The sequence below is a fragment of the Accipiter gentilis genome, chromosome 15 (assembly GCF_929443795.1).
Source record: "Accipiter gentilis chromosome 15, bAccGen1.1, whole genome shotgun sequence".
NCBI lineage: Eukaryota > Metazoa > Chordata > Aves > Accipitriformes > Accipitridae > Astur > Astur gentilis.
Window position 1 is genome coordinate 21924499 of NC_064894.1, and position 243108 is coordinate 22167606.

General features: G+C 39.9%; 4 protein-coding genes and 1 long non-coding RNA gene across 17 annotated transcripts in view; 4 read left to right on the forward strand and 1 right to left on the reverse strand.

Annotated features, from left to right (window-relative positions):
* The window catches only part of LOC126045967 (uncharacterized), a 5370-nt gene extending 5242 nt beyond the window's left edge, over positions 1-128 (forward strand). The window contains exon 4 of the mRNA XM_049817679.1: positions 37-128. Coding sequence (XP_049673636.1) covers positions 37-73 — 37 coding nt within the window. The 3' untranslated portion in view covers positions 74-128. The remainder of the gene's footprint in view (positions 1-36) is intronic.
* Positions 129-30198: 30070 nt separating this feature from the next.
* On the forward strand, positions 30199-96662 carry ARMC2 (armadillo repeat containing 2). Of its 3 annotated transcripts, XM_049818126.1 has the most exons (20): positions 30199-30242; positions 30827-30879; positions 34720-34941; positions 36228-36300; positions 38566-38734; positions 39962-40169; positions 43901-43951; positions 53579-53649; positions 57391-57483; positions 60400-60575; positions 61874-61976; positions 64544-64764; positions 70090-70235; positions 72479-72578; positions 83969-84290; positions 85828-85950; positions 87815-87928; positions 89321-89453; positions 91730-91887; positions 96300-96662. In XM_049818126.1, exons 3-20 carry the CDS (start codon positions 34724-34726, stop codon positions 96452-96454), a joined length of 2634 nt encoding a protein of 877 aa, XP_049674083.1. In that variant the 5' UTR covers positions 30199-30242; positions 30827-30879; positions 34720-34723; the 3' UTR covers positions 96455-96662. The 3 variants fall into 3 exon arrangements, with proteins under 3 accessions (XP_049674083.1, XP_049674084.1, XP_049674085.1); XM_049818127.1 differs by lacking the exon at positions 43901-43951; XM_049818128.1 differs by lacking the exons at positions 30199-30242; positions 30827-30879; positions 34720-34941; positions 36228-36300; positions 38566-38734 and adding an exon at positions 39621-39691.
* Positions 96663-100703: 4041 nt separating this feature from the next.
* Positions 100704-184960, reverse strand: SESN1 (sestrin 1). Of its 5 annotated transcripts, none has more exons than XM_049818135.1 (12): positions 118073-118159; positions 117368-117439; positions 110561-110626; positions 109437-109637; positions 108277-108459; positions 106725-106967; positions 105297-105444; positions 104347-104459; positions 103908-104098; positions 103507-103651; positions 102250-102303; positions 100704-101832 (listed from the first exon to the last, which is right to left on the reverse strand). In XM_049818135.1, the coding sequence occupies exons 2-12, from the start codon at positions 117374-117376 to the stop codon at positions 101746-101748; spliced, it is 1440 nt and encodes a 479-aa protein (XP_049674092.1). In that variant the 5' UTR covers positions 117377-117439; positions 118073-118159; the 3' UTR covers positions 100704-101745. The 5 variants fall into 5 exon arrangements, with proteins under 5 accessions (XP_049674092.1, XP_049674093.1, XP_049674088.1 ...); XM_049818136.1 differs by lacking the exon at positions 118073-118159 and adding an exon at positions 117553-117898; XM_049818131.1 differs by lacking the exons at positions 117368-117439; positions 118073-118159 and adding an exon at positions 184240-184960.
* A 217-nt stretch (positions 184961-185177) lies between these two features.
* Positions 185178-223500, forward strand: CEP57L1 (centrosomal protein 57 like 1). Of its 7 annotated transcripts, XM_049818138.1 has the most exons (17): positions 185178-185279; positions 192739-192868; positions 198151-198295; positions 199993-200172; positions 200765-200886; positions 201302-201418; positions 201710-201787; positions 203550-203648; positions 204366-204443; positions 204555-204784; positions 206453-206597; positions 208534-208799; positions 215451-215592; positions 217827-217880; positions 218222-218409; positions 218860-219019; positions 223459-223500. In XM_049818138.1, exons 3-12 carry the CDS (start codon positions 198211-198213, stop codon positions 208753-208755), a joined length of 1356 nt encoding a protein of 451 aa, XP_049674095.1. In that variant the 5' UTR covers positions 185178-185279; positions 192739-192868; positions 198151-198210; the 3' UTR covers positions 208756-208799; positions 215451-215592; positions 217827-217880; positions 218222-218409; positions 218860-219019; positions 223459-223500. The 7 variants fall into 7 exon arrangements, with proteins under 7 accessions (XP_049674095.1, XP_049674096.1, XP_049674097.1 ...); XM_049818139.1 differs by lacking the exon at positions 192739-192868 and having other exon boundaries at positions 185186-185279; XM_049818140.1 differs by lacking the exon at positions 192739-192868 and having other exon boundaries at positions 185194-185283.
* Positions 223501-228703: 5203 nt separating this feature from the next.
* Positions 228704-241101, forward strand: LOC126046137 (uncharacterized). Its single transcript, XR_007508233.1, has 3 exons — positions 228704-229135; positions 231249-231477; positions 239288-241101. It is a non-coding gene; the product is annotated as an uncharacterized LOC126046137 (long non-coding RNA).
* Positions 241102-243108: the final 2007 nt, after the last annotated feature.

A 243108-nucleotide genomic window follows, 5' to 3' on the forward strand; every position in this document is an offset into this window, starting at 1 on the left:
TCTGATCAATTTTTGATTGTGAGTAATTTTTTCTAGTTCTCTTCATTTGACCCTGGGAGACTGCAATCACTGACCCCTCCTTGCTTTCAGTCCTACATAGCTGTTTAAGAAAGGTCTGGAGAAAGAAGGCAAGTAGTGATGTCAACATTTCCTCATAGGGGTTTTTTTTCTCCTAAACAACCATGGTGAATGAACAAAATTCATGGCAGATGAAATTCGCAGGCCCTAGGAAAGGAGTACACACTGCAGGGGAAGATGGATGGATGGTGCTGAAGTGGTGACATCAGCTCAAAAGAGGGACATGGGGACAGCTGGCTGATAAACTGATGGGTGCATCTCCATTGAAAAAGAACCAAACCCCAACAACCCCCATATGCTTAAGGAAAGGGGATACTGAATGATGAACAATAAAATGTTACTGTAAATGACACTCACTGGAAATTACTGTCTGTTCCAGCACCTCAGCTATGGAGTTTCACAAGGTGTACAAAGATTGCTGTTAAGGCTGAGTAAACTGAGGCATGGAGAAACTACGAGGCACGTGAGTAACTGAAGTTCAGACAAGGCAGAACTGGAAATGCCCTCCCAGTCCTGACACTGCTTCTTCCTGGCCAGTCTTTGGAAATCATTCCTGCTTCAGACTAGTCATACGTGATACTGTACTTTTTTCTTGTTAAGAACACATTTTGCAGAAGGGTCTATAAGCCTGTGTAGGATTCAGCTGAATTCAGGCTGCAAGATGGGGTCAGTTGCAGTCCTCTGCTTTAAAATATTATTGATAAAAATCTATTTTAAATGTTTTGGTCAGGACTAGTGAACCTTTTCAATTTTTAAATGTTTTGTGTGGAAAAACCCTCTGTTAAATAATTAGCAAGTGCTCTAAGCATTACTGCGTATTTTATATTTCATCTGCCTGGAAGAAATGGACAGTTCTGTTGCTACTGATTAACCACAATTTACTTTGTGATATTCATGGCTGCTGGAAGACAGACTTCATAGTTTATTTCTTTTACATCCGATTATTCAGGGAATGGGGCTGGACAGAAGCAGGGTTTAACCACAACTTTTCTTCTATTCCCAGTCCCAGAAGACATTTGAGTTTACCCAGAAAAAATCTGCACAGGCTGACAATGTGAAAACCAGAGAGTGAGTGGTTCAACAGGCAAAAGGATTGCAGTGCTGGATCTTATTTTCTTGGCTGGCATTTGCTCTGATGGTTTGTTTATTTTACCTTTGACATAGCCTTATTCCACATTTCAGTGTAAATTTTTTTCAGGTGGCAAAAAAAATCATCGCTGCAGCTGCTGTTGCACGAATTAGTCTTGGGTACCAATGGACACTAATTGTGTTTAAAATGAAGAATTTGGCACAAAAACCTGTTCAGATTTAACCTTTTCCTCACAGAAATGGAGATATTAATGATTCTTTTTATGGAATGAAGGATAAGATCACATTTTAATTCATTTTGATGATCAGGTCTTTGTTCCTGAGGCTCTTTGAACAGGAGGTTGTGTCAGAAGTGTGTCCCTGGCTCTGCTGTGGGCAATTCTGTACACCTCGGTGCTGTTAGCAGGCTATACCAGCAGGCCTTGGAAAGCAACACAGAAAGGTAACTGTCACATCTGTTTTCCTCAAAAGTTGTTTTGTCCTGTCTTCAAGACGAACTTAGAATTCTGAGATGTTTTTTAAGTCATAGCACTGCAGTTGGCAGCACCACTCCTGAAGGAATAGAATGCTTCAATCTTCATGTGTGTTGGACCTGATAGCCATCCTGGCAGTCAGCAGGAGGCTGTAGTATGCCAAAAAAGGCAGACGTGGGCTCCTCAGCCTGAAGAAATTGCCCTAGATTAGTGAGTACAGACAAATGTTGATTAATCAAATGTGCCTACAACAAACAGAAATTCTATTAGAGTATAAGCTAACTTCCAAGTTTTCTCCTCTGGTGTAGCACCAGTAGCTCAGAGCTCTAAGCAGTCCTCTGCTTAATTTCACAGCTGTTGCTTAGGTAGCTGATCCAGTTTGTTTTCTAAGCCTTGTTAACACAGAAGGCCATTACCTGTGCACACTATCTCTGCATGTACTGGAGCTCAGTTGTATATTTTGCCCACATCAGCTTCTTCCGCAGTGTTGCCTGGTTAGCGCTTGTAACGAGCATCTTGTGAAGCCTCTAGAACTAAAGTCTCTTCCAGCTGGCAGACTGGCCAGAGACAAACATGTAGGATGCTGGTGACTGGGATTATAAAGAGGATGGTTGCAAGAGTACTCAGTGGTCTGTTAAGGGCCAGATCCCTAGTCAGGCCAATGAGGATTGCAGGGAAAAGATCAAGGACTTGAATAAAATTAATTCTCCATTCTGGCAATCAAACTGGGGAAATGCGTGTTTTCTTGCAGCTCTGCTGAGCCCTGCAAAAGCTCTTCTATCTTCAAAACATTGCTGAGAATGATGCCAATGAAAATAACCTGCAGAAACATTTTTAACATTTATGCCACTCGTTTGGAATTCAAGTATGGTGAATTCTAGTGTGTTGAAGTGCAGGGAACAGAATAGAACAGACCAATCTGTCTATGAAGACTGGAGAGGCTATTTACCATCACTGAGATTTAGAGGATTTTTTTAATGTTATTGATCAGTATGTCTAAAATGGTGTTGAACTGTAGCTTTCCTGTTGCGATAAAGCTGTATGACTAGTATTTTGATATTTTGTTTGTTAGAAGCTTGGGACCACATATCAAAAGGGGCAGGGGACACGAAAGGGGCCATAAGAATGTGTTCAGAATAGCACAAGGAGGGATTTTATGTAGTATTTCCTGGGTACAGTGTAAAATTTTACTCTGTTCTTTCATGAAACCTATCTATACATGTGTAACAAAGTCTGGTTTTTTAAGTATTGGCCTGTTTGGGCAACTACTCTTAGATTTGGGACAAAGTATAGTGTAATATGATATCATGTCAGTAGGTAATACTAATCTTTGCATAATTTTCCATAAAGGGCAGGGAACTTGAGAGGAATGTCCTTTTACCACCCCATATAATGACGGGGGAAGCTTGTCAGCTGAATTTTCCAGTATGTGGATTATTTTTAAAAGTTAGCTCTCATATTTCAGCCTTGTCTTCCTTCTCCCCACAATCCCAAAGAACAGCCTATTCAATAGCTAGCATAAAATTTAAGTCCAGGGATGAATGTTACAGCAAATACCAGCATGACATTTAATATAAATTCTTGCCTAAAATATCTGCTATAAAACCTAGATCCTATAGGTATGCATATGTATGTATTGGTACTAGAGTATGATCTAGGTGGGGTTTAAGCACCACATTCCAAAAAAGCAAATCCACATAAACCACTCATCACCTCTTCATCATCTGAGCATATGCAGACACCTACCATCTTTGCGACACTGTTTTAATCCTATGTGGAGTGGCTTTATGAAGACAGCTGCATCTTTAGCATACATGGAGCTTACTGAGTTCAGCACAGAGCTATCTCCAGTCAAGAATGCAAACCAGCAGAGATGGTTTTTGTCCACCTCTTGCCTAATGGCCAGCCATTATAGGACTTGCTGAGGAAATCAGGCTTCTAGTGCCCTCAGACAACAATTCCCACTTACTAGATGAGAGATCTCACCTTAGTGGCACGAGTGGAATCATGACACCGCCTCTTCCATGGTTTTCAGAGTTGATTTATATTCTCTGCCATGCTTGCATGGGACTGTTTTCCTTTCTATAACCACTTAAAATGCTATATTCCTCTGGTTTCTGTGGAATTCCTGGTTTGGAGTAAGAAAAGGGATAATTTTAACAACTGAAATTGTGTCTGACTCCTGAGTAGATAGAATGAGGAAAATGTCTCTAGTGCTATTTCCTTAGGTCCTTAATTTCTGAGATAAAATGTACATTGTGGCTCTGGTACACATACTTTCTGCCTCAACTTCTCTTGCATCCTTTGAATAATTATTCTGTTAGGAGTTGTAAGTCAGGCAGTGCTTTTCCATTTATACAATTCAGCATGCAGGAGAAGTGCATATCAAATTTATGGGCTGAAATAGAGTCATCAACCATTCATGAGGCAACACCTGCAAGAAGGAGCAGTCACAGCTTCTTGTCCTGAGCAATACAGAACACTGAGCAGCTACTGGGTTAACTTGTCCTAACACAGAGCAAAAGCCCCTGGAGTGAATCCAGCATTACTTATCTGTTTAAGAGCTGTGTCCATGTGTTTGATTGGTGTCTTGTTTTGGTTTTGTTTTTCCAAGGGAATCATAACTCATTTGCACAAACAATCCCTAGTCCATAATGAATACACATACCAGGATTTATAACAGATAAATTAAAGGAGATGGGCTCATGAGACAGCAAAGCATGCAGTAGTAGAAAGGATAAGAAGTACCCTTTTCATGCTGTCTGATAAGAATGATCACTTAGAGCAGAATATAATTTTAATTTCCAAGTTATCCAAATACCCGCATCAAAGAAGGAAAACAAAGAGAGAAAACAGGTATTTATGGGCGCACTGGTGTCACAAGTGCCTTGGTATCCTGCTCTGGTACATTGCATTCAACATCTAATAGGTAACACACAGCACCAAAGCACATAGCATTTATAAAGATGTCATTAAAGAATGTCACAGCATAGGCTGCAGGAGAAGATAAAAAAAAACATGGTCCCACTTAACCATTTGCCTGAATCTTACATGACTTTTTTCAAGGTAAGAAAACCAAGGACTGTTAAGCAGAAACTGTGTCTGGTGGCAAGTCAGCTGCTGCTCAGAAAAAGGGGTGAAACTCTGTCTGGTGTCCTCAAAAAAATGAGAGTCAGGAAGAAGTTGTGATCTGCTGCAGGGAGCTGAGGGCACATGTTAGTCTTTAAATTAATTTAGGTAAATTTAATTTACCAGTAAATCAGCTATGATAAGATGTTGGAGAGAGATAACCATGCTGTAGGTGTGGGTGGAAATAATATGCGCAGCAAAACAAACTGGTTGGGTATGTGGAGAAGCGTGTTGCTGGAAAATCTTGTGAGATACTTCGTACTAGCTGCTGTATTGTATGTAAACTTGTGTCACATGCTGTTGATCAGGCAGAATTCAAATGCTGAAGAGGGTCAGCCATGTCAGAGTCTCTGGTTTTGTGTGATTGCCAAACAGCCCAGTGTGAAACACTTAATATCATCTTAACTTCTACTTTTTGCTTCTTTTGACTATGTGGTGCTGTTTCATGGCAATTTTGAGGTTATTTGAAGGACTCTGGGGAAGGAAGTCTGAATGGAATACAGCATTGGAATGGACACAGCAACAGCTGGAGGATGCAAGAGGATTCATAGGGGAGGAAGAGAGCAGAGGGCAAGGGAGAGAAGCAGAAGTGAGCAAGCATGGAGTGCAGAGATGGAACAGAGGTGTACCATTATGGTATAGTTTAAGACCTTACCCAGGGATGCTAGGACATGTGGGAAGCTGAAGAGTGTATCAGTGCTGTTTGCTTAGCATGGCAGACCTGCTTATCTAACTATTTTATCTGTAGTATTTCTGGAATACAACTAATGTGCAAGCTGTACTGCAATGTGGAGACAAGCAATAAAGGCAGTTCAGCTGCTGGGATTTGCAGATGCTCATGCCTGTGGTCCCTCATAATCTAGTATGTGGCTGGCAGGAGGGGAGGAAGCTTAGTAAAGAAGAGGAGAGCCATAGTACATTTGGTTCTGTGGTTCAGACAGCTATAGCTGTCAAACTATAGTGTTTCTTGTTTGGGAGTTAGCTTGGGTTAAAGCTCTTCAGACCTACTTGCCTGGGGCAAGCCTCCAGGCTGGAATGCTGTTAGGAATTTGCAGCTTAAAGCTCCTTGGCAGCAGTTGCCATTTTTCAGCTTTTGTGGCAGTGGAGTAGGTTCCTGGGAGTGGGAGGGCAAATCTCAGACAGTATTTGTGAGACAGCTGGGAGATGTGTGTAGGGATGGGGAGGAATCTGGGAGAAGCCAGCAGGGTGTAGTTGGTCAGTGGCAGACCTGGCAAATAGGGGGGAGGCTGTACTCAGCCTCTTTCCCTTCTTTAGACCTGCCCCCATCTCTTCCTCCCCAGGGATGGCTTCTCATGTTCTTGGAGTTTCCAGCTTGTTTCCAAAGCCCACAGCTGTTTCCTTCTCACCTTATAGCTGTCTTCCTTTATCAACTCAATTCTGCCTAGAAAAAAACGTCATGACTTTGCTGTAGCCTCTAACTATTCTCTGCTGAAAAGAGGAGGATGCTGGTGTGACTCCTGTTACAAAGCAAAGAGGGGGCAGAAGGTGGGTTAGGATTATTTAGGCCAGAACATCAGGTTCTATCTCCCAAGGCATAGGCAAAATCGCTTGCAGTCTTCAGCTGCCCCCACCTTGTCTTGGCATACTGAGCTGACATCACTCAAGTAGTCACGCTGATGTCAAAGGCCCACAGTTTGACCTTCATTATGCTGCTATTTAGTTCTTAGGGATGTAATTTTTGTTAGGGAAAGCATGATCAGGCAAGTGTTGTAAAGAAAATATAATTGGTAGAAGTAGCAGAACTAACCTAGTACAAGAATATTTGCCCAGCGACTTACTACACCCATCATTGAGCAACACTTTATAGCGAACCACCAACCAATAAAGATCAGCCAACCTGGATGGTGCTCTCCACTTTATAAAACTTATCTGCCTCAGCCTGAAGGGCAGTAACACAGCCCTACCTTCAGGGACACCTGGTTGTGGAGGACCTTCAGGAACATCTGGGACCGAGCTTGCGTAGCTGGAACCAGCACACTTAGCACTCCTCCTCCTGACTACTGGCAACTGCTGGTCCTCTCAGCAAGGAAAGGGGAAGTAGAGATAACCACTATTCTGTAACTTTGTAGTGTTCTTTGCATTATTAATCACTCTTTCACAGAGGTAATGAATATCCACACTCCTTCACACATATCCGATTATTGCATAATAATGAATGCGTGCATTTAGCTCATCCTGACCTAAACCACAAGATGCTGAAGTCTCTGGAGTCAGGTCAAGCCTGCCTTGTAGGTTTCTAAGCAGGATCAGTTAATGGTGGGTATTTCCTGCACACTGTCTCCAAGCTCTTCTCCCAGTTTTTGCCCTTTCCCTTCAAAGTCTGGTTCCCAGTGCAGTGGTAGTCAGGAAGGGGTTGGATACGTCAGGATCATAGCTCAGTGGGAAGAGACCTGATGGGCACAGTAGCCTCTTTTGTCTCTACACGTTTGAGCGTATGCAGAGGTTACATGTATGCAGCTTTGTGTCTAGCTTAAATGAGCAACTGAATTAATGCTAACTGAATGTGCATGGAGGGAATAAAACATTTTCCTCTTCATTCCAGATCTGTTTTCTACCCAAATTAAAATCTTGGCCAGTTGACCTATACACCTCATTGATAACGTCCTCTTGTCTCCTAGCATAAATAAAACACAGCTCTATGTGTTTCTTGCAAGCTATCCTGACTTACATGACTAATCATCTCTTCATTCAGGTGTTGCTTTTGGTCTTCTCAGGGTCCTCATATTACGCGGTGTGTAAAACTGGCTGATTCTTCCCCTAAGTTATCCCTAAAATAGTTCAATATTCTTGAACAATTGAAACTTACCTGGACTTCCTTCATCTTACAGCTTTATTAATGAAAGATCAGTTTCAGTGGTCTGAGAAGCCCTTTGTTCTCCTGGTTTTCAAGGAAGGTGGTTCCTGTCTTTGCTCAGCCAATGCTTCCGTACTGCTTTGCCTGCCTGAGTTTCAACTCATGCTTCAAAATGCTTTCTTCTTCGCTAGTCTTGAAGTCTGAGTAGTCCTTTACAAACATGCATGGTAGACCATTTTAAATGTTATCCTTCTTCCAGTCATTCTCCAAAACTGTCTGTCATGATGAGGCACCAAAACATGGCCAGAATTTAGTTGCAGACATTCTGGGATTTACGCTCACCATCATAGCCACTCCTTCATAAATAACCATCTCTCTCTCTCTCTCTGCATCCACCTCTCTTTTTCCTAAAAATTAGATTGCAAAATCTTTGTAACCAAGAATGTTGTCATTTTGCTCTGTATTTAGAGAAGCATCTAATATGATTGGCTTATCGTTCATGACTGGAATTCCTAGGTATGACAGAAATACAGGTGGGTTTTTTTATTATTTTATTCATGTATTCATTTAAAAATAGCATGTCATTTTAGGGAGTATTTTAGGAGATCTTTGTGGAATATTTCCGAGAGAAGACACAAACTGTCAGTGATTCAGGATTCTATCCATCGCTCAAATTGCCATGGAGTCCTTCTTACCTTGTTTGTAAAACCAATATTCAGCACTTCGATTGTTGATCTGGACCTTCACCACAAGACCATAAACCAACCTTCACTGCAGGAATGCTGTGATATTAGGACAGAGCAGCTTCAAAACCTCAGCAAATGTGTATTCTTTTAGCTACTTAAAGGAATAGAGTTTCTAAACTGTATAATCTCACCAGATTCTTGAAGGACACCATCTGGCTGTACCATCACAAAAATCCAAGTATGCCATCCCCCTCCCCCAAAATATGAGATTTTTTTGAAGCATAACTGTTGAATGTATTTTTACAATTAAAGAAATTTAACAACATATTTGAAGATGAAGGAGCATTAACAAAAATACGAAAGCGGATTGTGGGACTCTCCTCCCTAGAAATACTTGAAAATCCCAGAGCTGATGGAAATGTAGAATTTAGGCAATGTTTGTCCTTTGTTCCCCCATCTCAGGAATACCATTCTTCCTGCACTAGGGACAAAAATCATAATGCCGATCTCTGAATGTACTGTAGGAATAACAGGGCAGGATACAGAAATTAAATATTTACTTCTGACCAAGTCCTACTCTGTTTAGTGCTTTCCTGAATTAGGACCATTACTAGCAGTAGATCTGATGATAAAGATGAGCTTTTTCATCAAACTTCTTTCTACTGAACTATGGCTTTCCAGTATCCTGCAAGTCCACAAGTCACAGCCCAAGTTCCAGCTGTGCTGCATCAGGGGCCTGGCTTATATTAACATCCCTAATAGATGAGAAAAGAGCTCAGTGTGTAGAGGAATCTGAGGCTTCATTAAAGCCTTATTGCATGTTACTGCATATTTAAGATGAGCTGCAAAACTCTGTCATCTGGATGAGGTACGCTACATCCCTCCTGTGTATGGGCTTGTTTTGCCAATGAAAACACCTTTAATTCTTGTGTACTCCCATTATTGTCCATCAAAGAAATTTTGTTAGTATACTCAAGAGCGGTCTCTCTCTGCAAGGATCACTCACACTTCTATGTACATAATTTGAAAGTATAAATGTTTGCATACATGTATTTAAAAGGATAGGTTTATACACACAGACCTATAAGAAGAGCAAATGAGAGATGAACTGATATTTACAGATAGTCCTAGGCCAGTGATCAAAATGCAGAGCCCCTGTGTAGGCAGGTGGAAACAGTAGTGTTTCTTTTCATAACTGAAATCACGGGAACACGAACCAAGTAGAATGAGACTTCTGCTTGAATGCCTTTTCTCTGTATCCATACAACCCCTGACAGTTCTGCTAAGGTGAATTTCAGTTCTTATTATGGATTTCAGGAAGATGCAAAGAAAAAATTCCCATTCAAAATGTCTCGTCTGATTGTGCTTGAACTGGTAGTTGAATCGGCAGAGTTCCCACTTTTCTCAGCTATTGGATAAGTGTATTTCTTTTGACCTGTGATAGCAAAGGGAGACAGTCTTTGTAAGTGGTGTTGCTGCTCAGAGGGGCTTCCCACACTCTTGGAGACCATCACTCCATCTCCTTTCTCAACAGTATCATTAAATCTTATGCTGGCATGGATTTCTGTGGAAATCCCTCATGCACATAAATGAGTAAAACTATAATGACAGCAAACTGCCTCAAGCTGAAGTATCAGGATGCAGTTTCACAGTTAGCCTAGGCTTCTCTCAGTCCGTTTTGCTGTATCCTTCCCCTGGGCCCCACACCTGCCAGCTGTACAAGTGGTTCTACAGTTACATACTCGGAGATCAGCCACCTGATTTGGCAAACCCAGCTGCTTTTGGAGAGGGGATAGTGTTTGTTTTCCGCTTAGGCAGGTCCCTTCTGTGACTGCGCAGCCCCATGAGAGCCAGTTCCAACACACAGCAAGGGGGCAGGGGCAGGACAGAAGGATGTGTTGTATGGGGCAGAACATAAGGTTGTCCGTATCTTTAGCAGCAACGCAGATGACTTAAATTGATAAAATCTCTCACTAAAAAAGATATTGGAACAGATTAATAAAATTAATTGTGCAAATTACCAGCACTTGATAGTATCTATTCTTGAATTCCAGTATAGCTAAAATACGAAATTGCTGTGTTACTTTTTGTGATGTGCCACTTGAATTGGCCTGAGTAACAGAAGACTCAAAAGTAGAGGGTTTGGGATTTTTTTAAGGCTCTGCCATGTGTTTGGTAAGCATAAGCCAGTATGTCTGATTTCTGTACCAAGAAAATGCAGTAAAACAGTAACCGAAATTAGAACTAGTGTGTACAATAAGTGGGTAGAATAAGAAGGGTCAACATGGCTTTGTCAGAGGGAAGTCGTACTTCAAAAATCTATTAGAGTTCTTTATGATGAGTGTATGAAACTGAGCAAGGAGCTGAGAGGGAACCAGTTAGATTTCCAAAATACTTTTGATCAGGTCCCTCAGTAAAGGCTCATAAAAAATTGAGTTTCTGATGAGGCAAGAGACAAAATCTTCTGTGGGTCAGTAACCGTTCAAAAGCTATGTGGCAAGTTTTTTCACAACAGAGATTTGTTACAGTTTCACTGGTGTTGGTCTTATTTTAATAAGTGATGTCGAAAAGGTGAAGAATATGGTGATGAGGTTTACTGATGACAGTAAGTTCTTTAGGATACTAAAATCAAAAGCCAGCTGTAAAGTGTTGCAGAAGGACCCTATGAATAGCTGAATGAGAAAAGAGCTAACAAAATTAGGTTAAGAAAATCCTAACTTTTCAATACAGGCTAACGGTTTCTAAACTAATATTACTACCATTGAAGAAAGGCCATGGAATCATTTTGACCAGTTTGATTACAATAGTCACAGTTGAAAGGCAAACCTCAAGAAAAGAAACTGAGAATAAATGGAAAACATTGGTGTAGCACTCTAATTTTTCTCATATTTCTCTAGGTTACAAGGAAGAGCAAGAGGAATGATCAAAAGTGTGGAACTTTTCCATATGAGGAGATAGTGAATGAGAAGTAACCATGCTAAGATGTTTCTGTTTGGAGAAAGGGTCACTGAGAGGATACTGTGAAAAAAATCTATGAAAATGGCAACTGGTATTAGGGCACATAGAGAGCAATCATGTACAGCTTCTCAAAATAAGAGAACTGAATGGGAATCTATAAAATTCTCATTTGGCAGGTTCAAAACTCAAGGAAGTAATTTTTCCCATAACGTAGAATTGAACGTAGAATGCACATACTGTTATGGTGACAGAAATGGGAATGGGTTAAAAAAGGAGTTGGAGCAATCTGAGAGATAGGCCTAATGAAGACTATTATACAGTGGCCTAGAAAGAAATCTCCAGCTTGGAATTATTGGGAGCTACAGGATATGTCCTGGAGAGAGTAAATTTATATGTCTAATGAGCTTTCCATAAGCACCCACAATTGGCCAGTGTGGGGAAGAGGGAACCAAGCTATGAAGACATTTCGGTCTGCCCAAGTACAGACATTTTAACTTCTACTTTCCAAACAGAATAAATGACTTTAATGAGCCTTCTAATATCAACCACATAATGTGAGGTTAGCACAGGTAAAGGATATTTCAGATATTCCATTTAGCTCCATATTGCATTGATAACAAAAATGAAATATCCAAAGGGCATTATTGGGCATCACTCAGTGGCATTGGTCATATGCCATGAATACAACAAGCCTATATATGAGACCAGAGCTCTTTCTACTGGTAAACACCATGCCATATGTTTTTATCAGGCACTAATTTGGGGGAGAATTAATCTTTATAAAGTTATTATGTTAGAGTGTCCTAGTTATGTCAAAGTATAGAGCTGGGGGCTTCTTCATTTATACAAATATTGCTGAACATTTAATTTCAGATTCTCAGTCTGGTGGATAATAAAAAATGACTACCCACCAAACTTGTAGCATTAAATGGAGACTGTATTTTTGGCAGCTCATTGGAGAGGGATTAATATTAGTGGAATTGCTTTGTTTCTCAGCAATGCCTCCTTAAAAACAGCTTCCTCTGAACATGTATTTCTATTTTATTGAGAAAAGGAAATACGGTATTAGAAATCAATGTTTTTAAAGGGTAATTTAAAGAAATCTAATCTTGGCAGATGCTGAAATATTTTCAATTTAGAACAAATAGTATTTCTGTCATCCAGTCGGCTTTTTAAAATTAGACCATTACTCCTTGATAAGTTAATTACAAAACAGAAAAAGACTCAACCAATCTAAAAAAGCGTATTAATGAAAGTATAGAGCACACGTCTAAAAGCTGCTTTTACTGATTTATTGGTGAAATTCTACTTTTTATATGAAAAACCTTGTCTCCAACGTCTTAAATCATAGGAAAAAATGCTCAATTTTTCACCCAATCACAACTAATTTTTTACATTTGTACACTGATGGACTATTGTTTTTCTGTGCTACCATCAGTTATAAAAAGTGACAGCATCATAATTGAAATTATTTAAAATATGGTGCATTCGGATAATTCTTTACTTCGGTATAAATATGACTACATAAGAAAGGCTGCTACTGGAAATTGCTAAGATGAGCTACCGAAATGGAATTATTGCTCAGCAGGCCGTATTCCTCTGGGGGCAGGAAATGAAAAATATCAGAAATTCCTCTGAAATGCAAAAAAAATAAGAGGAATAGAAGGAATATTTTTTGTTGTGTCTGAGGCCTGGTCATCTTTAGTCAAATCTTTATGCCGCAGGGCAGATACCCAGTATCAAATGCTGCAGAAGTTTCACACTGCACAGGCACTTAGGTTCCATGCAGATATGGGAAACATGGAATATGTTGCAAACATAAGTTGAAATGTCTCCAGGTCCATCAGCTGAATCCTGGTCTCACTGAAATCCCTGGCAAGTCTTTCAGACCAGTGAAGTCACAATTTTACCCAAAGGATTTTGGGTAAAAGCCAGGAAAACTCACCAAAAAATGCACTGGGTGATTAACTTTGTAATATCTGCCCACAGATGTCTCTATAACTGTGCTGCATGGCTGCATTTTTTGCTTCTTACAGTAAGAACCAGCCAAAGTGTCCAGTGAGAATCCTTCCTGTTTAGTGCTGGGGTCTGAACTGTGCCTGAGCCAAAGTCGTGGCAGGTATCAGTCTAACAATTTAATGGTATGAATAGTGGCAATCCAGAATTCAGACTAAATACCCTGCCCCTGATTAGTTTACCAGTATAGAAGTTGTCTCACAGAGCCAAATGGTTTGGTAGTCTCTTGGGGAGCATGTCACTTAGCAGTGTGTGCTGACTGGTAAACCCACTTCAACTAAAATACTATTTAGCCTCAAATAACCGGAATAAAATATAATGGAAGAGGAAAAGGTTTTAGACCTTAGCAAAAATATCAATACACATCTTTCTTACCCTAAAAAGTTGTTGTCCTAAAGTGAACAGGCAGGTTTAGCCTTTTCAGATACTGTGCAGTTTCACAGAAGCGACACCCCCCATAACTCAAATTTGTTCTCTCTGCCATTTTTCTGCAGTCCCACACCAGTTGGCACACACAACAGAGGCTAATATCTCCTTATGACTATTTAATTGCATATATAGTCCTGAAACAGCCTGCTGACAATTCATGGGGTATGATCTTAGCTCAAGTCAGTGTTTGATTTTCCTCCCCATATTTCAGCAAAATGTATTTCAGCCCAATGTATTAATCTCTGAGGGCTGCCATACTGCACATCTTTCCCCCTTGACCATAGCCAGAACTAGACCATCATCTACATCAGGTTGCTGATTTTTCTTTCAACACTTGCCGTGGCTCAGTTGGCCAAGAAGAGGTCAGAGTTTCATGTAGACAAGGTTGTGTGACCCCAACAAGGGCAAGCCAAGATTGTGATAATGGCAGCCGCTGCTCCTGCTCATTGTCTGTGATAGAGTTAGGACAGAGTAGACTAGACTAGACTAGAATAAAACAGAATAGACTATTTCAGTTGGAAGGGACTTAACAATGATCATCTAGTCTAACTGCCTGACCAATTCAGGGCTGACCAAAAGTTAAAGCATGTTGTCAAGGGCATTGTCCAAATGCCTTTTAAACACTGGCAGGCTTGGGGCATCAGCCACCTCTCCAGGAGCCTGTTCCAGTGTTTGACCACCCTCTCGGTAAAGAAATGCTTCCTAATGTCTAGTCTGAACCTCCCCTGGCGCAGCTTTGAACCATTCCCACACATCCTATCGGTGGATACCAAGCTGTAGAGAGGAATGAGGTCGCCTGTCAGCCTCCTTTTCTCCAAGCTAGACAAGCCCCAAGTCCTCAGCCGCTCCTCGTAGGACATTCCTTCCAGCCCTGTCACCAGCTTTGTTGCCCTCCTCTGGACGCATTCGAGGACCTTCACATCCTTCTTAAATTGTGGGGCCCAGAACTGCACACCGTATTCAAGGTGAGGCCGCCCCAACGCTGAATACAGCGGGATAATCCCCTCTTTTGACCGTCTGGTTAGGCTGTGTTTGATGCACCCCCGGATGGGGTTTGCCCTCTTGGCTGCCAGGGCACACGGCTGACTCGTATTGAGCCTGCTGTCAACCAGCACCTCCAGATCCCTTTCTGCAGGGCCGCTCTCCAGCCACTCCTCCCAATTTATACTTGTGCCCAGAATTACTCCGTCCTAGCTGCAGGGACTGGCATTTAGACTTGTTAAATTTCATCCCATTAATCATGGCCCAATGCTCCAATCTATCTAGATCCCTCTGCAAGGCCTCCTGTCCCTCAAGAAAGTCAACAGCGCCTCCTGTCCCTCAAGAAAGTCAACAGCACCTCCTGGTTTGGTATCCTCAGCAAGCTTGCTAATGGTGCACTCAACTCCTGCATCTGGATCATTGATAAATATATTGAAGAGAACTGGCCCTAGAATTGAACCCTGAGGAACACCCTGGTGACTGGTCAGCAGCCAGATGTAGCCCCATTAACTGCAGCCCTTTGACTGTACCTGGTGATGTCCAACACCAGGTAAAATCATAAGAAATTTTAAGGAAAAAAACGTTTGCAATTTCTGTACTTCAGGAAAAAGAAGGGACAAGATGCAGTAAAACCCCCCAACCTTCAGTATATACTGTCCAGTGGTAATTTTAAGAACCCAGAACTTTTGAAAAAACAGGTCATTTTTTAATTACATGTGAAGTCTCCTTTATACAAGGTTTTCCTTATTACTCATCACATCAGTACTATCTCAGAAATAACAACCACCTATAAATTGCAGTATTGCTTACCTTCCTAAATGTGGAGCAAAATTTAGGCAGACACTAGGCCTTTGGCTACATACCACCACCCCCACCACCCCACTTTTGATGAACAGCAATACAGGTACCACTGTAAAGTTTGTAACTTTATACTGTTAAATGAGAATAAGCAAGGGAAGCAATTATGTCCATTATCTGAAAGTTCACGAGCGCAGTGTCCAGCGTCATCTCTAGATGCTTAGCCACATCTCAGTGGACACTGTAATGGGAGATCTAAGCTTGACCAGCCTGACCATTTCTTTAAAAGTTTTATAGCAGGTATCTTACCATGTACTCATGCAATCATGCAGGTAATTAAGTAGCACATCCCTGGTGAGCCCAACGAGCCCCTAAAATTTAATCCCCGAGCCTCACAATGTTATTGTAATTAGCTGTCTTTCTTACTGGTTTTTTGTTGTTGTTTTTTTTATTGCATCTGTCCTGTGCACTAGGGATGACAAGCCATAATTTGACACAAAATATTTAGAATGGTTTATTACTAAGATGAGGGCTTATTTTCATTTTCCCAGGATACGTGCTCTTTCTTTCCTTTGCTTTTAATCATGAATATTCATGGCAGTGAGAGATAAAGTAATGATATTTGTCCCTTCTATTTAGAGGGAAAACCTGCCTGGTGATGTTTGTTTTATCTTCACCTTACAAAGTGACACAGTCTAAGTACTGGGAAGGACAGGCATGTTAGCTCTGCAGTTTTGATCTGGGCTTGTTCCAGGTTAGACCATTTTTCAAACCCACTGTGGAACAGTTTGTATTTTGATATAAATGAAATGCCTTTCTTTAAGTGCAAACTTCTAATTTTCACAGAGGAAAAACAGAAGTCAGAAGTTCTATATGAAAAATAAATATAATCTGCACTGAAAATTGGACTTTGGATCATTATTCATTAGTTCACATTAACATGCATTAGGGAAGTTACTGTTAGTATGGCAGCAGAGTTCTGAGCCCAGGTTCCAGTTCTGTCACTTGCTTGTGGCTTTTCAGCAGGAGTTTCTTGAGTTGCTCCATGGTGGAGCAATGTGTAAGGTCAAGTGGGGAGTGTCACCAAAGACCTGCATCCCACTTCTGGCTTTGAGTTATTGTACTGGCGTTGAAGAGATGGGACATGGAGTCTCTGTCTTCTACTATAAGTTCTAACAAATACTTTCTGCGTGATGATGTCCTGTAAGGGGTTAATTTATTTTCTCCAGTTGCATCATTGGACTGATTTATAAAACTAATTTAAAGTATGTAAAGCAGCTTTCATTCTTTTAATAGTGCTCTGTAAGAATAAGGTGGTGGGGGGGGTGGGTCATTGGGGCTTTTTTCATTCCTATGCATTTCTTCTTAGTTAGATTCCACATTTAATTTACAGTTCAAATTTGCAGTATGTCCTTTTTGTGGAAACACATGCTCCTAACAAAAGTCAATTTGCATATCATTCATGGATGAGAGTCCCCACAGAACTTCTTGGGACTAGAACAAGTATTTTCTTATTAGCATTTGACATTGCTGCCAGAGTACTAAGAGAGAACTTCTCTGTTGAACTTCATGGTTCCAAAATTTCCTTTTGCTTAGCTAGCCAGTAGTCAGATTTTCAAGGGAAGGGCACAGCTGCTTCGGAAGTGAAGTCTACCAGTTCTTCATAAATGTCTTTCCTTTCATATCCCCTGACATAAGGCAAAACCTTAATATCTGAGAAGTTTCCAACAATTGTCTTCTAAAAATCATAAAATTAGAAAATTTGCTTTAAGTGACCAATGTGGTCTTATTTTTCACTTTAAACCCATTCTCTGTGGTTCAACTTCATTTGTTTAGTTCATCTATCACTTGCAGACTGATAACACCATGGAGTCCAGTCATGGCCAGGTCTTCATAATGTGAGATGATGTATAAACACCCTAGAAAAATGATGCTCCACCCCAGAGACAACCTAGAATTGCTGTTGAACACAATCCTAAAGATGACCAAACACCCAAGGAAGTAGGTAGGAGAATTATTGGTCCACGTTACCATAAAACATGACAGGCTGGCTTTAGCTTGGCAGTAAGTTATTTTTTGTTACATATTTGTAGTCTTAGGGTTGCAACTGTACAATAAGAGATCCTTGTTTGCTTCTCACATTTATTAATATTATGCTGTTTTGCTTGTATCACAGCTGGAGACTGTTAGAAAGTATTTGAGAGTCTACCGAACAAAACTTATTGTGTTTTTCCCTCGTGCGGGCTTGTTCCAGGAGCAGTGAGTGGAGAGCTGAAAGGTAGAAAAGAACTGTCTTAAAATGTGGTGTGATAAAAGAAGACAGCTAAAAGAAATGCCAGGGTTTTTAAACCCCTTCCCAGCTACCAGTGCTGTTTCTTGTACCTTCAGTTTCATCTGCTTCTCACAGTCTATCCTACCAAATATGCCTACCTTTCAAAATTACTCCGGCTTTGGAATGAAGGTGTCAGCAGCTGCCAAGACCCCACAGGGTGTGATTATCTTATTTCATGTCTGTCGACTATGTTTAAACATATGCCAAACTGGAAAGGTCATTTTTCTAGTGTGACTCTGGAGTACACTTAATGATAGTCTTGTTACTGACTGACCTCTTGTACCTACAGAGATTAAGCATCTTGGACAAATTTTCATTGCTTGAATCTGCGCCAAATCCTTTTAATGCGTGAAGGGCTTGATCACTTTTAAACCAGTGGTGTACAGCAAACAAGGCTCAGTCATTTGATGCCAAAGGGCCTCTTGATTTTTGCAGTAAAGAAACAGAAATTCATAACCACCATGGGGATAGCAAAAGAAAATGTATCTGTGCAGATCTTTGTTGATAGTCTAATCTGATTGCTAGGTACGTCTTCCCTGGACCAGGCTGAGTGACGCTGCAGCAACCCGCAGTACTACAGCCATGCTACCTTGCGTGATGAAACATGTTACCTGTGTCCAGGGCCTACCATCAGAAACATAACCTCAGCTTTCAAAATAAGGGATATACTTTTTAAGTATTTATATTGTGGAAATTAAATTAGACCATGTTGTAGTGTTGGTTTTGGCAACTTTCACTTACTCTACATCCACCATATTTAGACTTAAATGTAGCTGAAAAATCTTACTAAATCTATAATGGGGCTATTTTTAGGGCTGTTTTTATGCAACATTGACTATTAACATTTCACAGCATCTGGCAACACTGGCGTTTCTGATTATATTGAACCTTGCAGAATGGGAATTTTTGTATCATTTAAGAGCAATTCTTTGCACTGCCTGTATTCTGTATCTTCTCCTCATAAGTTGGGATGATGACAGGTGATATCTCAAAAGATAAGTAATCTTCCATTACATACCCTCTGTTTACAGTAAGTTCCCTAGATGTTGTACATGAAGTTCACAAGGAAAATTCATCATGGCATGTTACCTACTTTATTTATCCATTCCTCTTGATACAGCTACTAAAAATAGCTGCTCTTAGATGGGTGAGTCTTTTCCTCTCGCATGTGTCAGTCTGTAGAATCTAATTCTGTAACTAATTTTACAAAACTGAAAACTCATAAGATGAATGGGCTGCATTCACCTACTAATAAAATGTGAAATTGTATCCTCTAGGAATATTTTGATGATTTAAAAAATCCTTAGGATAGGTGTCAATTAAAAGGAAAAAGAAAGGGGAGGGATTCCATCCACCCTTTCACACTTATTTCCTCTTCTTCTTTACAGTGTTTCCCTTTTATTGCTTCTATTCTCAGATAAGCTTTTTGTCACCAAAGTAATTTTGCCATTTTGTATGTCTTTTTTTTCCTCTTCTTTAGTTTTGCATATTCTAGGTTACACTACCACTACGTGAGAGAATATATTTACTTATTTCCAGGCATTATTAATGAGAATGAAATTGGAACCAAGTTCAGCATCAACCAGTGGCTGATTAGTGGTCTTAGTATTTGTGGTAAGGATGGGCAAATTCTGAAAGAGAGGGTAACTATTACCAAATTTTGTGCATACCCTGGGCTGTTGTTGGTACTTTAAGTGGAAAAAGCAGATGACTGAATGCCACCTAGCTTCTCACTACTAGAATGATTTTCCTTACATCATGACTGAAGACTGCACTGACAGGCAACCACAGAAAAGTTTCCAAAACCTGAGCTTGTGCATTAACATTGGCAATATATCTCCTGTGCACTAAGACACAAATGATGGGCCAGATTGTAGTTTGCTGGGCAAATATGCACAGGGACAAGGACAGAAGGGAAAATAATTATTTCACCCAAGCTTTCCTTTCTGTGTTCAGGGACAGGTTGTAGAATACAATAAGTGCTGAAAACCAGCAGCTGCAAAAATATAGAGCAGCCCAGCCTTTCTTCAGAGGTGGTGCTGAGCAGGCCAGTAGGATTGCAAAAGGAGGTGGGCTTAGCACAAGTACAAAGAGAGTACATCTATGATACTTGCAAGGTCATGCAAGTATCAGTCAAAGATCTATGAATATTTGAGCTGCAGCTGCTTCCAGGAATTAGAGTGGATTTTTTTTCCGATGTAATTCTACAGGTGGAATTATATTTTTGTACATAGGATAGTATCACTCCCTATATGAGGTTCTTGTTCCAAAATAACAAAACCTGCCTTTTTCTTTAGTTTATTTATCATGGAATAGAAGTGTCCACACAGGGAGCTTTACATTCATAAATACATTGCTAGATTTTTACTGGTTCATTTTTCAGTGTAGGCAAGTCCTAAAACTATTACTTGATTAAAAAAATTGAGGAAGAACAGGAATAGTACTGATGCTGGGATGTCCTGGGGATGTTACCCTTGTACGCAGAATCCATGGCTGACTCAGGATGAATCTGGACCATTCCACAAAATGTTGTCATCAATGAAGTACTGTGTTTAGCAATTTAGGAAAGATATGTAAGGCAATAGAAAGGAATCCAAAAAAGCAACAGAGATGGTAGACACATGGTTGTGTGTTTCACAAGCACTGATCTCTCTTACAATAACACGGAAGAAAGAAAGAAAAGCCAGAAAATTATATATCAGCAGTACTATTTCTAAAAATAATGGTTTTCAAACTTTTCCATGAAGCATTAACAGCTCTTTAAGGGATAATCTTTATTGCTTTGTAATGTACAAAGCAATAAACAGCTGCTGAGATTGATTAATAGCCAAAGCAAAGTTGAGGCATGTAATCAATCTAAAAAGCCATTTATTGTGAGTATACTACAAAGCAATAGAGATTATTGCTGTTGCACAACAAACCATAACAGAGAAAACACACAGACACACACACATACACACACACACAGAGTGAAAACAGTTGTTTTCTTTTCAAGGCTTACAGTGCTATGCTGCCTTTTTCCTGAGTTTTCAAATGGCAGTCTCTGACTAAGGCAGATGACTGGCCTTACAGCAAGTGATCTGCTGGAAAAAGTAATGCTCTAAGAACTTCAGTGTCACCTGAGGGAAAAATAGTATTTGGTTTTTTTAGTTCTGTAAATAGAAACACAAAATTCCACATCTATTCATCTTGGTACTGCTATTCATATTACCAAGAAAAACAAAGAATTGGCTCACCAATTGAAAAATTATCTAATTCATGCTAATGCAAAGCTCATTTAGAAATGAAGGCTGTTTATTTTTGCTTTTTTAATGAATGGCTACTAAATCAATGCGAAGTTTTTCACAGGAATGCTGAATCAGCAGGGATAACTGGGTCTCAGCTCCAGCTATTTCAGGCAACTACTTCACACCGTTTTTTTAATACAACTTTAATACAGCTCTTAATATAGTTTGTTTTTTGCCTCCTCCAGTCTTCCTGGGAGGCTGTTTCAGAATCTTACCTCTCCAGTGGTTTTAAACCTTTTAAAAAATTTGCATTCTGAATTTTCCAGGTCAGATAATGCCTATTTTTTCCTGAATCAATATTGTCTTCTAGGATAAATTTATCTTCTTTAAAGAGATGATATGGAGAGAGTCTCTCACCATTTACTATTGGCAGAATAAACAAGCAGTGCCGCTGTAGCCTTACGCCATGATAGGCTTGTCTCTTGATCAGTCTTGCTACCCTTGTCTGCACCCATCCCTGTCTCAGTTCCTCTCTCCTGAACACAGATGTTCTGGATGGCACCGAGCTCCAGAGGGGGTCTCAGCACTGCCTCCTCCAGCCATACTCACTCGCACTCTCTGCTAGAAATATCTCATCCAGTAAACCCAAGGATCAAATTTGCCTTTTTCACATCCCTTTAACATTTGAAGCCAGTGGTTAACTTGCACTTCCAGGCACAACTTGCATATTTCTGTTTCTGAACTGATGACCTTGCACCTTATGACAGAAATTTGTATTAGTTCACAAGGCCACAAGCTTGCAATTTGCCTTATTAAGTTTCACTCCCTTTCTATTACACTAGCTCTCAAGGTTATTCAGGTCTTCCTGTATCATACTGCCATCCCCTTCCATATTAATGATGTCTCTCACTTGCGTGTCATCAGCAAATTTCATTAACAAACTCCATCTTCCTATTTTAAGGTAATGAATAAAAATGTGACTGAAGATGTATACTTGAGGAACTCTGTTAGTGAAATACCATTCAAAGCCAGGTATCACAACAGTAGGAACTGAATTCTTCAATTTCACATTTGCAGGAAATACAGTTCAGCTTAGTGAAAAATAAATTTCAGATCCTACTAAACTTTCCAAACCCTTGTCTTAAAAAATCTGAACTATTTCATACCTGAAATTACCTAAAATGTAATATCACCTACTTAAAAGATAATTCCATGTACATACCTCTTTACAGCTATAAAAATTTGGAATGTAAGAACTGTACTCATGGTGTAGTGATCACTTTGTTTCTAAGCATTTAGCTCTGGTAGTTAAAATATTTGTTTTAAAGTAATTTTTACCCTAGCAGTCAATTTTACCCTTTAGCCAGTCTTACATTTAATTTTTTTCACTTTCATACTATTCCAGCAAATCACAGCTTCCCTAGAGAAGATGATCCTCATGCTTGAGATGACATTCTCCCTGAATTCCTGTTCTCTGTGGGTCTGAAAGTTCACATTTCCTCATTTTCCCACTTTGGGCAGCTGTACCATTCTTCTCGCAGGAAACACTGGGGCTAGATTCATGACCTTAGCCCTTCCATACTTTTTATCTTTTTTCCAGTTGGAGAGTTCAGTGTCAGCAAAATTAATGAAAATCTTTCAATAATTATAAGTGATATTTCTTTTTTTCCTGTTAGTATTTTATTTGCAAAATGGTTGTCACTGCAGTACATGATCTTTTGTCAAAAACTTTAAAGTAAGTTCCACTTAACAGCAGCCAAACCAAAGCTCATACCTGTCTCAGCTGTGTCTAATGCTACATTTGTTTTGCTAATCAATCCGAGAAGAGTGAAAGAGATCTTGTTTTTTCCAGCAGGGTGTAGACAGCCTCTTGTTATCATTTAGCAGAGAATGACCTACTGGAAGCTAGGTTTGGTGCATTGGCACAGTACTGCAGAGAGGGGACTGCGGGTGGTAAGGCAGGAGTAAGCAAAGTAAGCTGGACGGTTGCACTGCAGTCTAGTCAGAAGTGCTGTGTAACGCCAGTGTAACTGGACCCACGAAGACGAAGTCCTCTGCAGATCAACTGTTGAATATCAAGACTTCATGCTAGCAGAACTTCTCCCAGAAAAACTGCCTTGTTCAAACAAGGCTGGCAACAGGAGCGTACAGGAGAGGAGCTACAGGTTACAATGTACGTTGGCCTGGGTGTTGGTGAGAAGGGCAGCTGGGCTCTCCCCTCACGTCTTGCACTGCTACCACTGTGCAAGCAGCCACCAGGATGCCCGCTCATGCGCCCCAAGGCTGTGTACGCCGCTGTTGCTGCTGGCCTTGTTTGAACTATAAAGTTCCACTGGCAGAAGTTCTGCTGGCATGTGCTACTGACATAGCTGTTTTGGCAGGATGTGTTCATATTTGGCTGTTTTTTAAAGATGCAGTATGTCCTCAGAGCATCAGGCTTTTATCAGCGAAAGAAGTCTGGCATTATGGGAGGCTAATTCAGAATACCTTGTGCCACGTTTGGTAGATTGCCTTCTGGTAATTTTTTGCAGCATATTGTGGAGCTGCCATTGTATAGTGTGACGTACAATGTCACATCATAAAATATGTGTAAATATTGGGTCAGATTTTCCAAAACTCTTCTATCTTGTGTGATAACCTATTTTTATATGTGTTGTTTCTCCATATTGCAGATTTCTCACTGCCAGAAACCCAGACTGTATCAAACAGCAGAGCTCTCTTGTTCATTTAGGGCAGATGAAAGGATTCTTTCATATCTAAAGAGCAGCCTAAAATATTGGGTACTGTGGACAAGTGGAACATAGACACAATGAATGATAACAATTTGCAGTAAGTATTTGCTAAACTGCATGAACAAATTGTAGTTTTGAGTCATACTGTGAACACTGGATGTGAGAACACTTCGGAGTTGGATGTCAAGTTTGTGTTAACCTCACAGCACATTCACCCTGAGTTAAGAGCTGCTTAAAGAGGAGACAGTGGAGAAATAGGTGGTGCCAGCTTTCTGGAAATCTGTGCCAGTCTGGGCATTTTGGCATTACTTAGGGTGCTCAGTCTCCAGTGGGCTACACAAAATTAAGTACTTCCTGCTGCACGGTCTTTCATGCTGGGTAATGTCCTGGAAATAAGAGATGAACCTGATACAATGGCCTTTGCTAACTGTGGTGGAACAGTAAATAAGGTTTATGTCCAATTCGGCCCCACCTTATTTTGAATATAAAAAATGAAAGCAGTGCTTCTCCATGGTGATCTCTCTAGACAGTATTTTACATCAGTGTTGTTTAGGAGAAAGCCCATGCTTTTCTCCCCATCAATACTGTTGTCATTAATAGAGTTACAAACCCAACTCTGGCAACAGAGACAAGGTAGCTCTGGCTGGAAAGATGTTTGTAAAAACAACCCCCCTGTTACTGGAAAAAAATAACAGAAATATCCACCAAACCACAAAACTATAATTTAGCAGTCTCCTGCAAAAAACATGAACGGTCCCATAACGTCCCTTCATTTGCTGAGTGGAGTTTCATCCTGTTTCCTGAATTCAGCATAAAGTCAGTGGCAGTGCTTTTTTCCCCATGACATTTCCAGATATTGGAGACAAGTGCATTCCTTAGATAGCTATCATACGTGTAGAATACAGAGATGGATGGAAAATATATAGAACTTAGAGACCATATGCATGCATGGAACCCGCTGGACCTCTGCATAACCACATGTGTAATGTGAGTTCCCAAACAATGAGTCTGATGTGTCACGGACATGCAGCACCTGTGGTCTGCAGGCAGCCTATATACATGCAGTGAGTGCAATGTGTTCTGGACACATCCAGTTTATCACATATTCACAGATATTCTGCTTAGCACATGCACAGAAGGTCTGGCATGACTGTGTATGTGCTGTGCTGCACATGGACTGAGACTGCTGTCTTAGATTTCCTGCATAAAAATCAGGAAGTCCAATTTCTATAGAACTATTTACTGAAAATACATACTCACTCATTTCGTTCCACTGTCAATAAAAATCATCTAAAGTAACTTGGGTCTCTTCCAATGATACTGCATGTTACTGGTTTAAAGCAAGTGTGCTCTGTAAATGATGAACGTGCTCACTCACTGCTTTGCAATAGCTTTGTTCCTGCTCTGTTAAAGTTTTGGGTTTGACTTTTTGGACTTTTGCCAAATACTGACATTTCAGTACTCTTAATACACTCTTAATATTCCCTCCCACCAGCAGCTGGTAGATACAATTTGACAGGAGAATGAGTTAGGAGGAAAGGCAAGGAATGCTGATGTTGAAACCTTGAGAAAGTAAATAAGATCACCATGTTAATACACCAGCCCTATTACAGTGAATTCCCTTCCTCAGTTAGCTACATGTGTTCAGTGAGCTCCCCAAGGGGTTCTGTATCTTAATAATTTTGACTCTATCCAGGTCTCTGTTCCCCAAAATCTCTTCTGATTTAGCCAGTTCTTGGTATCCTTCACTGCAGGCTTATGTGAATGATAAGAGCAGTATCCCAGCTCAGTATGCTGTCTGTAATGAATGCACAGCCATTGTAAGGTGTGCACAACAAGCTGTTCGTAAAAGGAACACCTTGGACTGCTAAACTTAAGGTTGTGTATTGTAAGAAAACAAACTGCCTTTTCTTCTTCTTCACCTGGCACTGACTCTTATCTCGGCTTTCAGGCTTTACATTGGATTGTGGCCTCCATGATCTTCACATTTTCCTTCCATATCTATAATTATTGAAAAAAGGCTGCTTCCCCAAGTAAGCCTTCCTGCTCTGGTTGTAGAAATTTGAGTCTTAAACTGAGTAGCAGCACCAAAGTCATGTGGAGTTCTGTCCGTCTAGTCGGGTCAAAAGGCAGACTAGAAGAAAAGCAGGCATTTCACTGACACACCAGGGATTTCCAGTCACTGGCAGAGGCAGCAGAATTAACAGGAAATCAATGAAAGCAGTCATTGATGTAGGGACAATTGCATAGTGGGTGTGCGGCTGGTAGATCGCTTACAATGCTTAGTTGGTACAAGAAGTCCTTGCATGCTGTGTGTCAGCACAAACATACCAACTGAAGGGGATTTCACTTGGGAAGCTAGCGTAACTTCACCAGGAAATCTCGGGATTTTATTGTCAGGACTGAACAGTGAGCATAGAGGGAATCAAGTGCTGGCCAGAGTGAGGGTAAGGTGCAGAGTTTGCAGGACGCTGGCACAGTGACCAAATCACACTGAACTATGCAAGCTAGAGATTGATCATGGCAATTTCCAAAATCTTAAATTTCAGTCAAATCTGAATAAGATTTTAAGCAATTAAAAAAAAATAATCACAGAACATTTAAGTTTGGAAGGGACCTCTGGAGATCATGTAGTCCAATCCCCTTGCTCAAATCAGCCAACTAGAGCAGGTTGCTCATCAGGGGCTTTTTTAATTAGATTTTTAATACCTCCAACAATGGAGACCACACAACCTCTATGAGCAATCTGTTCTAGTGTTTGACCACTCTCGCCATAGAAATTTTTCGTATGTTTAAATGGTGTATTCTGCACTTCAGTTTGTGCCTACTACTTCTTGTCCTTTCACTGGGCACCACCAAGAAGTCTGGTTCCATCTTCTTTGCACTCTTCCTGCAGATATTTATACACACTGATTAGTTCCCACACTGATAAACTCTTCTTAAACAGTCCCAGCTCTTGCAGCCTTCCCTCATACAAAAGATGCTCCAGTCCCTTAGTCATGTTAATAGCCCTTTGCAGGGCTTACTCCAGGATGTCCATAATTCTGTTGTACTGGGGAGCCCATGACTGGACCCAGCACTCCAGCTGTGGCCTCACCAGTGCTGCACAGAAGAAAAGGATCACCTCCTTCCACCTACTGCCAATGTTCTTCCTAATGCAGCCCAGAAGGCTGTTGGCCGCCTTTGCAGCCAGGGCACATTGCTGGCTCATGTTCAACTTGGTGTCAGGTGGGACCCCCAGGTCTTTTTCTGCCAAGCACCATTCTAGCCAGTTGGCCCCCAGCATGTGCTGGTTTATGGGGTTATTCCTCCCCAGGTGCAGGCCTTTACATTTCCCTTTGCTGAACTTCTTGAGATCCCTCTTGGCCCAGTTCTCCAGCCTGTCAAGGTCCCTCTGAATGGCAGCACAACCACCTGGTGTACCAGCTACTCAACCCAGCTTTGCATAGTCAGAAAACTTTCTGAGGGGGCACACTGCTGATGACTGGCCTCCAGCTGCATTTTGTGCTGCTGATCTCAACCCTTTGAGCTCTGCAGTTCAGCCAAATTTCAGTCCAGCTCACTATCCAGTTAAATGGCCCATACTTCATCAGTTTGTCTGTGATGGTGTAACGGGAGGCAGTCAAAAGCCTTACTTAAACAGCATGCACTGCTCTCCCCTTATCCACCAACTAGTCATCTTATCATATACCCAGTGCTCTTTTCCTGTGACAGATTCCCCTGCTACATATAATGGAGATCTTCACAAACCTGTTTGATTAAAACTTACTAGGCCACCTAGTATAGGGGTTGTTTCTAACTGCTGTAAAATGAACTGTTTCACCCGCCTTTGTAATGAGCTACAAGTGGTATGAAACAGAGAGCTTATTTAACAGCATGTACCAGATGGTCTATGCAAAGTTGAATATGACAGGAAGATTTTGTCCAGATTGGGGGTGGGACTGTAGTTTTGTTTTGGAAAAGAGGAAAGAAAGAGGGGGAGATGGGCATTGCATTGCCACTTGGTTGCTGAAATTGCATTGGAGGCTGCACTCACAGGTCAGCAACAAAGCAGCAGCAAGAATGATCAATGAACACTTGGCAGGCAAAGTGTTTAACACTGTTAACTAATTCTGAATTGCACTGAAATATAGGCCTTGTGTATCCAGGTAAGTTTTCTTTCTAGACAAATTTAAGTTAGCCAAACTGAAAATAAAGACTGGATACCGGCAGAAAATCCCTTTCATGATTTTCAAATCTAAAAAATAAAGCAATTTGAATGACTATGACATAATTGAATACTTTGTATTTTTTCGTTAGGCAGAACTCCTCAGAACACATTGCTTTTACCTCAGCAATCTCTTGAATAAATACTGGCTTGCCTAGACCAAGTCAGTTTATGTATTTTAATGATACTTCCATCCTAGAGGAGTGTTATTGCAAACAAGAAGATTTAATTAAGTACCCACATTTAAAACAGGTGCTGAGAGGGTTCATTCAATAAAAAGAGCATGAGAAAAGGGATTTAAGTGAGGAAGTTGTAGCAGTTGAGACATAGCAGAGACATCACAAAAGAAATATTTGCTATATTGCCAAAGCTCAGAAAATGAATAAAAAATTAACTCTTCAATCTGATGACCTAAAAAACAGAGGGAGGAGAAATAATGTGCATATGAAAAGGATTAAAGAAGAAGCCAAGAAGGAAGGCTTAGTGGGTTTAACTGGGTGGATTTAAAAATTGTTTAAAGAATGATGAGCTGATAACAGTAAAAAGAGATTCAAACTGGCTTTACCAGGAAACGGATCTACACGTTTTTCTGTGAAACTTCGCTTGTATTATCTGAATGAAAGAAAGGTTCAGAAGAAAATAACAGAGAATTAGCTAACTGTGAATGATCTGAAAATAGCATGAATGCACACGCACACACATGTATTCTTTTGGCTTTTAAGGAAGAATATACAAAGAAAAACAAGTACAATACTAACAAGGTTTTCATTACTTCTGAGGTATTGAACTTGGCTGCCGAAGAAAGAGGACTAGATGTCTAATAATTAAAGTAGAGGCTAGCAGAGATAATGGTGTGTGTTATGTAAACCAGGTAGTGTTACACATGGGAGATCTTTTTACTGCTATCATAATGCCTGTCAGAATCAAAAGAGGAACTGGAAGAGGCCGTTTTTCTAGAAGAAAGGGCCGTAACAGGCTTATAACTATATTCAGAAAGACAAATTAAATTTAAAATGTCCACAGGGTTCTTGTCTAACAAACATGAAGAAGTAAAAGTTACAACGTCAGTAAGCAATTAGTAAAAGGCACTCCAAGGCAGTAAGTTAAATAAATATATATAGAAGATGAATTTATTCAGAGAGTGCTTTCAGATATATCTGAAGTATGTTATAAAGGAACCAAGGAAGAAGCTTGGTCAGATGGAGCTGTATTTGTTGCGTTTTTCTATTATTCACAGAGATAATAACCACCCTCCTACAGCAATTTTTAGATAAATTTCAGAACGCATTCAGAGATGGTGACCAAAGACTGTCCTTGTCAGTCACAAACAACCCACTTGCCCCAACAGGCCTGTCTTTGTTGTTGTTACATGTCTGGAGATTTTCTGATACGGGCTGTGATCACATTACCTGCCCCACTAGTGGGAGGCACGTGAGGGAGCCGTTTGGCAAGTGTCTGGTGCACCTGGCCAACAGGGTCCCGAAACCTGGAGATGGATGCACCTTTGGTAGGACCTTGCCCAAGAGGCAGCTTGGGGGAGACACTGCAAGTGACCCCCCTCGTGCCACTCCCAACAAAGCTCTCCAGCCCATGGGACCGATTTGTGCAAAGCTCTGTTACGGATGTGAAAATGGCCATCTTTCGGCCTCCCAGAGAACAGGAGGGGAACAGGAGATGCGATGGCGTTTCTGGCCTGTCAGGAAGGCACCGAGATGAGTGATCCCACGCTCAGTACCTGACCGGCGTGACCCAGGGAAGGGGTTTTGCTGCTCTGTCACACCACGCACCAGTCCCCCGGTTTTACTGTGGAACATTTTCAACACCTCCGTTTCCAATCCGTAAACCTGAGTGCAGAGAGAAGGTATTGTAACAGGTCACATCCAGCATTTCCAAACCGATTAACTTTTTGTCAACCCTAACCTGGCCTTTTGCCACCTGCCACCATGCCCTAAACGTGGGCTAGGACAGGCCGGGGGGAGTGCCCTCCACCAAAAAAACACCATCCTACGGGCCAACACTGCAGCAGGACCCCTCACGGTCAGTGGCCCGGGCGTGTGGGGACGTCGGCCCGGACAGGCAGCGGCTGCCCCCGCCGTGGCAATTCCACAGCGCTGCCGCTGTCGCTGCCGCCGCCCCGGCCTCCACCGCGCTGCGCAGGCGGCTGCAGACGCCCGCGCAGGCGCCTTGGCGTGCCCGGGCTCCCCGGACCTCCACCCCCACAGGTGCGGCTGAGGTGGAGCGGGCGGCGGGTAACGGTACCGGTACCGGCGCCGCGGTCTCCCTCGGCTGGAGGTGAGTGAGAGTCCTGCCCGGCCCCGGCGCGCTGCCGGGTGGGCCGCACTTCGCCCGCGGCCCGGCGGCCATGGTGCGTACTGTTGCCATGGGAACAGCGGGCGCCGGCGCCGCCGGTCCCTCCGCGGCGGGGAGGCTGAGGGGGAGCCGGGCCCCGCGGAGACGGCGGTGGGTCCCGACCCTCCGCCGCTGGGGAGGGGGAGTCGGCGGGGCCGTTAGGCAGGCAGAGCCCCGCGGCCAGCGCCCGGTGCCGGCCGTAACGCCGGTCCTCGGGGGCTGCGGAGGCCCGGGCTGGGGCGTGCGGTGACGGGGGCGGTAGGCTTTGCAAAAGGGGGCTGGAGACGGAGAACCTCTGTTCCGTTTCCCGGTAGCTTGCTGTCCGCCGTGTCTGGGGGAGAGTCTTTTTTTTGCTGGATTTGGGTCGGTTACTCCGCAAAGCCCGGGTCACCTTTTACTCCACAGGTGCTGCTTATTTGGGGTGTTCCTCTTGGACTTGTTATCTGCCGGCTGTGCTGAAAATCTTGCTCTGTTAGAGGGTTGCAGGCTCAATTTCTCGTAACTTTGTTCTCATTTCTTTTTGATAGCGATTTCTCTGCTTCAAAATTTTGCTAAGCTGAAAGCGTATCAGTTGTGATTGGTAAGTTCTGATGTTTAAAATTATATCTAATAATATCCATTATTAGTTCACTCCCACTAAACCTGTATTTGGGTGCTAACTATTCTAGAAATTTGCTTGTGCAGACAGAACCTGGATTCAGACGTCAGTGAGCAGAGAGTTCGTGGCTTGAATACAGGGTTTCTCCACGCTGTACTTAGTGATCGCAAGGATACCCACTCTGTACGCTGGCAATTAAACAACACTGGTTTTGAGATGGGAGATAGGATGGCAGAGTCATTGTGGTGCCACCTCTGATGTAGTCAGCCATGCTGCTTAAGTGTTGATTGACCCAGGATAAGTGCTGTAAGGGTGCAGCTATCTCACTTCTGAGGACAGCTAGGACTAATACGGGGTTTTCTGATCCTGTACTGCTATCGACTGCTTTCAAATCTACCTGCACAGTAAAGACCAAACCTCTGGAGTAAACAACTTGAGGAAAAAAGACAAGAGTCCAAGTGTGGCTTCTCAGGCACTGATGTAATACTTTCCTACCTTCCAGGAGGGAGTCAGAGAGGAGCTCTTCATCTGGGCAAGTTAAAGGCTACCTGGGAAATGGTGACAGCAGTGGGGGACAAGATCTGTGCGTGCCAGTTATGCTGTCCCCATTGACACTACAACATTCCCTTTACCTGTCCCCTGCTGGGACTGGGGAGCAAAATGGGAACGCTGCTGGGAAGCACTAAGAATTAGAATTATTTCTTATTTGCAACTAAGATACTTTATTTCAAAAAGGTTATAGAGTAGAGTTTGTGGAAAAAATAGAAATTCTTACAAATAAAAACAGAGCCAGGTAGGAGTAGTCTTGTATAAACAGTGTAAGCAAAGGGTAAAACCAGATTGTGTGCTGGGCAGCCAGTGCAGTCATCTCCCTTCCACTCTTTTGCTGCTCCTTCACTCTATACTTCCACTTTCTGCCTGTTGCACTTGTTTGTTGCACCTTATTTTAAATTAGTCATTGGCATTGTGATTGAATTATTCAGGTACCTTATGCTCATCAAAGTCAAGAAAGCTTCTGGTGACTGGAGGGTTTTGCCCGTATGCACCAGAACTAGGTAGTAGTTTTCTAGGAAGAGAACTGGTGTAATATAGCTGAAGGTGCTTCCTCAAAGCTTCTGGGGTGTGGGACGCTGGAGAGCAGTTGAAGCTTCTTTCTTGAGTGCTGCTGCAGCAGAGCAATTGCTTGATGCTTAGCTGTGTCAGCCTTAGGCATTATAAAATGGAGAGTATAAATTGCCTTTTGAGAAGGAGACAGTGGCTGTACTGCGATGGCACAGCAGCCAAACTCATTCAGATAGAATTACTTGTGGTTTTTAAGTGCTTGCAAGAAAGACTAAGCTTTCTTATCCTATCACATATATATATACACGCACACGCATCTCATGTTTTGTGACACTGCTTGCTTGTTTCTGTGTGTTCTGTTACATTTTCTGGGGTACCAATGAACAATATAACGGTATCGTATCACTACCACAGTTCTGAATGTGTATAATGCTGCCTTGCGCCAAAATGACGAAGTGTTAACGCTCTCCTGGGTCAGCGGCGAGTCTGACGTCGTGCTCACTGCCGCCCCCCCGCGACAGCGCCCGGCTCGCTCGGCCCTCCGCCTCCCCCCGACCCTCCAAGCGGAGACCGCCGCCCGCCCGCCCGCCTTGCGCAAGGCTCCAGCAACAGGGAAGGACCGTGCTCCCCCACCTCCACTACAGCAGCAGTTAGCTCAGCCAAGCAACCGAGTCACAGGTTCCCTTTGCAACGTTAAAACTTTGTTTTTAATGGATTGGACGGGGGACTAACAGTGCCCAAATAGCAGGACTTAACGAAGTAAGCTTGTAGTAGAGAAGCTCCTTTGCCAGTTAAAAAAAAAAAAAAAGGTAAGAGGTGAAATAACAAAAAAGTTATTATAATGGAAATTTTGTCTCAACTGTGGCAAATAAATGTACTTCTAGCATAGAAAATTTGCAGTCGACAGTAGAATTAACAAAACCTTAATGGTCCTGTTCCACAGAAACACATCATATCTCTCAGGTTGCTTCTTACTTTAACTATGAAGAACATGTATGTAAATCCCATAAAATACACGTTGATGTCAGACCACAGAGGTTTTAAGAATGAAAGAATACGGTGTCCTTCAGAGATCAAATATAAGAGATTACTTGAGCAGATTTATTTTAAAATTTAGTGAGGTGGATGGAAATATATAGACCAGAAAAGCAGAAATGTGAATTAATTCAAATTTCTGATTTGTGGAATCATGTTTATGTTTTAGTATCTATTCACAGCTATTGTTTCCGTGTACGCTGGATAATAACTGTATTAGACATATGGCTTACACAGAAGGCCTTCGACTTAAAGGTCAAAATCATGACTCCCGGTAGCTGGGAGAATAGGGAATGATAATCTAGCTTCCCTATTCAGTGAGGAATGGCTGTATAATTGCTACAAATAGAGTGCTGCAATGGAATTTCTTACTCAAGTCTTTTGACTCGTGTTATAATAGAGGGAAGAGTAGGGAGCACAGAGCGCCAGATTCAGTCACAGTGAAGAAAAGTAAGGTATTAATGGTAATCACAAAGATTGAAAACACCGACAGGCTCAGGCTCCTGATGTGTTCCTGCGTTTTGTAATTATGCATCTTTTAGTGAAAGAGGTTGGTGCACTGCTCCAGTTTTATCTTGTGTATTAATTAAAGAAACCTTGCCAGAATGTACAGGCTCTCAAAGAAAGAATGGAAAAGACAGTCTGAAATTTAAAAATGCAGAACAGGAAGAAGTGAACTAAGAAACTAGAGAAATAGGATTTTTTGCTTAGAAATTTTGTTTAGATTTAGGATTTTTTGTTTAGAAATAACCAAGATGGCGGTGTCTGATCTACTGTCGGTTCATTGTCATAAACTATGTGAGAGAACAGAAGTTACCAGATGGTCTGAGTCACAGACAGTGCAGAAACATATTTTTCTTTTTAGTTAAGTTTGAAAAGCAGAAGAGGAATTTTGGGTGATTTAAGGCTCATGATGGGTTTGCTGTGCAATGACAAGAATGGTATCTGCAGAGGACTGCACCAGGATAATGATTGATTTGGAGGGGCTCAAGAGATGGTGAAGCAAGTCTTTCACTGCCCACTGCATTTGCCAGAAGATGCAGCAGGACACAACACTGATTGAAAGTTTGGCTTGATAGTTTATCTTACATTGGTGTTATCTTTGTTTGCATGTGCTTGGGGGTGGGTTGAGGAGGCATTTCTTTCAGAGAAAAAAATGGTTTGCTTGTTCTTCCTTGTCTCTGCTTATCAGTTACTGATAACTGTGCTTCAGTTATTGATAATAATACCACTGACTTATTAGGAAGCTGCCCTTGGTAAGGTTGATAACTTATATTGAGTATTTCCTAAGTTCATTGGAAAGAAACTGTCTCTTTACAACATATTATTGAATTCCTGTTTCAGCTATGATGTCTTATGAGTAATTGGATGAAACCGATTTCCTGTAGTATTGGAGAGTACCATGTTTGGCTCAGAAAGCACTGTGGTACTGAGCATGGTGTATTTTAGCTCCCTCTAATAACTAAACGTCCTTCATGTCAGATGCTTTCTGCTCTTCTTCAGTATTTTCCTACAGAACTGAGAAATAGTGAGGGAAATGCACTATCAATGAGCCTTATTTTCCACTACTGCAGCACTGTCTAGGATTTTGTTATAATACCCTTTTTAACTACATTGTGGTAGCATAACCATTGATGAATTAATAGTTTGTAATTTAAAACTAGTATTATATTCTGTGCCTTCCATATATATTGTACAGTGTTGTTCCTGTGTACTACTTTACAGAGGAATGCAAGCTTCAAAGAATAAAAATACAGAAAAGGCAGAACCATTCTACAGGCTTTCAGTGCCAAAGCAGAAGACCAGTTCTGAGATTATAAATGAAGCCAGAAACGGTCTACGAACACTAAGAACTCGGAGACCGTTCACACCTACAGAGGATCAAAGGAAACTTTTTGGATCTGGATCCTCACGAGCTCCTCAGAATAGACCCCCTTCAGTTTTTAGGTACTGTGCCTTTAAGATTTTTTTCAAATATCCTTTAGCAGCAAGGGATTTGATTCTGTAATTATGTTTCTGGTGATTTTTTTTTCCCCCCCTGTGTTAATCTGTATTCCTAATCACATCCTTTGCCTTCTTCTAATGATCCTTACTGTTGGTGTTAATCTACATGTCCAGGAAGTTCCTGTGGATTAAAGCTACCAGAGGCAGTCATTACACTAGTATTGTATGTGGAGAACAGTATAAGAAAATGGTAACTCGCCTTTTTCTTAAGACAATGTATGTGTTTGAGATAGTCTTCAGCTTTTCCCTAGAAACTGTGAAAGCTTGCTTGTTTCCACATAAACTGTATGCTAGATCCTTTTTCGGAGCTTACCCAGATCTTTTTAAATATAAAATTGTAGGTGTTGGAGTTTGAAATGCTCATTTTTAAACAAAATTTATACTACTACAAAATTATTTCTGTGCGGAGTTTTGTTACATACTATAATTCACAGAGCTCAATAGATCTGTCTTTTGTGACAAAAGAGAAAAAAAATTGTGTATTGGGCTTTTTTCATCCATTTTCCCAGTCATTTTTTAGCTTTCCTTATATGCCAGTTCTGTAATGACTGTAGGGAGGAGATGTGAGCTCTATTTGTAATGTTAGGTGTCAGGCATGCCAGAAAGGATGCTGAAACACGTTTGAATAGCCATACAAGTAAGTCAGTATCTATGCTGTTTTCATGGCAGCATGACTTCAGGCACTTAAGGTATCTGATGTTCCTTACTGCATAGTGTTGTCCCCTTACAGAAGGCAAGAGCCTGAGAGTGACTTGGCTGTGTGTTGGTGACCAGGTAATGAGGTCCCTCTGGCCGACAGCCATGCTTGTTCTGTCTGTGCTTCTCCTGTGTATGGGAAGGAGCAAGCTCATGCCTGCACAAAACTGGGGTTTCTGCCCTGCACTGTTCTGCAGCTTGTGTCAGATACCTTGGGCACTAACCACAGTTGGGTTCGTGCATGAATTTGGGCTCATATTAGAGAACTGTTACAGATGTGTATGAAATAAACTGTGTCATGGTAGGTGTGCAGGCAAACTTGTAATTCTTCTCCCTTGATGCTGCTGGATTCCCAGAAACAGCATGCATGGAAGAAGAGTGATAGTGTAAAAGTCACTTTTCCTTTCTTCCTCCTTTTCCCCATATTCACTGGCAAAGGGAAGAAGCATGCAATTTAAAAAAAAAACAAACAAAAGCCACCAGAAAACACTGGGTCTGCTTTATTCATATTATGTTTAATTTCTTTATGCTAGTCTTCATGCATCCAGTTTTGATTTGTCTGAATCAAGACCAGTGTCTGGTGTTCGTCTTAGTCCGCTGGATCATGTGAGTACTCTGGAAATAACTCATGCAATACTGACATAAAAATATGTGTATTGGTAGTGTTAGAAAAATATATGGTTTAAAAAGATTGGGGAGAAATAGAAGCCTGTTGTAATGTTAGTCTGAGACTTAGAAAGTCAGTTTTGTAAATTTTTTTCACCAAAAGAAACCTGAAAATTATTTAAACTATTTAAATATTGCTGTATTGCATTAAAATTGTAAGTGACATTAACAAGAATCAGAAGGCGGATGCTTGAGTCAGCTTTCTTGTGTAAGATTACTAAAATAGAAAAAGGTCATGAGCATCAACATGAGCCAGCAACGTGCCCTTGCCACTAGGAAGGCAGCTAATGGTATCCTGGGCTGCATTAGGAAGAGTGGTGCCAGCAGGTTGAGAGAGGTGATCCTTCCCCTCTACTCAGCACTAGTGAGGCCACATCTGGAGCACTGTGTCCAGTTCTGGGCTCCCTAGTACAAGAGAGACATGGAGCTATGGGTGAGAGTCCATTGAAGGGACACAAAGATGATGGAGGGACTGGAGCAAGGCTGAGCGAGGTGGGCCCATTCAGCCTGTAGAAGAGAAAGCTCAGGGGGGTCTTATCCGTGTATAAACACCTGAGGGGAGGGTGCAAAGAGGATGGGGCAGGCTCTTTTCACTGACAGGACCAGAGGCAATGGGCACAAACTGAAACACAGGAGGTTCCCTCTGAACTTCAGAAAACACTTTTTCCACTGTGAGGGTGATGAAGCTCTGGCACAGGTTGCCCAGAGATCTTCGAAAGCTTCCTGGACATGGTCCTGGGCAACTGGCTCTGGGTGGTCCTACTTGAGCAGCAGGGGGTTGGGCAAGATGACCTCCAGAGGTCCCTTCCAACCTCAACTATTCTGTGGTTCTGTGGTCGATAACTTGAAAGTAACTGGGTTGATTGTGCTTTCTATTTGACTTGCACATCTATAAAATGTAATGATTGTAGTTAATTTAAAAACAGATAGAGGTACTTGTAAGAACCCCTCTTTGCCCTCTGTGAAAATTTTGAACTGTTTTCAATTTATAAGTGTATCTGCTCTCTCAGGTTTTTTATGTTTAATCTTTAAATATAAGATTAAGTCATGATCATTTGGTTAGTATCTGAGAGAACAGAACATACTAAACCAGTTAAGTATGCTTGCTGTATATATTGTTTCTTCAAGACAGTAATCTGAATGTAGCATTCTTTAGGAAATTAGGGGAAAAAATTTCCAAGAAATGTTACACTTCAGTAGTTTTGATAAGGTAATGCATTTAAATGAATCAAATTTAAAAATTCTGACCATACTTAGATAAAATATATCTTCAGTTGGATTTAAATACTGTTGTTAAATTTCATTTGTCTTGTGTGTGAGGGTGGAAAAAAACTAGAGAAAACTGCTGTTAAGACCAATGCAAAAACCTGCCTTTTCTGCTTTACCGGTGGAGATAGAGCTTGTATTAGTCATGGTGGTTGTGGGGAGTGGGTTTCACTTCTTGGGTATCTTCAACTAATACTGGGGAGAGCTCTGAAGGATTGGACTGGAGACTTCCTAATGGATTTCTTATTGTAAGGAAATTGGTAGAGAACCTTGATCTTAGAGGGTAATGTGTTTATGGAGGGCACAAGTGTTTTGTACCAGAGTTTTAGAGCGTTGCTCACATTCTCAAAGATGCAAGATACTGACATAAATAAAACTAGAACTTGCATGTTTCTGGATCTGCATGATTTGTCTCAATGTGATAGGAAGTGGTACATATGCTATGAACACATTTGAAGTGTTTTGGAAATACTACTTTTGTGCTCAAAAGCAAATCATAAAGAATAGATGTGCCTCTAGAACTGTTGGCGCAAGTCTTTGGCACGATATTTTAATTTTTTTTTTTCTCTTCACAAATAAGCATACTGTAGCTGATGTTAAATGAGTATTTATGAGGGAATTAAATAATTCTGAGTTTCAGTTGCTCTACTCTGGCTAGTTTTTGTTTGTTTTCTGTACCCCTGAATGTTTGCTTTTAAATGGCTTTCTGTGGTGATAATGGTTTAGATAACCTGGCTTGTTCAGTGGTATGGTATCATTAGAATCTGGATATGAAAATTTCTTAAAGAGCAAACCTATGTAACTTTCATCTATTCTATTCTGAACTTAACCCTTTCTTTATATAAATAATTTGGTTTTCTATTGTTTTTTAATTTTTGCTTGTATGAACATGAAAATATCTGTGCTTTTACTAAAATGTCATCTTCATCTTTGTCACAGAAACCAGTACTAGTCACTTTTGCAAAAGATGAAAATTCTTCCATTTCCCTTCCAAAACCTCCTACCAGTGCTGCAGAGGTTAGAAAAGTCAGCAGTGCTCGGGCAAGCTTATTTGGAAGAACTTCTCAGGGAAGTTTCCTTTCTGCTAAAATGGTTCCTCCTGATCAGAGTAAGAATGTTTTGATACATATTGTTTCCTAGAAAAATAACTGCATGATGGGTTTTAATATTGCTAATTACATGAGTTATTTTATTATATTAAAGTACCTGTATATCTTTTCAGAGTAAGTTTTAAAAATATTTAAATGGCTTTAAGGCAGTTTTGAAAATGTGTTTTCCAAAAATGATACTAGCTTTCTCTTCTGAAAGTGAGTTGAAAGCTACTCAAGTGCCTTTTTTACCATTGAAGTTTTCTTCAGTGGGTAAAATTAACATTAAATGCTGAAATGTTTAAAGAGATAATGAGATGGCATCATCTAAGGAGATTCCCTGATGGATTATTGAGCATAAAAGGAGTAGTAAAAAGGAATTATATGTCTTGACAGGCCTCTAACTACATCATATTTGTTGTTAAGAGTTTCATTAGTGGAGACTTACTAGAGGTTGCTAAATGTGGGATTTAAAAGTAATTTTCTTGCAGATGGGAAATGACTTGACATCTTGGTTTCCTCCACATTGGCCCATAATAAAATGTGCTGGACCTCTGTCTTTACTGGAGACTCATTTGTAATAATGACAATTCTTACATTGCCTGGGATTGTTACTTTAAGTGATAAACTGAATATCTCACTTTACCTTATCGCAAAATAAGTCTTATACAAAAAGTACTAAACTACTTCGTTATTATGTACATATTCTATAAATATTTATATATCTACCCCTGTATGTAGTTTAATCCATTAGCTTTAATAAATTGATGTTACTAACTGGAGAAGTTGAGAACCTAATGTAGTTATAGCCTGAGTTTGCCTCTTCTCCCTTTTGGGGATTGTGCAAATGTTTACGTAAGTTTTTTTGTGCAGGTTCTTATCATGTGTACATATCAAGGCACAAGATTAACAGCTACCTGTTGTTTGACTTCCTTCATAATATTCAGATCCTGAAATATAATCACTTCTTTCACAAGGTACAATCCACCTATCTGTAGAAGGGAAATTAAAAAAAAAGATGCAAGATTAAAATGTTAAAACGCAAAACTGAAAAACTTCAAGAAATTATGTTCTTAAGAAGACTTTGACTACTTTGCTCTAAATAGTCTTAAGCCTTCTCACCTTTTAAATTGATAGAAGCAAATTCTGATAATGTAACATGACAAACTAATTCATTTTGAGCTCTGTCATGTGTATTTGTTGTGTAAGGACACTTCTACAAAATGTATTCTCTTTGACTATTTCAGATGAAGAGAAGCTAGATTCTGAAGAACCAGCTATGATGAATAATCTTCGCAGAAGTAATAACAATTGCTTAGAAGAGCAAAGGTCATACACACCATTTAATGATGAAACTAGACAATTACTTCGTAATGAGTGTATCAGCAAATCGGAGAAGGAAGACTTCCTAAAAGGGACAGCAGGAAAATTTTTATTTCAACTGAGAGGAGAAAGGTTGGTATTGCTCAAGTATGGTAATGTGCACCTTCCACACAGCCCTCTTCCTAGTTATTCAATTGTGCAAGTATCAAAATGTCTAAAATTGATGTAATTTGAAGGTAGCACTTTCTATGCATTAAAACAAAACTATGTTGAGATTATTAGGAAAAAAAATCTACACTTCTGTTCTTAGGAAGTTTCTACATCAAAAAGACTAATCTGTCCAAAAATTGTTGGTAGGAAGTTGCTTGATATGAAATAACTTTAATTTTGTTTGATCATTAACATTTCAAAGCTAAGTCTTCTAATAATTGCATATAGAATATTCAAGTTTAAATTCAATGTGCTTGCTTTTACAGTTCAACCCTGTTGTTTTAAGGTGCTATACATTCTTCCCTTAGCTCCAAAGATTAATAGAGCTGTGTTTTCAGTTCTGGTATTGGGGAGATATGTGATCATACAAAAACCAGGCTTAAACTCATTGGCAATAGAGGCAGAATTTTTTTTGTGGCTTTGAATTTTTTTTAGGTTTGTTTTTTTTTTTGATGACCAAACAGGTGTAAGAGGTTAATGAGGCTTATGTGCATGCTGTCTATTTTTACTGAACCTAGATTATTATATCCATTCTGTGATTCAGAATTAAGTTGGTTTTTTTTTTCCTTTCGATTTGGATCTGAATTCTTGCACATGGAGGAGGAATAGTCTGCAGCACTATGTTCATTAGGTGTATCAGTTGCTGGATTAGTAGTTGGACGAACAACTGTTTTGTGCTAATAACACTGATAGGTCTGACAATCTCTACAACAAAGAATGAATAACAGTTTATTTTCAAAACACATCTTATAAACAGTTGGTCACTATTAAATGTAAATGTTTGCCAGTAGATATCTTTTTTACTAGCATGTTTTTATGCTTAGGAAAAAAATATTTCCCTGGATATTCTTAAGTACCTTCGATATTAAGGAGTACATTCTTAATTTTATAAAATGAAATGCCTTTCATTTACTAACTTGATGATAGTACTGAATAGTTTAGAGAATATTGTCCATTGAGGATGTTACAGCAAATGATACATAGCAGAGCTATTGTAGCACTCTTCTTTTTAATCCTGCTTTCAGTTTAATATTAAAAAAAAAAAAAAGATTCTGAACGACTGGTGACTTTTGGGAGCAAAGAAATTGTTTTATGAGTATGGAGGTAGGGAAAAGGAGAAAATAAGCCCAGCGACGAAGAATGTCAGTGAAGGAAAGTAAAGCACCAAGGAGAATGCTTCAGTGCAAAATCACTTTCTACCATTAAAATCGGTGACCCAAAAGACTTTTTAGGTAAAGACTGTATGGATTATCATATTACGTAAATTACTGTGATTTGACTTATTTAGTAAAGGTGTGGTGTGAAGTACTTTAGTGTTGCAGTTGAAATCGGTAGTTAATGGTATCCAAGCGTCTCTAATGAGAAAGTCAGTTGATACTTTTACTAATTGGAAAGAATGACCTTCCTTCCAAGTCATAATTTTAAAACTTGCCAGTATGATTGAACAGTTAACTCATTATACATCTGTACTATCTGTTCAAAATTAAATGCTTCTCCTTTATAAGCTTGAAAGCTCCACAAGTTTTTGATTTTGGTTTTTTGTTACTGGTGCTTTTTGCAATCACCCATTCATATGATGTTGTGTACCGTAGTCATTGAGTTTTCTGGTAGCCTGAACCACAGAATGTCATGATTTACCTTGATTACTGTGATAATTTTTGAGAATGACTGGCTTTTCTATTGAAATATTCTTAGGAACAGGCAAAAAAAGCCTATTACTGAAAAGATTGCTCGTTGCAACATGAAGTCTTATAGCACATTTTCAGTTCGGTTTCTCTGTGGAAGAGAAGTTTTAGAAAATACAAAAAATTGAAAGGGGAAAATTATATATTTCCAATTCTATATTCCTCAAATATCATATGCATATTTGCAGAATAGATTGTCAAGGTTCATTATGTGTAAGCTCTGCTGGCTTAATTTCTTTACAACCTGTTACTTATTTTCCTGACTCTTAACGTGATAGCTAAGATACTAATGATTCTAACCATAAAAGGTAGAATGTTAATGCACATATCTTGTCATATTCATGTTTGAACTAGGGAGAATAATACTAGAGGTAGCTGAATCTCACCCATCACTTAAATTAGATTAGAAATTACTGGCCTTGAGGTAACATAAAAAAATCTTTTCCAATCTTGTTCTGATTAGTTTTCTCCAGAATAGAAGAGTGACACCATATTCCTCCCTCTTTCTGTGTTGAATGCAAGATCTGTATTTTTGAATGGTGCATCTTTACCTTCTCCTGTGGGTAGCGCATGCTTTCTGTGTACTTGAGACAGAGATGACTATTGTCAATGCTGCTTAAGAGATGCTGCCTGTGCTGTTTTATACCCTTGCGCCAGGGATTGCTAACAACATTGAGGTGCTCACATGGCTTAGTGTACCAGACATACCTGCGGTGCTGCAATATGCACAAAAGTAATACAAAATGCTTTCCCTTTAGTAAAGGGCAAAGATCCCTCAACTATATCAGCCCAAGCAGTTCATGCCATCATATGAAGGAATCGCTCTAGGTAATCTCAGCTGCTCTCATACATTCTAACTCATTGCTAAGGCTTATGTCAATAAACACATTGGTTCAGTATTCACATATGATACTACATGAGTCAGGCAGACCTTGATCTATATCCTTTTCTGAGTTTAGAGATGTCATTCGTAATCTGACAAGGCAGTTGAAAGGTATCACAAACCTATCCTTCAATACAGTTAGTTGAGTTTGGTCTTGATAGGAGTTGTGTATAAAAGGTTCCAGTACCATAGGTGGGTCATTGCAGTAACAGGGTTTTGGCATTCTTTATCAATAGAACATGTTTACAGGTACTAGATGATTGCTATGATTAGATTGCATCTGCTTCTGTGTCATAAATACTTGAGGTATTTTCTATGAAGTTAAAAGATATTTTCTATTTAAAGTACATTGTATTCAGGAATAATAGGATGAAGGCTTAAAGGAATGTGAAAACTTTTATTACCTGGAGTCCTGTCATTCTCTATATGAAGCAGTTGTGTCAGCCTCAATTCTGTATCCCAGTGATTTAAAATCCTTGCAGGAATTAAGCAGGAGGATTCTAGAAATAGTACACTTTGTACAGGAGAAGGTGCATGAGGCTCCTTACTCCTCTTTCCCCACCGTTCGTATATAGGTACCAAAATAACTTTTCTAATAAAGCTGTTTTTCTGTTAATGATGAAACTGTAGAGCATGCCAAAATAGCATGGCAGATTTCTGCCATTAAAGCTATTATATTTATTTCAAAGAGACTAGAAGGGGAGTATTTTATTCTAGCAAGAGACTTGCTCACTTTCTGTCTCAGATTCTTTTGTTGTCCAGAGGACTGATGAAACGAATGAACAGCACTAATGAAATCACTACTGCTTTATAAAGATGCTGGGAGGGGGGAAGAGAAAAGGACCTTTTGAGGGGAAGAATTATTTGTCATTTTGTTTGCAGTTCTGTTTTTCAAAACACATATTAATTGAAGCAGATTGAATTTATTGACATGTTGCCTCAGGAAAGCAAGAAGCAATTTCTGACAATCATAAGGAACCTAAGTTTTGTTTACCTCTTCATCCAGCCATTGTGCCTTGCCATCTATTGTGATTGGTATAGAAATGAAACTTCTAAATGTTTTCTGCATTCATATATTTCAACAGAAGTGTCAACAGTGACGGCAGATTTGCTGATGAAGAGCAACAGTTTCCCTGGTGAGAAAAGATGAATTTTTTTTTTTTTTTCTCCTCTTCCAATTTCTCAATATTCTGAAAGCTTAGATGTCATTCCAGGACTCCTTAGAAACATAGGTGCCTTCAGTGAGGAAAAGCTTGGTGGCAAACAGTTGATTCCCAAGTGGCCTGCTCTGCACTTTTTTAAATAAGTGATTTCTACAAATAGCTACAAAAGGATTAGAAGGTGCTGTAAAGAAGATACACTATGCCCAGTTTTCTATCACCATTGCTGTCCTTTTTAAATGCTGGTTTGACAGAATCCTTGAGAGGCATTCATCAACTGCTTCCGTAAGACTAGTTTCTCTTTCTTGTGCTTTTTAGGGTTTTGGAATGCTTCAATAAAAAATGATAAAAGCAGGGGACAAGTGAGTACTGGAAATCACCTCAGTCTGATTGCTTAAACTAGCTTCACATCTATGCCCAAAATATTCATTCCTTTTCTCCTCAAAGAAGAGGATTTCTGCAGATGAGGTGGATTTCTTTTGTGAAGGGAACACCCATTCTGTTTTGCTCTGGATGAATTTTTGAAATTAATGACATGGTGTGGATATTTGTTGTATGGTTTAGCTGATATTGCTGCAGATCCTCTCCAGACTTCTTTCAGGATTTGTCTTTTCTTATTATGTATATTCACAACTTCTGGAGTTCTTATAAAGATATGGAAACAGGAAATTAATCTAGTCCTAACTAATCTTTCTCTGTTTCTGCCTCAGTTCCACTAGCTATTGAGACCACTAATTTAAGAAAGAAACAATCCAGTTGTGGGAAAGCTTTCACAGGTAGAGCTTTCTATAGCGTTTCCCAAAGAAAATGACACCTGCCCTTCCAAGAAGGTGCATGTTTTTGTGTAGGGTTAGGGGATACTGAGAGAAAATTGGGAATGAAGAATTCTTTTTTCAGAGTTTTTTATAGACTTCTGAAGAAAAGAGCAATAGGTAGGTGTTATCTCTGGTCTCTTCACTTGTGAGAGTTTAGACTCAGTTTTACTGCCTACTCCAAAGGGAGTCTTTCCACTCTAGTCATTAGTTTCAGGATAAGGTCACCCATCTCCAAATCTGGGACATCTAGATCTTGAGGGTCCTTATTACCAACTGAATGGTAATTCTAGAATGGGAAAGTGTGCCATGCAAGGGGTAAAGAAGGAATGCCAATTCAGTCTAGATAGGACTATACTAACAATGGATTTAGATTGAATTTTTGTTCAGAATGAGAATACTTATGCAAGTTTCAAGTTAGGAAAGTGAAGCTGCTGTGGTTTTCAGACTCAAGTATATTTAGGCTAGTATTTTAGGGTTTTTTTTGTTGTTAGAATTAGGCTGCCAGTTGTCTGCTTGTTTAAAGATACCTTGCCACAAATAGATACTGTTAATATTTTCTGTATTAGGCAGAAGATGCTAAGACTGTGAAGAATAAAAAGGACAATGATGTAGGTTTTTGATCAACCTCTATTATTCTTTTAAGCCTTACTATTTAACATGTGCATGAAGTTCTTCATCAACAGCCTGTATAAATAGAATACTATATATTTTTTTTATCGTTGGAGCTGTCGTAAGTAATGGACTATGCTCATGATTGTGTTTATAGAGGAATTGTTATTTGCTCATCTTTAGGATGAGTCAGAGTGTAGTTGGCCTATTTGTCAACATATTTTTGCAAATTATGTTGCCTTTCTACTATTCATCCTTTGTCATATCAGTAGTATCAGTTATAATCTCAGTTATAGTTTTCACTCCCTTTGTTTTTGTCTTTTCTGGTCGTGTTAACTTATGATATAATCCTCTACAATTCCTGCAATAATTCCAGGACATCTATATTATCAGTTTTTCAATTATTTGCATGCTTTTGAAAAGCTTTGTAGCTGAGAAATGGGACTGACTAGAGGTTTCTGTAATTGGTTTAATATATAATTTATGTTTCTTTTAGCTGTCTGCAAGTAATTTACTATGTCTCTGTTGTGTTTTCTAATAGGAAAATAGTCTTTAAAAATTGAGCTGTTCTACTAATTCTTTTTTCTTTGAGGGCACGCCTATTACTTGTTTCCACACTGTGTTTGTATCTATCTTGTTTGTCACTGAGATGACATCATAGAAAGGAAAGTTCAGTGGTAGTTGAGCAAAATAGGGACACATTGTCTTAAGTGGCTTAGTGAAGGTCAATTCTTTGTCTAAAAAGATGGAGTGCCTTTCAAGTGCGAAGTTATGGGTCAGGAAGAAATCACTCAGTTTGAAACAAAACAAAAACTACAAAAACATATTCCCTACTGTTGAACTAATGAAAGACAATACAGAAAACTAATTCTGATGCCATTTTGGCAACATAAAAGACCTGGACATTATAATTGAATAGGAATAAATGGATTAATGAAAAATGCCAATGTTAATTGGCATATGGAAAAATTAACTTCTGTGAGAGTGAATGGTAAAGCAAAATGCTCATTTTTCTCATTTTGCCAAAAGTTAAATCCAACTCCTACTAGTTGCTTTGGTGAAAATACTAGGAAGTTGTTCACACTTCTTTTCAAAGCCTACAGAGCAATGTCTTGCTATTAAAATCAGTAACTATCGTTTAGAGTTAGAACTCGTGTCCTGATCACTAAACACTTACGGTGGAAGAATCACGGTAGCAGAGGCCTTATGTTCTGAAGCGGTGGTTCCTAAGCATTGTGTAACTGAACGTTGTTTGAGAAAATCAGTCGCAGTCTCTCTCACTTGCTCCAGCTCCACATCTGACTCCCTTTCTCCTTTGCCTTGGCGTTCTTGCACCACCTTGTCCCTTGCTGCTCACTCAGGGTCTGCTGCATCATCCTTCTTGCCCTGACTCCCAGGATCACCATTAGTTCCTTTTAACTTTCCCTGGAGCTGCCATCCTTCTTTTTGAGATGAAGCTGCTGAGTCTGGATGTGCCCTGAGAAACTTGGTCTAGAGCCTTGGGTATCTTTGCACTGTGCTCCCCAGCAGTCCTGCCAAGAGCCTGATGGGCAGTTCATGAGACCACAGTTCTGAACAATTTAGAAAAAACTGTAACCTGCAGTCAGTATGCAAGCAACCTCTTGGCTGCTATGCCAGGGGGTTGTGCAGCCTTCCAGAGGGACCTTGGCAGGCTGGAGAAATGGATTGACAGGAACCTCATGCAGTTTAACAAAGGCTAAGTCCTGCACCTGGGGAGGAACAACCCCAGGCAGTAGTATATACTGGGAGCCATCTAGCTGGGAGGCAGCTTTGTGGAAAAAGACCTGGGGGTCCTGGTGGACACCAAGTTCATAGAACAGCTCAGGTTGGAAGACCTCAAAAGATCATCTGGTCCAGTCTTTTCTGGAAAAGGGAGCCTAGATGAGATGATCTAGTACCCTGTTCATTTGCGTGTTGAAAACCTCCACCACACCTGGACTGCTGGGTACAGTTCTTGGCTCCCCAGTGCAACAGAGATACAGACCAGCTGGAGAGAGTCCAGCTACTAAGATGATGGAGTTCTTCATATGAGGAAAGGCTGAGAGAGCTGGGACTCTTTAGCCTGGAGGAGAGAGGGCTTGGAAGGGGTCTTATGAATGTATATTAATAGCTGAAGGGAGGGTGCATTGTGACACCCTCATTGGTTGTGTGACAAGAGCTCTTCCTTCTCTGCCATGGAAGACACTCAAAAGAGGAGAAACTAGTTATTTACCTGTGACTTCTCTTTAGAGACTTGTTGGTTCTGTGTACTTTCACAACACATCCTTGCAGCTTTTCCCTTTGTAGTCCATGTAGCATTTGGGAATCTTTGGTTGAAAGGAAAATACACAACTGCTTAAATAGTCAAATGGTCCTTATCAATAGAAGGCATGCCATCCTGGATGCTGCTAGCATTAAAAATAAACCCAGATTACAGTGAAGGTGTAGTCGCACTTTGAATATACATGTCAGTAACATCTCAAAGAACAGTCTTTCTAAATGGCATATCTGTTTCAGGACTGAGCTCTGGTCTAGTTGGAAAGAACACCTTTGTGCCTAGTAATCGTTTTGATACATCTGGCTTGCCCGAGCAGGCCCCCAGGATCTACTTAGCATTGCTCTATATTTGTTCTTCTTACCACTTAGTGAAATGTCTTGATTTTTGGGCGTAGATATCTCATGTCTGGCTTTCCAATGCAGACAATGTATGCTTGTAAAATCAGATGTTCGGTGCTTGTATTTATGTATAAACAGTCTGCATCTTTTACTTATTGCAGTGCCTAGGCTGTTTTTAGAGCCTTGTGAGAAGTTAGAAATTGCTCTCTTAGACACTTGAAGACCTGAAAACACCGATTTATCAAAGTATCCAAAATAAAATTTGTGAAAATTTGAGTCACGTTTTTGAGTTTTAAATTAACTAGAAGAAAGGAAGTTTTGGGGGGCTGAAGGGGGTGGAGTTAAGGAAAATATTTTGGGGAGAAATTGAGTGACTATTGGGGGAAAATGGAAGGAAAAAAAAAAAAGCGGGAAGGAATGCATCAGGGTGAAAAACAGGAAGGCAGAAACTGAGGGAGAACTGCACGGAGGGCACCCCAACAGGACCCTCTATTTTGCTGGAGGCGTCAGAGAAGCTTTTTGGTCACTGTTAGAAGACACTGAGCAAGGTGGACTTTCAGTGTGACCGATTATGGCTTTTGTATGTTTTTGTTACATAAATGGCTACTGTACTTTTAGATTAAGTATGACTGGTTTTGTTTACCTTATCAAAATAAAGACAAAAAAGAAAGGGCTCTAAGGACAAGCAATGAAACTATCAGGCGCTTAGATTTGCTTACGAGGAAGGAACTTAGAAGATTAGAATTGTGGTTCTATAGATATAGAAAATGCTCTGCAGATATAGATGTGTAGAAATTGTATGCTCATAATTACAGTTTTCTGTCTTAAGAAAAAAAGGAAAAGAAATTGAGAGACAATAAACCCAAATGCCTTAGAAATTTATTTAAAAATAAACTAAATATTACTTTACTTTAGAAACTGCTACTAGAAGTTAGCAATGAGGCCAATGTTTTATTGAGAGCACATGGATGATAAGAGATCTTTCATGTGGTGGCAACACAGACTAAGGCTTCTTATCAGGAAGGAACTTCTGAAGAGGTTTTTCTGTGAGTGTCTGTACTTATCGGTTTTTAAAAGACGTAGTTGAAGACAATCTTTTGGACTAGCTAGACCATGTTCTGTTTCATATATTTATAAAATGTATGTAAATGTATGTTCTGTAAATTTTAGTAGTACTGTAGTTGATGCAGGTGATGCCTTCAGAAGTCAGTGTGCTGTGTTTTTCCAAGTATCTTCCAAGTTACCTTTTCTGGTTTAAATGTTGCTGATGTTTGAGATTTACTACTATTTGGAAAGTTTTGTGTGGAGCTGAGAGAAAATGGCATTTTATTAGTCGGTCTACATAAAGTCCTTGGATGTTAAGCCTAATATTCCTTCTATTTCTGTCAATGGAAGCGAGTTTGCTTCTTCTGATGTCTTCAACCCTCCCTCCCCCAAAGAAGTTGCCTTAAGCAGTCATGCAGAATTCACCAGCAAAAGATACCTATAAATACAAAGTTAAGGGTGCTTTGCAGAGTCTTGTTATCTTTCAGATCACAAAGTTGGTAATTCATTTTCATTTCCTTGTTTAAAAATGGAAAATATATCTATTTCCAGACACCAGCTAGTGTCTACTGTGAATGGCTTCCTCACAGCGTTTACTCAGGGCATGCAGCACACTGTCTGCACTCAAGTAGCTCTCTGCCTTCATAAGACTCTGTTCCGATTCCGGTTTACATGGGATAGTGCCAGTTCCTATCTCTACTTCAAGAGAGACTCCACAGATTCAGTTTACATGGGTGCAAGAGAAGAGGCTTGTAGTCTTTGGAGGAGCAAAGTCATGTGAGATCTTTGCACTTGCAGAAGCAGATAGTATGGGACTTATGGCCTTTTCCATACCCACTACCCTTATCTTTTGCTCTTTCTTTGTTATTCCTACTCTTCTCTTTGAAAACTAACTCTCATATTCTTCATCCTATATTGTCCTATCTCAGTTACTGTGCTACTCTGTTTTTCTCCCACTTCCGTATTTTCTAGTTTTGCCTCCCAAAGTTGTAAGACTATGTAGATGTTACAAGAACCTTCCATAAGGAGAGGACACGGTAGTGTGTAGAGGGAATGCCTTCAAGTTTGACAATTCAGAAAAGATGATCGTATTCTCTTTTTTTTCTAGTTAAGTTTTGCTACCTCACTGATCAAAGGTGCTTGTTAGGGACAATTCTTTAGAGAAGCATTAACTTGTTACTACTGGGCTATGTGTCCCTCTTAACTGGTAACTAAATAATCAGTGGGGCACCAGGGCTACATCTGTACTAGTAATTAATAAAAATTAAACAAAGGAGTTAGTCTCTGGCTAGGTGGTCAAATCCTTTGTCATGGGTTATGTTAATACAATGGAAGTATTTTTAACCCCCTCCCTACCACACACAAAGTATTGGCTGGGAATGTCCCTACCTCTGTACCCTGTGCCCAGGCTTTTTTCAAGGAAAGTACTACCCTTCTTGGGCCAAAACCATAGCAGGCACCATGCTAAGGGTCTAACTGTATGGAAAAGGTGTGGCCCAAAATTCAGGCCCATTGCCAGACTCTGTTTTACAAGTAAAGAGGTAGCCAGATTCTCAGATATTTAAGGCTCTGCAGCATAAGGGATGAGCCCATGCACTATTACTGTACTGGGATCTTATACTCATGTTTGTGAATCAGACCTGGCTGTTGTGTGTACCTTCTTTGGAGAGAACTAGCCCAATTCTTTGCCTCTGGGTTGCAGTTCTTAGAAATGTAGTTTTCCCTGAAATACCACTGAAGGTGAGAGTTTGCAGATTTACCATCAACAAGAGACTTATGGCAAGAACAAGCAAGTAAACTTCTAAACATACAGACTTTCCGAATAAGTGCTGCTTTCACTTAAATTACACATTCTTTCACCAGGGAAAAATACTGAATACACTACTGCAGTGCTGGCTCACCTTCCTTTTGGAAGTCCTCATTGTCTGTGTACGTTCAAGAAATCAGTGTTCCTCATAGGGGCTACTACGATCTCCCTTATATGAGAAGGACAGAGATGATCCAGTTGCCAAGTTCTCTTTCCTCTGTAAATCATCAGAGCCTCTGTCAGTTGATTTCTTGACGAGTCCCTTATCAGATGATCAGATTTCTGCCAGTTGGCTTTGTTTCCAAGGCAACCACTCTTTCGATAAGCCAGTTCCCTTCAATAGTAGGTAACTTATTTTTTAGAGTAGGTTGATCACATTTTAACTGCATAGTTCTTAACAAGATATTGCTACTTAAGTTTCAGCCCTATGTGAAAGTTAAAAGATAGCAAAGAAGCAAAAGTCTCTAAAATGGTGTTGGCAGCATGGTAAAGATATATAAAGGGATTTTGTAATCTCTCACAAGATTCATAAATTGCACGTACTCCCTAAATATAAGCCTGCCCACCAGTCATTCTCGTTTATGTATGTATTCAGTGTATTCTTTTTCTGAAAATAATGAGAGTTCCAGTTAAGATGTTTAACTTATGAAGATGTTTCCCAAAAGTACAGATAGTTCTGTGAATACTAGCAGTACAGCAATCTGCTTTCCTACTCATGTAGGTCTTTAAACTGGTTGATACTGGTGTTCAAAAAATCACAGGTTCCAACCAACTTTTTTTTTTTTTTAAACGCAATTCAGACTTCGACATGGTCTTACCCTTCATCTCGCATATGTGGTGTTTCTGTCTGATAAGTGTTCAGGTTATCACATCCTTTGCTTCAGTGTCTTTTCTATTCAGCTGCTTTTGTTTCCTACAAAACTTGTAGGATTGTCTTTGTTGAAGTTTCTTGGATTTGTCCTGTGGATTTACATTTTAGGGGAAGAGGCACAGACAGGATAACAGAACTCTTTCTGAGGAAAGCAAACTCAAACATCCATATTCATATAGGCAGATAGTATCATCATGCCTACATACAATTCTGTAGGTGCTGATTTATGAATATAGCTGGGTTAGTATTAAGTGTCTGAAGTTATTTTCTTGCTTATCCGGTGTCCTTTGAGGTTATAGTCTTGCTTTCAGGGATAGCTGAACCTTGTAGAATCATTTCTTAAACTTTTAAAGTTTGTGGGACAAGGTATTCACATAAATGGAACCAAATTTTGATTTCTATTGGTACACTAAACTGTACTTAATGTGTGCTGTAGAAACCTTCTTTCTTACAGATGTCAGTCTCTTTTAGAGTAGAGATGCAAGGACTTGACTATTTTTTTTTTTTTAAGCATTGCTTCCCCAGAGGAGTTGGAATTGCCGTATATGAGCTGAAATAATTTCAAGATAGTTTGTGTAAGCATTTGGATTTTGGAGCACTTAAATCCTCATTCTGTAAAAGGAAAGCATTATTCACTCTTAGCCATAATGAAGCAAGTGTTCTTCTGTAATGTGGTTGCTTGGGAAATTTTTGACTGATCACAGTGAGCTATCCAGTCCCTTTTGTAGGAAAGTGATCTTACAAGAGCTTTGTCTTTTATTCTGTCTCCATCTGTTGATAGGATGACTTACATCTTCTGTCTGGACTGGCAGACAGGATTTAGGCGCCAATCCAGCAACCCACTTAAACAACAGTTTAGCTTTAAGCCTTATAGCAACTAAATTAACAGGTTAAAAAAAAGTTGAAATAATATTGCTAACGCACTACTGTTATCTTTAGAAGGAAATTTAAGAGATTAGGTTGTACTGGTACATGAACTATAAATGGAATAAGAAGTGTTAAATAAAACATACGCTGAGAATATGAAACATAGATTTAAGACCTTTGTCTTTAGTACAGGATTTAAAGGAGGAAAGATTCCTGTTTACTCGCAAAGAGAGTCTATATCTTGTATATTTCTTTTAGATCAGTGCTGCTTGAGTGTGTAGCTAGGCAAACAGAATAGGTTTATCACAGATGTATGTAGTAGTTTCCTCTGGCCAAAGAAAGACTAATCATACCATCAGCAGGAATTATGGCATTACTCACTACTGCTTTACAAAGAAATGACAACATACATGTACTAACAGAACTAGTGACCACTGTGCAGTTAGCAATAATTCACAGGCAGACATGGAAACTCTAATATTTACGTTAAAGGTTACTAAAGGGTTTATTTCTTTGAAAATTCTTCTCATTAAATATTTTAAAAGTGTTTATCAGAACAAATCACTGTCCTTGTGAATGGATGAATGTACAGTTTTAAGCTAGTTGAGTTTATATTCAGTTAATGAAGCTGGTGATAAAATAAAAATTGGCTCTTTCTGAGTTTAGTTTGGTTCAGCTTTCAGTTTTATTGTACAAGTGGGAAAGCTTTAGGTTTTGAGTTCCATAATGGTGACCTCTTGTGGTGTAAATATGTCAGTATTTCTGAAGGAGCTTTCTGTAATACATACTGGAGGAAGTTGTACTTATATGTCACTTTTAATGAGCAGATAACCTACTAACTTACTAAAATAACTTATAATCTTTTCCAATTAGTTATTAATATGCAGATCTCATACTGAGTGCATGTGAACAAAGAGGCATTTTGAGCATTGTATTCTGATATACTTTATGTGTGTCTATACTGTATCTTTTAGTGACCAGATGAAAGAGCCTGGCATAAATTCATCACGGCCAAGGATTACAGGCTGGAAGAGAAGAGTAACAGGTACTTCATTAGGCATTTCAATTTCCAGTCAACAAATGTGAAATACAGTCAAATAGAAATAATCTAATTTTTGTGATTTGAAGATACTTTTCTTCTTTAGTCACTGAACAATATTTTTGGTTTTCTAGATGTATTGGGTTTTTTTACTATCTGTGGTTGGTAAAGAGAAACAATACTCAAGAGAGCTTTACTCTAAAAATCTGTTGATATTTTCTGTCTTGTTTTTTCCATATGTAGGCTTAAGAATTTGCCAGTCCAGTAACGCCTTGTTTGCTCATCACTTTTTGTAAACTGGTATAGCTGCACAGAAACTAATAAAGTTATGCCAAGCTATATTAGCTGAAGATACAGATTCTGGATGCATTTTGCTAATTTTACGTAACAGATTTTAATTACTATTGCCTCTTAACTGGCACATTTCATACAAGGCAAGTGCATATTTGAGAGTCTGGTATGGAAACCTGAAGTTTCTACTCTGCTATTATTATGCCTTATTGCTATTTTTCTAGAACTGAGAAGTTGCATTATTCTGAATCATTCTGGCGAAGGCTGTAATATGCTCTGCTTTCATTTCCTTCAGAGGAGCTGAGAGTATTTACCATGTCATGGGAGTTAGTACTCTGTGGGGCTGTATTTTCTCTGTTTATAAGCCTTTTAATTTATTTGTTGCTATTTTATTGATGCTACTGAAAAAATAATTTGTGTTATTAGGATTGTTTCTTTTTATATCTTTTTTTTTTAATATTATGTAGCTTCCTTAGTTTGTGCATACTTCATCTTTAATCCCAGAATAAACAGTGGGATGGCAGTAGGAATTCTCAGTCATTTCTTCTCTATAGTGAGGTCCTGAGGGGGAGTGTTCATTTACAGCTTATTTGTATTTTCTCATATGATTTGTGTTTACACTTTCACATTTTAGAGAGGAGGTAGACTTATTTTAATATTGATATATTCATAGCTAGTCAGTATTCTATGAAAAGGCTAAACATGATAAGTCAGGCAGTACACAGCTTTCAAAAGCTCAGTGTTGCTAAGGCTCTTGTATTTACATGCTAAAAACAGCAACCAATAAATGTAGACTGATTAGTGATTTTTTTTTTTTATGAGAATGCAAAGCTGTGGTTAAGACTTACGAAAAACTGAGACAACGAACTTCAACTTGCTGAATTCTTTTGCTTGAGTATTTTTGCTGTTGAATTGTGATTTACTCAGAAGGTTCAGCACAGCTTCTACAGTATTTTAAATACAGCTAGTGCCATAACTTTTCATCAGCAGCTTAAAAATCTCCCAGGACAGAGACATATGCAAGTTCACAATTTATTAATGTTGAGTTTCTTTATAATCATGTATTTGCTGTTCATTCTTATTGCTAGGATTAATATTGTCTAGTAAAAGCTGATTATTATTTTTTTCCTAGTTACAAGAGATATTTGTTTAAAAAAATTATTCCATTATAACTTTTAGGTTGCTGTATTTTTCTGATGAATGCAAGACAACTGCAGCAGAGCGACAGAAAAAATCAGTTCTTTTTGTTCTGAACTAAAAATTGAATGGCTTTGTTAATTTTTTTTTCTAGTGAGAAGTTTGGTCATATCTGCAAATGCATACATGAACTATTCTATTTCTTGCTTAATACAGTTAAGCATGTGCGTAGTTAGAAAGTCAGTCCCATCTTTCAGTTTAAGAAGAGAGGTAGCTACAAATTGTAAAGAAAAGAAATAATTGTGTCAATATGTGGGTTTTGTGGCAGGAAGGAACAGTGCAAACTATTCTAGTGTTCTCATTTCAGCTGTGTTCTTACATTATCTGGAGCAGAACTTTCACTTCATTGCAAATGCTGCATAGTGTTTTATTAATTAAGCTACTCATCAATTCAAGTAAGACTATTAACTCATTTGATCTAGAAAATAAAAAAAGTCTGCAAAAAAAGTAATAAAAATATTACCTAATAACATGTACTTATACTAATATGTACATATGCACACACCAACAATATACAGTTATTCTAATAACTTACTTACCAGTGTATTACTTATGAAACAGCAACATTTTTGTATAATCTGTTGAAATAGATACAACCGATAGATTCATTCTGTGTAAAATATAGGTAGACAGTTAATACAGATACACAAAAAGAGTCTGGATTTTTTTTTTTTAAAGAGCAAGCTTTTTAAATAGTCAGTTTCACTGTTCCAAGTAATGCTCAGTAGTCAATCATTTTTTTAAGATCTGAGATACTGTTCTCATGATGCAAACCTCTCAATATTAGCGTTCTCATATAGTACAGTATTTTTTTGTTTGATAATGATTATGTTAAGAATTTACATTGTCATTTAAGGGCAAGAGCCAGTAACGAACAGTAGGAGACGCAGTCTGGCAAATCTGTCACAAAAAAATTTATATATTCTAGGCTTAATGGCTTTCTTCATGTTATTTAGTGGACTTGTGCGACTTTTATTTTCCTATTTAAAAAAACCAAACCATACCCCATCTTTATAAAACAACTTTGGTTGCCTGCAAGATAAGGAGCTTAACCTAATTTTGAAGTAAAAAAATATGCCTACATGCACCTTGTAAGCAATTGTTAGATCCTTTAAAACTCAAGTTGCGCAGAAACTCTGGCTGTCCAGCTGTAGCGGGCCAATTCTGTCACTTTGCGTAGTGCCAGGTGAATGTAAAAAGGATGTTCAGCAAGTCGGAATACTTCCCAGTGATATTGCATCCATATGAAAGTCAATCCTGGGATCCATTTTTTAATAAACCATGATTCACCAACTCCTTTGTCCAATCTGAAAACAGATCCATGCTCCCAGTCTTGTTTCCAGAAGAATCCTAGACTGCTGATTTTTTGGTCTACCACTTTTGAACTTGATGTCTGCTGATGGACTTTTTTTGTGTTTTCTTTTTGAAGCATAGTATAAAAAAAGCTGAAATATTTTTTAAAACTTCTCTTTGTGAAGTGGACAAGTTTCTGATAATTAACACTAGCTCTTTCTCAGTCACTGTGGAGGAAATTGGTTGAGGGTGGCCAAGAAAACTGGGAGTTGGTTGCCTTCAAGGTTTCTGACATGTTTATTGGAGGCAAAACATCTTTCAGATAGCTGTAGTTTTTCCCAAGATGCTGTGTGAGAAATTGTTTGACCTAACAAAGAATAGGAGAGAAACATGCATTTTGCAAAAATTTAGTCGAGAACTTCTCAAAACTAATTGCATGAAGTGGTTAGAATTGCTAACAGGATGTAATAACAAGGCTATTTTTCCCTAACTGACCAAAGAGTCAGTTAACCAAGCTTAGTGTAATATTGTGCATGTGTACTAGATAAAATTGTACAATCCTAGAGGATTGTCTGTAGTATGGATATTTTTTAACACAGAATAAGTTGTCACATGGACACAGAGCTGAAAAATAGTAGGACATGTTGATGTAATGAAGTCATTACCTTCCAATTCAGTGATCAAATGAAACATTAATGTCAGCAAACAAAAACAAATCTGGCTTTACAGTACAGCTTTACATATCAAAACATTTATCTATCTAGTTTTGTTTGAAACTTTTGTTTTTGAGAAAATGTAACTAAAACCAAAAGCTTGAATAGGTAGCATAACCCAGAATATAGCAAAATGTGACATTTTTAGATTATTTTTTTTCTGACTGATGAATAAAGTACTTGTAGCTATTTATTTGTGTAGAAGTTGAAACCTTCACTGAATATGTACTTTTGTTTTGAATGTATTTTGAAGGCATAGAGGATGAAACAAGAATAAATGAATCAGAAGAGGAAGAAAGCTTTTGGCATATAAAAATTCTACCAATTCTGCATGAACTGGAAAAAGGTGGGTAACACTGTTCTTGAAAGGGTGTACTTTCTGAACTATTTCCTGCAGGAAACATGGGACTCATTTGTGTTTACTGCAGAAGAATAACAGTAGTTGGACTATGTAGCCTTTTATGCTTTCCTATGTTCAGTGATGTTGCAGTGTAAAACTGGCCTGGGCAACTCTCTAGGTGGCCCTGCTTGAGCAGGAGGGGTTGGACGAGATGACCTCCAGAGGTCCCTGCCAACCTCAACCATTCTGTGATTCTGTAAAAAACCCCAACTGGTTTAGAGAAGGTCTTGTCTGATTAAATTACCTTTAGACAACATAGCTCTGCCAGCTTAGCCGTCAGTGATGAGGTAATAATTTTAAGAAGAAAGTACTGCACAGATTCACTGTTTTAAGCATAGTCTGTATTGAAGGTTTCAATTAATTTTAGAAAACTAAGGAAATCGTAATGAAAATTTCCATTTGTGTTTAAAGTGTTAGGTGACTCAGAAAAGTACATTGACCCAGAATATTGAAGCAAAACTTAATAAATGTATGGCTTGAAAAGATTGAACTCTGAAATCCATTTTAATATTTCATTCAAAAGATTTTTTAGTTGCCTTCTATAGACATTGTATTCATTTGAATGGTGGGAATATAGCAAGTACATTTGTTTTTACAAGTGGTTAAAAGTGAGTGTAAAATTAGGGGATAGATTCTATTTTATGGGATCTTTTGCAGTGTTCATTATAGTATGGTACAGATTAGAATTTTTTTGCATAATTTTGCAGATGTTGATGAGTGTGAAACACCTGTACAGTACTAAGTGATTCCCAGAATATATGATTATTTTAAAAAGACAGGATTCTCATTCCCACATCTGTCACTGATGTGTAGAAAAACAGTGATCAGGAAATTTGAAAACAGCCATGCAACTTCGTATTTTCCTTGCTTAATGCTGAGATTGTTAAATATGAGCCACCGAGTTAAAGTTTTGCATTGTGAGATATTCTTTGTAGGTAAGCAAAATATTATTTAGAGGTAAAAATCTAATCATGTCTTTCCCTTGTCATGAATGTAACTAAGGAAAATCAATTTTCATGCCCCTTTTCCCCAGTCTTTACTTGATTTGGTTAGTGTGTTGGGGTTTTTTTTAGCTTTTTATTAAAACTTGATTATGGCTTAGTATTTCTAATAATAGATGAAATTATCTAACCCATTGATTGAATTTAGTACTACAAAAACCTTAAAGTTAAGAGTTTTGCTGCTACTTGAATATTCACACGGATTGTAACTGAATTGCATCATTGCCTCCTGCAGCTTTGTGCTACATTGTTTTATTTAGGCTGTTTACTGCACAATTGCAGTTTTTCTTATCAAAACGAATATCAGAATTTCATAATTTTAATGTTTTGAGTGGGTCTGTTGCTGATTCAATATTTTAAAATTTTGTGTGCGGTCACTTGCTTCATATGTTTCAGCTAATTCCCTGCACATGCATTTAGGTCACATCTGTTTTTTTTATGTAGTGATAGAAAAGCCTTTTTCTTCCCCTTTCTCCCTCAAAAATATTTGCGGAAAACTTTCCATTCACAAATAAATCTGAGGTTTAACCTGGAACTTAGTTATTGTCTAAAATCTTATGAATATTGTGCTCTTGAGAGGATTGTTATATGACAAAACTAAATAGAACGCCAAAGTCTCTTTTTCTAAAGGAGCAAATAATTAATTTTGTTACATTCCAGTACTCAAGGGAGAATAAGCTTCAAAAATTCCCCAAGGGATGAGTATTAAATAATTTTTGTTGTTGTTGTTAATTTTGATGAAATGGAGTGGAGACCTTTCAGTTTTGGTTCCTTGCCAGTCCTGTTTCACTGCTTACTGGAGCAGAGGGTTTAGAATCATGCTAAATTTTGTTAAATTTTCTGTCACGATGGGAGTAGAAATGGAATAGTCATTGCTGTTCCTTGAGTATGATGATGGCAAATTGAGAGCTTCCAGGCACTGCTCAGCATGAGAGGCGAGTCCTTGAATCTGCCTACAGGTTTGGGGCCTTAGATACATTGTTTTTGCTCATAATTTCCTGTCCATATATATTTCATCACAAGTGCTTTGTCTCCTTGAATATGACTCTATTTCAGCTGTGAAATACATCCTGAGTAAATGCAGAGTTTATACAGGCAGTTTAAGTGGGTTTATATGGTGCTTTATTAGTGTCACCTTATATACAAAAGCAAATGTAAGAAAAGAAAAAAAACCCACAACCCTCACTCTTGAATTTTAAAAATATGCAAGACTTTTCCCTTTAAAGTAAACATGTACATGATTCCATTGTGTTGAGAGGCAGATTTTGTAATAATTTACTGCAGGTTTTATTTTTGTATTTTTAAATAGTGTCTGAGGGACTCGGGTTAGGAGGTAGATGACTTTTTTGTCAATAGGCCAGCAGTCCACTCAAATATATCTTGTACCTCTACTATGCATTGGAGAGTTCCAACAAGTTTTTACATTCACTTGTTCTTAATCCCAGCAAGGTTTGATATATTAGGTTATGTCTATGGGCAGAAAAATACTTCTTAACTGTCTCTTTTCACATGTAATGTTTGGTGGAGCCCTTTAAAGAATATATTCAGATTCACAGTTTCCTGGTAGACATTTGGTCAATCTGATTATTAAGCATTAAAGGTGAGTTTCATTTTAGCTTCAGGTATTATTTTGGCTCTGTGATTTCTTGGCTTGAGTCTCTTCTTTTTGAAAGAGCAGAATAAAACTGTTTCTGAGGATCACATTACCATTTTAAGAGATTTATTGGGCACCTTATTTTTGTAGATTTGCAGCCCATTCTTTATTTGTTCTCCTGCGTCTTTGTCTATTGAGATGCTCTGGAAAAGGTTGCATTGATAATTATTTTTTATTTTTCTCTCCCTTCCCACCCCCTTCAAGTAGAAGACAATATAGAAAATCTTTGTCTGGCTTGCACCAAGCTCTATCAAGCCTTGAATGAAGAAAATATGCTTGGAAAAAGATTAAAAAGAAGAAGCGTACTTCTGAAGACATTATATAAACTTGTAGATGTTGATTCAGATCCACTTTGCCTGAAGCTAGCAAAGATTATTCTGGCTGTAAGTGTTTTAAAATGCTGTTTGGTAGAATGTGAAGCTCAAAATTGTGAATTACAACTTGCATTTAATTTTTCATTTCATACTCCTAAACTGTGTCTAAACTAACCCTTTCCTAAACACAGTTTCTTGCCATACAGATACTAGTCTCCCATACATCCAGATCAGCACTTATTGGAGCCTATTTTTTGCAGAGAAATTACGTCTGGGGGAGGAAGGAGGGACACAAAATAGGATAGCTGGTATATGGTTGCAGGAATTTTGCATAGGCATGAAAAAGAGACAGTGTCCTAAGCTGGGATACATATGCAGGGATTTAAACAAAACAATAATTTAAAAAATTACACATAGAAATAGAGCTTAGTTTTTGAATAATGTCTTGATCTTATTAAGCACCTCTATCTGAATATACCACAATAATTTTTTGGGAAAGTGAGTAAGTGTAATTGTCTGTTTCTCTACTATTTCCGGTTAAAATTCTCAGTGAAGTTGGTACTTTTGAACCTATTGGTTCAGCTTCTACTAACTGTCTATAGACAGTTACTGGTGAAAGGATACCAGCTAGTGTCATGTTGTAGACATTTTAGTAATTAGTGTGTGTTGGGCAGGAGTGTTTTCTCCTTTAAGGTAGCATGTGTTGTTTTAATCAGAAGATATGATTATATATTCAGATACTACATAGATGTTAAGTGCTGCTTATATATAAAAAAAAAAAAGTTCTATTACAGACATTTTTTCTGTGGAGTCTTTCAAAAATCATGAACAAAAGAAGAAATTTCCCTTGAAATGCAGAGGAAAGGAAGAGATTTGTCATTGTATTTTAACATTTTTACTTCCCTTTCATTATCTCTCAATGACCTTTAGTACATCATAAGATCTTGTTTTCTGATATTTGAGAATAACTTTCATTGTGACATGTACTGTTGTATTGGAGTTCTTTGTGGTATGGCCATAGATGCCAAACCAGTGAATCCTGTGCAGAATTTGTCTGTAAATTAGAGAAAAAAACCTTGCAAGTTAGTGATATGCTACCTGCAGAAAATAAATGAAAAGTTTATGTATCATCTGTTATTTTGAAGTCAGTCAGCACAGTTTGCTAAATAGAGTTAAACTAGCTAGGTTTCAGAGTCCCTGACTTCTGCAAACTTTTCACTTTGGCTCAGTGTAGTGTCAGGGTTTCAGGTGGAATTCAATAGTTCTGTGAGAATACAAGTTTGCCATGGTGTCTGAACTTGTAAAATGTTATGGTGCATATTTGTATGTAGATTTTAGCTGTGATTTTTATGTCTTTTACTTTGCAGATGAAAGTGGATGGAAAAAATCTTCTCAGTGTTTGCAAGCTTGCATTTAAAATTTGCAGGAATGAAAAAAATGATTACATCATTCAAAATGATAGATTATTGGGTATGTATCCTGTTCTTGTGTATAAGTTAGGTGTTGAAATTCAGTAGTTAGATTGATCATTTTTCAAGAAACGCTCTCAGAGTTAACTTAGTCATGCACTAAAAATTGGCTCCTAGGTCAAACAAACAGTCCACCTAGTCCAGTATTCTGTGTCTAATGATGGCGAAAGGGGATGCTGTTTAGGGAGACCATGGAAGCCTACCTGTTTTCTGTGATCCATTTCCCCTGTACTACCCCAGGATCCAGAATTGTTACGTTCTGTTACGGACATTAGATGGTGCATCCCTGCCTAATCCTTCTTAGTCTCTGTTTATAAATCATTTGTTCATTAATTTGCCTAATTCCTTTCTGAACTTTCTTATTCTGTCTGCCTCTATGATCTCATAGAGCAACAAGTTCCAGAAGTTCTCTGTCTGCTGTTTTAAACGTATCTCCTTTTCATTATGCCTCTGCTTGTAGTTTTGCAGGAGTTGTAAGAGTTTCTACAGTCAGCTTACCATCTGCCTTCATGATTTTTTAAACCGCAGTCATATCACATATGTCTGCCTTCTTTTCAGACTGAGGCACCTCAGGCTTTTTTAGCTCTTTCTTTGAAAGGATACTGTGTCATTCTCTCAGTTGTTTTTGTAGCCCTTCCCTGTACCTTCTCCAACTCCAGTAGATCCTTCTTGAGATGTACAGAACGAAACTTTGCATAGAAGTCAAGATGTGTCTGCACCAAACTTTATAGAAGCGAAATAATGGTGTCTGTGTTGTTGGCCATCATCAGGAAGCATACTGAGAACAATCATTGGCTTTTTTTTAGCTGCTGCCGCACATTGAGCCAATGGTTTTTTTGTAATTGTCAGCAATGGCTCCAAGATCTCTTTCATGATTGTAAATGTATTTGTGTGTCATCCACACACACCATGCAAATATGAGAAATATTAAGAAAAAGACAGTGTATGAATGATACTCTGTATTGATTGATGGTTGTTCCTTTCACTAAAACTTCATTATGTTTTATTAACATAGGCCTTGACCTTGCAAGCGTTTATTGCATGTGCATAAGGTAAAGCGTATGTGTAGATCTGCTTAAATGAATGAGAGTATTCATGGTCTTAAAGTTTAGTATGTGAGTGTTGTCAGAAATAAAGACCAGATAAGCCTTTCCAGTTGTAAGATCGACAGGAAAGGACTCGGAGAAAAGAGAACAGCTCTAATTGCGCAGCTGACTTTGAATACTGAAAACTAAAGTTTTGTAGAGATTAGCATCACACAAAAATCTGAACAGGTTGAGTGGCTATGGCTGTGTAAGCATTGGGTTTTTTTGCTCTGATTTCCATCTTCACTCACTTTTCTTTCGCTTGCTCTTTTTTTCCCTTTATTTTAAAAACTAGTGAAGGAAAGAACATTTTTTGGGGGGTTTGTTTTGTTTGTTTATTCACTCTTCATGTTTTGGACCCACTTTATCCAGGCCAAAGACATGAACCTAGGTTATCAGCGTAATCACCCAGATTACTGTTGCAGTCACTGGGTTATAGATTCAATTTCTTTTTCTTCTTCTGGCCCTGTGAACTATTGATGTGCAGTGGAGCAGCTCCAGTCGAAGAAATAAATTAACCGTTTATCCCAAAAGAGACAACTACTGTTGAAGACCCTGTTTGATACTGAGCAGGGCAGGGACCTGAAACTGATTTCTCACATTCCCACAACCCAAGTGATTTAGCTGACTGCTAGGCAGTCGGTGAGGGTAAGAGTTTGAGCAAGAGCCTGGGTTGTACGTACTTCATCTGTGTACACCCATAAACTTGGAGGGAGTTTCAACTTCAGAACAGAAAAAACTTCAGAAATCTCTTAAGTTTAATGAGATGGCAAAATGTTTTTATTCCACTGGATGGAACACAGGAAGCAGAAGTAAATATCAGTTTCGATCAATTACTAGGAATTCAAAAGCATAAAATTGGTTAGGATTACTTACTTAAGATACACCCACCAAATTCAGAGTGTCTCAATTTGTGAAAGATACATTGGGCTTGTGCTAACAACTGTTAATTTTAACATTTCAGATATCTGACAGTGGTAGCATAAAGCAAAACTTTTACAGTAACTTTACCTATATAAAAAGTAAATTTAAAAAGGCTATGAATAGAATTCAAATGTGATATTTGAATTGGGCACTTGTGCCTTTTAGTGCTCCATTTGAGATGCTTTAAGACATTTGATTTTTAAGGAATTAGTGGGAAGAAACCTCTTTAGAATGTCTCAAGTTCAGTACACAAAATTCCAGGCACACACATGATCAGTTTTGCAAATCTTGACTGAGGATTTCAATGATTACTGCTGTATGTTTACAACTGGTGCTGGTTCATGAAGCCTGGGAGAACAAGTCAGGCCCATTCTCTTACTCATCAATAACTGTTTCTTGGTTTCGATCCAAATACCCAATATTTCTAGCCCACTTATTAGAAATGCAAGAGTTCAATCTGAAGGGCTTTTTTTCCTCAATTGTTAACCTCTTCAATGACCGGGCTGTATCACATATAAATGTTAATATTAGGCTTTCTGAATAATGATTTTCCTTTTAGATTGTTTGTTGGAGGTCCTGAGAACTGAAGATCTACAAAAAAACAATGAAGCTCTCCTGTATTGCATGGGAGCTATAAAATTAATGTCTGGAAATGCAGTACTCCTTAACGAAATGGTCAACAAAGGAGCTGTTGAAATGTTGCTGCAATTAATGAAGCAGATTAATAATATAAAAGAAAATGACCCATATTTCTCCAACTTGGGCCACCTATTAGTCCAGGTTAGCATTTACTTTTATTTCTAAAAGTACACTCTTCAAGGGAAAATGAAAAACGTAATTAGAGGAGATAAGCTACCTCCGTGTGCCACCTACAGAGTGGTACCTATGTTTGAATAGACTTTGTTTTAAGAAGTTTACATGAAGTTGTTCAGGACCTAAATTTAATTATCATAGATATTTTTGTGTAGTCAATTTTAAAGGCTTTAGAAATTCTGAAGTTAATAGAAGTATTTTTAGGTACCTAATAAAACCAGTTTCTTATTATTACTTTATGGTGCTGACAATGTTCTGGATATTACCATAAACAGATAAAACTGTGTTTCTTGTCTGAATTCTTTAAACTGAAATAATAAATACAAACCGGCTCTGCAATCCTCTAGGAGATAACAAAAAGCTTTTTATTACAAGAATAATGCATTTTTAAAAATACATAGGAAAATACAGTTACGTTTCTTTGACAAACTGTATTTGAAGAACGGGAATTTAAGGAAAAGGTAGTTGTAAAAGCCAACATTTTTTAATCTTTTTGAAGGCAGCGGGTTCAAAACTATGTTTTCACTTATGAGGTACCTTGATGAGTGGCAGCTATGAAAACTAATCCTTTACCCTAAAACTGTTTCAACCTTAGTGTTTTAGGAAAAACGGTTACGTAGGTAAATCTTAACTTATGCATAGGTTGTGGGATTTTTTTGTATTTGTCAAGGATTTGCCGGGTAGATTCCTGGCATTTGTCTTGGAAGTTATTGATGTACAACTTAGAAAATGGTGTAATTGTAAGCTTTTTGGGACTTCACAGGAAAATATATTGGACGCTTTTCTGAGGTAGTTTTTATACTAAATTTCTCTACTAATTATGCCAGATTTCTTTAATTCTCTACTAACTTACAAACAAGGTTTTCATACTTCCTGAAATTATATGAGAATACAGATAGCTTACATCATCACGTTACTATTACTGATTTTTGTCTGTTTATTTTAGTGGAGCTATGAGGTATGTCTCTCCTGAATAGTGTGTATAATCTTAATACAAACATGAACAGATTGGGAGATACTATGAAGGACTGAATGAAATGATGTGGCTTAATACTTAGTTTGGCTAAGGAAGTCCCAAAATGACAAAATGCTAAAGACTGGGAGAATATATGATGAAACTGGAAATTTTGTGCTTGTTGTGTTCCTATTTTGTTTCCCATCTGGTCCTGTCATCATTAAGTTCCTATATGAATCACAAAATTCTCTTCTACATACTTCTGTCTTCAGAATTGGGAATGTTAACTTTCTTGTGGCACTGTGAATTCTCCAAACAATTCTAAAATAATCTGTGCCATTTTGTTGATATCATACCTTATATTCTATACAAAAATGGTGTATGGACTTTGCAAGCCTTCTTTTTCCAGAGAAGGTGTACAAACTTCAGGTCTGCCTGTACTTGAGGTTTTAATGACTATATTTTTCTTGAATGCTGCTAGTTAGACTTTGTAAGTCCCAATACTGCAGTGCTGCCTTAGGCTATCAGTTTAGTTTAGAAACACCCTTTTGAAAACTATTGAGGCGGGATTATGGGTCCAGAATAGATTCTGTTCTTGGTGTAATTTTCAAGGTGATAGACAATGACTTAAAACACCTAAACTATAAGAGAAGTAAACTTAGGTGAAGTAGTGTATAATGCCTCACATACAGAAGCTGTACAGTCATTTCAGTGAGTGGAAATTTAGGTTGTAGTTTTGGTAGGCATTTTAAAACCTAAATTAGAGATATGTATCCTGTATCTCTTTTCACATCTATATAGTTTAAAAATATTTATCCTTCTGAGAGCAGGAAGGGGATGATTAAAAGCAAAGCATATTACTTATTGAAGTTTGCTGGCTGCTTTTGGCATTAATCATATCATACATATAATGGGAATCCTGTTGAGTAAAGAGATGGAAATCTATGTTAAATAGGTATAAAAAGAAGTTTTTGCCAGTTGGGGCATTTAAAAATAATAAATGATGTCCAAGTAATAAAACTAATTAATCAGATTATTTTCAGCTGTTTGACTAGTTGTCTGAACTTCCCCACAACTCTGCAGAAATGTTTTTTCTTCCATTATTTGTATGTGGATAAACTTAATTTTTTTACTCAAAGGTTTAATTTGCGAATGTGTGAAAGGAAAATGTTGCATTTTATGCTTTTTTTGGGTCATTATTATCCTCTGTTTTCAGTATGATTGGAAGTGTAGCAAAACTATTTTGTACGGTTTTGAGTAGACTGGCTCTTTCTAAGAAGGCCTCGAGTATTTTGTGGAGAAGTCAACAGTGACAGCTGTCTCTTATTGAGGTTGCCGTTTCACTTGTTTGTATTCTCTTCTGTAGTAGTACAGATACTTCATTTTTCTTCTTCTTGTGAGAAAAGTAGTGATTTCTGCTGCTATGTAATTCCTGTGCGAATTTCTCATATCACTTTCTTAAATCTACATTAATGTGCACCATTTCTTCTATGTGAGTTAATTGTTCAGTCATCATAGGCAGATGTAGGAATAGTTGTTTTCAGGGATACAGCATCGAAGAAAGTTTCTTCTGTGATTCATGTCTTCAGAATAAAGGAGGTTTTTGTGGCATACTTACAGCAAAAGATCAAATATCCAGTGACATGCAGAAGTAATGAATAAATACAAGTCTTCAGGAATAGAGAGCAAATTATATTGGAGGAAAAAAACACTTTAAATACAGTGGTCTCTGAGGGAGGCTCTGCCATCTCTTAATCCTGATAACTGAAGTATCTGCGTTAACGGGGACCAGCTCTTCATTCTTTAACTGTATAATTGCACAATCACCAGATGGCAGTGTTATACATAATCTTGCCATGTCCTTTTTGTGGGAATAAAGTCCCTTTCTGATTTCTTCGTTGTTACACAATGGATTTTACGCAGAAGTCCCACAATACGAGAATAAAAATGTTTGTAATAATAATTATTTTTCCTTAATAGAGGGCATGAAACCAAGGTTGTCTTTGACTCATTTTATGTTGCTTCACCTAATAGTCTGATTGTATTTATATAAAATATGGTAATGCTTATTCAAAAGCCAAAGCTTTTGAAGTGTCACTAACAAGACTTAACAAGTACTTCATGTTCCTTAATTGAAAACCACTTAAATGTCTTCTCCTTTAAAAATAGCATTTGTCTGCTGTTAAATTTTCTGTCTGGGTGAATTTGATCTTTCACATGGTAACATAAGGATCAGGGCTGGTGGGGATTGCTAGAGCCAATTGTTATGCATTTCTCCCTGAAGCATGGTGTCTGCTTGAAGCAATCAGAATCTCTCTTGAATTCATGTGCTGTTTGGCTAGCATCTATTATTTTTTTAATTTATACTCTTCAAATTTCACTTGCATACTAACTGTTCTTTTGTGTATATATACTTCTATTAACTTATGTATTTCATTGTCTCGCACATTTAAGTGTATACGTTTTTTTTGCATTGCTTTTCCTTTCCAAACTGTCTTTGTGTGAGGTTGCCTCTTGATAGAATTTACCACTGTGGGATTTTGAACCATCTAACTGTCTCAAAATTTTACTCTTTTTTGGAGACCTCTGCACCACTATCTATTGATAAAGATTATTATTTTTTTAATCATCTAGTATGTAAGTCTCTTTACTGTAGTGAAAACCCTGGTCTGGGTTTGAACAACACTTTTAATATGTGGTTTATCCTTCATTTCCTTTATGTGAAGTTTAGTTAGAGCTCAACAAATATCATCCTAGGCTAACTGTGAACATCTTGTATGTAAGTGCTGAATAGTCTTCTGTGTCTATTCCATTTGGCAGGAATTTTTCCACCAAAACTTTTGAACAAGTGAAAGTATTTGATCAGAGTATTTTTATTTTAAAATATTTCTTCAGTATTGTGTTGATTTTTGAAGCATCATGACTTGTGAAAGAATGCATATCTGGAAGTGTATTTTTTGCAGTTGTTTACTTAAAATAACAAAAAACTCCAGGTGTTGTCTTAAATTATAAGCAATATGAAGCAAATGGTAACAAACACGCTCAGTTTCTGTTTATTCTGAATATAGTATACATTTCATATTTAGGGCTGAAGTTAAATCCATTCACATATCACATTCACATTATCACATAATTTTTTTCCCTCTGTAGCTTGCTTCTCCATTTTGACACATTGTTCCTTCTCCTGTTGTTCCATTACGGGCCATCTTGTGGTAACTGAAGACATGTACACTTTTGGCAAATTTGTTGAAGTAGGACAGTGAATTTGAAAGCTGCTGGAGAATGGACAGAGTAGTGCATAGAATCCTATGAGCAAAAGCTCCTCAAACTTAACCTGGTCTTTGTCAGATTTTTCCTTTAAAATTAGCAATTACATATCACTGGACAAGAAGTCCAATTCAGTGATAAAATACTTAATATCTAGAGGTTTTTGTGATTACAAACAATTTGAACAAATTTAAAACCAAATTGAAGTTAAATACTTTATTCATACAATAAGGAAAATTTGAAGAATTCCCATATTCACATTAGATTAAATGACTTCACATTAATTTTATAGTAAATTCTGGTTTAGATCAAAAGTTAACTTACATGTCATTGCCTGTCTGACCTTGACATTTGAATACCCTTACCTTGGAAGAGAACCAGAAAATTTCAAAATATGCAGTAGCTGATTCATTTTGTGTATCTGTAAGTGATAGATATTTTATGCTTAAAACTCCTTGAAATAGAACAGTAACTTCTGAAAATATTTTGGTTTCTCCAAAAGAAACTTGAGGACTTAAGCTTTTCATTTTTGTATTGTTTGAATAGTGGATTTCTCTTGATCTTGATTAACTTTTAAATTTTTTTAAATCAAATAATTTTATTGTCTTTTAAAATCAATTCATCTTAGTTTGCAACTATCAAAATCAAAATATATATCGGTATGAATTTGCAAGACTTAAATGTAACTTTGCAAAATCAGACATTATGCAAAAAATCACTTCAACTGTCCACAGCATTTCACCTAATTTCCAATTGGTCTATATTTGCATACACGCATGCAAGATTTTAAAACATATGAAAGGTCATGTTTCCCTCAAAGGAGGAGGTTACGTGCAGGCACAGACCAGCATCAATCTTTCATTTTCAAACAATTATTCCAATATACACCATTTTATTACACATTTCCTGTTATAATTTATTGGTAGATACATACCTGCAGAATGCTAACAGGGCGTTCAGACTACCTTAGACATTATAAATGAGATCTGAGCTTTATTAAATTTTCAGAACAGTGTGGATTCTGTTGTAAACGGCTGTGATTAATAAATCTTTAAATATTCTATATGCAGCTGACAGCTACTTTGCGAAACTTGGCTGACTTACCTCCGGCAAGACGCCAGCTCCTTTGCAGTGGTGCAGTCTCTGAGCTCTGTGCGGCGCTAGAGCAACGTGTGGATGATAAGGATGTATGCGTCTATATTGTCAGGATATTCAGGTATGTACAGGGGACAGTGCTATTTCTGCATGTAGTCAAGTCAGTGTTGCTGCTTCGAGTGACCTCAAAGGGGGCAGGATCAAGCACAAGAATGAGAAGATTTACACTGTTGGTTTTTTTCCTAAAAGCGCTGTGTAGTTTTTAATGATTTTTTATGATAATTGTGTCTTTATTAATACTGATAGAATTGTTTAATTGTAGCCATACAAGTTGGATTCATTGTCCCTGTGAAAAGTGTTTTGTTGTATTGTGTTACTCTTCGATCCCACAGATTCTGACTGAGATTTTTAAAGTACTATTTCTTATATTTTAAAGCTGTGTAAATTAAGTATTTATTAATCCTATTTTAGGACGTTTTAAAAAAATTGAGAGAAATTACACAAGCTTAAGTTCTATCTGGGACTGCGTATTGTGAAATAAAATACAAAAGAGAAAACATGATCAGTGTTCAGTGTTTTGAGCTGGCACAGAGTGTTTGAGGAGATTAATCTGTGGGATCAGGGCTTGAGTGTGCAGATGAAAATGCTGAAAGAATCTCAGTTTTATGAGCAGCTCAGTGGCTATTTCCCAAGATGTGCTTTTTAGAGGCAGATCAGTATGAATGAATCACCCCAAAAGATCCTTTTGTAGTCTGAATGGTTTCTTAGTCAAAAATCTTCCAGTTACCAAGCACCAGCTTGCAATATCCAATGCTAAACAGACTTGCAAACCATTTAAGGATTTTGAAGAAGTTGTGAAATTAACTGTTGGTAATTTCGGGAGGAGTTGGGTTATAGGCACAATTTATGAATGCCGTTCTGGAGGAAGTCTTTGCCATTGCTGCTTTGTTATTGCATTGAGTCATGTTGCCTGTGGCTTCATGTTCATTGAGATTCTGCTATGGACTTCTCTTCCTGTTCAGCCCCTCCAAATTATCCATCACATCCTCCCTGCTAGGTGAGATTGGGTTGTGCTTTGAAGAGCAGCCGCATAAGGGACTGTCATTCCTTCCTCTTGACAGCTAAAAACAGGCAAATCTGGTCCTTTGCTGTTTGTGCTACCTGTAAAGCATGTGAATTGCTTCCCCAATTCCATGCCACCTTGTCCACATCTGTGTCTCTAATTTTGTTCCTAAAAATAAGTTGAGTTCTAGCTATGATTACAGCACTTCAAGTATATTTACCTCTTCTAAGGAGAGAGCATTTCTTTTACTTGGAAAATGCCATGAAAAGTGGGGTAATGCAATGGGTTTGTAATTAAATGTAATCGATACTTACACTGTAATTCTGACAAGGACATTTACTTGATCTAGAATTCAATATGGAGCAAAAGTAATTTGTCTTATTTAAAGTTTCCTACTGCTTCAATTTTTTTTCTTAAGTTTAGTGAACTGCATGCTCCGATGATACAAATTAGCCATAAAATCAATTTAATTAGCTCCCTGGAAATTGCAGTCACAAAAAAAAGAAAACCCATTACAGTATGCAGTACAGAGCACAGATCTGAATTTTATTTTGTCTTCTAGTAATATAGAATGGTTATTCTTTTCTCTCAGTCTGTAACTTTAGGCAGCTTCTTTGTAAAGAATATTTTCAATCTAGATTATTAATTTCTCTAAGTCTAAGTCTTGCTGTAATTGGTTGTAATCGAACATCAACACAGATATTTGCTGGTTTTGACTACATGGGAAGTAAGAGGTTATCCTAGTTTGTTCTGTTATTGCAGTATTTCTGGTGTGACCAAAGCACATCCAGTTCTTTATTTTTGTAATGGTCAAGGTGAGGAACAGCTATTACAGAACATACAGAGGTAAAATCGTGACTGCAAGAAGGCAGTTTATCCATATTGGCTGGTGAGAAATGTGTTCTGTTAGTGCTGTCACAGGGATCTACTAGAGGTGCATTAGGAAGGGAGCCTTTATTTCCTCTCCTCTCTGACTGCCCATGTCATTGTGCAATTACAGTTCTTCCATTTAATGCTAAGAAGCGCTAGTGTTAGCATACTGTGGCCATATGGCAAGCAGGTTGGGAAGCTCCTTATGTTCGCTTCGTCCTGTAATTCACTGTGGCAAGGATAGCTAGATTTCTGTTGTGCTCCTGTGTAACTGCGTATGCCTCTACTAGAAGTCAGAGTATTGGCATTCATTTAATTTTTTGGAAAATACAGTCCTAAGAGTCAGAAGCAGAGTGATTTTTTTTAAAAAAATCTTTTGTGGGAAAAAAAGTGCTTTCATTCATTTCTATTTTATTTTTATACCTTTGTAGCAAACTTTCTTTCTACAATGACTTCTGTGCAGCTTTAGCAGACTGCTCCAGATGTTACATCTTATTTTTAGCCCTACTAAACAAATACCAGAAGAAGCAGGTCAGTTTTTTCATCTCTTGATTTTTATATATTAATCCTCTGATGTGTCTGTGTATTATTGTGTATAAGCACGTTTTCAGTGACCTACTTTTATGCATTTACCAAATAAAAATTTTAAATCATTGACAGCATTTCTAAGTAATAAAAAATTGAAATAATTTAGATGAAAAATTCAAAGCAATATAGGGGACAGATAGTTGATTAACTTGTCTGTCCTTTACATGTGTAGAAACAGTCCTTTGAGTACTTAATTATTTTTCTTACTTTTAAAAAATACTTTTTAAAGCAAATAGTTTATTTGAATATTTAATAGTGTGAAATTGTTGGGATTTCTCCTGCCCTTCTCCCTTGCAAAAGACATGTGATTTTTCCAGAGTTAAGCAGTTCGAAAGCAGAGGGAAATTTGTTCCTTGATAACTGCATAAGGTATCAGGATATATTTCTCCTCTACCAAGAAAACCATATGCCTACAATACCTCATGTGGAACATTCATCTAGAAAGAAATGTGTAGAGTTTGTCAAAATGCCTCATATTATGAAGTAAAATTATAAGAGTATACCTGCTACCAACTTCATTAGAAATTCAAGGGTCAGGTGTTGCTGTATTGTCCTGCTGTATCACAGTGATCTTTCCTGTGTTTACTGGAGCACCAGGCTCTGGGAGTTTGGTGCAGGATCATAGTTTTCAAGATTGCCAGGTTGGTAAAAGTGGAGTGCCCTATGTATGGCAAATTACTAAGCTCTGTTGCCAGGTAAGATTTAAGAAGTAAATAATTTTTATGTAAAGCATAGATGTTCAAAGGTGGAACAAGGTTTCAAAACATAGAACATTAAATCACATTAAGATCATTCTTAAAAGTAAGGAATTTTCTTGGCTGCTCCAGCATCTAAACTAGTTTGAGGACACTTAGGTGTCCTATACAATTTACCCCAGACTTAGTAATTCCTGGAGAATTGTTGGAAGGAGGTCTTTTGTGCTGCTACTGTTAAAGGCAGTTAATGAAGATAATCACATCAGCTACACTGAAGGATCTATTCTTTCTCTTGCCAAATACAAAAATAATTTCTCCCTGTCCTGTTTACCTGCATCCCTGTTTTCTGTGATAGTACACATGGAAGATGAACAAAGATTAAGTTGTTTCTCTTCTTCTAAATGTCTGTTGATTAACATTTCTGCAGCATATCTGAATATTTCTATGTTCAGGCTGCTCTTGCATTGTATAGTCTTCAAAGACACTGTAGTAAAATGCTACGTAAATGCTATGTAAATAATAGAAGAAATATCAAAGGCACAATATTTTACTAGATTTATAGTTATTTTTCCTTGTGAGCACTGTATTAAAAACTCAACAAATGATGGGACTGGGAATAAGGAGCTTAAATTGAGTAACATCTTCCTCTCAATCTTCATCTGTAATTTTAAGGGGAACTTTTCTAGGCTCCTGAGATAATAGCTTTGTGTCATAATGAATTGTAGGCTCATATATAAATTCAAATTGTTTGTTGTCAAGTAGTGTTCAGAATTTAGCTTCTCATTTGCCTATTTTATTAAGTGGTCCTAAAATACATCTTTCTTCACTAGATTAGCATTGCTTTTTGTGTTAAATTGTCAGTTGTTTTATGAAAATACAAATTAGTAAAGAAATAGCTTGTGTATTAAAAAAACTTAGTTATTATGTTGTGATGATTATATTGCAGTGTCTTCAGACTAATTATTTCTTACTGCATTTTTGAAACAAGCATGCAACTGTCAGTTGTCAGCTGAGTAAAGCCCTGCAGAAACAAGAAGAGGGACATAGATAATGTAATATACCACTTTTTCTGTAGTGTATAATAAACACTTGAGCTGTGAGGAGTGCAAATGTTTTTCCTGAGGTGTAGTTGGCACTGCTAATCTTTCTTTCAGAATGCTGACAGCTAGTGAGTTATAGTGTGAGTTGGTATGTGTTGAAAAGAAAACAAGTAACAGCAGTGTGAGTAAAATTGTCTGCTGTGGGAAGAAGCAGAGAGGAGGATAAATCAGTAATATTAACTCAAAGCATTAAAAATCCTCAGGACTGAGAACTGGTATGTTAAGAAAAGAAGTGTGTGTGTGTGTGTGTTTTCTGAATTTTCAGGTTGCAAAGTTCATGGGATCATGTCTTTTTTTACTGGCGATCATGGAAGCTAGAAACATACTGGAGAAAAAAATAAAACCAGCTTTCAGACTTTCTCAAGTGCTTTCATAACTGTTACTTTAAAAATAAGCATTAAATATTGTGAAAATAAAAACGTGAGCCCTGGAAATAGGATTAATGACTTGCTGCCACACCACACACTGAATTCATAGCTGCCACCCAAATAATCTCTGTTCTTCTCACCACACTGCAGTTTCAGCTCTTTTCTTTTTTTTTCTCAGCTTGTTTTCTCTCTTGCGTAAAAGAGTCAGAAGGAATGGGAGAGTAGTAATTTAACTCTGTGAGAAAGACTTTTGGGGAAATTGAGTTGGCAAGACTTGCTAAATTCCATGTGTCATAGTCTTAGGTAAGGAGAGGAGTACAGAAGATTGGAAAAGCTGGATCTGCAAGCTAGGACTGGGGAATTCAGCAGTGCTCTTCTACACATCATGTTCTGTTGGACTTCACTTGTGGTTGGTTTTGGAGCTTACTTATGCGGAGTAACAAAAAAAATCCTTGGTGCCTGCCACATGCCATGAAAGCTGTCAGAAGTGTTCTTGCAGAGCCTCTTATCTTGCAGGATGAGATTTGCATGCTTCTGTTTCTAGTCAGCATTGTAGACTTTTGCCCATCTCCAGAAATCTTTTAATGAGATGCTGTTCCCCTTTCCCAGATCATTATAATCTCTAAGCTTTTCAGATAAGGTATATGAAGGATGACTTTTTCAGGCTGTGGTTAATGTCACAAGTCATGAGGAGGCCATGCCTTTGGAACAGTGAGAATGCCTAAATAGGGCAGTGGCTTCTGTCAGTAAATCAGGCACTACCTGAGCTTAGATGGCCTTTTGGGGCCCTGCCAGCTTCTGTGAAATCTTTTATCGGTGTACAGTTAGGAGTCTATTTTCAATCCTAAGTGCACAAACACAGGTTGTGATGCTAAAATTGGCATAGAAGAAATCTTGTGACCATTGTGTAGGAAAGTCCCTTTATACTTAAGTGTAGCCTACTTTTTTGATCAGGAGATATTTATTAAGTATCTGACATCACTGGATGCAGCAATTAGCTATTCAGCAAAAGAATAATCATATTGGGTCACATGAAAGGTTCATCCAGCCTACTATCCATACTTGGCAGCAGTAAAAATCAGATGCCTAGAGAACAGTAAAAACAGAGCAAGCATATATGATACTTCCAGTATATACTTACCAAACCTCCAGCTCTTTTCAGCTTGGAGACTTCCTCAGCCAGCTGTGGTTCTCTGTGTATGAGATAAACCTTAGGTGACTTCTTTTCCCTGAAATTCTATAGTCTCCCCTCTATCCCATACAAATTTATAATATATTAAACATCCATTGGCAAGGAGTTGCCATAGCAACTACCCACTGCACAAATAATTCCGTTTGCTTGTTTTGAATTTGGCCTTTACTATCTTTATTTTATACCCCCTGGTTCTTGTATTGAAAAGTCAGTGAATATTTAATCTAATCATTCATTTCACACCCTGCCTGACTTACTAGATCTTTATTGTACCCTCTTCGAGTTACCTCTTCTCCAGGCTGAAGAGTCTTTGCTTCCTTAGTCCTTTCTGATACAGAGAGTCCTTTCTGATTCCGTACTATTGTGCATCCATGTTGCTTTTCTCAGAACTTTTTACAGTCCTGATTCCTGTATCTTTTTTTTTTGAGATGAGGAAACTAGAACATGGCAGTTAAGATGTGGCCATATCATAGATTTGCATGACTGTGTAAGTTTATTTCCCAGTAATTCCCAATATTTTATTTGCTTTCTTGACCTCCTGTGAGTGTTAAACCCCGATGAGGAATCTGTCACTAACCCCAAGATTGCTCTCCAGGTGGTTATGGTTGGTTCAAAGGCTGAAATTTTATACATGAAGGTATGTCTGCTCTGTGTTTTTCCACACACATAATTTAAATGCACATAAACATGAAATTTCATCTGCCATTTTATTACTGGTTGACTACAAATCCTTTTTCTGCTGTTCAGTCAGCCTTCATCTTTGCAACTTTGAATATCTTAGTGTCATCAGCAAACTTTCCCATATCACTGCTGTCACCTGCTTCTCCGTGTTGTTTATGGACAAATTGAACACAACAGTTCCTAGCGCAGAACCCTGTGGAATTCCACCGGTCATCTTCCACCATTGCAGTAACTGCTAATTTACTCTGTTTTCCATCCTCTAATCGTTTATCTGTACCAGGACATGCTGCCTTACAGCATGGCTGCTTAGTTTCTCTAGGATTTTGGTGAGTGACTTTGTCAAAAGTCTCCTGGAAAGCCACATGGGTGATATCAGATGGGTTGTCTTTATGAATGTTTGTTGGTCCCTTCAAAGAACTCAAGAACTGGGTAAGTCAGAACGTGGGAGTCTTAAAGCTGATTGTGTTTATTTGACTGTCCACTAATTTTAGTGTCTTTTTTACGGTCTCTTCTAATTTATCTGCTACAGACACCAGACTTGAATCTCACTTGGATCCTTTTCACATTTGTTACCCTTCCAGTCTTTAGGCATCAAGCCAGTTTTGAGAAGTTGCACATCACTGTTAGTAATTAAGCTATTTAATTCATTAGTACTTTTAGAACTGTTGGGTGATATCCAGTCCTGGTGATTTGTTACTGTTTGTTTTGTAAGTTTGTTCCTTAAAATTGTTTGCGATCACTTCAGTTTTGGACAGATCCTCTGATGGGTCTTTCCCAGAGAAGGCTGTAGCATTGAGATCTCCCCATTTGCTTTCACAGTGGACATGAATCAATGCAAAGAACTCATTTAGCTTCTCTGCAATGACATTTTCTTCTCTGAATGTTCGGTTTTATCCTGATCATCAATTAGTTCTGCAGACTCTGGCAAACTTCCTGGTCCTGATATGTTTGAAAATATTTGTTACTGGTTTTTGCATCTCTTGCATCAGCTAGTAGAACTGTACTAATTTACAATTATAAATTGCATGCTGCTTTACCTGTTTGATTTAACAATCCGATTGTCAGAAACAATTTATGAAATGAAGAATAGAGTGAAGTTGCCTTGTCATCCTCTCTAAGAAGATGTCTGCATTTATCAGGTTCACTGTGCCTGGATCAGCCCAGCTTTCTTCCCAAATGCATCTACCAGGTAGCAGGTCCTAAATCAGTTTATAGTCTTCTGTGAGCAAGTAGGCTTCTGCTTGTGAGACGTCTTGTCTTCCTTCAAGAAAAAGGCTCATTTCAGGGCTGTTGAATGTCTGTTTTGCTCTTAGGATTGCTGCAGTGGGGAAGGTTGTCACAGATGGGGCCTGTAAATGCAGAGAATTTCTCCACTTTGTTTCTGGCTTTATTTATTAGGCAAAGGCTTATCTGCATGCAGTGACTGGCCTTCCTGGCTGTTTTTTGGCTGGCTTATGGAGAATTCTGTGATGAGCTCCCAGGAACCCACTATCTGTCTGTTTCAGTCAGTCATATAACATAAGTCATGTAATACCCCAAAGCAATCACAGGCTCTTAACAATAGATGCAGCTATATTTGTTTCAGATATATGTGTTTGCCTCTTAAATGCTCTGAGAGTATTATTGGTACTCTGCTCAGTGGCATCATAGCTTTATGAGATACCAAAGATTTTTTTTATTTTTATTGGCGGGTGGTGGTGGTGTGTTTCTGTATCCATAGCTTGCCTCTTAAGAAACGGTCATCAGTGCTGACGTAAGTGTTCTTTGTGTTTCAGTTACTCACTTTTCCCCTCTGTGCTATCCCTTATTTGGGTTGAGGACAGCTGTTTGTGCGACAGTGTGATACATCATGTCACAGAACTGTCCCAGCTTCCAATAACCTTAAAACTGAAAAAAAGAACCCCAGTGTTTCCTGGGTTATCACCTGCATTGCTTTCCAGTCTAGTTTGTTGAACAGCCACTCAAATAGTTCCTTGTTCACAAATACTGAGGAAACAATATGGGAGAGGAACCAAAATGTGAATGGAAAGGAGAGTGGGTGCTGCTTATGCCACCACTTCTGCTGAAAAGCTTGTCAAGTTAACCCTATGAAGAACTTAACATTAGATAATGTGGGTCTTTTCTCCTACATTTACAAATACATATTTTCAGTTGTATTCCTCGTCCCTCTGGCCTGACATTATAATAGTGCCTTGGAAAATTTAAAAAAGCTGTGAGAGGAATATAGTAATTGACTACTAAAGAACAAAAATACAAGATTTTTCTCCTGTGTTTTGTGTGTGCACATGCACTTTCATAACTGATCATTCATTCTCTCTGAATTAACTTTTTTTTCAAGAAGGAAGTATCCATTTTAGGATAAATATTCTGACAACTCTGAAGGAATTTCCCTGCTGATAAATCTGAATAACCACAGTAGGTCACCCTTTCCATACAGTATGATTTCTGGCAGTATGCTGGGCTGATAGTGTATTTGCATCTTCCTAATACTTTGGTTGTGATTTTTGTTTTTGTCTGAAAGAAAAGGCAAAAGTGGCAAGGAGAGTGCAGAATATGTGATATGTACTCTGAATATAAAATCGTCAGGAACGTAGAGCTCAAAGTTTATAGTCAGCCAGTCTTCACTGGCATATATCATATAGAAACCTGCTGTTCTGGTGTATCAAAAGATACAAGAGAATGAATGTAATTACTAGATAGGTAAACATTAGAATATGAGATAAGAATAATGAGAAGGTATTACTGCTTGCTGTGACAGACACTGTCACTAAAATACTTTGCCTTAGTTTTTGGTATTAATTTCTACAAAAGATGCTGAAAGCTGGGGAACAGATCTGAAAAGAGCTAAAAGAATGCTTAGAGTTAAAAAACCCCTCAAGATTAAGCAAATTAATTTATCGGTGACAAAGGTCAAACCATCAGCAAGTTGCCTGTTAATAGAATCTGTACAAGGAAGAAATTTCTGTTAGTAGAACATCCTTTAATATAGGAAAAAAGAGATAATAAGAAATAGTGGCTGAAGCTGTACAAATTTAATAAGTAATAAGAATAAAGATTTTAACCAGGGATCAGTAATCATTGGAGCAATACTGTGGGGGATATGGTTTTCAACTCTTTCAGTTCGTGACTTCTGAAATGTTTTTTGTTAGAGGGCGTACACTGCTTTTTATCAAATGTTGTTCTGGTGACAATGGGCTTGCTTTTCTTTGTTACCTTTCCCAGATCTCCAGATGTCCACAAACAAACCTAAGGACACAAGTTCTTCATTGCTAAAAATCACCAAGTGCAAATGGACCCTTTTCTGAAAAGTTTACCTAAACAGATCAGATATTTGGGTGTAGAAATTATTGGGTAGGGTCCTGTGGCATGTGATACATAGAAATAGAACTACATTCTTCTAATGGCCTCTCCTCCTCAGCTGCATTCATATTTACAAGGGAAGGAGGTTCCCTCTTTACTGACAAAGTACTCCCTGCTATCACTGTGGCAAAGCTTCTCTTGGCTCCTTTTTTCAGGTCCCTCAGTCAAGAACTTCTTCATTTGCTTTTGATGCTTTCCGGGTATTCTACCCTCCTCCCCCTCCTCCTTTTTTCTTCTTTAAATCAAGTTTCATTTTGAGTCAGTTGCTCTTTCTGGGTTTGACCAGGAATTTTCACAGCCAGAATGTCACTTCAAGATGAATCCTTACTGTGTTTGGAAGAGATTAGCTCCAGGATGGCATAACTATTGTTCTTTTGTGTATAAGTAGACCATCATACCCTGAAAAGAAAACTCTCAAATTTTCTTTCCAAGGTACATAATAAAGCAGAAATACAAATTTGGAAATTAAGTGTAAATTAGATTTGAATGAGAAGCAGTTCATACTGCTGGACAGGTGGTAGAATTTTGGCTACCTCCATTGAAGTTTGGGGAACATAGAAAGCACATTTCATTTACAGCTAGAGAGTCAATAGGAACTCATGTGCTGGCATCTGAATTTTTGTTTCATACTACCCCTCTCCTTCTGAGGGTCCAGACACCAAATAGACTAACAGCAGGCACTTGGCCAATGAGTACAAACTCTCATGTGGACTCCCCTCCCTTATTTATCTCATTTTAGTTAGAAATTACTGACCTATTTGGCTTTCCTTTTCTACTGTACTATTTGTTCCTCTCTTCATCATGCTTTACACTGGAAGGCAGGTAGACTTTAATTGCTGTCAAGTTCTGTGACTCAGCAAGTACATTGGGTACCTTTGCTACTGGGGCAGTGCTAGGAATAAATTTTTAGAAGTAGATAAGCAAAGAAATCTTTCAGATCAGTGATCAAATGTGTATGTTCCAGTTGTCAGAAAAATAAGAGTTAAATGCAGATGGAATATGTGGTGCCATTACCACTTTAAAAACAAAAATGTCACAGTTTCATCACAGATTGGAAGCCAAGAAAAAAATTAGTTCTCCTTCTCAAGCTTTTCTTTATATGTTTCTTCAAATTTGTGTAAGTGAAGTTGGGTGGTCTTATATATAACCTTCAAATCAGGTTTGGGTACACTCTCTGGACAGCATGTCTCACATGAATGCCTCATTATAAAAAGATAAAATAACTAAGTGTCATTCCTACCTTTAATCTAATTTGTCTTTAGTGCCATACATGTTAAGAACTCCATATTATATAAATTAACCTGATAGATGTAATTTTCCTGTAAGTGTGCAAGAATGTCTGAAATTTCTTATGCATTTAATACTCCAAACATTTGGAGATGCATAATAATCTCATTTATTATACTGATTTTTTTCATTATGTACAGAAAGGCCCATGGGCCTTGTACAGGTTTAGTCTTGCAAGCAGTTTCAAAATGCCATTTGTCTTTACATGTATTTCTTTATACAGCATTTCTAAGCTAGTGTTTCTTACTCTTGCAGTGCTTACCCCATGAGCTTTTAAAAAAATATAGACAAAAATAATACAAACCCTTGAGTATTATACTACTCAGGAGAAGTTGTACATGCTTTTCTCTTTGACTCTGCCAGTTAAATTTTCACTGGAAGATAATGAAACTTTGGTAATATGCTATTAAAACCAGATGTGCTTAGCTAAAAAAGTATTTTGTAAGTTTGTTTTGCTAGCCTGTAGGTGGAAAGCACAGTTGAGATCACACTTCTCAAAATATCAGTTGATTGCTGTACGGTACCTGTTTGTCTGTTTTCTGATTGGGTAGAGCTGTTGCTGGGCTGATACTGTTTTGACCAAAATTAGAAAGTCAATATAAACGAGTCAAACTAGACTGCTTGCTTTTTTCAGTTCTCTTCTGATTCATCAGTTGTTTGCTTCAAATTCTTACAGCCTTTGTGAATTGGGGGTTGTGCCTGCAAAGGTGAAAGCTCTTAGTGGTTAGTCAGTAAGAATGTTCATAAAATTTTGTCTTGATGACATTTAGATGCTAGCAAAAATATGATGCCTAGTTAAAAAAATTGGAAGTGGGTCCTATGGAGTGATCGTATTAAATACATGGATGTAAGAATCTGTTCCTCACTTAGGAGACTGCCTGCTTCTCATATTCAGGGATAGCATTCATCTTCTTGACCCCAAGAGGATGTTATTGCCAATGTCTTGCAGCAGAGGCTTAAGACCTGAAACTTATTGATGAAGGCATGTATGAAAGAAGGATTCACTGCTTACACATCTTTTTTCATTTGGTATTAGTGTGTATACTTTAACAAGTTGGACTGTTATTAATACCAGGGAGGATTAGAATATCTGTGAATATAACTTATATTTGAAGAAAAACAGCATGTAAATTGTTTGGCAAAATTCTAGGTTAGTGCAAGTACAGCAGTTTAGCAGCTATGGGTAGATGGCTGTGCTGTACTTGAAGAAGTGCTGTTACTCTACCTGTACTGTTAAGATAAAGCTATGAGGTTTTGGTTCTGGAAATGAGTAGGTTTTGATCCAAGTGACAGAGGCAAATGTTTTAATTAGTTTACACTTGGATTAGTCCAGACTTTCAGAATTTCTTTTTTTTCTTCTTACATACAGGTGGTTAAGAAAAAGATGGAGATGCTGTTGAATGCCATTCGGTTTGGATCCACTAGCCTTGCCAAAAAAAAGGCTATTTCTTAGTATGTCCAAAATAAAGCAACAAGAGATGTAATTCTGTATCCCACTGAAGGGCAGGGATAGAAAGTGCTTTAACAGAGCAACTTCGTTAAATCATAGGACCTCAAGATACTGTACAAAAATAGAAAGTAGGTCTCATTTAGTAATGATAAAAATAAAAGGGTAGCAAGAACACGTAAAATCAAAATCAGAAAAAACCAGCACAAAATGAGATGTGACTAGAAAGGGACATAAAAAGAAGCAAGAAAACTTCCTATAGTACATTAATAGTGAGAAGACAATAAGGAAATAACTGCTGCAGTGTTCAGAAGATGAGAATTATTTACAGATGCCACTGTGATTAGTGAAGTGTGGAATGCCTTTTTTTGCTGCTTTTTCTGAAAGGGTTAGTTATGATCAAATGATTAATGTGTACTTCAGCCTGAGTTGTTCTATCACTAAAAAATGAGCTGGAGCATATCTAATTGTCTTCAAACCAACTAGGCCTAATGAAATTTACTCTTTGGTGCTTACAAAAGGACAGAAAAGGTAATGTCTCCTGGATTCTTGGAAAATTATGTAGGATTGCAAGGTTGTAGGGCACCTGTTTTTAAAAGGAGAAAGAGGAGGAACTGGGGAATAACAGACCAGTCAATTTAGATTACATTTCTGGTAAAAATCTGGAACAAATAATTCAGCTGTCTGTAAGCAATTGGACTTAACAAGGAAATGAATAAGAGCTAACATAGATTTAACAGTAACAAATCAAGGGGAAGTAGTTTAACCTCTGCGATGGGTAACAGGCCTAGAGAAGAAGAGAAGGTGGTGGTCTTTCGCCATCACAACTGACACTTGCTTACTTGAAAGATTAGTAAGCTCTGGCCCATATGATTATTCTAGTTATATAAAGTGCTGTTTTAAGATGTTTTAAGATTACTGTGGGCTTAGTAAAAATAGATGACCTATACTAAGTATATCCCATTAGTAATTATCCCAATGCTATACTAGTTCTGTCAGATGTTTTTGACTTCTTCTGTAAACCGGGTTATGAAAAATAGTAGCATAAAAAAATTATTTCTAGTTGCTGTATTTGGCATTCCTTCAGTTGTTCCGGACCTGCTATTAACTGAATTGTGAAGCAAATTAAGTATTAGCTTCTTTTTAAGCAGCTAATAGCTTCTGCTGTTTTCCGTGTAATATGGTTTATTTACTTTATTGCAGGATTTGGTTATCCGTATCATCTTCATTCTTGGTAATTTAACAGCAAAGAATAACCAAGCCCGTGAGCAATTTTTTAAAGAAAAAGGAAGTGTTAACACCTTGATATCATTATTCCAAACCTACCATGAACTTGATTTGAACGCACAGAAATGGTACCATGAAAAAGAAGGGGAAGGAAAAACCCACCCAAAGGATCCTTCAGAAGCAGAAGATGTTCTGATAAAATTGATAAGAGTGCTGGCCAATCTCTCTATTCATCCCAGCGTAGGAGCAGCTCTGGCAGCTGCCCATCGTGTTGTAGAATTACTGGTTACAGTACTAGGTAATAAAATCTGTGTTGTGTTTGTTATCTTTGTTCAGTCTGTAAGAAGAGTTTCAGGATTTTTCTACTTGACCTTCTTATCTAGGTTGAGCCATAACTAAATTAGTTCCATTGCTAAAATAACAAAGTCAATCTGCTGATATTCATGAACTGTTTTATGTAGAAAGCCTGTTTGAGAAAGTGGAAGCATTGCTTCTTTGGTACTGACTTTTCAATGTCTGGGGAAAGATGATGTAGAAGCATTTAATTCAGTGATCAGATTTGCAGATATGATCATTAAGGATAAGCAAATAAATTTTATTTTAAATACATCTCACTGAGAGTTCATATATAAGGGAAGTCTGTTCTTATCATGTACTACACAGATGTGTTTGGGGGGGATTTTTTTAAGGTTTGCAGGTTTTGTGACTGTTCTGGATTAAGTATTCTTTTTGTTCCCTGCACCCATAACTTTCAGTCTCCCTGAAAAATTTCCTCTTATTTTTTCTTCTTTTTCAGATTTCCAGTCTTTATCTCGAGAGGGTCCCTTTCCCTCCAAAGGCTTAGGACTGCAGTTTCTTTACCACTTAACTGATCCCTTTGTAAATCTAATTACAGGCTAGGATTGGGCAGTCTCTTCTCCCTGTAACAGAGTTTAGCAGTGACAAGATACATGTCAAAGAACTCAGAATATTTTAGTGTGTGACAAGAACATTAAATATTATGTAAAGACAATCAACTTAATTATATGCTAGTTTACCAGTCTTACCCACCAGCCATGGGAGATTAGAGAAGGCAGACTCACTGCTTTGTCCATTCTGTCTTAAGCCCTGTAGGAGCTTCTGTCTTAAGCCCTGTAGGAGCTTTCTAGGTTGGAACTGGCTTAATCATTGTGTAAGCACTTTTGAGTCTCAAAGCTCTCCACCACGCTCCCCTCTTCTTGGGCACTGTTTCAGTTAGTTTACTACTAAATGTTCTCTCTCCCTGTGAACTTATCCTTCTTTTATTTCCTTCACTCTTGGTTTCTGAGGCCAGAAACCTTAGATAAGTTGATATACACAACTTTCAGACTTGCTGGTGTAATTTTCACTGGTTAACATTCTGTCAGGAACTCTAACAGAGACAATCTTTCAAGAATTGTTAAAGAAGTCTTCCCCCCCCCCCCAACTTTTCATGGTGTCTGACATTTAAGTATAATAGTCCTTGGTATTTCTCTGTGCATATCACATAGGCCTATTTCTGCATGTGGATTCTCCTCAGTTCCATCTTAAAACAGCAAAATGTCTTAACTAACTGGAATTTAAACCATGTTGCCTTAGTCACAATGATTTCTGTAGAGGAAGAGTTGGAAAGAGTGACTTTGTATTGCCATTTTTGCATCAGCTGCTCCTGTTGGTTTCTGCTATGTTACTGAAAAACAGAACAGTATTGTTTGTAATAGTGGCCATGCAAACTATGATATGTTTATATATATATAATGTACTGCTAAGTTAGACTTGTTCATGTGTGTATCTACATATGCATATGTTTTCTGTTGGGTTTTTTTTTTTGCTATCAGAATACAAGTCAATTGATGACTGTGAGGAGTTGGTCATCAATGCTGCAATAACAATCAACAATTTATCCTACTACAAAGTGAAGAGTTCTGCTGTTCAAGACAAGAAGCTACACATTGCTGAAAGTAAGGACTTTTAAACTAGTACTTCTTGTATAGCTTTTTGAAAGTGTAGTTATTCATGCTGTATTTTGATACTACAGAAAATAAGGATACTGATAGTGTTTTGTGGTATCATATTGCAGCAATATAAAGTTGATGGGGCTAAGTTCTTCCTATAATGATTTCTTATTCTTTTGGAACATAATTCTATAACTTATGTGGAAATAAGTTGTTGACAAACCCCCTCACTTCTTTTCCTCCCCAAAGGAATTTGCCATGTTGTTTTCTGTTTAGGAATTTTTGCTAGACTTGTTCAAAATCTATATGCCTGAGCCAAAATAATCATGTTGCTTTTTACTTCTATTCAGAGTATGATAGAGAATTCTTTTTTTCTTCTTAGTACATTCTAGACCTGCAAAATCTGATTTATGTCTGTTTCCGCCTTATAAATCCATTGGCAGCACAGGAGTTGTGTGATTCTCTCCCCTCTGACAGTATGGACAATAGTTATATTTTAGTGATGTGTAGGAACTGCAATCTGAGTTCTGGGACTCATTGCTTTAATGTTATACAAAAGGTAGAGAGTCTACATCTTGCATACCTTTCTCTCTAAATAGACAAGACATGGGGGAAAGACAGAGCCAGAAGTTCACACAACAGGTATGAGGAGCAGGAAAAAATATTCTGGCTGTCAACTTAGTGCCCCAACTGGTAGACATCATATTCTCTCTAGGTAATAGTTCTGCTGTTCTGTCACAAGTAATTTTATCACCCATAAACCAGCTGTTTCTTATTCCTAGTTGGAGAAATGTGGAAACAAATTACTTCTCTGCCTGTCCCATTTGCTCTCCCTCTCCTGTTTTTATTGTTAGCATGTGGAACCAGTCTCATCACCTTTCCTCTGCCTGAACTGAGAGAGAAAACCTTTTGACAGCAGACCAGCAGGCTTCCTCCTCCAGGAGGCATTTTGAGAATATGTGCTGTTTGATACAAGTGGTAGATCCCAAAGACAAAAAATAATAATTTCAGACAAGTTCAGGGCATGTTCAGGATTGCAGCGTTCAAAGACGGAAGTAATGGGAAGGAAGCCAACCTCTTTTCTATATTTTTTTTTCTCACTTTTCTGTGGTAGAAGGGTTAGGGTTGACTGATTTGAGTCCTTTATATGATGGACTGATTTCAGTGGTTTACTTCATACTCACAGGAGACTGATAAATGTAACTTCTGTAACATTGGTCCTTTGTCGTGCACTGAAAACCTGCATGATGGTAGCCCTTCCTAAGAAATGCTGAAGGTCTCATTCTGTCTGCTGAAGTTAAACACTAATCATATGTGAAACTGCTACGCAGGAAAGCAGCAAGCAAGTAAATGCTTCAGATCGGGGCAATATTAAGTAGCTGTTCAGATAAAATGCATTTGCTTGTTATAGCAGCACTGAGAGAAAATAGAGCTAATGTCAGAAAATAATTTGAGTTTTAGAAGACATCCCACCATAAGACCATCTGTTCAGGATCTAAATCAATTCTCTTATACATTACATTTTTTTCTTCTTTGTTTTGCTGGATTTTCACATGGGCCCACTCAAAACTGTATAGCAAAACTGGCTCCCATTATTATAACTGTGCTTAGGCTGTCTTCATAACTCCTCATTTTTTCCTTTGCATTTAGGCCTATATTGGAGCTCTTTGTCTCATCTTCATAGCACTACACAATTTAGCTCTTGTTCTACCATCAGCTCACCCCCTTCACTGCAAGACAGATAACTGTTCCCATTTAATACATTTATTGCTGTTGCTGCTTGCATTCTAATATTTATTGATAAAAAGCCAAGCACATGTTTGTGATATACAAGTAATTGTTTTTATTTCATTTCTCTGCAAACCAACAGTGCTTTTAAAGCTGTTAATGAGCAACAATATGGATGGAGTTGTGGAGGCTGTCAGAGTCTTTGGCAATCTTTCCCAGTATCATGAGATCTGTGACTTCATCATACAGAAAAAGAGTGAGTTACTTTTGCATTTGTAGGAGTCCTGTTTTTAAATGTCCATAGTTCTAAAAAGGAAAGATTGTTAATAAGCTGTCTCAGTTAAAGGGTAGAAGCAATCTTCTCTGATGTTTTGCAAATTAGACAAATGTTAGAATCCAATAGTAGTCATTATAAACACCATTTTATTTCCGTTTCATTAAAATGGAAATGTTAGAGTAGGAAGAATATGCCATGGTGCCTTCACTAAGGTAAATGCTACAAAACCTCTGTTTCTCCTAAAGATTATATTTTTGAAATTTTGTTTCACTCAGTTTTTTCAAATCCTACAGGTTAATGATATGATATAAAATGAAAATCCACTAAATTCTCATTTAGGTTCATAATCACAGATTTTTGATTCCCATGTTCAACAGCTTGTTAGCACTTTGTAACATGCATTTAAGATGTTTGACTGCTTCAACAAAGAGACCTCCTGTTTGCCTCTGGGTGAAGTAGAATACAAGTCTTCTCAAGTCCTTTTGCTTTGGGTGTCTAAAGAGCTTTGGGAAAAAAAACAGGAACTCCTTGCTATATACAGAAGGTGTGTCATAAGTTTAATTAAACACCCGTTCACTGTAAATTTTTTTGTATCTACCTGTCAGTGCTGGAAGTGAGGGGATATGCCATAATATACAACCCCTTCTTTCAAAGGTGGACATCTCACCACTTTTGAAGAAGAAGGGAGAACTGACACTTAGTAGTTGGTTGCTGATGAGCTGTCTCAGTCAAAGGACTGAATTTTCTGCCTGGGGGAGACTGTGGTTTCGGTGTGCCAAGCTCAGGAAGCATTGAGAGGCTGCCTCTCCATTAGGCAAGACTGACTCCCTCGCTGGGGTTGTCTTCCGCTGCCTACTGAGTTCAGCATCAGCAAGTGCTGCGAGATGCTGCACGTCCAGCGTCTGCTTCTTGCCCGTCTCCTACAGGAGCCTCAGGCTGCAGCAGTCTAGGGTAACCCTGCCACTCACAGAGGTAAGAACTTTCCTCTCTGAGTGCCAAATGCCAAATCCTAGCAGTTTCTGCTGACTGTGCGATTGAAAGGAGAGTGATACTTTTAAGAAATAAGTGGTAATTTGGTTTGGTCAATGGAACTGGATCTTCACATTACTTTGGTGTATTTTTATAACTAGAGTTTTGTAGGTGTTGTTTTGAAGAAAACTGGCATTCAGCAAGATGTAATAATGGCTGTTACTCCGGGTCCTATGCCTACTCTACAAATGTCACAGTAATAGGCTACAAGGTTAAATTTTTGGGTGGGGTATCCTGCATTTGACTGCTTTCTAAGTATACATGTTTAATAAATGTGTTGTAATGCCACTGGTATGATAAGTCTATCTTCCCAGTAATACTGTTTACTTCTTTACAATCCAGTATACAAGTTCATGATTGCTTTGCTTGATGCCAAGAACCAAGATGTCTGTTTTTCTGCCTGTGGAGTTCTGCTCAATCTCACAGTAGATAAGAACAAACGAGCTCTTCTGATGGAAGAAGGAGGAATTGGAAAGTACGTTCCTGATTATGCTTAAGAAAAAGGCAATTTTGAGTAGTTTGGCCAAATAGTTTCAATCAGTTTCTTTTTTACTGGTGCCAATAACTTGTAATAAGGATACATACTTAATAGTTACTCAGCATCTAATGTTCTTCAAGGAAGAGCCTTTCATATTCTTTCATATGTTTTTTGAAAAAGCATTAGAGTGGTTTAGCCTACTGCAGAGCCAAAAACCACAGAATAATCTCCCAAAGATCCTCATATATACAGCAGAGGAGAGCACCATACAACAAGGCAACTAAGGCATAGCTTTGCAGTAGCTGTTTATGCTTGACTTAACTGGATCCTATGTGGACTACAGTTAACAGGCACCATTAATGTGTATGTGTCAGAATTGTGAAGATTACTTCAGGAACTATACCCCACACGGTCTCTTGCAATTTTTGTAACTACTTAGTACTGTAGGGAAAACTATCTGATGTAGCCATGCTTGGCAGAGAATAGTTCTCGAGTCTCCTCTCTCCGAGAATTCAAGCTTAAGGCACTTACATTGTAAGCGGTATTAGATCTTGGAAAACCACTGTGGATGCAACACTTGTGGCTTTGATGTTCAGATAATTGCGGATCCAGCTTAATTAGAGCAATGCGAAAGATCGTGTTCCTATGCTTGTAAAGCAGTTGATACAACCCACATTTATGAAACAATATGCCTAACTTTCAAAATGCTTTCCTGTTCATACTTCATATAATTACTTTTTTATACAATGTAAACAATGCATAGTCTGCTCATCCTTCCTTCACATGTTCTAGTTAACTTGGAAAATATAAAGCTGAAAAAGAAGAATAAAAGGAAGTTACAGGCAAATTGAATAATAAATGTGAGAAATTTCTATTATATGGAATATAGAATCATATAGAATATAGAATTTTCTATACTCTGAAAATTTGTGAAGGAGTGAAAAACAGTAACAGTGTGGCATAAATCTAGAGGATTTGGAAGTGATTGTTAAGGAGGTCATCCTGACTGTGCCAAACCAGCTCTGTGGATTTTTGGAAATTGGGTTATTGTACCAATATATAGTGGCCCTAATAAAACATGGAATTGTACTCATAAGAGAGTTAAACTTAAAAAAATTAGGGCAAGTGCTTTTGGCTTTTCACTGGATGCCTCCCAGTCTTCCACAATGATTGTGTCCACAGAGGAGAGAAAAAGCAAAACCTGTTTTTTGTTGCTTTTCAATTACTGCCATTTTCAGCCATACCTGAATGTGATAGTTATCCTGTGTCCCCTTTACTAATCACCAGATTATAAATCTCACAGTGAAGTAGAGAAGTGAGGGAATCTCACAGTGAAGTAGAGAAGTGAGGGAAAGAGGGGGTCCTAGGGCTGGGGAAGAGAACAGCAGTGAAGGATTACTATTAGAGGTCATTAGGGACAGCAAGTGAAAAGCGTTTACTTCTGCTGCCCCAGGACTTGTGAGCACTGCTGTTTGGTAATGGGAACTCTGGATAGCTACTGTACATTAGCTGGTGCAGGCAGAAAAGTTATAGCTTAATTTCAGAGTCCTGCTTATCATCTAGCCTGCATTTGGTATCTGCAAGGAAGTGAGATTGGGAGAAAGGTCAAGAACCTAATGGTCCTCAAGAAAACTGGCATTTCTGAGAAGAGTCCATTGGGAATGCAGGCTGAGGAAACAGAATAAGGGGCGAGATCTGAAAAATAGTCAGACTTCACTGAACTTAAAAGGTAATTCTGTGAGTCATGGAGTAGTGAATTCCTTTGGATTTGTCTTCTGATCAGATCCTTTGATGCGTAATAAGATGGATATTCTGACTGAAGCTTTTTCCTGCATTCACACCATCTTTTCCAGATGAATTCTTGGTCCCTGATAAGCTTTGGCTCACATTACAATCTCTGCTCCAGTGGTAGCCACAGATTTGGAACCGTTACAGATTGTCATGAAATTTCGTGGAATTTTAGTGACTTTGAGATGGTTACATTTGTGATGTGATTGAAATTGGTCAGTTGGGTTAAAAAGTTACAGAGGATGGACAGATCCAGGCAGGCATACACATATGTGTAGACAAAAGGCATGCTCACATCCTTAGGGAACTAGTCTAAATGCAAAGGGGGAGGTTACTGAGGAAGAAAGTAGCATCTTAAGTTTATTAACGTAGAATTTTCCTGCGAACTTTCATGGAGTCTGCATACATTTCTAGACTGCCAGATTTTGAAGGGCTCAGGAGAAAACTACATGGAGCAAAACACTGTTTTTGTTTGATACTGACAGGTTAGTTGACTGTTTACAAGACTTTGGGCCAGCAGACTGGCAGCTGGCTTGTTTGATATGCAAAACCCTGTGGAACTACAGTGAAAACATCACGAGTGCGGCCTCATGCTTTGGAGAAGATACTGACACGTTGCTGGTGCTGCTCACATCACTCTTAGGTGAGATTGATAATCTTGGTCTCTTTTCCTTAATAAAAGACATAGAAGGAGCAAAATCAAAGCAGTATTAGTTTGGTTGGGAAGTCTGTCGTGCAGCTTTAAGTGGTTGGCCGGTGTAGACTATCCAGCAACACACTGGTCTATTGCCATTCAGCACATTTCCTCAGACCTTACAGATTGCCAAGGTGGAATTGGCTGCTGTCACTCCCCACTCTAGTTTGTCTAGTTAGCATGCCGCTAATGCTTTTCACCAGCTGCCTTTTTGCCTGCTTGAGCCAACTATCCTGCAGACCTTCAGTGCAAAACATGCTTTTCGCTGGATGTGGGCCCTTTTGGCCTCAGAGGTCATTGCAGGTATTGACAGAAGCAGGGGCTCAGCTGTGATGCACCTGGTTACTGCACAGCACACACCGGGCAGTCTGGGGAATATGGCTTTTCCCCTCAGCCGGAGGGCTGTGTGGTGCAATGAGCTGAGCTTGCTGCTTGTGACAAGAGTCCCTTGGCTGCCCTTCCTTTCTAATCGTGATCTCCTTGTGGGCAAGGACATCCTGACAATTTCTCATCTGCTCCCTAAAGCTAGGGAGGGTGTGCTCCTCCATAAATACAGGCTGGAAGGTGCCTACAAGTGAATGTTAAGACCCTGATTTGCTTAGCCAGCTGGATCTTTTCATCTGCACATTTATGTTTGCTTCAAATTTTACAGACTTTAATTGCTATGTAATAATCCTATAGTCACTATATGTAATTTTCCTCCTTTATTTTATGAGCACTGCTTTGGTTATGGTTTTATTTTGGGTAGGTCATTTGCAATTATCTTTAAAAAAAAAAATCTTTAAAATGTAAATGAAATTGAAGCAAACCTTAACTAATTTTGATTTGGTTTTAATTGGAAATTTACTAAAGATACATGCTTGCTGTGGAGAAGGCTGCATGTTAGTCAGACCCAGACAGAAAGTGAGATCCCTATGGTCTCTTTTGTTTTTAGACAATCAGAAAAGTGGGTGGATTTGTGAGGGTTTTTTTCCCAGTTATAACAGAGTTACTTTTATTCCTTGTTGTAATCATTCCTTGCATTACATTCCTTACTATGACAGAGCATATCTTATTGAGAGCAGTAATTCCATCTATTTATCTGAAAATACTCAGTGTTTCAAGATCATTAGTGGACTTTTTAACATTCTGCAACAGAATTGCAAACTTTACAGCCACAGTCGTGCTTGAATTTTCTGGCATGCAGCAAGGAATATATATCATTGATTTGGAAAATCCTTACTTATTTTTTTACTCTGCATTTAACACTGCTTATTCCAGCAATTAATTTGACTGCAGAGTCCAGGCTGGGTAGTAATTGGAACTCTCATTAACTAGTACAGCTATTTCATGTACAATTGCAATTGCAGTTAGAATCACAATCGTAGTGCAACTGTAATGACAATTAATTAAAAATAGGTCAGAATTAAATCAGAAGGCTAGTCTTTCTTCACGCTTTAGTCAGAAGAGTAGCTGTAGAAAAAGTGCATCTTATTCATTGGATCTGTTTCCTCTGTGTGTTAAGAGCCAACAAATTTTAGTAATAGCAGCTGGTTAATATTGTCCTACATCTTCCTCCTCCCGTGGTATCCAGTAACAGCCTTGAACTGTCATTGCTCTGATTCTGTCATTCAGGAAGCAGGAGGCAACTGCTGACAGTCAGTGGACTGTACTTAAGCATCAGCATGCCCTCAGGAAGCGGAAAAAGTGGAGCATGGCACAGCAGACACCTCACTTCACCTGCTGTGCTTGGCCTCCTCCCCTTTATTTTTCTCTCCCCTACCTGGCACAAGATAACAAAAGATATGAGGGAGCCAAAAGGGAGTGGAAATAGCCTGAAAAGTTGTTGGGCCTGAGAAACGCTGCACAAAAGGCACCGTTTGTTCTTGCTTTTCCCTGCCTGATCCCAGCATCCTGAGAAGCAATGGCACCGCTTTCCAGTGCACCGTCATTTGCCTTCTTTCAGCAGCTCTTGAGTTTCATGTCACTTTATTGGCTCAGAGCTTCTGGAGGCTGGTGTTTCCAGGCCCCTGGCAGCAGCTTTGCCTTGCTCCGGTCCCTCAGGAGCAGCAGTGGAGATGAGCCTCTGTCTTGAGAATGTTCTTGTTTGGTCATTCAGTGAAATCTCCTTTCTCCCTCTCTTTTTCCAGACTTTTCTTCCACTCACCTTTACTTCCACTAGCAATTCGAGGACGTTATTTGGAATCTCAGTACATGTGAACTCTTACATGGCATGATAGTAGCTTCCAGGGCTCCTGGCCCCTGTCTTGCTGGAGTTATAGGGATGGGTAGCCCTTGCAGACTAGAGTCTGTACTCTAGTTTTCAGCTTCCCCCATAGCATGCAGACCCAGTGTGCTTGTCTTGTTGCTGGGCTTGCAGCCAGTTCATATGCTGTTTGGCCAGTACCCAGTTTTGCTAGTTTTGAGGAGAATCGTGGGAAAATTAAATGATCTGAGGATGCACAGCTTGCATGTGGGACACTGATCCTCGCTGATCCCCAGGGTTACTCACATTCTGCTTTGGGAAATTTACTGTTTTGGTTCAACACTTCAGCTTTTGAACTGCTTCTGACCCTTGTTCTTGTAGGCTGGAATTCCCCAAGCATTCAATCAACTTCTAGGGGGTACAGCTGTATAATAAAAATGTCTCTTGCTCTGTGTTAGAAGGTAGTTAATTTGGGTAAAAGAATCATTTCAGGAGTAGGAAAAGCAGTTCTCCCTGAAAACAAAAAACATAGTCCCTTATCTTCCTCTTTGGGGTCTCTCACTTCTCTGCTGCTGAGATTCATTTTAGGTATGTTGGGCTACCGTGCCATTGATAGGACAAGAGCTAATGGGCACAAGTTGCAATAAGAAAAATTCCAATTAAGTATTAGGAAAAGAAGTTTCCACCATGGAAGGGGTTGAGCACTGGAACACGCTGCCCAGAAAGGCTGTGGAATCTCCATCCTCGGAGATGTTCAGTACTCAACAGTAACGTGGACCAGAGCAACCTGATCTATGGTGGCTCTGCTCCAGAGGTCCTGTCCAACCTAAATTATCCTATGATACCGTCAAATATAGATCTGAGCCTGGATTTTTATCTCTGATTACAGGGTTTCTTCCTGCAGAGATATGACGTGTCTTCCTTCTTGAAAGAAGGGGGGTTTTTTCTCTTTATTTTATTACAGAAAGCCTTTTAATGGCATCTTTTCTTTATGCAGGACCCCTTTTGGAATCTACCTCACAATCAGCATCTCTTTAATTTTGGTAATTTAGAAACACTGTAGTGGAATAGAAGTCAAGTATTTTTTGCAGTTACTGGTAACTTTCTATGAAATGGAGCCCATCTCCATGTCATCTCTTCCTTTAGAGCTGTTGCAGCTCAGGCCATGTGCTCTGCATAGGCACCTTAGCATTCTTTTAAATGGGACTAGTTGCTGTTTGAGCATCTCTTTTCTACACAGTTTGACTCAAAAGGTGGGTAACTGAAGTTTCTCTTCAGCTCCAAGTTGTCTTTTACCTGCTGTGAATGTGCAGTAAGCTCCCTTACAAAGTTGTTTATTTAAGACTGTGAATCCGCTGCTCTTTCATAGTCTAGGACAAAGATAAGTCACACTGCCCATTGGGTGCAGGATTGTATCTTCATTTTAGGTCTGTTTATGGCCTAAAGGCTGTCAAATATCCTTATGTTAAACTGTGTGAAAACATTTGCTCAGTCTTATCAGTTGTGTTTGTAGATTCTGATTCAGGAGCATGCTTCTGGCTGCAGACTGATTTCTTCTTTCTGTAAGGGTTTGTTTCTTTGCCACATCCAATGCCAGGCAAAATGGAGGGGGAATAACGAGTGATGACTTCCTTTCATTCCTAACATTGCTTATCCCTATTAAGAGTGTCCTATTATTTTATTTATGAAGTTTGTGAGGAAGGGAGGGCAACAGTTATACAGTAACTAGTGTGGTTCAAGTTCTTTGTATGGTAGTAGATATGCTTGAAAGAGTCTTCATGAACCAGATTAGGAGAGCAATTTGTGGCAGGAAAAACATAGTTATAGTTAGATGAATTGATTACTTACATTAGCAAAATTGCTGTGGAAAATGTTAAACCCAAGTAGTTTCCAGGCTGACAGTCACAGCAAATGCTTGATCTTGGAGACACAGTTTAGCTACACCTGTGAGGTGTGAGAATAAAAGAACCTGCAGTACCCTTTATACTGTTTTACTTATCGTAACATCCTTTATTTTCAATTAAATCTCTCAGTGATGCTTAGTTTGTCTTAAACATAGGGTTGTTTTTAAGCTATCCACATACACAATTGATAAGTTGTATGTGCTGTGGTCATAAAGTACATAGTTGGGTATATTTGTATTCAGAACTGATGACAATATTTTCCTTGCTTACAGATGAAGAAGTAGCACTGGATTACAGCCTTGACAGAGATTTAAGGGACTACCAGAAACTATATTGGGAAAGGGAGTTCAAACCTGTGGCAGAAAAACTTCTTGATAGAATTCAAAGCCATCGCTTTCTTCCAACCATGACTATTACTCCTTTTTAATCAGTCGTTTGGGGTTCTTTTGTGGTGTAGATTGTACAGCTTTGTATTTCTAATATGCCTGTACATTGCCATTGGTAAGCATGTTGGAGAACATGGCAATTTCATTTTAAAACAGTTAGTAAAGCCTGGCATTTATACACTGGATACTATCTTTTGAGAAGCTTGCATGAAATTTTTGCATGTGTAACTACTTTTTAAAATATATTTGAGCTGATCAGCTGTTCAGTGTGACTTGTCTGTTAATTGCATAGTTTCTTGGCTGGGAAAATGAAACAAAACTATTTGCTGAACTTTTAATTTTTAAAAGGTAAATTACCACTGAGTACCTGCACCTCTGTGGCACCAAAAATGCGGTGCACTGTAAAAGAATGTTACTTGACAGGAGCCCTGTGTTACCTACAGACTTGGACAAGCTTTTACTTTGTATTAAATTCTGCAACAGAGTAACCCAAACGCTATTGGGGCATTCCACTGTATTAAGTTGTAAGCTTCACGCTTCAGATTGAATGATGCCAATGGTTGGGGGGGAAAGTTGCTCCCCTTTCCTTCGGAGATCCCCCTTTTTTTACCACACAGTATCAGGTAGTCCCAGCTCCTGTGTTAATGCTTGGGGGATATAGGTCCAACTGTGCTGGGAAGAGGCTTTTCTGAATTGAGACTTTACATCTTAAGGCAAAACACCCATATCTCTGATGTAAGAGAAGATTTTAGCTAGTCTGGTGTGTTGTTCTTTCAGTTGTTCCCACATTCCCAGGAGCCGCCTGTGTGCTTGTACTTCTCAGACCGTCTTGGCCAGCCATCTCCCCTGGGCTCGTGTCTCCATCCATGGGGCAAAAAAAGGCTCTACGTCGTTCACATTCCTTCTGACTGCTGCTGGCTTGTTTATTGCTCAGTTTTCATCCTTTCAGCGTGCAGAAGTCCCTGCTTGTAGCCCATGGATCAGCTCAGCAGGTGCATCGCTGGCCTCAAGCATTAACAGCCAAATGGGCTACGGAAAGCTTTACAGACTTGACCCGTTTGTCTCTTTTCTGACTTCAACTTACTAAGAATAAAAAGCCGTGCAGGGGCTGCTGGGCTCCTGGCTCTGATCCTAAGGGTCAGCAGCCTTGCGTGGTGCTGCATGCACCAGGAGAGCAAGTCTCCAGCCTGGCACTCCCTGCAGAGAGGCTGGAGGAATTCATTTTTCTGAGGCAGCAATTCAGAGCTCCCTCAGTGGCACTGCTGGACCTTTGGCAGGGCCTGGACCTCTGCTTCCAGGTGAGGAGATGAAGTGGGAAGGCCGGGAAGCAGAGCAGTAGTAGAAGGGCAGGAAAACATTTTTCCTGGTTTAGGTCTCTGCTTCTACATTCCTGGGGACTTCTTTACTGTTGATGGGGCTGGGGAGGGGGGAGATTTCATGGTCCAGGTTTTGGGAGTGGCGAGGAAGAAACTTCAGTGAAGGTAATGAAATGTGCAAAGTTCCTTTTGTCCCAGCGGCTTGGGTATTTCTTCTGATCAGCAAGGCTCAGCCCCGCAGTGAACCGCTTTGGGAGCATGTATGGCAGCCTCCATCACTGCAATTCACAGGAGAGAACTGTTCCACAGTTGGGTATGGTTTAGCTCCAACAACAGTCTGCTGAGCTCAAAAAGATCTCAATTATTGTTCCTTCTTTTGCCTTTTTAATTTCAGCTGAAGTTGAGGGGGAGGATAAATGTCTTCAATGCCCCATTTGTTTCTTGGAAAAAAGAATGGCTGTGCTTTCTGGAGCCATTAAAGAAAGGCTGACGGGTAAGCACTCCCCAGTGGGGAATGGAGCTAGAGGCATTTCTTCTTGGCATTTGCATCAAGGCAAAAGGCAGGTGAACACCAGGCTGTGTAATGCAGGGTGGGGATGCAGTGGAAAAGGTCTTGTGGCCAGGTCTTGTCAGGAGGTCTGACCAGAACTGACAACTGCCAAGTATCTGTCAGAAGGCAGCCTGGAAGTGATGCTTTGAACCACCTTGAGTTGAGGTGTAGGCAATGAAGATTTGTTCTAAGAAAACACTAGTTGTGTCAGTCATTACCAATCAAACTGTAAACAAGGGCCGGGAGTGCTGTGTAGCATGTTATGTAGCATGGGGCAAATTTGGGTATCCCACAGTGGAGAGCAAAGCTGGGGCAGCTGCTGTGTGTAAGCTCTGGCCTCGTCTTCAGAGTTTGGCCTGCGACTGCTTCAGGAAGAGAGACGTGCTGGGTAGGGCAGAGAAGGCAGTGGAGACCTCAGAGCACCTAACAGCAAAGCCCAGCAGCCGCTCCCACGGAGCGGCATATGGGCCCATGTCTTTCTCTGAAAAGAAACTTGTGGGTAACAAGAACGAGCCTCAAAATGCTGAATTTCTGATGTGTTCATATGGCATCTTCTACCTTGTTTGTTAATTTAATTGCTGCTCACAGGGCAGATGGTTCTGCCATGATCCTCTAAGCACAGACTCAAAAGAAAATCCTGTGTGGTTTTTTTTTGTTGTTTTTTTTTTTAATAGTGTCCTACCTGAGCCCATGCAGCAGCCAACCATTAGTTCCCTTCACCCATGCTGGTGCACACCATCTCCTTCCATGTGTTGCGTGGCCCTTTGGACCAGATCCCTTGCTGATGCGTCCTTTTGGGGTGAGCTGCCAGTACTACTTTGCAGCCACAGGCTGCGGCTCTGCAGGAGCTACTGGGGAGCTGTTAGGGCTTACAGCCCTGCAGCAGCAAAGGAGGGCAGCTCCCACCTGCCAATGCTCTGGCTTGTCCCTCAGGCTCTGGCATCACACAGAGCTCCTGCTCTGTGCAGCCATCACCGCTTTCATGGAGCATCTCCTGACTTAACTGTTTTCCTGTTTTTAAAGACTAACAAACAACCCCACTGTCTTTGGTTGCCACTGTGCTTAACAGCCTTGCTTGTTCTCTTCTACTTAGGACCACAACTGCCTCAGCATTTTTAATGGAAAATCCCCAAACATTTTCAGGCCCTTTCTCCAAAGTAAGTATGTACCTTGGTGCATAGTTAAGATTGTCTGTATGTTGTGGTTAGTGCTGTTTGAAAATGTGACTGTATGAAGTGTTTACTGCTTGAAAAGGGAGAGAGTGCCTGCAGGTACCTGCATGTGTCTGGAAAGCATAGGGTGGAAAGGGCCACTTTAGACTTCTTGGAAAATTTCATGTCTTCCTTTGACACCCCCCCCCCCCCCCCCCCCCCCCCCAAAAAAAGCAGCAGGAGAATTAGGTGCTGCAGAAACTCCATTTACAGACTGGAAGCACACTTGCTTCTGTGTCCCTAGGCATAACTTAGCTTTATGATATGCCCTTAGACAGGGAAGTTTTGCTGTTTTTGGAACATTAAAAATCCTGTATTTTTAGTTAAGAGGAAACAGCAGATGCTTCCTGTTAGTCACAATTTTTGTCAGTTTATTAATCTTTCTCCCCTAGATCTTTTTAGATATTTTAACTTCTTGCACTGTAAACTTAAAACTGTTCTCAGAATGTTCTGTAGTAAGACAAACCAGTCTGAGCTGGGAACCAGGCCAGGGGACAGAAATCTTAATTTAATTCCACCTGTAGGCTTGGGAAAATCCATTTCTTTCCTGCCTTACAAATAAGGCTCCTACCTTCCTGTAGACAGGTAGGAGTTTCTATGCTTGAGTCGACTATAACCCCTGTTACAGCCAGCTGTAGGAGTGTGTCCAAAAGAGTTTGTCACTCCCCTGTAGCAAATCCCCCTCCTGCTGCCTGTTATTTCTTGCCATAAACTCCTCAATCTGATGGCACAGACCTGACCATCCTTCTGAGACCAGATAGCCTTTTGGCACTAGCCCGTGAAAATCAGCAGCCTGATCTGGAGCATTTTAAATCAGTTTTAACTCTTAAAACAGTATTTAGAGCTAGTTATTGAAAATAAGTGATTATATAAACATCCAGTTGGAATCTCTGATCATATCACACCTGTCACCTGTGAGGAAAGAGAAACCCCTGTCTGTCAGAGTATACCTGAACATAAGGACTGTGGGAAGGATGAAAACATCAGGAGTATACAAGTGGTGGTCCTAGTATAGTTTTAGTGAAGATCTGAATCTACTTTTTAAACTTTGTTTTCTCCCATCATTTTAGACTCAGCTGAAAAATTCACAGTTTGTCATTTTAAGTATGTTTGCTCAGTTACTATTTCAAACATTTAAAAATGGTCTTTGAATCAGTAAGTAAACCAGTAAGGACAGAAGCATAAAGTTAAACCACACAAACACACCAAGAGAAAAAGTTGTTACCTTTATTTAAAAAATACCAATAATACTGACAAATTTAAAAAGCAATTCACACTCATACAAAAGTATTCATGTGTTCTCCAAAACCACTGTATATTAAACATCAGCATTTTAATCATGTTTTGATTTACTAAAAATAGATGGTTTTTAGCCTAGTTATTTAAGCAACTGCAAAAATCAGTAAGACCAGCGTTGGGCATGTAATACAGTAGGACTGTTTGGCAGTCTAGAACAACATTCCCACACCTTGTCCTAGCTCCTCCTTAGTTCATCCTTGAAAAACAGGACAAGAAGCTACTCAAGACTTCACATAGTTAGATCTCTAAAAAGCTCTGAGGACTTGAGTCAAGTCCCCTTCTTTCCATAGGAAGGCCACTGCACTTTTGGAGCTTACCGAATAATGCCGAACAAACGTCCTGTAGCATTTTAAGGCTAAACTATTTGAGAGAATTGACTGCTATTTTTCAAATTATCAGTGTGGGCAGAGGAGGTTTAGTTCTGATTAAAAAAGATATCTAAATAACAAGGCTTTTTTGAAACCACACACAATAAAGGCTCAGACAATAGCAGTGCTCACTTTCACTTTTAGCTTAACTGGAACAGCCTGTGTCTGTTCACTCCACCAGCACAAATAGCAGCATCAAGATTTTCTAAAATTATTCTTGTAGGGAAAGCAAATGTCATCAAGTCCCACTTCTTGGCACGCTCCAACTCCCGTAGTATTTGCCTTAACACAAGATCTATATATCTATCATTTGCTATATTGCCACAAGTTCATAGAGTGTCCCGTGCTGTCTAAAGCCAAAATACCATGAGCAGGCAGCACTTCTGCACAACCCTGTCTTTTCAACTGCCAAGCGTTCACTGCTGAGGGGCAGCAGTGATATTCCAAACACGGAAATAGCTGAAACTAAAGGAGTTATGGCACAATGGGCATCTTAACTTATAGCTACCGTTGGTCCTGAGGCTTCGTATCTTCCTCTGCCATACTGCAGCTGCAGAACATTCCAACGTCGACAGGCAGCCAGAGACATCAGGTCATATAGCGAGTAATAGCTCTCAGAGCATAAAGTAGTTCGGCTTGCATCCGAGCTTCTACCAGAAGCAAATTTACATGGACCTTCAGGAAAGAAAAGAAGTTACGCTTTTAACGGTGTGCTCACAATAACATACTCGAGTGAAAGGAAGTCTGTGGGGCTGTGGTTGCAATAGCAGTGGGAACACTTCGCGTTTCAGCTACCCAGATAATTAGTTCTATCTGTAAAGCTTGCTGAGGGAGGAAAGATTGAACAAACGCTGCATGTAGTATTGTGGCACAGTGCAGCAATGGGTTACGGGTACACTTAAGCAGGGCCAGGTTCAGAGGAAGAGGTAGTCATCCTTTAGTAGACCAGCTGGTTTAGCAGGAAAAAACAGCTAAGCTTTCAAGCACACAAGCCCTTCTTCAGCAGCAGACTATGTGCAGCTTCAAAATAATTGTTCACATTTAGCTTGATTAAGTTAAGCACTTAGTTAAAGGCAAAAGGGTGGTTGGTACCTGTGGAGCAGAGGGGGTTGTTAGCAAAGGAAGAGGTGATAAGGTCGTTTGCCCCTGTGGGACAGAGAGAGAAACACATGGGTAATTATCACCTGAACAACATGGAGTGGTTAGCTGAGGTGAAGCACAAGAAAAATTGTAACATGCCACAAAACTAGTATTGTTATGGAGACAGAGGTGTTCAGTAGCTACTGGAGATAAGAATTTTCATTCCCCAAGTCATTTCCTCAACACCTTCACTGTATTTCTTTGAGGGTAAGATCAGAAACCATGTGGGGGAGGGGGTGAAAAGTATTCTCCCACGGACAGCAGGTTGGCTGTGAGTTTGTTCTGGCATGTAATGGCTGCGTGTGGTTTCATTCACATGATTTCCGTGAAGATGGATAGTGATTGCATTCAGTGACACATACATGTACGATTGTTGGATTTTGATGGCTATAGAGATGCAAAGTTTTGGGCTTCAAAGAAGGATTTGTGTGCTTGAAAAGCTTGTCTCTATCAGTTAGTCTAACCAAAACAAACATATGTAGTATTTTACTTGAACCACCTTAAATCATTGTAGTTATAGTACCCCTATTATAACTGCGTATCTCTAAACTATTTCCACAAGGAGTTTAGCAAGAAATGGAGCCTCTGATGATACGAACACTGATTAAGGCACATTTATGTTTCACTACTCTATCAGCATTCATTTTAAGTGAGGCCTAGAAATGTTTTTCCAAAGAAAAACTGGAGGACATGAACTTGACGGAGTAGACATCTGAGAGTTAACAGCAAGAAATAATACCCAGCAGCAGGACTTTAGGCTTTAACACAAAATAACTGCTTTGGGGCCATTCACACCAAAAATGACCACAGGACTGCAAAGACCCTGGACCAGCAACCAAGCTGCTCTGGGGCTGAGGCCAAGGGATGGATCTCGCATCGCTTCCCTGCCTCTCTGGGACACAGGCAGTACCAACTGACAGCGGAGGAGAAGGCTGCAGTCGAGGTGAAGCTGTGCCGTTTACATGTCTAACCTCCCCATACGGTTCAGAGCTTGCACAGTCGGTGTCAGCTGTTAGCTAGCAAACATGCACTAGGAAACGAAAAATTATTTCAGCCTGGGGAGTACTACACCTCCTAATGAATTTACTGAATGCGAGCAGAATCCCAGTGACATCAGCTAAAGCTTAAATGCTAGCTGGGTAGCTGTGGCTGTTTAGTGTGGCAAACAGATCTAATGCCCATGTCCCTCAGCACACATGCAAACTGTACCTTCTCAGAGTGTTCAAACTGCCTCCAGAAGCTATCATACATTCTTTTTGTGGTCTTTTCAGGAGTGCAAACCACAGTCTTGATATAAACTTTAAAGCTGCGGTCCAACAACTGATTAATTTCACCATAGTCATAATCATCGTATCTGTTTGGAATTGAAAGAAAAACACTTTCATTTTCAAGAACCAGTTATTTCACTCGCATTGTTTCTTAAGCTCCTATGGCAAAATAAATTCTTGTGTAATTTGTACCACTACTGGCCCGCCCCCATAAACAAGAATATCTTTAAAAATACATGCACGTTTCCTTAATAAATAGCTTTGCTTCAATCTGGGAAAGGAAAAAAAAAAAGCCAACGCTAACAAGTCTGATGTATTTAGAACAAAAGTAGTAAAACCAACCTTATTCCAAACATACAATGAATATAGTTCCAAATAGCTCGTCTTAGCATTGAGGTATCCACATCTTTGTGCGTGGCCATTGTGTTGTAAGTCAGATTATAGGCAATATGAAACTTCTCATCAAGTAGTTGTCCCACATCTGGGTAAAGACGATTAACCAAGGAATAGCCATGGTCTTCCCAGGAATAATCCTTAGAATAAGTAAAAATGCAGAACGGAGCATTTCAGAAATGAACTTATGAAGAACTAGTGCTTTAATGTAATTTATCTCAGGGCAGATAATCCAGGGGGGTTGGGGAGGGTTGTTCACATCTGCTTGCTTTAAGCCTTCTCATCCATGGGGTACTAAGTTACAGCACAGCAATTTTCAGGTTTGGCATCTGGCACAACAAACAGATTGTGCACTAAACCTCCTGATAGCAGCCCCCATCCTTGTTACCTGAACACGAAAGGTGGGCACATGCATTCCATGTCTGGAGAAGTCTTTGTAACCATAGCTGGTATCCTCAAAGTGACGAGACACATCTCTTGATGGTGCTGATTCTTCATCTTCTGTTAATTTCAAACAGAATTTCACACAGTTTCAGTAAGAACAAATTGGAAGTGTCCTAGCAGAACTCTTGCAGACAAATGAGAGTCTCTGTGCTTTTTAAATAAACACAGAGTTTCACTGGACTACCTGTATTAAAGTTCTTTGGTACAGCTCAGTGTGACTGCAACTATGGGTTTTAGAGGCAACTCCATGAAAAACCCTCAGATTCTTATAGACAAACATCTTTTTCTCCCTTCTTTCATGTTCTAGTCTTCACCCTATCCCCTAAATCTAGGGGACATTTTGCTCCTAACTCAAGGGGTCTGTAAAAACATCAAGGGAGAATCTGTTTTGGAAGAGACTGCCTATTAAAAAAAGAGACCTCTAAGACTTCCATGCCAAGCTTATTTTAGAGGAAACGCTCTTGAAGAGCCCACAACAACCTGAAGCTTGTAACAGATTAAATATTATCTCACAGTCATCTGAAAAGTAATGTTTCATACACTTAAATAGCTAAATATGTGAAGAACTTTTTACAATGTCTTGCGATAAGCTTAAATCTCTTGTGAAACTTTTAAATCTCTCGAGATTCTATTTCTGTTGGAAATTTCTATTAAACATAATACTGGTCAGTAAGTATTATGGTGTGTTTGAGAGAAGCCACAAATCTTGGCACTACTTTGTTTTCTTCCAGGAACACTTAAAAGCAAGGCACCCCTAATCTTGATCCCTTCTAAGAAATTTTAATGTTTTTGAGACATCTAATAACACTTTCTTTCCTTTTGAGGTAATAAGTATTTCCTGAAGTGAGTTGGAAAAGTCTAAATAAGTATATGTACACACTACATCTGTCCTACCTGAAGAACACACGAACATGCTTTCTCTCTTCTCTCTTTCAAAACGTGTAGCCATCTCTTCTTGGCTGGCTTCCTCTTCATCTCTACACTCCTGCAGCTGCTTCATTTTCTCCATAAGAGCTTCAACTTCACAGACAGACTCTGTAGACTTGAAAAGGAGAGAGAAACATTTCATTTCCATGTAATGAAGTGACAACGATGGCAGAAATCGTCAAGCCAGAATATTTAAATACAAGCAATGTCCTTCATTTACATCTTTAAATACCAATTTTTCAAGGAAAACGGTTCTTGAAAAAAATCTGTACTGACCCAACAGTTCAAATTTAGTCATCATCTTTTCTCAGTTAGATCCCTGGTATTTTTAGCATATTTTAAGATTCATAGCTTTTTGGAACAAGTAGTTCTCACACTAAAAATTTCTCTTAATCTAAATGTTTAACAAGTGAAAAACAAGGAGCTGTAACAGAAATTCTAATAGAGGAAGTAACCACAATTTACTACCCAACTGTATTTTTCCCTTTCTCTGCTCACAGAGAAGAAACATACTGAAGGAAAAAGGAAGAGTGAGTGTAAATGCAGATTTTAATTAAGCCTCAGAGGAAAGCTAGTGCAAGATAATCTTATTTCACAAGAGCTGTTTTAACACCACAATACACTATTAATTTAATACCTGGTCTTGTAAAAATCCATCAGCACAAAGCAAAACAAGTTATCTTCAATTTATACAGTTCTGCCCCTTTCATCTCTGCCTTTTGCAGTCAGTTTGCTCCTTCAGAGAACCAACAAGCTCATCAGACAAAATTTAAATGCCACCCACACTACTACAGTAAAGTCTCACAGGCAAGGAACCTGCACTGAAAATACCATTATCACTGTTCTTAAACCAACACTTAGTTCACATCATGCTTTTCACTGAGTGGAAGCAAGTACAGATCAGTGAGCATAAGTGCTGCAGGCAGGAAGTACTGTTTTAGAGACAGAGTCAGAAAATTGCGAATGATCTGTTGTGTGATGTATCACAAACAATTCAAGGCAACAAAGTCAAAGACTGGAATCAAAGGAAGGACCAACTTTCCACTGCACCCATGGAAAAAAGCATTCCTGGCCACTGCTGCCCAGGACATGTATCATGAACTAGCTGAGACCAGGAGTTAGGTCTCAGTTTGCCTACATGAATGACAAGAGACCAAAAAAAATAGACAACCGAGAGACTGTATCTTTGTTTCTCCCTTCGCTACTTTCCCCCAGCTTACCAGCGTCATTTCAGCTTCTCCTAAATGTTATCTTTTCAACTGGTTACCCCTCATCTGGATTAGACTAATCAATCGTACTCTCACTGAACAAAAAGAGACGTACACCCTCCGTGTATTAAGTTTACAAAGAAACTACTACTATTGAAAGAGATTGTTTGTTCAGACAGATACTTACTGGAATACTTCCAGTTGGGCTGGCGTGAATTTCATCCACCCCGTGGTAACCATTTGTAATATCGCATATGCAATAGTTGCTGACAGAAGGGGGCCTGAAGGTGTGACCACCTTCACAGTCGATCTCCGGGCTGATTCCACAACCAAACGTGAAAGAAGCAAGGGAGTGGTAGTGTGTAAGGAGAACGACCGCGTGGATCAGCTCTGCCAGGGACCAGCTATTCTCTTCAGTCTTCAAAAGTTGCTTTAAAAATAATGCAAGACCGAAGTATTAATTTCAAAAAATCGTTCAAATGGTCCCACCTTAGTGCAGTTTACCAACGTTTCTTAGACCAGATAAAATTATTTTTCCGACATCCACAATTGCTTCCTAACTCTCTGCTGCCATTCGGTGTGCTCAGTGTCCTGTTACCAGGTGACCTGCCAGCCACAGACTCGTGTGGTTAAGCCACACAGGAGACGACTTCTCTCCCCTCTCTGGCCCTCAGCTATTGAATCAGCTGGGGTTTCTGGTTTGCGCCATATAGTTTGTACTGAGGCCAGACCGACTTGCATTGAAGTTTCACACCTCTTGGTGCAGATGCAACCACAACAGTTGCACGTCTCTTCAGCTGGTCTGTACAGTCTCAGAAAACCCTGGCAACTCCTTGCAGATCAGCTGTGTAAAAACCTGGCATTGGGGCCGGGCTCCCTCCATCTTGTCCCTGTGGGTGGAATGCTCTACATTCGACAAGAAGCTTCAAACCCCAACTTCCCCTTCAGGCAGGAAAGTGTGGGAGGTTCGGGGCCTTCTGGCAGAGCACGCACGCCTCCCCTACAGCCCAGCCTCCCAGCAGGACACCCACCACCGCCTCTCACACCCAGCAGACAGCACCGAGAAAGTCCCAGCACCCGCCTCCTCCTTGCTAAGGGCGAAGAGAAGAGCAGAGGAGTCGCTCCAGTAACCACGGCCAGGTCCTGGGGCAGGCACATGCCCTGGAAGCTAGCGGATGCGGGCAGCCCTCGGAGGAGGGGGCAGCAGGAGCGGCTGCTTGGTGGCTTGTTGGTGCTGCAGTCCTGGCTGGCTTGTACCACCACGGCTCCCCTGGGCTCTTCTGCCAGCCTGCTCCCTGCAACCCAGCCTGAAAACTAAGCATTTGAACCCACAGCAACTGAGACAAGAATGTGGTGATCGGTGTTCTGCCTAACCTCTAGCAGCATCTCAGAAATGCTCAGGGGGTTCTGGCTACTGAAGAAGGGGACATCTGAGCACACCACTTCAGGAAGGGCACATCTGAGCACATCGTCACCGCACCAACAGAAATCTGACGTGACAACTCTGAAATGTCAGTGTCTTGTACGTTAAATCTGTTGGTCATTTAGGACCAGTTATGATCATGTTAGTTTTCCAAGGTCACAAGGGATACTGTATCATGCAGTATCACAGTGATATAACACTGAAATGAAAGTAACATAGAACATCTTTCACCCTGTCGGGTTCTTAACTCTTAAGAATCTGTGATTGCATTACTGAAAAATAAGGGTACTTTCACATTACACCATGAAAGATTTACTTCGATATGTTCCTTGGTGATAAGCCAGGGTCGGTGAGCCAACATTTTGTTCAGTTCTCCTAAATTCTGCAGTTTTTGAGGTGCATTTTCCAGACCATTCAACCATTTAGGGTCTCCACCGACATGAAGGAAGTCATTCACATGGAGGTTAACAAGGTAAGAGCACTGATGTCGTGCTGCAGCCTAGAACGGAAAACACAATTGTGATACAGAAAACAATTACACTAAGTTAGTGCTTTATGACAAATACCGTAAGTTATCATTTCCTCAAAGTATTCAAGAATAAGACCTGCAGTGATCAAAGGCTGAAGTAAAAAAAAAAAAAAAAAAAAAAAAAATTAGATTAACACATCAGCCTGCTTTGATTGCTGTTCTCACAACATAAATAATCCTCATTAACATACATTGTAACTCTGCTGGCTACAGGTGAAACATGCCTATATCCAGGGAGAAGGACAGTCATAGATTTACTGTATGTCCTGAAGGAAGTTACCCATACTGCATAGTACTCTCCAGTGGAAAAGCAGCAAGGCTGCCTCTAGGTGAATCTTTACCAACAAAAACAAAAGCAGGTTTAGAACGCAAGAGAGACTAAGGGCAGCTTTTCAGCAAAGAACAGACCCAATATCATTTATTCAAACAGTAATACTTTCCCCATCAAACTAAGACACAGCCCCAAACTAATTCCAACTTCAGCAAGCAAAGATCATCAAATTGGCAGATTGGAAATTATGAAATCATTTATGGCAGAATATTTGTGGCAGAAAACTTGCTTAGAATTTAGAGATTCAGAAACAGATGATGGGACAGAGTGAGTTAGAGGGACGTGTATTCGACAGGACACACACAAAAACAAGCTTTCTTGAAAAACAGTTTCTGAGATACTACGGAAACCAAAAATAAACAATTGTCTTATTTTTATAACAGATTTTTTTCCCCTCTTTCTCACAGTCCTACTGAAACTATGAACATACAGTACTGGTCTTACAAAAGAATTTGTAAACCAGACACAAATAAACCTACTCTGCTTTTCCCCTTAGCTCCTGGTGAAATGCCTTTCCAACTAGAAACTGCAAAACACAGTAATAACTGCTATTAAACAAGACCAGAGATTGCTGCCAAATGGCTGTTTCTGCTTGCTGCTTTATGTTCCAGCATACCATTATCCCGATGTAGTGTCGATAATGAAGTGGGAGTGGACCGTCCATTTGCAGTAGATAGTGCTGAGTTTTTAGAAAGCTTTCAAGATATTGTGGGTGGAAAACCATCACCAAGGTAACATTGTCCAATCGGCCCAGGGTAGCAAAAGTATCTGCAAACAGTGTGTGCATCATGGTGTCTTCGTTTCCCACTTGAATCGTCTGATTGAACGGAAAGAGCAATTAGCAATATCATCTAAGAAGTACCAATAAAATAGTAAATACATATGTTACCACAGCACTCAGAGGCCCCAGTGAAAGGAATTATATTATAGATCTATTGGTGGCATTAAATCAGGGCACGTAAGGCAAGGCACATAAAATCCCTTTAATACCTCTCATTTAGGAGATCACAAGTGGTTATATCAGCAAAAGGACATTTTTGGCTTTACACTTTCTCTCGTACCACACTGACTTCTCATTTTTAACTGTCTCACCTTCACTTTCTCAAATGCTCCAAATTGATCTTAGTTTATTATAATAACAAAAAGCTAATTGAATCATCATTTTTACTAAGGGAAAAAGAGGGAAAGAAGTAAAAAGCTAGCTAAGATGACACAAGAGAGAAATAAAAGGAAATTGAGACTTCGGGCTCTAAAATTCCTAGAAAACCACAGGCACATCACTAACTTTTCCTCTGCTCCGAATTCTCTTACCAGACAATCAGGAGAGAAGCACCACAAATGCACAGCCACAGCACTCTGAAGCTTCTCAGATTATTCAGAATGGTAGAGGCAGCTCAAGAAAAAGCAACCCCAGAGCAGGGGGGCAGGTGCCTTGTGGACCAGTAGGAAATTACATCCGGATGTTCACAGGGAAACAGGCACTCTTACAGAAAACCGTATCGGGTTTCTCTTATGCTAGATAGCAGAACAGGAGGGGTCATAACTATTCCAAAGCTCCCCAGGGCTCTCACTCCTTCTGTACGCTAGAACTGTGGCCAAAGTCTCACCAGAACTGAATGTGATCATGACTGAAAATGTTTTGCAGCTCAGCTGCTGTCCTGAAACCAAATGTGGGTTACTAGTAAAAGAGTGTTCCTTAAAAGCATAAAGTTCACTGTGTACTTGAAAACACTACCACACCTCTTTCTCGGGGATGAATCTGCTTGGTCCGTGTCCCAGTGGTCTAGGAATTCTTATTCCAAGTTCCTAGAAAAGAGAATTACACCATCTTAGCATTTAGTTACAAACAGCTTTTTAGCTGTGGCTGCAATAAAGAAGAGTTCTCCATTCAGAGTTGGGCTTATTTGGGTACTCATGGTACTCATCTTACCCGGGTACTTTTACTAGTACCATTTGTACAAATGCAAATCATTTTTTATACAAGTGCTTTATAATTAGCCACACTTGTTTACAGTGTACTGCCCCAGTCAAGCAACAAAAAAAATCAACAACAAAGGCCCTGCCAACCAAAGAAAACACACACAAATTTATATGCGCACACACACACACACTACAACCTGGTTAACAGAAAATTCTGCATGAAGCATATTTTGGCAGGGTGTCCAGAACAAGAAGTTCAGTACAGAGCTGCTGTGTGCTTATGCCACTGATATAAAACAAGACTGGTGTGTGTGTGTACATCCGCAGTACGCCAGCACATAACACTCTGTGCATCTGTCAGGAAATGAAACAGCTGTAACCCTAATCAGATTTCTTTTTCCCAACCTCAAAGAGCTCTTAAACTGCTGAAAGTACCTGATCTACATTTGTATCTGCTTTCTTTTCAAGACAGGATAAAAAGCTATTCACGTTGGGAGGGAGGGAGAGAGAGGATTTTGCTCAATGAGAACAGAGGCAGCCACGTCCTTGCGCGCAGTTCTGTGGACATGATGGCTTGCAGGTAAGAGGGAGGCTGGATGCCCCTCCAGCAGTTCACTACTTGCCCTCTCCCTCAGCAAGGTGAAGCTTTCTGCCAGGCGTACGGCACCCCAGGCCCTTCGTGCAGCCAAGGAGCAAACTGCATAAAAGACCTGGGTGAATTTGTGTCCTTCCTGTTAAACCAGTCCCTTTGGAAGGGTGGGAGCCATGGGTTCAAGGGTAGCTTCTGCGTTTGGCACAGAGCGGCCCTCAGAGAAGGCACAGCAGGGTCCACGGCGCACGTACCAGAGCGGGACACAGCCTCACCTCGCACGTTCAAACGCGACCCCCTCCCTATCGCTACAGAGGCTCACTCCTTCACGTGCACAGCGCTCGCTGCAAAACAGCTCTCCCGAAGGGATTACTCCCCAGCCAGCGGCATGGCTTCCCCAGGAACGATGCCACTCGAAGCAGCTCCCAACTGGGCAGCTGATGGCACAGTGCTCTTACAGATGGAGGGAGACCTGGGATTAAAGCTGGGAATGGAGCCGAGTGCTAAACACTAGGCTACATATAAACCAATGTTTTGGGCTCCTTATCTGTTCCCTCTCCCCCAGTCATCTTTTAAAACACATCCATTGCCTCTGCTCCATAGCCCAAACCACTAATTTTCTGATGATACCAACCTCCATCCAGGTTGTCAACTGGGTTTTTAGATGAATAAATACCATGTATTGGGCCATTTCAGGCCACAGAGAGCAGAGGGGCACCTTCAGCTGTTTTAGGCCTCAACAGCAAATGAGGCCCCTAAAAGCTGTCTGCCAAATGCAGTTTTTAACTTTGCTACATTTTCCCCACATAGATAAAAGGCTGTTATAAACAAGCAATACTGGTCGCACTCACTATTGCACTTTTTCTGTCTTTAGCTGAGGTTTCTATTTGCACAAGTTCATTGTACGAGAAGCAATTTTATTAATCAGTTACCGTTCCCTGAACTTTCCCCTAAGATTAAAAACCAGCTTCAGAGAGCCGGAAACAATCAGCACAGGTCTAAGTTGGAACTACCAAAGCCCATCAGACTCTGACAGTCTCCTTAAATCCTAAGTCAGATGCCTTCATTTCTCAAGTCTTACTTGGATAAAGGGAGATCAAAGGGCAGCTCTTACTACTATCTTTTTCCCTAGGACAGTAAAGTTTGTGATACAGCTTCTTCCTGTTGAGGGTCCCCACATTCAGAAACAAATTTTGCCTGTCGGCCAAGTCTCTAGCAATGCCACTTGTAGGATGGAATTTACATCTTACAAACACCCTCTCCCCTCACAAAGCTCTAGCAAGAGCTTCTTATCTCTGCTACAACTACATTAGCAAATTAGAGAAACATCTTACATCCAAATGACAAGGATGCAAGGAAAGCAAGGAAAAAAAGTCTGTACACATCATTTAACTTAGCAGATGTCTGCAGTTCTCTGCCAACTCAGGCACTCCAAGAGAAATACCTGGAAGTTTAATTCTTCAACAACTTCAGTCTTCTCCTTTCCCAGAACAGTTACAGGAAGAAAAAACCCCAAGAATTAAGAACCTGAGATCCCAGGCTGCTAACATATTTTGCCTCAAAATCTAAAATACAGCAGTATCAATACACTTCACTTTTTTTTATAGCATACAGAGGTCAAACTACTATGATTACACTGCATATAACAGGTTACATTACTTAAGTAACCAAATCCTCTCTGCAAAGTGACTTAGGAGGTTTTTTTGAGGACTGAATAAGTTACTTTGTTTTCCCTCAGGAGAGAAAGCATTCCCCCTAAAATCATGGCACCAGCCTAGTACTTGGGAAGCCTGGGTTCAAGTCTCTGTTCTGACAGAGACGTTGCAAAGGATTTGTGAAGATGAGCCTCAGTTTCCCATCTGCAAAATGGAGGTAAATGTGTTTCTTCCAGAGGGTGCTGAGAACAGAAACAAGCTCGTTGTCATAAGGTGCATGAGAGTTGTATAAATTCTGACCCATTAGAAATCTTCTGAAAATTGTTACTGTTCAGTTACAAGCTATGGCAGATATTTAAAAACTGTTTTCCCCTCTTTTTCAGAAGCAGCATTTAATCAAGTTCTCCTAGTACTTGAGAAATAGCAGGCATCTCCAGGTGCTCCCAGTATCCCAACATTTCAAATACTATATAGACAACACAGTAATAATTCTCAAAACAGTCCTAGAGTAAACTTCCCTTCATTTTGAACATATTTCCATGTTCCATGATGCCCTTCACTAAGTTTCCATCTTCCAAATACACTCAAATCAAACCGCACTGCTCTCCAGCTTTCCCTCTCAAAAGCAGGACCTGCATCCTGACCAGCCGCACCACCATGTCTCTCTCCTGCACCTTCCTCTTCAAGAAGCACCTCACCTGGAGCACTGACAAGTACTCGGTGAAGCAATCAGGGCTAGGGTGATCAGCAGTTGCAAGCAACTGATTTTGGTTATTACAGAAGTACAAGCAATTTTCATGCGATTTCAGACCGAGTTGCGTGCCGAAGTGACCTACTTACTGCCATTTTCTGCATCAAACTTCTCCCGGCTTCTTTTCTTCTGTTTGTTAACCTTGCCACACCACTTCCATTCAGTCTAGAAATTCTGCAGCTGAATACAGCTCTAAGCTCAGCAGAAAGCCAACCCTGACTGAGGCTTTAGGGGCAAACAATACATTATAACAAGAATAATAATAATGCATCAGAGGCGCTCCATCTTCGAAGTCAGAACACAGAACTCGGATGGCTGCAAAGCTGAGCACCGAGGGTGGTACAGATTTCACCCTCAACACCTAGAAGCTCACAGCTAATGAGCCAGGTGGCAATCCACTCCACTGCTCACCTTGGAGACGTACCTTGACAGAGAAGCAAGACTTTAGCCATATAAATGCTGTACCGCTATGCTGGTGGAGACTACCTCAGAAACCACAGAAAAGCCTCCTCTTTCCCCTTATGCAATCTAACTTGTACTTCTGTACAGCCACTATTATTATTTCCATGGGAACTATGTTCACCAGATAACCACCATTTCTGAATCTACATGTCCCTCATCACTGCTGTATCTGACCATCTCATCTCATGTATTTAATTCATGCAACATTCCTGTGAGGTAGGGCAAGTGTATTATCTGCCACTTAGAAAAAAACCTGAGAAACAGAAAAGCTGCATGTCTAACAGAGGCTGCTACAGAAGACTGAAGGCTTGAGCTGAGATCTCTCAAGTCGCAGGCTAATGCCCTAACCATCAGACTGTGTTCCTTTTCAGAGACTTCTCAGCCAGGAAATATGTTTTATGCAAATTTACACCAAGAAACAGCTCTTCAGAGCTGAGACAGAAAAATTAATGAGACAAGTCTGCAAACCTCATTATATACTTCTCAGTTACCACTCTCTCTCACCAGTCTGTCCCACTTAGTACATCCAACCCCACAATGACAACTAGACCAAAAATCTGTAATGCATGCACATACATGCTCAGAGGAGACCACTCTAAAACTGCAACAATGTATAAACTCATTCTACTTATGGCTTTTCTGTATCTTAAGACTGTCAATCAAGCCCACTTTTAGGTAACTTTTTTAAGCAACAAGAAGCATTCCTATAAAATTTAAGTAAAAGCTTGAAATGGAAAATTGAACTGCAGATGCTTTTAGAAGAGGTTTTTAAATACTTAAAAGTACAACACATCGCCTCTGCTAGTAACAGACCACCTTCTGCTTTGGTTCCTTTAAAATGTAAGTGAAAAAACCAGAAAGTCACTTCTAAACAGACACCCAATATCAGAAATTCCACCTTGAAACACTGAAGCAGAGTTAAGTTACAAGCCCAGACACAGGGCCTCTAGAACTGGAACAGCCACCTAACCTTAGCTACAGCTCTTGCTCCATAGTGCGCCTAAAATGCTTTTTCAGATCCCTGTTCCTCCCCCACTACTGGCTCCTTGCAGCTAAAGCTCTGCCTCTTACCACAAAACCTTTCCCAAAACTCGATTACAGTTTTGTCAGACGAGTATGGGGACTGTTATCAAACTTAATTCTCAGTCATTCAGAATTCATGAGCTGAGCACTAGCTATGAACCACAATCTTCAGACTGCTTCCCTCATGTTAGCACAGTGAGTCATTTTGGTCCCCTCAAGTACAGTCAGTACCAATATTAAGTGTTATATCTCCCAGAGAGACTTATTTACATACTTAAGCCTCCTCTAAATGGCAAAAAGAACATTTTACCATAGACAGGCAAAGTGAAAATATAATTATCGATTTACTTCACTAAACCACGTTTGGATTAACATCTTCATCTGAATCATCTGTCTCCCGATTAAGCACTAAATACTGGTAGATTCAAACAAAATTATACAAAAATCACACACTGTAACGCAATATAAAAGAAGGAGCCAGGGAAGGGAAATGAGTTTGAGGTGACCTTTTTTGGAGGTAACGTTTTCCTAGACAACCAGTGACCATTTTACATAATCTAAGTGCATTCCTACCCAAGCTTAGGGTTGAGAAAGGCACAATGAGCTGCATATTAAAAACTCTTCAGCACAGTCTCCGAGTAGAATTAACCCTCTCAACGTGCCAGTGCTGAAAATTCAGCTTAGTAATATGCATTTGAAGCTGCCATTAAAAATACGCATTTAGAGCTTTACACGCTTGTAGGATAAAATGCCCCAAAGCATCTAAGTGTCCAAGCAGCTTGCGCTGCATTTCCAAGGGAGACTTTGGCACTTCCCAGTCTAAGGGGCCTGGTGCTGCTGCTGCTTCACTCACTGTCTCTGGTTCCTACTTCCCCTTTAAAGGTCACTGACAGCAAAACCTCACTGGTAGTGACACTGACAGGCTACAAATTTGGAGTTTCCTTGTTTAGGATCTTAACGACAATGACTGGCACAACTGGCCTCACAGGACAAGTTATTTACCACCAAGCTGATACATACTCAGCTTAAAAGCTGTATTTTCAGTTCTGCTAAATGCAGTAGCTACTGTAGTTTCCTTATCAGATGGGTATCTTTTGGAAATGAGGGGATTAAGAAACAAAGAGTAGTGATTAACTATGATTCTTTTCCTACAAACACTAAAAAAATAAAAAATAAAAAAATTCCTACAAATCCGACACCTTTCCTAAGTGTAGGGCTACACAGAACTGGCAGTTTTTCCTACTTTATTCATTTACCTAATCCAGAAGTAGCTGCAATTATTGTGGCTTTCTCAAACAAACCATGATTCAAGTTAAAATGACAGAAAAATGATCCCCAAAATGCTCATGTACTCTAAATTTTTGCACTAGTTCCATTTTTCTGTCTGTCTCAGACTGTCATTCAACTGAAGCACTAGACATGTCTGCACTTGCATGGATTTAAAGAACTGAGAACAAGTACTCCCCCTCTACTACAAAGCACTTTGTTCCACAGACCTGCTCTTTACTGGAACTGTTTCTATTTCACACAGAATACATTATTCTTATATGAATTTAAATACTTAAATTATTTTAATTTAAATATCAATAAGTGTGCTTTCTCTGAATGTCTCAAAGTCTTTTGACTACCAGATTTTAAAAACATCCAACTAGTTTATGTGACTCGATTCAAGACAGAAGTCAAGGCAGGCAAGTGTGTGCCCGAGGTCACACACCCTGTTCACAACAGCAAGAATAAAAGCAAAGCCCAGACTCCTCAAGTCTCAAGCTCTAACACCTCTTCTCTGGTCATCTTTTAGGACCGAGCAGTAGGAGTAGGTCCAGCTGGAGTAGTCTCAAGGCACCTAAGTGCTACCTATTCTTCCCCAGCAGTAAACAGCTCTTCCTGGAGCGGTTTTGTGACACAACTGCCTAGAGACCACAACCCAATTTACTTTTGATGTGACCTCACTGAAACCAAGAGGCTGAATTTCAATGATGAGTGCCTAGCTTTTCTATATGCCAGTTTTGTAATGTGTACAATGAAATAAAAAGTATTAAAGGGCAAAGGATTTGGAAGGAATGTCTGCAATTTCCATGCTGTAAACACTGTTTAAATACCAATAAATCAGTGACACAGAAGGAAACAAGTTTAAACGTGACAGTTACCGTTTGCATTATGTAGGCTGTACTGCTGGATTATGTCAAAGCAAAGCAATTTGTATCCAGGTGGTACTAGACCTGTACAAACCAGAAAAATACAAAATAGTTTCTGTGGCAACCTGCAGCAGTTCGAGGACTGAGAAATCTCCTTTAAAAGAAGACTCTTAACGCGGTGACTCTAAGAAACTTACAAGAGATCCAAAGCAGCATTTTAATTCCCGTCCAAAAAACCGCTATTGACTTGCATTTGTTTACGGTTACAGCAAGCTCTTCTCTATCAGAAACGCAAGACCGGCCTCACTGTTTCAAAAGGATAACCCAACTCTGTGCAAGAGCGAAATAAACACCGGGCCATTCAAGAAGCAAAACCTACTTGGACGGGCCTAACCCCCCAGCAGAGGCACCCCACCACCGCACACACAAGGGGTAACGCTGCCCTTCTGGGACCGGCTGGGTCCGGGGGGGGGGCTCGCCACAGCACCTGCCCGGCCGCCCCAGGCAGCGGCCGCGGCATCTCCCGCAGAACGGAGCTAGAACGGACCTGCGACTCCCCCCCCCACACACACCGCCCCGTTACCCTCCGGCAGCTCTGAACGACGCCTTTGCGGGTCGAGCGAGGACCCCGCAAGGAAGCGCCGCTCCCGCCTCCCCGGGGAGCCTCAGCCCTGCGGGGGGGGACGCGGCCGCGGCCTCTCGCCACCCGCGGGGTACCTGGTGCTGGGGGCCCGGCCTCGCCACCCTCATGCCGGGGCTGGGGCTGGGCTCGCTCGGCCGGCAGCCCCGCCGCGGCTCTGCCGCACCGCCCAGCGCCGCCGGGGCGGGGGCGGGGGCCGGGGCCGGCCCTCCCCGCCGGGGCGGAGCAGCGGGCGGGGGGGAGAGCCGGGGGTTTGCTCCCTTTTCCCGGTGCCTGCCTGCCTGCCCGCCCCCGGGAATGCACAACACGTCCCCCCCGGCCCGGGCAGAAGCGGGGCAAGCCGCGGCCCGGAGCCGCCCGGGCCGGGGGCAAGTGCCCCCGCAGAGCCCCAGGGCCCCCCCCCCCCCCAGTCCACCCCGCCTCTCCGTGCTGCCCCCGGGCCGGCCGCAGAGCACGGCGGAGGCGCAAGGGCCCCTCTCGCCCCGAGACCCGGCCTGCTCCGCTCCCCTCCCCTCCCCGGCCGGGGGGAGCTCTTTGGACACCGCTTTTCTTTTTCCTCCCCCACGTTCCTTAGCAAGAGTTTCTACCTTCTCTTTAAGCAACACAGCCATTATGGCTTTTGAACTGAGAACTGGCAGGAGGTTAACGTTTTGTAGATACTCGTGTGACTAAGCATGCTGCTGCAGAAATCTGGCCTCCTGCCTATTCCCAAGATCCTAACAGTCCTGAGCAAACATATGTTTTGCAATCACATCAGCAAAACACTCAGCCTTTGTTTGCAACGGGCTGTACTTCTCCCGTCGACCCCCCAGGGCTGCAAACTCTGCCAGATGCTTTTATCTCCCACCTCTTTTGGTTTGGGATTTTATGGCATCAATTATTTGAAAAGAAACGAGTCCCTGAGCTCGCCCACATTTTTTATTATTTTTTTCCCCCCCCCTTCCACTTATAAAGCTAAATTCTGTTAAATCATTTTCCTTCAAATACTTTGAATTAAGAGTAGAACTTCTATTGCAGTTTTGATGGGAGGAAACCAGGACAGCTCCCAACCCCTGAACATACTCATATAGGGGAAGAAGGCTTCTGCTCACAATTCAAGCTGCTCGGTTTTGAGTCCTAACCAAGCTATCTAACAACCAAGCAGGGAAATTCCATGACACTGAACTTTACACTTCTGTTAAATGTAAAACTCAACACTGAAAAATTGTTCACAGGCTGTTCCTGTTACGGGTGTACAAATCTTGCAGCGAAATGCAGAGAACACTGAGGACAGTGCTGTCAGGGGAACGTGGCAACATGCCTCAAGGCAGCATTGCTGCACGTTTCTAATGCTAAAGCTTTAAAGGCTTCCTTTCCTCTCCACTTCCCAACTAGCACCACCACCTCTCTAGGCTATGCAATTGACTCTGGAGATCTAAAGGACACTCTACTTCTGAAGGCTTAGCAGCAGTTACAAAGTTAAATTACCTAGAGATGCCCAGGTACCACAGCTCCTTACTTGAGGCCTTGGCTTTAAGCTGCCAAGTTTCTCCAAAAGAAATGAAGTATGCTTCGTACCTACTTGCACTTCATAAAACACTCAACAGAAGCATGGAAAAAGAAGAAGAATGCAATACTGGCAAGGAAGATTGCATTTTGTGAGCTAATAAAGTAAACTAATGAAGAACACTGTTTAATTCCCACTGGCTACTGCCTTACTTCAGGCCAAAACATAACAGAAAGAGAAGGAATGGGCTCCTCTTGCAACACAGGCAAAGAACTGGCTTGTGCTCAGAAAAACTGTTGAAAAAAAGAGTGATTACCTGAAAACTGAAATGCAAGAAGATGCCTCACCATAAGAAGTCTTCCTGGGTGTCAGATGAAAGGTCATCCTCATCAATGAATTTGTTAACACACTTGGGGAGGGAGGGGGGCGGGAAGGGCAGCGCTCCCTCAGTTCCCTGAAGTGTTTTTCACTCACTGTGGCCGATTGCCCTGCCTGGATATTTGTGAGGAAGCTTGTTTATGTTAACAGTTGCTCCTATACAAAGAACCTTGGCAGATACAGATTTTTCTCTTGACGTCATCCAAGGTAAATTCACCCTCATTAAACAACCAACTCAACAGCAGAAGGTAGGAAATTATACCACGTTCTTTGCTTTCTCTACCAGAATAGATGAAGGCAGTGACAGCATGTCAGAAAAAGCAGGTACAAAGGGGAAGAGGAAGTTGCACAGCCATAGCAAACAAATAATGGTCTTAAAAGCTCTCCCATATGGCCTGAGTACACACGCTCTGCTCAGGCCCCAGGTATGTCTCTGCCTTAGCAGAATCTTATCACCCCAGTCTGCTGCAAGTGCTTTCTCCACACCCCAGCCCTCATGCAAGTATTTCAAAATGCAACTCCTCCAAATGAAAGAACGCACAAAACCGAGCCACGTGCTCATCTATAAATCAGTATGCAATTGTAGACTGAAATTATTTCCATTTGGGGGCTAGTAAGACAAGCTACACGAGCAATTTCATGAGGGAATATGGTTTGACACTGGCACAAAGTTCGTTCAGGTACTAACACGTGCAGAACCCAGTGCAGCCGGGGGACACAGGGGCAGATCTATGGTACAGTTTGCATAACTTGAGCATTCCCCTGGGGAAACACAACAGTATGTTTGACCATGTACTGATGCAAGTAAACAGAGATCTAGAGAAATGCTTGTAAGGGAAAAAACAACAACAAATGTTTCACATGAAAATGTCAATAGATACCAAGTTTCCTTTCACCCAGAAAGAGTGTATTATAGATACACATGAAGTCACCTAAAGCAAACACCACCTAAAGCATGGAAACATACTCTTTCATAGCAAGCACTTCCATAAAAGCTGCTTGCATAAAAGGATGGCATTTAACATCTGTGTACTCCAAGTTAAGTCATCAGAAAAGCAATTTTTCTTTATCACTACAGTTAAAGAAATGTCCTGGTGAAGCTACAAAGAGACCAACCAGTTACAATGTGTGAAAAGCCTGATCCTGCAAAAACATACATGTGCACTCAGCCCCTGTAACTTGGAATAGCTCCGTTTCAGTCCAATAAGGGGACTTTTTGGAGTCAAGTTCAGCACAAACAGATGACTCCAAAGAACTGGCAAACTAAGATCTTAAATTCTTTCCGTAGAAAAGTTATCCAAGCAGGAGCACTCGAAATGCCTGTTACTGCAATGCCCTGGACATCAAATTAGTATCTTGGAGGACGATCAGATGATTCTTTCCCAGGAACATTTAGAAGTAAAAACCTAATTCTTCAGGGCTCTGAGCTACCTGATTTGTATTAGTTCTTAGGACTGGATTTCTCTCTCTTGTGGTTTCATAAGGTAGTGCCAGCTGTGGCAAGATGTAGCAAGCCTAGCAGAATGGACGTAAACACCAGCATTCGCGTCCAAGTGTCTTTGAACCCCCTGAGATGGCTAACGGCCACAGATGCATGGTGTCTCCCATCTGCAGCTACGCCAGCTGAAGAGGTTACTGCACTGATCTGGGTGTCGCCGCCTCCCGGGAAGGACGGGTCTCTCTCCTAAGACCTGCCCACCCAGCTCCTGCAAACAGCACTCAGTACTGCTTACAGTCCAAGGAAGCGATTGGAGGACTATTTTGGGTTGAAGGGGGTTGATTTAATTGGTTTAGGTCACTTCAACTGATAGAGGTTAGGCATTACTAATAGCGAACAGATCTCAGGGAATGTAACTCCTAGCAAAGCAGCAGCAATAAAAGCATGGGGGCAAGAATGTCTTCAACCAGAACAGCTCGAACAGCTCCACCTAATCTGGCACCTTAATAAAGTCACCAGGTGTTTCAGCAATGACTAAGCAGCCCCACACTGGCCACTCTGAACATTTCCCTGTGGATTCCTCTCGTTCCTCGCTGTCCACAGCCACTACCCTTTTCATAATAAATGTCAAATGTATCTCCTAATCTCTTCTATCCCTTTATTATATATTCGTTATTTCTAAAATAACAAAAATCTTTATCATGATAACAATATGGGAGGCACAGCAATTGAACCATTCATTACAGTGATGAAAGAATTTAAATTAAATAGAAGAATATATCATCCTAGCATATGAGTCAAGAAAAAATGGTCAGTGTTTCAAAGCATTCTTCTTGATTTAACCTTAACGATCTGACTTGTCAGTTGTCAAAAAGCTCACTCTATTATTAGAATTAGCACATAATTCTAGGGAGGAGGATAAACTGTATTCTTTGTACAATCTAAATTCTTGCTGTATGTGTCAAAAAGGATCAGCCCTTAGGAATGGCATTGTTCCTGATACCTTTATAATAACAACAAAACCAAGTTGTTCATGAGAATGGAGGGCTGACAATTGGCCACATCAGGAAACAAATTTAGACCAATATACAGAAGCTTTCCTTTTGTAGTCTTTAGGATTGCAAGGCCAGCTAAGACTTAACATTTTACTGTATTCAGAGATTATACTTATCGTCTGTTCTTTGAACCTTATCCATCCTTGAAAGGCTATTTTTCTATTTCTAGCTCTTCCTTACATTCTGCTTTCTTAATGGCCACATCTTCAGCTTTAATGGGCAAATTACGTGCAAGTAATCAAGGGGTTTTGTGAGTAACTACAAATCAGGTCATTCCTAGCCCACTGTATCCCCACCAAAAGACCCAGCATCTTTTCTCAGAGCTGCAAGTGGCTGTGAGACTCGGTTGTTACACCTGAGCTGTTTGCACAGTTGACTAACTGACCAAGCTCCAGGAACTCTAGTGGCTTTATCTGTTCCTGAACTATTTGTTCATCACTCAGGACTCTTATTCCCCCAAAACAGTCATTCGTCTGGTAATTTCTGCCTTTGAGATTCTACCACCCCCACCTCTAAACCACAAGTTGTTTTGTTTTTTCTCTCCCCAAAGATTGTCCAAGTTTAACATTCCCTTCTGCAGCTATTAGGTAGCAGAACCACAAAGTTTAATTTAGGGAGCTATAAGAAGTTGAGATCTTGAGATTATTCATGCTTTGGCAAGGAGACCAAAACAGACTTACGGTTTCTAAGACTATTACAAATAGATAGATTAAAGATGCATATCTGAAGCTTAGTAGATTGAAAGAATGTCTTACCAGATTATTCTTCCTCCTTTTTATGAGAGTACACAGCTCTTCCTAGGCTGATAAACAGCAGCTGAACTATAGAAGTTGTTTGTCTGGCTTGCTGTTAATATGCAGCGTTAGAGAAGTGGGTTCTTCTGATACTGTTCTGAGGTGGCTCCAGGCTCATGCACCGTGCAAGAATACTCTGGTTAACAACTCCCCCCAGACCCAGCTCTCCCAAAATGAAAGTCCTTGTTAACTAGTTTCAAAATTGACCCTGGTAACTCACAGGTAACTTCTGATCTTTTGGTGGCTACAGGGTGCATGGAGAGGGGATCAGTTGCCCAGCTGCAGATTGCTGCTCTCTGGGGAATAGAACATCTGCAGGCTGCCAGCCACTCTGCAGTCGCTCTCAGTACTAAATAAACATTAAGGTTAAAAAACCCCTAGTTTAACCTTAATGAAAGAATGTATTTGGAGTTCAATCAAGAAAAATAAAATTTAATATAGCTCATAGCTATCTAGAACTGGTTTGGCCTGAAGAGGTCTCCCCTCTTCTCTTCAGTTAGCAAACTGCCAGGTCACACCAATGCCCAAAGACATTTTGCACAGCTCCTTGGAGTTGGGATCAATTTTACTATCTTTTTCTCAGGCCCCTGCTTCCCAAGATGAATCCTGAAAACGGACAAATATCCTTTCTCAGCTGAGTGAAAACTGGGAACTTCCCGCAACTCCTCCTCCTCAATTGATTCAGTTAAGAGCAATGAGACAATGCAGTAACTTAACTTGCTGTGCTACCTGAATGCTGTCTGACCGTGCTTCACCACTATCATGTAAAGATGCTGTTGGAAGGCCTGTCCTACACAGATGCAAGTTGCCTTATAATTCTGGGCAACCCACTACAAACAAAACCTTTTACACAATGTTAATGTGTGGCTTCAAAGTAAGGGAAGGCCAGCTGAATCATCTCGTGTGAGTTTAAGGTTTCTGGGATTTTAAAACTGCATTTGACCTCAGAAATAGTCTTTATATAAAAGAAAAGAAAAAGCAATGAAATGCATCTCATTATTAGCTTCTGACAGAAATCAGACACAACGGCAAGCACATGGGGGAAAAAAATGCCTTTAGGAGTACTGGAGTGGTACACCTGGCTTACTGGAATTGGGTAAGACCATGGCAGCAGGTGACCCAGAGCTGCACTGCTGTGAGGTTACAGTGAGTATGCAGGAAATGCTGTGCAAATGTCCTGTGAAGAAGTTGCCACTAAGACCTACTTTCATACTCTGGTACACACAGACATGCAACCTAGAAGCTCTTCTCCTCACCAGAGGCTTTTTGTTATCTTTACCCTTAGGGGCCCAGGTGTATTTCTAGAAAATTGCTTGAAACTCTGACCTGAAGCTCATGCCTGACTTGATTTTGCAGATGCAACAAGCAAAAAGCTTATTTATGCAGAGCCTTCACCAAGGAAGAAGCTAGCAATTTATAAAATGCTCTGTTAGACATCTTCAAGTCAACCCTTCATCTCACATATATCCACACTACAGCCAAAACTTAAGTAATCTTTTCCCTTTTTTTTTAATAAATTCAACATTTTCCCCATGAAAAGACAAATAAGTAGAATAGAATGCAACAAAAGCATGTCATGTCATTTAATGCACTTCAAGAAGACTCTCAGCTATTTTTCTATAGCTTGATTGTTACAATGAGATAAAATCAATTGGAATAGTACTAAATGAATATGGGAAGCACCACTAGAGATTCAGGAACGCTTATATCAGTAACTGCAGTTTGAGGAACTGGTTTGTGGCTTTCTTCATATGCTTGCCACTTCGAAGGACATGCTCACTGTGCCTCAGAGCAGCAGACAGGAGAACAAAAAAACCCAACAAACAAACCACCAGCTATTTTGTTTTCAGTTTTCACAGTCTAGCTGTGACCCAAATAATATACATTATTTATCTGAGTTTGTGAGTTTTGGAAAACCATCAAAGGTTTTTTTATTAGGAAAAAAATCCAAATACCTGTAAAGCTGTAGTCCCCTGTAATGACCTATCTTGATAGTAAGGTTGCAAGTTCCTCAAGACTGAATCTCTCTCCATATTTTTTTAATACCTAGAGCCAAGTACAATAATATTACAGGATTTATCAACTCCTTTAGAATGTTATCGTGGCAAATAGTTAAGTACAAAAGTAAGTAACATCATCCTAGACAAGTAACTCACATCATTTATTTAATGATAGCAGGTAAGAAAACAGATCATCCTCTAAGTACTGTTCAACACCTGACGGTTAAAAGTTAAGGAGATAGTACAAGATCTGCCATGTTCATATCAAATCTTTTTCTTTTATACTCAAAGAGAAACCCATGAAGACCTCTGCTTGAGGAGAATCATGAAAATAAAACCTAGATGAATCATGTATTTCTTGCCATTTTGGGCAGCCACTGTTGTGTTTTGTTTAAATTCAGACAGCACTGTATTCTTCATTCTTCCTTATTTGAGAAGATAACACGGCTAAGACCTTTTGACCCAAATCAGTTTGTTGGCCTTTGCTTTCTAAAACAGAAGAACTGAAAAAAGCACTGCTTTCTTGCTGATACAAATCCTAAAAGATCTGGTCAGTCTCCTACTCAGCAATCAAGACCATTTCCTACAGTGGGTTTTACTAATTTGACACTTGCATTAATATGCCATTTCTTTCTCTTACTGTAAGTTAAAAGGACGCTGACACCTGCCCAGGGGGCACAGCAGGGAGCAGAAGCCCCCCAGCCCTTCAGGGGCCACCCCTGCCCTGTCACTTGCATCACTGACAGCCAGCACCCACTCTGACGAGCCCCAGAGTGGGCGCAGTGAGCTGCAATGCCACCACCAGCACGTGCTTCAAGGACATTGTACACGTGCCCCTGTTAAATGCAGCACAACTTCTGCATCCTCCTAAATTCTGGATTTCTCTGGCGCTTGGAGAGCGCTCTCAAGGCCCCTGGCACAAGCTGCCCTGCCACCAAGCTTACCTACAGGACCATCTCACTGCCCTCCTACCCCCACCATTGCCACCTCGGCGCTTTTCCACAGGCCACAGAGGCTTTGGGTCCCTGCAGGACAGCTGTAAAATCACAGGGAGATTTCTGCAACTGAGCTGCTTGGGATCTCAATAAAACCACAAACTTTTCTGGGCTTTGCAATGCTGCTGTCTGCAATGATGACGTCCAGACAGTGGAACTGTTAATACCTTGCCCCACTTACCTTCTCAAATGCATATTTTCTAGGGGAACTAAGTCAAAACAGACTTGAAACAAATTCTAGCACTTTCTGTTCAAATACTGTTAACTGTCTTTTTTTTGAAAAAGTTAACCACAATATTGGAACTCAGCCTTAAATCCACTGTTTGTTAACAATCATAATTTTAAGTCGACCACTTGCTATTGCGAGAGAGGAAAGGCCACCTACCATTGTTGGACCACCCTGACTACTTACTATACAGCATTTTAAACTTGCAATACTTCAAAAGTCCTGGGAAGGGCCAGCACTGTATGTGTAGCCTGTCAGAGTCAAATGAACTGAAACCACACACAAAATACACACAGCAGACGTGCTGCAGAAAACACAATGCTCTCAGATTTCCATAGCAGAATCAATATTTTGCAATCAAGCTAGCATTAAAGCCTGATTTATAGCAGTTTGCAAATGTAAATAAACAAAGTACAAGTAAATAAAGAAAAATGCACACATACCCTCCTAGACACACACAAATTTTACTAATACAGTATTAAAATAGGGATAATGTCCTTAAATAAGGGTTTTGGTGTTTACAGTTCATATTTGAGCTTATAAATCTGTTTCACAGTATATGAAGCTATAGCATTCAAACACCTTCTCATTTTGTCAGTAAAACTACAAATTTGTATCTGTCCTTCTGCTTCTCAAGAGCATGACAATTGCCCTCTAACTGCTCAGCAGGGATTCCAGGTCAGCAAAACAATGCAGCAAATGAAAACTTGTGCAGAACTGGACCATGTTTCCACTACCGATGAAGATGCAACAATGATCACTGAAGCCTGTAACTAAACTACTAGCAAAAAACTCTGGTTGATTTGCTGACATGCCTATGTTAGTAACAACAACAGAGAGGATGATTTCTCTTTGTCAGGGTGTGTTTGTCATCTTCCTGAGAAGTCCTCCTCTGGTGAGACACTACCACAAAAATAATTCATTCTATTATTTTTGTAAATGTAAAGATAAATTTCATAAGAGTAGCAAATTATTTATAACTTAATGTGAAATGTGACTTGAAAGAAATTTACATGTATCATCACACTGTTCTGAAACTGGTAGGACTGAGGCTAAGCCAAGTTTGGATGGTAGCCAACAAGGGTCAGAGACCAACTCCTAGACCTGTAGCAAATAAGGAATTACTTGGCAAAGTGTAGGTCTGGAGTTGTCAAGGATCACTGCACAATGGCTAAAACAAACAAGACTGGGATGAGTCCAGGAGAAATTATTTTGGTAAGCTTAGACCTGGAGCTTACAGAGAAACCAGAGCCACGATCTGCATTAGGATTTGAACCAGCAAAGACTGGCAGGGCCGAATTCAGGCATTGGGCTAGGAAAAGAGAGATGACTCCTGAGGATCTTCCATCTAGATTTAAACTTATGCCTGGTGGGAATTATTTTGCTAAGGCAAGGTGTTTGCATATCCACAGCCAGCAGGTAAAGTTTAGAGCTTGCACTAACCAGGATCCAGAAAGGGAGGCTCAGCTGTTGCAAATGAGAGGGGTCCCTCAGCCCCTCATTTTTGTTTGCAAGAGGCTGATTCTCTGCTCTGTAAGAACAAATAAATAAAACCCTGCATCCCTGGATTCATATTGTAATATCATCTATATTCTTTTTTCCACATGTAATGGCCACATTTTGTACAGTAAATTCATTCTCAGTGCTATAGAAGATTAATGCAGCATTACACACACAGGCAGGCACTTAATAGCTTGTCCTGCATTAATTCTTTTGTTGAAATACAATCAAGACATTGCTGGGAGGGAATGTTTTATACTGGGGTCACTTGAGCCTTCAGGTTGTTTCTGGCAGCACATTGACCTGGCTGAGGGAAATGTTCTTGTAACAAGCAATCAAAATTCATCATCTGACCACGCCTAAGCTGACCTAAACAGGAAAAAAAGATAACCCCCATATAAACCTGTACAGCAAATATGTTAGGAGTGGAGGACTTTGCCCTGTTTCACATGATACAGCAACTAGACAAATTCTCCTAACGGCTCTAAACCTTTCTTGAACAGAGCTGCTGCTCTGAGGGGCAGAGGGAAGAAGAAAGTAGCTAGAGGCAAGCTGAGGAGCTGGTTCGCAGGGAGAGACTCAAAAGAAATCACTGAATAGGGGCCCCACGTTTCTGGATGGCAATGTGGGCACAGCCCAAGTGGCCAGCATACATGATGTTGAATCAACAAATTTTGAAAAAAAACATGAAAAGTAACTGCAGCACATCCAGAACACATCTAGCTCGCTGGGCACTGCCTGTGAGCTCCCAAGTATTGCATGTGTAATAGGTCTTAACCTGCCCCAAACACACCAGACACCTACCTGGCTGTATGCACCCAGCAGTCATTTTACAGAGACTATGTAACCAGCTACCACAAGCTCCAAATGACCAAATTCCTTTTTTTCCCTTCTCTATACAGTCTTCCAGGAGGGGAGAGGAAGGCAGAGCGGGGGTGGAAGGGACAGGAATGTGTGTGGGTAATGACAGCACTGTTTATGGGGTCCTAAAAACAGACTAACTCTCTGCATGGGTACTCGCTGATGAAAAAAAAAAAACCGAACACAACTGCCTGCTCTGCCTCATAACAAGACAGATGTTCACATAAAACAAAACATACATTTAGATTTTCGGCTCAATATTCTTGTCTCTGAATTGTTGCTTTACATATGAAAAAATGATCCTTTGTTTTAAGAAAGCTTCACCGGCCACAAGTTTCCCAAAAGAGGGGCACTACATCCTCCAGCACTGGCAGGCCTGCCTGGTAATAAGCAACCAGCACTTATAGGACAGATGGCACAAAACCAGGGCTGAGTATAGAGGAATCATAATACTCTCCGAGAGAGGGTAAGTTAAGAAAGCATCTGGATACAAGAATGACAGAAAGGTACTGGCTACAGTTATCCTGCAACCCTGCTATGCTGCCTTGCGTGCCAGTTTGTTGACATTTATGTGGCTACTAAAAAAAGAGAGAACAACCACAAACAAGTCACTATGCAAAACTTTTAGAAAAAAGTACAACACTAAGGAACATTGGACACTGAGGTGTCCAAGCCAGTCTTAAAGCAATCAGCTTCACTTTGAGAGTTACTGGCTAACAATTCTTAGTCAGCAGTAGCTGAAAACATGCTCAATCCCAAGCACCTAGTGCATGGGAAGGACTGCAGCCTATTTAAGAGTCAGGAATATCATGAAGAGCTGCAGTAGAATGAGAAGTCTGAACTTGGCAAGTAAATGCCTTTTCTGCTCCCTTTTAGAACAAAATCTAGATGGAAGTTGTATGTTTTCAAGTAATTGAATTTTGCATTTGAGTATCCTACTAAATTCTTAACTGAGCTATGCATGGTTAGATCATATATTTTTTTTTATAAAATACAAGAATATAATGATAGCCGGGTTGTTTCTTTTTATGAAAAGTTTGTTGACAGAATAGAGCTTTACATTATAGTTTTCAAAGAGTTAAAAAAAACCTCTAAAAGCAAATTTATTTCATGTTTTTACTGTGAACTAGCAAAGTATTGACTAAATGTTAATGGCATTCATCCTGCTATTTTAGTCACTATCAGATTTGAAGGAATACAGCTGCATCCATTTTTCCTGTATGTTTTATACAAGTGTCTCCCTAAATATGTTCTTCTCCCCTCCCCACACAAAACTTCCACCAACTGTTGGAGAAGCTACTCAACTGCATTTGACACTTATGTGAACTTCCTGATCCGACCATCTACAACCTTTAGCCCATGTTCCCACTTGTCTCAGGGGGGCAAAGGAAATGGGTAGCTGCTCACAAAGTTTGTAACTAATAGCACATTGTGAAAGGAACATGAAGGGAACTAGAGTCAACAGATTAGATTTTAAGATTTAAGCGAACTGCCTAGAAAAACAGCACTTAGTTTTAGTCTAGTAACAACCTCAAACATTATGTAAGTGTACTGTGTACATTACCCTGGAAAGCATACAGTTTCTGTGGTGGAAGGGTGCTTAATCTTCATGGCTTGCTGCATACAAACAACAGTTTACATACATCAAGCAGAGGATCCCATCTTAGGTGCCCTTAAAACCAACTTGAAAACCTACTAAAGCAGTGTAGCAATTATGCGAAAAGCAGGTGGGGAAAGACCCAGAAAGAAAGCTTCCAAGGTTTTCAATTAACTTCTAAGTGACACTTCTAAGAATCAGCATGTCTGTTCCATCATGTGAAATTATTTTCCAACTTTTTCCTTTACCCAGTATTTTTGCGAACTGACTAGTACTGCCAAACACAGATAGGAGACTCAGAAGAGTGCACACTGAAAGACATTTCAGCAGGGCCCTGGGTTCATGACCTATTTTATGTAATGGAAATCTGCTTAAATATGAATCAAATGTAGATACCGGAACTCTTTACATTTAGATGGTATCAACCTATGTGCATATCCCTTAATACATGTGTACTGGTAAGGCTTGTACACCAAGCTCTTCCCTGGTAGGAAGCCCTTTCAGCAAATACAGTCACGAAATTCAAAACACAAAAGCCAGTTACTGAAGACGACACCTAAAAGAGATGAGAATGTATAGAGAACAGCTGGGCTTTTAGATTCAGATCAGTGCATACTAACCACAATTCAGTCACAAGCTGGCTCCCCTCTTCTCCGCCTGAGCTCCCTCCTCCCTACATCATCTCTCCTTCATGTCTCTTGCTGTTCCCCCTCTCCACCATTACTTCACTACTTAACTTTAAAGAATCAGAAATTACTGTAGAACGAATCTGGTTTTCCTTTCTTATTACCCTGTCTTGAATTGCTTGCTGTTAGCCTGGTTGGGCTGTAATTAACTGAATTGTGCTCTGGATCTGTACAGCAGCCCCGCCTGCTCACCTGACTCTAGACACCACTAACTATGAGCACCAGTGATGACTTAGTGGTCCCATATGCAGAACAGAGGACGTTCTCCCTTCAGAGCACGTGCTAGTTCCAGCAAGGACGAATATGAAAAGTCACTATGACTTGTGTCATACAAAACTGGATAATACAGACAGAAATCAGGATAACATTTTTCTACTGTTTTATTGTTTTCAGTCTCTCTTGCCCCCACTGCTTCCCGAACTAGGACAGCTCAGATCTTCCATGACATGAGAACTAGAACTGTGAAAGGGGTTAGAGTGATGTACTAAAGCTTCAGGACAATGCCCAGCAAGCAAAGCAGGCCCCCAGTACTCCTCTAAACCTCCACCCGTGAAGACTTTTTTTCAAGGTATGGAAGAGTCTTGATTTCTGGTCTGCTACAGGTTGCTGCTATTTCCAAAAGACCTCTAGCTCTGTAAGAGCAGGTTAATACTTTGCTGATCAAAGCCACTTGCAGACTGAAAATGTCCAAACTGCCCCAGGAAACACAAAGTCTGGCAGACTAGGTTTCAGCTTGTTATTATGAACCCCAAACTTGCATGAGTTCACTAAATGCAGGCTGTTTCAGCTAGTATCACACCACAACTTCCTTCTGCCTCGGAAGAACTAGGAAGGTGAAAGTTGAAAACTCTCCTTGTACATCATATGCATGTAGAAGAAAACAGGCTGCACTCCTCCCCAGTGCCTGACAGCTGGATCCACTGGTCATTAAGGACAAGGGAGAGCGTAAAGCCAGAAAAGGCAGTTTCTGGAAATGAAGGATGGCAAACCAGAGGCTTAGGCAGGGAGCTTCTGGGGCCAAGGACTCCTAGGGAAAAGCATCCCTCTACTTGTCTGGCTTAGGGACAGCCCCCCCCCCCCCTCCCCCCCCCCTTAGTATAGGGACTTACCCAGGACAGCAGCTTCATAAATTGCTGTGTAGTACATCAGCAATGAGCGGAAACCACATCTTTCAGACTAAAAGCAGTTTTTTGGGGGTGAGGTTTAGTATGTGATTCAACTTCATTGAAGTTTCAAACAGTGAAAGTTTAAGATAGGGCAGGGACTTAATGGAAAACATGGGTTTACCCAAGTCTATGATCAAACTGCAACTAAGTCTGTCCCAATGGTCTGAGAGCTTTGCTGTATAACCTCTGCAGATGGATTCAATTCTTAGAATTGAACTTTGAAGTTTTCTTATGAAGCAGAGCTGCTAGCAAACAGAAACAAATTCTGTGCAAAAATAAAATGGTAGCCTATCTACTCCTTCCACTGCAGCTACTGTATTTGTTTTCTCTCTTTGGACAAACACTCACCCAAGCTTGGGCCAATTCCAGCTGGTTACGTCAGCAGTTACATACAAGAACTAGGCTTCAGTGTAACTCTGGGGACTTTATTACAATTTCCTTCTAAAATCAGCACCATTATTTAGAGACAACCTTATATGTTATTAAAGCTATAGCATCTGAGAAAGAAAATTCAGATGCCTGTCTTTATTTCTGCTCTTCAGAACAAATACAATAAATCACAGTTACAAAGAGCATCTAATTATCACACAGATTTTCAGAGACATCGAACTATCATTGACTTTGCAATTAACACTACAGGCCAGTGACAAAAGATGTAGGACTACCTGTTAATACAATTTAACAAAAACAGTTAAGTCCCAAAGTAAAGAGGGACTCAAAACCTTTCAGTAGGCAAGAAATAGTGAACAGGTGGCAACACTGAGATTTAATGAATACAGCAGCATTCAGCAGCAATTTGAAAACTGTCTGCTTGGGTAAGGTTGAGTTATTAAAAGAAAATCTCCATTTATAAAGAGTGTTGATGGGATTTAAACAGCCTGTGTAAGAAGGATTAAAAGTCAATTGAAAAGTCTGCACAGATAAGAAAGCAAAGAAATGGTGCCCTTGAATTCTGTACATACTGTTTAGCCTTATCACTGTTTCAGTCTCCTGGCGCACAGTTGAGGTAAAACAGGCTGCCTTATGCATAGCTGGTGAGGTGGGCTCTGTGTTAGGGCTATTTAACACTCGTACAGTGCTTTGAGCTATCCTGTCCCCTCACTCCCCCCTCTTCCTCTTTTAAAGTTGGATAGTAAAAATCATCATTTACCATCCCCACCAGGTACAGCTCGCAGATACCAAGGACATAAATTGCATGAGTCTGTCCAGGCATGCTATAATGATTAGGTGTTTTCTCTCCTTTATGTAACTGATGATCTTGCTATTCTCTGTTAGACTTTTATAACTGTACACCTCAATATAACTAGTGTAAATATTGACAATGGGAAGGCAAGTGGGGATTTCTGGGAGGAGGAGTAGTGGGTGGAAGGTGAGAACTAGGCTCTAAGATTTTTCTTCCTCTTGCCTCCGAAGTATCCTGTAACATTCTGCTTTACACAAAAGTTATTATGGCTTTTAATTTACGTATCACTTCTTAGAATAAGAAGATAGACAGCAACACACAGCTAGCTCTTTTCATTCATTAATCCCTCCCCTATCCTTTCTCATCTTCTCATCTCATCCAAAATCCAGCCTATTCTGGTAACCTAAATTGCCTATTTCTGATATGCCTTTTGTAAGATGGCCAAAGCTGAAGAGCATTCAAAGTGAAAATGCGCAATACCATTTCTTGTCTTGGTTTCCCTTGCCTGTAACACAGCCTAACATTTGATTTGCTTCCTTTGGTCTCGTCCAGGATGCAGCAAGAGCTTTATAAAAAAGCTCTGTAAGAATCTGGGCCATTGATTTGAACAAGGACTCTTTAGCCATGACACACAGCATGAAAAAGAACTGCCTCAACAAGCCAGCTCTGGAAGCGGTATTGCCATTTCGGCACGGGGCTCTAACAGTAGTGCAAGTGCTAGGCAGCAAAGCTGGACGGCTTCTGAGACCTCAGGTTATCTCTTGGCGCGGTCCTTCACCACACTGTACCAGCCTGTCAGAGCTAGTTCAGGTGCGTCCAACACAGCACCACAAAACACACTGTAAACATATTCTGATTACTTATCTGTGATATTTATCAGCATATGCTTTTTCCAAGGCATCACACAAACCATTACATAAACATAACCAGAATGTTACTGGCAGAAGGGGACAGCTATTCCATTGGGATGTGGAATTATATTCAAGAAACAAACAAACAAGCCACAGATATTTGGGAGTACATTGCCTCCGTGCAAATTTAGGGCAGAAATTAAGAACATTAATATACAATAGCCCTAGGGAGATTCAAATAGCTAATCAGCTTACTTGCTGTATTTGTATAAACTGCACAAAACACTCAAATTCTGCAGGACATACACTTTCCTAACTCTTACGGCTGCAAAGTTCATCTTTTAAATGCAGTTTTACTGTAAGTCAACACAACCCCATTTCCACTAGTCTGCTAGAGCATGAAGCCACCATAATCGCAGCAATCTTCTCACTCTCCCTTACCTTCATATAGGTGAGGAAGCTAAAGCCCTAGTACAAATACTGTTTGATGAATGCCTCCTTCAATTTCATTTCAATGCCTCCTATGATTTCATCCTACAGTTGTTATCTGGTTACTGTATACTCTCTGTATCCATGAGTATTACTCCTTGCATTTTGTAAGTATGGTTTTATATCCTGCAGAGTAAGAAGCATATCGTCATTCAAAACACATTTGTGACTATTCATTTTGCAGCAATGCGTTCGCGGTCCAGTTCTTACTCTGGATAGCATACCCAGGGAATCCACATGAAGGAGATGGAAATAAACATAGCAAAACCAATCCCTCCTTAAAGCTCATCACTCTTTTATGCAGTTTCTACTGCTGAAAAAAGGAGGGTTTCTTGATGCGTATTTCTGTTTGGGCTGCAAATCAGCATATATAAGACAGCTGGGTCTCCCTATTCATTAGTGCCCCTACTTGTTTATATGACAACAAAAAGGATTGGATTGCCATTCTACAAGGACTATGAAAGATGAGGTGAACCTTAAAAAGTGGAAAACCACCTTGCATCTGAATGCACTCGGGCAGCTGCCTCACTGAAACTCCTTAAGAGTATTAGTCACAGGTCCCCTGCTTCAGTGCACGTAGTTAGAGGATTATGATCTAAAAAAGTGCAGTTTGGCTCCCTCATTGTAACCTCATGATGTTATTTGGGCATTTATGAATAGCCAGAGCTCCATGCAGCAGAGCTGCTAATAGTATGGCATGTACCAATCACACTGCAAAGCAAGTGATCTCACCTAGGCAGCTTGTGTAAACACAGCACAGCCACACAAATACAAGCTGCGGAGCATACTTCAGGTTATTCTGTGAAGAATATTTACTGTGTTGCCTGGAAGCACATAAATAGGGCTTTTGGGGTTTTCTCACCCACCCCCCAGTTTTCCATAAAGAAAATTTATGGAAAGAACAGAATTCCTCTAAAGAAGGGGTTTGCTATTGTGGTAATTTGGCATACTATACTCTGAAGAATAAATTTTCTAAACAGCATTTCCAAACCCAGCAATCTTCCTTTCTGAACACCTGTTTCCATTAGGAAGTATTCTGCTACTATAGGCAAGAACTGAGAGCACTTCAGAGTGCTCTATTTGAACAAATATACACTGCTGGAACAGGACAGATTCTCCCCATAAATGCGCTTTAGAGAAGTACTATTTAAAGCTCCCTGGACATGACAGTGAAACTGAATTCAAATTCTAAAAGAAAAAAATTTCAAACCCTTTGAAAGAAGTTATTAATATTTGTGTACCTTCTTCCTTAAACCAAGAGATGTTAGTTACTTGTTGGGAAACTGTCAGGAAAATTAAGTCTTTGGTTATTCGCAATATCTACCAGAAAATCACTAAAAACTAAGAATGGGTAGATTCAACTGTCTACTGATCTCACAGAGAAACAGCTAAACCCCAGTTCTGCCTAAATTAGAAGAGGGTAATTTCTATTTACCTGCATTTAGTCTCCCCTATACTATGTCTTCTATTAATAGTACTTAGGGCAGAAACCTATTTCATGTGGAGCAGTGTTATAGAACAGAAATCCCACAGGAGTAAATAGACCACCGAGTATGAAATTTCTGGTTTTCAAAATATTTACCAAAGAATTCTGTAAGAAAATAAGGTTTATTTTTAAATAATGTATTTCATTAGATCAACTAACATACTGGGAAAGTTACAGGGGGCAAGCTCTACTTTAGATCAGGCTTAAAAGCTTATTTACTGTTACCAATTGTACGAGCTTGTCTAAGATAAGCCACTACCTCTCCCCACAAGTCTGATTTACTGTTATCACAGGTACAATGCTATTTTTATTCAAAAAAAGGAAGAACAAGCTTAGAACATTTGCTAGAAGTTTTTAGTGGTTTTTTCTCCCCATCAAAATAGCAATTAATTCTTTCCTTAAAGGTTCCACTGCTACAAATACCAGAGCAGGAAAAGAAATATCAGTCAGACAACTTATTTTAGAGATATATGCTCTGGATTAAGTGCAATTTCAGAGAAAAACTCTGTGCTAGCCAAGTGATAAAGAGGTTTAGCCAACAGCTTTGCTATTTTTGAGGTAACTTTGTAAAGTGAGCAGCTGTTTAATTTCAATATATAGTTATTCAACTTTGCCTGGCTTACCTGATGGGTAAGGAACGGTCTAATGGAAAGTGACAGAAAATTACTACATATTCTTCAATGATTTAATCTTTATGACCAGTAACAGAAATACATCTAAGAAATTTGTACAGCACCCCATGCAGAATACTTTGGAAACAGTCACAAGAAAATCACAAAATTATCCCAGCTGTAGCAAAAGGGCAGACGGGACCCTTAAAAGCCTATTCAAGACTAACCTCTTGCTTCAACTGAATCAACTACAGCTTTGTCATCCTAACAGATGTTTGCCTAACCTGTTTGAAGGCCTCTAATGACAAGACATGCCATGACTCCCAATGTAAAGAGAGCTCAAGTATCCTTATTATTAAGATCGAAATTTTACCTGGTACCACAATGTGAATTAATCTGTGAGGACAAAATGACTCTTCATTGTTATGCAAAAAATTTCTGTTCTTTTTCTAACTGCTGAAGAATTTAACACACCACCAGTTCTCACAGAATGTATTGCTAAGCAAGACTTTTATTATGCTGTTGCTGTGTGTCTACAACTGTCTTTTCATCCAGATATAAAGTGAAAAACATGCAAGTCTAAGAGCAAACAGCATCAAATATAACGCATGACAGAGTACAGCTGACAGCAGGTATTTCAACTTCAGCGTGGCTCAAAGCTTTATTGTTCTCAATTCTTTTATGGCCACAGTGGATTTGTGACTGAGAAGCAGGGGGACAAGGATAAAGAAAAGGGTGATTTAAAATTTCTAAAGATAATTGCTTTGTGATAAAACTTTTCAGAGCAGGGCAATGAAGCTACTAGGAAAAGCAGCAGCACCCAATCTTACTGCTCCTGAGAACAATGCTTTGCAGGTGGGAGGGTAGGAGAAAAAAATTAATTAAGAACATGCTCTTCCTACTCCCTAATAAAATCAGTTGCAGTACACCACTGGGAAGGGTGCTTCAAAAGGCTTAGATGCCGTCTCTACTCACTCCCACTTCAGCACCAGCTCTTGCAAATTTCTGAGCATTTCTTCTCCAGCAGCACCACTAGCTTCTAGATGAAAAGACAAAGAGGAGGATGAGATGGGGAAGGAAAAAAAGGTCTCTAGTTTGAGCTGAGCCAGGTGGTTAGAGGTAAGCATCTATAAAAGATTCCAAGCACTTGAATTTATGAAAGCCAAGGTAGGCACAAAGGGAGAGAGACAAGACAGCCAGCTAAGGGAAGGAAACTGAAAGGGATTCAACTTGACAGAAGCAGCACTTCTTGTCAATCAAGACAGCCAGTGCTGCCTTAAAAAGAGCCAACTCAGGCACAGTCTGATCCAAGGGAAAATAAGAGACACGCACCAAGTTCCCAGAAAGGCCACTAGCTCTCTTTCCTGCCGTTTGTTTCAACATGTGGCTGTAGAGAACGTTCTCCTGTGCCGTTGAGGAAAGACCTTTTTATATGTCCCATGATAAGTTTAATTTGTTTTAGCTCTTACCTCCAGTCTGTTCCCAGGGAAGGAATATAGATTGGCAGAAACTAGATGCATACCATGGTGGGTATGCTCATTTACACAGATCTTCCAAAATGCCATGTCTGTCTTATGAAAGCCAAGTAGGACACCATTGAGCATATCCAGCCATAGAACAGCTGAACCTTGCATGCACTCCACCTGCCTACAGTAGCTCAAGGACACTACTGGTTGCTCACCTTCGAATGTATGTTGACAACAAAGATCAATCCCATAGCAAAAAAAAAAAAAAAAAAAAAAAAAAGAGGAAACAATACTGAGTGCAGCTCTGACTGACAGTGGTGTAGCTGAGATGAGTACCTTTCCTTCCACTGGAGCCTTGGGACTAATTTGTGAACATTTGCGCCAGAGAGAGGATGCGTGTACAATGGCATAGTAAAGATGGGGAAAGAAGACTGTTGGAAAACTGGAGATCTCTTAACACCCAATGTTATTAGCCCTTTCCTCTCATCCTACAAGTAACTTAGGGCTCCCTGCTTCCTTTCAAGAACTCCTTAACATTGTGCCTGTGCTTCTGTAGTCATGCACATAAGCCCCATTTCCACCTTTATTTGTTAATCAGTGCTACGTTTTCTTCTTTATTAAGCTGGCTGCTTATTCATCATTATGGCTCAGCTTGAGGCAATGATCAGGCACTTCAATCTACATGGGATAATTTTCCATGCAGACAAAATCTTAGAAAGACACTTGGTGTTTTTTTTCCTACATATAAGTTTACAATCTCATTGGAGAGCAGCAGAAAGAAAACATCATGCTAGAGCAGTTACCACAGCGGGAACCCAATCAATGACTACAACTTCTAGGAGCTGCCATAACACAATAACAATAAATGAATACCTAGGAAAGAGACTGAAATCTGTTGTTTGTCAAATTATAATATAAATTAGTATACTAATCTATGAAGGAAAAAAGCCTACATATGTAATCAAATTCAATGCGAAATCCCACTCTACAAACATCTGATAGAGATTTATTGTTACTATTATAATTGTCCTCTTTAAATATGTTGATCTTATTTATCCAAGCACTGTACTTATCTGAAACTGAAAACTTACTTCATCACCAGGACAGGCAATTCTTTTTCCAGTTTATGTCTGAAAGTTCTTTTACGTCTGCATCAAAATGTACTTGTGTTCAAGAAGCATTATTTGATTGCCCTTGCACTATAGCTCAGTGATTCCATATGAAATATATTTAGCCCATAAACAAAAGCTTTTTTTTAAAAAAAAGCTTTATACAGTTTGTATAGCTGGGCTTGCAAGATCACCTGGGTCCAAAAGCCTAAAGTGCACGTCTACCGAGTACAGTCCTACACTTAACTGTGCCGGTGCAAGAAGGTCTCTGAATGCAAGCCAGCTTCTCTGCAGAAACTGTGTAACTGTGACACTGTTTTCACCATTTGGAGCTAATAAACCCTGCCTTTTAATGTGAGAAACAGGACTATGCCTCCTGGAAGACACCCAACCATAATGAAGGTCAAATTACATCCAGATATGTAGTTGGAATATCACTCTGTTCAGATCATCAACCACCACAGAAAACTAGAAAAGGTATCGTATTTCAAGCAGCTAAAATGGCTTTGCTGATGCTGCTCAATCCTGGATGACCACTGGATTCATTCTTACTCTACTATAGAATTCACCAAACTAACAGGAGTCAAAAGCAGTGAGCATTCATGCAAGTTGCTATGCTCAGCATATAACTACATTGTGAAAGGAGACAAGATCCATTGAGAAAGCAGTCTTTTTATAGTCTTAGCTATATGCAATATTTGTAGTTAAACTGCTACCAATTATTTAAAATGGGTTTGGATAAACTGTCACAAACTATGAGTGTACCTTTTTAAACACTGTTTACAAATGGCTTAAGCAAGAAAGAGATAAAAAACAAATCAGTAAGAAGCTTTTACAAGCCAATGTACATTTATTTACATCAGGACTCCAAACAGCTGATACACTACTGATGAGGGGGGTTATGTATGGAACAACATTTGCAAAACAGACTACCGACAAAACTATGTAAATGTATGCTGTCATTCTTGCAGTACTGTCAAGTCAGCTTGGGAACAGCTACTGCTGTGGTTTCCTTGTGAAAGTGTAAGCACTTTAAGATCTGATAAGAGACACTGTAGGAGTATATTATAATAAAGACAGAAATTCAGTTTGAATTCTTCATCCTCATAAATTCACAAGGATAACAAAAGCCCTGCATGACATACGTGCAAGTAATTCTGAGCTTTAAACATGAAAACTGCAAGTTTGAAGCTTAAGTATTTGAACTTGACACTGTCTACCAGTACCAGACGAACCAAGCAAGATTCCAGATTTTGGCCCTTTTCAGCTTCAGACAAGATATTTATGAAAAGCTTAGTGTCCAAATCAGCAAATTTAAATATGCATAATGCAAATATCTGCATATTGTTTACCTGTAATTCAGAATTAGCATGCAGTTCTCTATAGCCACATTCAAAAAATTCTGTTGGATTACTGATGTCAATTTATTGTTGAAATGCTAATTTCATACAATGAGTATAAATGGGGAAGGACAGAAAAGAAACTCAAGAATCACTCACTCAGCCATTTCCTGCGCATCCACAAAGTTTGTATGCTGAAGAAACAGCTTCCTTTATTTCTCCAATATGGTAATGCACCCTCCAAACCAAAAAACACATTACCTGAACTGTAATAATACGGTTTCAGAGAGATGCATGAGCAAAGCATGAAGGGGAAATGGCTCTCTCCACTGTGTGTCTTCAGGTACAATGAGGAAGTTCTAGAACTGACAAATCATAAACCTCAAAAGCAAAGAAACCTGCTTGCTGTATAGCCTGTGTGATAAAAGCTCAAAATGATACAGTAAATTTTGGTATATTCTGAATTAATCTTTGGAAATGCTGTCTATGATAAACACTTGTATAATATTAATACTTTTAGGCATATAATTTTTCAAAACACAAATTGGCAAACAGACATTGGTTATATTACTCCAAAAACTTACGCTGCATTGCTCAATGAGACTAGCACAAAAGTTTAAATGGATCTGCAAGTGTCTTTAAAAGTAGTTGAGAAAGCCTGTGTGATATGCTCTTCTTCCTCCTTCAAAAAAATGGGAGAGGTAAAGACAGTCTTATTTGCTAAGCTTGGAAATTCAGGTCTTGTTTACCTGAGCCACGTGAGAACTAGTACAGACACACTGCAATTTTAAGCAAGTAAAACTCTTGGTCATAAATTACAGTGTGTATAGCCAAGCTTGGCATGACTCATTCACCTTGCAACTGCGCTTTAATATCTAGAAGGCCCAGCCAATCAGCCTGTTTCCAGGAATACCATCTTTTTTGCACACCTGCCTAATGCCTTAGACATAGAATTTCAGGCTTTTGTTTTTGACAAGGGAAGCCCAAGTCCTAGCACAGGTCCTGCCTCCCAAGACCAGCTCCATCCGGTGGTGACGGACGCACACAAGCACCAGCGTCTCTGGTTTAAGTGGCAGCCTTGTTGACAAGGCACTTCCCCCCAGACTCTTTGGTTCTCTGGTCCTGTCTTAGGCCACATGACTTGAGTGCTAGAGAATAATACTCATCTGGGTAAGCACAAGGAGAAAACTGCAATGAAGAGTGGCTACAAAAGGATTTCATTCTGGACGAAAAGGGGATTTACAGAAAACGAAAGGGGAAAGAATCATTGGTAGACTACACTCATCTTCTGTTAAGAACAGATATTTTCTTTTTTTTTTACTTTAATAAGTAGAAATATTTTAGAGGCAAAATATACAGTTATATGTCAAAAAATTAAATGTATTTACAGTTTCATTGAGAGTTTAAATTAGCATGATGTAACCATTCCTTTATAAGGGAACCTTTATACTCACTTTGAACAGGACATTTCTCTCTTCATTGTCAACTTTGAGACAAAAATTGCCAAAGTCTATTACCAAGAAAATTTAGCTGTTTTTCAAATTCTGAAACAAAGAGTCACCTTTTCAAATATGCCTGCATAAACCAAAAAAATCTAAGTCTTTAAATATCTTGAAAGATTCCTATAATTCATCTGATTGTAAATTACTGGGTCTTTGGTAAACAATTCACAGCTATTTGATAAACATAAGGGCTACTGGACTACTACTTAAATGCCATTCATAAATTAAGACATTCTTCCATAAAAATGGCTAAAAAGTTTGCATTTCAGAGATCTGGCTTTAAACTTTCGTGTTAGCCACAATATAATGCGTCAGTATGTGTGTACACTATGTATTTTTTAAATAAAAGCATTTTCCTGACAAGGAAACTGGTCTCAGCTACAAAAGCCATAGCTGACTTCCTGCTCTTTCATTAGACCTAAATAATAAGTCAAGGCAAATAAAAAAGAGCACACATTGCTACTTCTCCAGGAAAACATTGGTACAAGCCACATAACATTCAGTTAAAGAGTTCAAGTATCAAGGCCAAGATAACCTGGTATTATCTTAACAAAAAACCTTGTCTGGAACTTCTGTCCATATTTCAATTAGAAACAATATTATCCTTGCTTGCTCATCATCTTTTGGTCTATGTTGTTAATGGTCAAGAATAACTTGAATTAATTGGTACAGCTGCTATTTCCACTAACATATGCAATTAGAACATAAGATGATGTGACACAGGCAACACATGGACACATGGCTATACCATGGAACACACACTTACATAGCCCTGAAAGGTGAAAAGACTGCCGAAAACTCAGAAATTCAGAAGGTCCAGTATTTCAGCATCTATTGTCCTGCTAACCTGGAATTAAAAGCAAAAATTTTGAAATTCGGAGATGAGATAATAAGTGGAATGAAAAATAACAAAAAGCTAACATTACTCATACAAAACCATCTGAATTTCCTTTTTCAACCCTCAGAGCTCAATATCAACACAAATTCTCAGACTAGAAGAGAGCAAGTGAGGCCTGAGAGAATTTAAGTTATTTTTTAAATTAGCCAGGCTTCTTTAATTTCCCCTTGAATATATAAAGAATTAACTGAAAAGGCTAGTGTTATTTGCAAGAATTTAAAGAGGATAGGTGAAGTATGGGCAAAGTATCAAAAAACAGAGAAACAAGAAACACCATGCAGGGAACCAGTTCAGCCAGCTGAATTTCAATTCCTGAAAACAACTGGAACAGAACAAAAAAACAAACAAAAATTCGGCAAAACAGTTTGTAAGTGCCTAGATGATAACACGCGACTCAGTGAAACCCAAAAATCAGTCTGACACGCATGTTGAGGGCAGATCCTCAACAGATCTTTCTAACTTGCCTTCCACAACAGGATAGTAGGTTTGAAGAAGAGAAGATGCTAGTACATGTTACAATTATGACTTCAAGCTACAGAAACTTTTTTCCAATGAGACTACAGCAATATGAACAAAAAACTGTCTTACGCTGAAAGAGCAACCATCAATGGCTCACTGCCAGCATGAAAAGACGTAATGCATGGGTTTCCATAGCAAATGCCCCCTAATCTGGTTCTACACAGGATGGCGACCCGAATTATGGATTTGGGAGAATGCTTACATTAATGAACCAGTAATACAAAGCTTGTAAGGACTGAGGGAAACTCAGAGGACAAACTTGAACTTCTAAAGGTTCTTGACAAATTGGAGAAATGTTCTGGAATCACCTAAAAAAGGAATACAATTCTTAGGGAAGAGATTTACATTATTATTCTCCAATAGAAATTATCAACTATACAAAGGCAGGAAAGGGAAAGAGGATGCTAGACACACTCTGCTTGAAAAGAGTTAAGGTTATAAAGGATTATGGCATCATGAGGTCAACATGAAAAAACCCCAACAAAACCTTAACGTGATTCATACACAGTAATTTAGCTTGCAAGACAAAGGAAGCAAACCTCTCTGTTCTACTCGGCAGGAATACCCCGTCGTTTTGGTCAATGCATATCAAAGATATGAACTGAAAGCTATCCTCTGTACTCTCACCAACAAAAGTAATCAGATGCCTAGAAAAGATGACTGAGAAAGAAAGACTGGGAACAGGGACTAAAGCCAAAACACCACAAAGACATTTAACCTAAGGAGGAGACTGAGAAGAGAAAGGAGATTCTGTAGAGTCTTGACTGCTGGTAGTCTTTAAAACAGGCAGATAAACTTCTCATGCACAGCCTAGATTTAATAATTGGTTCTTCCCTGGGGCATCTTGATAGATCTAACAGATCTCTTCGGGTCCTTCCCTACCTTCCCTATTCTGTAGTTCTATGAAAACACATTTTAATATAGCTAGCTATCCCACACGAAGACAAAGAAAATAATCAACATGTACACATGGGAAAGTAATTTATAAAGCACTGTCTCCAAAAAGAACATTGGGAACTGCAGATCAGGTTCCACTGTGCATTTATAGTGTGGTTCAGCTTCCCAGAAGGCTAATTTGACCTAAAATATATAAAAGTAGGAATATGGGGTAGAACAAACAACAACCTTTCCTGCATACACTTTGCTGATCCGACTGTTTAAGAATATGACGACTTTCCTGGTGTCAAAAATTATTTGTAAATACTGGAAGGATTCTTATGGCTTCTGTTTGACTTGATAAAGAAGAGGGGCCTCGTAGCATACAGCTTAAAAACCTCAGTCTAGGCAAATTATGAAAGTTGAGCTATGACTTGATTTTTTGCATATATACATACACGCCCTTAAGACTCATTAAGAAGTCTGAAAAGAATGAAAAGATTGAAAAAAAAAATCAAGATTTTTCAGATTCATAAATTAACTCTCAGAAAACTACAATGAATGGAAATTGACATTACACAAATATATCTTGCAGAGATAACATTTCCTAGCAGCAAGAACAATTAAACTCTGAAAGCTCTTACTACAGGAAATGGACACCACTCCTTCAATTTTTTAAGCAAGATTAGAGATCTTTCAGGAAGATATACTCATATTCAGCTTCTGGGAGAAGAACAAAACTCCATGACCTACATATACAAGAAATTGACCGAATCAGATTATTGCAACTCTTTAACCTAGCCTAGCAGCCTAAACACTTCTTTCCCTCAGCTATTCTATTAGATACTTCCTAGTCTATGCATTTTGCAGCAAAAGACAGCTAAAGGGACTGAATACAAAAGTGACCTGATGCAGAAATAGGCAGAAAGAATACTGTTTCTGGTACCTCAAAGGCAATAGCCATATAAAAATCATTCCTTAAATTCCACAAAGTAAGAAATGAGCTTTAAGACTTGGCAAGTAGAAAACTCAGAGGGCCATAAGGAAAGACACAAGGAGAAAAATGAACATAGCAGGAAGAAGATGCCTGCTATCCATCAGGGAAGAAATGGTGAGTTGCCTCTTGAAAAGGCTCTGGGCATGAAATACGTGCAAAGAGAAATGAAACTCATCTGCTCCTGAAGACTGGGAAGAAAAAAAGACATTCCACTTCCGCTAAAGGCTGCCTGACATATTCACGTTAATTGTACCTGAGGCTTTCTGTTGTCCCTCTATAGGCTCAGACTTGCCTAACAAAGCAGTTCCAAAGTCACTTTGCTTTCAGGGATGTCACAAAAAGCAAGCATGCATTTTATTGTTATTGCTGTACTGATTAATCAATGTCTAAACCTAGCCTGTGTATAACATATAGACAATGTTTACATTTTAATTACTGTACAAACTGTTCCAGAGGAATCTTTCCCTTTCCTATGGTAACAACCAGGACAAAATTCTCCAATAATAGATGAAGTTTCCAAGTGTGGTTATTGTCATGATGATTTAACCTTCAGTCCACCCTAACAACTACTGCTAGAACAAATTCTCCCTTTGGCCAGCAATGCATCAAGTTGTACTCCAAAACACTGTCAAGGCTGCTACTGGATGCTCAGCAGAAGACTCCAGCAGTGTAACTAATTCATGCTGCCTATCTGCTAAAGAAAATTTAAGATTGCTACTACAGCTGGATCTTTTCTGTGATAGCAAAATAGCATATTTGACATGCTTATAACTTACAGCTCCCAGGGTTAAGGTCTCAATATTTTTGTCACAATGTTGTAACAAAAAATCAGTAATAATGAAATTTTGTATATAAAAATAAATTATGAAGTGGTTGGAAAACAGGACTTCAGTTAAATACAACTAGTTTTTTAAATTACAACATTACTGTAGAAAGGATTCCTAAAAATCTAATAATGAGAAAGATTTATTATGCTGCAAACACATATATGACTCCAGAGTAGCCAAGACAAGGTATTGACTCATAACAGAACAGGGGGAACCTTAGGACTTTTTTGCTGTTTTGGAAGACATGTCAGAGTAAGTGAAATTAATACAGAATACACTCATACTCTATAGCCTTGAATAGATACACTGGTGACATTAGAAGAAATACATACTTAGATTAAATTACAGTTAGATTAGATGCACACTGGAGCTTGGACAGTAACACTCAGACAGGAGTCTTAAGGGATGATGACCTGGGGATTGGAAAGTTCCCAAACAGAATGAAAGGATGTTATATTACAGGGTTATCAAGCTTTTGGAGACTGCCAAGAAATGCGGGGGAATGCAGGAGGGACATCTGAAGAAAAGCAGCGACAGACAAGGTTGCGTGTGGTACATGTTAGACAAGAAACCAGCTATAGAAAGATCTTTGTGAATCTGGGCTGAAGTGATGTGCAGAAAAATAACAGGAGATCCTGCATTTCTTCAGAGTGAAAATGTGATTTCATAATACCAGCTAGGCCTATGGTCTTCTTACATTAATCTCAGTAAAAAAATAATTAGGATTTGGAATCTTATGTGTATCTACTATGTGTTTCTATAAGAGTGTTGCTGTATGTCCAGGCACCCATGGAACAGAGAGTGATATGGAAAGGTGCCCTTTAAAAAATAGTCCTAGAGCTGCTCAATCCTGAAGTCCCATTTCTGCCTGAATGAATTTTTGCGTTCATGGGACAGAAAGATAAAACCTTGTTCTATGTGTGATATGGAAACAACAGAATGTGGAAGAGTTTAGATAGGTGAAGGAAAAAGAAAAATATTAAAGGGATGTGCAGAGAAGAAGAAATAATATGGCACACGTTACAGACCTGAATAATGAAGAGAAGGAAAATGTCATCAGCAAGGCATACAAGAAAAGAACAAGCTGACTGTGTTAAAGCATTTCTGGAGCCGAGTCATCTAACAAACATGGGAAACATTCTGAGAGATAAAACACTCCACAAAGCATATGGAGACAAAGTGTTTGTTTAGGAGACAGGGGGGTTTTCACAGTATTGTAAGGTAGGTTCTGCTCCTCTTTTCAATGTTCTAGTTACTTTACAACCACTTAACTGGCAATTTATTATTATGATCTTCTAAAACTGCTAAGATTATTAAAACCTCTAAAATCCTGATTTTAAATGTTCATAACACTTGAATTCAAGTTCAGATGTGTTATAAACAGTGCTTCCTATGCAGAAAAACAATGAGTATCACTAAAGCAGAAGCCTGAGTGACAGTACAGCCAATGACATTAAAATGGAAACATCATTTTCTGAAGTATTTTTGAGAACTGCTTTTAATGTAGATATTTAACATTAGCTCATATTTACTGAGCTCCAAATAAATGTTGTAAAATTATTTTTTTTTTAAGCTGAAAGTGAAATTTAAAATTCTTGCTAATTTATTACCTAAGGGATGCATTAGCGGCAATACCTCCTTACTGAGCTAGGACGCACCCATATTGCAGGAAAGTATGTCAGCCAAACAGGCCAACCAGGAGTTGTCTGCTTTGGTCAATACTTAATTTTCAGGTGGAAGCTAAAAACATACGCAACCTACCTAGGAAAAACAACTCTAAACTTTGCAAAACAGTCAGGCTATCCATATATTTTTTACCCCAGTATCTGTACCAATGCCAACAGTGCATAGCTGTTTCCTAGCCAAACCACCTCAACCAGCCAATATAAAATTCCTGGGAGATCAAATACCCAGTCCTCCAGAATCCAGAGCAGGTTTGATTTTTCTTAACAGCAAATTCATATTGCAATGCTGTTATTCTGGGAAGCAGCCTAACATTTCCTATCTTTTTTCCTAATTCTGAATCAGTGGACAAAGACGCAGTACTGATAGGCTTGTATTTTAATTGCTGGTAGAAAACTGTTCAGCCTACCATTTATTGATTCATAATGCTCTGACAGTCCTAGGAAAGCTTGTAACATATTTATATTTATGATTTTCATATGTAAATCATGTATTAAAATAGGGCTTAATTACAACTTAAATTCCCCCTCCTCCCCCCATGAAGAAGGGATACAGTACACAGCTTTCACTGTAAGATAAAGCTGATGACAGTGATTAAAATAGAACTTGCTGTACAGTTGCTTAGAACCACACTCTTGTTTTCTGCTGTTTCAGCATTTCCAGAACTTGCAGGAAGGCATAAATAGACTACAACAATGAAACAGAGCTCCACCAGAGATCTGAGACAATATATGCCACTACAGGAACTTCCTTTTTTCAACTCTTGATAGTCCCTGATCCATAGAATATCGTACATCAAAAAGTTTAGATGAAAGTTGGACACGGGAAAATGCTAAACTTGCCCTTGACTAAAATTTTAGTTTATATTATCAGAATTTAATTGGACAGTGACTGTGGTGAGGATCCCATTTTCTATGTAATTGAAGAGACTGTCAGTGCTCAAGGGGAGAGAATTTAGGTTGCATGAGTGATTTCAAACACAAACAGCACCCTCCATAAACTCCCACTAAGCTTCAATCCTGGAAACTTTGGCACTTCGGCACAATGCTGTTGCTGGTGCCCGGGGGGGTACAGGGAGAACTTTACTCACAAGTAAAAGCTTCTTTACACATCACAGGCTCTTACACTCTCAAAATTCCAGTGAACAGCAACATCTATATCCATGTTCCAACTCTAATGGTTTTCCCCCATTTCAGCTCCAGAGGAAATGAAAATCTACCATGACTACATGACTAGACTGAGCCCAGTCTTACCCTCTTAACACCTCTACTCTCACAACTGATCTGAGAGCTCCCTCCTATTCTTAGGCAATGCCTGCAACTGCTGCAAAGTTTTCAGAGGCATGTAACTGCACAAAGGGAAATCCTTCTTTTTAATACTTACACCCCCTGACAAATCTGAGTTGGTAGTCATGGAAAAAAGAAAAGGCCTCTTGTGTATTTCAGCTGCTCCTGCCAAATATCAAAAGATCTGCTGCAAAAAATGGACAGACATTCTCAAAGAAAAGGTCATAACAATCCTTTCCAAGGAAAAGTTAGGGCATATCTATGCAGGTTTGCACATAATATTGCCCCAGTAATAGCAAGCAATACTAATTTAGAAATAAATAGGGGTATAGCTATAAAGCTCCCAAAGGAAGACATAGCAATGACAAGACAAAAGTAATTCTATTGCTACAGTTTATATCTGTGGATAAAATAGAGAGTTTGTAGTGTGGAAATTTTAGACTGACAGAAACATTTCTTAGCATTAGCATTCCAAAATAGAAAAAAGAAAAGCTCTAGAGGGTGCAAAAGTCCCCAAACTTATCTTGACACATGGCGATTTCCATGTTCTATTTGATCTATAAGCCAGCTAACCAACCCAAATTATTGAATCATGCACTTCTTCCTCCCAAATCAAACCATATTCAGTGTTTTTTCCAGCTCTGATTTAGTGACCTCAGACATTAGATGAGTCACTTGTAATATATCTTTTTGTTTCAAGTCTTTCTTTACCCTTAAGTACATTTACTTTGGGGGATTTCATTCTTTTCCTTCAGTTTTTCAATACAGAGAGGTTACAGCCACCTGTCTGCATAAGTAAAGACAGGGAGGAGGGGGTTTAAGCTACACTATCTGGAGCTTTTACAGTAACTGAACAAACTGTTTACATATTTTTGCCCTAGTTTCCACTTGAAGCAGAATGGCATAACTCAGTCCAATCCCTCTGTGTAGGAGGCAATTATTTATCAGCTTCCTTTTAGCAAAGATTTTTTTCACCTTTTATTTTAAGGCACTGAGGGTACCAAGGTGTTTCCTGCTGAGCCATTTATCACAGCAGGCTTATGATTTATTTTAACAAGAAACACAAGATAAAAAGGATATCACAGAAAGCGTAATGCCCCACAGTACAGGGAATATAATTCTAATAGCCACCAAGACAGGGTTCCAACTCTGAATATTCTCCTACCAAAGCAAGTGCTGTTAATGGATGTTTAGCCACAGCATTGTACAGACTGCTGGTATATTCAGGAATTACTGCCCCCTCCCCATTCCCCCCAGACTGTTCACAGTATTATGAACAAGTTACATCTAACCCCACAGAGATAACTGACAGGTTTATATATACACACATATACATGCACAAGCATACAAACAGTCCACATCATGTTACTAAAAATCTGGATTTCTTCTGTCAGGTCTCACCTTCTAACAGGTATGTACATGCTGTTCCAAAAACTAGCCTGAAGAAATTAGCTCCTATATGGCTTCCACCTCAACTTCTAGATTAAGATTCTTCATTATAAGAAACAGTTAGCACTAGCTGATGAAGCTAATGCTTTGGCTGAGCTTTGAAATTGGTACTAAGTTCACATTAACTTTGAAGCCACTACAGATTTGATAAAATCTATTTCTTTATTTAGTTTTTAGTTGCTGACACAACAGGAGACATGTAATTAAATTCCAGAATTCATTAAATGTTTGTGCTCTGCCTATTCCCTGGGCTGCATGACGAAAGATCCTGGACAAGTGAGCATAATTGAAGCTAAACATTTCCCTTATTCAAGGATAAAATTTTGGCCTCTATCTTCTAAAAGAAAACCAAACTTTTGTTTTAAAACTTCACCTTTTCCTTGAAGATTTTGAATAAGAAACTTACACACAAGAGAACTTTGCACTTTTTTCCCTCTTCAATTTATCTTTATTATTTGTAAACTACTGCATCCTCTCAGCATAAGGAATTAATCAGTTCTTCTCTGAGCTACCCAACCAATCCACTTTCCATTTTCCCAGCCAAACATCTGTACTTGCCCTCCCCCCCTCTGCTGTTCTTGTTTAGTTTACCATCTCAATTGCTGTAACTTCCTTTCCAGTTTCACTAGACAATAGATTGGTGCTTTCCTGAATGAGGATGCCTTCCGTCTTTTCTATCACTCCATCTTCTCCCCTTCACTTAACTGAGGTGGTAAGATGAAACACAACAAGCAGAGGCACCTCTCCTCTGCTTAAAAAGAGAAATCTCTTTTGTTTAATTCTGGGTAACTCATACATGCTAGTTTTTCCAAGATTAAAATTAAGATATTAAAAAAAATAAGACGACAAATGCAAAGACAAGCCAAGACCAAGGACTCCAAATATATATTTATGTGTGTGTATATATATATAAAAACCGAAACCAAAAAAACCCACTACATTTGCTGTAAAGCAGACTAGGGAGAAGGCCATTTAGAAGCAACATGAACACATTCCTACAAACCACTGTAACCATTGTTAAACATTTACTTGGTTTTGCCTGTGTGCAGTGTTACCCAATTGGCCATTTCCATTTTATTTAATAAAGTAAACGTCATAAGATGCTACAGTGCCCAATGTTCTCAATTCATGAAACATTTTAGTCACATATGTATTGCCCAGGTTATAAAAACCTGTAAATGTAAGAATCTTAAATGAAAAATAAAACAAATCTGTAGTACATGAATCCTACAGGCTGAAGAACCAGAAAGCAGTAAGTAAAACCTACAACTTACTTCTCTAAGTCAGTTTCGGGGAGCCAAGAATGGACTAATGGATCAGACTGAGGAACAGAACCTTCTCTACAGCAGACTCAACAGCTTCAAAACCAAACCACTCTACCATTTTATCATATTGATCTACATTAAAAATGTAAGACTTAAATGAATTTTCTTAGACTACAGTAAAACAAATTTACATAATTCCTGGTTTCCTTGCATCTAATGGACATGGCCAAGATCTGAAGTGTGTTTCTTGGGAATTTTTTATTATTATTTGAATGGTGTGTATGCAAATGGAACTATAAAACTCATACCAATAGTTAATTCCAGATTGACCTGACTCAAACAAGAATGTTAAACCATTTCTCCACAGACTTTCAGTTCTGCTTTGTGTAGGATCCTCTTTTGCTATTACCAGCACATCAGTGCCTTACAGCAGTATGCAAAGTGTCATGAAATTTAACTACTAGCAGTCCATATTCCTCTCTAACCCTTTTCCCAGGAAGAGGACTGTATGTGTAATATTTTCTTCTCGTATAACTTTTTTTTTTTTTTTTAAATTAGAAGTAGCAAGCTTGATGTGTTCTTTTTTGCACTTACAGGGGAAAGAGAACAGGTGGAAATGTCCTTGAACATACTTGTTTCCCTGTGGGCAGTTAATTCATAATCTAGAAACAATCACCTGCAAAATGAATAACTCTGTGCTTCCAAAGTCTCCCCTATGCCTCAGGAATATAGTTTTCAATCACAGTCTTGGGGTTTGAGCCTTTTGCAAACCTAAGGACTCCTTTTACAATGCTAAAAAATACCTGGTGCATCTTCTAAGCATTGGAAATAACTGGTGATCTGACAAAATCCAGGACTGCTCTACAAATCAAAAGAAAAAAATGACAAAGTTTAGTTGCTAAAAAGAGACAGATGTTACACTGTTTAGGTCAAATGTGAGGTGACAGCCTCCCTGAGAAAAACAAAACAACACTAAGCTCTTTCCTATCAGCACCTCTAGATACCTATCACCCACAATTACTAAAACTAACCTCTTCCTTTACCAATTCTTCCAAGAATTGTAAAATATTATTTTAGTAACACATTCACCTCTGAAGATGAAAACTGGTCCAGACTTTTTGATGCTGAGAACAGAAACCAAATCTCCTAGCAGTTCAATTTCTTAAAATCTTAGCAAAAGTAATCAAAACCAAGTAATTTAACACAGCCTTCCACTTCTAGCTTTAAAGATGGCATCATTTCTCTGATATCAAAGTCAGGAATTTGAATTGGCTGGAGTTTTGTAGGGCAATGTTTCATTTGAGTCAAATTTAGAGCAATAACAGCATCTTCAAACAGTAAAACCACAACTGTGCAGAGATAAGTCAACAAACTCTCCAACAAGCACTACTCTTTTCTAGTGCAAGATAAGATCCACTAAACTAAATAAGTTTCAAACTAAGGTGTTATCTATCAATATTTTCTTGCCCTGTTCCTTTTGCATATACCTTGTCACTACAGCAGCTACTGCAGCAAACGTGAACATCCAGTATTTAATCAAGTATACAAGACTAATCTACTTTCTCCATGAGAAAGAATACGGAAGTCTTAAACCTCAGTAAGATTTTAAGTTAAGCTACATAGGAGAATTAAGGCTTTAACAGTGCTGGTTGCTTTTATGGAGAGCTAATACACAGCATGTGAGGCACATGAGCTGGAAAGTCCTCCCTGGGCTGTGCATACAGGCAAGTTCATGGCTGTTCACCAAGTCCGTTTGCAGAAAGGACAGAGTCTTTCATTCATGCCAGAAGCACCAGCTCCTTAAAATACAATTTTGAGATTTTGGTTGCACTTCTCTCCTCCTCTTTTTATTTATATCCCTCCCCACCTGAGGACCCAAAACATTGGAGAAAATGGTTCTGCTGAACAGTCACAGCTACACAGGTATCCCAGCAACACTGAGGTTTGCTTTTGTTCCCCACTTCTCATTTCATATATGTAAGCAGAGAACTGAGAAAAAGCATTTGGCCACTAACAACCCTCCTTGGGACACTTCAACAAGGTAAATCCTGTTAACAGATGCTTTACTCAGTGTACCCTCATTTATATTTTTGACCATTGCCCTTTTTTATTCTATTTGCAAGTGCAATCCTCCCCCTCCCCCAGCAGTGTGGCTCACTACAGTTTTTCTGTCTTTTTGAGGGAAGGCTACTTCTATGTTTGGGACAATAGCACAGTCATCCCTTGGTTAGTGCTAACAAGAACAGCAACCAATACCAAAGGCCCAGAGAACAGCATAACATAAGACGTTTCACAGCCCACTTGCCTTGTTAATGCCCTCCCTGCTTGCCTTCAGCAAATGGGGCAGTACATTTAACACCCTTCCGAAAACCTCTCCCAAATCATTATCTAGTTGTCTGAACCAGTATAAGCTACTGGCAGCCATACTAGCCTACAGAAATAGTTTCAAAGTTTATCTGTGCCTTATTAAAAAAAAAAAAGCCATCTCATTTTCCTTGCAACTTACCACCCAACAATGACATTGAAAGCTCTTTATTCTTTCATATGAGAAGGAAACAGAAATACTGTTCCCATTATCTACACTACTGATTTTAATACTGTGCCATACCACTCCTTCACAATTCTATTCCAACCTGATTCTCAGTCTGTTTAGTTTAGATATTTTCCATCCTTCTGGTCATCCTTGCCCCACTTCTCCATGCGCTCTTCTTGTTATTCTATACTTGTTTTTTTTAAACTAGAATACACCTTGGATTGTGACTTTTATTTCATTCTTTGCCTGCTATTTGACCAAGAATAGAACAGACGGATCTATTGTCATTTCACTGTTTTGAGTAGTAAACACATAAAGCACAGCCCACCACAGTACGTAAAACAAGAATTTGTTTCCCCTTACATGCATGCCTTGCACTGGTCAGTACAGAATGCCACCTGCTATCCAATCACACTTTCTGAAGCTCTCTGCTACCAGCTTCCAGTTTTACTAACCAACTTAGTATCAGCAAATATTTTAGGAAGAGAGCGTCACTTAAGAAAACAAAATAAGAACTCTCAGAATTACACTAGCTTTCCCCCCCCCTGAAAAAAGGGAAGAGATGCACCCTTTGTTCTGCGAAAGTGGCTGAACAGCAGCAAAATTTATTTGGAGGAGAGCATTGTGCTAAGGTCTGCAATGTTCAACATTTTCCTGCACAATTTAGAAGACAGCTATAGCTACCTTTCGAATTTAGATCTTAAAGACTAGATGCATACTTTAGGCTTACTAAGTCTCAGGTTATGCAAACAAAATGCTGGTAAACCAAGGAAGCCCTAAAGTGTTACATCAGTCCTAAAGCATAGATATAAAGGGTTCTTCTCGGGACTTCTTACAGCTTACAAAGGGGGGGAGCAGCCAGACAAGCCCCGTTCTTTAAGGTCTTCAGGAATCTCTGCATCAGTGAACAAGCCTCCCTCCTTCACACAGCTATCCTTAATTACACTAACTTAAAAATATTCCAGTCACCAGTTAAAGTAAGCATAAAAGAAATGAGGTTGCTAGCTCTCCCATTCCTATCCAACATGAACATTCCTATCCAACATGAAAAAGGTTTTCTTTATGGCAAAAGTCACTTCTGCTATATAGCTTACAACTAACAAAAAAAAAAAAATTAGAAATCAACAATACCACTCCCGTTCCGCTCCTCCATTTGCAGCTTTTGAATTACATATTTATTTATTTTTTAAGCTTCTGAGCAAGGCTTTTCTCAGCCACTTTTCTGGGTTAAGAACTTAAATAAAATAGACTTGTGCATCAGAGAATTTATAATGTCTTTTGCTGCTAATTCCTCCATAAGTGCAGGTGTTATTTCCTCATCACTTCACTCCAAAGAGCAAGGAATTTTAATGGGATAATGTGAAAGCTTATAAAACCATTACTGAGGGTGCAAAGATTTAAGAATGGAATGTTTAATATTGGTTAAGCAACACCAATAATGTAGCAAGGCTAGTCTTTTGAAAATCTTGAAATGTTAAGTCTATATAGATAAGGAAAATATAGGTGCTTATTCAAAAGCTGATTAGCAATTTAAGTATTACCAACTACTGGCTTTATCCATATTTAAATATAACAGAAGCAAAAACAATTATTTGGCGGGGGGCGGAGGGGAGCTGAACTCGGGTTTAAAGGGCTTTCTGGTAGTCAGCTTCTCTTGCCTTTAATCTTCCCTCTGATCCATTTCCGTTCTCATTTTCCTATGTAGCTTTGCCCCTTCTTCCTGAAGGCAATAAACCCTACAGTCAATATTCCTGTATTTAGTGCTTGTCCAAACCGTTGTTACTTGATAAAAACCACAAGTTCCTACTTCACAAACTAGCTTTTCACAGCCTTCTGGTTCTGTATGCATCTCATCTGAACCACAACAAAAGTCATATGTATTTTCCATATAATCTTCTTCCCTTGAAAAAAAACTTTTTTTTTTTTTTTTGAGGGGAAGTAGGTTAATGAGTTCTGATGTATTCAGTTATGCCAGATACTTATTCAGCTGGAACATTCACTGCAGCTGATCAAATCTCTCATTCAGTTAGGGTCTGAAGTTATTTTACATAGGACTTCACAACGTTTTAAGTCCTTAACTTTCAAAAAAATAAAAAAATCCAGGAAGATTCCAGATCTATTTAAATTGAGTTAAATGAAAAAAAGAAGCCATAGGTCACTAAACACGATCAGGAATAATAACTTGATATTTACAAAACCAACAAAAGACATTACTGCAAGTGCAAACAAATTTTACAGAGCAGACATAAAAGCAGCTTTGAAAGAATAACTGCTTTCAATATAAGCTGAAGTCAGTATATTATAAAATCTGAAAAACAACTTTCAGCTCTAGTTAAGATGCAAGAAAGTTCTTCAATATCATATATATACACCCAGAAAAATACAAACAACAGATCTAGACAACTGACACAAGCCTCATTGTGGTCAGGAAAGGAAAAAAAACAAAAATCCCAACCCCCAAACCAAAAAAACCCCCACCCTTAATTCATTCCACTCATTCAGCTCAAGTATTACAGCTGTTCCAAAAAGGTTAACTGTGTTTGCTCAAGTTTATTTGGATATTAAATGCAAGATGAAAGATCTCCAGATGAAATGTAAAAGATTGTATCTCATTTTTCGGAAATAAACAGATTCCAGAGGTGTGTTCCTGCCTGGCCAATCCCGAGGCTGTCGTGCAGCTCTGCCACCTCTGCAAGCCCAATCGCAGCTCCGAAGGGAAACTCGTTTTGCTGTTTGTCTCGGCAGTGCTGCTGATGAATGGCTGCTTCAGGGGAAGAGATCAAGCTGTGTGGTAAATCTTTCTATTTGTTCCATCTGCTTTTCTATTTTAAACAGCTGCAGTGATCAGCCTGGCACCCTACATTAAGTACATGTGAATTTCATAAGAGAAAACATTTATATAAGTGAAAACATACCTTAGATTTGTCCTCCCGTTCTCAAACTGAACACTGGAACTTCTGCAAGCAGCTACAGAAATTTACTATTATTTTGTTTCTACCTTCCAGAAAAGGTATGGCATAATATAGTCTGATTTTACAGCTTTTAGAAGTGCAGCTTGGCAGTCATAGCAGATTTCAAGATTATGGCATTCTCCACCTTTATTCCTCCTGCTAGTCCCCCTTTGCAATATGACTTGTAAAATGGCAGGAAAAGTAATAGCAAGCAGAGTATGTTCATTAGAATATGCCCTTCGAATACGCAAAGGCCTAACATATATGCCTTACTTATCTTGCAGTTGTGCTGAGGTTGTGCTAGCATAAGGTATGCCAATCAAGCCTGGCTCCAAAGGTTACCATTTTAAAGGAATGCTTTACAGTAAAGGCCATTAATGATTTCTAAGCTGAAGGGACTAGGAGACATACCCAGACAAGCAATTGGGGTTTTTTTGTTTTGTTTTCAAACACCATTCTTGACTTAAATTAAGCCCAAGCTTTCTGGCCAGATCCCAGTTTGGCCGAATCCTGCTTTCCCCTTGTACTTTCAGTATGTTGTTCTTTGTATCCTGACATACTGTGCAGCACTGCTGTGCTCTGCTAAACAGAACTTCTCAAAGCTAGCTGCCTTTCAACGGCCAGCAAAAAAAGCTCACTGTCTTCATGATAATATCTACCCTACCTCCAAATTAAAATGTTTTAGGATTCTAAGGAAGGAAAATGCAAGCACATGTAGATGCAAAGACTGTAAAACAGTTATTTTCACCTCCTTCTATTACTCATGCTCTATTTCTCTACCCCAACTTAAATTCAGTTTATTTGAAAGTTTGAACATGTTTAGCTACTCCTGAGTTAAAGCAAATTAAAAGTGAAATGCCAAATAGCAGCACTGTTGGTTGCCTGTTCACAGTATCAAAAGAAATTATTACATCTCTTAGGTGAGATAATTTCCACCATATACCATCTATATATAATTTTCTTCATATTAATATGTTATGCTATAGGAGTTTTCTGAAGTGCAATAGTGTATAAAAGTTAACTGGAAGTACTGCAACTTCAACGAAACATCTCTCTCTAACTTTATCCTAGCAGCTTTTCACATTACTTAAAATTACTGTAAAGTTCCATGAACGTTATTTCCATTTTACAGATAAGCAAACTGAAATGGGGCTATAACTCATCCAAGATCACACAGCAAATCAGTGAGTGGCAAGGCCAGGAACAGAACTCACTGGTAGTTCCAGGCCAGTCCCAGAACTGTTATGCTCATTTCAATATTACTAAAGGAGCAGAAGGTACATTTTGGGGAGAAATGCCAGATTAAGATTTCTTAGTAAGGAGTGTTGAGATGTCAGAGAGAAAACACACGTGCCAAGTCCTTGAGAGAACAAAGTCTGGATTGTACTTCCGTGTTCCCCCCCCCCCTTACAACAAACCAACATATAAAGTACCTTTCAACAGAAGGACACATGAACATGAATGTAACACCAAGTTGGCAAAGGCTTCATAAGTTAAGATACGATCTTGAAGACTACCTACAATAGCTTTGATTAGCAGAATTTGAAGCCAAGAAGTTCACAGATTCACTGTACAACTTTTTGGAAATACAATGACTGAACAACAAAATAACCACAATCCCGGTATTAATCTCTTAGGAAAAAAAATTTAAAAATTATTTTATTGGAGAATTGCCTATTTGTACAGTCTATATTACTTCATAAGTTTCATTTTAGAGACAATTTTAACCTTTAAATAAGTTTTGAGATCGTTAGAGAAACTTAGCACCTTTATGAATTCCAGGACAGGGACTGTCATCTTCTGTGTTCAGACAGACCCAAACTGGAAATCTTGAATAATATTCTAATGGTAATGCAATACAGAATTAAGTCATGCTACCAAGGGGTTTTCTTTTGGTTCACCAGTAAGCACTGGAAAAGTGGTCCAAAAAGCCTCTGCACAAGCATCTTGAAAAAGAAACGTCAAAGTAACGGGGGGGGGGGGGGGCGGGCGGGACCGGACGACAAAGACCACCATACTACTACACTTACCTGCTTTCAGCTCTTAAGAGCTGTATCTTAGATTTATGTATATGCCACTAAGTTGTCATACTCTGTCAAGGAGCTGCAACACTAAATTGTGACTTCCCACAGGCTGACTTTTTTTTCATTTGGGATTTCAGACAGTTAAACATTGTTTGCTTTATTTCCTCACCCCCCACCCCCATGTCCTGCCTCACCAGTACCTTCTTCTATTATGCTATTGTGCGTCAGAAGGATGCGTTATTACAGCCCCACATCCTGCATGATGCAAGTATGTGCAATCTGGAAAGCCTGTTATTGATATAGGACCAGTATGGTATGTACTTTTTAGGCACACAAAGTTAGACAGATCCTGTCGGTATAGTCAATACCAAAATCAATGGCTTCATGTAGTAAGTACCAGTGGATCTGAACAGATGTTTAAAAAACAATGTGTTGGTTTCATGACACTCAGTTGGCAGCATGAGATATTGTAGGAAAATAGTAAGATGATGGCAAAGTTGTAAGCAAGAGCAATGAGAAGACTTGATGAGAGACTAGGGAAGGGAAAGGCTGAAAGGAGTTCAGTTTAGGATATGCTAACTATGCTAGTCAGCAAGTGCAGACATAAACTTGATATATGCACAGACAGCTGAGACAGAAAATGGAATCTGCAAATCAGACACCAGAGATGGTCTACCTCCAAGAAAATTAATAGGGAAAACAATGATGAGTTCAATCGTGTAAAGTGTAAAAAAGGCTACAAGAATAAAAGTTTATTATTAATAAGTTTAATTAACATGAACATAGAGAATTTGCACAAAGATGCTACAGTTAAAAATCTATAGTTAGCCTAGGCATAAAGACATTTATTGAATGGATTTTACCATTCAAATTGCTTTCATTTCCAGATTCTGCCAGTCGAATATTTGCAGGTTCCACTCTTCCCTTACAATCGCTGGTTGTAGAGCTTAACGAAATGATCGATTGCTAACTGCCAAGTATTCTTGTGCCTTAGGAGGCTATATGCTACTTCATTCCAGTAATATGATTTTATTTGACAATTAGTACAAAATAGGCATTAGGGTTGTGATTCACTACTTGGTTGTCTCAACAGTCTAACACTGAATGAACTTCTTTCTCCCTGCCATTTGATATTCAGACTATTAAAAGGCTAAAACAGGCAAGAAGTTTTCAAAAACTTTTTCTACAGAAACGTGCATATTCCATGGGGCACTTTTCAAAGACAAGCACACCAAACAATCAGCCAGAGGTGCTGTCGTGGTTTAAATTCTAAAGCAGTATATATTACATTACTATTAAGCTATACTTTTTCCGCATACCTTTCCCTACTGCCTCATATAAACACCCACTCAAAGCTCTGACTTACTGAAAAACACCACTTAGTTTTGAATATATTCTCAAAGCTTTATGTTCTCACAACCTTTATGGATTACGGAATTTTCCTTTCCTTAAGTGTACCAGTGAAGAGGCGGTAACACTGAACAAGCTTCAGAAAAATCTTCCAAACTACACAAGCTACTGTGTTGATCCCCCTCACCGACATATACCTCTCTTTTCCCCACTCTAGAAACAATAACTAGACTTCATCTCTTGCTTCAGCTCTATCTTCAGAGAAGAAAGCAAGTAGCACGCATTACAACCCCTGTGCAGCTCTGAGCCCTGCTCCACCAGCACTGCTGGACAAGGCTCTCTGCCTGGCTCCAAACTCACCTGAAGCAGCAAGCCCAAAAGCCTCTGTCCTCCAAGAGGCTGGATCTTGAGCCAGACATGCAAACTGCTAGACTGTCATGAACTGAAAACTGCATCTCAAATTCTTCTACCCTAAGGAAGAAATGACTAGAAGCAATGGGATTGTTAGAGCTTGGACCATCTCCTCATTCCATGAAAGCCTAATGCCAGAGTTAAGTGTCTGTTTTCTCCTTCAGCCTGTAATGTAATTCTTCTAAAAGTTAAAGCTCACAAACCAGCACTTGGACAACGTAAACTGTAGGAGCCCAAAGAGCTTGTTACTCTTTCTTTACATCTCTGCTATTCCTGGACTCTGTTTGGTCCAGGCGCAGGTCTAACTATACTCACTCAAGTCTCTATAAATCACCCTTTTCACAACCAACTGGGAAGGCCTGGCTGAGTAAGATCTTAGGCCCACAATGGAACAAGCCACTGTGGGATAGATTAATTTAATAAATGTACATCGTTTAGGCTGGGGAGACTCCCAAATTTCCAGCAGCAAGAAATCAGGCACTAGCAGTGGATCACTACACAGTCTCACTAGATTCCACTTTGCACAAACTGCTGCTTTCCCTGGTTCCACACACTAGGTGTAATAATCCACAGTAAAGAACTGAACAGAGTCTGTCCCTCCTTCAAGGACACTGATAACTTGTTCTTAAAAGGAAAGCTACCGGGTTTTGTTTTCCTTTGTTTTTGTTGCTTGTTTCTCCATTTGATATTTTGAAGATTAAAACTTCACAGAAGAGGGAAGGAATCACCGTAAAGGAAACCTGCTAACCTGACAATGGGCCAACCTTCAGTTTTATGCTAGCTATTCCAGAAACAAAAAGCAAACAAACAAAAAACCCTGCACCAATTTAAAGTTCCATATTTATAACTCTAGGTTTCTGATGTTCATAAAAGCCTTTACAACTAGGAGGTCACTAAGCAGTCACCCCCAGGAATTGTGTAACTAATTCATGTCACTTGGAGGAGGTGGGGGGGAAATAATTAGCCCAGTCTTGTGGGAAAACAGGGAAAGAAGTGGCCATCATCTGCCATCTTCTTTAATCTACTGCCAATATATTAAACCAATAATTGTCTACAGCACCACTGCTGTTTGGCATTTGCTACATTTCCTTCCTTTCCAAAATCTTTCAAGAAAGTTTTGAAGATGGAATATATGTCTTAGCATTCAGGCATGCTTTAACACAGAAGGCAAAAGAAACATTAATAAGAGCTGTTACCAGAATAAGTTCACACAAGTGCAGACAATTTACCACAGTCCTGTGAGTTAAATCTTGTCACTTCAGCCACAGCAACTGACAGTACACTCCCTGCTTGACATGTTTTACACAGCAAATCAGACAAGTCAGTTTTTACAGGTGAGCTACTCAGAAGTTCATGGTAATTTAGTTCACATGCAGTCATGTGAAGTTACCCTAAAATCAGAGGGCCTGAGTATGAAGGAAGTGTTGCACTGAGAAAGCCTCAGTTGCTCTTCAGGTTGCAGATTTTCACAGTACTGTTCACAGAACCTCTGGCATTTCAGGATGCTCATGGCCATCCACTATGAACAAGATTCAACTGCACACAGATCTATGTTTGAATGAAGTTCTATTAAACAGAGTTGAAGTACAGTGTCACTAAGGAGGCACGTATTTCATCTCCTATTGTTTGATGTAATTAGGGAATGGGGAAACAAAAAGGCCTCTGCACATTTACTATATGCTATTATGTCATCTAGTTGCATGTTTGCTAGAGGCTTACTTCATTTGGCCTGAATATAAACTTGGAAGAACTTCAGGTTCTTTTAATGTTAATGATCTAGTTTCCTGTATAGTACAGTCAAGTGAAAAGGCTTGGCATGGGAAAACCTAAATAGCAACAGGAGTACACATTTCTCTTCAAGAAGAATTTAAGCTTCACCCTGTATTAAACTCAGCAGTGTATGGTATTGTTGACACTATTTTGCTCTTCCTCCAGACTGTCCTGCTGGTTCTGTAACCCTGTTTCAGCCACTTAGCTGCAGTAGTGCAGGTTACACACATCTTGTTGCACTTGGGTTTTGAAAGCAAGTTGCAAATTCACCTGAGACCAATTATTTCCTTTCCAGGTGCCAAAGTGTACTACAACGTCTTATACAAACAGCACTGGTATTTTAAAGAACTGTTCTCCTTTTCCTTTAATGGAAACTTCCAGATCAGAACATTTTTCTCCAAAACTGAAGATAACTAAAGCGAAAATTTACAAAAAAAACCATTCGAGAGACACCCATTCTGGTTCAAACCTCCATTAAGAACTTGTAGAGCCATTCAAGCATAAACGAAGAATGAACCTACACTGCCCTCAAGCGTGAGGGGATGTGAAGTGGAAGGACTCTGGAGATCTACTGTAAAGAGAAAAGCTCTCAAGCCTTCAGAAAGGACCCTCACTAAAGAAAAACATGCTTACTTGTACCAGGTGGGGGGCGGGGGGGAAATTGTCCTTATAGTACATAGTCTGTCCATAATGCATGAACAGGTGCAAGAAACAAATGACAAAACGTCTCCACTTTCAACTGCCTTTTCAAATGCTTGTGTGCTGTATGTTCATTGTCACCACCGGAACACAACAAAGACAATTTCGTTATCTACTGTAGAAGCCTTTAAATGGTATTTAAAGGAAGAAGTATGTTAGTGGAAGGTCAAATTTTACACTGTAGAGACAAGTCCAATGATGCTCAAGACAACATTTCTCAGTGCCTGAATCTCTTAGCAAAGATCACACTTCAGTCTATCACCAAGGAACACAAAAGTAATATTTATTATAGCTATATAAAAACGGAGAAGGGTAATGCACCTCAACTAGCATTCACAAAAACCTACAAGTCAAGTTGGAAGCCATCTAAATTAGCCAACAGGAAGCACCAAAGACAGAAGTGCATCTTCACTCTCATCTCTCACTGTGCTAGAGCTTTCTGCCCACCACCAAAAGAGACCTGTACCTATTCAAGACCACAGCCTCAAGCACAGAGACTGGCTCTCTCACCTCAGCGGTTAGATCACTTAAACAAGATAGAGGCGAGGTTCAAGTCATTAATAAGCCTGAGGTGATTTCAGCTTCTCCTCCCTAAAGAACAAAGTGAAGCTATTTAATGATGGCAACACTGTCAGCACTTCCAACTGCACTAGACCTGCTTTATATGCAATCCTTAAGGTGTTCACTGGCCCCAAAATGAGAGCAAAAGCTAGTCCTATTCTCTCATCTTGGGAGCCTAGGCACGTAAGAGGCATGAGTTCGAATCACCTCAGGCATAAAAGGTGCTGAACCTAGAGTCCTCACTCTTTGGGAATGCTCTCACCACTAAGCTATTACTCAGGAGTGGGAGGGGTAGCTCTGGTTTGTTTTGTGCAAAGCCCATCTGATAGGTCTTCAATAAACATGCACCGAGAACACCATGTTCTGCAAGCTCTGAGAGGAGATAGAGAGGGAAACATTTAATCTCTGGATCCAGAGTGAGCTTGAGTACAGGCCTGGAACTATTTGCCCTCTTTCAAAACTGAAACACTTAGGCATGGCTGAACAACTGATGAGGTTCTGCCTCGCTGCTCACTGACTTCACCTACAGGGTTAGAAGGATCTTGAGTTTTGAAGCTCTGATTTGGGGCATGAACACAAGCTTTCTGAACTCAGCTACAGTCTTTGGGCTGCAGAATTGTCTTTCAGTGACTTGGTGAAAACCAGGACCTTTGTCTTGCTGAATAATTATCATACAGGACAGAGGAATCCCCATGTTGCTGACTGTAAGTGCCATAAATCTTAAGATATCTTATTCCATTTTTCAAAAAAAAACCCTGTACTATAAAAACATCAAGTTTGAAAAGCAAAGCGTTCTGATGCTAGGAACTACCAGAAGCTGAGTCTACCTAGATAATTCCAACTTTCAACTTTTAAGTTTACATTCTTCTACAGGGGAAACTTTTCTGTTAGGGTTACCTCTTCCTACAGTGCCACCTATTGCAGAACCTCATCTCTTCTATTGTTACTGTGAACTATGTATCACAAACAAAGCAGGGACAAACCGGTCAATGAAAATACTGCATAGTAAGCTCTGTCATCATGATCTGAATGTACACCAAGCGTCTGAATTACCATTCAAATCATCTGTAGAAGGCTGTCCAATGCATACCCAGACCTGTAAGAAGTAGTACAGCATTGCATATGAAAACACCTCAAAAATACAAGCTTTGCAGCTTTCAGTTGCATACCTATAGTAAGGGAGTTGAAACAATTTGAAGAGTATTTCCATCTGACTAAGAGGCCACAAGCTCGAACACTTTTTTTCTCCCCTTCTTCTTTAATTAGTAATACCACCTATGTATTAGAGCCTGGTAGTAAAACTTTGGGGATACATGCAGTCTGTTGGGTCATTGCTGCAGCGAGGGCTGAAGTAAGTAGAGCACCCTCCCAGCTGGAGGAGGCCTTGCCATCAAGTCATACAGCAGGAGAGAAGCTAAAATGCAGCACAGCTGCCAGGAAGTTTCACTATGCAGGGTCCCTTTTAGCATGCCTGAGCAAGTCCTTTGTCATGGACCACAGTCACAGAGCAAATAATCTAGTTTCTTCTAGCAAGTTTGGACTGCCAATGACAAAGAATTATCTTTTCCCCTATCTTTCTTTATAATAGTGGACAATTAACAGTATTTAAATAGATTTTTTCCAAAACTCAGCCTGGACAATGCAGTAGTTTAACAGGAAAAAAAATAAAGCAGCAAACAGCAACACTACCATGCAATACATGATTTTACTTTACAGATGATACAATTCAGCAGAAAAGTTGATTTTATTCTAGAGATAGCTTAAACACATTCATTGGTTTTGTTTACTATGAGCTAAAAAGTTCAAAAATATTAAATGTCAGCCCTCTCCCCCCAACTAGAGTCTACTCTTGTGATCTCTCAACTTAGAAAATTAGTTAGATGCCATATGCTAATTTAAAATTCTTCATTGGTAAGCTCATAATTAAAGTTAAGAGTTATTCACCTAAGTTCTCTGACAATTTCATTGCCCTCTCTTGCTAAATCCCTCAGAAAAAGACTGATTATGGGTATTATTTTATCCTAGTATCTATGCTAGTATTTTCTGATTAGATCAGGGAAAGTCTATGCCATGGCCAGCAACAGAAGACACCATCATACATACTCAGAAGACTGATTTCCTTCACAAACCTTGGCTTTTTGACCCCAACTGTTTCAACGATTAAAATGTCACTATAGTTATGGTTTTTTTGTTGTTGTTTTTAATATGTAGGAATACATGTCTCCGGTGTTTAGAAGGGGTGAATTCTTGCAGTATGTGCATTCTTTTGTGCTTGTTTTTTAAAGACATATTGATGCAAAGTCCGGATTAACACTACAGAGATCAAATTTAGGAATTTTCAGCTTAAGATAAATACCTTATAAACTGAGATACTGAAAATCAGTAATTAAAATAGAAGGAGGCATGGAACTTGAATATAGCAGTGAGCATTCATAACTAATATATAAAGTGCTACAATGATCTGGTTCACCTACTATCACAAACTTCTTATTCAAGCATGCCCCTCTTTTCCCTTCCCCACAACTGTATCACTCATCAATGCTTTCATATCTAGGTAGAGAAGCCAGTCAGTTACAATATATAATTTTTAAAGGAAACTAGTAAGGTATCATCACCAACAAAAAATACCTAAAAATATGCCCCATCTCAAGAAGCTTTCAGGTTACTGTTCTGTAACCAGCAATAGCACAAGAAAATAAGTTAAGGACAAAGGTTTCATTTTTCAAGAGTTTTAGAATAACAGATCTCAATTCACAGTGACATTACCTCAAACAAATAAAAAACTGGAAATAAAACATGAGACATGAAGTCTCCCCCAAGTGTTCCTTCAAATTCATTACATCTTTATGCAGCAAGTGCATCAGCTTCAGTTCATTTAAATCACCTACATGTTAAAACAAACCTGTGTAAGAAACAGAAGGATATGGATACTATCCAAAGAAAATGGCTTGCTCCATTACAGCTAGGGATCTAAAAAACTGCTATTCCCATCTCCAAGAAGCCTGGCAGAGCTGAACCATAGCAGGTTGTCATCTGAGGATTGCTACCTGCTATCACACCCTTTCCACATGCAATTCTGTGAAGCATGCTCAAGTCAGCAAGAGTTTACTTAAGCTAATTTAACTGTAAATGCTGGCATGGACTTTATCTATTTACTACTATGGTAACTGGCACACCTGGTATAGCCCACAATCAGTGAGCCAGTTTGGTCTTGAAAACACTGCAGCTGCATTCATATGACATTACATTTAACCTCCTAGGCCCTGCTAAAAGGTACACCACCACACAAATAGAGATTCTGCACTTCTAGGCTCAATATGGCACATCCAAGACCTCTTTCCTTCATCCCTCTACTCAGAATGTAACTTCTCAGATTAAGAGATAACTGTGACTGTCAGCTTGGCACATTGATCACAAACCTTATGGCCACAAAAGGTCTGGGAAACCTGAAACCTGTAAGAGGAAACACACAATTGTTCATAATAAAAGGAAGTACTAATAATGTTTTGAAGTGGAATCAGCAGCAAGGCATCAAGATGCTTTTGGACAAACCAACCAGCACACAGCCTCAATCCTGCAAACGTGTGTATGTTTCATTTCACCACACATGAGCAGTCCTGTTAATTCAGGGCTCCTCCCAGTAATAACATGAAGCAGTTGTGATTTTTTTTCAGGATAATGTCAAAACTGTCTGTTGTATACAACATTTTTAATGAAAGACCTGCTGGTTTATTTTTCATCCATAATTCTTTGATCATCAGATGGTAATAACGAACTACCCTCAGTAAACAGTTCCCACTGCAAACGTGACAGTGGGTAGCCAAAATACTACTGCCGAGACAAATACTCCAGTTCAAAGTTAAAATCTTCAGGAAAAAAAACAAAACCCAAAAGCCATCCACAACAATCTTCTAATTAAACAGATTTGTTTAATATAATAATAAGACACATAGGGATACAAACCTTTCACCTGAATAATGAAAAAATGGTTTGCCCTTGTGGTACAAGAAAATTCTGACCTATTTCTGTAGCACAACATAATTTTTTTCCCCCCTCCAAAAAAACGATACCAGTAACTGAACTTTGAACAAGCCACATAAATCTGTACTTCATCCTAGTTTTCTGAAGTTAACATATTTAGAAGTGTTCTAAAAAAGAAACAGGAGATAAATACTGAACATTATGATTGGCAAAATTATTTTAGCATGTTTCAGTCTTCACCAAAATCCTTGTTCAGCACACCTCATTAATCTAAAAACTGTATTACAACTACTTGGATAAAATCCTTCACCCGACCTCAGAGGGACTTAGAACCTTACTTACTGCTTTGGCTTTAATATAAAGCACTTCTGCACTGAGGCAAATGAACTTCACAGCAGCTGAACAACAGGTATTTTTTCCTGATTTGAAGTTTTAAGACCTTGGGTACTTCTTCATGTGACATCCTGTAAATAAACAAGACCTCCAGGACCAAGTTAGGTCTCTTATTTGAGATGAGGCAGACCAGGTTTCAAATTCCAATTCAGTCCGGATCCCACTTTTGCTTGAATGGGATACTCGTACATCCAAGGCAAATGCTCTAAGATATTTACTACTTTATAAAGAAAACCACCCAACTTCTACTGCTTGAGAAGATCTACTTTGTCTATTCAACCGCCCTCTCAGGTTACTGATCTGAGAGGGGCAAAGTACAGACTGGAATGCAAGACTTTCATGCTCATAGTTTCTGGCTATTCTAAGCCTGTTTTTCTTCCTAGTCTTCATGGGACTTTCACTTGTTACCGAGGAAGCCTTCCTCTGCAAGCACTTTGTGAAAAGCAGTACATTTTCACAAAAAGTTTTTATTTTGATACACCAATCATCTTTGAAACAACCAAGCAAACACTGATATCCCAGAAAATTCTAAACTTCACTCTCTAAAACACACCAAAGAAGTAGTTGAAATACTGTGGTGGGTTGACCCGTGGCTGAACTCCAGGTGCCCACCCAAGCCACTCTATCACCTCCCTCCTCAGCTGGACAGGGGAGAGAAAATATAATGAAAGGCTGATGGGTCAAAATTAGGACAGGGAGAGATCACTCACCAATTACTGTCACAGGCAAAACAGACTCAACTTGGTGAAATTTTTTACCAATCAAATCAGAGTAGGATAATGAGAAATAAAAATCAAATCTCAAAACACCTTCCTGTCACCCCTCCCTTCTTCACAGGCTCAACTTTACTCCAGATTTTTTCTACTTCCTCCTCCACAATGGCACAGGGGGACAGGGAATTGGGGTTGGGGTCAGTTCATCACACGTTATCTCTACTGTTCCTTCCTCCTCAGGGGAGGGCTCCTCACACTCTTCCCCTGCTCCAGCGTGGGGTCCCTCCCACAGGAGACAGTCCTTCACGAACTTCTCCAACGTGAGTCCTTCCTACGGGCTGCAGTTCTTCAGGAACTGCTCCAGCGTGGCTCCCTCCCACGGGCTGCAGTCCTTCAGGCACAGACTGCTCCAGCGTGGGTCCCCCAGGGGGATCACTAGTCCTGCCAGAAAAACCTGCTCCAGCGTGGGGTCCTCTCTCCACAGGTCCTGCCAGGAGCCTGCTCCAGTGCGGGCTTCCCACAGGGTCACAGCCTCCTTCAGGCACCCACCTGCTCCAGCATGGGGTCCTCCCGAGGCTGCAGGTGGAGATCTGCTCCACCGTGGACCTCCCTGGGCTGCAGGGGCACAGCCTGCCTCACCATGGTCTTCCCCACGGGCTGCAGGGGAATCTCTGCTCCGGCGCCTGGAGCATCTCCTCCCCTCCTTCTGCACTGACCTGGGGGTCTGCAGGGCTGGTGCTCTCACATGTTCTCACTTCTCTCTGGCTGCAGCTGCTGCTGTACTGGCTTCCCCCCCCCCCCCCCTTCTTAAATCTGTTATCCCAGAGGCACTACCACCAGCGGTGGGTCCATCTTGGAGCTGGCTGGCATTGGCTATATTGGACATAGGGGAAGCTTCCAGCAGCTTCTCACAGAAGCCACCCCTGTAGCCCCACCCCCCGGCTACCAAAAGCCAATACAAAATACAAAGCCAAGGGGGGGGTGGGGGGGGACAGGGACGACACGATGGGGAATCCATTCTTTATTTAATAACTTGCCCCATGCATTTCCTAGACTTATTTCCACTGCAAGAGAGAAATAACAAAAAAAAAAATGTTGTAAGACATTTCTGGAGCTTTATAATTTGCTTCAATAATGACAGTATCCCCTTCAGGATACTCTCCTGCAGATGACTCTGGATTTCCAACTCGGAGCATACTCTGTGAAGAGTCATTATCCTATCTAATTAAGTGAAGGAAAGCAACTGCCACAAGGACATAATAGCTGTTCCTCTTCTATGTTTGCTTATAATAATCAGATTGTTGCAGCAGAATATTATACAGCACACTGGTTCAATTCTTTATTCATTCTAACCTTCAGAATTGTTAAAAATTCCAGTAACTTCTTAGAACAAGCTTTCCCTTGCCATCTCAAAGTCTCAGGGTTCAATACTTCCAAATGGTGCTCAATATTAAGAAGCACAAATTACGTAAGAGGTATCACTCATTTTGAAAAGAAAGTAGTTTACAGATTCTATTATCCACATTAAGACTGTCTTAATCTCCAAGAGATGGAGTGCTTGATTCCAGTGAGCATCAGAATCTACTGTTGCACCAGATACAGGAATCATGTCTCAAATGAGGCATATTATCCCTGGTTTCTGGTACTTACATAAGGAGAAGGTATTTAGCATAATTTTATTACTAGTAAAATCCCTCCATGCTATTTCAAAATGAAATAAATAATGCTTGGCTTAAGAATTTAGAGTTAGTTCTTTGTTAGATTGCCTGCCTTTACCATATTGTATATACTTAGTAACAGCTTACAGCACATGCTGTTTCAAATTTGATTGCCATTTACATTTCTTGGAAGTTTTGGACAACAAAGGAACTCAATGCTTTTTACAAGTCCTACCTAGTTGGATAGTCTACTGTGTTATTTGTAAACATATATGCAAGTATTATATAGAGGAAATATTTAAAGATTAGTATTCGTTTTTCTGCTGAAATTATGAAAACACTCACATGATGATACAGATTTGTATGTTTGTTTCTGTTACAGAATGAAGAAAGTATCTCCTTATAGCTGCCTAAACCAACTACATATAAAGAAAAAAAAAATGCATAGTTTTTTGCAATGTGATTCAAGTACATAGTCTTTTGGAAAAATGATAGAATACCCAGTCAGCGTCCTAACGGAACTGGCATCAAATGAACTACTTTCACCACCAGCAAGTGACAGAGGATCTGTCTCAGTTCCAAATTTGCCCAGCTCTAGACAGCAAGGTAGAGCAAAGCCACTGTGAAATCCAATGCTTGACCCTATATAGTTCCATTCAGTTCAGCACTAGCACAACCAAGGTGAGTCTATTACATCCAAGGGGCTATCTCACAGCATTTTTACTTGACAAATCTAGAAAACATTTTGTAGTAACCCAGAACAGAGTATCTTTCTCTCTAGCCTATCCCTCCACAGGAACAAGCTATTTAGCAACTGCGCTGAGACGAGTTTTAAGCCATTCCAGACAGTGCCAAGTACCAGCATGGCCAGATTTCTGCTTTGGCTGGACTGCTACTGCACACAGACTGGGAGAACACAGTGAAGGTCACTCTATCAGATTACCCCTCAGGCATCTGGCCCACTTGATCTCCCAACCAAGGCATTTTTTGCCAACTTCTGCATGCAAATAGGAAATAAGAGATGCAGAGTATTACTACTGGAGAATCTCCACATACAGACCAGACTTCATCACACAGGACAGAACCAGACTGGTCATGTTAGAAAGGATGACCTGGGATAAGTTAGCACCAAAGCCGTATCTTAAGCACAAGGTAGTAAGACTTTCACTGAAACACACTGCTTTGGCCCTCCCACACCAGTAACCATGTTTGCACTTTATTCAGGGATACAACTGCCCACTGAAACAGGCCATTACAAACTAGGGTTAAATGGGGCTGGCATTGAAAAGTGGTTGTCATTGCTGCATTGATAGATTTGCAGCATTAGTCTGGTTTATCAAGAAGAGGTAAGCACTGAGGCATCTAGGTAACCAGCTCTGAATAACAAAGGTCCCAAACAGTCCCCAGATAGCACACCATTTAGTCCTGAAATTAAGATGGGATGTTACAAGGATTTGGGGATATGGCTACATTTTGCCTGTTTACTTGAAAACTTCTCAGACTATATAATAAGCATTTACAAGGACTCTCAGAAATCTCTGATGAGCTGAACTGAGATGAGCTCTCTGTCTGAACCAAAATGAAAAAGTTCAACTCTTGTTTCTGGGGTGTGGACACTGAACGGTCCACTTCAAGGCTTGTTTTGTCCAAATTCTTCCTCCATAGTCATCTGAATACACAGTTAAAGTAAATTTTTCATATACAGTTAACTATTAAGTTTTGTGAAGAAAAAAAATTTATTTTTGACCAGTATTTGACCTTGATGCCATTTCTGTTTATTTAAATAACACTGTTCCTGATGTACATACGTCACTACAGATCTATTTGGAAGTCCATCAGTATTAAAAATCAAAATCCAAGAATCTTTCCTTCCTGAAATGAACACACTAAGTGGAAGGAAGGACTTCTTGTCTTGCTTCATATGCAAGTTATTTCTTAAGGCAGAACAATTCCTCCATCTGCTCTGCCCCCTACATAAAATCTGATATTATATCTCAGAAGACATGTTTATTCCTGAAGTCATCTCTATACAAACAATTTATGAGTGTACATTTAGAGAAATCCTCAGTTTCCCAACCCCATCCAGAACAGGTTTACAACATGCTATTAAAATCTGAATTCATTCTTTGTAAAGTGCTTTGGTTTTTTTTAACCTCAGGGCATCTTCCCAAGTATTTTTTTAGCAACTATTTTTCTGAGGTAACAGCAAGTCACTCGGCTTCCACATGAGGTTTTCAGAAGAATCATCTTACTCATCTTAGCATGGTTTTATACACATGCATGAAGATATATTACTACCAGGAACTACTTTTGAGCCATGTGGCTACCCTACCCCAGAAGATCTGAGATACAGGAATTGTACCTCCCTGCAAAACATGGAAATCTGTGACACATATTGCACTGCTGAACCCTCTAATGCAGACCCCTGGCTCCAAGAGGAGGAACATAGGTGTAAGCCACATACATGGAAAACACACCACAGCCTATCACTATAAAATTAATTTTTGCACTGGAAGGACCATGAAGCAGCCATATTTTCCACTGCCCTTAGGAGTAATGATTTGCACCCTGAATTCAGAGTGTATGAAGACTGCACTTCCCCAAGTCTCTTTTACCAGCACGAGCAAACAAACTAGCCAACTCTAAAAAGCAGAAAAACACAAAACAGTCTGTGCCATCAGTATCAGGTATTCACTTAATGCAAAAGCTATAGAGAGTTAACTACTACCTTTAGAATCTAAATTTTCAATATATTTTACATTGTGCAATAGAAACAGTATCTTCTGCATTAAAAAACCACAGCTGTCATTCCTAGTGAAACCTTACCCCCAAAGTTGAATCCTTTAAAAGAAAGGCCTGACACCAAGTAATGAAAGAGAAGCAACATTTGACCTTCCCAGTTTACACACACCCTTCTTCCGACAGATTCCAGACATCAGCCAAGCAGAGTTGCCATGTTCTAAATAGTTAGAAAATCAGAACACTAGAAGCCAAGGTACCAATATGCCTTCTAAAAGCCAGACAAAAACATTTCCATTTGGCTTCTTTTCCTGCATCCTGGAACGAAACAGGAGCAATTAAAATGTCAGAATTAAGCTTCTCCTATAGAACACTATTTATACGTTAATTTCTAGGTAAATATAAGCAACTGTTAGAAACGTACCTCTTAAAAATAATCCATTGAATCCATAATCATTTGAAGTTAAGGCAAATATTGAAAGCAATCTTGTACTGATAAGGACATAACATGAGCAGCTCCAGAAAATGTTATGTGCATGTCAGCTGCCAATTATTTAGTACTGTTAAACAGACATTAGTTTGCCCTCAGCATTGATTTGATATTCAGAGAAAGAGAAAGTTTAAGAAAAACTTTTTCCTCTCTTTAGTCTTTCTTCTACATGTAAATCAATGCAAATCTAGATTAGAACTAAAATTTAGATAAATGGAAAATCCAAACAAACAGTTTAATCTGAGTGGAATGTGCTGTTGGCAAACAGGCTGCATTTTAAAACTAAAAGTTTTGTTGCACCAAAACACCAGGAACAGTGGAGGCTCAGCAACAAGCTGCAATGGAAAAAAAAAAAAAATCTTTCAGAGAAGAGGTTCCCCTCCTCAAAAAAAAAAAAAAAAAAAAAAAAAGGCACACACAGGAAAGGCTTTAGAGCTTTAAATAAGTTTCCATTTTCAAGTTTGTTCCTCCTTTGAACAAATATCATATTATTCCATGTTTACTCTCTAAGAGTTAAGGAATCCTTAACTAAAATACCTATTTTGGAAGAACAACTATTTAAAAACAATTCAATAACAAGCAAGAATATCCCAGGGAGGAAAATTTAATGAAGAGGTGGTTACACCTTAAGTCTCAAAACTTAGGCTCACAGAGCCAGTCAGATATTTAGGTAGAAAAAGGACTTGCTAGGAAAGACCTGCAACAGAGAGAACCTTATTATTGACCCCAGAAAGCACAGAAAAGTGAAGAAAAGTTACAATTTCTAATTTACACTAAAAACCAACAATGTTTTCAGAAGCACTGTGATTTCCTTTAGCCTAATGCCTGTATTGAAAGTAAGTTCTTGTAGTTGCCCAGAAGGAAGACTTATATAAGATTACATGACATAAGTAGCAGTATGCATTCTAGCATCACCTCTATTTTTAAAATACCAGCCCAATGTATTTTGGGGTAATATTCAGGCACTAGTACACAACACTGGGTGATATTTTTGACCCAAAATGACTTGAAAGAACAAGTTTGGTTTCTACATAAAGCTGGAGTAAGGAAAATGTTTAACTGTTTACTAGGTTTAAATAGAACTAAACCAGTTTACCTTCCCAACCCAACTTTTGGCAGCAATCTAACCTAAGCTTTCCAGAAGAAAGCACAAAATAAAAAAAAAATGAAGTCAAAGTCATTGGAAACATCAAGAGAGTGGTAAACAAGAGAAAAACCAGCACTTAACTTTTTGGATTTAATTCATGTATGTAGGTCCAAGTGAAGATTTCATGTTTCACTTGATTTCTGGAGAGAGCGCTAAGCTTCACACACACACACACCCCACCCCAACTGTAAACAACTTACTGGAATAGAAAACCATACTGACAGCAAACCATATTTTTGGAAATTTAAACACTCAGTATCCACAGGAAAATATACTCATGCTTTCAAAACTATTTTTCTGTCCCACAATGGTATATTCAGTACTTTTCCACTATGGTTAGTTTAAAAGGAAAAACCCTGACCCAGAGAAAAAGCCAAGAGTAAGATGACAAAACAGCAGGTATTTCCTCAATGCTCACTTTGCACTTGTCACAGTGAGACAATGTAATTTTCATTTAAACAATGTACTTTGGTCAAGGTAGTGGAAGATATATTATTTTACATAACCTAGGAGTCCACACATTTTTTCACTTAATACTTTGCATATTGTATGCTAATTTCTAAGCCTTTCCAAATTCTTAGTGCTTTTCACTTTGTTTGAACATCTCCTCAAGATGCATAAAATTTCTCCATATGTAAGCGAAAAGCATCCAAATGCATGCCAACAGCCCAAAATGAAGACAGTTATTTACATACTAAATGGGGAAAACAAATGTTAAGTTTTGGGGTTTTTTAAATAGAAATAAGTTGGCTTTCTGACAACTTAAAGCAGAGCAGAACTTTTAGAAAAATCAATGCAGAGAGGGGAAAGATCACTGCTACTCATACACCATTAGTATCAGAGTGGGAAAAATAATTATGATAAAGGACTAAGTTGACAATAGAATACATGAGTGTAGACTGGAAAGGATCATCTCCAGCTATGACTTTAAAAGAACAGCCAACTTCTAGAATTACCTCTAGAAAGAGAAGCAGGGGAAAAAAAATCTGAAACAGAGCTTGTGTGACTTAGTAACTGCTAGATCGGGAGAAGAGATGCTGTTACTTAAAAATGCATTCAAGCTGAAGCATTTCTGGTTTCTACAGATCTCTAGATATTAGCTCCTATGAAAAAAAATCAGGAAACAAACCTTTTTTTATGTAAGCCACCAATGCACACCCTAGAGTTGCTTATCTCATTAGTAAATAATAAGAGATGAGGAAATGCTTGTGCTTGATTTCTTCAGTTTAAAGCATTTCAGTAGTCAAAAAATAAAAATCAACCAAGCCAATATTACCAAATGTGTGCTTCACTCTTCACTTCTTTTGAAAATAAAAATTATAGTTACAATGGCCTGAAAAATCAATTCAGCAGAATCATGTAAACCCATAAATTTAATATATTCAAGTTATCCCAAACAATTGTAAGAAAAAGTTGACTAAGCAAAGCTTATTTCCATACAAGAAGAATGGCATACCACTAGCATGGAAAATTATGGAAAGGCTCCAAACACAGAAACAGCATTAGAAGTGACCCAGATATCCTACTTTACATCACTTTGAGAACCTCTACTGTTTTCAAACAACTCTTTATTCCAACCAAAGACATTCTCAGGGTCAGGCAATTCTGCAGTTGACAAGCTCAACAAAAGAAAATTTCCCTTCGTCTCTCTCCACAAACAGACTGAAGCCTCCAGAAAGGAGGCAAATAGGCTGAAGGAGGGAGGAGTCAGATAAGGCAATCTAAGGACTATTGACAATTTAAGTTTTTAAAAAAATATGTTCACACCCCTGCTCAGGAGATTACATGACATGTCAAGATTAAGTCTTCTCCCTTAACTTCTCCAGCCAGCCTCACCACACACGTGATACAGACCCATCATCAGAACATGTTTACAATAAATACTGCAGAGGTACAGTTCTTTTTCTAAGCTAGCAGAAGCTGTAAACACAAGTAAACATTTAAGTGCATCATGTCATTACTTCAGTCTCCCTCCCAATATTGAGAAGAGCAACAGTATCTTAACACCACAAAAAAAAAAAAACCCAAATCCTAACATGCAAATGTTTTTTAATCTAGCAATCTGGCAGAGCGACATGTGGCTTTTGAAGAGAGCACCCTACAATACATAATTAAACCCATTCCACCTAATGGCTAGGAGAGACAGCACATATTTTTGCTCTGAAGTGAACTCACAAAAAAAGGATGTTTTCATTCACTTTACATAAGAGTACTATGGGAAACAAACCGATTTGGGTGTTGGCATTGTGCAAGCAGACTCGTCAGCTTCCAGATGGATCAGATTCACTGCCACCAGTGAGGATACTATATTTAAATTCGTAGGCTTGAACAGACTACAGATTTCATCTGAGACACCTTTCCATGGTGACTGACCAACAGTAAACATCACGGGGGAACATCATTATCATGCAGTAGGACACAGTCAAATTAACTCGGACAAAAAAAAAAAATACAAAAAAAATCCCACAACTTAACAGATCTGCCTAGCAATAAATTTCAAAGTTCACTAAAGGAAGTTACTTCTGTTGTGCAGGAAGACTAAAAAGACTGAAGGCAAAAAAGACTGAAGACAAAGTTATTAAGTCATTTACCAAAGATTACACCAAAAGCAGATTAAAGATTTGGAAAGTTAGCCAGTCTCCTGTTAATACCAGAGTCATAAGGATAAACCATTTGAGACCAAGGAGCCTATTTGGGTTTCACTCTTACTAATCTTAATAAGCATGCACCACAGAGCTCAGACATGGAGCATACACAAAGCAAAGAGGTAGTGAACTCTACTGTAAGAAAAATCTAGCAATGAAACAGAAAAGTAACTACTATTTTATCCTTTATGGACATACACAGGGGAACTACTACCTTCTCTCCTGACAGAGGCTTTATTTGTCCCACACACTGTGGCAGAGGAAGAGGACAGGATGCCTGCTCTAGCTGTGACTAGAAGTCTTCCCATCCTTTCGGGACGCTTATTTAATTTAAATCCATACAAGTATTTTGCTAGCATTTGGAAAGGTAAGGTATTCCATTCCACATCCCCTGCCAAGCAAGCGTCGGTCACAGGCAGTGCCTGAAGGTTATAATACAAGAGGATATATATTTGGCTGCTGACATGACCCCCTCTCGTTAGGTGCCATACAGCCCTCTCCAAACTATGTGATTCTGTTACATTTATTCACTAGAGCAGTAGGCCTAAGAAAACAAGGAGGTACTCAAAGTCCTCCCAAGCCCACCCACTGCTTTTCATTAAGAGACAGAGGTTCCAGACCACAGGTTACCATATTCTGGTAAATATGGTCCTGGAGATCAAAGGGAAAGCACTTAAGAGGGTGCATCCCTCCAAACAGTTACCAACACAAAACACAGAAAAAGAGGCTGGAAGGAAAAAATCATCCAGTTAGCAATGTTCTGCCTTTCCCAGGGAGAGATCGAATAAGCATATCACTCCTGCCTGACGCTTAAGAACAGTTTGGACAAAGAGTTCTAGCGATGAACATGACTGGACAGCCTATGCCATTGCTTTACTAACCTAATCCTTGAAGTTTTCCCCCAAATGTCTAATCCAAGTCTTGCTGGAAATTAGATCATCTGATCATTCATTCTAGTTCATGTTTCCTTCCTTTTTGCAGCAGTCTCTTCATCCCCTCCATCCCCCATTTATTTAGGAACATATTGTCTTAGCCTCCTTTTTAGCTGACTGTACCACCACCAATTTCTTCAAATTTTCTTCACAAAAAAATCAGAGGTATAGAAGATATGATACAAGTTCCCATTAACTACAAACATAATTTTAAATTCTATGGCTGCACTCCAGTATTCTTGTTCTCCCTCCCAGTTTCTACTCTGCAATTCAACAAGCGCAAAACTTTGTTAATCAAGATCATGCTCAACAGGACCTTCTAGAATCTGTACCAAGTACTTGCTACCTGACCTTGCTTACTTTCTGGGGATGGTTTTCCAGCTAATTTTACTCACTGCACAGTAGTTTCTACATCATAATTCCCTAGCTTGTTAATGAGAATATCATGTGACTATTGAGGACTCCAAAATATCAACATATTAACATTGTAGCATCTGTCTGCACTACAAGGCCTGTTACTCCATCACCAAAGAAGTAGAAATGCTGGATTTAAAATAATTTATCCTGGATAAGTGTTTTGGCCGTTGCCCAACTTTATCTAGGCACTAAAAATGTGTTCCATCACTGCTCCAGTATTTTTTCTTTTGAGCTAAAGTTAAAATCCATCAGTTTCCTGTATCCCATCCCACTTAGCCCATACTGAAGAAATAGGCGCCATTATTCTTTTGAGTCTACTACTTCCCTCAACTATCTTAAGATTACTGTCTGCTATATGAGATTGCTTTAGCTGGTTGGTTTTTGGGGTTTTTTGGTGGTTGGTGTTTTTTTAAGCACCTCAGAATGAATTTCATCAGGCCCTACCAGATTGAAAATCTGTTGCTTATCCAAGCAACCTACATCTAGGAGAGTACTATTTACGCTTTTATCATAGCTATTAACTACACTGGCTGGATTAACCATTTCAGAGAACATTTCAATCACCTCAGCATTATCTGTTAATCCATTAATCTGTAGATCTTTTATTTCTTGCTTTCTTCCAATATCCCCTTTAGCTACACCTCATTATGTATTCGACTGTCCTAGTTTTGTTCACACATCTTTGCACACTCAGTGTGGATCTTCAACAACATACAGTTTCCCATTTTCTGTATGTTTCTTGGGTTTACATCAATGAAGATATCAACAGACAGCAAAGTTCTTTTCTCATTATTAATTTTCCCCTTCAATGAAAGTGTTTGGCACTATTACATCTCAAAGAGGTTGAGACCAGTTTCTTTCTTCCTTATATTTGCCCCGCAATCAAGCTTTACATGCCAAATTCTAAGCTTTTTTACATTTGTGGGTTTTATTCTGCTGTGCTGTCATCTTTTATCGTATGTAGCCTAACATCTGGTCACTCTTGCAGAACTTGCCTCCCATCTATGCATTCTCTTTGTTAATCTAAAAGACTATTTTTATGAATTTACATACCTCAGCAGAGCAGTATGTTCTGCTCAATCATTTCCAAAAGACATTGGATAGTTATGAGAGATTTTTAATTAGCAAATCTCATACTTACAATGATTATTCTCCAGCTACTGACATACACCTAGTGTTTATATTCCAGTCACACACATCTAACTGATCTGATTGAGGCTGGGCAGGATACTTTTAATGATCACGTGTTAAGACCTTTCACTGCTGTTCATTCCCCATATATTTGTGTTGGTGTGCAGACACCTAGCATACTAGCTGTAATGACCCACTATTCTGCAAGGTCATAAGCAATATGCTATAAATAGGTGCAAAATATCGCATATGCAAGAGGTTATCAAAAAGCTATGATATATTTGGGGTTTTATCTCAAAAAACACTCATCAAATATTTTCATATGCAAACATTCAAAGTCTTTTCACTTGGTTAAAGCACTGCAATTGAAATATCTTTAAAATATTTTAAAATATATATATTGGTCAAAGTGACTTTAGCGACCTTGCTTTTATTAATAAAAGCAAGAAAGTCTTAATTAGAAAAAAGGGGGCTAGTTTATTCATACCAACTTTGTAATAATTCTTACAAAAACAACTTGTCTATTCTAAATGAGAAATTAGATATATTCTCTTAGGCTAAAAAATATATATTATTATACTTATATAAAAATATACAGCCTACAATAAGAAACTCATTATCCTGAACACAAGTCAAATCAACAGGAATTTACATTAAGCAATAATTTATTTTTATATCTTCTGATACAGGCAATACTGTTTATTAATAACAACATTAATAATACTATTTATCAATATTTATTAATAGCAAAGAAGAAAGTCACACACTTAGGACTCCACCATATTTCAGATGAATTTTTCTCCACAAAAAAAAAAAAAAAGGAAAAAAGACCATAACAAAGGCAGGCTTAGAGAGATGCCGTGTTGACACAGGCTGCTGCCAAGCCTGCAGTTTACCAGTTTACACCAGCCATATAATGCATTCTACCAACTTGCTCCAGACACAAAGGTGCAAAACCACCAGCAGCATAGTTGTTCATGCCTAAATATTTTTTGATTACCCCAAAAGGCAAGAGGGCACTAGCCCCAGAAAGAAATAGCTATCAGACCACATGGAAAATTCAAAAATTTGATTTCCTCACTGACCTATCCTCAGTGCAGGGCAGAAAGATGAAGAAAGCACATTTTACAATTCTCAGTTTCGCAGGGGGCGGGGGGAGAGAATCAGTCCACGTGCAGACTACTAGTCTGAGTTGGACAATCCCACAGGAGAGAGAAGGATGGCAGCACCAGTTCCCAGGAGAACCTTTGGGTTCAAAGCTCCCTCTTCTGCCCCGGGCTCTATGTCATTTAATAACCTGGCAGAGAATAAGGTTTAGACAGCATAATGGTATCTATTGCTGTGGACTTAAAGATTGTTTCATATCCTAAAACAGGGAGATAAAGTAATACAAGTGAGTCCTTTAAGTATTGATACCGTTCTGAATAGGATTTCACATTTTTATGTTACTAAGCTATTTACCTTTAGAATCACTGCTGAAAGCCACGAGTTCTATTGGATAATTATATTTAATTTAATAGTTTGCTTTATCTGCCATCTTCATTGCAGAGATTTGAATAAAATTCCTCTTGGCCATGAAATCAACAGAAAACCATTTCACGCCTGACAATAGTCCACAGCATCCAAAATGGAATACTTGGATTGGATTATTTCTTCCACAAATGTGGATCCAAAGATTACAATGAAAATTTTCATTTTTGAGTACAGCCGTAAGAACTAAGACTTGCCACTCTATATTCATAGAACATAGAATACTTCTCTCTTAGACCTACTCCCTAAAAAGAAAAGTTACAAAAGCAGCTTTTAAAGATTTTAAGTAATGTTGCATTTGATTTTATTCTGCTTAACTTGTTGTTAAACCTTTACTGCAGCTTGTGTGTATACAATTGGTTTCATATCTGTTACATTTTTCACATCTATTTTATTAATCAAGCCAGGTACAACCATGGGATTTGAACTTGCGCTTGCTGTATCAAATTGGACTTATTTTCTGCCAGAACTTTTACACCTATTTAAAAAAAGCTAGTAACAAAGTTTCTAAACAAGACTAATAAGTGAACACGCCAGTAACTTCATATGTAAAAACCTAAAAGGGAGTCATCAGATCATATATTCTGACCTCCTCCAAGACTTAGGTGAGAGATCATCACCTATTTGGCCTTTGAATAGACTCAGATAACTTGGGCCTGATAAAAGCAAGTCTTCCTTTAGCAGTCTGTTCCAGTGACTCATCATTCTCACTGGTAATGGGCTCACTTCTGATTTGAATCTTTAACAGGGAAGATGCTGATATGGTGCCCCATTAAGTTTTCAACTTAATATTCGAGTTGGGTTTGTTTGGTTGGGTTTTTGTTTCGTTGGTTTGGGTTTTTAAAGAAAAGCCTTTCACGTAGACCATATGTTGTATTATAGCTTATACTGAAAAAATTTGCTTTGAGAAAATACCCCATACAGCCCAAAATGTATAAAATAGATTATACAGTATTTATCACATTGCACACTATTGAGAAATTAGACAAAATAAACAGAGCCTCTCCCAGCTTCAATAATCCAAACCCAGAATTACTCTGAACCACTTCAAAGTAGGACAGAGCAAAAATGGATCTATACATGAGTTCCTTTAAAATACTTACATATGTGTATTTTTATATATGATATATATTTTATATACAATACATATGTGTGTTGTGCATATTATAATATATAATGTTTATGTATATATTTTTATTCTTTTGCCCTAGATTCCCCTTTATTAAGCCTGTTAATGTTCAGGGAGAAAAAAAAGCACAATAGTGGGAATCAGGCAGCTAACTCCAAGCACAGCTTGCTGCATTCATTTGTGATTAAAAGAAACACCTGAATTTCCTTTTCCTACTCTGCAGCAAGCAGTATTTTTTGTGGTGCTGCTGGACCCACCGATACAAGTCCTGCATCAGAATTTCCAGATCTGTGCAAAATAGGTGAGCAAGAGAAGTGCAATGGGAGTAACTATAATTAGACTGTAATAGTGGAAGAGTACAAAGTAACATTTATTTTTGTTAGCATAAAAGGTCAGTAAACGCAATCCCCTATTGGCTAGACCACCTATAAGCTATAAAAAAATAGTTTGGATCTTACCGATTCCAGTGGAGAAACTATTTACCAATAAACAACAAAAGGGAATTTTGACAGGCTCTGCTTTAATAGTCCTGAAGCTCATACACCTTTTTAAAGCCCAAAAACTTCCCATACCGATTTATATTTTAAATTGGCAGCCCTGGATGTTTATACCCAAATCTTTCCTGCTTTTGTATTAAAGCCAACCGGTAATATCACAGCACTAGTCATACAGACCAAAACTACAGCGTTAAAGTTGTCATTTTGGCGCTTCCTTCGGGATGCCCCAACGATCAGCTACTTTCCAGCCATTCATCACTAAATCCTCTCCGCCAGGCTGCACACAAAAACTTGACGCTTTTCTCCCTGCCCTTTAATAACGCTTTTCCAAACGTTTCTTCGCGAGGAGGGGAACAGTTCGCATGCATCACTGCAGGGATAAATCGGACCGGCCGGGGTCGGATGCCCACCTCGCTGCACAGCTGGAAGCCGAAGGTGCCCTCCCTGCCTGGGACGAGGCCGGCAAAGCTCCGGAGCTCCCCCGGCCCCGTCCCACGGCGGCGGCGGGGGTCTGCCGTGCTTACCTGCACCTCGCCGAGGATCTCCTCGCTCTTCTCCCGCACGTCGGGGAAGGGGCAGCGCTTGGAGAGCATCAGCAGGCGGGCCAGCACCTCGCTCAGCCCGTCGCGGGCGGCGGGAACCGGGAGGCCGTCGGCGGCCCGGGTAGGCGGCACCGCCGCCACGGGAGCGACGGTTTCGCTACGGCGGAGAACGGCTTGCCCGATGGTGTCCAAGGCGGCGGCGCGGGTGGCAGCGTCGCGGCTGCACAGCCCGTCCCAGCGCACGTCGCCTTCCCGCTCCTCCATGGGGCCGGCCGGCTGCTTCCCCACCGCCGCCTCAGCAGCCCCGACGCGGCCGCCCCATGGCGGGCTCCCGGCAGCCGCCAACCCGCCCACAAAGACGACAAACGCGGCGGCGAGCGGAGAGACCGCTGCCTGCGCCGCATGGGGGGCAGGACGGGCGGGCGGGCGGGCGCTCCCTCAGCCCCCGGCGGGCGCCCCCGCCAACCGCCGCCCACCGACGCCGGGGCTGCCGAGCCAGCGACGCCGCTGGGGCTTCTCCTCTCCCGGCGGGGAGCGGGGCGGCCACCACCCCGCGGCGCCGGCGGCTCCTCCTCCCCGCCCCAGGCATGGAGGGAGGGGGACGGCCCCGGCCCTGCCTCTCCGCCGCGGTGCGGCCCCCTCAGCCCTCCCCGCCGGGGCCGGGCCGGGCAGGGCCGCTACAGGCCCCCGACGATCCCCTCACCCGCGGGGCGAGGAGGGGCAGGAACTAGCCCCGCCCAACACGGGGACGGACGCGCGCAGCAGCCAATCGCCTTTCAGCACTCGTTGCCGGCCGCCCAATGGCGGCGGGGAACGGCGGCGCCCGGAGAGGATCTTGGGATGTGTAGTCCGGCCGAAGGGGTGGCCCCTGCGGCGGCGGCGGCGAACTACGTGTCCCGGCAGGCAGCGTGAGGCGGGATCGGTTCGCGCGTAGCTGCCGCCTCCCGGCGCTGACAGGGGGCTCCGGGGGTGTCTGCGCCCGGGGAAGCCCCGCGGGCCCCCGCCGCCCCTGCCGAGGAAGGGTAGGTAAGAGAGAGCGTTCGCTGCCGTTTCTGGCCAGGCTTTTCCCGTGGTGTCGGGTTTTTTGGGGGTTCCGCCGCAACAGGTTGCCTAAAGCAGATGGCTGGCAACAGCCAGGGATGAAGCCATTCCGGTAGTGGATTTGCTTCAGAAACCTGCATTGGCAAAAAATTAAGCACACGCGTGTTTTGAGCAACTGCGGAGGCTTGTCGGATACACGCTTCGGCAGAAGCCTTTGATGTAGCCTAAGTAAACACATTAGCAGAAAAGAAAAAACAGTTGATGCAAGCGAAATGCAGCACCTTCAACGCTTCAAACAAAAGGGGGAAAAAAACCTCCCTGGGATATTCACGTTGGGCAACAGTTCCGCAGTCGTTTTATCCGAATTAATCCAAGGGGGTTTTAATCCAAATTATGCTGGGGCTGATGAGCGTGGAGAAGAGATGGCTCAGGCGGGATCTTATCAATGTACGCAGAAGGGAGGGTACAAAGAGGACAGAGCCAGCCTCTTCTCAGTGGTACCCGGTGACAGGACCGGGGGCAATGGGCACAAACTGAAACACAGGAGGTTCCCTCTGAACATCAGGAAACACTTTTTTACTGTGAGGGTGACCAAGCACTGCCACAGGTTGCCCAGGGAGGGTGTGGAGTCGCCATCCTTGGAGATACTCAAAAGCCGTTTGGTTGTGGTCTTGGGCAACCAGCTGTAGGTGGCTCTGCTTGAGCAGGGGGTCGGACCAGATGGCCTGCGGAGGTCCCTGCCCACCTCAACCACTCTGGAATTAAGTGTAATCTGCCACCGAATGGGCTGGTATTGCTGTTTCCCTTGCTTTTCCTGCAGGGAAGAAAGGTGCTTTTCTGATAAAGTTAATCTTCAGCCAGGTCAGTTCCTTGATCCAATTCACCTCTTGGCAGAGAAGAGGAAAGGGAAACAAGGGCAGAACGACCCATTTGCAGCTGTCGTATTAAAGCAATCATAAAAGTACAATTTTGACTATACTGAAAGGCAAAAGAATGCTTACAAGTAAATCAGAAACAGGACATTGGGCCTATAGGGTCTTGCATAATTATTTTATGTTTTTCGTGTACACATTTGCCACTCTAAAATCCAAACCTGAAAACTGAAGTTAAATGCAGAACAAGCTACTCACATACCACAGAAAGACACGGAAACTGCTTCTGAGTCCAGGAACAGAGCTTGGGCTGGCTTACCCACACCAGCCATCAACAGCTCTTTTATTTGTAAAGAATCTGGTTTCTTCATCTGACGTTCCTTTTGTTTTCTGGCACTGTTTCTCTAAAGCTTGCAAAATAAATATCATTCTATCATTACCTGTATCTTTCAAGGAAGACCAATCTCTCTTTTCCCATAAAATCCTTTCTACAAGGAGTCTGCATTGCCATTGTTTGGCAGCGTGGACAGGTCTGGACTGCTTCGTGCAGCTGCTTCCTCTAGGCCTTTGGCACCCTCTTGAACAACATATATCTACTGATATCATCACTACCTGTAATAAATGTGAGTCTTGATTTCTCTAAGCACTCAAGGCCTCCACCCATCATAACTGATGGTTCAAAGAAAATAATTCTGCCAGTGCCTTTTATGTTTTTTGGGTTTTGTTTTTTGTTGGTGGTTTTTTTTTGACATTAGCTACCACTTCAGCTTCCTGTCCCGTTCTGTCGTCACTCATTATAGTCTCCCAGTTTTCCTGTGAATAGGCACGTCATGTGTGCTTGCTTTATTTCTATCTAAATTTTGATCTTCGGAAGTTGGATAGATCTCATTTTTCCCATGATAAGTTTGCACTTGCTGGGCGTCTCTGACAATGGCTACATACATCTGAGATGAATAAAGTGAACCAGAATCAGAACTGAAGTGTTGGTGTTAGACTCTGGTAGGCCTATATTCCCACACCGAATGCTAAGATTGATTGAAAGTCACAGCACTGCCTTTTATCTTTTAGAAGTTGTTTTTTCCACTGGCTGCAAATGAACTCTGGCTACAGGAAACAGATTGTGAAACTGGCTCCAAGGCCTAAACTTCAGATTTCAGCCCTTTGTTTTATAGATTTTAATGTAGTGCTTTGGTAATGGAGATGATGAAGGTGGCTTTATTTTTTCCAAACCAAATCTCTGCAGTTTTCCGATACCAGGTCAAGCTTCTGTATATACTGCAAGACATTGTGGAAATCAAGGTCAAAGGCTACCAGTGGGATTAATCAGAGCCTGAAGTTAGGGGAATGTGTTTGTTTGATTTGCGTGTTCACTGGCTGAAGTTTATATGCTTGGTTTTGATCCCTAAAGAATGGATAAGAGAAAGGCAGAATTATGAAGGAAACAATCTGGCATCTCATCCAGAATTACAGCATTTGAGTTTTTGAAATGATAAGCTGAAGAAAAACAAATTTGTGGCTGTTTTAAACCTCAGTATTTCCTTCCTTGATGATTTATCAACTTCCCTCTTTTTTTAACTAGATAAGGACTTCTATAGCCATATGCAAATGATATCTAACAGCAGAATTTTTTTTTAAATACAATATATAGTAGTTGTATTCATGTCCCTTCTAAGATATAAGATCTACATTATATTATATTTACTTTTAAAACTGTTTTCTGGTTTCTGTATGTCACAAAAGAGCACTTTACTGCAGAATAGTTATTACTTAGTTGATTACTGGAGAGCTAGTAATAATACAGTAAAACTTGTGCAACTTAGAAGGAACTGCTTTTTAAATTAGATTCCTTCAACTGCTTTTATTTACACCTGGTTTTGTTGAAGCTTATTTAATTGCAGCTAGTAAATACCTAGGATGGGATCCCTCTTCTAAAAGTTCACCCTCCCCTTTTAGATCTGGGTTTTGGCATGTTGCCACAATAAATGGGCACTCCACAGTATATAATGCATTTTTTCTCCACATTAGCCCTCTGAGGAAGCGAAGTTCTGTGACTCCCGTTTTGCAGAGAGACACCAGAAAGCCAGAGGCTGCTCCTCTACTGTCTTTGAACCCAGGCCCAAGCTTGGTATCAAGCCCAGATTCATGTATCATCCCAACAGACTGGCCTCAATGATAGAGCAAGCTGCAGCATAATTGTTTTACTCTGAACACGTTTGTACATCTACCATGTGTTCTGGCCTACTGTGGGTTGCGTGTGTACGTTTGCACCAAACTCTGCCACCCTGCCTCCTTAGAGGTCACAAATGTGTGAGGGATGAGTAAGTTAGCCACTGGCTTCTTCTTAGGAGATCAAATCTTTCTCACAGAAAGACCATGGGATAGCTTTATGTGGAAGGGTGGGTTGCTTTGAGAAGAGCTGTGCTATGATGTACCAGAACTACAGGCCACTTAAGGTCCTACTGTACAGACCACTTAAAGTCCTACTGTATTTTGCCAACTATCTGACTATACTCCATTTAACTGTATAAATATAGCCTGAAAGAGTAGCCCTGCTAGACCCTGGAAAAGAGTATGGGTAAACTAAAAATTCAAATCTGAAAAACTCCACTGAGCAGCCATCTGAACTCTGGTAGTCTGTTTCTAGTTAGAAATGTCCAGAATTGCCCCAAGCTGGGCATCTTGACACCTCTCTCCCCTTTGTTCCCGCTTGTGGTCTAGGAAGTAGGTAGAGCAGCTCCAAGAGAGGTCCAGGTGAGAGGAGCCTCTCTGAGCCCAACAAATCAGGTTCTTCTGTTATAGCCACATCTGGCTTCAGTGCCTGGCCACATCTGGCAGAGTGGTCACCTTCAGTGCTGTAACCCAGTGATGAGAGAATTGGCTTTTAGCTAAAAGGGATTTATGTCAACATCTTGTAACTCTCAGGAGAGTGTCCCAGGTGCTCAGATGGACTGCAAAATAGAAGGGAAGCATGCATCACCTCACCTGTTGAAGTTATGTCCCTAAGGATGGCAAACGTGTGGCCCTGGTGTGAACTAGAAGCAAGGAGACACAGGGAGCTGTAGGCACTTACTCCTGGTTTCTGGTAGCTATTCCCAATCCAGTGCTGTTTTTTATCCAGGAACTATTTACTACAAAAATGCATAAATAAAACCCAGGGCTCTCTTTCGACAATTAAACTAGTTGAGAGAGACACATTTTTGTTTTACTGTCTTTTGCTTCAGCTGCCTTCTCCTTGTCCTAGACTCTTACATGCCTCTCTGAACAGGGTCATAACTTCAAACGAAAAGGTGGTGACTCCCTGTTTCCTTCCTGCTCTTCCTCCTCCCAGTCTAGCGTGATGGTCAGGGATGCGGCATGAATGCACCCCAGGAACTCCCACTTCCCGGCCAATGCTCTAACCACTGGGTAACAGCATAGAGAAGATGGACACTATTTCCTCCAGCTACACTTTAAAAGAAAATGTACATTGCTTATTGGGAATTTTTTATCTGCTGACAGCGCAATAGGCCTTTTAAACACCTTTGGCAGGCTGTCTTTTAACACAGACCTTGGTGTTTTCCAGTAATAATACAAAGAAAAATGCTGTGGCCAGCAGCCACATGAAATGAAGTCACAGACCAGAGAAGCTACAGGGACTCTTTATTCATTGTTTTAAAGAACAGATTTTGGCACTCACCGCCAGAAGAGGACTCCAAATTCTGAGTCCCAAGAGGACAAAGGTGCCAAGCACCAGGGTGGGACTTCACACACATCTATGTTCATAGTTTCCCCACACGCAGCTTTTGTTAGCTCCTCACTGAGCATGCTGCTTGTTTTGGCCGTGTACCTGCACTTCTTTTACATGCAGGGAATGTAAGCCTATCATTACCAAACTCGGGATTCAGCCCTGAGGCTGGAAGGCTCATGTATCCTGGAACATCAGTCCCTTATCAGTCCCATCCCTCTGTGATTTGGTAAGGTCACACAGAATAGCAAGAATTTAAATCAGGTCCCTAGAGATCCACTAAATTACCTTGCAGTCAGAAACTGTGCATCTACTTATAAGGGAGAAATGTCTTTTAAATAATTTATAATAAATTGAAGTTAGTTTTATATAGGCAACATTGTGCAGGATTTTGTAGCATCTTACTCAGATTTTTTTCTGCATCTCTGAAGTCATGCAAGTTTAAATATACAGATTACTTGAAACAAGTATTCTGTTGCATGGCTTTAAATGTAAGTTTTCCCAGACAGCTCAGGGCAGAAGTAGAGATAGACCATTTTTGAGTACTCATTGTACCATATGATATACAAACTATTTGGCATTAATATTTAGGATATTGTGCCTGTTCAGGATGCACAATGTGGATGTGTTGGAGTTGCTATGAATATTGTGAGTCATGTAAACAGGTGATATTATTTAAAATTATTCTTCAATAAAATAGGTCTCCAAAATAAGATTGAGGAGTTGCTCTGACTCAGATCTGCTTGCAATTTGCAATTTTTCTGCATATTTAAAGACAAGTATTGCTGACAAAAGATGACTTTGGGAATAATTTCTTGCCAGGAGTGAAACTTATCTTCTCCTCATTAGTATTATTTTTTTGGCTCATTCTTGTTCTTAGGTTGCCTGATGTACAAATGCAGAATGGGGTTCTTGTTTGCTGCCAGGTGCCTAGTTATCAGCAGCACAGGAATATATGAAAAAAAAAAAAGGGGTGGTAGTAGGTAAAAAGAGACAAATGTTATGAATAATTACCCTCTTTGTGTTTCTCTGCTTGTCCATGTCACCCTCTTCTAGTTATCTGGCTAAAAATCTACCTCCTACTCCATCTCCATGCTAGGTTAAAGGATGTTGGATGAAGAGACTGACTCTTTCCCTGAGAAAATATTGATAAAAACAGAAGTTTACTTTGAAAATAAATTCCAAGGCAACTGTCAGGGACACAATCTGTGTGTTTCATCTGCCTAGAGGGCAGGTTGCAACGTTCAGAACCATCTTTCAGTGATCCCATTAAATATTTGAGACATAAAAGGTGAAAATTGTCATGCAGTAAAAGTGTTTACTGTGAATGAGTCAGTACCTGCAATCACTATCCCCTACCTCGTTATATTTCTTCACTATGATTGTCATTTCAACCCACTCTTATATTTGCCCCACCCTACCCTAGTACGTCTTTTCCTTTTTGCATTTGCCCTTCTAATCTCTAATTATTCTGCCTGTGCAGATACACAGTCTTCTATACTGGAGACAGTTGCCCTTGAAAACCTTCCCTTTCCACAGCAGCAAAGTCTTCCTCTTTTTAGTCAAGGGTCAATAGCCAGAGCCAGTAATTTCCTCCTGCCTTCCAATCTATCAGGACAGACATACTCTGCTTTGCTCTCTAGAAAGCAGTGAGAGCTGCCTCCAGTCTAAGGAGCCAAAGCAGATTTTTGGGGGTGGAGGGAAGTGACCAAGCTAAGCAAACTACGTATGGAAGACAGTGTGATGGCATCATCAGCAGAATATAACAGTGGGGAGAAAAAGTAATTTTTTATATTCTTCATGTAGAGTACAGAGGAGAGCACCATCAATTTCACTGTCAGTCACTGTACTGAGCAAACAGCATCTGTTGGAACTGAATCCTAAGTATGAAGGGAAAAAACTTAATAGTTATTCTCATGGGGGAAAAAATGGCTCTTTTTACTTTTACTAGGTAAAAACCCCTAACTTTTTATGCTGAAAGAGGGAGCGGGAGAAAAAGAATACCAAAGGGAGAAGAGCAAGTAGGATGATGTAAATACAATGAAAAGAGAGGAGATGAGGGAGAAAAAACAGCTATAACATGCGGGTGGGTGAAAGAAGATAAGAGGAACAGAACTATGAGGGAAGCAAGGAAGTATATTAGTGACCATTTATAGTATTTGGTTTTGTGTTGTTTATTACAAAAAGGTTATATTTAATTACTTTGGACTGATTAAAGACTTAGAAATGTAATTATTTTGATAACACTGTATTCCGAAACAGATGCTTTCATGCTAACATAGCAACTGTTACTAGATAGGAATTTGCAGTCTTGCTCCTCTGAATGCTAAGTTCAGTTATAATCTTCTCATACAGGTTAAAGCAGTTTGCACTAACTTGATTTCCCCATAAAGTATTGAGTATGATTTTATCATGCAATTACGAACGAAGGCCGAATTTAAGGAGGAATTGGGTCTGTTGTGCTCATTGAAGAGAACAGCAAAACACTGGTGACATTATGACCCAAGTTTGCTTGATACACTGTCAGGTTAGAACCTTTTCTTAAAAAAAATTGTAAAAAAGATCTCTGTTTTTTCCCCATCTGGTTATTTCTTTGCCTTGTTCCCAAAGTACTTGTATAACTTATTCCATTTTCTTTCTTCCTCTTTTTTGTTCTCTCTCTTTTATCTCTAGCAAACAGGAACTAGAGAAGTATCAGTATGAATGCTTAGAAGGTGTGACACAATGAAATAAAAGGCTTAGGAGTGGTTTTTTTCATTAAAATACCAGGTTTTATCATACTTCACAGTACATACAGTGTCATGAGAAAACACAGAATGTAATTTCTTTTCCTTTTCTTCACAGACTTTCATCCATACTGATTGTATGAAAATTCTGCATAAGACTTGAAATTCAGGAATTAATAGGTTTTGCTACAGTGGTATCACAGAAGAAACTGGGCACTTAAAGTTTATATATGCAGTTCTGAGACTCAGTTTGTATCTCACAGTTTGTACAACAAACTAACTCCCATGGATTTGCCTGTGTCAGTTTTTCAAAAACTTCCAAGTTCATTAATTGCTCTACCAAATTTTAGTCATTTGTTCTAAACTCATTTAAAGTAGGACTCAACAGAACTGAAAAACATGTTGAAATGCCTTATTGATTCAGTGAAGGTTTCACTTCCTATTAGTTTTGCAGCTGTCACCATTTCATTTCTAACCCACTTAGATTAAAGAAGGCACGTGAGTACCAGTTACTTAGATATGTCCTGAGCAAGGTCGTATGTTTCAGGCTGATTAAAGTGGTTGTGTCAGGATGCTAGAGACTGGGTGTTCCCAAAACAACAATGCAGATTGCCTACAACATTATTTATTTCTTTTTGTCAGTGGAAGGGCTGTTCTTTGTCTGTCGGGAATAAGGCTGAAAGAGCATTGCAGCACAGCTAGTACAGCTGACCAAGCTTTTCCCCTGGTTCTTGAAGGAAAGTGAAAGGGGAAAAAAATAGACCAATTTGGATTGTGTCATGAAAATGGCCTCTCACATAACCTTTCGCCAGCAAGACTTGGCTCAAATAGACAAGGCGGCAGCCAGCATTCTGGGAGTTTCTTGGTGTAGCCTGTGTTGAGGCAATTCTTTAACATTTCTTTTATAATATGTCAGAAAAACGGTGAATCATTCCTTGATTCATCTGAGACTTTGTTTTCAGTTATGAAAAAAACCACTATAAATTGTGCATGCCCAGTAGGTCAGGTCAGAAGATAGGTATCTTCGTACTTCTTTGCGAAAAATGCTTTGATCTGTTTTTTCTTTTTCTTCTTTGAAGGTGTTCTGACAGCACCTCTTTCTTTGGTTCTAAAAGGTTGCCCTTACAGCGATTTGAATAAACCAGGATCTCTGTAAGATAGCAAACATTGGAGAACTTAGTGGAAGCATCGCTTACATTATCACATTATTCCCTTAGTTTATATCTTTTGGGAAACTGTTAAGCCAGCATTATTCCCTGAATCTGCTATAGTTCACATGTGGAAGAAGCTTTTCCACATGCTGCTTTACCGTATGGGACATAATTGTGTATGTGGCAAAACATTTTCGGACTTTTAACATTGGAAGCAATTTTTCTGAAACTTTTTTAATGCTGTGGCTAGCAATGTGGGGGGCGGTAACAGGATGGAGGAGGGTGAGGAAGTCATAAATGGTCTTTCTGTAACATTTAGGATTTCAGTGTGTTCAGTAACTCCCTATTATTGGCATGCTTACTTGGAGTAGGCAACAGTAATTAAAATTAAAATTGATTTTTACAGCAGCCTGATCCAGTACTCTAGCACTCAGTGCAGGCCATATTCAGCAAAAATAAATAGTGTAAAGGTAAATCACATTAGTACTTACATGACCATGATGAAATGGGATATTCTCAGTTTGTCTTAAGGTACCAAACTCCAGCTTGCTTTGCTCTCCTCTGAGGCATGAATGTCACATATGCAGGTACGGACCTGAGGCTGGGATTGCTCCCCAACAGCCTTTGTGCCAGCTTGCTCCCAGGCCGCAGGTGACGGTGAGCCAACAGGGAGAAATGCTCCTGCTGAAGGGACCAGCTCTGCTCATCCTCACACCCAAGGGGTGAGCACACAGGCTGCAGCAAGGTAGGAGGTAGGCAGTGTAATTGCATTAGTGCAGTGCTGTCACAGAGCTAATTTGCTATGCCTGCCACTATGCACCGTGCACAGGGTTGCAACCATGTCCTGGCTGAGGCTTGGAGACAGCATAGGTGGCTAGGGCAGGCTGACGGTTAACGGCAGGCCCATAGGCAGCACTAAATTGCCCCATGTTTATGTAGGGTATGTATGAACCGGCTGCTTTAAGTTTTTCTGTGTAAAATAACGTGGGGCATCTGACCAACACCACTGCGTGCACCAATGCAGGCTGGGTCAGTTCTGGTTAAAAAACCCAAGGGGCCGGTGGTGACTTCAGATGTGACCTGCACAATGCAAGTGCTTCACCCCGCTCCCCGCAGCGGTGCAGGCTGCTGGGGTGGGAGTGGGGCATTTCTTCCTTCTTCCTCCCCTCCCCTCTGCCTGTAACCAGGGTATTTTCTCAGCCTGCATTTGATATAATATGCATACTTTTCTCCCTTGGCTGTTACCCAGACTTGAAGGAGTGCAGTAATTTCCTCAACCAAGGACTTGTCTAAACAACGGTGTTTTGGCTTCTTTAACCAGTGTTGTTCAAGTGCTAAATCCCCCTAAGCCTGGTAGAGTTACATTAGTACAAACATTGCCATTCAGGATGCAATATCTGCTTTAAAGCACCACTCTAGGGCTGTGTACCAGCATCCAGGGTAGCATGGAGTTAAAGAGCGGTAGGTTAAGCTTGCAATGGTTGTGGGGTGTGTAACCTGTTTTCAAAAGAAAACCTGGGATGGTTTTATAGAAACTTAAACACTTCTGGGGGAAAAAGTTGATGGTAGGACAGTTGATGTCCAAACATACGTCAAGCTACTTAATTATTTCCTGATAGATTTCTTGTCCTAGTGGACTGAAAGTGGTCAGGACGTTTGGTCATGTCTTGCTGGTCTAGAGTGACTTGGTCCTTTTCCTGGCCAATGTCCTTGCCTGAGGCCTGCAGTGTTGTAGAGATTACTCCTGTGCAGTGTGGTTATTACAAACTGTATTTACCTGCTAAGATATTAAAGGACAGAGCAGCTCTACTGGAGTAATTATGCTGGCAGAGCCTCCAAACGCTTTAGCAACCAACCGTTCCCTCAGCCTACTTCACACAGCTTCTGCGTCTGAGGAAGTTGTGGCAAAGCAAGGCACCCGTAACTATGTCCACAGCAGGGGTTCTGCAAACACAGGTGTCTTGGTCCTGCAGTATTGTATTCCCTCATACCCCTTGCTGAGCCTGTGCTCTTAGGAGTAGCATGGGGAGCTCCCCCCTCCAGCCACAGGGTGCATATTACCCTCCGCTGTGCTGGCAAAATTGTGGGTTTGCACTTCTCTGGTGCTTTATTCCCTCCATCTCTTATTCATTATTTGCTTCAGATCACCGCCCTCCTTACAACTGTCCACAGCCACATCTCCGTGGAAACGGCAGAACTTGTTTATGTGACAGTAATAAGGAAACTAATTGATGCGTAGCAGCTGCAGGCATGCGAGGGAGCCGTGTTGCACCAGAGGACGTCAGAAAAGCAAGTCTCTGCTTATGCTGACTGACGAAAGGTTAGATGGCATGAGCAAAAACCACCTTCTTCCTCTGGAGTTTCCAAAATTGCCTTCCCCTGTTCACAGCAGTGGTAGGAAGCTTGTTATACATATGTGTATTTTTACGGACCTTGTTAGTCTTTTGTGTCACCAATATGTAGACATTGAGAAGTGATGGGGAAATTGGTAAGTCTTGCTTATTTCTTGTTTTGTGGAATACTGTGCTGGTGCACTGTGCCACGCCAGGCCCATCTCCTCTCGTGTCTCGGCCCTGACCCTGCCCATGGCCGCAGGACTCTCTCATCCATGTTTTGAGACTCCTGCTGCTCCCTGCTTCGTGCCCTTCACTGCCACTGCCCCTCGCGCTGTCGGAAATGGCCGATACGGCTGTCTGGCCTAGCCGGCTGTTAGAGTCGGTTGGGTATCCCTGCGCAGTGTTTCCCGGTCCTCCAGGAGGGAGCTGTGAGGGCCCATAAACGCCTTGTGTGGCAGGGTCACCAGGTAGGACCTCTCACCAGAGATGGTGGCGTGCCTGGCTGCCTGCAGCTGCCGACCCAGCACCAAGAGCTTGCAGCCTGGGCTCGGGCAGGATGGCGGTGGGGCCCCACAGGGTACTATCCAGAAAAGGCCTGTGGTACGGGGGTAGCCTGGGCAGCCCCCATCTTGTGGGTCTGGGGGACTATGCTGGTGCTGGGGGGGGGGCCGTCCTGAACTGTGGGAGCTGCCCCGGGGGTGTTCGCCCACAAAAGCAGCAGTGTCTGGGAGGCCCCACGTCAAGCAAGCCCTGGCAAAGAGATGTTCATGTCGATGTCTTCATGATGACAACATGGAGGAGGAAGGAAGTATTTCTGTGTACCTTTGGTTTAGTGCATATCTTGAAGAGGTGGTGTGGATGGATGATGATTTTTCTATTTTATATGGCCTCTGAAACAGTGCTGGAAGAGCTGTTCCTGGAAACTTTTTCCATTATTGAAAACTTTCTTTCCCACCCACCCACTGTGAATGGCTTTTCCTGGGGAGTGCTTCATCAGCAGGTTCCAGTCTTGGTTTGGGTTTCTTCCTCCTGTTACCAGATACCACCTTTGGGTGACTTTCTTGGGAGCCTAGCATCTGTAAATAGCCTTGCCCAAGTGGGAAGCCTGTGCCAGTTGCATGCCCTGTATTTTAAACTTGAGTGATACCATAATTGTTATGTCACTGAACCTTCAAATAAGGTGTTTTTCTATCAGCTGAAGCTGTATATACTTTTCACTTCTTCCATTGTGTCAAGTGAAAAGCTTGCTACTACTTTGATAGGTAGCTGTGTTGTGATTTAAAATTTGCTTTAACTTCCTAGAGGTTGTATTAGACTAAGCACTTTCTGCAAGTTTCACTGTCCATGTCTTGAGTATCCTATTGTGAGGGCCTATTACCTATTACCCTAGGTAATAGGTCAATCCTATTACCCTATTTGACAGGGTGTAAACTGTCTTCAAATGTGCTTCTGATAAAGAATGTTTAAAGGGTGGGGCAGAAAGGGAGTGAGAAACAGGGCTTAATACATATGCTTAATAACGCAGAGAGTGCTGGGGATCTTGCATGTTAAATATCCTTCTGTTATCTCAACACTAAATGTGGAGAACTATGTCTTTATTAAGTAATAAAGCCATATGTAAAAAGATAGGCATTAGAGCACTAAGGAGGCTGCAAATGACAACAGACTGTAAGACTTAGAATGCTTGCTCCGCAGGGAGCACTAAGAGGCAGACACTGAAGTCTGTAAAATAGTAGAAAATATTGTTGACCCTTGACTTTTAGAAGGACAAAAAGCAGCATAAGTTATTAGAAAGCACCAAGAAAAATCTTAGAAAATTTTGGGTTGTCGAGAGCTATATTTAGTGTTATGAAAGGCATTGTTTTGGAACGCCATTAAAATACAGGATTCATCTGGGTGTGTGTGGGGGGGGTTAATTATTATTTTGGTGCACATGATTTTGTTTGATATAAACAGAGCCAGGGATAGCCCAGTGACATACTTTGAAAACTGTTACATAGTCCATTAAAGAGCTAATGATATTAAATAGCTCTCTTTTTACAGGCTGTGGATTCTGAATCAAAGAACAGTTTTATAGGAAGCTTTCTTCAGCCTCCAGCTAGGATGCTTCCTGCAGCCTTTGCTTATATAGAATCAAAGAAGTTGGCAGCTGTTGGTGGTGACAGGCCTTCTATCCCCAATAACCAAGGTAAAGCCAAAATATGTATTTAAAGTGGTCTTTTTAATTGTTCCATGTGAATTCTCTTAAGCAAACTCCCCATTCTGTTTTACTCAGTTCAATGACTTGCTGCGATTATCAGACTGACATTGAGACAGGATGTATGTGTGTCCTGAGGGAGTAGTCTCCCTGAAGTCATATGTCTGTAATGGAAACTGCTGCAAGTCTTCTAACATCCTTATAAACTTTGGCTTTGAAAACTGTTTAACTTAAAATCGTCACACTTCCTCTCAAAGCAAAGGAGAATGCTTCAAACTCAGCAGAAGCAATTAATGATTTTAAATACAGCAAAAAAAGATCATTAGTGTGGTACACTGACTTGGAATTGGCTTTGTGTAGTGCTATTTGACTCCCTCCAGTTTAAAACCACTTCTAAGGTTTTTTGTGTGGTATGATTACTTGGGAGAACTTCTGAATAACGCAGACTCTCAGGAAAGTTAGGAGCATGAAAGTTAGTCTGTGTGAAATATGGGTCTGCTATAGTTGTCATGTGCCTTAATGGGTGATGATTCTCTGGAGCTCACAGGGCAAATGCTTGGTGGCTTAGCGTATCTGGAGAGCTCAGTGAATCACAAGGATACTGTATTTGGATTTACTGTCATGGACAACTTTGCAATATTGCACAGACATAGCCTACGTTTGCGCAGGTGATCATTGTTCATGAAGAATCTATGACTTCTGAGTAATCTTTAGTCATACAGAGTTTGGGCTTTTTGGATTAAAATGTTCAGCTTAATGTTATGCAGCGAAGTGTTTAAGTAAGGAAATGTTTGGCATGCCAATAGAAAGATTGAAGAAGTGGTCCCACTTCATCTTTCTGGTCTCTGGTATCTGCTTTTTCCTTCTTTGGGGTCCCCCCCCATTTTATTGTAATGGGGTTATGATAAGCTGATTAGAGTTGTTATGGAGCTAGCAATATTTGCTGGGTATTCCTTTACTGAGAGAATTTATTATAGGGAAACTATTAAGGCTTATAAAATGTCAGAAAAGAAGCTTGACTTGTTACAGAACATGTCTTAAACTTCCACAGTGTGTATACTTTTTTAAGAGTTAATAAACTTTTCCTTGTAGCTGAAATTGCAACTTATATTTTTGGTATAATTTTGACACATACTGATCTGAGGCTAAAAGCAAAATCCCGCAGACTTGTTTCTGTGGTTTAAAGAATCATCAAATACAAGAAACTAGACATTGAATCATTACCTTTTGAAACAATAAAGTTTTTAAAATGGATCCTCTCCTAAAATGTCCCTTTGTATCTGATTTCCCCCCTGTCCCGAGTCTGGTTTGGTGGGTTTTTTCAATCTGTCCACACTAGTTGCATTACACCAAAACTTGTGACCTAACTTGGATACTTGGATTCCCTGCTTCTGTGTAAACAGAAGTCCCAGGGTTTCTTATACTCAGTTTGCCATGATTTCTTTGTGCTTGCTGCCATTTGGAGTGAAAATAGTTTTGCTCATATGACTCATGCTTTATACCTCAGTTATGCAGTAAACATGACCATTTTCTCCCAGATATATACTGCTGGGGAATATAATTAATTTTAGGGGTGATCCTAGGAAGAAAATTTAGGTAGTATTTTGCTGTTTGAAGTGTTTTGTAAATATAATAATAATGATAATAGGAACTGTTACTCAAGGTATAACTGTTGCATTGTTTGCTAGCTGTGGTGGCAGCCCTGAAAACTCTTCAAGAAAAGATCCGCCGTCTAGAGTTGGAGAAGTCACAGGCTGAAGATAATCTGTGCAGCCTCTCCACAGCAGCTGCTCAGTATAACAAGGCCTTAGAGCATGAATCCTACAAAAATGACATAGCACATCAAGAACTGATGCAACAGAGGAAAGGTATTTCTCTTGAGTGATAAGGTGTAGCCACAGCAACTCCAAGACTGCATAATCTAGGGAGTGTTTGTTTATTTTGACAAACTGCTAATTAATGCGCTCCCCCCTTTCTTTTTTGCTTCAGAATTGGGGAGGGGCAGGAGCCTGATAATTGTGAATCAGGTTGAGATCTTGTTTTTAGTTATACTAACCAAGTATTGCATAACTCATAAAGCTATTTTAAAGAATAAGCAGATTTCAGGTGGTATGTTTAACTCCTACAATAGCAAGCAGCTGCTTACATGTATTAACACTGCTAACTTGAAAAAAGTAAGGAGAAGGGAAGAAACCAGATTCTGCTTAGATATCTGCTGATATAAATCAAAGTAGCTGCAGTGCTCACACCTTTGGAATTCATATTAGGGACTAGCTCTGGAAAAACATCTTGATTCTCATGTCTTACATACAAAATATATTTGAACCACATGACTTGCTCAGACTAACAAAATTTTCTTGCATGTTTCAACTCTCAATGAGATTTCCTCAAAGAGATGACAGACTGGCTAAATGTGTAGCTCCCATTGCTGTACTGAATGTCTTTTGTTTCTCTCTGTAGATGCAAGCCTGCAGTTAAATGCAGCACAATCTCGCTGCTCCCTGCTGGAGAAACAGCTGGATTACATGAGGAAAATGGTTTCCAGCGCAGAACTGGAAAAGAAAATGGGTTTAGAACAACAGGTGAAGCCTTTTAGCATACTAACGAAGTAGTGATATAGTTAAAAAGTATAGAAATGTGTAAGATCAGAACTTTATTATGGCCATCATTCTTCCTCAGCTTTTCTCAGGGTGGTAGCAGCGGAAGCAATTTACTGTCTGACTGACTGATGACAACAGTTCAATGAATTGTATGAAAAGACTCCCTAGGTGGAACTCTTAATGAGCAAACCCATGCTAATACTTGCACATTTGGTAGGCAAAAAGGCTGCTGGAAACTTAAGTCTTATTTGTCTGCTTGGTATTTTTCATCACTTTGCAATTTAAAAAATATGAAATTTAAACTAGTTAAACACCTTTACTGTAGCGTGTTTGGGTTTTTGCTGCCTGAAACAATTTCAGTCAGCTGCCAACTCCATTCTCGCTTACTTTTTTCCAGGCCCAGTTTCAGAAAGAGGAAGATCAGAACCGCTTAGAACTGCATGCAAAACTTGAAAAGCTTGAAATGCTAGAAAAAGAGTGTCTTAAACTTACTGCTGCTCAGAGAATTGCAGAAGTAAGCATTCATGGAATGACAATCTCAAAGTAATTTGTTCGATATAATTTGTATGGCATACTGTTAACAGTACTAAGTTTTGCAGAAGTTTCCTCTGTAAAGCTAAGATCATAAAGCATACCTGACTGAATGCCACCTTGGCTTCATTTGCATGAGTCTTTTTTTTCAGTCGGGGCTTTAAAAATTCCTACAGTCCTGTCTTATCCCAGATTACACTTGCAAGCTACTTTAGACTTCTGATTCAGCATGTCAAACTGAAGGGTAACTAATCATTGTTGCCTTCAAATTCAGGACAAGATCAAACAGTTAGAAGAAAAGCTTCATAAAGAAGAGCATCAGCGTAAGCTAATACAAGACAAAACTGCTCAGGTAGACTGAAAAGGTTTTATTTTATCTTATTTTTTATTACTGAAGAAAGCTGATCTCTCTGTCCAAAATACCCTTTTTTTAATTACATTTAAACTCCACATGTTTATTACCCAGGAAGAACTCCTGGAATACTACCTAGACCAGTTATAAACTACATAGTAGAAAGTTTGCCAGGTATGTTGCATATCTCAATCAGGGAAGATTCTACTTGGGTTTGTGTTAATGGCACAGTTCATCACCCTCAAAGCTGCTATAAGCGGTCTGGGTAGATAATTAATTTCTAGAGAATCTGCAACTAAATCAGATAACCTTAACTTACAGTAACTAGAAAACAGTCATATAAGAAACCTTATACCCAAAGAAGGTTGGTTATTCTGTTTGTTTTCCTCTTTTTGTTAAGATCTGCTGAAATCTAATACTGGGCTATACTTGGAAAAGTCTTTAATCAGTGATACCATTGCATTGTTCAATAAGTGAGAGCTTGAATAATCCATTATTCTGTGAAGCCATAGTCACTTTGTTGGGCCACCATCCATCTGAGAGAGGAATATTTGCCAAAGAGAGGAAAATCAAAGAAACCTTTTGTTAAAAGGGCAAAGTAGCTTCAGGTATTCCAAACCTCACTTCACGGAGAAGTAGCAGCCATTTTGAAAGAGAGCAGTTGTGGTGGCATTCCCATGGGGCAGGGTGGGGGGATGCAGAGCTGAAGAATAATATTGAAAGAACCTAGCCATAAACGAAGATGACAGCATAAATTAATTCATCACTGCTGTCAGTTTTTATACCTCATCCAAGGATGATAGGCTTTCATCAGTCCAGGAAGTTTGAAATAACATGCACATTGTAGCCCAGGTATCTGACCGCCTCCAGAATCCAGCAGAATGACTGAGTTCAAAACTTGCAGGTTTTGGGGTTTCTTGCTTAAACTGCTTGCTGCTGCAGAGCAGAAAGCCTAGTATCTGAAAGCCTTATCTTCTTGGAAACATAGTAAGAATGATTTTCCCAGAGCAGATAGTCTGACCTTAGCAGTATTATAAACATTTGCTCAAGAAAGGACTTAGATGTAGTAAACTGAGTCCTAAACTAGTATTAGTACCATCTTAGTTCACTGCAGGATCGATTTAGGTCGGTTGGATCTGGGCTGGGAAACACAGGGTGTGGGGTGGTTCACTTCCTTTTGATGACAGAAAAGCCAGAATAATCTCACTTTTGTGATGGACCTTCAGCATTGTTTAGCCGGAACAGTTATACATGCCAAAACAAAGTCCTTGTCCAATGTTTGATTGGGAATGTCTATAATCCTGTTTATCATGGGCCTTTATATCAACTTTGAACTACGGAGCAATCCAAGGATTGTCCAGCAGGTTTTACCTCAACGTTACACAGATGGGCTCAGTTCTCTCTGCCCCCAGATTGTAAAATCCAAATGTTCATATTCTTCAGATTTTATGATCACATCCCCAGCATGCAGCAGGATTGGGTCATCTCAGTTGCTGGTTGTCACAGTGGAAAAATACAGCTGCTGCAATTGAGTATAAAAATGAGGACTTCTAAGACAGAGCTACAAGATCTGCCTGATACCCTGCCATCCTAGTAATCTGTCCAGTTTTTAACTATAGCTTATGCCTTCCAAGCAGGACAGTTAATAGTGCCCTTAATTGGTTCTTATCCATGCATGAAAGAGGGAATTAATTAGACCATGTGATTTCATACTTCTAATATTACATTAAATGGTTGTTTTCTTTTTTGCTTATTCCTACAGCTTCAGACAGGATTTGAGATAAACAGAATTTTGATGTCTTCAGTAACATCTCAAAATGAACCTAAAAAAGAAAATGGGAAAAAGAAAAAAACTAAGAAGGTAACATGAAAGTTTTTATTAGCATACTGTTGTTGATAGCATCTGACTCGCACAGAGATAGGAATTTGTGAAAAACGGTGATGTAAGAGGCACTTGATTTGTCTGCTGTACTTTACTTCATTTCCAAAGTGAAGAACAGTGCTGAATACCTCTTTTTTTTTTCCTTTGGTAATTAAAACTGGGCTAGGGCTGGTAGCACTTCACTGGAAAACTTTCCCTTACCAGCATGACAATAACCTCTGTTACAGTCTTACTGCCATCCTCCATGTCCTATCTTAGCTGCCTTTCAGTTTATCTGTCAAAATTTGTTTCCAAAGCAATTTTAACTAAGCATGTTAAGATGGTGTGTTTTGGGAGGGAATTGCTGAAATCAAGAGAATTCATTTTGCAACACATGTTACAGGTCAGTCAAAATTTTGCAACTGTGTTTTGCAAACTTAAGCAAGCAATGTTCAGTTTTTCTAATGTCAACCTATTTGTCAAACTGTCTGCTAAACGCATCTAGAATAAAATTTACTTGACTCAGCTGTTGGAAAAGTCCTTCCACATAGAGGAGGGAAATTATTTTTTTCAAACCACAAGGAAACTGAGATGATGCATTTCACTGCTTGTTTATTTGAATTTTACTTACTAAAAAAAAAAAAAAGTTTAAGATTGTGCTATTGGGTCAATAGATTGAAATTTCTTGTCTTACTTTTTCTGTCTATCTTATGGCAGAGAAATCCTACAATGAAGAAAATGCACCTTTCACAGTTACATGTAAAAGCTGGTGAACTACCTTTTGTGGCTGGGAAGGTGAGTGAAACCAAATGTTCTCAGTAAATTGGCATCTACAGTTTGAATAAATCTCTTTACTGTAATTGTTAATCACTTCTGTAAACCACTTAATAATTCTGCTTTATTAAGTCTGTCAGTTCCAGCCATTCTGTTAGTGCAAACGTACAAAGTGTGTTGCATATTATGAAGCATCGCAATCCACGTATCTCATCACAAAGCCAAGGAGGAGCTACATCTGGGATTTCACGACGCAATGCATTTTCAAAATCTGTATCCTCTTGTTCCACATCACCTACTGCCACCAGAAGTCTTTTGGACCTTCTGTTAGCCATACAAGATGAGCTGGGACAAATGAGCTTGTGAGTACTCATCCTTGGTGTTACGAGTAAAAGTGACTTCAGTGGTAGCCCTGTGAAGCTACAGGTGTGCTATAGTCGAACCTAGCCTGTTTTAAGTGTAGGACTTGTTGACAGAATGGCCTGAGAAGGCCTGACTGGTAGGATTTTTCTCATTCAAAAAATTCTTTCTATCCTGGTGTTTAACTGATCTTGTAAGCAAGCAACATATGCTTCAGCTGGGTTTTTCTGCTTCCACATCCTCTTCTTAATGAAGCTGCTACTGAAGTAACAGCTGTAGCAAATGAAAAATGTTTCAGGCCTGTGGTTTTTAGAAAGTTCAAACATACTCTGAGATCTACAGAGTAGACCAAAAATGTTCTGGAGAAGGCTGCAAAGGTGGTGTTAATGTTGAGTAGGCCTGCAGCATGCAGTCAGTCTGGGTGGTAGAATAGGTTAGTACAACTGTGGCAGGAATCGTCCTGTCACAGCATCTAGCCTATTCCTTTGTACTCACTCTTTCTGTGTTCCCTCCATACATGCATACCTGATGGGTCTTTGTGCTGAGACCGTTTGGCATTCATACCCTTTCCTTGTTGATAGCAGGAGAACTTGCCAGTCCTGTAAGGGGGTTGTGAAAGATGGACAGTCTCCTGGCAGAAAATGGGCAGGGTGTGGAAGAAGCTAACACATTAGATGGGAGTGTTACATACACTGGCCATAAATCTTTCTAGCCATGCAAGTAAATGTGGATTACAACTTGTTGTGTTCTTAGGCATCTTCCCTTTAATGCAAGCTTGTAGGATTGTGGGCCAAAGCTGTGTAGCTGGTCATAGTAGACATGTTGACATGATGAGCTGTGGTTTGAGCAGAGGAGGATGTGTTGGTTAAACCAGTTAGGATGTTAACACTGATTTGAAATCCTTGATGTGGCAAAATTTAAAATGGCAACCAACCTCTCCTTCAAAAAGCAGTGTTTGGCTTACTCCTGGCAATTCAAGGACAAGTTGGGTTTTTTTAATAGCAACAACCACTTGCTTCAATTGAACTATCAAGGAGTAGCATCTACTGAGAAGTCAGAAAAGAAACTGTAACCATTGTAAAGAGAGTATTTATCTAAGAGAGGGTCTCTGTTTTTGACTAGTTCAGATATGTAGGTATAAAGCAAATATACACAATTTTTTTTTAATTAAGCTGGTTAATTTAATTAACCAGCCCACCTCACTGCAAATCTTTTTGAGTAGAACATTTTAATTTGAATAACCTGTCAAAAACTACAACTTAAATGTACTAGTTTAAACAATACTTCTATGTATTATGCTAAGCTTTCAAAGTCTGCACTAAATGGGGCAGGAAGTGAAAATACAATACTGCATAGCTGCTGTTCACTTTCCAAATTCTTATTTTGCACACTATTACACATGTAATTGTTATGACCATGGCAAGAGCGAGGAATAAGATGCACATCAGCTACAAATATGGAATGAGAAAATCAGACCCACTGGAAAAACCTTTTCTTTTCTAGTGTGAATATATTCCATATTGATGTGTATTGTGTGAGAGGGTAAATAATGGTAAATTGCTGTACTCTGGACAAAATGGCTAGCAACTCCTGCAATAGACTGAAAGTATTGGAAGAAATCCCAGAGACTATATCACGAATACTTAGTGTGCCATTCTTGTCTTTAATAGTGACTATCAAGAACTTCTGAAGCAGATACAGGAGGCTCAAGACTCCAAAGTTCGTGAAGACCTAGAACACAAGCTGGCTTGCCTTGTAAAACAAATGGAGTTTAAAGAAGAACAAATATCCAAGCTGAAAAAGCATCAGGCTACTGTAAGAATAAAATGTAAACTCTCTAGCTAGATGAAAATTTTCAACACTAGTTGAAAGGCTGCCACAACTCTGCCTCCTGTTGTCATTAACTAGAATGTCACTGGAATGCTTAAGCCAGGATGCTCCAGTAGGGGTGATTATAATTAGGCTGCCAGCTCCGTGTTGTTGTACCTCCAATTACTTCTTTTGATCAAGAAAAAGTGCTTACAGCTGGCAGCTAGATATCTACGCTAGTTGGAAAACTTCCTGCCCTATGGCAGTTTTGCAATACAGAGCTGGGTTGCTCAGTCTGTCACTTCTGCTCACTGCTTTAAGTCAAACTGTTGAGATTTCTTTCCTTTGTGTCCTGTCCCTCTGGGGAATGAGAAAATAGAAGCTATAATTCCTGTACAGACTAGATTAAATGTCTTTTATATTACTGAAATATTGAAGCATTTTATTAACCAAATAATCTGTTGGCCACAGCTTCTCTAAAATCATAGCCAGACAAGCCTTTCAGTTTTGTTTAACCCCTAACCTGTAAGCATTCTGTCAGTATCTGTTTTAGAGCTGTAGATAACAGCTCTTCATATGTTCCCGTATTAAAAAACTCTTCTGTTGATGAACAGCTAAACCCTTTTGTAGCAACTTGTCCACGTAATTGCAAGCACAGAGGTGCTTATGTCAAAGCAGAATTGTCAGAGATGCATGTTAGCAATATAAACCAAGGACATTGACTGTTGAGTCCTTACTGCCTCTCTTGGCGATGTCAACTGTTTTTTTGATAAATCTCTTACATTCTTGAGGAGCCAACAATTACAATGCTATTCCTTGCCTCAGAATCTTGCTGACTTCATCCTCCAGGAACCTTAGACAATGGACAACAACTGCACCTTTGTTTCTTCCTTTTGCATATCTTTGTGACTACAGTCTGCCTTCATTTTGGGATGAAGAGAAGAGGAATAGCACATACAATGTGGTGCAACGTTGTTGTCATCCTTGCCTATTATCAGGGTGCAGATCTGCTGGCAAGTAATCTGTGCTCTGGTACAGTTTATCAGAGCACACATCTTAGGGTCATGATGTCAGTAGCACATTCTTTGCATTTGTCTGTTTGATTACTGTCCATCATGCCCTGGTTATCAATACAGGCCACTCCTGTAACCCTTTGCCTGTATCATTTTTTCTGGTGCTTTTGCACACGGACATTTCTATTTGTATTTTGTACAGACCAATCTTAATATTTCTGATGCATATTTCTGCTTTTAGAACCTGTCACACTAAAAATGCTGTAGTCATCATTAACTGTTTCACAGTTAATAATATGTTCTAGAATGCAATTAAAGTTAGTTATTTTTAGAAATGGACTTCAAGCCTGAATTGGGATATGGAATGCTTCCAGCCTAATTTTATCTTTGGGAGTGACCTTTTCATGCCAAGTGCAAGTCAAGACTTATTATTTGACATTTAAAAAAACATTCTTTAGTAATCAACCCTATTTATTCTGTTTTCCAATTTCATTATGAGGCTTCAGAGTAAACTGCTTAGATACAGTAACCGATAATAAACAGTATACATTTTATAGGTTTGTTGGGGTTTTTTTTTTGCTTAGGGTAGTACAATCTGAAATGGAAAAAGACCATTGTAAATATAAATTGGTAACATGATATTCTGTCTCTCTCAAGCAAACGTTTTTACCTTAGGAAGTGGTGGGGTTCAGCAACCTATTGAGAGTGGCTGAGGATGGTTTTCTGTAATGGTTTCTGTGTGGGCAAGGTCAGTTTTCTGTAGTGCTTTCTGTTACAGCGAGACAACTGTGTGCAAGATTAGTAGGTTTCGACTTTTTTTTTTAATGTCCCTTAGACATCTTTAGTTTGGAGTTTGGTAAAGTCCGGTAAGCTCTACAGCTTTAGTTTTCCAAGTATGTAACATTCTAATAAGTAATTTTTCTTCCTAGGTGAAGAAATTAAAGAAGAAAACTCAGAAATTGAACCAAGGGGCAGCTCATTTCAAACTAAGGTGTGTTGACCAAAAGGAAGCAAAGGAGATTGCAGTCACTGTAAGAGAAACTATGTCTAAACCTTGTCCTGGGCAGAAAAGAAGCAGCTCTCTTCAGCTGCTAAAAAATGTGCAGAAACTTCAGTCAGCACTCAAAAAAGATATCACGTGGGAACAATAGCTCTGAAGTTTACTGCGTTCGAAGTTTTTGAAGTTGTCTGACAGGTAGTAAACTTTTAATTTCACAAAATACCTTTTAAAAATAAAATAGATGTAGCATAGATATAGATACACATTCTAAACTGCCTATTCACTAGTCAGTTTGTTCACCTCAGAATTAACTTTCATGTAGAGTAGCTATAATTCAACTACACTGACTTGTAAAAAAGTGTTTTAATGGATTAATGAAATGCTTACTTGATGAGTTGTCAAATAAAATTTTATACCTTTTTTATACTTAAAAAAATAGTATGCAATCTTTGGTGTCCTGTTCCCCCCACTGCCAAGGAGATACAGAGCTTGTTTTTCCAGAATGATTTGGGCTAGTGCTTCTGTTCAAGTAAAAACAGGGGTTTTCCTTTTCTCAAATAACTGAAGATTCAGATCATTGCAACTGGGACAGAAGAAGAGGTATTGTCTCCTATTTATATGCATTTTCATTATTATTAATATTATTACTCTATAAGCTTATTGACAGTCTTAGTATTAGGAACAGCTAGGGACTGGAAGCACAACCCATGACTTGGTTAAACCATGACAACATGAGAGTGTTCTTGATAAGTGCATGGAGGGGGCCACTACCAAAACTTGGGTGCTCATCAACAGAACCTGCTTCTACCACAGTATAAAATAATTGAGCTGTCGTAGAGGAGACCTTGAACTGTGTACCAGTACATGTTGTGGAATTTGTGTACTCATACAAATGCAAGATAGGTCTTCATGCTTATGATGAGTCTGCTCTTTTCCATCCACGGCTATGTACGTGTGGTAAAAGATGTAACGGTGACTTTGAATGGACGCTGGCTATTTAGTTGGAATAAATTCTTGTTCTCAGGTTACTGACTGATACTGATTTTCCTGGGTGTTTGCATATGTCAGAAAAAAATAGCTTCCACAGGATCTGTCAGTGAAGTTTTGCTGTAGATCTCTGGTATAAAGAAAATGTAGTGGCCTTCTCAAGCCCCTGTGCAGGTGTGAATGAAAATTGGAGGCATGCTCTGTTGTCAAGCGTTTTGAATGAAGTCTGGTAACAATGTATGGTCCTAATGGAAAGTTGTGTCTTTGGATCAGTAAGTTTTGCTCTGGCACCCTTTGAGAGAAAGGATTAGGGAAATTTTCAGACAATTAATTTAAATTTTGAATAAACTGTTACAATCTGTGACAGGAATTGCATGTGTGAGCTTTTTTGGCTGAGAGGGGCAATTTATATGTATTAAACATCTTTACCAGAACTGTGGAAGACCAAGTTGTTCAACTGATATTTGGGTATGGGTTTCCTACACTCTCTTAAATTGTATATACATCTTTCTTACTTATGGATTATCTCTGGCTTAGAAAAGCACGTTGTACACTGAAAAATGCTTAAACACAGTTCTAAACATGGCATTTTCCTGGTATAGATAGTGTTTCTGAGGTAGGTTTATGCATTTCTGGACACTGGAATTGCTGATACCGGAGGCAAAAGTAAGCATTTCTGCTATTAACATTTTCAGATTGTAGGTATTCTGCTGCCACGAGATAAGCCTTTACCATTCCTAGGCGTAGTTAAATAATCTCTGAAGCTCTGTACCAGTGTGTGAAAGAGCAAGCGAGAAGGCCCTTACTGAGCCCTGAGGAGTCTAAAGTGTTGTATTTCACCCGGCGGTCCAGCCCTAGGCAAAAATTGTTAGGCATTTGATTGAGAGAGAAAAATTGCCAGCAATTTGCCCCAAATGCATAAAACCAGGTGGAACGACTTTGCATGGTGGCAGTGGCACTACTGAGAGCGAGAAGCCCCCCGGGCTTGCAGCTGGGGGCTGAGAGGCCATTGCAGCTCCTATAGCTTGGGGTTGCTATAGGGACAGCTGGGCCTGTCCAGGCAGGGAGCCGGCACATCAGTGACCTGCTCACTCTGTGCCTTGGACTGGTATTTTTGTTGGCCAAAGAAACCTGGGGAGAGGGGCCCATTTTGGAGCTGGAGCTGGAGCTGGAGCTGGAGAAGGAGGGCCCTGGCTTCTCTCTTGGGACAAGGGGCTGCGGCGGAGGGCGGCAGCTTTGGGTCGGTCAGCCAGGTACTGGATGGGACAGTGCTTAAACAATGGAAGCATTGAAGAGTCAGTCTTCCAAATATGTGTGCCAATGGGGGCTGTCCCGCCCCAGGATAAAACTGCTCTGTTTGCCTTTCTGTGGGGTGAGTGGCTGGAGGGAAAGGGAAACGGCTGAATGTGGTCCTGCCGGCAGCTGGGTGCTTTGCATCTCTGCCTGCTTCAGAGGGGCACGGGGAGCTGAAAAAGCTGTCTTGCTGAGAGCCAGGAGCTGGGATTGGAGAGGGGAAAACAGGAATGGATGACATGCAAGCTTATGTTAGTTGACAGAGGTACATCACTTGTATTTCAACTCAGAAGATTTCATTGTGTTTTAATAATTCTTTTGTGCTGCTTTTTTTCTGGAGCCTTTATTTCTCTAGTGCATGTCTTTTCACACACTAAAGCAAAGCAGATGTGCTTCAGCATGGACTGAGAGAGTCAAACCAGATATAAAAGAAGTGTATCCCAAACAAGTTTTCTTACTTGAAGAAATGCAGAAAATTTGTTTTCAGATTGTATCTTGGGGGGGGGGGGGACGGGTAGGAGATCAGCTTATGTATTTTTTTATTAGCCTATTGACAGTTTGAGGCAATTGTCAATCACATAAAGTAAGTCTTCAAAGAAGTATACAGCAATGAATAATTCTGCAGAAACCACCGTGGTGAAGTTAAGCTCGTGCACAAGTGTTGGCGAGGTTCAGCTCTGTGAGAATTAGGCAGGCAGATCGCAGTGAGTTTTGCTGGGATCTGAATGCTTCATGTCTCACGCTCCAAAAAAAGTTCTGGCCTGGAACTCCATAAATGCACATTTGGAGAAAGCACAGTGGTCAGAGCAGGCTTCTTCACAAGAACAATATGTTTTGGCTTAGTAAGTGCTTGCTTTACTCTTTTACAATCCTTGTTTTGATTTATGTCCTGCATATTTTTGTTTGTCTTCTCACACAAAACTGTATATTTCTTTGTTTTTATGAATGTTTTGAATCTAGCTATACAGGGCAGCAGACAAAACCACACAGCGATCCCCAAAAAGACTAATTGGTTTATTTACTCAAAATTTGGGTTCTCTTACGCTGAGTTATGCAAAATTGCCACAGCAGGTTTTGTTAGTATTTGAATCTAGGGATGGCTAGACATTAACAAAAATGGACAAAATACGTAGGTCAAACAGTATAATTAAAAATACAGACCAGCAAATTGTGTGCAACAATAGTTCACTTTCCTGCTGCTAATGAAATATGCTAGCACAAATTAATGGCTTGTTACTTAAGCCTGCTGGAAAGACTTTGTCCTAGTACAAAAGGCATTCAGTTTGAGCGTGTGTGTTACAATCTTCTAACCAGCAAAGCTGGAGGCTGGATGTAGCTATAAATCCAGTGTGTTCTGGGAATAGAAGCTGGCAAAAACACTCCCAGCAAAATAATCAGAGCAAGATCTCGCTGGGATTTGGACACTGGCTAATGTAACTAAGTGCAGATGTTTATGTGGACAGAAAGACATTCCCAGAATAAGAATACTGTACAAACACACGATGATTTTTATAGCAGAAAAAACCAAAGATGTGGGGGTAATAAAACATATGCTCTTATTTCTGATGAAGCATTTTCTGTTTTCCTCAGCTTGCCTGCACTGAAGTGGGCAAGGCTGCCTCTACAGTATCCTCTGCTGGGGCCTGTTGAAGCTTCTGCAAGTCACCTGGGTTGCAGCTCTGGTGCTTACCTGAAGGTCTCCATGGGTTCCCTGTGTGGGTCCTGTAGTCTCTCTTCCATCTGCAGAGAGAAGCAAGCATTTCTGAAAGTGTTACCCTAAGGTAACAGCTAAAACATGTTAGATTAATCTTATCCCAAATGCCTGGTTCCCTCTACCGACTACAGAGGGAGTTTGGGGTGATTGATGAGCTAAAATGGAGATATTTATACCAAGAGTTTGGCCAGATAAATTCTGCTGCGATGTGGAACTCTTTCCTCTGATTTCTGGGGATTCTGGGTTAGCTATTCAAAATCTTCAAGAAGTACTGGGTAAGTCCTGGGCCTGAGAACATGCCTACCATAACTTCCTCACGATGAGTAGTCTCACTGATCCGAAACTAGGAAATCAGCATCTTGGTGCTGTGTGGTTCAGGAAGACACAGACTACTATAGGATTTTATTTTGCTGGTACTTAAGATGACTTCTTTTTGCAGCCTGAATTTATTTTTGGGCAGCTTTACTATTTTGCCAAAAGTTTTGCTCTATACCTCAAAACGGTAAGTTATATTCCCACTGCATCACTCTGCTACCCTAACTTTACTTCTGTGTTCTCAAAAAGCCGAGCTAAGTAATTGCCATTAGTTTTACAGCCATATCTGAATTATTTTTACCTGAACTCCACTGCCTGCAGAGTGGTATCATTTCTTTTATCTTGGATCCTTCTTATTTATATAGCTGAAGAACTGCTTGCTCTTTATTTTCCTTAGCAATTTTTAATTTAGCTGGTATTGCTTGCTTTAGTTCAGGGCTTCCCGGCCCTCTGATTTTTTCAGGTTTTTTTCTTTTTGTTTTTTTTTTTTTTTTTTTTTCCTGTTGTGATTCTCTGCCTACTCTTCATGACTTTTTGCTTGGCTTCAGCATTCTTGCTTCCAACCTCTTCCCCTGCTTTTATTCTGAGGGCAAGTTCCATTTAGCTTTTTACCATTGATTTAAAGATTCTCCAGCTTCTCCAGTGTTGGGATCCTTAAGGCATTAGTTGCATTTGAGTTTTCTAATTACTTTCATTAATTTCTCTAAATTAGATCCTTTTGGATGTTAACACTTTACATTCAGGTTTGGTTTCGTTCTTCCATTCTAACCCAGATTATGATTGCTTTTCCAGTGTTCTCACTACTTACCAAAACTGTCTGAAATACGATCTCAGTTCAGTGACTAATTGAAGGCATTTGTAGAGCACGGCAGACTTTTTTTTTAGTACTAATCTAGTAAAAATCTTTATCTTCATTCCACAAAGTAAGTAAATCTAATGCACATAGAATCCCTTTGACTTTTGAATAGTGTTAGCCATTCCTAAGTGTCAATTCATTAAAATCTATCTCAGTACCTTTACCATAAATTCAATCTTTCCAAAGCATCTCATCCTGCTGCCAAGGTGTGGTTGCTATTCTGCCTTGTTTATATTATGCTTACAGTGTCAGATTTCAAGTCTTATGTTGTTAATCCAAGCTCTCATATAGGCATCTGTTTGTAGTGTATGAATATACTGGCTGCTTCTCATTGATTTCACCCAGATCCCTGGCTGCCTTCAGTAAAATCTTTTAGTCTGTTTTTTTAGGTAACACTTCCTTCCTCATTTTAGTCATCCTGTTCCCTGGTGTTTCTTTGTATTCCTTTTTACCTGAATTTCCTCTTCTCTCAGCCGTGAAATTCAAGTGCAGAGATCTGAATTCTCTGATTCCTTCCCACAGTTGCTTAGTTTGTAGCTGTTATTATCAGCGAGGCCAGTCCCGTAACAAGAGACAAGGATTTGCCCAAGACCTTGGGGTACTATCAACCAAGAAAAGCCCCCAAAAGGTACATCCTACACTGCTGTATTCAGCCTCTTGACCATCTCTTGTGTTTGTCAAGTCAAATCTGTGACTGGACCAACAGCTGTTACCTTTCAGTGGTCTCTCATGAAAGAAAAAAGGAGAGACTTTATGCCCAGAGCAGCCAAACAGATTCTGCAAACCATTGAGAAATAGATGCTACAGATGGTTGCTCTGTGATTGATTACAAACGAACTAGCCTCTTCTTCCCCTTTGCTTCCAAGAAAGAAACCCTAAATCTTTCCGCAATGACTTGCTGCTTCCCTTAAAAAGACAATTTCCCTTTTTTTTAGTTTCTAATTGATTATGTCCCTCACTGACAAGTGAATAGAATAACTGTAATTCCAGATGTTGGGAAGAGAGCATGCCTACTTTAGAGATTCTCACAAAGCAAGTGTTTCCCATTAGAACTGAGTGAATTTGGTATTTGTGAATTTTTTGTAGAAAGTACATTCGTCAAAAAGTTGCATTTCTTGCAAATACTTTCATTCCTTTTATTCTGGTCAACTTCAAGTAATAGTTTCAGGTGAGAGAAATGGGGAGAAAGTAGGTGTTGAATGTCAGTGTTTTGTTTTGGTTTGGTTTGGTTTTTTAAATGAAAGCAAAAAGTTTCAATTCTTTTGTAAAATGTTTTATTCAGCACATCAAGTTTAATATTTGGTTACCTAAACTTCCTGAAGTGTCCTTAAGAAACTGGGTGGAGGAGGGAGGAGATAGCATTTGTTAGTGGGATGCAGAAGGATACTTTAAAATTTTTGCCCCAAACATTTTTTCTCCTATTTTCCTCAGGCTGGCAATCAAAATGGGAAAAATCATATTCACCCGGTTCTGTTCCTGATATTAAAAGAAAATTCTTTTTGTTAAAGGAGATGCTGAATAAACAATTCTTTTGCTGCTTATTATATACTGTCTATATAGGAGTGGGAATTCGTGTTTTTACCTGGACAGTTGTCCAGGTCCAGAGTTCACAAGTGATTTGCTCTTGAGAAAGGAACTTCTTCTTGACTGCTTTGTCTTTTGGTCTGCCAAACTGAAATAGGCAAAATGGATGAAGTATACCAGATCTCTTCTATTGAGAAGGTGCAGCAGCTGGAACAAGAACTAGCAGCATAGCTGGCAGAGCTAAAGGCAGAAATAGAAGACAACAGGATACTCCAGGGAACACCGAGTAGGGCATACAGGTAACAAGAGTTTGCTGGGGAATGAAGGAGAGAGTGAGATTATAGTAATGCATTATATCTCTTCTTGGCTTTTTTTTTTGTCATGACACAAAAGTCATGTGTCTATATAACTCTTCGATTTCAAGACCTGAATATACATGAGAGCCAAGAATAGCAGCTTTTCCATTGTGTGTCTCCCACAGAATTACGGTTGAAATGGAAGGGAATGTCAAAACATAAACTAAATTGATTTTGTGTTGAATATTGTACACAACACTTTAAATCTCCTTATCATGTCAAGTATTTCCTTCTAATAGTGAAGAGGATGTAGCTTCTAACATAACACTGGGGTGTATAAACAGAATGGTCATATATAAGAGAGACGCTCTTACTTTCCTCAGCGATAATGAGATGCAAGCTATGACACTGTACCCAGGTTTGGCACTATGCTTCAAGGAAGCTGTAGACCATCTGCAGAATATGTGGAGGAAAACAGAGGTGAAGAACACTTGACTAGGACACTTGAGACAAAAAGGAAGGGAGCTGGACTTACGTCTCCACTCCATTTTCTCTAGATTCTGTCTTGAGACACGTGGGAGATTGCTGTAAAGATGAAGGGAATAAACTTCTGTTGCAATTATGTATAGGACAGAAAATAATGGGCTAAAATTCAGGCTTTCCAAAGATAAACACTGATATCTAGACAGGGAGGTTGCTGACCATCCGTGATGACCACCTGACTTTAAGAACAGGTTAGACAAACACCTTTAGGGAACAGATTTATGTTTTCCTGCTTTAGAGCAGTGGAAGTGGTAGATGATCATAAAACCCCTCCCGGTCCTACCTCTTTAGGGCTCTGAAGTGTTCCAGTGGAGTTTGCCTTGTATTGCTCTTGGACAAGGCTTAGGAGCCCTTTTTTTTAATGGTCCAGTTTTCACCTATTTTAATTGTCATAAATTCAATGTATTCAGTTACATTAAAATTATGTAATGTATGCTTCCTCTAAGTATATTGACCATAGAATCATAGACTATCTCAAGTTGGAAGGGACCCATAAGAATCATTGAGTCCAACTCCTTGCTCCTTGCAGGACTACTGTCATGGTTTAACCCCAGCCAGCAACTAAGCAACACGCAGCTGCTCGCTCACTTCACACCCCCCCCAGTGGGATGGGGGAGAGAAACGGAAAAAAGAAATAAAACTCATGGGTTGAGATAAGAACAATTTAATAGAAGAGAAAAGAAGAAAATAATAATAATAATAAAATAATAATGATAACTAATAAAATGACAACAGTAATAATAAAAGGATTGGAATATACAAAAGATGCACAATGCAATTGCTCACCACCCGCAGATCAACGCTCAGTTAGTCCCCAAGCAGCGATCCCCCTGCCCCCACTCCCCCCAGTTTATATACTAGATGTGATGTGACATGGTCTGGAACACCCCTTTGGCCAGTTTGGGTCAGCTGCCCTGGCTGTGTCCCCTCCCAACTTCTTGTGCCCCTCCAGCCTTCTCGCTGCCTGGGCATGAGAAGCTGAAAAATCCTTGACTTTAGACTAAACACTACTTAGCACCAACTGAAAACATCAGTGTGTTATCAACATTCTTCTCATACCTAACTCAAAAACATAGCACTGCACCAGCTACTAGGAAGACAATTAACTCTACCCCAGCTGAAACCAGGACAACTACTTAAAACTAAACCAGATGACCAAGAGCATCATCCAAGTGCTCCTGGAACTCTGACAGGCTTGGTGCCGTGACCACTTCCCCGGGGAGCCTGTTCCAGTGACTGACCACCCTCTAAGTGAAGAACCTTTTGCTCATGTCCAATGTTGATGCATGAGAATTAAAAAATAGTTATCGTCCAGAAGTTTTCTCAGCCCCTCTTGCTGTGATACAGGCACATTAGGGAGGAAGTTGACTAAATTGTGAAGGACGTTTGTCAAGGAACTCCACTGCAGAGTTGTGGGTTGTAGTAATGTGTCCATAGGATTGACAAGCATCCAGATGGACTTTTTAAGGGCTTTGACTAAAAAATAGAGGTGGAAGCAAACCATTTGCCAAAAAATGGCTGCTAATTAAATAAATTCTGCTGCTTTATTATAGGTTTTTCATACCATTAAACTTGCTTACTGTTAACTTCACCATTTGAGTTGTGTTGGGCCTGACAAATGTTTGGTTTATACCAGCTTGTATGTAACATCCTGTTGAACTTTTTTTTTCTGCTGTTCTGCTGCAATTCCAAAGGATGCATTTTATTTCAGAAAAGAAAGGGAGGTAATACTGAAGAAAGGCTTACAGGTAGGTAGCTAAAATGTACACCGGCTTAAAAAAATTCTCTTTGCTCTTTAACAAGTAGCAACTGAAAATTAAAATCAGAGAAAATGATATGTTTTTTGGAATCTGGGCCTGTAAAGACAGAATGGGAAGCCTCGTAATGTTGTTTGCACATTAGTAAAAGAGCACAACCTTTCATTTATTCGAATAATAATGTGGACCCGGCTCTGGAGAGTTTGCTTATGCGACAACTCCCGATTAAAGTCAAAGCCTCAACATTTTTCTGTATTTACCACCTTTTTTGTTTGGTTGGTTGGTTTTGTATCCTGAAAACGAGATGTGTTCAACACGTGCTCCGTTTGCAGGGGACAGAAGCAAAACCTCTTGTTATTCAGGCTCATGTCGTGCAGAGGGAGTTAGAGAGCTGCTGGAGAAGGGAGCACACAGCCGCAATCTTGCCTCTGCTGCTAGACTACGTACCTATGACTTTCAATTCCTCTAGCAGACTGATTTTACTAGAAAGAAAATACGACAATGATAAAGCTGAATTCAGGTAAGTGGAATAATGAGCTCTCTGGGTGCAGTGTAGATAGTGTTGGGCTGCTTGGATTTGAGGAGATCCAGGATGAGAAGGAGAAAGCTTGGAGAGACGTTTTTTCTGTATTATTACTGTGATAATGTTTTGATAGAGCAGGACACCAGTCAAGGGGCTGAGTCATCTCAATGAGCAATTTGTTGACTTCAGGAGTATTTGTTTTTTAAGCATCACTTTTTGAAAACAAATCTGAATACTTCCTTATTTTATCTAGTTTCTTTAATGATTTTATTATGTGAGTGCTACAAGTCATTGACAGTAAATAAACTTCTGGAATTACACACAATGGATAACTATGGTTTGCTTTTTCTCTTTTGTGCTTTATTTTCTTACTAAATTTGCAACTGAATAGTTTGTATGCTTTCTAAATGACTGAGAGAACAACAGCAGATATGTTCTTAACTCCAGGTTCTCCAGCATTTGCCTATTTCTCACAGAATGAATGTGGCTGATGAGAAACATCCTGATGTGGTCCAAGAAAACCGGGACAAATTAAGAAGTACTTTTGACAAGAATTCAGATATTTTTAATATTGATGTGTTTCCCTGTTCAAGAGTTTTAAGAAATGGTGAGAAATGATCAGCTTTCCTTCAAAAACACAAGTCCTACAGATAATGCATTTGTTGATGTATATTCTTTGAGAAAGGTCAACAGTGCAAATGTTGCCATCCTTGGTTTGTATGCTTGAGAAATTTGGAGTGTAGCTTTTAAAGACAGCAAGAATCTTGGAAATTTGATGTCCAAATTTCGGAGTGTGGAGCCCTGAATCTGCAGTGGCCACTCCTCTGGCCTTACTGTGCCTGGGGCTGCAGAAACAGGCAGTTCAGGATACCCATGGGATCAACTTGGTGGAGAATCCAGGATGTTGTCCCAATTATGCCAAACCCTGAAACTCACCCTTATAACTTTCTGCAAGAATGTTATTTAAATATTTCTGTGGGTGGCCTGTTTCTGGAGAAACTAAGAGAAGAGAGCTATTGTTTTAAGACTTACACTGAAATATCTCTAGAAAAATCTCCTTATGGTTATTTTCAAGTTCTCTTTCCTTTTGAAGGAAGGGAGGGAGTGACGTTGTTTATGTGGAGTTACCTGTGTGAGTGGTACTTAGCAAGCAAGGCAGCATTCCTGTTGCAGAGTGTTTAAATCCTCTGTTTTAACCCGTGCTTTAACAACAGAGTAGGAATGGTGTAGAACTGTAGGAGTCCACAGGATTGTCTCTGGGAAAGCACAACTCCTCTCTGCTGGGGACTAGGCAGGGTGTACGCCTCCTCCTTGCAGTCGAGAAGTGGGCTAGCCAGGGTGGAGGAACGAAAAGAGGCTGTGACTTGTCCTCCCCATCTTCTTTCTCCACTGAAAACCTCTGCCACAAGGGATGTAACTGTGGGTCTGCACAGGGGAGCAAGACACAGCCTGGGCCTGGAGCGGCACTGCCCAACCAGTGACAATTGATTGAGAACAGTGCTAAGGAAAATACAGATTTACCTGGGACAGATAGGGGGCCTTTAGCCCTTAGTTAGTGGTCTAACTAGGCTGTGCTGGTGCAGACCTCTTTCACTCCTTAGGCCCAAGGGGGTCCCACGGTGGGGAGATATGGCAGCACTGCCCCAGGAGTACAGAGCTGCTGGTGTTAAGGCGCAGGGAGAGGAGGGTTAAACTCATCTCTCCAAACGAAACCCCTTGAACACACCACATTTCTCTTATATGAGTGGGATAGGAGAGGGAGGAGTGATCCCTGATCTCGGATACGGTGGGCTAATAACATACAGAGAAGGGCGCAAGACCTACCATGTTACAGAGTTCACCTGAGCCATTTATTTTGCCATGGAGTAGATAGACCCTTACTGGTATTAAAAAGCAACTCGGAAGTGCTCTAGCTCGTTTTGGTCTTCAGTATCTAGTTATCTAATATTTGAGGAACAGTAGTATATTACCATCATAAGCTTCATTCATCTGCTATTTAGATCTGAGCTTCATAGACGAAATAACAGAATGATTAAACAAGAAATTAAAAACAAAGCTGAAGTAAAACATGGAATAGAAACGCAGATGGCCCTTTATTGCTGAAACAATGAGATAATAAATTAGATTACATGTGGTTCCACTAAACCCCAAGAGTTTTGCTGAACTTTAGCAAACTGTAACTTACCTATTAGAATCTTTGCATGTATCAGCAGTATCCGCCAGTACTGGGTAAAGGAAAATCAGCTGAAACTTATTTGGACTTTCAAAAATCTTTGGAAAAGTAGTAGCAGAAAAAGTGCTGCTGTTTGTTATGGCTTGGCCTAAGCCAAAAACCAACCAACCAAACAAACAAACCCCCAGTGTTAAATATACCTGTTAAAGAGCTGAAAAAGGGAAGAAAAGATGACAAAACTTACAGGAACACAGTAGCTTTGGCTCTTCAAGGATGAAGGAATACTGATATCCTTCAAAACCTTGAGCAAGCCTGAGATGCGGTAAAGAAGGAGGAGAAAACATTTCACTTCTTTTAAAAATGGGTGCTATGTTGCCAACACACTCTTCAACACTGATAACCAGGCCAAACTCAGCCATCCCCAGTACACCCTTGTTTCAGAAGTTTGTGATGGCAACATCATGCTAGAATCAGATACCAGTGGAGTGATAACCCTGAAATAGTAACATACTTGAAGTTCTTGTGGCATGTGAAGATTTGGGAGGGGTGTGTGTGAGAAGAATGTTGTACACCCCTGAGCCAGGACTCTGTTCCGGCAGTAGAATTTGTTAGCTGGCATCCTTTCCGTGCTAGAAAATAGGCACTCCTCCAGGGACCATGGAGGTGCTCTGACCTAGGAAAGCTGTTAGTCTTTCAGGGTCTGGAGGAAGGCCCTTTCTTAAAAGAGAAATTAAAATAATAAAAATCCATACAATGTGGATTCACCCCTGCCATCACATTCCATTCTCTGACATATTTCTGCTTCAGGACAAAAAAATGGGAATTACATCATTGTGTGGATACAAAACAAAGGGCACTGACAGCATTGCTTACAGTCATCTTACAGTCATGTTGCTTAAACTGTTGATGTTCTCCTTTTGTCCCACGAACGGGGTTCATTTATCCAGTGTGCAAGCCAGTAACACACAGAGTCGAGGTATTGTCAAATTAATTTCATTGGTGTGCATGAATGGGTGCCTGTCTCAAGACAGCACACCCTTGTCTCAAAAATCCTCACATTTACACGCTTAACTAATACATATTCATTGTTATTTTCCTTAAAGATTGGTTCTTTCTTCTTCACCCCTCATATAAATTAGTGTGCAGACTCTGTCTTCTTCCTTCATTGTCTTCTTTTGAGTAGGTGGTATCATTGGAGTAGGTGGTCAATGAGTCAGTGGTTGCAATCTCCCCCTGCAGGAACTACCTTTTGCCTACTTCTTCCCTAATCTTGGCAGTTCCAAGTGGTTCTTCAAGGTTTATTGACCAGACCACAATCCATTACCTTTTCTGACATAAGCATAAACATAAAGCCCCATTGTCTAATAGTTCCTAAACCCTAAATCATGTCTAGTTATTGTTTCCCTGGTTTAAACATTAACTGATGTGGGCTGTACACAGGACTTTAGAAGCTCCCTGGTTATTTCAATCATATCACACATATTAATTGATAACACTATAGTGAAGTTGGCCCAGTAGTTGCTCAGTTATTTACCTAAATCAAATAAAATTTATTCTTCTGTAAAGGGCTTTGATTTAACCTTTAGCAAATTCTGCATCCAGTTACTAAGAGCTGCTACACAAAGAGTCTTTTCAGAAAAGTAAGGAAAGAACAGAGAGTGCAGAACACCATATTGAAAAAGGGAAAAAAATCTTTGACCAGGCTGATCCAATGTTATGTTCAAATTAGGTGCACATTTTGCAGGGCTGCCTCATTAACTTTATGGTAAAGAATGAATTCTGATCCAGCATAGATCTATGAAGCTGGCAAGCTGTTCTTCCCAGTACTTTTAAATGTGACCAAGATTTCCATGACTAAAACAAATACCTTTTCCTTTCCTCCATCCTTCCTTTTAATAGAATTTGAAAATCCAGGTGAAAAAAGGGAGTCCCAATACATTGTATACCATTATTTGGCACTGAAGTGAGAACAAAGGTGCATTACATACCAGGAAACAGTAAAGACAAACAGTGGAAAATGAGGAGCTTGTATTTACTTGCTAACTTCTTACAAGAAGAACCATTTTTAAAGGCTTCTATTGCTATACCCCTATCCCAAGTGTTTGTTTACACTGGGAGGTTAACTTCTGTAATTATACACCTAAGCATAGATGTCTGTAATTCCCTTTGTGGCACTCCTAGTCAAGAAACAGAATATTTTGAATGTTAATGTCACTTCTGTTGACTGCAGTACTGGATTCTTGCCTGGGGTGTTACCAAGCTAACTAGTGACTCACTGCCAAGGTAGATGATTCTCTTTTAAAGATGCAGAAATTTTTTTTGAAAAGTATTCTATTGAACAAGTGCTGCAGTCATAGCAATTTGGGACATCAGTCAATGGGTGTTCCTTTTGATTAGTGCTAAAGTCTTTGTGTGTGAGAGCTTATCTCCAAATCTTGCAAGTGTAACTTACCCAAGAAGGCTTTAAAAATATGTTGCCTTCATATTTGAAGATCAGAATTTAAGACACTTTTTGCCAAATTTGAGCAAAATTAGAAAAAAGAGAAAAATGTTCTACCTTAGTTCAAGAGCTAATCTCGTTTTGATGCCTTCTTGGTGCTTTTTTGTGGATTTATATGCCTGAAGGAAAAACTAGGCACAACAGAAATTTTGTACAGTTTGTCTTACTCCATGGTAGTATAAATGAAGCCACGGTGTAGGGTGTTACCTGTAAAAATTAATATTTTGGCAATATTTTTTTTTTTTTGTTCTTTGCTAATGACTAAATACCACGTTTCTAGGGCTGGTCCAACCTTAGATACATTGATTGTACAGAATTGCAATCCTTGCAGAACGGACTGCTTGTGTCTCTGTGTTTCTTTTTCACGGCATAGGTCCACAGTGCTCAGTTCATGGAGTTTGCAGAGGTGGAAAACCATGACAACTTTCACACTAGTGAAGATGGATATATTCACACACAGGACCAGCGAGGGGTTTACATAATATATGATGTGGCTTTAGAGGACCTGAAGGAGGCTAAGTACCAGCTGCTGCTTGTGGCCAGCCAGTACACTGAGAAAGATAAAAGTAAGATATCTACAGGTCCAAAACACTGTGATAATTTGGTTTGCTGTTTTCAAGGTAGGCTGATCTTACGGCTTCTTGAATCATTGCTGTATTTCCACAGGACCAAATTCTAACTGGATTTTTGGGACCTTTCTTTATCCTCCTAGTTAGCTAAGTGATGAATGTGTTGTAAAGACCTAACTGAGCCTGTGGAATTCCTTGTCACATGTTGTTAATGTCACAGTTTTGCACTTATTCGGGGTCACAGACATCAAAGTTGTCCTGGACCAGAAAATAACACAGAAGGGACATTTACTGATGTAGTTAAGTAATATAATGAGCAAGCACATCTTCAAGGCACAGAGAGAGTCAGAAAAGAAAAATGTTAATTGTTTCTGAATGTCTTTTAATTAATGTATTGGATTGTTTTTCTGCAGAACTAAATTTACCTCCCACCACTTTTAAACCTTTCTCAGTTGTAAATAAGAAGCTGCAAAATATTTGATGTTCCAGACTGCCTTTTTTCCTGCTGCTTTTTTTAATAGTAGGAACTGAGTTGAGACAGACTGTATTACAGATTTCTAAAAAGAGCAGCTGTAGTTCTAGAATAGTGAGGAGGAAGAAGCTTGTAACTGTAGAAAGCAGGGGGGGGAGGGCCATTAGAAAACAGTGAATAAATGTCACAAACACGTATGATATTCAGAGAATTGCACAAAATATTTCTTAAATCACTGGAATTACTTTCTATATTGATAGGGCAATGTTTTCGATGTTTTAGCATGCTTCCCTAAAATTTAATGTTCTGACAAAGAATGCAGGGCATAGCTGAGGATTAAGATGACCAAAAAACTTTACAAACCTGTGAATGCCTAAATGCCTGCTTGGACCTTCTTTGAAGTCATCTGAAGGTCCTCACTGTGGACCGTCTTCTGGAGCATCTTTCATGCTGGGATTGTTCTGCCTGGAGAAGGCTCAGGAGGATCTAATCAGTTTGTGTATACATACCTGGTGGGAGGGAATGAAGGCGAGGGAGCCAGACTCTTCTTGGTGGTCCCCACTGACAGGTCCAGAGGCAATGGGCACAGACTGAAACACATGAAATTCCATCTGAACACAAGAAAACACATTTTTACTGTGAGGATTCTCAAACACTGGCACAGGTTGACCAGACAGGTTGTGGAGTCTTCATCTGTGGAGATATTCAGAACTTGACTGGACATAGACCTGGGCAACCCACCCTATGTGACCCTGTTTGGGAGCAGGGGTTTGGGCTGGATGACCTCCAGAGGTCCCTTCCAACCGTTCTGTGATTCTGTCACTACAGAAGGCAGACTACTGAATGAGGCTGGGTACTCTGGTAGACTGGTATAGCAGTTCCTGTGTTTACAGGTCACTTCATTTTCACCCTCACACATCACGCTTGAGGACTGATCATGTACAACCTGTCCTAGCTCTTTATGCTCCTTCTTGTTATGATCTCTTTCTGTGTGCCATGAACCCAAACACTTTTAATGCTGACTTCTCCAGTGATCATGGACTTCAAATTACTCTCTTGTTCAGCTTTTGAAAAATAAGACACTTAAAGCTTGGAGCTGAAGAGTAGCTGCTGAAGCCTCTTTTATTTACCCCATGGCTGATTTTTAACTCTGCAGCTCTAAACATTTCAGATTTACTCTACTTGATTTATCATCTGTTGTCAAAATTAGCTCTAATTTAGACAGTATCAGAACCAAGAATCTGAAAGCATTATTTCTTTAAGGATTTCTTATGGGCTGCTAGTGTAGAAACATTTGTAGTAATTTTTTTTTCCTTCCTTCACAGTAATTTTTAAATTATGAAGACTGGCTTTTCCAACAGCAAGCCATCTGAAAAGAAAGCCCTCCTCTGGGTCTGCACTCTGCCCTGCTATAGCTCTGTAAAATTTATCTTTGAGTAGTCCATGCCATTTTTCTTTGATCTGAGAGTGAAGGTGAGGTGGTGAAGACAATCCCAACATGATTTGGTGCTGTGAAAAATTAAGCTGCTCTTTCTTTCCTCCCCTAGTTTTCTTGTGCTTTCTCTTACTTTATGTCTTGATGCAGGCCTTTTGAACTCCAGCCATTGCCCTTTATCTCAGGGAATTGTTGTTAAAAGATGATGGAAGAGATATGTTTAAACCAAATGCCTGGTGTGCTTGTTCTTTGCCTTGCAGAATACTCTGGGGCCCTCCAGAGCTTATGGGACTGAAATCTTTTCCTGGCCTGGGGTTCCGTGGCAAGCAAAAACCACAACCCCGTGCTATAAGTAAAAAGAATTACCACAAGCCCTGGGACTCTAGGTGTGTGGAAATCCCTCTGATACTGGCCTCTGCTTGTTCTCTACTTATTTTTTTTGTTTTAGGCAATGTAACTTGTGAGCAATTTAGTAGCAGCAATATTCTTCATTGGGCACATGCCTCTGTGGATCAATTTGCTGTGCAGCTTGACCTCTGGACCTGTGAAACTGCTCTCTTGGAAAAAAAATGCCAGGTACAGATACTTTTCTTGGACTGAAAATGGTAATTTGCAGTCAGTTCGCTTCAGGTTGCGTAAGATTCCTTTTAAACAGCATTTCCCAAGGTGTATACATACAGATGTCAGAGCCAGCAACTGTGGGTGGTGGTACAGGTTTCAGATGCACTGGGTGCCTGGTGCTGGGCTGGGTGCAGAGGGTTGGAGCTGCTGGGTGCTGTGAGTTGGGTCCAGAGGACCCCAGGTAGTGGCTTTTGCAACAAGGGAGCAGAAATGCTGTTGCTGACAGACAGCAGCCTCTGGTAGCTGCTGTGCCAGGGGCTGGAAGCACTTCTGCAAGGCTTTAGGGAGAGTCACCCACCACTGCATAATTGGGAAGGATAATTGGGAAAGACAAGGCCAACTCCAGAGCAAAACTGCAGCACACATTGTGTCCCTCCTTGCATGCCAAGGAATGGAGCAAATGCAGACTAGGAAGAATTGGGTGCAGTCCTGAGGAGCCTGGGCCACCAGGAAGTTGAAGATGCAAATTTTTTTCTGTGGTCCTGGCTGTCCCTGCTTTCTGGGGCTAGTGCAGGAAACTTTTAATGGTGGTTGTCAGAATTGTAATCATTGCATCTTTGTGAAGCCCATGGAGGAGAAACTCAGCCTGCAGCTGGCTAGGCGCATCCTTTGGATTATCCTTTGTCAGTGGGAACCAGAGAGATGTTTTGTATGTTACAGCATAAAAAATAATCCACTTATTAATAAAACCTATAGCTATGATTCTATATGTATTATAGATTAGTTACTCTGAGCAAAAAATGCCATGATTTAGTATGGAGTTAAAAAAAACAACAAACAAACCAACACTAAAAAAGCGTATTAAGTGATTAGTACCTTTAACCATTCACAAGGGCTGCTGCATATCCCTCGGGCTTTCTGCTTCCTCTCTCTGAATCTAGTCAGGTGTCTGTATTTTGCCACGGGACATGAAAACATACAGGGTTTCTGCCCAAAGACCTCAGTCTTGAAAGATGAAGATTAGACAAGTTCAGAGGAAGGGACCCAGAGGATGTTGGAAGTGTGTTTCTGACTACGGGACTCGCCAGTTCCAAGGACGATGCTGTGAGTGTCAGGAAGCAGAAAGGAGCAGGTAGTCCACTTCAGAAGCAGGGAGAAATGGCACTAATTGAGGTCGCCTTCACACACTTGAAATGTTTTGTTCACAGTCCTGGAGTAACACAGGGCAGCTCTGAAAATAGGAATGCTAGAGGGTGCTAGGGAATCTCCCATGTACCACTGAAGAGGCTTTAAATAGAAAACCTTTTAAACTAAAATAGTTGTATGTAGTTTAGGAAATCTCCTAAGGCCACTCTCCCATTTTCATAGAGGAGCTTTGTGTGATGGAGCTATATAAAATACTAATTGCCTAGTTCACTAGGTTTCTGCTCTCACCCCAATAGACTTCGCTTTCCATTGCTGTATGATCATGCTACCTCTGTGAATCTACCTTTTATTATTGTCACGGGCCTTCCGTATAAGGAAACATGCTTTCTTTTTTGAAGAAAAACTCCCAGTAGAGAAGAATGAAACTTCTACAGCAACAATGCACTAATTCCCTTCCAAAACCATCAAAGAGTATATTCTGGAACTGCTCTCACAACCCAGCTCTCTAGGCAGGATTAAATGTACAGATGTGCTGTTGCTGAAGGTCTTTTGCTTTTAGCTGAAATTAAATGGAAGTGGGTCTCGCTAGCTTTGGTTCCAGCTGGCATTGAGTTCTTTCTGAGTGAGGAAACAATAGCTCTTTGTCCAGCAGCTGAGACAGCTTAGCTTAGGCAATATGAAACTTGTTTAGGCCTGTTGCTTAAGCAGTGTTTTAGCTTCCCCTGGAACAGTTCAGGTCAGGCAGGTCTAAATCAGAGAACTTTACTCTTTCCATTGAAATCTGAATTCTCAGCTCCCAAGTTACCTCCTAAGCCCTTCTTCATCTTCCTCTTCCACAGTCTTCTGGTCTCAGTATGGAAAGTAACGTGGATGCTTTTCCACTTCTGTGTCAATGTAAAATAGCCAGATGTAGATCATTTCATACTGAGATGGCCTATTTGTCCAGAAGCAAGGCAATTAATATTTTCAATCCCATTATTGCCATCTGACCAAGAAGTACTACAACGTCATCTGGGGAGTTCACATGCTGTCATGCTTGGCACATTTCTTTTTCTGTCCTAAGCAGTGGGTATTTGTAATTAAAATTTTTACTTAAATGAAACTTTACAGCTATTCTTGGTAGAGGAGCCTGAAGAGGGCATGCGCCTTTGTACATCTTTAATTGCATCTTTGATTACTTTGGAGTTTCTCCAAAAAATGTAAAGTAACTGTGACAGTCATGGCCAAAGAGAGTCTTGAATGAGTCTGCAGCTTTCAGTTTGGGGGAAACAGAGTTTTTCAAAGATACAAAACCAGTGTGTGTGCTGGAAAAGAAACAGAGAATAGATTAGAGTGGAAAGAAGTAGGTGTTTTTAAAGTAGTAAGTACATTGTCTTGTTACTTTTTGAAGGGAAAAGTGTGCAGAATAAAAATCTTCATGCTTCAGTGGAAGAAAAAACCATGTTAACTATGCAAGATTTGGAAGAAATTTCTCATATGGTCAGTTCTGTTCTCAAGCCTTCTGATGAAGCATCAAGTAACATCCTGTGCCAGAAACAAGATGCCATACTGGGTCACTGTTGATTTGATACAGGAAGCAAACTCCATGTTCAGAAATCTTTCCCCAACAAAGAATGAATATTTGGGTGAATAAAAATTTCTAAATGTGCTTCTGAATATCTCTTCAGCTTCTAGATGTTTATTCTGAATCTTACCAGCATGCTTTGGACCCAGAGAAAAGATTTGCTTTGCCCAACCAATAACTGACATCATGCATAAACGTCCATGGTTTGATCTCAACCTTGAATATTTTGTCAACACCTACAAAGATGAACGCATCTGTTTGCAACTTCACCTCCAAGTGCTGAGGGACATAGTAAACCAACAAGTAGCTTGAATTTACAGTATATCCATCTTGGGGAAGTAGGAGATGAAATCCAGAATGGGAAGCTTTGATTATAGCCTGCATGTGTTTCATGTGTTTACAGTGTTAAGATAGGTCAATACTAATTTAACAATGAAGTCTGTGGCTGCTTTGTAAATTGAAAGCATGAAGCTCAAGAGCAGAAAGCTATAATTTCATCAATATCAGAAAGAAAATGTTGGAAAGATTGCAGAGCTTCATATGTCATGTTAAAGCCACATCTGCTACTGTTTGAGACAATTAGAAATAACAGTTGAGAGGCATGGAAGGTAAATAAAATTATAATCTACATTTGTTCTGTAATGCAGTGGATAAGGAACTAGCCCTGTTTATAGTAAGAGAAAAGAGAATTAAAAAAGAATATAAACAAAGGTTGCACTTTAAAGTGCACTTTGAAAAGCAGTATATTTCAGACAGCTGTGAATTCCTGTGTTAATAATTAAATCACAGCATTTGAAATACTCACATTTTTCTTCTGGTTTAAAAATCTGCCTCAGCTTTACTCTGTATCCTGCCACAAGATATTTCCTTTCTCTGAGCTTTGATTTCAGAGGCTGCAAGCTGGGAATTTTAATTAGCTAACATTTGTAACTTGGCTTTTAGTCCACAAACAGAAGTTTGGGGTTTGGTACAGGAGGCTACTGTTGTGCTGCTGTTGCCACTAATGCTCCATATTGCTAGCAATAAAAATGGAGCCTTGTCAGTATTGGAGCTTAAATTTTGTTCTGAAGGAATATGAAAGATTCAAAATAATTTTATCAGGAATAATTCATCTAGAGTGGGTACATATATAACTGACTTTATACATATATATAAAAACAGAAAATTTTGCAGCTTATTTTTAAATAAAGAATAGTTGGTTTTGCCTTGATTTCTAGCTATGTGTGAATTTTATTGGCAAATGTCACTTGTTTTTATTGCTATGTTTTAGATAGATGCCCACCGGGATTATGTCCACAAGATTTGGCGGGAAGGTCAAAGAGGTGGCATAGGTGAATTTGGACTTCCTTATAATGTAATTACTAAGCAGCTTATCTCTCTTAATACTAGCCAGTGAGTGATTATACAGTTTTATTTCTCTGGAGAGTACCTCTTTCTGTTCCGGTTTCTGTAATTGATTGTAAAAATTTGGGATCCAGCACCTGAAAATAACACTATTTGAAAAAATGACAGTCTTAAGGTAAATCAAGCAATAGATGAGTGTCTCATGTTATTTAGTCTCATGCTATTTAGATAGCCAGAAAAAGATTCAAAGAAGAAAGTCGTTCCTCCCCCCTCACATTTACGCTGTCCTTTCATGACAATGGATTTGATAATTGCATCTTGCAGTGCACCAGGACACTAATATTCCCAGGGGTAGACTATTAAACAGTAGTGATGAAAGTGGGTGCTGTGGTTAGACTACTCACTTCAGACTTGCTGCATCAGTATCCTGACCTGGCTTCATAACTTTCGCTGCCCTTTGGCCACAGTCTATTGCTCTTTCCAGCACAACTGTCCAGCTGGATATGCGTGTACTCTGTTTTCACATGTGGAATCCACATCTTACCTGCAGTACAGACCTGCCACACGTTCCCCATCCTGCAGCTGTGCAGTGCTGTGGGTTATGTGAACGGTTTACATAGCAGCTAATTAAACACCCAGAAGCGAACAGCCCCTTGCCTCTGGTCCCTTCTGGTTTCCTGCCTCTGTCTCCAGCTCCTTGGCCCTATTCCTCCCCTGACACACATTTTGATTTTGTGTTGATTATCTGAGGGCTTATTTTCAAGTGCAGTTTTAACGGGCAGGCATAATAGACGTGAAAATGCAGTTAATACAACTGTCAGCTAATGAAAGAGAATTTTAAACATTTTCTGCTTTCATTAGCAAATGAGACTACTTAGATGTGTTCCAACATAATTACGTTTATTAAGGCTTCAGTTCTATTTTTAGATTTGATGATTGATTTCTGATATGCACTAACGCCATTGCAATTTATTTTTGCAAATTAAGCAATTGCAAGTTTTCTTTATATATACAATTTATAAAAGAATATTTGAGAGCTATTTATTCTTTCTTTGGTTTTCTTGTTTTCAAGTCCTACTTTGAAGAACATTTATTTGCTGGAGTTTCACCCTTCTCTTGGTCTGGTGTGCTTGATCCCCAAAGCTCTTGAGTATATCTACCAGGAATTCTACAGCATCTTCAGACCAAAACCAGCCAGTAAAGCAAGTAATCTAGAAAAACAAGTGCTTCAGCTAGTAGTTGATGAGTGGCTAACTATGGAAAAACCAGAAACTTTTTACGGTTCTCATATTCAAATAGATGTAAGTTGTAAGTTCCTTTTTTTTTTTTTTTTTGTTAGTAATAACTCTTTAAAGCAGAATGCCCAAGTGTGTGATCTTGCTAGTTCATTTACACTTGCTGGTTAAAGTTCTAGTTATGTGATTCTGAATTCAATTATTTGCTTATGATTGGTGAACATCCGTTCCATCCACCTTTAAAACAAGATTTTTTTTCTGTAAATTAACACAGGAAGGTAGAACTCTTGATCTCATGCCAGTATAAAGTAGGAACAATCAGCTTAATGAGAAGGAAAATAGACACACTTAAACTGACATGAGATCACGGTAAGTCTCCAGGTTTTGTGTTTGTATGTGTGTACAGTCTGGAAAAAAAAAAAAAAAGACTGGACATTAAAGCAAATTTGTTATAGGTGGACCCAGTTATTACTGTAATGTCCACCATTTCCTCATGTAGAACTCTGATTTTGGTTGGTTATAATTTTGATAAATGCTAATTATTGTGAATGAAATTATCAATGCTGGAGATCTCTATGAGGTTGATTATTTTTAATTAGCTTAGTTGTTGCTGGGAGCAAGACATGGAAGATAATTTATTTTATCTGTTTTCTCTGCAAGAATGTAATACAGCTACACTTTGGAGCATACGTTTCAAGTCTGGGAAGACTCATTAGGTAGTGATATGCTATGCTTTCATTCCTGCCAAGTTTGGCCAGGATAAACTAAAATAAAACACGCTATTGCCACATGTTCAGTAGGGCGACATTATCTGGAGTTCCTGTGTGCCACGGTATACCTATAACCTGAGGCAAAGCAAGACTTTCCACTGTCCCTGCAATAATCGCTCTGGTCTAAGTGACCCATGTTCGATTTGGGTCTGAGCACTGAAAGTGAGTCCGAGGGGCTGTCAGCCTCCACTGTCACTCGCCTCGCCTTGACCGGAGGCAGCAGAGGCAGCTGGCGGAGCAGATCCCCGAGGAGACGCGGCAGCTCTGCTGTTGGAGCAGGAGATGGGCAGGAGCATGGAGAAAATACAGCTGGCTTGGTGAGTGGGATGGCAGCCAGGAAATGGGAATGAAGATTGAGGTAGATGAAATGCTGGGAGGCATTAGAACTAAGATCCAGTGGGTTCCTTCCTTTCGGAAGGAAAATATATGAGGAAAAAAGTGCACAGTAAATTGGGGCTGGGGCAAGGAGGCACCTCGGGGGGGTGGTGGTGGGTTGAGAATGGTTTGGTAGAGATTGGCTCAAGCTGCCCAAAACCAGTGCTAGCCGGACTTTGCTAATCAAGGGAGTGGGGATGAAAATGGGAAGTTTGAGGCTTGGAGACAGAACTGGTTAGATGAAGAGATTGTGAAGACAGTAATGGGTAAGAAAGTATAGTGGCAAACTAAAGGCAGAAGGGCACAGCCTCCTAGGATTCTCCCCTCCCTGGCCTAGAGCAAAACCCAGAAATTACTTATCCAGCATCTCTCTGCTGCCAGTAAAATCCACTGGCAGTGTCCCACTACTCTCTTGTCCACAGCAGATCACAAATGATTCTTTGCTTTTAAAATTTTAAATCCTAGAAGTCAGTGGCAGAGATCTGTGCATGGATCATAAAGTTACCACACTGCCGTTGCCAAGGGGGAAGGGAAGGATTTTGTTGTGTTTACTTCTTGCACATTCCTTTTCCTCTAACAGAAGCTGCAGATGACACAGCCACACGCAAGCAGACAATGTTTAGAAGACACTGAGGTTGTAAAAGTCTAGCATTTAAATTTTAGGAGATGTACTTTGCCAGAGCAGATTTAATTCGGTTTCCTTTCGCATAGACATGATGATGCAGTGTTTACATATTATTTTTCTTTATGACCTGGTGCGCTAAAATCAACATTTCTGTCCTTCCTGGACTGCTCCTTTTGTGACCCTGGCCCTCATTCTTTCATGTTTTTCCAACTCTTCACTAAGGATGGTTTTATAAGATCCAATTTTTATTTGCCATCTGACTTCCTAAACATCTCACAACTTCATAATAAACAAATTACCCAGGGGTGAGGTACAGACGCTGCCAGCCTGGGAACAGGTGGTTTTCCTATGTAGAAATATCAGAGAGGCCATATAAAAAGAAAAGTGAATTCTGGAATTAAAAGACTATATGATCCCTGGGAAGCTGTGAGATCTTTCTCTCTCACCCCAAGCCAGGAGCAGCTGGATCATACTTGGGTAGATAAGTAGCTGTCCTGTTCTTAAACACATCATGTGACAGACTTTTCCAAGCAGTTTTTTGTAGTGCTTTACCAGCTTCACCGTTACCAAGTTCTCCTTAAAGTCTCGCACAGATGTGCCTTGTTACAGTCTAAGCTTATTACCTCTTCTCTTGTCCTCGTTGGAAATAGGGAAGATGCTATTCTCCTTTTAGCAGCTCTGTGAAGAAGCACATAAAGATGGGTTGTCCTGTCCCACCCATCCAGAGTCACAGAATTAGAAAAGCACATTGTAACGTACTGGGTAAGACAGACAAAATCAAGTTGCACAGCTTCTGACACTTAACTTCGTAGTGTTGTCTTTTCAAACCTTTTTTTTTTTTTTTTCAGTGTAGCTGTGAAAGTGTAGCGAGTGGCAAGGTGTTAAAATCTAGACTTTTATTACTAATAACTGCATGGCTGGGTTCAGATTTCCTCGTGATCTGTGATTCATTGGTCATAGGCAGCAAAGTGTGAAGCCACTCGGCTATAGCAGTGGCCACATCTATCCCATCTGACACGAGCAGGGTGGCACAGTTGTATGGGCTATGACAGCTAGCGACAAGGAGCACCTTTTCCTGCACACAGAGCCAGGAGCTGTTCCCGTCACCACTTCCACAGCACAACAGCCAATGGACCATTATCTTCTTCCCAGCTCTCCACATTACCAAGCTGCAGCTTTTGATAATCTTTCTTTCCTGGGTTTTCTGCTCTTTTGGAGGCTTCCATCATCCCAGTAGAACAGGGGTCCAACTCTGCTGAGTTATCTGACCATGTGAATTTGCTGTCCCCATTTTCAGATCATCATACATATAGTGGCACATGTGCTAGCATCTGCACACTCTTTAGAGGAGGAATGGCCTCAGCTAGTAATAAGTGAATCAAGTTACAGAGCCGCTGCTTTAGAGAGGTATATACACCTGAAAGCGTTCTGAATTTTGATTATAATAAAAAAGGCAAATATCTTGTGTTAGATATAAAAAATAAATAAAATAAGATTTGTTAAGTCATTTGAGTAAACCCAGGTTTATAGATTCAGTGTCTTTACTTTTGGAGCAAGTGGCAAAACACCAGTGTATTTTTAGGGGTCAGGATAGGTCAGGGTAGGCACAATTCTCACCTTGCATGGGTTGCGACCCCATGCAACTCCAGTCATGATTTACTCCAGAAAAAGAAAAAGGAGAATGGTCCCCTAAAGTATTTAAAGACCTTTGTCGTCTGTATGTAAACGATTTCTCTGTTTCCTTCTCCCCCCCACCTTTCTTTGCAGTTATTTGCTGAGGTACTGATCAAAGACCCTGTGCTGGTGCAAGAGATTGCTTTGTCTCTATTAGAGATGGGAGCAGATGAAGAAAAAAATACAGGCGGAGAAAAACAGCTCTTTATCCTGGATTCCTTCTCCATGCTCCTGGAGCTTGCCACGCTCCACCATCAGCTAATAGAGGTGGTGACAGAGAGCGTGCAGTTAGCCAGGTTAGTGGGTCAGTAGTGCTGTTTTAGCAGCACTGGCAAGGTGACCTCAGAGAGGTGTGGTTTGTAGTGAAAAAGCAACTTCTTTTAAAGAGGCGACCTACTATGGTTGGAAAAAAACAGAGAGAGATGAAGAGTGCCTGCATCTGTGTTGTGGGAGATATGTTTGCTTGTTATACGGAGATGGAGTCTACCTGGGGTTTGCAGACGTTCATTAGTTTCAAAAGGCGAGGCCACGCTGCTCCTCAAAGGTTAACAGGAGAGGCCCTTACCCAGTAAAAATACTGAAATTTTGTCAAAAGGAGGAGCAGGAGGAATTCACTGATTGAATGAACACAAAGATACCTCCTTCTGCAGAGTTTTACACAGATGATTATTTTAACTGCCTTCTTATGAAGAGTAGTGCAATATAAGAAAAGGCACACAAGAAGTACAAGCTTTGTTCACCACCAGAGGTAGAAAAGCGTAAAAATTATTCTGGCTGTGCTGATCCTTACAATGATAATGAAATAACCTACAAAAGGGAAGTCTGTATCATGCATTTATGGAGCTATCAGCTGCAGGAGATGCCAATTTGTACAGGAAGACATAGAAATAAGGACTGAGCTAATGGGGACACTACAAAGAGTAGTGTTGAACTACTGGCTTGGAGGCAGGTTATTGGTGAAACTCCTATTGTTCAGCACTATATTACTTGGCATTTTTATTAATGATATCAGTAGAAAACATAAGAGGGTGTTATTAAATTCAGGACATTGTAATGCTGGCAGATAAAACTGATAGGGAAAATAAATGGAATATCTTACAGGAAGAACTCACGGTTCTAAGGACTGGAGTAGTAGAAAGCATGTAAGGATCAATAACACAAATCTTGAGGTTATGCATAGTAATAAGAAATTCTCCTGTGAACTTTGAGCTTATTAGTTGGAAGCAACAGAGGAGGAGAAAGAACTGGATGTATAGCTGGCCATGAGATGACTGTAAACTGCCAGCGTATCGCAACCATGGCAGGGGGAAAGCCTTTATATCTTACTGTGAATCAGGCAATGAGTTTTGTAATCAGTGGAGAGAGGGAGAATTGATGCCATGTATGTGATTCTGGTGAGGCCTCTCCTGGATTATTAAGTATAATTTGGAGATTTGTGTTCAGGCAAGATAAATTCAGATTGAAATGGGAGCAATGATCTAATAGCATGCTGAGGGGAAATAGAGAATGCATTTTACAAAAGCAAATGAAATATCTTGGCTTGTTTATCCTAGCAAAATGAAGGCTGAAAGAAGATAAGATTGTTCTCTATAAATACACCAGGAAGATAAGCACTGGGAATGGAGAAGAGGTATTTAAGCTAAAGGCCAATTTTGGCAGCAGAACAAATGGATTTAATCACTGTGAATAAATTTAAGCTGGAAATTAAAAGGGGATTTCTAAGAATCAGACAACAAACTTCTAGAAGCGAAAGAGCAAAGGGTAGAAAACTTAACAGTTTTAAAATGGGGCTTGATTCATTTATTAAAAGGATTACTGGGACATGATTGCTTGCTATAGCAAAGTTGATTGTGTAGGATAGATGACATTCCAGTCATGTTTTGTCTTTGTCTTAACCCTTTGTCTAGCTTTCTTCTTGAAAATTTAGAGCCCCTATCAAAAAGTCGGCAGGATTTATTTTCAGCAGCTGAAAACCTAGACATCTTTAAGATACTTAAGCCACAACCATTCAACTTAGTTTGGTGGAAAACCTAATTTTCTGTTACAACTCTTTTCCATTAAAATAAGAACTTCTTTAACAGCTATAATTTGATATCTGGAATTTTCTTGGGCAAACTAACAAACAGGTTAATTTACTTCAACCCAAGCAATTCCATGAAGCAAGGTCTTCTTTCTTGGTAATTTGTGTTTCTTGTTCAGATACTCAGCTTTCTAATAAAATACAAGTTCTAGTTAAACTTCTTCCACTGGTTGAGATAACTCTTTATGTTCCTTCACTCATACACATACATACATACACACACATACATTTTCTGGTAATTAATAAGGGGTAAGGTTATATTGCAACTTTTCACTTAGCTGAAAAATCAATATCCAATTGCCTTTTTCCATAAAACCTGTAGGAACTTATTATCTTGAAAGCCCTGTTTCTGTGTCAGATTACATTAATATTCACCAACCGATTTAGAAGTTATCCAGAGGAGACAGATGAGCAGACCGATCATCACATGGCTGCATTTCTTTCGGGAACAGGGCTAAGAGAACATACTCAGCTGAAGTGACATACTTACAAATCCCTGAAAAGTAGCAGTAAATTGTCATTTTCCAGGATGGGAAGTCAGTGGAAAGTTATGACAAAAAGTAAGACTTCATGATGCATATGTAAGGTCATTAAGCATAACATTCTCTTCATTTAATAGAAGATGGTTAAGTCAATCTAAATACCAGTAGAAATATATATAGTTTATTCAATGTGACATTTTAAGGGGCTATTTTTACATCTTCTTTTTTTGTGATTAAGTTCACAGTTCATTGTAATATGAACTGTTAGAGACTCAGATTCAGACTGAAACATCAGAAAGATTAGTAATCTTTTTTTCCTGCTATGCAAAGTGAAGTGTGTGCATCTACATTTGTGGATTCCTCTACCTTATACCATAGCTTCTATCAGAGTTTTGGGTCGGACCTGCCAGAATTACTCCCATTACTTGCCTGTCACTCCATTCCCAGAGTGGAAGGTCATTCACATCTAAAAGTACACATTTATGTTGTATGTACTGTTCCTTGCAGCCCTTGTTGCTTCTCTTTGTTTCTCAGTGTTCCTCAGTCCTCAGTTCCTCAGTATTAATCTTCTACCATCTGGTGAAAAGGGACATCCTTTGGTAGAATAGTAGAGCTAGACAGTGCAGCAGTCTGAATTTTGCTTCTCTGTTTTTGCTTGACACAGCCACCTTTTTAATCTCTTTTTTTCTGCTATTTTTTCCCTTTGCACACTATTAATAAGCTGATTTGTGTGCTGATGTCTGTTCTATACAGGCTATTCATATGTCTATCCTGGTCAACTAAGAGAGGAACATTTATAATAATTACACAGGTCTTTGTTTTAAGATCTTAGAGTTGATCTAAGAATGATTGAATATGATTATTGACTGATGCTTATGGTGTCTTTCATATATTATTTTGTCTCCTCCCCCTTTCTTTTCCTTGCTGTGGAGGCAGGGAATGTTACCTGATTTCAAAGGACAAAGAGCTACATCTTCTAGGTCCTGTTGGTGTCTTTATCACATTCTCATGACATAGCTTCTCTGTGACCTGATTTCTTGACTGGTAAAACACCTGCCTTACATGTAGAAGAAAGCAAGGAAGTATGTTATTCCTTTGTAGTCTGTATCAAAAAGTCATATTCTTTCTTTTTAACATCTTCTTATACTACATGGGAAGAGCCATCGCAGGCCAGATCAGTGTCTCTGTGGTCTTGCATCTGAAGGAGTGCAGGGATGGATCCATAGGGAGGGAATATAAAAAGCAGGACAGTGCCCAGCTTCTGATGCTTGATGCTTTAGAGATTTCCTGAGCTAGTGGTTGCATCTAGTCCATGTGTCTACTGTCTGCTGATGGACTGCCCTCATAATTTGTTATACTGGGGAGGTTGTACTGGGGTTTTGTCATACTGGGAGCTTCTAGAATGACTGTTTCTTAAGTTATGAAGTCACTGTTTTAATAGTAATAATGTGTACGAGTTCTGCTCGTCTATTGAAGCTTCCTCTCTGGCAGTCAGTCCACTTCCCAATTTCTAGTCTAAAATAATATTCTTCACGTCTCTGCCAAATGCAATCCTTTCTAAATAGGAATATTTAGCATATTTCTCTTGATTTTCCCTTAGGACCGTTGTAGACTCACAACTTATTGTCCTTTGTTTGTAGGTGCTGTCTGTGTCAGTCGAATGGGTGATACTAAGCAACCATCAGCTATCTCGATACAACACTTGTTTGCTTTGTATCCATCATACCATTTCAGATGCCAAGAAAAGTTTTAAGTAGAATGCAGATGTCTCATTGAAATTAACCTGATGGATGTAGGTTTCTAAATGTATATTGCTTACAGCAGGAAGAAAGTTAAGTTTTCAAATGCATCCATGTGTTTTTCTTTATAGGTTCTATAAGACTTTTGCAACGGAAGCAGGTTTTGGTGAGTTCCATTTGTACCTGAGGCCTGTGCTCTTCGAATCTGCATCTCACAGGGAGAAAGCAGAGCACCTCCCACCAATGTTCATTATATCTCTCCTGGAAGATGACAGCTGTGTTGACAGGTAGACTGAACTTTTTTTGTGTTTCACAGGGTGTAATCTCTTTAGTTCGGATGGGATCAAGCCTTTAGTCTGCTTATGCTCACATATAAGCCACAAAAACTTCAGAGTGTAAAATACATAGAATTATCCAGGCAGAAAATGTGACATGCTGCATGATTTATTTCCTTTTTGTATAGAGTCTGTGACTGAATAATACTAATTTGAAGCTGTTGAGCAGTGAAAGTGAGGAGACATCGAATTTGTGTGGAACATTGGCAATTTTGGAAGTAAAGTGCATTTTCTTTCAAAGTGAGGGATGCCTAATGGGGCTGGCCTGGAAGTGATTGCCCTAAGCCCCATAGGTAGCAAAATGGGACCTCAGAAACTGTTGTGAATAAACTCCTAATTCTGAGCATGGAGAAAGCTTATTCTCCTAGAATTATACTGCAACTTATGAAGTGATATCTTTGATCTTTGTTTTTCAACTCAGTGACCCAATCTCTGCATAAAGAGAAGGCTGTTTATTATTTTCCCTTTTCTTCTGGGGAAAGTGACTGGAACAAGCGGATTTTACAGTTGCTGTGATTTACTCTTTAAAGAGTTGGTGAATATGTGTGTATACACATACATAAATAACACCAGTTTCTGTGTGTGTTTGTATGTATTTTAGATCAATGTTTAGGAGAAAGAAAGGAAACAACTTGTGAATTCTCTTATTAGATTCAGGGAGGACATCCCATCAGTCGTTCACTATGGCTAATGTGGGCAGCAGGGCTCCCTTCTGACTTGTACGTATATCACCTGCAGTCCCATGCTGTTGTTTGCATCCTATTCACTTGCATACACCCGAGCCTGCTGTGAAAATTGGGCTGTTCCAAACAAGTTTAGCAATTGCAAGCAACCTGGAATGAAGCTTCAGCTGCTAATAGAATTGGGGCAGTGATGGACATCAGAGCCCAGAAGACAGTACAGCAGCACATAAAAATCACATTAGGAACCAATACTTGAAACATGATTAAACTGAACAAGCAGACTAAGCTCATCTAGGAGGAGCTAATGAGTCATTGTAATGTCAACTACAAAACATGATGGGATGTATTCTTTTGCTTACAAAACTACTTCTAAAAATTAAAGCAGCATCCTAAGATCACTAAATTGGGGACTAGAGTGGCCAATTCCATCTTCTCTTCTAAATTTAAAGGGGGAAAGAACTGAAAATATTTCTGAATATATCACTGTTCTCCTTTCATCCTCAGTTTGGCTTCTTTTCCTGTCATACTCCATGTTTATAGGTAATTTTGCTTTCATTGCAGATATATTCCATCTAGCTTAACATTGATCATCCAAGAAATCAACAGTCATCTTGAAAAATTTAGTTTCCATACAAGAGATGGTGTTATGCAGGTGAATGATTTAATTTGCAGAATAAGCAAAAAATATGTATTATGTTATTATTTATTTGCCAGAGTATGAAAGGGCCTCAGTCATGCATTTACTAGACACTCTAAACTTCTCTACAGTTTGTCTTTCTCTGAGTGATAATATGATTTAGTCTACTGTTTTATAATTAACTTCATAAAATTGTACTGAAAATTTGATTGTTAATTCGGCCTAATCCAGGGATTACTGGGATGAAACTCTTTTAAGTTAGCAGAGCTTTGTCTAAGGAGCTTTGTTAAATAAAGGAGGATGCCTGTGTGTGGCTGTATGCACACACATAGTAACAACATTTGGTGTAGAGAGTTCTGTAATGAAAGAAAACAACCTTAGTCTTCAATGCTATTTTGCATACTTATTCTTTTCCTTTTCATATGAGTGTATAAAAACAGTATCACAGACTGCCAGGCCATGGAGATTTATTCTTTCTAGCTCTCTGCAAAATCTGCTTCTTGCCATCAACTCAGTCATGACCTGTACTCTGCAGCAGGGTGGCATACAGTTAAAAATTTGCCAAGGAAAAACAAGTATGTTTTATTTGGTGTCTACTTCTTTCCCAGCCTGTTTGCACTTGGCTGCACTGTCTGGCACTGTCCTGCTCTGGAGTAGAGCTGAGAATACAACTCACTAAATACAAATGAATGAAATGTTTCTTGGATCTCTACAATCAAGTGGTGTTTCAATGATAACAATGTATATGTCCCGCCCCCCCCCATGTCTCTTGCCTCTTACTCTGCCCAGCCCGGCTGGAGAAGTACGTTTGCTGCAGAAACTGCTACAGCCCGTGACTCCTCCTCAGGTTGTCAGCTTGGCCCCGTGTGGAGGCTGTTGAGGTCATCGACTCTGCACAGGACACCGGCACCCTGGAGAGCTTTACTCCCAGTCATTCCTTGCCCCTTGGGCAGCACCGGTTCTGCCGCTGCTACAGGCAGCTGCTTTCTGAAGGGCACGGGGCTAGGATGAAAACAGGCTGCTGCACGCTCCAGTCAAAGATGCTGTTCTCTGGGGACCCGGTGCAGGGAAAGCTGAGGTACTTTCTGCACTGCCAATGGCTTGTCACAAGGGAACGATGCTCTGGTTTTAGCAGAAAAAGGTGTCGGTCACAGGCAGCCACGTATCACCGTGGACAGCTGTTTGGCAGGTGTCTCGCTTGTTCAAGTAGAGGCCTACTTCTTGCCTTGCGGTCTTGATGCCAAAACAATCAGGGGTTCAAGTTACAAAAGCCTTTTGCTATCAGAGCAAGATGACAGCTAGATTTCTACCAGCACTGTATTTCAGCTATGTTGCTAGCTGAAAATGGCTTGCAGGCCAGGAGATTTAGAGGGGTCTGAATTAAAGAAACCGAGTGTTGAAGTGTTTGTTTTAAGGAGGCGAACTGGGCAGCCAAAGGAACTGAGCTGCTCACCTGTCTCACTGACAGAACGGCCCATCCAGCCTACCAAGGATTGCGCGTTGCAGGCAGCAAAGTGCAGCCGTGACGCTTGCTGGGGGCAGCGGCACAGAGTGCAGAGCTACGCCTCTGTACAGAGCAAAGATGGAACCTCCAGGGCTCTATGGTCATCTGCTAAGGACATCTAATATACCGACATGCCCCTTTGCCTTCCCTGCTTCACGTCTAATTACTTGGCAGGCTGGAGGGCAGGGTGGTAAGTAACACCATGCAGTGTCTCGGATCTAAGTGACAAGGCCTGCACAGGAAGCCGTGCGTGTATGCAGGGTTAGGAGAGGAGATTATTGATAGCACAGAGGTGAGGGAAGGTGCAAACACCACAACAAAGCCCAAGGCTAACCAGCGTGTTGCTCCTTTGCAGATCAGCCGCTTGCACCTGGTCCGCTCGGACCTGCTGTTTCCTGCTGAACAGAGCTGCCACTCTGGCACAAAGCAGCTTTCGGTCTCTTCTGGCCTGCCTTCGGGATGTCATCTGCGTTGCTTTATTTTTTTTTAAATCTCTTGCCAGCATCTGTTGGCTCCCCACAACCCTGACGCCACACGGAGACCCATACAGCAATCCCTGGGGGACAAAACCCCTGTTCTGCAGGTTCCCTCTGCTGCTCCTCCTCCCTAAATTAGGGGGGTGGGGGGGGTGGCGGGAGGGACAGGAGCAACCCCCAGACTCCTAAAGCAGTCAAATCCAAAGGATGGAAACGCTCCAGCCGCCTCGATGCTTTTCGGTACGGAGGCGATGAAGGTCACTGCCCGGGCTGCCAGTGGGAAGAGGGCAGGGAAACGCAAGCCCTGTACCCCCAGT

Coding starts and splice junctions, on each gene's coding strand:
- ARMC2 (XM_049818126.1), top strand. CDS start 34,724: ATGCAAGCTTCAAAGAATAAAAATACAGAAAAGGCAGAACCATTCTAC. Junction 89,454..91,729: donor GAAGAAGGAGGAATTGGAAA/GTACGTTCCTGA, acceptor TGATACTGACAG/GTTAGTTGACTGTTTACAAG. Junction 91,888..96,299: donor GCTGCTCACATCACTCTTAG/GTGAGATTGATA, acceptor CCTTGCTTACAG/ATGAAGAAGTAGCACTGGAT.
- SESN1 (XM_049818131.1), bottom strand. CDS start 184,521: ATGGAGGAGCGGGAAGGCGACGTGCGCTGGGACGGGCTGTGCAGCCGC. Junction 104,099..104,346: donor TGCCCACCTTTCGTGTTCAG/GTAACAAGGATG, acceptor ACTTATTCTAAG/GATTATTCCTGGGAAGACCA. Junction 102,304..103,506: donor AGTTTGAACACTCTGAGAAG/GTACAGTTTGCA, acceptor TCTGTCCCACAG/GGGCAAACGACCTTATCACC.
- CEP57L1 (XM_049818137.1), top strand. Junction 198,296..199,992: donor TTCTATCCCCAATAACCAAG/GTAAAGCCAAAA, acceptor ATTGTTTGCTAG/CTGTGGTGGCAGCCCTGAAA. Junction 206,598..208,533: donor TGAAAAAGCATCAGGCTACT/GTAAGAATAAAA, acceptor TTTTCTTCCTAG/GTGAAGAAATTAAAGAAGAA.